Raw genomic sequence first — 266912 nt, forward strand, 5'->3', positions numbered from 1 at the left:
ATCTGTGAGACCCTACACACCCATTCCCTTGGCTGCATTCCTGGTCACTCTGAACTGGCTGGTCTGGCATGGGGAGTGGAGTGATGCATGTGGTGTTTGCCCAGTTTCCTCTGATCCCTGACTTGGGCCTTTCTGGACCTTTCTGATCTCCACTGGCTCCCATGTCAGTTCCACATGGGTTCTGGACAGCTTCATGCAGGGGTAACTGACAGCACCTCACCTCCTGGCCCAACTGTGCTCTCACCCCTGCTCTGGGCTCCCGTATTGACAATGCCCTGGGGTCTGTCCCCACAGCCCTGAAGTGCAGGAGACTCAATGCCCTGTGGAGTGAACCCCTGACCTATGAGGACTGGGAACCGTGGGTGCAGTTCATACACTTCTCAGGGTGCAGCCCCACAGCCCCAGCAGGCCCTCTAGGTCACAGGCAGCCCACTCAGGAACACTGCCCCCCACTGGCTCTGCCTCCTTTCCCACCTGACTCACCCACCCCTCGCTCCTCCCCTAGGAAGGGGCCCTTTACGCAGCCCTGCCACAAGCTTCACTTTCTGTGGTTGAAATGTGGGAGTTAGATTATTCACTAGTGTAACAGCAATAGAAACACTATTATTAACAATGAGGTCCTACTGTATAGCACAGGGGACTATATTCAACATGCTGAGATAAGCCATCATGGAAAAGATACTTTTAAAATGTGATTAGGTCATCTGAGAGCCCCCATGACTGGAATCAGTGCCCAGATAAAGGACAGACATCCCAGGGAATTCCCTGGTGGTCCATTGGCTAAGACTCCAAAAAGCAGGGGGCCTGGGTTCAATCACTGGTCAGGGAACTAGATCCCACATGCCGCAACCAAGAATTTGCATGCCGCAACTAAAGAACCAAGAGTTCTTATGCTGCAGCTAAAGACACTGTACACAGCAACAAATATCCCAAGTGCCACAAGACTTGATGCAGCCAAACAAATAAATTACTTAAATAATAAAATATTTTAAAAAATAAGTAAAGGAAACCCTAGAGAGCTCTCTTGTGCCTTCTGCCTTGTGAGGACACAGAGGAGAAAACAGCCACCTATGAACCAGGAATCTGGCCCTCAGCAGACACCAAATCTGCAAGGAAAAAATCAAAGTTCACTGGAGCAAACAAAAAGTTCAGAGGAAGACAGTTTCTCCTTGGCTGAGTGTGTTGCCTTCCTGCTGGGGTAGTTGGGTAGTTACACTTCCTGTTTGGGAGTACTTCTCTCCATCTCCCAGTAAAGAACTGATGTCTTCCTGTTGGGATAGTTAATTGTGAGGGGCAGGGTGGGAGAGCTCGCTCTGCAGGCCTTCCTAACTCCAATTTTAGTTGAGGTTTCCTTTTATTATTAATTTTCAGTTATCACACTAAAAATAATAATAAAAATTAAAAAGTAACAAGTAAAATTAATAATACCTGCATTTACTTAGCCCGATATATCTAAAATATTATCTTTTCAACATGGAATCAATATAAAACGTTAATGAGCTATTTTACATTATTTTTTCATTCCAAGTTTTGAGATATGATGTATAATTTACACTTACAGCACATCACATCTTAATTCAACTACTCACATTTCAAGTGCTGTAAAGCTGCACATAGCTAGTGGCTACCATGTTGGACAGTACAGGTCCAAAGAACCCTTCATTGTCTGGATGTTCTGCAGAACATCCCACTGGGGCACTGTTGATGACATCATGCTATCTACACCCAGTGAGCAAGAAATCGCAGGTATTCTAGATGCCATGGTAAGACACATACACACCAGAAGGCGAGATCTAAGCCCTACAAAGATTCAGGAGCCTGCCACGCTGGTGAAAATTTTAAACCTGTTAGACATTTGTATTGAAAATAATTTAACTTGCCCAAAGGAAAGTCTGACCTTAACCCTGGGCTGCTGGGAAGTCATCTCTTACCCTTGGAATATCGCATCTGATAGGAGTGTTTTGTTTTGTTTGGCCTTCGGCCAGCCATATAATAACAAATGATTTGAGGTAGGGACTTTGGGTCCTGTGATATCAGTGTGATCTCTTGAGGATCTGGAGACTGAGATCAACCACAAGGGCGATAACCATGCTTATGTGATGGAACCCCCCCAGAAAAGCTTTCAACACCAAGGCTTGGGTAAGCTCCCCTCATTGGCAGTCCTCCACGAATATCATTATAATTCAAAGCTGGGAAGTCATGCTGTCCGACTCCCTGGGGAGAGGATAAACCGGAGCTCTGTGTTTGGTACCTCCCTGGATTCTGCCCTTGGCATTTCTTCCCTTGGTTGATCCTAGTATGCATCCTTTAGCAGTAATAAGCTACACCCATGAGTATGTAACAGCTCTCAGTGAGTTTTGCAAGTCCTTCTAGCAAGTTATCAAACCAAAGGGTGCTTGATATAGACAGTTAAATGCGTTTGAATATTTGTTGTAGAACACAGTTCACTCAATTTGTAAAGAGTATTTGTTTCTTGATTTCGCTGGGTTTTCCCTGAGCAGGTTTAGTTGCACTGCAGCAAGTGGGATCTTAGTTCCCTGACCAGGGATTGGACCCACATCCCCTGCATTGGAAGGCGAGTTCTTAACCACTAGACCACCAGGGAAGTCCTCTGTAAACAGTATTTGTCATAGAAGATTGGTTTTATGCACTGGCTTTGTGAGAATTAACTTGCTGATTTTACCTCACTGGCTTGTATAATTAATACAACTGGTATAAAAAGCCTGTGAGGGTTCTCTTAAAATTAGGAACATAATGAAAGAAATTCCTTCTGGTAAAACTCAATTTTGTTTCACAAAAATTAAATTTGTTTTATGTGTAAATTAAAGTGGCTCTAACAAATTAACTTAGAAATGCAAAGTATCAATTTGTCACAACTGGGCATTTGGGCCACTGGAATTTTCTTGTTTATTTCTATATTCTTGTTTTAACTCTGTTCCTATGTGGATCATCACATTCCAGAAGATTAAATGATAATACCCTTAAAGCTTCCTTAAGCGTATAAACACTTTAAGGGGTGATGATTCAGAAGGCATCTGCTCTGCTAAATAGCATTCATCCCCTTATGCTTGCCCAATAAATAGACATCTTAACTAGAACATGGGATAAATGGGAATTAGCAGCAGATTAGGGGTGTGGGGGAGACAGGAGGAAGTGCTACAAGCAAATAGTTTTGGAGTCAGAGGGACAGTGACTGAAATCCTACCCCTACCCCTTACTAGCCTTATGATCCTGGGTGGGTTTCATTGAGCCTCTGAGTTATCCTCTGTAAATTGGGGGTAATGATGGTAGCCACCTCACAGGGTCTTTGTTAGGGGAGAAGGAGGATTGGTGAGACTGTGATTATACATCACTTAGACCCTTGAGAGCACATGATAAGCACTTTATAAATAACGACGGGTATTATTAACTGACTGGGATGCAATGGCACCCCACTCCAGTACTCTTGCCTGGAAAATCCCATGGACGTCCGAGGAGCCTGGTAGGCTGCAGTCCATGGGGCCGCACAGAGTCAGACACGACTGAAGTGACTTAGCAGCAGCAGGGATGCTTTCTGGTCCCGGGAATAAAAGTGGCAGAATTTCTGTTGGGGCGGGGTGGGATGGGGCCTCCAGAGCAGATATCACACTGGAAGGCGCGGTAGGACTCAGCTCTTTACTTTGATTCTATGCGTAGTTGGAGAAAAGAGGAAGGAGATTTAGAGGGACCGGAGCGCTACCCCCACATCCCTCGTGCTCCCCTCGCAGAGATATTGGGGGCATGCCTTGCACTCCTCAATTTGGACTCCCGAGAGAGGGCGCCGCACTTCCCTGCTTGGAGCGCAGCCGCCTCGCACTCGACTCCTGCTGGAAGTCCCTCACCGCTTACACCGACCAAGTAGGGAACCTAGAGACCCACCCCCGCCCCACTGGCCCTGGACGTCAGCCCAACTCCCCTTCCCGGAAAAGGGGGCAGGACCCCGGGTTTCACCCACCACAGACCTTAGAGAGTGGTTCCCCTGCGTCAGGCTAGGGTCAGCGCCCTTCTGACCAGCGGGGGAGCCGCTCGGACCCCTTGAAGACTCCGCGGTCAGACAGAGGTGCATAGCTAGCACCTGCTCAGGTCAGGGAGGACACACTCGGACGCCCGGAGCCGCGGCAGCCTCTTGCTCCCGCCCGGACACTGTCCTTACCCAGGAAGAGATTTGACCTTGGCTCTGGAGCCAACTCTCTAGGTCTGAGATCCCACACACTTCGCCTCTGGTTAGGCCGTGACCTTGGGCAGGTTATCTCTCTGCGCCTGGTTCTCCCACCGAGATTCTCCAACGGTCGTCGAGCGTCCGGAGGGTTTGGCACCTGCGCACAGTGATCTTTCCATACATATCCGCCGTCGCTACCGCACATGCCCCTGTGGTTTGGTCGCTCAGTCGTGTCCAACTTTGCGACCCTTCGGACTGTAGCCCGCCTGGTTCCTCTGTCCATGGGATTCTCCAGGCAAGAATACTGGAGCGGGTTGCCATGCCCTCCTCCAGGGGATTTTCCCCACCCAGGGACCAAACCCAGACAAATCTATTGACCTGCTCTGATTATATTGTGACTAGACCCCGGGTTCTGGTTATAGTCTCAACACCCACACCCTGAATAACCTTGGACCAGTTGCCTCTTCTCTCTGGACCTCCGTTGCTCTGTCCATCACTTGATGGACTTCACTGACTGAAAAACCCATTTATTGATGTGCTACTTCCTGCCAGGCTCCTCTACCGCACACGAGCAGAATTCCCAGTCCTGTGGGAGAGGACCCACGGGTGGGAGGTTCGCTCTGCTTCTAGGGTCGAGGGAGGTCAGAGGTTCCTAGGAAAAATGGCATTTGAAGGAGGCTGGAAGAATGACCCTTGGAGTCCGCCCGGTAAATACTGGCGAGGTTTTTATGTTGCTGTCCTTTCAGAGCTGAGCGTTCTCAGCGATCGCGTCTTGTAATAAGCCCAACGCACCTCCTCCACGGCCGAAGTCGCGGGGACAGGTGGTGCCTCGAGTCCGCATCCCAGGACCCAGTCCGCATCCCGAGATCCACGCCAGGGTCCGATCCCTGAGAGCGCGGGGTGCGGGTCACACTCGGCCGGGTCAAGGGCTCTCCAGGGGCCACTCTCGCACCGCCCAGGAACAGGAGAGACGCGGGGTCCAGGGCCGGGTGCAGGTAGCGCGCGAGTCCCTTGGGCGGCGCGGGCGCCGGCCCCGCCGCGGGAGGAGGCGAGGAGGCGAGGAGGCGTGGCGGGGGGCGGGGCCGGCGCGCGGCCTCCCGTGAAGCCCCGCGCGGCGAAGGACCGGAACTCCGGGCGGGCGGCTTGGTAACATGGCGGCAGGAGCTACCCGCGCGTCTCGAGGAGGCGGCGGGGCCCACACCCGGAAGACGAGTCTCCTTTTGGGCTAGCGCGGCGGCTGCTGCGGACCCGGAAGTCCGGGCAGGTTGCTGAATGAGGGGAGCCGGGCCCTCCCCGCGGCAGTCCCCCCGCGCCCTCCGCCCCGACCCGGGCCCCGCCATGTCCTTCTTCCGGCGGAAAGGTAGCGAGGGGCGCGGGGCCGGGCTTGGGGCGGCGGTCGGCGGGCCCTCGGGCAGCGATGCCTCGGTTCCGCGCGGTCGGACTGCCTGCGTGCCTGGCCAGCGGGCTTGTGGGAGGGAGCTGGGCCTCCGCGCGGCCGAACGCCGGCTGCTCCTGAAGTGTGTGCCGGGACCTGCTTGGGGCATGCCTTCTGCAGAAACACAGCTCTTTCGCGGGGAGTGGGGTGGGGGTGGTGCGTTTATACCAGAAAATGGAAATTTCTTCAGTATTACGGAAGTCTACGACTTTTCAGAATATCGAGGGGTTTGTGTCTAAAAGCAACACGTGAAAAAATTGTTTTCTTCAACGAGTGCTCTTTTCCAGTTTCCCCTTTATGGGGGGAGGGGGATTCTGCTGTTCCTAAAATGACATTACTTAACTTACGGCTAGAAGTTCCCTAATGAAGAAGAGTCCTTTTGATGACTTTGCAAGTTTACTTGCTACTGGAATCCTAACTTTATAGACAAACTGCTTATATTGATATTTCTAGTTTTCAATAGTAGTAGCTGCCCAGTTTTTTGAGTAGAGGCAACTTTCTTTTGAGTCTGGGTAAGGTTTTTGGCATTTCGTTACGGGTACGTATCCAGGGTGGACTAGTGTGGGTCTTTTGGGATGATAGTGATTCTTGTATCGATTCTTGTTGCTTCAGGGAAAATTTCCCAGACAAATGCAGGTTTGGGGAAAGCACTGAACTAAATCAGACTTGGGTTTATGTGACAGCTCTGCTACTAACTCTGTCATCTGGGACAGAAAAATGTTGACCCACTTTCCTCTCAGCTGAGAATTCGGTGATTCCTAAAGACCCCATTCAACTCTATAAAGAATTCCTTTTAAGTACACAAGGAGTTTTAGTAACTGATGCCAGGTGATCAGTGAATGAAACCATGATGAATGAATGAAAACCGCTCTGAATGAATGAAAGTGGTAACATGGTACAAGGAAACTGTGTTGGTAAGGTACTTTGGTATGGTTGATAACTCTCTAATTTGTTCGACAGTGTTGAAATGGTTGGTTTTTTTTTTTTTGGATAAGGAGTGTTCTGTGTATAATGGCATAATGAGGCAAATTGCTTTGCTCATAGCCTGTTGTCTATTCAGCCAATACTTTTGAATGTCTGCTCTTTGCCAGGCACTGTGCTAAGGCCCTCAGTATTGAGCACTGCACAAGACAAAATCCGTATTTCCAAGGAGCTTGTTGTCTGCTGGGGTAGACAATAAACCTCTCTCTCTCTCTCTTTACAAACTGAGTAAAGAGTTATGAAAGAGAAAGCTTGAAAGAAGAGACGTATTTCGATTTGATGTTAGTCAAAGGCTTCAGCAGACGACCTTGAAACTTAGAGCTGAAGAACAACAAGAGGTAATGTATAGAGGCCAGGGAAGAGCATTCCAGGCACAGGGAATAGTGTTCAAAGGCTGGGTCGTAAGAGTTTGGTGTCCTTCAAGAGAGAAAAGAAGCCCACTGTGACTGCGGTTCTGAGAGGTACACAAAGATCAGATGATTCAGAGCTTTGTAGGTCACGGCAAGGTGTTATTCCAAGTGCAGAGACAATATTTTAAAATTTCAAAGAGGAGTGATTTGATCTCATTTTGCTTTGAAAAGATCATTCTAGATGTTTTTTGGAGACTGGATGTAGCAAGAATAGAAACTGGAGATGGTCCTATTTAGAGCTCCCATCCAGTTTCTAAATACCATTTTTAAATACCACCTATCTGCCGATGACTCCCAGAATTATGTCTCCAGCTTGGATTCTCTTCCCTGAATCTAGACTCCATATCCAACTGTTGGTCCACTTTTTACCTCTATGCATAAATGTCTGGGCTTCCCAGGTGGCTCAGCAGTAAAGAATCCACCTGCAGTGCAGGAGATATGGCTTCAATCCCTGGGTCAGGAAGATCCCCTGGAGGAGGAAATGGCAACCAACGCCAGTATTCTTGCCTGGGGAATCTCATGGACAGGGGAGCCTGGTGGGCTACAGTCCTTGGGGTTGCAAAGAGTCAGACATGACCAAGCGACTAAACAACACCACCAAACAACAATAGATGTCTAGGAGGTCAACTAATAAACAACTTACTGTATCTAAAATTTCACTTTAGATTTAACCTTCCTTCATCTGTTTTTCAGTATCTTGATAGATTGCATTTCTGGTCTTTTAATTGCTCAGGCTAAAACTTTAGTACTTTTTTCAACCTCTTTCTCTCCTACTGTATGTCTGATCCATCAGCACATCTGTTAGGTTCACCCCAGAATATAGCTCAAATCCAGTCACTTCTCACCATCCCTGACTGTGAACACCCTGGCATCTCTATTTAGTTTGGGTGGTTAATGAAGTCCTCTGAGGGGATGTCATTCAGATCTCAGCTTAAGTGTCAAGATGAAGCCGATTTTATGACGATCAAGGAAACAGTGTTATTTTGCATTCGGCTTCAATTTGGTTTCCCTTCCTCCACTTTTGATTCCCCTGGTGTGTTTTCAAACTGCATTATGCCACACCTCTGTTCAGATGCCCTCAGTGGTTTCCTGTATATGGCCCTACATAATCTACGTCCTGTTTCTCCTCTGTTTTCATCTGTTCCCTTTCTCCAGCACTCTTCCTTGTGTGTTGGCCACCTTGTTGTCAAATAGATTCCCACCTCAGGGCCTTTGCACTTGTTCCCTCTGGCTGGAAACCTCTTCTTACAGATGCAAGCCTATTTTCTTCCCCCTTCTCCTCCAGGGTTTTGATTAATTGACATCTTAGTGAAGGGTTCTCTGACCAGCCTGCTGAAGATTGCAGCCCCCAGCCCCTGCACTCCCTTACTGTGGCCCTGCTTTTTTATTTTTTTTCTGCAGTGTTTATCACCATCTGCTGACTCATGTGTTTTGTTAGGAAGGAAGCTTATGTTTGTTCATGGCCGTATCTTCAAGTCCTGATCAGTGCTTGGGATATAGTTAGGAATTTAGTAAATATCTGTTGAGTAGGTGAATGAAAATAAGAAAAATTCCAGAAGGTAATCAGTGCTGTGCAGAGAATTTAAACAGTGATATAGGAGCAGCTTAGCAGATGGCAGTTTGTATTTGGATAGAGAGGGAAGGCTTGTCTAGGAAGATGGTATTTAAACTGAGGTCTCAATGAGGAAAGAGCCAGCCTTGAAAAGGTGAAAGGAACTGTATTCTTGCTGGAGGGAACTGGTAGTACAAATGTCCTGAGGTAGGAATGAGCTGGCTTTGTTCAAGGACGGAGAGAAGGCTGCAGTTTACTGGGAGTAGAGGGCAATGGGGTTGTCTTGGAGTTAGAGAAAACATGGCTTGAGTAAGTGACTGGAGTGAAGGAAAACTGGGAAAGCTGTGGAAAACTGAGAGTTTGGGGTAGGAAGAATCCACAGTTCTCCTTCGGTGGTTGTGAGTCCATGTGGATCTGCCAAGGAGGCAGTTGGATGTACTAGTCTGTAGTTCAGGAAAGAGCTCAGAACTTGAGTTCTCTATCTGAATTTAAAAGTATTTTGCATAAATAATAATTAAAGACATAGGACTGGGTGACATCATCTAGGGAAGACATACAATATATGAATTAGTTACGTTGAAAGGCTAAGCTTCCATGACAGAGAGACACAGAGTAACAATGGCTCAAACAAGATAGGCCTTTATTTCTCTCTTGTGTAACAGTCCAGGTCCCTGGTCATCAGGTGGCTTTCCTTCATGATCATTCAGGGATCATTTTCCTACTATTGTCTTATTCCTCTTTCTCTTAAGCTTTATTGCATGTTATAAAGCCAAGTCATAGTCCCTTCTGTCAGCTTTCTGACCCATGGTAAGGGAAGAGAGAAGCTTTGGCCAGAAATGGCACATACTGCTCCTGTTCACATTTAATTGCTGAGAACCTAGTCATGTGGTCCCAGCTAACTTAAGGGCTTTGGGAAATGGAGAGAAGCTAGCCAGCTGTGTGCCAGGCTACGACCCTCTTGCTAAGAAGGGGAGAATGAGTTCAGTGGTGAGGTAGCATAACCTGCCATACTGTAGACAAAGAGAGAGTGCTGGAGTTAATTGAGCTTTTAGAAGTTAAGTTGAGGAACATGAGCCATTGGCAAAGAAGACTCGAAAAGAAAATGCCAAGTGATACAGGAGTGGAGTGTCTTGAAAGCTAAGAGAAGATAGTACTTCAAAAAGTAGGGAGTATTGTATTTAATGTCACTTACAAGGTTGAGGTAAATAGACATAGCTGTTCACTTTGATAACATGGAAGTAATTGACCACTTTTATATGTAGTGTCAGTGGAACAGGTTGAAGGGAGAATGTGAAGTGGGGAAAGTAAAAAGAATAACAAAATTTGCAGTTAAGAGGGAAAAACAAGGCCAATAACTGCAAGGAGCCTTTAGGGTAAGGGGTGTTTTTTGTTGTTATTTTTAAAATAAAAGATGCTAAGCTTGTTTGTCTGCTGATAGAAAGAACTCAGTAGAGAGAGAGAAAATGATACAGAAAAGAAATGTTACTTGCAGGAGTGAAGTTCTTGAAAAGACTTAGGAGTTGACATTAAAGCTTGACTGTATCAAGATTTAATTAGGATATACTGCTGCTGGAAATGGCAATTGGTACAACCACTTGTTTAAAACCTTCAAACAATGCTATATATTGCTTATGAATGCATAAGTATGTTAAATAGTAAAAGTGTGGATGGAAACCTTAAGCATTCACTTTCTGAAATTGTTTCTCTATGGAGAAGGGGAATGAGGTTACAGAGGGACTTTAGTTGTACCTGCAATGTTTTATTTCCTTTAAAAATTTTTCCAAAGCAAATATGGTATAATGTTAAGTTTTGCTAAACCTAAGTGTCTTGCCTCTGTTTTAAATGTTTCATAATAATTTTTAAAAATACAGGAAGAGTCAGTAGTGTGAAATAAGGTGGTAGAAATAAACGACAGTAAATGTAAATAAAAATCTAGTAAAAGTCCATCGAAAGGTGGACAAAAAGTAATGACTTGGGTTGGATAATAATCGAAAATCCAGCTATTTACCAGAAACACAGCAAAAACATAAAGACAGAGAAATTGAAAATAAATGGATGCAAAGAGAAGAAAGCTTGTGAAGTAGCTGAAATACTTCAAAGCATAAAATACTAGTAGGGTTGGAAAAAAAAGTCCGTGAAGTATGGTAAAATGAGTAGAGTACTAGGAAGATAAAATTCTGAACTGGTTTGCACCTAAAATCAGTCTCAAAATATATAAAGTAAAATCAACAGAATTACTAGGAGAAGTCAACACGTGTGTAGTTGTAATTGAGTTTTAAGAACATTCTGCTTTGGAAATAAAGAACAGTAATCACAATAAACAGAAATGTGACAAAAACAGACCCAGACAATAAAGAAATGGTTGTCTTCAGATTGGTTTCCTAATCTATGCTGTTTAAACGTTAAAAAGAGCATAGGAAAGTTAAAAGGATGAGAATATAGATCAGGGTTATACAAACAAAAAGAAAACTAACATAGTCTTCACTATAGCACACATGAAAAAGAATAGAAAAGTTTTGTGAGGGAAAGGGAACCAGAGTCATTATTCACAGACAATATGATTGTGTACAGAGAAAGTTTAAGAAAATTTACACATATACCATTAGAATAAGTATTTGAAACTCAGTTGTATCCCTGTAGCCATTAAAAATAAAAAACTGAAATCTCTATGGAGTTTACAAAATATAAGTGGACCTAAAAGGAGACCCAAATAAATAGAGGTATACTATGTTCATGAATAGAAAGACTCAATACCAGAAAGATGTGAACTCTCTCCCAAATTGATCAAGTCAATGCTTAATGTTTAAAAAGAAATTACCATGAGGGTTTTAGGATCAGGACAAGTTGGTCCTACAGATAATATGAAAGATAGTTTTGAAAAAAGAATATGATAGAGGGCTTGGCTCTGCCAGAGCCTATTACATAGTTAGTAATTACAGTAGTAGGCCCAGAAACAGACCCACGTATGTATGGGAACGTAGTATATAAAGAGTTCCTATTCATTTGGGAAAGATTGGACTAATCAGTAAGTTGTGTTCATTATCCCGCTGGCCCAAAAAAAAGAAAAGAAAAATTAAGACTTCCTCATTATGTACATCAGGGGGTCAGCAAACTTTTTCTGTAAAAAAACAGTAAATATTTTAGGCTTTGAAGGCTATTTGGTCCACCTCACTCTCCTCTATCCTTGTAGCCATAGACTATACAGAAACACTATGAAAAACTGGTGGTGGGCTGGACTTGGCCCTTGGGCTGTAGTTTGCTATCCCTGATAATACAGAAATAAATGCCAGGTGAGTTGGAGCCCAGAATTTGAAAAAGCAAAGTTTGAAATCATATAGAAGAAAATATAGGGGTAAGAAATAAGACATAGGAAAATTTAATCAATGTAGTTTGACTACATTAAAATTTAAAGTTTGCATACAATAAAATATACCTCTAAGGTACTTGGTGGTGGAACCCGTTGTTCTTAGAAGTGGTTTGGAGGTGCTTGAGAGTATGGAAGATGACTCCCGGAGTTTTGGCCTGAGAAGCTAGTGGGCAGTGAAACATTTATGAGAGGAGAAAAAGATTGACTTAGGAGCAGGTTTGGGGGAAGATGGTACATCCCATTTAGGCAGTGGGATTATGAAAGATGGCAGAAAGTTAGTAAACTATGAATTTGAGATCAAAAAGTACTCAGACTAGAGCGAGTACTTTGGGAGTTACGGCATGTCTGTGGTATTGAAAGCCTGAAGAATAGCTGAGATCAGCAAGGAAGTACATATGTACATGCAGTGGAGAGAAAGGGAACCAATCTTGTCCCTGAGAAACTCCCAGCTGGCAGAGGAGAAGTCGGCCAGGGATAAGCTGAGAAGGAGCCCCTGGAAAACGAGGAGTGGGGTTTCACGGAAGCCATGCCAAATTCATGTTTCAAGAGGGAGATGAAGTCAGTTGGCCGATGCAGCTGAGGCGGCTGCAAACACCTGTCATCCCAGCACAGGGCTGGGTACTGAGACACGTTGCTGGAAAAGTACGTGTTGAGTTCTAGTGTATGGGGTGGGAGGTGCCTCTGAGACATTCATTTACACACGTTATCTTAATCACACAGTCATTCTGCAGGCTTTTAACCAAGGGTAGAAGAGTGATTTCTCTGGTTCCACAGACCAAGGTTGAAATCCTGCCTGTTGAAATGACTCTTTATTAGCTCATAAGAATGACCAAGTTTTGTAAATCAAGGAAATTGAGATCCTGAGAATTAAAGTAACTGGTTCAGGATCACATGGGAGAGCTCAAATTTGAACCTAGGTGTCCTGACCTCATCTCACCTTAAGCACTCAGCCTTCTTGACCAAGTGCCATTCAGAGGGCGCTTCTCTGAGAAACCCCCTGACAGCTGCCCTGCCCTGCTCCAGGGCGGCTTGCCCTTTTGTGTAAAACTTTGAACATGCTCACCTATTGGAATAGAGCTGACCTGAGTTTTACAGTGTATGGAGGAGGCATTTGGCTGAAGAAGTTGATCATGCTGCCCTCCTCTCTTGCAGTGAAGAGCAAAGAGCAGGAGAAGACCCCAGATGTCAAGTCAGTCAAAGGTGAGTCAGCGCTTCACAGTTATGAGCTCTTTAATCATGTTGCGTTCTCCCTTGTTTATCATCTCTGCCTTCTTTTACAATTACTCATGGTTGTGACTTATTGATGTATCTTTTAACACCCAACATATGCTAGGCTTTTACTGAGCATTCATTGGCTGTCTTGGTGATTCCAGGGAACCAATGTCCTCCTTGCTAATCACACATTTCAGTGATTCTCTAAAAGCAATTGATTGACTTTATTCTAAAAAACTAAAAGCAGAAAATACTCTTTACTGAGCAGTCTGACCACTGACTTATAAAGCCTGGTTTTCTGAGGTTTATCTGGGATCTGGATGCTCACTGTTTTCCCTTCTTTATTACTTTGAACGAATGGCCCTAACTTAAAATTTATTCAGAGTTCATTATTGGAATCAATATATCGTCCTTATTTGTAGGTAAGAGCCTGCTTTTTTTAGACTGTAATTTCTGCTGTAGTTGTGACTGATTTCATTATGTCAATGTACAAAAATTTTGGAATGGGAAAATTGTAATGAAAATTACTTCCATGTCCATGGCATATAATTTTCATAGATGTAATTTATTTACACAAATACTGTAGATTGCTACTTCTTTAGATTTTTCTTTTAAATATTTGCATGTTGTGTGGCTAGCATTGAGTATTAACTCCACTTGTTCAATTTTTGAGAGGGACACTGATTATAACTTAAGAGGTTTGTAAGATTAGGGAATAAGTAGGCTACCTCACAGCCTTATTCTCTGCTTGTTTCTGATCATTTAAAGTCAGGTGGATTCCGTGTTGGTTCAGTGCACTAAACCAAAACCTCTTAAAGACCTTTCATGAGAGTCTTTTGATATTTGTGTGGAACAAGTGGGATGAGTGGAATTTTAATTCAGCCGTAGCAATGAATTCATAGGGTTACTTTGACCATGTGAATTTGATGAATTCCTGTTTATCCTGAAGTCAACAGGATATTATTATTTCTTTAGGCTATGAAAGAAAATAAATTTTGTGAATTTTTAAGTGTGCTTTATCTTTAAGCAACTTTAACTTTGATCAGTTTTTATTAGATGGTGAAATTTTGTTAATCAGTTAAAAAAGTAAAATAAGCATACTTATTTTGTTACTCAGTTAAAAAGTAAAATAAACAGAATTGTGTTACTCAGTTAAAAAATAAAATAAGCAACACTGAAGAGTATTGTTCTAATTCTTTTGATAACCTAAAATTTTATTTTGGAATTTAATTTCTCACTTGCCAGCTAGCTCGGATTAGGAAATTGCAAAAGGTCCATATTTTGGGATGTTTGCTGCCTTTGGTACTTTCTTTACTAGAGGTTCTCAGAACTTTCTCAAAGATCTCTCTTGTAAGTTCTACTTTTGGCACAGTATTTTGAGAGTTATATATAAGTAATAGGGAATCTCTTTCCAGTTTTCTGCTGCTTGGTTAATTTACCTTTTCCATAAGAATTTTATGTTGCGTGTGTGTGCTTACTCAAGAGAGGTGTTACAAAATCTAATTTTTAAAGTTCCTTAAAGCCCTTTTAGGAGACAGTTTTAGGCTATCAAATTGTATTTAATTTTTAACAATTTTTTGAAAAATTATAGCTTCAATATCCGTACATTCCCCACAAAAAAGCACTAAAAATCATGCCTTGCTGGAGGCTGCGGGACCAAGTCACGTTGCAATCAATGCCATTTCTGCCAACATGGACTCCTTTTCAAGTAGCAGGACTGCAACACTTAAGAAACAGCCCAGCCACATGGAGGCCGCTCACTTTGGGGACCTGGGTGAGTGACTCTCAGTTTTTGTTAACTTCTAGGAGGAAGGATTTGAGTATAAAGTGCGAAGTTCCTGCCAGAGGATACTGACCCATGTTATTGGCTGGCCCTTTGAAAAAAAATGTTTAAATTGGACTAACAGCTAGTGTAATGAATGGCTCCATGTTGTTGTTCTGTAAATATAAAAAGTATGCCCAGTAGAATAATGGGCCATTTCCAGAAGAAGAAATACATTTGACCACTGAGTGTGTGAAAAGGAGGGCTTACTGCACTAATACTCAGTGCAATGTGAATTAAAATAATGAATTCATGTTCTCCCAACACATTAGCAAGTATTTAAAGCTTGATAATTGGAATGTTAATGTAGATGCAGAGAAATAGCCACTCCTGTTTACACATAGCAGCTTGGATGAATCTCAGAGGAATTATTTTGAGAGACAAGTGTTATTCCATTCTTGAAATGACAAAATGATAGACATGAAGAATAGATCGATGAGTGTTGGCCAATGGTTAGGGATGGCGGCTGATTATAAAAGGCCTGACGAGAGATCCTTGTGTCACTGGAGCTGTTCTCTGGCTTGATGTTTATATAAGTCTACTCACATGATAGAAACACAGAGAACTAAATGCACATACAGTGAGTACTGGTGAAACTGGGGAAGTCTGGATAAGATGGATGGATTGTGTCAGTGTCTTTGTGTGATCCTGATACCGTAGGGGAGACTGGGTATGTGCATGTTAGTCACTCAGTCATGTCCAACTCTTTGCGACCCCACGGACTGCAGCCCGCCAGGCTTCTCTGTCCATGGAATTCTCTAGGCAAGAATACTGGAGCGGGTTGCCATTTCCTTCTCCAAGACTGGGTAAAGGGTACTTAAAGTTAAGTCTTACAGAGGCTCGAGATTTCCTGAAGTTCATTAAAGAAGTGTTGACACAATGGACTAGTTAACACTGAAGTCAGGACTGCAGGGGTGGTACATGAAGTGCTTCAGAAGAAACAACCAAGGGTGAAGAAAAGCCCTTTTGAAGAGCCGATGAGGCCCTTGGTTAATTTTATAAAAATGAGTCTCCCTGTGTCATGCTGTGAAAGTATTTTCTTAGTTTTTTCTGTCTTCTAATAATTAGCTTGTGTTTATAGTCATAACCTAAATTTAGTTAAATGTGAAATAAACTTTTGGTTTTATTGTTTGGTTTTATTTTTCAAGATAAAATCCCAAATCTAACTATTCTGTTACAAATGAGACTAAGAGTTCATAACATCTTTCAAGTTATATCCACAATTTTTCCTCAGGATAAGGTCCTAGAAATAGAGTTACTGGATTGAAAATTGCCCTGATGAAAAAAAAAAAAAATTACCCTGATGGCTAAGGCTTTGCTGTCTGTTTCTCCAAAAAGGTTTTGTTATTTTACATTTTTCATCATCTGTTTTGCTGTGCCTTTGTTAGTTCTTGTTATTTTTTTTAAACCCATCTTTCAGTTTGATGGGCAAATATGGTATGTATTAATTTGCTTTTTTGAGACTTTTAATGAGGTTGAACTTTTAAAATATTTTTATTGGTCTTTTTTTCCTTTGGAACTGGTATTGAAAGATTTTTTTCCCTTAAGAATTTACATGATTTGAATTGCCATGAAAAGAGATTCGAGGATTAATTAACAAAGACCCTTCTAATAATTTAAATAAGCTTTAGCGGTTGTTCGGAGAAGGCAGTGGCACCCCTCTCCAGTACTCTCGCCTGGAGAATCCCAGGAATGGCAGAGCCTGGTGGGCTGCCATCTATGGGGTCACACAGAGTCAGACACAACTGAAGTGACTTAGCAGCAGCGGTTGTTATCTGTTATTGAACTGCTAACTCTTTTCTTCTTTTAGGCAGATCTTGTCTGGACTACCAGACTCAGGAGGCCAAATCAAGTCTTTCAAAAACCCTTGAGCAAGTCTTGCATGACACCGTGGTCCTCCCTTACTTCATTCAATTCATGGAACTTCGGAGAATGGAGCATTTGGTTAAGTTTTGGTTGGAGGCTGAAAGTTTCCACTCCACAACTTGGTCCCGAATAAGAGCACACAGTCTGAACACAGTGAAGCAGAGCTCATTGGCTGAACCTGTCTCTCCATCTAAAAAGCCCGAAACTACAGCAGCTTTTGTAACCGAGTCTCTTAACAGGAGGTTGGAGGATTCTGGCTCAGCCCATCTGGAAGGAATTGACTTGAATAATAGAACTAGCAACACCCAGAACCACTTGCTTTCCCAGGAGAGTGACAGTGCCCATTCTCTCCACCTAGAGACAGCCAGGACAGGAACTCATCGGGGCTCCCTGGAAACCCAGGAGTCCTCCAGGCTCATGGTAGCCAGTAGAAGTAGTCCATCTTCTCCACTGAAGGAATTATCAGGAAAATTAATGAAAAGTAAGTGTGTGGTGTTGTCCCTTGATCCTGTTTTTGTTTGTCTTTACTGTTTATTTATGGGCTTCCTTGGTGGTCCAGTGGCTAAGATTGCAGACTCCAAATGTAGGAGGCCTGGGTCTGATCCCTGGTTGAGGAGCTAAAGATCCCACATTCCACAATAAGATCTGTTGGAGCCAAATAAATAAATATATATATATATTTTTAAAAATCTACTTACAAAGTGGAACTTGAATGGGGATTAAAAGGATTAGAGTAATTTTCTCCCAAATTTGGGAGTTTTAGAATAGGATTGTGTATAAAAAAAGAACAGAAGAGCCAACCCGCTGAGAAATAGAAATAATTAACAAATGAAGAAGGGCCCAGGGTCCTCGCAGATTTTGAAATCAAATCCTTATCCAGAAAGGCTAATGGCAGCCTCAGTCTTAGTTTTCTTGCTCTTTTACTGAATTTTGCAGGCAAAGTTATTTGTTAATTGACAGCAGGCAGCATTAATCAGGTTCTGTGTCAGGGGCTGTATTTGAATTTCATGGAGTAGTCACAGCAGCCCTGTGAGGTAGGCAGTCACCCCATTTTACATCTGAGGAAGTCGTGTCTTGGGAAGGTCGGGGAGCCTGTCAGGTCATACACCAGGCAGGACCTGCGCTTGAAGTTCTGGCGTCTGGACTGCAGCTCCTCCTTTCTTTTTTCTTCTCTTGTTAGCTTGAAAGCTACACACTCTTCATTTTTCAATTATCACCTCTTGGAATTCTGATTAGACAGCTTCCAACCCATGCTCATCATCTTCTCTCTTATCTTCTCTTTGTTTTTCAAAGGTCCAAGTCAACATTCCTTTTTTTATTTTTCCTTGTGTGCTTTTTTATTTATTTTTTTCCGACTAAGACGTTACGAAGGCAGTTTTTTTTTTTTAAGGTTCATAGCAAAATTGAGGGGAAGGTACAGGTGTTTTCTATACACCCTTCGCCCCTGCACATGCATCGCCTTCCCCATTATCAACATCCCCTCCAGAGGGAAACACTTGTTAAAACCAGTGAAATTACCTGAGGGCGTCACAATTACCCAAAGTTTACTTTCAGGTTCACGCCTGGTGTTACATGTTCTGTGAGTTTGGGGAAGTGTATAACCACTTGTAACCATCATTGTGATACCAGGCGGAGCATTTTCACTGCCCTAAAAACCTCTGTGCTCTACCAGTTTATCTCTGTACACTCACTCATTTCACTCTGGCCACCACTAATCTTTTTCCTGTCTCCATAGTTTTGCGTTTTCTGGAATGTCACATACTTAGAATTGTGTAGTATATAGCTTTTTCAGTTTGGTGGTGACATCTTGAGATATTTTAATTCGTTGATTCTTAAAATGGATCTAAACTGCTATTAAATCAGTCTTTTAACATGTTATTTTAATCTAAAAGTTAGTAAATTCTTTCATTTCTAGAAATATTTTTCTTCAGGTTTGCCTGGTCATTTTTTAGTTTCGTGTTCCTTTATCCCTCTGTCTTACTTTTGACTCCATTTTTTATTTATTTAAATTTATTAAACACTGTATTCAGTATCTCATAACCCCAGTGCCTATAGCTTTTGTGTATCTGATTCAGGGTTTGTTTCTGCAGGTTCACACTTCTGGTAGGCTGTGGTTTTAGTGGGTTTTGGCTGTGAATACATATGTCTTTGAATTTTATCTTTGGTAATTCTTCAGGGACTCTGATTAAATTGGGTTCTTTGTGAGTATCTTTGCATTTGCTTTTGCCAGGCATCCAGGACCCACTTCATTGCTACTCTGGTACCACAGAAAACTAAGCTTCTGTCTTGGGGGTGTGCTTGTGTGTGTGTCCCGCCCTCTTAGGGCTGTGTGTGTATGTATGTGTGTGTGTGTGTGCGCGCGCGCGCGCCCCCTCTTGGGGCCGTGTGTGTGTGTCTGTCCTCTTAGGGCCTTCCGTGTGTGTGTGTGCGCGCGCATGCGTGTGTGTGCGCATGCCCCCTCGTGTGTGTGTGTGCGCGCGTGTGTGTGTGTGCGCATGCCCCCTCGTGTGTGTGTGTGCGCGCGTGCGTGTGTGTGCGCATGCCCCCTCGTGTGTGTGTGTGTGTGTGTGTGTGTGTGTTAGGGCCTTCCGTGTGTGTGTGTGTGTGCGTGCGCGTGTGTGCGCATGCCCCCTCGTGTGTGTGTGTGTGTGTGTGTGTGTGTGTGTGTGTGTGTGAGGGCCTTCCGTGTGTGTGTGTGTGCGCGTGTGTGCGCATGCCCCCTCGTGTGTGTGTGTGTGTGTGTGTGTGTGTGTGTGTGTGTGTGTGTGTGTGTGTTTCAGGCCCTGCCCTCTTAGGGCCTTCTCCCAGCAGCTGCCCTTGAAAGTGTAAGCCTCCTGTCTTATGGGGGTGGGGGGCTTTCTCAGGTAAATGACCTCTCTCTCTTGTGCTTTTGCCCATCTTGATTGGGACTAGCTCCTACAGTCCACAGTTACTTATCTTCAGTCGAGAAATCCAGAAAGCTTTGCTTATCACAGGTTATTTTTTGAATGAACAGAAGTTGACCTGAAAGGGTATAAGCTTATAGCTCATAGCTGATATGAATAGCGTCATGAACATGGCTGTCTCACATGCTGCTGGGGAATTAAAGTGGTGTAGCTTTGTAGTGAGTCTTAAAATTGGATAGTTTGAGTCCTCCAAGTTTGTTCTTTTTCAAAGTTGTTTTTTCTCTTCTAAGTTCTTGTTTTTTTTAATATAAATTTTAGAATAAGCTTGTCTATATCTACAAGAAACCCTGCTGAGATTTTTTTTAAGTAATAAATTAACTGGAGGATAATTACAATACTGTGGTTTTGGCCATACATCGACATGAATCAGCGGTGGGTGCACATATGTTCCCCTGTCCTGAACCCCCCCACACCCCGCTCCCCACTCCATCCCTCTGGGTTGTCCCAGAGCACTGGCTTTGAGTGCTCTGCTTCATGTGTCGAACTTGCACTGGTCATCAGTTTTACATATGGTGATATACATGTTTCAATGCTGTTCTCTCAAATCATCTCACCCTTGCCTTCTCCCACATAGTCCAAAAGTCTGTTCTTTATATCTGAGTCTCTTTTGCTGCCTTGCATATAGGACCATCATTACCGTATTTCTAAATTCCATATATATGCGTTAGTATACTGTATTGGTGTTTCTCTTTCACTCACAGTGTGGTAAGATTAGATGTCAACTACAGGGAAAAAACTATAAAAAACACAAACATATGGAGACTAAACAGCACGCTTCTGAATAACCAGCAGATCACAGAAGAAATAAAAAAGGAAATCAAAATATGCATAGAAACAAATGAAAGTGAAAACACGACAACCCAAAACCTATGGGATTCAATAAAAGCAGTGCTAAGAGGGAGGTTTATAGCAATACAAGCCTACCTCAAGAAAAACATGAACTACTTAACTTTACACCTGCTGAGATTTTTATTGGAATTGCATTCAACCTATGGGTCAGTTTGGAGAGAATTTATGTTCTTAACTGTATTGAGTCTTAAAACTCGCAGATGTAATCTGCTCCATTTACCTACCTCTGATTGCTCTCTTTCACATTGTATGGTTTTCAGCATACGGATCCTTAATGTTCTGTTATTCCCCCTTTTCTGGTACTATTGCAAATAGTGTGTTTAAAAAGCTTTTGTTTCTAGTTTTTTTATTGCTGGTATATAGAAATATGATTGACTTTTATATGTTGACCTTCTGTGGCCTCAATTTACTGGTTATTTCTAGGAGCTTTTGTGTAGATTGCCTGCGATTCTTGTCTTCTCCCTGGTTTTAGAAAGCATTCAGGCTTTCAACATAAAGTGTGAGGTTAGCTATGGGTTTTTGTAAATGCCCTGTATCAGGTTGATGAAGCTCCCTTCTCTTAAAAGTTTACTAAGAGTTGTTTAAAAGTTTACTGATAATTGTCTAAATCAAGAATGGTGTTGAATTTTCTCAAATGTTTTTTCTGTGTCATTTAATATGACCATGTGATTTTCCTTCTTTTGTCTGAGGGATTATATTGATTACAAAAAAAAAAAATAATGAGCTTGCATTCCCAGAGTAAGCCTAATTTGCTTGTGTGTATTAGTCTGTTTATGCTGCTGGACTTGATTTTCTAATAATTTGTCGAGCATTTTTGCACCTGGGTTTATGACAGAAAGTGGTCTGTAGTCTTCTTATACTGCTTTTGTTCAGTTTTGGTATCAGTAATTCTGGCCATGTAAAATGAGTTGTCATTTCATGGAAAACAGCTGGCAGTGTTGTTGCCCAGTGATAAAATGTAAGTTTTCAAGTGAAACTTAGAATTTGGAAAACTTCCATTCACTGCCACATGCTTTGACAGCTTTAAAGAGTGTTCTGAAAAGATCATTGTGATATTAATGATGTGATTTCTTTAAACATGGTACATAGACCAGTAGATTCTAATGTAACAGAATATAACCAGTTTATTAATATGATTTTTGATTCTACAGTCTGATTAACTTTTAAGAAACTACCACTTTTCAAGTTTTGGGTATAGTACCAAAGAAGAATGCTTCCCAGGTGGCGCAGTGGTAAAGAATCTGCCTGCCATTACAGGAGACGCGGGTTCAATCCCTGAGTCCAGAAGATCCCCTGAAGGAGGAAATGGCAACCCACCCAGTATTCTGCCTGGAAAATCCCATGGACAGAAGAGCCTGGTGGGCCACAGTCCATGGGGTCATGACTGAGTACGCACAAGGAGGAGGATCAAAGAAGAATATAACCACAGTTACTTCAGACAGCTAGTAAAATACTCCTGTTTACAGCTCTGAGGCCAGATAGTCTTGATATAAAGAAAACCATTTCTCTGTTCACAGCAAAGCAATGTCTGTCCAAAATCAAGCAGTTCTCCATTCTCATTGGATTGTAACCTAGTGTTCATTCTCACACTACCTGGAGTTAGTGCCGACCCTGCAGGTTAAAGGCTCAGTTCCACAGCATTGTCCCCCACTTCAGATGCCAGTCACGGGCCCCAGGTTGTCACCTGTACGTCAGATTCCTGCTACCTCTTCCTCTTTTGGTAATTTGCTGTCAAGGCTCAAAGAACTTAGGGAAATACGTTATATATGTTTAGTGATGTAAAAGGGTATTATAAAGGAGAGAAATGAGCTTCCAGATGAAGAGGTCCATGGGGCGAGGCCCAGAAGGATCTCAAGTGCAGGAGCTTCTGTCTCTGTGGGGTTGGGGCAATCTCCCCTCTGGCACATGGAAACATTCATGAACCCAGAAGCTCTCTGAGCTGCTTCATTTAGGGTTTTTATGGTCTCATCATGGCATGATTGATTAAATCATTGGCTGTTGGTGATTGGCTTGATGGTCCACAACCCACTCCACCCTCCCTGGAGGTTGGGGAGTGGGGCTGGAGTTCTGGTTCCTTCTCTGGCAACCAGCCCCCTCTCTGCACAAGTCACTTTGTTTCCATAAACTTTTTCTGTGGTTGAAAGAGCTTTATTATGATTAACAAATGATGCTCCTCTGGCCCCTACTGTAACTCAGGAAGCTGCAAGGGTTTTAGGAACTCTGTGCCAGGGACCAGGACAGAAACTGTACATACACACACACATACACATAGGCTTCCCTTGTGGCTCGGATGATAAAGCATCTACCTACAATGCTGGAGACCCTGGATTGGGATGATCCCCTGAAGAAAGAAGTAGCAACCCACTCCACTATTCTTGCCTGGAGAATCCCGTGGACAAAGGAGCCTGGCAGACTACAGTCCATAGGGTCATAGAGAGTCGGACGTGACTGTGTAACTAACACAACATACACACGCATGCTATATATGTATATATATTTATATACACACACACATATAATATACATACATTTCTTCTCATATCCTGATAGCACTATATAGATTTGACTCAAATAAAAAAGCACAACAGAGTGAATGCCAAAGCAGATTTGAGAATCTTAACAGTTTGTTGTCAAGAAAAATAGAGTTGCAAAAATGTAAAATGGCACCCTTTTATTAATTTTTTCAGTTTGGGAAATAGTTATTTTCTATTTTAAAAAAATGGTGTTTATGTTAACTTTTAGCAGATTTAATATTATTCATTTAAACTGGATAATTTTTTCTCATCTTAATTTTCAATACATTACTCTCTATAGTTAAAACTCAGATAAATGGAAGGTCAGTAATTTTTAAGATTGCAAAGTCCCAAGACAGAAAGTTTGAGATTCACTATTTTAACCTTCCGGGGTTGTTGAAGGTCAGATAAATGTATTCGTGAATGTGAAATTTGGTAAAATATTTTCAACATGGATTTGTAAATAACTTGAGCCCCCGCTGTGTAAATTCTTCAGGTTCCGACTTTGGAGAGGAGATATGGAAAGAGAGTGTGTGAGAATAAGTACTTGCGGTTTCTCGTGAACTTGTTAGCTGCGGGGAGGGCAGGGGGCTTCCTCGTAACTCCTCTGCTCCCCCAACCAAAGGGTGTAAAAGCAACTTTGTGATAGAGACTTGTTTTGTCCTAAGTTTATTTACAGATATATTTATTTGTAATAAACTGTTTGTGTATTTTTGTGTGTGCTTGGGTGCACAGCAAAGCCCTGCTGTTGATGAATATGCTCTGTTAATGGTACAAGTTGCTTTTTTGGTTTTGAAATTGTCTCTTGTCTTCCCTTGCAGGTATAGAGCAAGATGCAGTGAATACTTTTACCAAATACATATCTCCAGATGCTGCTAAACCGATACCAATTACAGAAGCAATGAGAAATGACATCATAGGTAAGCAGTGCTTGAAGCTATGGCCAAAAAAAGGGGGCTCTTTTTGGTTATTAAGAGAATTCTTCATGAATATGAAATTCAGCATCTCCCTTCCATGTCTGTTTTTAGTGTACTTTATTATATCTGACTGTTGCTCACTTAAAAAGTTTCCCTCTTATTCATTATTATTAGTTTTTGATTTGAAAAATAGTAGCACATGTTTACTGAGTACTTACTGTGTCCCAGACAATATTCTAAGCACTTCCCCTGGACAAGCTCATTTAATCTTCTAAAGAACCTTTTAGCATAAATACAGTTATTATTTTATAAGTGAAGAAGCACAGAGAAGGTAACAGCTCCCAGTGCACACCTGCTGTCTATAACATTTGCCCTCTGTAACGCTCAGACATGGCAGAGTTAGGCTTTGAAACCAGACCCTACCTGGTAGGCTATTGGGCAGTGCTTTTCAGGCTACAGGTTAGGACCAGTCTCCTCTTAGGTCCTCACCACCTTCCAAAAAAAGACTAGAAAAATCAAAGTGCTTCACAGTAGTAAGGGTGAACAGACAGTACTTCTGAAAATTGTTTCTTTTTTCCATCATGCATAGGTATATAAATTTTTCTGTTGGTCGTAATTTTTTAAATGTTTGAAAGCTTTTACTGTGTTGTATTAGAAAGACTTCAAGTATGCCTATAGTCACAGATAAAAGTGGTTCATTATACACTGAACAGATATTTATTATATTCCTGTCAAGTCCCAGTACTCAGTTTTGAGTTTTTGATTACAAAAATTAAGTGTTTTGATTTATGAAGTATAGCCTGTTATTCCTCTCCTAGCAGGTTCTTCCCAGCATGGGGCTCTTTGGGTCTTTACTCATTATTTGGGGACAGCAGATCCCCTCCCCAGGCTCAGCTAAGCTTTAGTCGGTCGCCACACTCCCGGTGCACACCTTCTGTCTGTGTCAGGCCGACAGCTGCTGCCCATGTGTTTCCATTTTCCTCTCCCACACAGACACCTGTAATGCATGGGCCTTGTGGCTGTTGGTGGCTTGTCCCCATCTGCTTGTATTTTGGAATTTTCAACCAGTTTCATTCCAAGTGTCATCGTGCAATTTTGGGTTTTCTATGTCGTTCCTCTCTTTCTACGTGAAAATTTGTTGCTACCATCTTCTAGACTTCCCAAGACCACCTGTGCCTAATGATAACAACTGTTAGGTGTCTGAACAGATTAGAATGTGCCTATGTGGGAAATCGTTCGCTAGCAGTTCCTTTAGGTGTTTGTACCAATTGATAACTAACCTGTCTGGGGTATTTCAGAAAAGGAGAGAGCTTTTGATAAAGAGATAGACTCTTTTTCATAAATCTATAGTTCCTTAGGTTACCATCCTAGAAACAGAATTGCTGATTGAAAGGGTATGTTCATATTTTGAGGGATGGGGCTATGTTCATTTTTAAAGCTTGTTGTAGAGACTGTCAGATTGCCCTCCAGAAACAAATACACCAGTTTATATGCCCACTAACACAAGGGTCAGTTTTCCCATGCCCATGCTCAAGTGTGTGTATCATTAAACAATTAAGCATATGGATTGTTAAAACAATTTTGTGTCAATTTACTAGACAAAAGGTGATGTGCTTCATTATTATAATTCATTATTATATTTCCTTGGTTACTAATGAGCATGCGTATGTTTTTAAATTGGCCATTTTATATTTGTCCTTCAGTGAATTTTCTTTTCCTGTCCTTTGTTCATTTTTCTTTTGAGACTTTCTTGTTACTTTGTAAGAGCTCTTGATACATGAATGAAAATAATCTATCATTCTTAAACAGTCATATATGCTGCAAATCTTTTCCCTCAGCCTGCCCTTTTGTTTTGAGAGTGTTTTAATTTATAGAAATTAATTATTGAATCTTTTGATTTCTGCTTTTGCATGTATGCTTAGAAAGACTTTCCCTACCTAATGATCAGCTATTTACCTGTATTTTCTTTTAATTGCATTAAAACCTGCTAATCTTTATGCCTTTACAGTTATTCCCTGCTTTGATTTGCAGATGTGTATAGTTTGGATTTAGAGAAAAAGTTATTTACCATTTCTTTTACAGCAAAGATTTGTGGAGAAGACGGGCAGGTGGATCCCAACTGTTTCGTTTCTGCACAGTCCATAGTCTTCAGTGCAATGGAGCACGAGTATGTCGGTTTCACACTCCCACATTCTGTGTTCTTGGGAATTTCGGTTCAGTCTCAGGAAAAAACCAAGTTATGTTTGAGGGTTTAAATACTTTGAATGTTTACAGGATCTTATAGGCATCCTCTCAGACTATCTTGGGCGATGGTTTCTTTTAAATACAAATTATGTGAATCCTAGTGAAAGTAAAACAGATTTGTATTTTTAATGTTGATATTTCTTAAGTTAAAAGAATTTGTTTTTAATTCTGAAGTCACTGGGGGTGATTGTGACTGTAGTGTGATATAGTTTATCTGCTTAAACAACACGTGTCTTCAGGTGGATATCCTGATTGTTAGTACATGCTCTAAGCTTAATGGATACCATAGCACTAAATCCACATGCCCGCAAAAAAAAAAAAATCTCTGTTTTCATTCTTTCATTTAGCATTTATGGAAAGGGTGCTGTGCACGGTTAGCTATAGTACCTGCTGAAGGAGATTACAGCCTGAGAGTAATAGGGCATGTTGCTTGGTTACTGCAGTAGGAGGTAGCATGTGTTAGATGCCAGAGGGGAGCTGCAAGCCAGTAAGAGAGGGGAGAGGGTGCTGCAGGGAGAAGAGTCAGGGAGACCCCGTGGGAAGGGAGGGCGTGCTGACCCAGGCTGTGAGGCACGGTGGGCACAGCGTGGAAAGAGTGTGTGCTTCCCAGCGGAGCTCTTTCCTTGGTCGGTCCCTCAAATTTTACCTTTTTGTCCACATGCAGGCACTTTAGTGAGTTTCTACGAAGTCACCATTTCTGTAAATACCAGATTGAAGTGCTGACCAGTGGAACTGTTTACCTGGCTGACATTCTCTTCTGTGAGTCAGCCCTCTTTTATTTCTCAGAGGTAAATTCTGCATTTCCTTTCACACTCTGTTAGAGTCCAGCCTCTAAGCTGTAAATGCTGGGGCCCTGCCTGTGGAAAATAACATAGAGGAGACAAGTCATTTCTGAACACATTGGGTTTAAATACCTCGATTACTGTGTTGTATCTAATGGCAAGAGTACTTGAATGGCATTAAAGAGAACTTGAAAATTCAGTGTAAAATAACTATAATTTTGAAAAACCTAATTAAACTGCTTATAAGAAAATGCAGATTTTTAACTATTTAGAGCTGTTTTAAAACCACGGAATTTGATACTTGATTTCAATGCATAAATGTTTGCAGACCAGACTTGAGAAAATAGTGAATTTTTTCCTGCTGTCATCATTTGACTTTAGCCATGTGATAGGATTACCCAGTGAAGTATTTGCAAGGAGCAGTGAGTAAACTCATCTCCTTGAGGCATGCAGTTTAGTGTGGTGGGGTGTGTTAGGCTTCAGCTAATGAAATTGTTGCAAAGCAAGTGACTTTGAAGTCGGGGTAGAGGGTTCCTAGTCTCACAGAGTGGTCACTTAGACCCACACATGCATCCTACCTCCTCACCAGAGTACAATTACTTAGCTGATTCGAGTTCTCAGCCCCTCTCTTTGCCTTTAGTTGAGCATTTGTTCAGGTTGCTGTGGCCGCATGGAATGGTGGAGACAATCAGGTGTTCAAGGTTGGGTCCAGTTGGTTTATTCTTTGTATGCTTGGCAGCAAGGAACCACTAATCCACCTTTAATTTTAACTCCAGTTCACTGAAGTTTGCATTCAGCTGTGTGGTGGTAGGGTTTCTGGTTGTTGTTTGAGTTGTTTATTTTGTTTGGGGGGTTTTTTGTTTGTTGGTTTGGTTTGTTTTTTTTCCCCCTCAAACAATATTTTAATATTTTTTCCATCTCATATGACTGTAACTTGCTGACTGGCATTAACTGAGCAAGTGTATCTCTTTGGGCAGTGGGTGGTTTTGTGGGGGTTTCTTCTCTTGATGTCCTGTATTTTAATAGTTGGTGCTTATATACAGATGAGAGATGGTGACAGTAATCTGTTTACAGATTTTCAGTCTGATTTTCCTCTTTTGTATGTTTATTTCCCAGTACATGGAGAAAGAGGACGCAGTGAATATCCTACAGTTCTGGTTGGCAGCAGACAACTTCCAGTCTCAGCTCGCTGCCAAAAAAGGGCAGTACGACGGACAGGAGGCACAGAACGACGCCATGATCTTATATGACAAGTGAGTCTAGTTAGTGGAGGACTTTGGCACTTAGCAGATAATGAGCATTTGATGTGCTCTTGGGTAGTAAAGGTGGGTCACCTGGGTCTTTGCCATCAGGGAGCTTGCAGGGAGCTGTGGAGGAGCTGCTGCTTACTGGTGTGTGCAAAGTAGGGGTTCTTAGAACACAAGTTGCTGGTGGGAAAGGGGTGTGTGTGGGGGAAATGCAGGTCAGTGATGGTGGAGGTCACTGAGGGCTTCACAGAAGGAAGATTTGAGTGCATCCCAAAGAGTGAATTGGATTCTGTTGCCAAAGAAGGTGGGAAAGAATGTTCTTGGAGGAGGCACCAGCATGAGCAGGCTCATTGGAGGCTTTGGGTGATTGAAAACTTGGGTTGGGACGTGAAAGAAGGTGAAACCAATGGGAATATATTGCAGAGGGCTCAGTGACTTCTGAGCCAGACTGACTGCTCAGTGGAGAGCAGTTTTTCATTAGCTTTCCCTGAATATGAGATGGCAGTGCAGTCTGACAGGGAATGGAACTGGAAACTGTGTCCGCTCCTTTTCATCCAACTTTTCTCCCTTCTGTGAAGAAAAGCAGTGTGGTGGTGTATCCATAAGCACTTGCTAAGAAGAAAGCTTGAGGATAAAAAAACAATCCATGGGATCTTAGAGTTGGCAGAGAGCTGAGAGCATCCGGGTCAGGGGTTTCCGAGCTTGCCGGGTATGCTCGTGCTCCTGTCAGTGCAAGTGTCACCTAGAAACTTGTCAAAAATAGCTTTCCTGCCCTTTTGTGAAAGAGATCTGACTCGGCGGGTTTGAGGTGTGGCCCAGGAATCTTTCTCTGTAAAGACATCTGGTGATCCTAGCCAGGTGAGGGTCTGGTCTGATTTTCCCAATGTGCTGATGAGAACACCAAGGGCCCACACGGGTGGTGAATTTCTCAAAGTCACGGGGCAGATTTGCGGCAGGACTTGGATGTGGTTCTAATGTTTGTCCAGTGTTTATTTTAGTGTAATATATTTGTGGGAAAATACTGTACAAGAAACAGTGTTATATGGAAATTAAGATGGCAGGCATGTACATTTAGAAATTCGGGGGAGTTCCCTGGTGATCCAGTGGTTAGAATTCTGCAATTTCAGGGATTGAATCTAGGGCCTGGGTTCAAGCCCAGGTCTAAGAACTAAGATCCCACAAACCACATAATGTGGCCAAAAAAAAATTTTTTTCGGTCTGTGTTGCCCCACAGTTCAAAGCATGGAGGAATATTTGCCAACTTATTTGTTGCAAGGTGGGAGGAAGCTCACTTTTTGTTAAGAAAATAGTAATAACAAGAAAAAGGGGTTTTCTGTGCTGGAACAGAGGTGTGGCAGCAGTGAGGACCTGGCAGGAGCTCAGTGCCACCCATAGCAGAGATTCCGTCTTCCCACTGGATCCCATTTTCAAACTGGGAGCCGTCTTTAAATGAAGACGCCCACCAGCACTATTGTTTTATCAAGCTCATTGTGCCAAATTTGACTTTACCCATTCCTACTCTTCCGCTTTTCTATCTTTTTTTCCCTAATATCATGTCTCATTAGCCTTTCTGAATTTGTATCATGAACAGGAGCTGAAAGGCTGCTGCAGGGCTGCCCTCCACCCAGCTCTGTAAGCCTAGGTCTGCATGAGCCTCAGGAGGGTCTCTGGTGTCAGTGCCAGAAGGCGCTGTGATTGCTGGGATACGGGTTGACTTTGGCCGTCTTTCTGCTGTAGGTACTTCTCCCTCCAGGCCACACACCCTCTTGGATTCGACGATGTTGTGCGACTGGAAATTGAATCCAACATCTGCCGGGAAGGTGGGCCACTCCCTAACTGTTTCACCACTCCGTTACGTCAGGCCTGGACGACCATGGAGAAGGTAACTAAAACCCCATTATCCCAGAAGTGTTAAACTATAGGAAGTTTTTCCTGGTGGAAGTCAGAAAATGAAATGTGGAGAAAAGCAAACACAGCAGTGGACAACTGAAACAATGGTGATTAAGAGCAAAGGCTTTGCGTCTGGCTTGGTGTGTATTAATCTCAACCCTGTAGGCCGAGGGACCCAGGCAGCTCCCGAAGTCCTTTAATGCCATTTTCCTCGTCTCTGAGGTGGGGCTCATACAGGTACTTAACCTCAGAATAGTTTTGAGGATGAAAGTGAGATAAGATGTGTAGAGTGCTTCCTAGTAACATAACCCCTGACACATCATGAGCCTTAAAGAATGTTAATTGCTGTTATTACAGCTTTTAGATAACTGATAGTACTAAGCAAAGTTAGCTTAGGGATGATCCAAATTTTTCACCAAACCCTCCAACAGGGTTGGAACGCTAGTTTTTTTGTATCATTATCACTTACAGGGTAAATGCTAATAGCTGCTTATTATTGATAAAGAGTTGGAATTGTGCCTCAGTTACTCTCTGATGAACTAGAGCAGTTTTTCCTGGGAATGGCACAGAACCTAGGATAAACCCGTGAGGTTGTTTCTCTCACGTATGGCTTGTGCATCAGGTGGAAAGGGATTAATTACACTGCTGCATGACCACCCCTCAAACCTGAGTGTCAGGAGTGTGGCAGGTTACATACAGAAATCAGATCATCAGGGAGCTGCTGGGAAGCTGGATAGACTGTTAGCTCTTGTCCAGGGCTGATCATTTTTTCATGATTAAAATAAACATTGTCTAATCTTAGAGGGGAAAGTTCAAAATCTGTATCATATAGAGGATGTAAACTTTTTGGGTAATAAAAGAGAAAAACAGAATATCAGAGTACAGTACTATCAAGTAGGTAAATGGGGAGAAGAATGTGTGCCTCCTTCACTAATACTTCGAGTATTTCTGTGCTGGAAGTTGTTGTTACGGGATAAACAAGAAAAAACATGGTTTCTGCCCTCCTGCAGCTCTGTCTAGGAGGAAGGCGTATGTTAAACACAGACATCAATATTTACAGTTGTGTTGAATACTGTAAAGGAAAAGTTGAAAATAGGAAATGCCAGTAATAATGATGGGAGCTTAGGATCATTAATAATTTTAAACGCAAATGAAAGCATCTGTGTACATTAGATGTTTATTTAACGGTGATTTGAAAAAACAGAAGCCAGTTTTGGAAAGCCTCTGTCAGAATAGATGCCTTGATAATACTGCTAGTGATTATCCTTAGGATTTATCAAAGCTGAAGTTTTCACATGTTGAACTCAGTAGTCACACTCCTGGTAATTTATCTTAAATAAATCAGCCCAGAAGTCAAAATCAACATACACAGGAAGACTTAAGTATTTATAACAAATCAGAAAAATCTAGTTTCAAACCACATTCACTCCCCAGTCACTAAGACGTCCATATTCAGTAGTTTCATGGCGAGTTTTCGGGGGTGGGGGGGAGCAGCTATAAATTGTACATGTAGTTTTTTTTTTTTTCCCATGTTGTGGTTTTAGATACAGTGTAAACTGTGTACAAAGGGATAACAGAGTACAACAAGATGTAAGATCAGGCGTGGTGACTGGTAGCTTTAATAAGGTGTCTTCTTTTTCAGGTCTTTTTGCCTGGCTTTTTGTCCAGCAATCTATATTATAAATACTTGAACGATCTCATCCACTCAGTTCGCGGAGACGAATTCCTGGGAGGGAGTGTCTCGCTGATGGCTCCAGGCTCTATGGGTCCCCCTGACGACTCCCACCCTGGAGCAGCCGACAGCTCCACCTCTCAGGTAGTGACCCGTGTGCCCAGCCATTAGGATCCTTTCACTCAGATCCTAGCATCAGACCCCGTTTATAAGCTTTAGGTTGTAGAAGAAACAAGGAGAGATAAAATCAGTCTACTTACTAGATATTCTAACCAAAATCTTTCTGATGATTGACAAACCTGAATTAACTTTTTGGCCAACCCAGTAGAATGCCGTTTTTGTTTAGACACAAAGGCCTAGGTGCTAACCGTAAAAAGTATTTTTACATTTTTGGTTGAAGTATAATAATACGTTACAGGAAAGTCTACATTTCATAATCATGTACAGCTCTAAGAATTTAGATAAGCAAACCTAACCCATGTGACCAGCATCTAGATCAAGAAAGAGAACACCTTACCAGGTTGTCAGACACTGTTGTCCCCTTCCTGTCACTATCCTCCTCTTTTCTTTCCTTTTTTTTGTACAACCTTATTGAGATATACTTCACATACCGTACAGTTTATCCATTTACACTGTATAATTCAGTGGTTTTGTAGTTTATTTATAGAGTTGCTTAACTCACCACAGTCAGTTATAGAACATTTTTTTCACCCAAGAAAGGCAGCCTTTACCCTTTAACTCTCACCCTCCAAGTCCTCATTCCTCCAGCCCTAGGTGGCTGCTAGTTGACTTTCTGTCTCTCTAGATTTGCCTGTTCCAGACATCTCATATAAGTGGAACCTTGTGATATGTTGTCCTTGTGACTGGCTTCTTTTTTCAAGGTTCATCCGTGTTTTTAGCATGTATTAGAACTTTGTTCTTCTATGGCCAAATGACACTCCATCGTATAGACACACCACATTTTGTTTACTCCTCAGCTCGTGGACGTCAGGATTATTGTTTTTGGCTGTTAGAAGTCATGCTGCTGTACAGTTTTTGTGTGGATGTATATTTTCATTTCTCTGGTGTACATACCTAGGAGTAGGATGGCTGGGTCAAATGATGACTAACTCAGTCTTGATTACTGTTCCTTTGTAATAAGTTTTAAAATCGGGAAATGAGAGTCCTCCAACTTAGTTCTTCTTTCTCAAGACTGTTTTGATGGTTTAAGGTCTCTTGCAATTCCATATGAATTTTAGGATCAGCTTGTCAATGTCTACGAAGAAGCTAGTCAGGATTCTGATAGGAAAGGAGGACTTAAACTCCACAGATCAATTTGGTGAGGATTGCCATCTTATATTTTGTTGTTTTCAAATATAGTTCTGTATTTCTTGTCTTAAATTTATTTCTAATGTTTTATCTTTCTTAATGCTTTTATATATGTAATTGTTTTCTCAATCTCATGTTCAGCTTATTCATTGTGTTTAGAAATGAAATTTTTTTATTGAAAAACTCATTTAACATGAATTTAACCATTATAAAGTATATGGTTCTGTGACATCAGTGTATTTGCAGTCTTGTGTTGCCATCACCCCAACTTGCTCATCATATCAGGTGGAAACCTCGTGTCCAGTAAATGGTCACTCCTCATGCCCACCTGTTTTCTTCTGAGAGTTTTGGGCCTTTGATCCGTTTTGAGTGAGTTTTATACATTATGTGAAGTAGGATTCAACTTCATTCTTTTGAATGTGAATATCTAGTTGTCCCAGCACTGTTTATTAAAAAAACTCCTCTTTCACCATTGAATGGTCCTGACACCCTTGTTGAAAATCATTCGACCTTAGGCACATGACTGAACAACAAACAACAAAAATATGGGTTTACTTCCGGACTCTGGGCTCAACTCCATCATCTGTGTCTGTACGTAGACTGTGCTGTGTTGTTGTGATACTATAGTTTATAGGTTTTGAAAGCTTTGAAATCAGGAACTGTGTGTGTGTGTCCTCTGACTTTGCATTTTTTTCATTTGCAAGATTGATTTGGATGTTCTGGTTCTTTGTAGTTTCATGTGAATTTCAGGAGCAGCTTTAACATTTTGGTTCAGAATTACTTGAATCTGAAGTTTCCTTTAGAAAGTGTTGCCATCTTCACAGTATTGAGTCTTACAAGTCCATGAACATGGAATACCATTCCATTTATTTATGCCATCTTTTATTTCTTTCAGCAGTGTTTCATAGTTTTAAGTGTACACTTTTTACACCTCCTTGAGTCAGGTTATTCCTAAGTAGTTTATTATCTTTGATGCTATTATAAACAGAAATTGTTTCCTTAATTTATTTTTCTGATTCTTCACTGAATGTGTAGAAATGTTACGGGTTTTGTGTGTTTATCTTGTACCTTCAACTTTACTGAATTCGTTTGTTAGCTCTAACTAGTTGTCTATGGATTCTTTAGGGTTTTCTATATCTTAAATCATGTCATCTGCAAATAGAAATAGTTTTCTTTCTTATCAACTTTGGATGTCTTTTGTTCCTTTTCTTGCCTAACTGCTGTGGCTAGAAATTGCAGTACAGTGTTGAACAGAAGTGGTGACAGTGAGCATCTTTGCTGTAGAGTGTTCTCTAAGTGTCTGGTCCGTTACTTTTATATATATATTTTTTTAATTTAACCTGTGCTTTAGTCATTGATGTTAAAGGTATTCCTGTCATTACTTTAAACAATGCTGCAACAAATAATCTTGTGTATAAGTCATTTTGTATGAATCTATTTATGATTGAATTTTAGAAGTGGAGTCACTGGGTCAACCCATGCCTCTATTTCATAGAGGTACCAGTTCTGACTTGCTTTCTTTGTGGGCATGAGGAGTGGGAGGTAAAATACTATTCGTTTTAGCAAGTTTCCTCCATCTTCTGTTTTGTTACATGGCCACACTAAGAATCAAAAGCATTCATGTTGATACTGTGAGAGTCGGGCTTTACATTTATCAGCCAAGATACATGTGCATGGAAGAAGGGAGTTTTACACAGTTGGGAACATAAGCTCAGTTGTTGGAACTCGATTTCTTAGGGAAAGCATGTGTGGCATACGGATGCACATGTCATATGTGTCGGTATTGTGCATCCCTCCTGCACTTACGTTTGAGTCTCAGGATCATTGCTCTTAAGCATCTCATTCATGACGGGGTTGAGTGGAACGTGTGTGTTTTAAACACTGAAGATTTTGTATGGATCTATCGTTCCAAACCCAGGACTGGCTTGACTCCTGAATAACATACACTAATTTCACAATTTCTGTTATAGTCCAGTCTGAAAAAAGCCAGTGTTAAGATTCTGAAAAATTTTGATGAAGCGATAATTGTGGACGCTGCAAGTCTGGATCCAGAATCTTTGTATCAACGGACATATGCAGGGTAAGCATCTTTTTAAAAGAAAATATTTTAATTTAAAATGTAAAAATTGTTTCCACTGTCTCATCTATGCCCTTCCCTTTTACATGTAGTGCGGTTGAGGGTGAAGGCTCAGGAGTGACTTACTGGGTTTAATCTTGGCTCAACTGCTGATGGCAAGCTGCCTAATGCTCTCCAGTTTTTCATCCGTGAAATGAGAATGAGTCCTGCTTCGTTGGGTTGGTGAAGGGGATTAAATGAGATAGTACATGAAAAGCATTGAAAACGTTGCCTGATAGCAGTGAGCACTCAGTGGATTCCATTGCCATCCTCATTTCCACCGCTGTGTATGACACTGATGCATGTCATGTGTACATAATGTGTGCTAGGCTGTCTTGTCCACGTTTCATTTGATTCATATGTTAGCTATTTTGAAGTCTCTGTTTTAAACTACAAAGACGCTGATAGCTTTTATCATGGACTATATAACTAGAACCGTTGGCTGTCAGTAACTGCAGGGGATTGCAGGACCCCTTCAGATACCAGATCTGAGGATGCTCGAGTGCCTTGTATGAAGTGACCTGGTATTTTAAACCCATATAAATCATCTCTTGATTACTTATAACACCTAACAGAATGTCAGTGCTTTGTAAGTAATTGTAAATACAATGTAAATGCTATGTAAATAGTTGCCAGTGCACAGCAAATTCAAGTTTTGCTGTTTGAAACTTTCTAGATTTTTTTTTCTCTGAATATTTTCAGTCGGTCGTTGATTGAGCCTGTAGATCTGGAGCCTTTAGATATGGGGAACCAGCTGTATTTGGGGAAACAGAATAGAATGATTCCTTTGTATTTTGGAGTTAACTTGGTTGTTTATTTTATTCTGAAACAGAAAGGCAGTGATACAGCACTTCTCGATCTTTACCACAGATCAAATCATAATATCGCTTCTTCTTCCCTGAAGATGGCTTGAAAACACAGAAACCTGTGTAAAGGCATGCATGATTACCCCACCCCAGTCCTGGCAGTAGCATGAAAGGGGATTTCAACATGCTTATTTGCTTTTACCAGAAAGTAAAGTGATAGTTGGGAGACCAAGGAGTCCAGAAAATACTTTGAAGTAAATAGAAGGTTATTTTGGCGACTCAGTCTTCAGCTGTGTCAGTGTTGTAATAATCTTTATTTCTTCTTTAAGGAAATGGTAGACAATAAGGCTAAATGAGTTAATTCCCAAAGATGCTGTTTATTCTTGTTTGTTTGTTTTTTGGGGTTTTTTGCTATTTATTCTTAAGTAATGAGTGGTTCATTTATTTCAGACCTTAAGAAAGACTGTCAATTGCAAGATGTTTTATTTCTATAGTTTTCTTGTATGTTAAGTAAATATATGTTAATTTATAAAATTTAAATTTGTAAAATAAATATATGTATAGTGTGAGTGAAATAATGATTTTTTTTTCCCTCTATCTTTAGAGATAGATTTTAGTGTTTGTTTTAGTTTAATGGTTCTAGCGTCTTCCTGAAATTTTTCTAAAGGCCAACAAATCTGTAGCAGTTGGTGTATTGGCACCCACATATTAACTGACTTATTAGGAAGGCTATTTCAAGAATAAGATCTGCTTTACCTGAGATGAAATAATATGTAGGCATCAAAAGATTTTCTTTTTTTAAGTAAGTTTAACTAATACAAATATATTGATCTCTTCTTCCAAAAATGAAATTTACAAATAAGGCTACTGTGCCCTTTGATTACAAATCAATGCCTGTTTTCTCCCCTTCCTTCTCAGGATAATCACTGTTACATTATGGTGTATATTTTTGTTGGCTTATGTTTATATGATTGAAATTACACTCTATTCTGTCTTGTGCTTTCATTCATAGTGAGTTTGGAGATTTTTCTATGTTAGTCTACACATATTTACCTCATCTTAACTGTGTTGTTACTATTCCATAAATAATGTTAATTATAGCTCATAACTATTGCTAAATACTTCACAGTGTCTTATGTTACTATTTGGTGTTGATGGTTATTGGTATTAACTGGGTTTTGGTATTAATAGGTTAGAGAAAGTTTACTTTCTGTGGGGGACAATTCTTTTTGAAATAAGTCCCACTCTGAGTAAAATGGATAGGTATAAAATCGTATTTCTCGTTTTCTAGATTAGATAAGATGCTTAAATTTAATTTTTTTTTCTTAATTTCAAGTGGATTGTTAGACATTGTGTTCTTTTCATACTCATTTAGGAAGATGACGTTTGGAAGAGTTAGTGACTTGGGTCAGTTCATCCGCGAATCTGAGCCTGAACCTGATGTAAAGAAATCAAAAGGTTTGTGGTGTTTTTATACATTGTATCACGCCTTTGGTGGCTTAGACAGTAAAGTGTCTGCCTACAATGCGGGAGACCCAGGTTCGATCCCTGGGTGGGAAAGATCCTCTGGAGAAGGAAATGGCAACCCAGTCCAGTATTCTTGCCTGGAAAATTCCATGAAAGGAGCCTGGTAGGTTACAGTCCATGCGGTCACAAAGAGTCGGACACGACTGAGTGACTTCACTTCTTTAATCATGCCTTTACTCACATTAGTCATTGCCTGTAAGTGAAGGGTTGTTGAAGATTTAAACTGTTTATTTTACAAAATAGCTGTCATATCTTTATCCTTGTGTTTATAGTCAGGAGTGAGTCCAAGGGCTTGGTGTAATCAGGTCTCCACACAGTCTCTATCTCTGAATCAGAAGTTACTGAACTTGATTTCCCATTACAGAAGACGCGTCTGCATGAAACAGTGGCTCAGAATACCATGCTGACAGCAGTTTGCTGTTCAGCTCTACTTCCTCTCCTTGCCGAGGCAGCTGCAGAGAGTGTTTGTCATTTGCCACCCTGTAGTTGTATTTTGGATTTTAAAGCTCTGATGATAGAGCAAATAAGGAAGGGCCACATTTTAAGGCGGATATATCTCAGAAACTTCTGAGAATGTGGAAACTTTACTTTCAGGTCAAGCAAGGTTAATTTTAATAGTCACCTTCACACCATCTAGGAGAAAGTGTAATAAGAACGAATTGTAAGGGATGTTGTGAGCGGGTGGTCCCTGCAGTGGCAGTGCACTGGCAGGAGATTGAGCTGTGTGTGCCCTGTGAACACCCTCGTGTGTTTCTAGGAAACCTGTGGTCATGTCTTCTGGGCAGCAGGGATTTCTAAGCAGAGTGCAGTGAGATGCTTCTTTCTGCCGTAGTCTGGGAATAAAGTGCAGTTGGGGTGAGTCTGGTGTCAGAGAGGCTACTCAGGGAGTAGGATTCACTAGTAATGTAGGTAGAAGAAAAGGAGGATTTTGGGGTAGGTAGTAGTAGCAGGAATTAGGTCAGATTTATAACACTTAGGAAATTCAGGAGAGTACATCCACCGTGGAATTTGGTTACAGATTCACGGGGAAAATAAATGAGGAAGGCAGATGAGGTTTTAACATGGGTTCTCTAAATAAAATGTTATGATGTTGATTTTCATTAGAGGATTAAATTATTGTCTGAGATGAAGGCTACAAAAAGGTATATGAGAGAAGAGCTCTACTTGGAGCAGGTTAAGTTTGAAATGACTTAGGACAACTTTTAAATTAAGTATTGGTATGACACCTAAGAACAAATTTTTGAGTTATTTGCATTTTGAAGGAAGTTGAAGCCAAGGAGGGGATGAGATGCCCCAGAGAAAGTGCTGAGGGAACAACGGGATCCTGAAGAAGCTCCTTTGGAGCGGGGGAGGTGCTGCTAGAAGAGAGGGACAAGTAGAAGCTGTCAATAGCCTGGAGAAAGAGCTGAGCACCAAGAAATTCAGTGGGTTCAACAGCTGTTTGAGACTTTAGGCAGAACATGTAATGTTGTGGCCATGTAATGTTGACTCTGCCTGGCCATAAAGTTTAACAAGATCAGTATTTCGACTTCTGGCTAGTAATACAAATTATTAAGGGGAAAGGATCCAGGTTTTGTATTTTTCATGAATACTACAGTTTACTGTAGACTACCCCAGTCATTGAACTAATCAGGATCTTGCCTGAGAAACAGGGTACCAGCCACTTGGTTTAAGGCTGAGTTAAATGTGAGCCTGTTTGTATTCATGAAAGGATAAGCTGTGTGTTTAATTCACGGAAATAGAGCCTAGCCTCCTTCCTCGGTAGTGCCTCAGTGTTTTAAGTACAGATGTGTGGAGAGGCTGTGTGTCTCCTGGGAAGTTGTTATAGCCTGGACAGAGCATGGCTGTTTAAAACACCGATCTTACCCAGCAAATTCGCAGACCAGAGATCCAGTGTGTAGCAACAACATCTGCACTGGGAACCCTTTTGTAGAGGAGCTGGTCTGAAAGATTTACGTCCATCCACCTGTCAGTGGATTATACCTCTTGATGTACTGTTAGATTCTGCCCTCAAGGCCAGATCCTGGTCCTGGTTTTATTTGATCTTTGAATGTTTACTGCAGATTTTAACACTGGTTGATAGTTTCTTTCATCAAGTGAGGAGAACAGAAGAAAAACCTCAAGCTCTAAAACAGCTTTTCAAAGTTTTTTCAAGCCATATTTGCAAGTTAAATATTCTCTTATGGAAACAATATAATCAGTTTTTGTTAATGGCCTTAATTTGGGAGTGAGGTTGTACAAAATATACATACATATATATATATATATATATATTTTTTTTTTATTTTTTTATTTTTTTTAAGTATCTTCTGGGACTTCTCTGGTAGCTCAGTGGTTAAGAATCTGCCTGCCAATCTAGGAGATGTGGGTTTGATCCCTAGTTCGGGAAGACCCCCATATGCCGCAGAGCAACTGAGCTCATGTGCCACAACTGCTAAGCCTGTGCTGCTCTAGACCCTGGGAGCCATAACTGCTGAGCCTGTGCTCTAGAGCCCAGGAGCCACAACTATTGAGCCCATGTGCCATAACTACTGAAGCATGCATACCCTAGAGCCCGCTCTCTGCAACAAGAGAAGCTGCCACAGTGAGAAGCCCAAGCACTGCAACTAGCGAGTAGCCCCCACTAGCTCCAACTAGAGGAAAGCCCATGCAGCAGTGAAGGCCCAGCACAGCCAAAAATAGATAAATGATTTTTTTTTTATTTTTTTAAAGTTTGTATTTTAAAAACTGGGAAATGGCTTTTAATAGTCTTTTTTAATGTAAAATTATGCATGAAGTCTACATTCAACTTTGGCTTTGTTTACTAGGATCCATGTTCTCTCAAGCTATGAAGAAATGGGTGCAAGGAAATACTGATGAGGTAAATTCTACTTGTAGTGTAAAAAGATTTCTGTCTTATCAGGGGCACTTATTCTAAGTAAGGTTTCAGGATTTCTCTCTCCTTAGTTTCTGATGCTTAAGCAGCATGGCACCTTATTGCTTCCTTGTCTCAGAGGTGACCGGAAGGGGTGGCCCTTCCAAGATCTCACAATTGCCTGGAGGCAGTGGTCCTCAGTCCAGAGTCTCTGACCACAGAAAACAGTCAAGCAGTCAGGTTCCCATCAGTCAGCAGGCATCAGTGATCAGTGCCACAACAAAATTCAAACAGTTCCTTCCTCATTGTCAGGTATACTTTCAGAAATAGAGGTTTGCTCTTTTGAATAGTTAGGTACATTGAAAGACGAGAGTGGAAGAAGAAAAATGTTTGATTTTAACCATCTAACATGAAACTAGTCATGCTGTTGGTTGACCTGTAGCTGACTCTGGGGACCAGTGAATCATATGTAAACATACCAAAACCAGAGGGCGGCCTGGGTCCTTTGATGCATAAGAATATGCTTCTTTCCAAATACGTAGAAATGATATGTATACACAGTTGTGTTTAGAGCACTAATAATGTTTGTTGGTTCTTCTAGCAAATAACTGTTATCAACAACTTAATTACTTTTTTAGGCCCAGGAGGAGCTAGCTTGGAAGATTGCTAAAATGATAGTCAGTGATGTGATGCAGCAGGCCCAGTGTGATCAGCCATTAGAGAAGTCCACAAAGGTAAGGACCCAGCCTGCATGAAACAAAAGAGAATTAGATCTCGATACAAATGTGCAGCACGAAAGGGAACTTCTGCTCCAGCCAACCATGAATCAAAAATAACATTTCTTTAAAAAAAATTTCTGAAAGCAGAACTTGATTTGCCGTGCCCGGCAACTATTTACATGGCATTTACATTGTATTAGGTAATTATAAGTAAGCGAGAGGTGACTTCAGGTACTCAGGATGAGGTGTGTGAGTTATATGGAAATACCACGCCCCACACTGTGTCAGGGGCTCGAGCATTCTCGACTTGTTGGTATCTGCAGGGGCCTTGGAAACAGTGCCTCACCATTCCTGGGGGATGGCCATGCCTGTGGGGTACTGCTGAAGGCATTCCTACAGGCAGATTTGTAGCATTAAATGTTGATATTACATGATAACCCAGCAAGTTGGAGAGAGCCACTTAGCCCCCTGGTGTTTTCTTCAAGAAAAGACTCCCAGTGTTCTTCTAGCTTTGCGTTCTGTAACCTGGGTTGACTCAGGAGGACTTCCTGTGACAGGAGAACTTCTGCTCAGACTCCTGATGATGGCGTTAAACTGCTCTGTGTCGTTCACGTTAGCAGGAGCTAGGAACCCGAGCTACCTGTGTTCATGTGACGTCCCCTGTGACCCTCCATAGTTTGGAGGCAGGAATTGAGATGTGGGTCCAGCATCACCCGTTCCTTGCCAGCTTTTTACGCTAAGAACTGTCGTTATCAGAGCTTGGTGTAATTCTGAACTTTTCACTGAGCTAATTCAGACCAAAGCTCTGCTCACTTTTGCAGACTCTGTCCTCTTTTCTGTGTAACAGTGATAATTTGTACCTATATTTATCCTTACTGGCTTAGTCAAACCCAAAATAGCAAAGAGCAAGATAAAGGTGTAGAAAGAAGTGCAGGATGGTTGTTTCTGTGATCCCAGTTACCATGTTGATGATCAGATGTTCCACAGTATAAAATTGTTCTTTAGAAACCATTTTGGAAAGCAGATTTTCAGCTTAAGGCTTTTCATTGTTGTGTGTTCAGATTTTATTATCATGTGTGCTTTTTCATGTGTAAGATATGCAGGAATACTTTGCTTCTAACCTTACTTGGCCTTCTCTTTGGTTGGCTGAGATGACGGTCCTGCAGGTGTGGTCAGAGCCCTTGGTGTGGTCAGCAGACCTAGCACTGTCCATTCCTGGTCAGTATGTGTGACCTTATGCGAGTTGCTTCTTTCTGGTCCCTTCTTTTCCTTATCAGCAGATCAGAGAAGTTGGACAAGAAAATCTCCTAAGATCCCCTGTAATTCTCAGTCCATGACTGTGTGAATGTGAAAGTCCTGCCCCCACAGATGAGGTCACAGCTTCTCCTTAACCCGAATGGATATCTCTTTGCTTTGAATTGACTGCCGGGCATTTGTCTGTAGAAAGCACTTGGGCATTTAAACTCAGGGCATTAATGACTTATTTTGTGTGTGTATGTCCCATCTCACAGATAGTAAGGACCGTGTCTTGTGTGATGTTTGTTTCCTTGTCAGTGCAGTAAGAAGGTGGAATCAGCTTCAGAAGCTTGGTCTCAGGTAGCCAGAAGATCACAAGTCTCTGTTTTCTTGCTAGAAGCTCTGGGGAATTCCATGTTATGGTTCTGTCTCCATCTCGTGAATCCCCAGCAGATGGTTATTTGGTTGTCTGGGATTGTTCCCTGTCACAAAACAATGCTTTAATGAATAGTGTATGAAAGTCTTTGTCCCTTCTTATGAGTGTGCTGTGGAGTTAGTTCCTAGAAACAGAATTATTTGTCAAAAAGTAGATATTTCATTCTAATATCTATCACCTAGATGGAAAGATAAAAAAGCAAGTCTGGTTGTCAGTCCTCGTCATGTTACCTTTGGGTGGGCCACTCGGCATCTTCAGCCTTTCATTGGCTCTGTGTAAATGGAGGTGATTGTAGTAGGGTCCTGAGGTGGTACACAGTACCTGGTATTCGGGAGGCACTCACTCAGCACTGCGTCCCCTTGTGATGGTAGTGTGTCCCTGGTTGTAGAAATGTACCTTATCTTTGTCTTTTCCTTCCTTTTTTCAGATATGACTCAGACCTGAGATCAAGGAAATCTGCTTTTGGAAAATAAGAAAACTTTTTTCCTTTGGTTGGATTCCTCACCACAGCCAATGAAAACAGCACTGTATTTCTTCTCACTGTCGTTTCCAGGAAAGAAGGGCGGACAATCCTGGACTTCCACCATGGAGAGTGGCTCGTAGATGCCCTGCCACCCAGATGATCGCAGAGTGACAGTCAGAGAGACCAAGGGGCACTGTTTACACTACTAGAGATTAATCGTTTTCCAATGGCAATAACCCATCCACAGAAGAATTTAGCCCATGGGGATCTGCAGGGCCAGGCGCCATGGGAGGCGGGTGGGCTTGGAGCTGGTGTTTGTTGCGCTGCCTTGACGGTCTCCTACTCCAGCCGCATCATGAGGTGGGTGCCCGGGGTGCTTTGCTCCATCTCCTACACAAACAGGTGAGTCGGCCTGGCCTCAGCCAGGCAGCGCAGTGCCGGCAGATGGCTTTCCTTCCTGGGAATAGGGCCTGCACAGAGGCGTTCATCTGGAAGGAAGCTGAGAGGTCACGGGTCAAGTCATGGTGACATTGTCCTTCCCTTTGGTGGCAACTTGCCATTTTCACATTTTAATTGCTCCTGGGATGCAGTACACGTAAACCAGGTCCCCTGCCAGAGGAGCCACCCTCTGCACTGTGAGCATCAGGCCCTGCTCCTCCAACTTCTATGCTCCAGAGATGTCCTTCCCCTCATAGCACACAAGGAAAGGAATTTGCAACAACTGTCACTCCAGTTTTCCCCTGTGTTTCCTTGAACAAATGTTTGTTCCCAGTTGTACACTTTTTTAAAGCAGGTGGTGGGCAGGGGTGTGGGCAGGCAAGGGTAGGGGAGAAAGGCCCTCGTCTCTGACCCCCGCCGCCCATCTTTGCTGTGCCGGCAGTGTGCAGCTCGTGGCCTTTCTCCTTCGTCCGTGGTCATGAGAGGCCCCTCGCTGCACTTCCGCTCTGTCGGCCTCAGGGTCTGGGCCACACTGCCCTCGGCAGAGCCACCCTGGCAGTAAGCACACTCCATGGTGGGTGCTGCCAGCATGGCCTCGCTGCCCGGACTGTTGGGGAAAGAACGTTCTCTTAGGTGTTACTGCTTTTGCTCAGACTTTGCAAAAAAAAAAAAAAATATATATATATATATACACATATAAATATATAATTATTAATCATCTCTGTCCTTGAGAAAGTCTTGAATGAATAAGAGTTCCTTCTACTGCAATACCTGACTGTGCAAGAGGCACGCCATTTCATCAACAGACGAAGCAGAAAGGCTGTGTGTGGGTTTTGGTACTGTGTACCACCTCTGTTATTCTTCTAAAGCCAAGTGTTCATGTACTTAAACCATATTCTATTTAATTGTGTTTGATTTTAAAATATATATATATGAATTATATTTAAAACTGTGTCAACTTTCTGCTTTCAGGGCATTTATGGCTCCTCTATTGAAATGTGTTGATTCTTCCCAGTATTTCCATTTGCTTTACAAGAACCCAGAACAGAGCCACTCCTGGACTCAGCCCTGTGTTTGGAGCGTGTGGCATAGACCCAAGTGTTATTAGTTGCCTGTGCTGTGATTGACTCACTTTGTTCTTTTAACAGAATACTTCCATCCATGTCACTTTGCTTCAGTCTTTAAATAACAGAAAAGCAATATGAAGTTCATAGAATAAACTGTGGTTTTGGGTGACTTGCCGCCTCTGCATGTTTTGGAATAACAATGTCTGTCAGGCTCTAGGCTGTTGACATGCGTGCTTTGCATTAAGATGCTGTCCAGTCCTATACCTGTGTGTGCTGTCTGCTTTCTCGGTAGGGATGTCAGTAGCTGTGAGGTCCTTATAAAGAGAAGGATAGCAGGCTGGAGACTGACTGGCTCTTCCTACCCTACCCGCTGTAGGACACAGAAAGTGCGGCCTGAAACTCCTGTCTCTCGTGGCTCCTGCAGTCTTCAGAATGGGAGGTATCGTCTGGCCTTGAGAGCCAGGCTGTGTGCAGTATGCCCACAAAACAGGCTTCCCTGAACATCCAGCTTTAATGTCATGCTGACACCCATGCACACTGTTAAAAAGAAAAAAGACGTTATGAAAGAGGGTACCTTTTGTGATCGGATTCGTCTTCATCACTCCTGTAAGATGTGATGAAATAAAAAGCATCAGCCAAGCCCAGTGAGAGCAGTAAAACAGGGAGCAGCTGTTTTAACCTCTTCTACTTGGGTTTCATTATTCAGTAGAACATTACAAAGTGTAAGTAATTACATTTCTGAAGCTGTGGCTAGTTCAGTAAGAATTTGGTTGGGGGGTGGGGTGGGGACACCACTTGAAACAGAAAAGTATAGACATCTTTGTTTTTGTTGTATTTAAGTACCAACAGCTAAAGCAACCTGCTGATACACTGGGCACCTCTTTCAGGACCCTGTTGTGGGGCCATGTTTATATACAATGACTGCTCCCCTCCCCTCCCCCACACACCAGTTGATTGGACCAGGGTTGATCTTCTGATCCAAAGAGGCCCAGGAATATGCTTTATCCTAAAAATTTTACAAGGGGAAGAAGTTCCAGTCTCTGGGGTGATAGTGCACACAGGGCACTTACAAGTCAGGAACCCTGAGCCGGTGCCATGTGGACAAGCAGAAAAGAGAGACATGAGAGCACGTGGGAGAGAGAGCAGCTGCCTTGTAGCCAGCAGGCCAGTGAAGTTTTCCTGCATCCTTGCCATGGACTGCATCAATCCCTCAGGTATCCTTAGAATGCATTTTGACCTTAAAAAAAATCAATCTGAAGTGAATTTTTCTTACACAGAACCAAAAGGACCTTGACTAAAATACTACCAGGTAGTTCTAATCACTAACAATTGTGTGTGCTCAGCATGTTTGCAAAATACCACTAAATTCTGGGGAATTTTTCTTCAGCAAACCTTTCTTGGTCATTTTGTGTATTCTCTTAAAGTGTAATCCTAAACTCACAGAACTGAAAGACACTCCCTTATTTTTCCAGGGAGAAGCTACTCATGCCTGGAAAAGGGCAGGGCTTGCTTTGCCTGTTGTGGGACCGTCACCTAGACCAGAGTCTTTGGACACTTCTCAAACATCCTTCTGAAAGATAAACTCCGTTTCCTCTTTAGCACCAATGGACAATAAAACCCAGAAATACAGGGCATAAAATAGTGCCCATTTAGTGAGTAGTTAATAAAAGCTTCAAATGAGGGAGGGCAGTGATTATCACAGAATTTGTGAGCGCTGACCACTTGGTACTGGGCACAGAGTCTGGCCTTTGGCTGGAGCCGGACGTGGGGGTAAATCCCAGCAGCATGTTCAGGGTTACAGCTTAGGAGCCTGACTGAATAGCTGCTCTATGGGGCCATCTGCTGAGGAGGCCTCTGCTTAGGCTCAGAGTAGGGAGCTGTGTCCTGCACGGATTGGGGGGGGGGGGGGGGGGGGGGGTGGCAAGGAAATGGCTGGCAGGGCATTGAGGGACCCTTGAGAGCAAGGGCCTAGAGGATGTCCCTATGCTTGGAGGGAAGCCTGCCTGATGCCTGTCACTCAGGGTTGGACCTCCTGTCTTCAGGTTCACGCCACCAGATGTCTCCTCATCTGCTCCCTCCACCCAGCCTGCTCTGGCTGGCGAATCACCCTGGGCACAACAGGGCAGTGTCGGGGCTCTCAGCTGCCCCCTGGGGATTGCTCGTGAGCCCAGGCAGAGCAACTGGGCCTCAGCGGTGGGCAGGCAGGTGCCAGGAAAGAGTGGCTTGTGTTCAGCCAGAGGGAACTTGTATTTGCCAAGGAGCTAGTGAAGGTTGTGGTGGTAGCATTTCCTGACACCTGGGTCCATGATAAGTGGCTTTCCAGCTCACTCCAAAGTGGGTCACTCCAAAATGACCTGAGCTGACCTCTCCCTCCATCCCAATGAGAACCCACACGCTGGCACCTTGTGGGCCAGCGGGAGCTGGGCCTCTAGATCAGGTGTAGCTCCGCCCTGGGCCCATGGACCCCTCATCTTACCAAAGAGCCCTTTGTTTTTTTAACAACAGAGCTGCCGGTCACCCACACAGAAGTACTTTAATGCCTACAAAGTGTTGACAGTGTAGGGACACAGAGTAGGGTGAAACCCTCTGGGCCAATGGAGCTTCCACTCCAACAAGGAGACAGGTGAGAAGTGCATCTGAAGCAGGTGCTGGGGTTTTAGAGCCAGGACGGCCCTTTGAGCCGATGATTTAACCCCGCTTCCTCCCAGACCCCTAGCAGAGGTCATCAGGGTTCATGACCTCACCCCTCCCACTCTTTGAACCCCATTCCCAGCCCCCAGAGGGCTGGCTATGTGCAACTCTGTTCCCTCATCGCCACTGTTTCTCAAGTGTTGAGCACCTGGCTTAACAGCAAGGGGTCAGGCACCTTAACCCCTGGGGCCCCCCAGGCTAGGCCCTGTTAGGGTGGACCTAGGAGCAGCCTCAGCCTCATGGGGCTCTCTGCAGAACTCTGGGAGACGTGAACCTCATAAACTAGAAATGAGGACCCTAGTGTAAAGTTACTACAAGCATGTAATATGAAAACCCCAATCTTGGCAAGTCTCTCACTGTTGGGCTGACCCCAAGGTGATCAGCCCCTTTCGAGGTCCCCTCCAGAGATGGTTTCGTACTAACCAGCACTGGGAACTCCCCGTGCCAGGTGCTGTGCCATGGGATCCGTGCAATACTCCTCTAAGCACGAGCCTTTTTCTTGTTATAAACAGGGAGACTGAGGCTTTGGAGGAAAGCGGCCCCTTCAGAGCTGCAACCCAAGTCCAGGCAGCCATTCAAGACATGCCGCCCATTACCTGAAAGCTGTGATCTTATACTTCACATGCATCAGGGCCCCCTGGAGAACGTGTTCAATCAGATTGCTTCCCCTCCCCCGACCCACCTCAGAATTTCTGGGTTAATGAAAGTGGCGGGGGGGGGAGGGGGGGGTGCTGAGATTTTGCATTTTAGCGAATTCCCAATTGCTGCTGCTGAGAATCTCAGAGTCTTTCCTGTATATTGGGAAATGAATGTTTTCATGCCCTCTGATCGGAAGTGCCCACATTACTCAGAAGTGTAACTTGATACCCGTTACTCACTCAAGCACATAAATCCCTTATCAGCATTAGACGGCTGTCCAAGCCGAGGGCACCTGGGATGCTGATCCCACCTGGGACTCTTTGGCCCTTTCTGTCCCCAAGAACTACTTTCCAGTCACCCCCACAATCAGACTGTCGTCTCCTACTACTGCTCTACCTCTGGTTTCCCCTCACATTTCAGTCCCAAACAACCTCAAATCAGGCCCTCCCATGGGAATGGGTTAAAGGAAGGGGGTGGGAAGGCTGTGAAGGATTGTGGCGGGTTTCCCTCGCTGTCAATAGTGGTGGGTTTTGTAAACCAGCTTCTAAGAGCAAGTTCAGAAGCAATAAGCAAGTGGTTTTGTTCTAAGGTTGATAAGCGTGCACAACATGACAAGAGAGGGCTGGGGAGGACTGTCCTGATGCTGGATTGGGTCAGGCTTCCCAAGACCAATGTCAGACACATGTCTTATGCTGCATCTCAGACAACCTAGGAGGAGTGCCTCCAGAAACCGCGGCTCTGTCGTGATGAAGACTTCAGTGTCCAAGGTGCGCGTGGAGAGTGGGAATAAAGTTATTACTTGAAATGTGAGATGGGAAAAAGCAATATTTTGTACTAATGTTTCTTGTATATACTGTTATTTTAAATATGCACATGTAACTAAATAAATTGGATGTTATAACTAGACATCTGACTGTTTCGCCAACATTCCAAAAGATTTAATCTCTGATACCTTAATTAAAAAAAATTTTTTTTCCTTTATAAAAATTGAGATTTGCCTTCAATGTAGGATCACTGATATGATTCATGAACTCCCTGTGGTCTGCTGAAGAAAATCCAGATTTCGTATTTAGCATTGAACGCCCTGGGTGACGTAGCCTCTGAGACCTTGCAACCCTCAACCTTCAACTTCATGTTCTTCCTCCATGAGTTCTGCAGATGACCTCCTCACCACTGTCCCCGAGGAAGTCCTTCCACTTTGAAGTCTCACTCCTCCAGCCACCTCCAAGACCCTCCCTGATATCCAGTCCACCTGAGTCCTCTCCCTTATCTCCACCGAGCACATCCTCATACAGCATCCAACTTGGGTGGGTCAGGGCCTTTCTGCCCGACCCAGTGTCAGTGAGCTCTTCCTAGGGAAGGCCTGGTTCTGACGTTGGGGATCGTGGCCCAAGAGATACTGGAGAAAAAAAAAAGAAAAAGTTTGCTTTAGATGAACCAGGTCCAGCTCATGGCCTTCCTGGGCCCCATCTGCCCAGGTTTAGAACCAAGGCTTCTCATGCCTTTGAGGCAGAAAGCTCCCTACCTGCTCCCACAAGTGAGCTTTCACTCACACAGGTCCAGCAGCTCCCAAGGGGCCCAGTGTCCTGAGACCCTTTCAGAAGGTCTGCACGCTCAGAACCATTTTCATAATAACACTGAGATGTTAACTGTCTTTTTCACTGTGTGAATATTTGTATTGATGATGCAAAAGTGATGGTGGCCCCTTAGCAGGAATCTGGACACACTGTGCCAAAGGTCCTTGTATTCTTTCCCGCCATGCACTTGCCATTTAAAAAAAAAAAAGAGCCAGTTTCCTGTAAGAGTGAAGCGGTAATGATTATTTTTTAATTTTTTGGCCACAACACTCAGCATGCAGGATCTTAGTTCCCAGGCTAGGGATCAAACCTGTGCCCCCTGCATTGGAAGCTCAAAGTCTTAACCATTAGACCCCCAGGAAAGTTCTGAAGAAGTAACAATTATTAATTTTATTAAATCTCGACCCTTAAGTGCATGTTTTTAATGTCATGTGGGACATCATGGGAGGACCCAGGAAGCCCTCTGTACATCGAGGGGCAACTTGGCTCAGGAGAGGCTCTGGCCCTGGCCATCATGTGGACGCCTACGAAGGCACACCTGACAAACTGGCTACTCAGGCTTGGGTCTTACAAAGATATTTTCTTTCATGAAAATGAAGGAAGTGAGCCTGTCTGTCCCTTTGAGAAGAAAACTCTGTCAGTATTTATTGCCCAGGATGAAATTTGACTTAAAGCAAAAACTGGAATTTTGGAAAACTAATATTCACCATGGTGGCCTTGATAGCTTGCCATCTCGAAAGACATTTCTGATGAGCTCTAATTTATAAATGTGATTCAAAAAATATTGTATGATGAAATTTGTCATATTTGGAAGATCTGCATTATCCAATGAACCATTCAATATTGTCCAAATGACCGACATGTGATTCACCAAACCACAAGTAGGTGAAAGACTGGTTCAAAGTGAGACCCACTGATAGGCTATCAAGGGTTGTTAGATGAGAAAGTCTGAGAGCTGCCCCATTGGTCCACCCGCAGGCCAGTACGGGAAGCCACGCACAGGAGGTCAGAGCTTACTTGCACTGTGCTGTTTGCATGAAAGGGAGAACTGGGTCAAGAAGATCCCCTGGAGAAGGGAATGGCAGCCCACTCTGGTATTCTTGCCTGGAGAATCCCATGGTCAGAGAAGCCTGGCGGGCTACAGTCCATGGGGTTGCAAAGAGTCAGACATAACTGAGCGACTGACACACAGAGGTTCCATTCCACTTGGTGCTGCACCCTTGCTGTGGGTCGTCAGCCTTTGCCTCACCTCCCTGGACCTCTGTGTCTTCTGTAGAAATGGAGATAATGGTTCTGCAGCACCAGGTGGTGGCAGAGAGCATTCACTGGCTTGGGAAATGTCTGGCAGTGCAATCGGAAGGTTTGGGTGATGAAGAGAAGGGTGGAGTGTTGGATTTCTTTGCTTTATTATGAGAACAGACCTGCTCTAATCCTCTCCTTCCCAAGGCCGCCCTCACAGTGCAGACCCAGCACTTTGTATGCAGGCCCAATTCCTCCTTCGAGGCGACTCTAATCACAAGGGTTTGTTTACAGTGGAGCCAGCCCTGGGAAACAAGCCTTCCTCCTCCTCTCCCCACCGTGGGGAGAAATGCTGAGCCAAGGTCTTCAACCAGCACGAGAGGAAGTGAACGTCCTGTCCTGACCACAGGGCCCCAAGCCACCTCCTCTGCCTCTGGGGGCCCAGCCTGCGGTCTGTCTGAGGTCAGCAGCATGGCTGGTGGATCAGCCTCTCAGAGAAGGAAGCCCGGGGAGGCTGGGGGCCTTCCTGAAAGGAAGCAAGAAGCAGAACCAAGGACTGCAAGAACCAAGACTACATGGGCTCTCAGAGCAGAAGTGTAGAGGTCAGCAAAACCTGATGGAAAGCCCAAGACACAGGCAAAGTCAGCCCAGCACAGTGGGTGGGGGGTGTTAGCAGGCAGGGGCTGGGGGAGCTGTTGACCTTGCTGTGCTCCTCCAGGGAGGACACTGAACTTGGTCTCATGATCCAGCCCCCTCCAGGGTCAAGGCATCAGATTCAGGGACAGTTCATGTTAATCAAGTTCCCACAGCCGTGACACACAAATCCACACCAGAGAGACCCACTTATTGATTTCTGAGGAAAAGTTCTACTGTCAAAAAGCAAAGCAGAAAGAGCATTTGACACAACCCAACTCTACTTCATGATAAACTGTTAGCAAAATAAGCTAAAAAGGGCCCACTGTACAGAACAGCGAATAGAGCCAATATTTTATAGTAACTATAAATGGAGGATATGCTTTAAAAATTGTGAATCATCACATGGTACAGTTATATAATATTGTACATCAACTATACTTCAATTAAAAAAAGAAAAAAACTCTCAGAAGATAAGAAGAGAGGGAAACTTCTCTCCACTTTGATGTTTTTCCAAATCCATAGAATGCACAACAGCAGGAGTGACTCTCATGTAAACAGTGACTCTGCATGGCGAGGATGTCTCCATGCAGATTCATCAGTTGTAACACACGTACCATCCAGTGGGGATGTTGCTGGGGGAGAGGATGCTGAGATTGTGTTGGGGCGGGGGCGTGTGGGAAAGCACTCTGCTTTCTGCCCACTTCTTTCATTGAGATAGAGTTGACACTGTCCTTGTGTGAGTTCAAGGGGCCAGCCATGTCGATGTGATCCATTTATATTGCAACATGATGGCCACCATAGCATTGACTAACATCTCCGTTGCATCACATAATCATTATCATTTCTTCCTTTTAAAAAATGTATTTATTTTTATTTATTTATGTGGCTTCACTGGGTCTTAGTTACAGCACTTGATATCTTTAGCTGTGGCATGTGGACTCTTAGTTGTGGCATACTAGGTCTAGTTCCCTGACCAGGGATGGAACTCAGGACCCCTGCACTGAGAGCACAGAGTCTTAGCCACTGGACCACCAGGGAAGTCCACATCATCATTTCTTCCAGTGATGAGAACTACTTCCTGTTCAGTTTTACTGCCATGATGTTGTTCTTACTTTAAGAACCTTACAAAGGCTTCTCATCTGACCCAAGGGAAAGTCAAAATCCTTCCAATGACCTCTGAGAGTCTACAACCTCTGGCCTGTTTTCTCTGTGACATCATCTCCAATCACCACCCCCTGATCCACTCAGTCCCAGTCAGGCAGGGCTACAGGCACTCTTCTGCCTCAGGGCTTCTGCACCTGAATTTCCCCCCTCTGCATGGATCACAGCCTCACTTCCTTCAAGTCTTGACTCCGATGTCACCTCAATGAAGTCATTCTGGGTCACATTTTCTTAAATTGGGCCCCTTCCCCCATGCTTCCTATCTCCCTCCCAGGTTTAGTTTTCTTATTGGTACCTGTTGGGCTTCTCTGATAGCTCAGTTGGTAAAGAGTCCGCCTGCAATTCAGGAGACCCTGGTTTGATTCCTCGGTTGGAAAGATCCCCTGGAGAAGGGAACGGCTACGCACTCCAGTATTCTGTCCTGGAGAATTCCAGGGACTGTATAATCCATGGGGTCACAAAAAGTTGGACATAACTAAGCAACTTTCACTTTCACTTCACTTTGGTACCTGTTGCTAGTGAAACTCCCAGCTATGTTATTTCTCCTATGCATGGTCTGCTTCCCTCACTGAGAATAAGCTCCTCAAGGGGAGGCACTACATTTAAAAATCCATACACTTAGACCAAGCAATCCCACTCCTGAGAATCTAGTCCAAGAAATAAAAGCACTAATACATAAAGAATTAATGTAATACAGCAGTGTTCATAGTGGCCAACACACACACACACATCAGGATACAATGAATGTCCAATCACAGAGAATGCCTGAATACATTCTGATGCATCCACACCATGGAATGTTATGCAGCCTTGAAAAAGGATTAATTAGTTTTGCACCAAGTAACTTAAAGGAATCCCATCAGGTAATACCTGAGAAGAGCAAAATTCAAAAAAGGGTATCATATGATGCCCTGTTTGTCAAACTGACATACGGGAAGGATGTTTTCCACATACTTGTTTATAAGCAGCAGTTTACATATATTTGTATATAACTGTCTTTGTGTGGGGAAAATCTGTAATAGATTGTTGAAATAAGTCTCATGGGCGGGGGGGGGGGGGGGGGGGGGGGTGGTCACAAATAAAAGAAAGCAAACAGGGACTTCCCTGGTGGTCCGGTGGGTGAGATTCCACGCTCCCTATGCAGGGGGTCTGGATTCAGTCCTTGGTTGGGGAACTAGGTACTGCATGCTGCAACTAAGACCCAGCACTGCCAACTAAATAAATGTTTTTTAAATTTTAAAAAGAATATGAAAGCTGGCCCTGGGCATGTATAGTACAATACCATTTATACTTTTTTTTTAATAAAAAAAGAAAAACTACATAAGTAAACACACAAACTTTAAAATGGCTTAAAATACATATTACCAATATCCCTCTCACTTTCTAAAACTCGTAAACAGATCAAGCAAGAAACTACAAGTATTTCTGCTAAGACTGAACGTCTCTTCTGCAATAATTCGCTCTCGTGTTTATTGTAAGTAAAGATAATATTAGAAACAAGAAAATCAGGGGGGCTTCCTAACACCCGCTGGCTTCATCTCCTGGTCTGTTTTGCTGCTCCAAGCCCACCCTCCTCTGTAGATCTCAGCCCCTTCCCCTGCTTCACCTCCTGCCCTGTCCGCTGACAGCCCCCATCCCCATCCCCCCACTCAGGTGTTAAACAAAGGTTTGTTGAATGAAGCCCTTCTTGGTGTCTCTTTCATCTCCTGGCTCCATCTCCTTCGTCCTCTGCCCACTCCCTGTACCGGCCTCTCCAGGTTAGTCACGGTTGCTGGACCTGGGAAGCCCTCCTTCCTCATGTGTACTGACTCACCTTTTTAATTCACTTGAGACCCCACCGCGGTCTCACCCGACTCCATCCAGACATGAGGAGCTGCTCTCCTCCCTGGCTCTGCTCTGCACAGGTCGCCTGGCTGTGTGGAGCCCAGCCAGCCCAGGATGGGTACATCGGGGGACGGGATGTAGTCAGTCAAACAGAGTCTTTGCTGTGTGTCAGGCCATCTTCCAGGCCTGGGGGCTTGAACACTACATCTTTACATTCCAGATGGAGGAGACAAACGGGTCGAACGGCTAGAAGGCGGTGAGGGACCACGATGAAGGAAGAGGGCTCCAGGGGGAGCGAACAACAGATGTAAAGGCCTGGATGGGAGACGTGGAGGAGACCCAGAAGGGCCTGGAGAATCCCGGGTGCATTGCTGGAGGGGGCATTTGAGCTGGGCCTTTTGGTGGAGAACAGTCATGCCGAAGAAGAGTTATGACAGTGGTGTGAAGGGGCAGTGGGTTGGGTAAATGACTGGTCCTCAGCACGTCTGGTTCATGGTGGGTGACGATGGTGAGCCAGGTCCCCTGACTCAGGGGCTGGGGCTACCACAGCCGATGAGGGAACGAAGAAGACACAGCCACCACTCACATCCCCCAGTTGACTTTTACCGATTTTCACATCACCAGCTGTCCAATCCACTGCCAGGAAGCCGTGATCGCTGAGGCCTGCTCCTTGAAGCTGCAGAGGTGAGGCAGCAGGTCCACCGCCAGTGATACTAGCCCCAGGGGTGTCCCTGGGCCAGAGAATGAACTGCTGGGAGGAGGGTAAGACCAGCCTGTCACACTTGCCAAATGGATAGAAAGGCTGACACCACTGAGTATGAGTGAGAATGCTGAGCAGCAAACTCATACTCTGCCAGGGGAAGGTGTGACCAGCCCGGAGTTCATTTGTTAGTATTGGTCGGTGTTGAGATGTGTCCTGCGGTCCAGCGACCCCACTGCTGGGTGTGAACCAAACAGAAACAAACACATACGGTCACCAAAGTTCACGGACACCAGACACCCCTGGGTGTCTGTCGAGAGCGGAATGGGTCGGTAACTCGAGGTTTCTTCACATGGCAGACCCTGAGAAGAGGCCAGAAGGAGCGATGACTGCAGAGGACAAACAGAATGGTGCCCACATACAGACATAACGCCAAGGAGAGAAGCTGGATGTAAACCAGACAGAACTCAATACCCAATACTGGGAAAGGGTCACTTTTTTGGGGGCAGTGATGGGATGGGGTACGAGGCGGGCTCTGAGTGAATCCAGCTTTCCCCTGCCGGTCAAGCTGGGACCCAAGAGACTTACCAGACCTTCTTTGCAGTCAGGCTGTTCCAGGTCCTCCAACCCGGGTGATACCGATACCACAAGTGGCAGGGTGAGATTTTCCTGATGGGCCGTGCTAATCCCTGACCCACAAAACCCTCAATAATCAAAAGAAAAAAAAAGGTTCTTGTTTGGAATCACTACACTCTGCAAGACAGCAACTGGCTTTTGGAACAATTTTCATCCTTTTTTCTTTTTTTAATTTTTTTTTTTTTGGCTTGATGAGGTTGAAGCTGGAGACAGAGTCACCACTTCAGATGTGGGCTGTACCCAGCCTGAACCCAAACTCAGAGCCACACTCCTGGACTGTTAAGGAAGAGGAGATGGTGGAGGATGGCCGGCCCATTGTCCAGAGAGACAAATGAGGTGGCTGGAAATGTTTTGGGCCTTTGGCTGGCTGTTTGAGACTCCTTTGAAGGAGTTTTTTTTGAGGATTGCAGGCCTTTGGCCCGGTCACCCCGCCCCCACCCTTTCCCCATCCCTGTCCGGCTCCGTCCATGGGAGGAAGGGCCTGGCCTTGAGGTAGGGCCTTAAGTTACTGAGTGAGGAGGCCCCTTGTGTGCCGTCTGTGCGGTGGGGGACAGATGGGTGAGCGCTGTCGAAGGAGGAGCTAACCATGATTGACAGCGGGCAGGTGCGTTCCTGAGGGGAGTGGTCCAGGAGAGGACCAGTAATCAGCGCTGGGGAACCAAACTCCAGCGAGATGAGCCTGCAGAGGGAAGAAAGACTCCTTGAAGATGTGAATGAACCAAAGTAGCAGTGGGCCCCCCAGAGCCCAGCCCTGCTCCCATAAATACACACACAGCACAGCTCTCACCCTGCCCAGAACAGGGAACCTTCCAGGAACACGCCCCTCTTGCGGTTTGGCCTCCAGCCCTGGGTTCCCTCAGGAGATCTTGGCCACGTGGTGGGCTCGGGGGACCTGGGTTTGTTTTCTGTCTCCTCCAACCCTCTCTGAACTCTTCATCCTGCCCAAGTTCAGGGATGAGGCTGAAGGACTTAGTAAATAGTATCTTATTGCTTAATCTGTGGCTGGACCTGGGAGTAGCTCTGCAATCAACCTCTGGAAGCTCAGTAGGGAAGCCTGCCCGAGGTCCACCCCAGCAGCTAGGGGTGTTTGGACAGACTGATGGAAGAATGGGAGCACAGCAGCGGGCTCTGAACATTTCCAAGAAAAACTGTGCTTTTCTTTAAAAACAGAACAAGCAAAACAAAAATGCTTGTCTGTGCAACAATAGACTTTGTTGTCGTTAATGGTGGAGGTCTTACAGCCTGACTCACAAGTGTTCTGAAGTTGTAACCTATGGTCACCTGAGACACGATGCCCAGACTCCTCTGGGAGGAAGGACCTGCCCTGCTGGGGAAGGACAGTTGGCCCCCATCTCTCCCCTGCTGGTCCAAGGCCTCAGCTGGAGCAGCCCAGCTGCCCAGGGCCATGCCCTCCAGGGCAGCCCCAGAAGGTGATGAGTGAGCTGGGCATTTGGGCTCAACTCCAGAGCGTTCAGCTGGGGTGGCCCAGGCATGGTCAAGCCAGCATCACTGTGATGCTGGTCGCTGGTTATTGGTGTCCTGTCTGTTCCTGCCCCTCCTGTCACTGATGTCCATCTCTAATGAGCATCTCCATCCCAACCCCAGATCAGAGTCTGTTTCTGGAGAACCCAGCGGGTTCAGCTGTTTTCTCATTTCAGTAGGCATGTAATTTACAACAGGGAGCAAAAAAATAGGCTGTAATGACACACTGATATTGATCTTCTTCTTGTCTAAAGTTTTAGTAAATCCATCATGGTTGAAGATGTACTATTCTTTTAAAACCACCCAATAGATTCTGTTTAAGTTTTTGAATAAAATTGTTTTAAAATTAAAATATTTTCATTTTCTATATCATCACATCAATCAGATACTTCCCTTAGGAGTTTTAATACTTCAGATGTTTTATTTGGCAATGGACTCGTGATATTCCCTGAAATTTATCCTTGTGATATATAAATATATTCTTAAATGTTTTTTTAATTAAAAAAAAACCTTTTTATTTTCTTATGGCCATGCCACAGAACTTGTAGAATCTTAGTTCCCTAACCAAGGATTGAACCTGCACCCTCAGCAGTGAAATCACTGAGTCCTAACCATTGGACTGCCAAGGCATTCCCTGAAAATATTCTTCATTTTTATTTCAGCCATAACCATTAACAGGACATTATGGCCATTCCTGTGACATATATGCTTAGCATTTTAACTTTTAATGGTTCAAGTTTTAAGCGCTCTTTGGGTCTAACAGTTATGGCAATAGTGAAAATAAGCTGCTCTATTTTGGGCTGAAATAATCAAATTGTTTTTCATTTTAGAAATGAAATTTTAAAATTATTTACTTTGTTTTATTGTTGGCTGTACTCAGTCTCCTGAGCGTGGTCTTTCTCTAGTTGTGGCAATAGGGACTACTCTTCATAGCAGTATGCTGGTTTCTCATTGCAGTGGCTTCTCTTGTTGCAGTGCATGGGCACGTGCAGGTTTCAGTAATTGTGGCACATCGGCTCAGTTGCCCCTTGGTATGTGGAATCTTCCCGGACCAGGGATTGAACATGTGTCCCCTGCATTGGCAGGCAGATTCTTATCCACTGTACCACCAGGGAAGTCCTAGAAATACTGATTCATGCATAACATAGAAAGATGCTCCTTGCTGTTGCCCTGCAATCACAGTATAAGAAAATTCCTGACTGGAGTCTATTTTTGATGTCATTTCAGAAGATTTGTAGTTATGATATTTCCTGAAAGCTTTAAGAAATACATCCAAAGTTTGTGGTCTCTTCACTTTATGTGCTTATCTCCATATTTTTCTATAAAACTGTACATGTATAAACATCATAGCTCAGTGCATTAGCAGTCCCAAGAATTTCTAAGCATCAGCTATAGGATCGAAGTAGAGACAATGGAACCAAAATAAAAGCAAACAGCCATGATGTGATTTGAAGATAATAATAAATGGGTGATTCTCCTAATCTCAGGATGCCTCCCTGCCAAGAGATGGGGTTGTGAATGCTTGTCAAACTTACTTGTCCCAGGAACACTTTCACCATCACAACATCATACAGTGTTTGGCTGAGAAGCTCAGTTTATGTGAGAATTTATATTAGCAAGTGATCTTACCTCTTGCTGCAGTTATTATTACACAGTATACAAAGTGAAACATTTCAATAGTGTCAACAGGCATGTTTACACACACACACACACACACACACACACACACACGGTTAGTAGGACAAAAAACAATGACAGTGAATCAGATTGGCAACTTTGAGTGATTTCAGAAGTAAAGTCAAAATCTTCCTTGCGGGCATTCCTGAATAAAGCCTAAATCTGATTCCTGGTCACCCTTCCTGGGTTGCCCACTCGCCCCTGCTTTTGGGGTAAGTCTTGGGATCTGCACTCTTCTGCTGGCTCCGGCAGGCTTGTACAACTCGACCTGCCTCCCTCAACCCTAGACCCTATCTTGAGATGATTGCTCAGTGCACCTCTCCTGAGTGGGGCCATCAGAATCCCTTCCTTAAGAACTTGGGTTTGAGACCGGTGGCTTCCAGTTCTCCGTCCTCCTGCCTTGATGTGGAAAGAACAAAGAAGCAGACACCTCTTCCAGTCCCTAATCCACTGGGAACCCGAGAGCCACACCTGTGTCTTTATCTCCATTCCTCTTTTGCGTGTGTGTGTGTGCTTGCTTTATCTCATTTGGCGTATGTGCTTACTGACGTAGTCCTAACTAGACATCCCCTTAGCAAAGGTCCCCCACCCCAGTGCTCCCCACCGCCACTTCCCCTCAGGAGTGAGCCTCAAAGTCAGAAATCCTTCTGTAAAAGCTGCATATTTTTTAAAGCAACGATGTGTTCCCAGGGCCTGTGCTTAGCCTATGGGTACAGGAGGGGATGCAGGTCTAAATTTAGGGCCCCTGGTGGCTTAGGACGGCTCTATAATGTCCTACTGCGGGGATGTAATTTTAATGACATTAAAAAGTAAACAGCTCGAAGTTGTGTATTAGTTATTAGCTTCAATTACCTTCGACTCCTAGGGGATGCAGCCTCGTGAACAGGGCCGTGTTATGACTTCTGTCTCGTGCACAGGCTCAGCGGGCAGAGGATACACCTGTCCTCGTCTGGATGGTGAGGCGACCAGCAGGAAGGTTGAAGCACTGCTCCTGGAGGGTACTGAGGGCCCCACAAGACACCTCGGTGGAAAAAAAAAAAAAAGATACCTCGGCGAAAAAAAAAAAAAAAAAAAAGATACCTCGGCGGACAGACCCCGAAACTAGCAGCTTCGGTGCCTCAGGACAACCTGGACAGCTCCTGCTCTGCTCCCTGGGATGTTGGCCATGGCCAGGTACTTCATGGGAAAGGCTGCCAGCCTTAGTCCTGGGGTGTTAGTTCTGCTCGTGACTTCCCTGATGTCCAAAAATTTTACACCCACTGCTTCTGCACAGAAAGTTTATAGGAAGTGAATTCTCCAGGGGGCTGTTAGAGAACCAGCTCTTACACAGGTGTAATGATCCACTGATAAAAGAATAAAAGCTAGAACTGCCAAGCTTGGATTCTGTTCACCTGAGCACCACCTGGGGCATGGCCAGAGGAGGGAAGGGGGTGACTCCAGCACAGGGCTTGGGGGGAGGAATTGTCACCTATGACCAGGTTTGATCTCACTTCTTTTACTTACCCCACACATACTTCTTGTTGTTCAGTTGCTAGTTGTGTCCTACTCTTTATGATCCTATGGACTGTAGCACACCAGGTTTCCCTGTCCTTCACATTCCCTGTCCACACACATCAAGTGGTGCTTTGCAGAGCCACGTACTGTTCCAGGCTCTTTCAGCATCAGTCCTTTAATCCTCTTAACCACCCAGTGAAGGTACATGTTTGATGTTATAGCTTCCTTTTACAAACGAGGAAACCTAGGCAGGCGAGTTGAAGTAGCTGGTTCGGGGGCCTACAACCCATAATATACACATCCTGGAGAACTACTTCTCAATGGGTTTTGGGTCATTGACTCATTTAAATACTCATGTTTAAAGAGAAAAGAAGACAGGGACTCTTTCAAAGAGGTAAGGAATCATCCCCAAATGAATTTTTGTGTTTATGTGCAAATTTGCTTCATTTGATCCTCATTTAAAAATTTTTTTATGTATGGCTTCACTGGGTCTTGGCTGCTGTGCGAGGGATTTCTCTAGTTGCGGTGTAGGGGCTTTTCTTGTTGCGGAGCACGGGCTTTAGGTGCACGGGTTTCAGTGGTTGCAGCACATGGGCCCAGCTTTCCGTGTGGCATATGGAATCTTCCTGGACCAGGGATCAAATCTGACTCTCCCCACACATGGGTAGGTGGATTCCCAACCACTGGACCACTAGGGAAATCCCTGCTCTTAATTTTTGAAGGTTGCAGACTTATACAGGCTCCAACACTCACCTGGGCCAGACTCTAACGAAGGGAGGGAATTAGACAGGTGTGCACAGTTGGGAGCATAAACCCAAGACCTCACATTTTAAGGATTAGAGGAAGGGACCGGTTCCTCTCTGGAGATTTCCCAGGCTGCCACAAGGTTGGATGCCCTGAGGGTCCTTGATCAGCCTTCAGAGATCAGTGTTCAGGAAAGGGCTTTCGGTGGGAAATGTAACTCCGGAAGTGAGAGATGACTTGAGAACAGATATGCTAAACAAGTGAACATGCAGCCCATTATGGGACCTGGGATTTCTGACGTTTTCAAGCACGTGGTTTAAAACATGATTTCAGTAGACACCTCTCTGAGGGAAAGGTGACAGTAAGTTCCTTGTCACTTGAACTGTTAATGAGCTGGTAGGAAAGAAAACTCTTTTAGGCCATTCAAAGGAAGCCGGAGGCCACGCTGCAGGACACCTGAGGCTGGGAAGCAAAGTTTCTCACTAGAGCCTTGAAAACAAGCAAAACCGAGTCTGCGAGCATCAGCATTTATTTTTCGAGGAAGACGGCCCTGAGCTGTCATCAGTTCCTCACAGAAGCAAAGCGACCGCAGAAGATGCAGGATCCCTGACCTACACACTCATGAGGGGCCCTGAGCAGTAAATGCAAAAGGGTGGGGGCTTGGCGGCGAGGCCTCTGGTTTCGCACGGCGCGGAAATGCCTAGATACAAGAGATGCTCCTTTGCCCTCATCGCATCCGCGGAGTCCACACTGCACAGGGATGCCCCTATCTCTCCTGCTGCCCCTTCCTGGAAGCCCGCCTCCCCGCGAGTCCAGCCCTGGGCGCCGCCGGCTCGCGCGCTCCATCCCGCCTCCAACGGCAGCTGGGCACTCATTTTCCCGGCGGAGGTAGCGCGTCCGCCGCGCCGCGCGCTGCGGCCTACAAGAAGCGCTGACGTCGCGGAGGGTCGGCAGTCGGCGCGGAGCGGCCGGCGCGCGCGTGCGGCTTCTTAGGGGGGGAGGGCGGTGAGGGCACAAGGCCAGGCCCGCGAAGGGCGGCGGCCGGGCGGAGCCGCACCCTCGGAGAGAACGAGGCGCAGACGGGCGGGGATGGGGGGCGCCGGGGCCCGCACCTCTCCCCGGCCTTCGCGCGGCCCCGGGAGCGCCCAGTGACGACGACGGCGCCGCCCCTGCTTGGCAGCGCCGAGTCCGCTTCCTCAGGGAGCCCGCTTCGTCAGGGAGTCAGCGGCCGGCGGCGGCCGGCATGAGGAGCGGCAGGGGCCGGGCCAGGCCTCGCTGACCCCGGCCCCGTGCGGCGCTTCCCCGTTTCTGCCCGGCCTCTCGGCATGAACGCCCGCCCAGGCCCGGGGCCGCGGCTGCCCCAGCTCGGCGGCCAGCGGGCGCGCTCGGGGCCGGCGGGCCCGCGGTGCTGATCACCGCCCGCCCGCGCCTACCCCGGGGCGCGGCCATGGAGGTGGTGGGCGACTTCGAGTACAGCAAGCGGGACCTCGTGGGACACGGGGCCTTCGCCGTGGTCTTCCGGGGGCGGCACCGCCAGGTGAGCCCCGCCTGAGGCGGGGCCGCGGCGGCTGTGAGGCTGTGGCCGGGGCGGCACGAAGGCTCGGTCGGTCGAGCTCGGACCCTCCACAGTGGCGGAGAATTGCAGACCTAGTGGAAAATGGGCAGGTGGCCCGCGAGCCCCGGGCTTCCCCAACTCGGTGTCGCGTTTCCCCGCGCGGAGCCCCGACCGCCCACCCACCTCCGTTCCTGGGCTGGGCTGGGCGGACGGCCGGGAGTGAGGCGGGGAGACCCAAATCGACCCGAGAGCGGGTTCAGCTTTTTTTTTTCTTTTAAAGTTTATGCTGTTTGGAAAACAGGCTCCCAGCAGGTTTTAGAATCTAAAGAATTCGGAAAGGCACCTCAAGAGTGGAAATAATCCTAAGAGAGTTTGGGCCAAGGGGCAGGTCTGAAGGGGGCTGGCCTGGTTGCTCAGCCTGTAAAGTAGTAAATACAATACTACCGAGTTTTCCTTTATCGTTTGAATAGCTTAAAACTCAAGGAAAAAAAAAAAAAAAGCGAAAACGTGTAATTCTGCCTAGCTGTCAAATCCTATTTTCGGTTAACTCAACTATCTCCCAGTTTATCCTCCATAACTTTTAAGTAGTTGTAAATAAAGTGTGTCTTTTTTTTTTTTTCCACTTATTGCTAGTTACTACGGAGGCTTCATATTTATTTTTACTGGCTGTCTTGTGGGACATTAGCTTGCTACACCTTTGTAAAATCATTTTCCTGTTAGAAATTTGGGTTCTGTTTTTCCTAGTGCTGTTACATGAATTTGCTAAAAACATCTTTATGCTTATAGATTCTTTTTTCTTTGTTTCTCTTCAGTTGTTTCTGTGGAATAATTTTCAGAAGTAATTGTTTTTCCTTTCCAGAAAACTGATTGGGAGGTAGCTATTAAAAGTATTAATAAAAAGAACCTGTCAAAATCACAAATACTGCTTGGGAAGGAAATTAAAATCTTAAAGGTATGTTTCTTTATGGGGTATTTCATGTTAGATATACTAGATTAAAACTTAAATGAACACAAGATGACATCCTTTCCAGTTTGGGTAGTTGACCCCAAGTTTGAGAATGTTCACCTGTTGCTCTCATTTTTTCATGCTCAGTTTTTTGAAACATTGAGTACTTGCAAACTGTTTTTAAGAATAGATGTTTGTGGCTCTTGGCCAGTGCTTAGAGGGATTAGATGAAAACTGAGTTTAGCTTCTCATCATTCTTTTCCCTTAGTTATTGAGTTGTCCTTTGAGAAGAGGCAGGCATCTCTTGGAGGCTTCTTTTGTGGCTCAGATGGTAAAGAATCTGCCTCCTGTGCAGGAGACCCAGGTTCACTTCCTGGGTGGGGAAGAACCCCTGGAGGAGATCATGGCAATCCACTCCTGTATTCTTGCCTGGAGAATCCCATGGACAGAGAAGCCTGGCTGGCTACAGTCCATGGGGTTGCATGGAGTTGGATACGAATGAATGACTACCACCACACACAGGCCTCTCTTACACATTATTTCTCTCTTCTGTTGATTCCTTTCTTGTTACAGTTAAATATTTTTTAGAGAACTAGGGGCATTTGTAATCTATTTTGCTTATAAATTGAGCAAAGTTATTTTCCTTGGAAGTTGTCTTTTTAGGTCACTTATAAGCAGAATTATCCAGGTGGGATGCTTTGAGGGGGAGAAAGGAGTCCATGGTCAAACAAATGTGGAAAGTCATGTTTACTAAATACTTCTTGGAGAGTCACAAAGCACTTGATTCATTATAAAGAAATTTGAAAAAATTATGCCGTGAAGAAATAGGTTTAGGTGTGTTTAATCCCAAAGTAATATAAACATGTAACCTTCATCTAACATTCATCAGAACTGCTATTCTGTGGACAGCTCTTGGGTAAGAATTACAGCTTGTTGAATTTTACTTTGTTTTCTTTTAGGCAAATCATGCTTTCTAAAAGCAGTTTGGAATTTTAGGCCTTTCTTGTTAGAAATTTTGTATTAAATCTAAAAGACTAGCAGTAAAGTATGTGGTCATACTGACTCTGACCTTTATTTTGTAAATGAGAATGAATTAGGACAGTGAAAAAATATTTAAGTCCCAAGTAAAGTTTGATCAGGCACTTTTCTTGTTATTCTTCGTTAGATTGAATTGTTATAACTAGTAACAAAAGTGTGGTATACTAGAAGTAGTATAGATAGATATAAATGTGTGTATATACTTAATTTTATTTGCATATTGAAATATTACAATTCTTAGAATAAATACAAATATTTTGAATTCTCAATTTTCTTAACAGGAACTTCAGCATGAAAACATTGTAGCACTCTATGATGTTCAGGTACCTTATTTTTAATTTTCAAAGAAATATATGTATGTTGTTAATAACTTAATAGAAATTTTTTCTATTTCATACAAATTCAAATGTCATCATAGAAATAGAAAATTTGCCTTATTGTTGAAAAGATATATAGCTTGAGTTGTGTGTTTATTAAGAATTTGTGTAAAACAGCATAGGGCAAAAAGATAAATAATGTGTTGCATAAGTAAACTTACTGACAAATGATAATATGCTACATGCTACAATAGTGTTGTTTTAGGTCAAGTAGAGAAATACTGATGCCAGATCTGGCATTTCTGTGATGAATGTAGAAAGGACTATTTTGGGCTATTGAAAAATCAACTAGAGCTTTTTTTCTTATTGCAAAAGCAATATTTGCTAATAGTGGTGATATTAGACAATACATAGCATGATAACAGGGAAACTCTGCAGATTAATCACCTGGATTTGTTTATGTTGATTGCCATGGCATACAGTAGAGTCGCATTATATTTGGAGGTTGGGAAGGCTGGATTCTGAAGTTACGTTCTAAGCAATATTTCTGTATAGTCAAAATCACCCTTGGAAATCCTTTTCAAAAGCCCAAGTTTAGAGAAAATTCCTGCTTATTGGGTGGAGCACCAGAGCAAGTAGTCGGCTTGTATTTAGGGGCCATATTGTGTTTTAAAATCCTTGGATCCTAGAATCACACTTGCTAGTGGTATTCACCTGGCAGGAACTCCAGGGGTCTGATCCTGAGGGGCAGTGCATTCAGCTTTTCCCTCCACTCCTTCCACAGCCGACCCAGGGTGCTTGATGGACATTACTCTGTTCTCTTGTTTCCTTAGTCTGGACAGTGGAATTCCAGGAAGTAAATGAGCGTGTTATGTGATTCTGCTATATATATTTCTAGCTAAAACCATTTCTCTATACACTTGCATTACTCAAATTCAGTCATTTTGTGAGGTTCGATGAGGTGAGGTGCTGTTTGCCAGGCGTTTCTGAGTGCTAGGAACAAAGCTGTGAGTAAAACAGTCCTTGCTGTCAGTGTGCTTAATTTTGGTGGGCTATATGTCCTTTAAAAAACAGAGTCATTTTTCATGTAGTCATATCATACAACAAAGTATTTATTTAACTGGACCCAAGTTATAAGATGTTTAGGTTTTTCCCATTACAAAAAAATGCTCCAAGGATAATACATACCTTCCGAAGATATCTGATTATGTCTTGTGAGTTCAGTTTCTAGAATTGGAATTACTGGAACAAGTAGCATGAACAGGTTTGAAGTTTTTGATGTCAGTGTGTGATCTCCAAAAATACAACAAATTCCATATACAGAACATGTATACTCTGTGGGTATATTTTATTACCTATTTAAATAGATATAATTGATTCCTTCATTTGAGAAATTCAAAGCAGCCTAGAAAGAAAGGGGGAAAACGGTTAAAGTCAAGACTAATCTGATGTCACAATCCCTATTGAAATGCTGGTTCTCCTCAGAGCTGTTTGTGTAGTTGTCTGAGTCTCTGTAGATAGAGGGCACCACGAGGTACAAGTCAGTGCCTTGTGTAAAAATTAAGTAATATTAACTCTTCATTCCCTCTCTTGAGAGGTACAGAAAACGCTGTCAATTTCAGAGTCGATTTTGCTTTCAGGGTGGAGAGTGTAGTTAAGATTTTTGTCTGTCGGAATGAAGAATATTTTAAAGTACTGACTTTGGCTGCAGAATGAGATATCATTAGGGAGAACATGTTCCAGAAACCATAACTGTGGAACAATTGGAAATATCAAGGTGACTGCTGAGAAATGAAATGTTTACTGTTTTGTGCATTGTGTACTCCTGGAATTAATTTATAAAAATAGACTTCAGAAGTTCTTAGTCAGATGAATATAGTCTTGAGTGCTTGGCTGTTGAGTAGACAGAGTTTAGATTTGCTCGCTGGATTCTGATCAGGGGTACAGGGTATGGGGTGCAGAGGCGGGTGCAGTCATTTTATCCACTGGAGACGAGCACTGTTCACACTGGCCGCCACTTGTGGAGGTCTACCTCAGACTTACGTGCACTGTGATGAACTGAAAACTTTTGATATTGTAGTGCTCAGGTTTCATTTTAGATGACACTTAAACACATTTTCCCTAATTACAAAAGTAATATATGCCCACAGTTTGAATGGGGCTTCCCTGGTGGCTCAGCTGGTAAAGAATCTAAATACCTGAGTTCTATCCCTGGGTTGGGAAGATCCAGCATTCTGGCCTGGAGAATTCCATGGACTGTGTAGTCTATGGGGTCGCCAAGAGTCAGACACAACTGAGCGACTTTCACTCACTCACAGTTTAAATATTCCAACATTATCAAAATGAATAAATTAGAAAAGATATGGCACTTCGCAGAGATAACCACTGTTATATTTGTTTTAGAGTTTTCTAAATGCATATATGAATCTATAATCATGTAATACAGTGGGAGGAGGCTGGGCTGGAAGTCGCATGTCAGCTTCCAACGCAGATGCAGCCTCTGAGGAGCCGACAGGAAAGACAAGAGTGAGGACCTGGAAGAAGGGATGTGGCAGGAGTGCTGGGGGTGGAGGGAGTGCTGGGTGATGCAGGGAGGGTGGAGGGCCCACATGGGATGGATCTCTAGTCCAAGGACGGTGCAAAGCCGTTTGGAGGGTGATATTACGACTGCTTTTGAAAGATACATATCTTTGAGTATTTTGGGCATGAGGTAAGTATTGTCATCTGGGAATACTTCTCTGCATGAATGTCAATGGTCTGGAAATGTCTACCTCTTGTTAATTTTTAGTATGGTGAAAAAGAGATTCATTCAGTACATGGTGCTGGCAAACTGAGACATCTGTCCTCATCATTTTTCCAAAATAATTTTCAATGACTTAAAGGCTTAAATATATAAAATAAGCTGTAATGATCTTAGAATAATATTTATATGACTATATGTAATCTAAGAGCTAGAAAGGTATTTTATTTATTTTTGCTTTTGGCTGTGCTGAACCTTCATTGCAGCGCACAGGCCTCCCTGTGGTGGCTTCTCTTGTTGCTGAGCACAGGCTCAGTAGTTGTGTGCAAGGGTTCAGTCGCTCCGCAGCACATGGGCTCCTCCCAGACCAGAGATCAAACCTGTGTCCATCTCATTGGCAGGAGGACTGCCAACCACTGGACTACCAGGAAAGTCCCTAGAGAGGTGTTTTAAATCAAGATAAACTCAGAAGCCATAAAAGTAGGGACATAAAAATTTTTTAAAACTTATATGTCAGATAATACTGACAGCCATAAATGGATGAAATTTTCATAAACAAGTAGAAAAAGGTAAATCAAGGTGACAGATGTCACTTCTCACCCTTCCTATTTGCAAAAGTAGGAAGTGCAGTAATTCTTACTAGTGTGATTGGGGAGGAGATGTGTCACTGGTACAAATGTCAGTCTTTAGATTGATTTTTGGAGTGCTGTGTAATGATACTTTGCCTCCATACCCTGAGGAAGAGTCTGAGCATTGCAGCCCAAGTACTCCCGGTAATGCAGGTCAGGGTGTGTTCTTTCTCTGTATGGGTCCTGCAGGGGCTCCTGTTTTTGTGAGTGAAAGACAAACCCCGCTATCCCCAGTTTCCCCTTCTCTGCGTGTTGCTGCTTCTGTTATGGCTACTTGGGCCTCCTGTGGTTCCTGGCCACTTCCGCCTTTCCCTTGTGCTGAGGACCTCCTTCCTGCAGGGAGATTATATGTGCAGATGGATCGCTGTGTCTGTGTTCTGCACAGGTACACCTCAACCTTCCTTATGTCTTCACTCAAATGTTATGTTTTCAGGGAGCTTTCTTTAGCCACCCTAAATGGAATTGCAGTCCCCTCCCCAACCCTGTTTCTCCTCCTTCCCCAAAGCACCTGTTATCTTCACCATGCTCTGTCTTCTTATTTCTTTTGTTTGTTGACTTGCTCCTGACCCTCCCTTCTTAGAATTAAAGATTGGGGAGAACAGGATATTCAGAACTCTGCTGTTTTACTGCTGTACCCTCGGGGCCTGGACCAGTGTCTTGTTTATAGTAGGGAGTTAAAAAGTCTGTCAGTGAGAAGTATCTGCCACTGTTAGAGCTGCACATCCTTGACTAAACAACCCATAATCCTGGACATCTATCTGAGGGCCATAAAAGCCTGAGAACTAGGATGTATGTCCAAGAAACAATACAGCTTTGCTTATAATGGCCCAGACTGGAAACAAATGATGTTCCTTGGTAGGAAACAGCTTAAATGGCGATACAGTCATACGGTGACTTGTGCATATGCATTTGACTTAGATGGATTTCTTTGGTATATTATTGAGTGAGAAAAGCAAGATTCAGACATTTATATATGATATCCCATTTTTTCAAAGTAAAGTGTGTTTGTGTGTGTATGTTTAGCTTCTCATTGTATGAGTAGGAGAAGGGTATGGGATTACATACCAGATGTAAACATTGGCCAGCTGGAGAGGTGAAGATAATTAAGCAAAAAGGTGGAAATGTATTATATTACAGTTAAGAATCCCAGCAAGTACATGCTTCCTTTAGGTGTTTGTGGGCCAATAGGACGAAGCATCCCAGACCATGTGTTCCAGAATTGAGACTGCACGTTTAGTGTTGGTCTTCCTTTAGTTCTTTCTGTGAATAGACTTGAACTTCTTGATGACTACATTAGCCATTAGTGTCATTGAAGCTGAGATGCTTATGTCAGTGTTTAGGGGATTTTAAATTTCAGTTTCTAATGGATTTTGTGATTTCATTTTACTTCTTTAAAATGAATACATATACTATTAACAATCATTATTTTAAAATTTTTGCTTAATTTTTTCTCTAATCTAGACAATGTATAATATGTTTACTTTTCAGGAATTACCCAACTCTGTGTTTCTGGTGATGGAGGTAGGTAGTATCCAGGTTTCTTTTTAATTTTTTTCTATTGATAATGCATACCTTAAAATTGACAGTAGGTTATTTGAAATTTGAATTAATAAAGTTTCAGTGATTTAGGTTCTATTTTATAAGGAATATAAAATTTTAAAATGTTGATTCTATGAGTATAATTTTTGGGGGACTGGATTTATATTATTACAAATGTATTTTTAATTAAAATTAACTGATAGGACTTGCATGGTGATCCAGTGGTTAAGACTCCAAGCTTCCAATGCAGGGGATGTGGGTTCGATCCCTGGTGAGGGAACTAAGATACTATATGCCGTGTAGCCAAGTTAAAAAAAAAAAAAGTTAGCTGATAATGAATTGAATTAATCTTGAATCAGTGTCTTATTTTAATTACTTTTTGTTTTGTATATCAGTATTGCAATGGTGGAGACCTGGCAGATTATTTGCAAGGTAATTTTTTGACTTTGTCAGGGGTCAGTATAGTACTATAGTGTGTTTAATCTTCATTTACTTCTGAAATATGCTACCCTTGTTTTCTGTACATGTATAGAAACATTCAGTAATTATTTGTGTATGTTTAATTATGGTTGCTTTGCTGACTGACTGTTGTGTGTTGTGGTTTTACTCCTTTACTTGTATATAAGTACTTGTTTATGTGTGGCTTTCTCTGACAGTTTGAGAGGTCAGGCCTCTCACCATCAGAGAAAAACCAACAAAATTTCTCTTCAAAGGATTCTAGTTGGGGGCTGGCAGTGAACCTTTAGTCTCTTTCATTTCCTTCAAAAAAAAAAAATAATAGTGGGAGAATGTATCCTAGGATGTGTTTATTAACATGAATGTTACTTGTAAATTTAAAAAGATGTCGTAAGGGATTCAGGGTAACCGTGACATTATTTTGTGGCATAGAGGTAAGGTTTTAGTACTAGATGTTGCTTGAAATTCCATATATAAAGTGTGTTCGTGTTCAGATCAAATTGTGTCCTCCAAAGTGCTTTTTAAAGGACATTAGATGAAGTCAGCACCTACTTGTTCACCCTTGAAGATATAGGGAAATAGGCAAAACAGACAAACAAAAAAGTAGTAAAAAGTTCATCTCTCAGCCTAGAACTAGGTCATGGCAATTGATGGTAAAAGCACTAAGACATCAGTAGATACACTCACAAACGGTGTGGGCAGTTTACAGAAGAGAAGCAATGTATTCTAAATGTTAAGATAAACAAGGAACAATTAAAAATGAGATTTAAAAATCTTTAAAATATAAAATATTGCTGAGATTTCGAAAGCCATGCAGAAATAACATATAGAACACAAGTATTTCTCCTGCTCCCCATAGTTAAAGAAATTCTAAATACAATTGAAGCTCCTGTGGGCCCTTCTGTAGTCCTACTCCAGTCCCTCCCACTGAGAGACCGCCATTATTCTGAACTTGGGAGGTTAGTCCATGTGTGATTTTTGTATTTTTCCTGAGATTCTCTCAAATTATGTCAGTTTGGTAAAGATTTTTCAAAAAGTCATTTGCTAGTTGATAAAATTCAGAGATGGGCACTTTTTTCTCTATTGGAGGAGAGGAGTTGAAGCTAGAAGACACCTTGCTTTTACCTTCTGTTAACCTCTGAATCTTGAGATCTTTGACTTCTTATCCATCCAGGTAAAAGCCCCTTTCTCCGGGGTCAGGCTGAGGGACACTTAGCTATTTCACTTCCTTGTCGGAATATCAGTGTCCTTTTCTAACAGAAAGCCTCTGGGCTGACATACGTGCTGATGCTGCCGTAGCAGATTTGTTAGCTTCCTCAGCAGTCTGTATGTGATGTTGAACTCTGCTTTGGATATTCCAGATCAATGAAGAGCTTACCTGAATGTTGGAGTCAGACAGGCAGGCTGGTTTGCGGTAGTTCCTTTGTTATGTCACTTAATTGCTGTGTGATTCTGGTCATACTTAACCTCTCCCCTCTCTACCACTTGAAGAGACGTGTCGAATAACTTAGGTCCTCAAGGCATTGTCTAGAGATGTACTGTCCACTACAGTAGCCACTGACCACATAGGGCTGTTGAGCTATTGAAAGGTGTGCTGTGATGTGCAACACACGTTGCGTTTTGAAAGAAAGAGTGATTATATCAAGATTTTTAATGTTGATTATAGGTTGAAATGATATTTTGGAAATACTAGGTTAAATATTATTTCACCAGTTTCTTTTCATGTTTGAAAATGTGGCTACTAGGAGATGTTAAGGTATGTATAAGGCTCACATTATAGTTCTGTTGGGATGCACTGATTAAGAAGATCTGTCAGTCAGAGGTCTGGAGCACATAATGCCATTAAATCACAAGACACCCATTTAGTTCTTGTATTTGCTTTGATAAATAAAGTGCCTTTCACATCTTCAAAAGATAAAAAACAAATTCTATTGACTGCAAGTTAAAATAAGGGAAATTTTGAAGTAATTGGTAAGTTGTACTTTTAACATTATTTCTAGCAGATACGTTCAGTTTGGCAGCCATGGCTGAGTCTGCCGTGTCAGGGCCAACTGCTCAGGAGTTCATCCATCTGAGAGTTTTCATGTTGGCTGTGCTTTTAAAATGTTAAGCTTTTACCAAGAGAATTTCAGTTTATGGGATTGTGTTGAGAGTGGGCATTCCGTGTTCATAGAAATACGTGAATTTCTACTGTAGTTTGTGCCCAGAAACAGCCTAAATGAGATCATTAATTTTTCTGCACAGAAACAGTGTTAGAATTTGGTCTCTGAATCAGATAAAGTTTTGTGTGTCATGGGGCAAAGATACACGTTCTAAGCAGCTGCAGTCATTTACAGTGGCAAAAGTTTTCTAAGCCCTAAAATTAAAATGTAAATGAATGAGATGGAAAAAATGGTACCGTCCATTTTCATTGCTTCAGTGTAATTTAAAATGTTACAGCAGTAAAGCTCCAATTGTTGATTTGACCCTCCCGCTAATGTGCAGTCATCGTCACGTCCATCTGCAGGAAAGTATCAGTAGAGCTGGGAGAACCGGGAGAACGTACTCCAGAGTTTAACAGTGTTCATTCATCTCCAGGGAGGGGAGCAGGGAACCTTTCACTTTTTGTGTGTTATAGTGCATTTGGATTTTTCTTTTTAATAGCACGAGGAAAAGAACTCCAAAGAATTTTTAAAAGCAGATGAAAATAGCTCTCAGAAGAAAGTATTTGATAATTTTTAAACCATGGGGATTTAGTTGATTTGAAGATACTCAGTTCAGTTCAGTCGCTCAGTTGTGTCCAACTCTTTGCGACCCCATGGACTGCAGCACACCAGGCCTCCCTGTCCATCACCAACTCCTGGAGTTTACTCAAACTCATGTCCATTGAGTTGGTGATGCCATCCAACCATCTCATCCTCTGTCGTCCCCTTCTCCTGCCTTCAGTCTTTCCCAGCATCAGGGTCTTTTCAAATGAGTCAGTTCTTCGCATCAGGTGGCCAAAGTATTGGAGTTTCAGCTTCAGCATCAGTCCTTCCAAGGAATATTCAGGACTGATTTCCTTTAGAATGAACTAGTTGGATCTCCTTGCAGTCCAAGGGACTCTCAAGAGTCCTCTCCAACACCATAGTTCAAAAGCATCAATTCTTTGGCGCTCAGCTTTCTTTATAGTCCAACTCTCACATCCATACATGACTACTGGAAAAACCATAGCTTTGACTAGGTGGACCTTTGTTGACAAAGTAATGTCTCTGCTTTTTAATATGCTGTCTAGGTTGGTTATAACTTTTCTTCCAAGGAGCAAGCATCTTTTAGTTCCATGGCTGCAGTCACCATCTGCAGTGATTTTGGAGCCCCCAAAAATAAAGTCTGTCACTGTTTCCACTGTTGAAGATATTAAGGACATAAAATGTCACTTATTAAAATGATTTTAAAAGTAATATTTCACTTGTTCAGTGTATTAGTGTTTTTTCTGTCTTTCTTAGTCGTAGGCGCATAAGAGAAGGTTATAAAGAACATGTTCTAGAGTTCTATGGTCAGAAGTATGTTCACAGAGACTCTAAAATGGGGTCAACCTAGGGATTGAACCCGGGTCTCCTGCATTGCAGGCAGATTCTTTACCATCTGAGCCAAAGAAGTCAAAATGGGGTCACGGATATTAAATACCTAATGTAGATTCAAGGAATTGGACTTTTGACTTTTAGATCCATTGTAATAAAATACATATTTGTGTACTGACTACCTTGTTTCCCTGGTGGCTCAGATGGTAAATAATCTGCCTGCAGTGCAGGAGACCCAGATTTGATCCCTGGTCGGGAAGATTCTCTGGGGAAGAAAATGGGAACCCACTCCAGTATTCTTGCCTGGAGAATTCCGTGGACAGAGGAGCCTGGTGGGCTGTGATCCAGGGGGGTCACAAAAGAGTTGGACCAACTGAGTGACTAACACTTTTTCCACTTTACCTTTGAGTACTTATTACATGCCAGGCGTTTTCCTTAAGTCTTTATGATTAAATGTGCTGTCTTGTTTGAGTGTTGCAACAGCCCCATGTGGTTAGTCTGTTTTCAGTTTTCTGTAGATGAGGAGTTGGCACAGAGGGGTCAACTTCCAGGGCTGTGCAGTGGGGATTAATAAGTGCAGGAACTGGGATTTGGACAAAGGCAGCCTGACCCCACACCAGGCTCTGTGAACTGTTGCATGATCTGGTGTGCACATGAAAGCATGGCTGTTTGCTGGATAGTGACTACTCTCCAGTCATGTTCCCACCACCTCTTGGTAGCAGTGAAGATGTGGCTTTCTTACAGGTGTCTTTAGTTAGGAGAGATGCCCCTGGGAGATGAAAAGGAGACAGGTGTGGGCCACAGCTCCATGACAGGTCCAGTTGGGGGCAATGTCTTAGTCTCACCAGCCAAGCATATCACCTGTTTTTAATTTGTATTCAGGTAGTGTTTGGGGTTAAATATGGACATTTATCCCAAGAACTTGATGTGAAGAGGATTTATTTTTGGCTTGTGGAGGAGACTCGCATTTGCTAAGCATCTGTTGTCATGCTCATTCTTCCTAGTAAAAGTGGGAAAAGAAAACCATAAAGGGACACTGATGAGAATGGAAGTTGTGAACATAAATCAGTTCTCTTTACAACAGGTTGATTAAATTTTTTGAGATATTTGATATCTCTTCATAGACTTAAATTGTTACGGTAAAAACAATGAAAAAAAGTAAATTCCCATTCCTTACTCCCACAGATGAGACTTGATATTGTAGGCTTAAGTGTTTATGGAACACCTTTTCTCCCAGCTAAGGGCACACTCAGCGAGGACACCATCAGAGTGTTTCTGCATCAGATCGCAGCTGCCATGCGCATTCTGCACAGCAAGGGCATCATCCACAGGGACCTCAAGCCCCAGAACATCCTGCTGTCCTACGCCAGTCGCAGGAAGTCCAGTGTCAGTGGTATTCGCATCAAAATAGGTATATGGCTATGTTGTTTCACTCAAAGAACACTTTTGAGACTCAGTATTCTTAGGTAATTTTAGTTCAGTGAGAAGGATGAATTTTGTTGAGACACTTAAGATTTTTGTTCTGTTCACTGAAGTCCATTTGGATGTGGGGATCCTTTACGTTGTTGACAGCAGGTGCTAAATTTCAGATAAGGCTGACGGGCCTGCACCAGGGCTCCGAGTAGGAATCTCAGCAGGAGATGCTTCTCTTCGTCAGAGGGAAGCTAACACACTGCATTGCTGGCAGCAAATTAATACCCTGATTCTTCATAGCTCATGGGATTTTAACCTAAGGGATCTGAGAGACCATTTAGTTCAGGCTTCTTGTTTGCAAGGTGTTTTGGGTTTTTTTTAGCCCACTCAAAGAAGACATGGCTCAGATGGTAAAGAATCTACCTGTAATGTGGGAGACCTGGGTTCAATCCCTGGGTGGGGAAGATCCCCTGGTGAAGGAAATGGCTACCCACTCCTGTATTCTTGCCTGGAGAATCCCATGGATAGAGGAGCCTGGCGGGCTATACAGTCTATGGGGTCGCCAAGAGTCGGACATGACTGAGCGACTAACACTTCAGCACTCTCAGGATTATTTGAAGCACTTCATAATGCTAGATTTTTTTTTTAAAGCTGTTCTCATGGTTTTTGGAAAAGCAACTTTTTACCAGTATTTTAAGAAATCTTACATCTGGTATCTGGAGGAGGATGAAAACAGCTCAAACTCTATACCTGGTGGTGGTATTTAATGAGAGCTTTATTAATGAATCATTTACTGTTATTGGCATTTTCTCTTGCAAATTGTGGAACTCCCTTCTTGGTTACAAAACTGGCAGAGCAGTGACTTGTGCCATTGGTGGCTACTACCATTATTTAACTAGTTGAAAGTGAGGTGGCTACTTCTTTCTTTGGTGGACAGTCTAGGTCAATAAGCTTTAGTTTCTCATAGTTCTTTTGTGACCGCTTGTATCTTAAAGAATCATATGATCTCTGTTATGTGTGAGCAAAGGTATCATTTGACTTTCTCCCTTTTATTTTGTGAAACAGCTGATTTTGGTTTTGCTCGTTACTTGCATAGTAACATGATGGCTGCCACGCTGTGCGGGTCCCCAATGTACATGGTGAGTGTTTGCATCCTTTGTGTTTACAGCAGGAAGCATTGGAATTTAAGTATAAAGCTTGTTTCCAATTAAAATGTGATTTTTATCATAGTCTGAGTTTTTATTATTTATAAATGTTAATTATATTACTGAAATGCTGTAATACAGATGTCTTTCGCTTTAGCCTGCTGCTGCTGCTGCTAAGTCGCTTCAGTCGTGGCCGACTCTGTGTGACCCCATAGATGGCAGCCCACCAGGCTCCCCCATCCTGGGATTCTCCAGGCAAGAATACTGGAGTGGGCTGCCATTTCCTTCTCCAATTCATGAAAGTAAAAAGCGAAAGTGAAGTCGCTTAGTCGTGTCTAACTCTTAGCGACCCCATGGTCTGCAGCTTACGAGGCTCTTCCATCCATGGGATTCTCCAGGCAAGAGTACTGGAGTAGGGTGCCATTGCCTTCTCTGCACTTTAGCCTAGTGGACTATAAACGTCATCTTTGCCCATTGGTATTTATTTTTTAACATGATTAGTTATTATGGTAGAGATCTTCTATTAGATTAAATTAGAAATAAAAATTGAAAAAAAAATTGATGAAGTATGGTCATGCTATACATGATGTATAATTTCAGGAATACTTAAAAAAATCTTTTGGTACTACAATATTGTAAAGTAATTAGCCTCCAACTAATAAAAATAAATGAAAATCTTTTGGGGCATATCTTCAGCTATAGGATGTAGTCATCCTTTGCATGTTGTCTTTTGACAGGATCCCTATACTATAGAAATGTTTCCCATTTGTGTCACATGTAACAGCTGTAAAATCTTAACTTTTCTTCTTTATCCTCTCCTGTGGTTACTGTCAGGTCTAATAGGGTGAGGCTGTGACACTTCTGAACTAATGTGAGGTGGTAAACCTGGAAATACTTTGATTCTGGAGCTTCAGAATCCTGTGAAGTAAATGAACCTACTTCAGTTTGAATTTAAAATGGGTTTATGTTCAGTTAGGGTTACTTCTAATATAAAATCAGCTTTGAGATCAAGGGAACTAGTACTCAAAGTTCAAAAAAATTTTGTGTTAGATTTACTTTTACTTGATCATAACCGTACTGCTTATATAATAAATCTTATAATCTATTTAAATACTACTTTGCACTTCTTGAGTGTGAAATCAGTTCAGTCTTGAACTTACAGCCTTGAGGATAGAGAGAGTACTTGGGCTGTTTATTAAAGGAAGTTGACCCAGTAAGAAATTTACTAGGAACAATAAATAAAAATGTTACACCTAGAAAATAAAATGTCACTGTCATTCAGTGTATTTAGCATTTTCAGTCAATGCTTGCCTTGATTGATGGTAGTTTTTGAAAGCAACATCTAATGAGAGGGGAGAAAACAGCTGTAACAAAGTATCAGAGACTTTTTGTTTGCTTTTAAGACTGTTTTTATTATGTTTTGCATAATTTTCTGCTATTTTAGAGTTTTTAAATGGCAGAAATAGGACTAATGTAGCAAACACTTGTGTGCCTACAATCCACGTTTGACAGTTAACATTTTACCGTGTTCACCTTGGTCTTCTTTTAGAAGAAATGAAATATTTCGAAAGCAGTTTGTGTGCCTTCTGTAACCCTCCCTTCTCACTCTCCTACTGTCCCACCCCAGAAGTAACCCTGGTCTTGGGATTGGGGTGTACTCTTTTTTATTATTTTAATGCTCTTTCTGTATTTTATGTGTCCATACTATTATATAGAAATATTTTCTTTATGCAACCTGCTGCTTTTCCTCCACTGATTGTTTTTGAGACTTGCCAGTAAACCTCCATGGACGGAGGAGCCATGGTAGTCTGCAATCCATGGGGTCGCTAAGAGTTGGACACGAGCGACTTCACCTTGACTTTTCACTTTCATGCATTGGAGAAGGAAATGGCAACCCACTCCAGTGTTCTTGCCTGGAGAATCCCAGGGACGGGGGAGCCTGGTGGGCTGCCATCTATGGGGTCACACAGAGTCGGATGAGTGAAGTGACTTAGCAGCAGCAGCAGCAGCAAACCTCAGTGTAAGAATGTGGGTCTGTATTGGTTGCGGTATCATTTGATTAGGGCAGTATCACAGTGTGTTGTTTTTATTGTTGTAGTTTTGTTAGGAGTGTGACCTTCTCCAGTTAACACATGGAGATCAATTATGTAACTGACATTATGCGCATCTCTTAAATTGCTTTCTCCCCAGGCTCCTGAGGTTATCATGTCTCAACATTATGATGCCAAGGCTGACTTGTGGAGCATCGGGACAGTGATATATCAGTGCCTCGTTGGAAAGCCACCTTTTCAGGTACCGTGACTCTTTTCAGGTATACTTAGTTTGGGGCTCTTTTCATTTTGAAGTTGCCTTTTGACTTATGAAATGGGGAATGCGATTGACCCTTGAACAGTGTAGGGGTTAATCCTAGGTAATACTAGGTTCTCCAGCTCAGGCTAACAACCCCATGGGAAATAGGTGTGAATGGTGACATTAGCGCTTCCTGCTTAGCCTGGATTTGGGGTCTGGGAATCCATGTGAGGGCGGGGGCAGGTCTGGGAAGATGGGTAACAACTCTCCTCCTGCCTCTCCTGGAGGAGAGGTCATTGTTTAGGTTTTACACAATTTATTTTAGGTAGGTCTGCCTCTCCCTTAACATTCTGTCAGAAGTCAGAAGGAGCTCTTCTAGCATATGATCACAGTGATTCCTCTTGAGTTCATATTGGCCAGTTACAGAGACCGTTTTTTAAATCTGAAAACTAAAACAGAAATAATTTGCCCAAGATGGTATTAAAAGTCAGTGACACAGCAGGTTGAATGCTTGATTTCTTAGCCTGGTTTGAAGGTAGAGGCAGCTTCAGTAATTCAGCAGCTCTTACTGCAAGGCTGCTGTGTTGTGTTCTGGAGAGGCTGGAAAGGAGCACTTTCTTAGTTCTCTGGCTTGACTCCCTTGAAGGTACATTGCACCTGACTTCACACAGCACACCTGTTGGGTGGGCCATGTAACCTCCCGAGTAGTGACTCTTCTGAGCCTCAGGCCTCTCTGAGAATCTGACCTCAGAAAGATACATTATGCCCAGATATGCAGAATCTGCATACAGTGTCAGAGGTGTTAGAAGTTCCTTGTGCCCATCGATGGCTCCCTCAGCAGTCCATGGCTTTCAAGTTCAGTCTCTGTTCTATAGCAAGAATATGAGCATCCATCATGTGATTTGGAGTTTTTGCCTTTGATTTTTTAGGAAATTAAGCCATTTTCTTCTTCTTCTTCTTTTTTTAACAGGCTAATAGTCCTCAAGACCTAAGGATGTTTTATGAAAAAAACAGGAACTTAATGCCTAGGTATGTGTCTTGATTACACTGGGTTTTACTATGTCAATACTCTGTTATTTATCTGAATTCTCTGTGTTTTATGGATGTTTTTCCATTATTGCATCTTTTTTTCAGTTAGCTGTAAGGAGAGCGTTCATTTTAACAGGAAATTAGAAAGCTACTAGAGCATCATACGTGCCCATGTGCTTGTGCCATTTTCTTTCTTTTTAATAATGTTAAGTTTATTCACCAGAAAAACCTACAGAAGTTATGTGTGTTCTTTGAGGGAAGGGAGGGAAATACAAACAGAACAGATGGGTGTAAAGCAGAAAGTGGCTGGGCTTCCCCTGCCCTTAGGGAGAACAAGAGTTTGCTGTGTACCTTTTGAAATTCTTTTTCTTTAGAAATATTTTTAGTGTGAATTCTCTTTACATGTTTGACTGCTTATTCATGTATATATATTTATTCTGTTGTTCAGTTGCTAAGTTGTGTCTGACTGTTTGGGACTCCATGGACTGCAGTATACCAGGCTTCCCTGTCCTCCCCTATCACTCGGAGTTTGCTCAAATTCATGTCTGTTGACTTGGTGATGCTATCTAACCATCTTATCCTCTGCCACCTTCTTCTGCTTTTGCCTTCAGTCTTTCCCAGCATCAGGGTCTTTTCCAATGAGTTGGGTCTTCACATCAGGTGGCCAAATTTTTGGAGCTTTAGCTTAACAACAGTCCTTCCAATGAATATTCAGAGTTGATTTCCTTCAAGATTGACTGGTTTGGTCTTGCTGTTGTCCAAGGGAGTCTCAAGAGTCTTCTCCAGCACCACAATTTGAAAGCATCAATTCTTCAGTGCTCAGACTTACTCTGTGGTACAACTCTCACATGTGTACCATGACTACTGGAAAAACCATAGCTTTGATCATACAGAATTTTGTTGGCAAAATGATGCCTTTACTTTTTAATAGGCTGTCCAGGTTTGTCATATCTTTTTTCCCAAGGAACAAGTATCTTTTAATTTCATGGCTGCAGTGAAATTTAATTTAATGCACTGTCCACAGTGATTTTGGAGCCCAGGAAAATAAAGTCTGTTACTGTTTCCACTTTTTCCCCTTCTATTTGCCATGAAGTGGTGCCATGAACTTAATTTTTTGAATATTGAGTTTCAAGTCAGCTTTTTCACTCTCCTCTTTTACCTTCATCAAGAGGCTGTTTAGTTCCTCTTCGCTTTATGCCATTAGAGTGATGTCATCAGCATATTGATACTTTCCCAGCAATCTTAATTCCAACTATTCATCCAGCCCAGCATTTCATGTGATGTTCTCTGCATATTAGTTAAATAAGCAAGGTGACAATATACAACCTTGTCGTATTCCTTTCCCAATTTTGAACCAGTCTGTTGTTCCATGTCTGCTTCTTTCTGGGGCTTCTGCACACATATAGTTCAATACAAATTACTTTGCAAATTGTTCTGTGCCTTTTTTTAACTTATGTATAGCATTTGTTTGGAGACATTTGTATTTATTTAAGCTCTGCCCTTTTCCAGGCAGAATTGGAGGTTTCTCTTGTTTAACAGAGAACTCTGTAGCAACTCTCAGTGCTAGGTTAAAGTTGTGTTAAAACTCAAGGTAGGCTGTGCTTGTGAGTGGCTTTGTCCTGCAGATGTTCTGACAAAGGCAGTGAGAATCTCAAGACGAGTCTTCCCAGACTGATGCTGCTTATGAGAGGCAACTGCTTAATGGGTTGTTTTTCTTTTAAGGAATGAGGCTTTATCATGGTTGTCTTGGTATAAAATGTGGTATTTGTGAAACTGCATATATATTTTCATTTACCATAATGAAAGCAAAAGTTGTGTAGTTAATATATATAAACTCACCACTTTAGTGTTTTTTTTTTCCCCTTCCCCCGCAGCATTCCCAGAGAAACATCACCTTATTTGGCTAATCTTCTTTTGGGTTTGCTTCAGAGAAACCAAAAAGATAGAATGGACTTTGGTAAGTAATATTTTCAAATTTTGTATCTGGTTTATAATTTTGTGTATTTTGAAGAGTTTTTTTTTTTCTTAATTTATGTTTTATTGAAGTATTGTTGATATACAGTGTTGTGTTAGTATCTGGTGTACAGCCAAGTGATTGAGTTATACACACACACATATATATATTCTTTTTCATTATGGTTTATCACAGGTTGTTGAATATAGTTCACTGTTATACAGTAAGACCTTATAGTTTATCCATTCTATGTATAATAGTTTACATCTGCTAATCCTCAACTCCCAGTCCCTCCTTACCCTCCTTTCCCCTCTTGGCAACCATATGAAAAACAATTTTTTTAAAGATACTATAGAGGTTTCAGAAGAAAATGAAATTCATTTTTACTTTTCTATCTCTGTGTTTTCCCTTTTTACATATTTTGTAAATATATAGAAAGAATATAAATACTTAATAATTTAGAAACTATTATCCTGTATGTCATTTCATTATTGGCCCATTTTTCTCATGGTTACTGGGCAATGTCCATTTCTTTCTCTGAAAGATAGAAATATTTACCAATTGCATGAACTAAAGTTTGATATCAGTTTTTACAGAAGTTTCAGAAAAGATATATCCAGATTATTTCATCCCACCCCCTACACAGAAATTGTTAGAACTACTTTCTACTGAGAACATTTACTGAGGCCATGAACTGAGTGCTTCAGAGAGTGAGGTCATTTAGACTAAATCTGAGTTAATCTCATTCCTGATCTTGTATTATCCGGCAAACTTCCATGCTATGCTATTCTCCTTGTCCACTCTGTGCTATTTAGTAGCTCATAATTTGGAGACCTAATGATAATTGAGATGGTCTTTGTGGGCTTTTAAAGAAATAATGAAATAAATTATACATACAGGAAAAGAGAGTAAAATAATAAACTTTCATGTACTCACCTACCTATTTATCTTTAATTAGCAGTCTTACTGTGTAGGTTTTATCCTTGGTGAATAGCTGAAGGAACTAAATCAAATTAATAACTTTTTTAAAAATGTGAAACAAGCTGTAGAAATACTTCTGGGATAGAAGGATGGAATTTACTGTACAAATCAGCTGCCTAAGACTTCCTGTCAGGACAGTTGACAGCTGTAGTTCACATAAGTGCTTAGCGAGGGCCTGGCCGCGGTTCTCTGTGTTGTTATCTGCTTGAAGACAGCCACACAAGAGGACAGATCCACTTTAGTCGTCTTGGTGGTACTGTGTTAGTAATGGGCATTTGGAGAATTCACAGCCATTATTTTTAAATTTTCATTGATTCAGAATTACTTACAATTTGATGATTTTTATAGATGATTTATAAAAATAGCATGCTGTTACATTGAAAGGAAATTGTGTCTATATAAAGAAGGTAATAATAATTATGATCTTCCTTGGTGGCTCAGTGCTAAAGAATCTGCCTGCTGATACAGGAGACCTGGGTTCAATCCCTGGGTTGGGAAGATCCCCTGGAGAAGGAAATGGCAACCCACCCTAGTGTTCTTGCCTGAGAAATCTCATGGACAGAGGAGCCTGGTGGGGTCTATGGGGTTGCACAAGAGAGTTGGACATGACTTAGCAACTAAACAACAACATTAATAATTATATATGATTTCAAGGGTACTATGTTGACTACATCGACAAGATCAACCCGTCTGCCAAAATCAACGTCAGTTTAAAGGTTGCATTCTCATTTTCATTACAGAAGCATTTTTCAGCCATCCTTTCCTTGAGCAAGTTCCAGTAAAAAAATGTGAGTACCCACTTTTTACATTTTTACTAAACAAGTAAATGCAACCATAAGGTAAAATTAGTATTTGGTTTCACAAAATTAATCTTTTATGTGCTTCTCAAGATTTCATTGGGCTTTTCTTAAAAACTTATAGTTGTGTTTATTTAGTTCCAGTTCTATTTTTCCTTCTACATCCAAGCTGAAATAGTTCAGTAACTGCTGTGTTGTTAGTTTCATCCACGGGAGTATGTGGATGTGAATTTCTGGTCAGCACGAAGCTGTGGCGGTTGTGGCGGGTTTTCTAGTGGACGACTCAGGTAGCTGCACTCAGCGGCCTCTCTCCCCTGGTGTTTCTCCGCAGCCTGCCCAGTCCCGGTGCCCGTGTACGCCGGCTCTGCCTCTGGAGGCTCCTATGGCAGCTCTCCGTCCTGTCGTTTCGCCTCTCCACCGGTAAGTCCTGGGGTTCTTAGAAGTGACGGTAGAGTGTGCTAGTGCGTCTGCTCACAGACAGAGCTGCAGATATATTATGGCTGTTCTCTTTATGTATGGAGTATTCTAGCACGGCTGAGGCCTGAGTAGGGAGCCCTGTTGCTGAGGATCTCGGTTTGGAATCTTCCTCTACCTAGATGTGCACACTTCAGCAGAACACAGTACCTCTCAGGGCTGCCTTCCTCTGAACCAGGAACACAGTGCTCTCACCTTCTCATGCTCAGTAAGGTTGGGAAGGGTTTCACTGTGACAGGTAGATAGGTAGCTTTGTATTTATTTTATCAACGTCATAAACATCAATCTGGAGAGTTAGTACACACAGAACTCCGGTGGTAGAGGAGTGCCCTTTGGGCCTGAGACCCTGTCGTCATGGTGACAGGCCCTGTGAGCTGCTCCCCTGCAGCCCCCTCCCTCCAATATCAGTGCTTCTTCCTGGTCCTGAGAACTCCTTCCTCCTGCTTTGCTCCTCTGGGTCTTGTCTTTCCCTCTTCTGTGCTTTCCTGGACTTCCCCCCACATCTCTCTTGCTGCCTGAGAGTTGTGACCTTGAAACTTTTCACAAGTCAAAGTCCAGAGGCCATTGTGTCAGCCTCTTCGGGCATTTTTCAGATTGGCCTGCAGACACGCATTTCTTGACTTCTGCTGGCAGTGGGGTTGGGGAGCTGCACAGGAAGCTGGCTGGGGGTTAGCAGCCTGATGCTCAAGAGTCTGGGCTTGGACATGTCCACGTTCGTGACTCGCCGTGTTGCCTGTGACAGGTGACTCAGTCTCTCTGAGCCTAAGTAAAGTGAGCATAAGTCACGTGCCTCATGGCATTTTTAAGGATAAAGAGGAAAAGCACTGACTGCACTGCTCGGCACACAGTAATACTCAGGCAGTGGCAGGTGCTGTTATTCCTGTTTTCCAGGGAGACCCTATGGCCCCTGGTAAAGGCAGAGGCTGGAGCAGCCTGTGGCACATGACTGAGCCCTAACACTGGCAAAGCCCTTCTGCACAGCCTGCCGACTCAGACCAAATAGAAAGGCAGAGGGCTAAGAAGACTTAGGTTATATTCCCATGGATTTAAAGAGGGAAAAAAAGTGTCGTATATTTCCTGTTTCAGTCTGGAATAAAGAAAAACACTGAATCTAGAGGGAGTGGGAAGAGTTTGAGGAACTACACTGTCAGGGAGAGACTGCAGACTGTATCTGGCCCTGCTGCTTGCTCCTGTAACCTGCTGGGCAGGTCAGCTCCTCATTTGTAACGTAGGCCTGGCTATCCTCTGGTTGCAGGGTGGGTGGTGGTACGTGGTGGGAACATGATGACTGTAGCTGCCGTGATGGAGTGTGTACATGATGCAAGGTGACACGGGGTGTGGAGAGCACAGCGTGTGCTGGGGGGGAGGGGCAGGGGAGGACCTGGGTGTAAGGGAGGCCTGCAGGGTGGTTGGACAACCGTGGGAGGAGACAGAGAGGGGTCACCAGGGGAACACAATGGGAGAGTGCTTTGACAGGGCACAGCGTATTGGGTTTTTGTTGGATGAGACGTGTTGAAAGGGAGAGCAAATGAGGAGTGCTTGGGCTGCTGGAAGAGCGGACCAGGGAGAAGACGTGGTGGGGAGGGGAGGCGTAGTTATTATAAATGCTTAGAACTTTGCGTGTGTGTGCCAAGTCGCTTCAGTCATGTCTGACTCTTTGCAGCCCTGTGGACTGTAGCAGGCTCTTCTGTCCATGGGATTCTCCAGGCAAGGATGCTGGAGTGGGTTACCATGCCTTCCTCCAGGGATCTTCCCGACCCAGGGGTTGAGTCTCTTATGTCTCCTACACTGAACCCACGGATTGAGTTTCTTATGTCTCCTGCATTAGCAGGTGGGTTCTTTACCACTAACACCACCTGGGAAGCCCCAGAACTTTGGTGGAAAAACCTTTTTTTAGAAGGCTTTTATGAAGAGCTCATGCTTGAAGTGAAAGTAACAAATCTGGAAATAAAAGGAGAGTAGGAATGTTTCTGTATAATTTCCAATTAGAGATTAGAAAGTGGAGTGATCTGATAGGCCTTGTGTCAACATAATCCGCAACAGTGAGGTGACATCCTGCATGCACTCCTTCCCTCCTGGGGCTGGGCTGGACTCCTGTACTGAGGGGGATGCAGGCATCCCCGCCCCATGTGACAGTCTGTTCTTTACATTCTCCCAAAATACCCAGCTGCTACTTTACTCCAGACAACTCTTTGAAAGGTGAAAAACAAAAACTGGAACAAAAAATTTCAAATAATTCTGTTAGATCTGATACTGGCTATAGGCTAAATGCTAGGTAGATAATACCTCTTAAATATCTACTCTTTTAATTAAACGTCTTTAATGCCCACTTTGTGTGAAGTTTTGGTTGATACCAGTGACAGGGCAGATCCCTTTGTTGAGCAGCTCTGGGTTTGGTTGTGTGGAGGAGAGACCGGTGGTGCAGCCTGTGGGAGGCAGATGGCCTCATGCCTCTTCTTGCTTGTGGGACTGGAGATGAGGCCATGACATCAGACTGAGAGCTTGCAGAGAGAACCTCGGCAGAGACATTGAGCTAAGTTTTGAATTTGTAAGAGTGGTAACGTAAGCAGAGGAATCCCCATGGAACCATGACCTGTTGCGACAGTCTGTAGCCCACCGTGGCCACGTATGTTTGTTAGAATTAAGTGATTTGCAGATTCAACTCTGTAGTCTCCCTGGCTACATGTCACATGTTCCTAGCCAGCTATAACTGATGGCCACCGCGCTGTACAGAGCTGAACCCTCTGGCGTTGCAGGAAGCACTGTGGTACAGGCTTCTCTCATGGCCCAGCCTGAGGGTGCAGAGAACAAGGTGATGTGCTGGGGGGCGAGTGGAGCCGGGGTGGGGCCAGTCTGCATCCTGGCAGAATCTGGGCTATAAGCAGAGCAGGCTGTGTGTGCTGAGACATTTGAGTGGCTTTAAGTGGAGGTGTGACTTGATCCACTGTGTGTTTTAGCAAATAAATTCCTCTGTAAGCAGGTGGGGGATTGGATGGAAGATCAGAAGAGAGGCCTCTCTCCTAGAGCAAAGAGAACAGCCTGTGACCATTGCACTGTTTTGGGGTTTGCTTTGTTTGTTTTTGAGAATGAGGGCCTGAACTAAGTCAGCAGTAGGAAAGGGAAGGACAAGGGGCCAGGAAGAGCAGGATAAGGAGTCTGCAGTGTTTAGAGATTGCTTGAATTTGGGACCTAAGGAAGAGGAAGGTCTTGATGGGGCCTGAGTGGTGTGAGTTGATGGAGCCACTTAGAGGGGGAACACAAGGATGATACACTGTGATGTGCAGGCCCAGGGGCAGGTCTGAGCTCAGGAGTCAGCACTCTGCAGGGGTAGTTGATGTAGGAAGGTGACAGTGGGCCCCGGGTGGGTATAAACTGTGAGGGTTGGAGGCCAGGGTGGCACTGGGGAAACTCATACTCCACCGGTCTCCTTAGAGGGGCAAAGAGACTGAGAAGTAGAAAGGGAAATGGAGAGCAGGGTCCCTGAATGGAGGGCTGGGGGCCCAGTGTCTGGGAAGCAGAGTCCAGTACCTGAAGGAGTAGTGGAGGGTCCACAGACCTGGCAGTGGAATCATTGGGAAGCTTAGTAAAGGCAGTTTTATTGGAGGGTTGAAGGCAGAAAGAGGCTTGTGGTGAATAAAGCGGTACTTTAGGAGAAGGAAGTGGCAACCCACTCCAATATTCTTGCCTGGAAAATCCCATGGACAGAGGAGCCTTGTAGGCTACAGTCCATGGGGTTGCGAGGAGTCGGACATGACTGAGTGACTTCACTTTCACTTTTCACTTTCATGCATTGGAGAAGGAAATGGCAACCCACTCCAGTGATCTTGCCTGGAGAATCCTGGGGACGGAGGAGCCTGGTGGGCTGCCGTCTGTGGGGTTGTACAGAGTCGGACACAACTGAAGTGACTTAGCAGCAGCAGCAGCAAGTGATACTTTGGAGGTGAGGAATTTGAGTCAGTGAAAACTGAAATTTCAAGAAACATTGTTAAGTGAAGAAGGGAGATAAGATGGTAATTGAGAGAGTTATATTGATTTGAGATGTGAAGAAATTAAACATGTTTGTGTGCAGAGGGGAAAGCAGAGGGCAGTTGATCAGGGTCCTTGAAGAGGGAAGAGAATTAGTAGAAGATGACCTTTGAACCTGAGAAGCATCTCTTCCACACAGGTGGCTGTGGATGAAGGTAATTTTATAAATAGCAAAGGGAGACATTGAGAGAGTCCCTGCCTGGGGAGCAAGGGCACAGGGAAGAATTGGTGGAGTTAGGTGCTTGGAACCTGGCCCACTCACCTGTTCTCTCTTCTGAGTTTTGTTTGTTTATGTATGAAATGGATATCAGAATAGGCTGGAGTTAGATAATACATGGAAAGCTCTTAACAGGGCCCAGTGGCAAGCTCAGTGCCAAGCCCGAGTGCTCTGTAATGTTACTTCCTCCAACTTCCACTCTGTTTATAACCTTGAAGCATAAGTGCTCTTCAAAAAGTGATAAGGAGAATTTATATCATGTATATGTCTCACACACACACACACACACACACACACACACACACACACACACAGAAGTGATAAGGAGATTTGAGACTGGTTTCACTGTGCAGTGACATTTGAAGAAATAGTAGGGGTTTAAAACTGTGCTTTACAGAGCATTTTGTAGTATTTTTCTTAAATAGAAGCAAAGGTTAAACAGGATAATGGGGACCTAACACAGTAAGTTATGAAGTTCATTGTTTTAGGAGACTGTTGTATGATGAAGATATTCAGTTAAAGTTGTGACTGCTGTCCTTGAACTAGGCAAGTGCCAAGAGGAATATAGCTACTTGTGCCCAAGGATCTATTCAATATATTCATATGCTTTTCTCCCCTTATGGTCCCATCTTCCACAAATACCTTACAGGTCTATCTTCCACAAATCAACTCCTTCCCCTGACAAAAAAGAAAACAAAAGGAACACACCCACACCTGTAAGGCTTTCTAAATCTTTTTTTCTGGAAGTGTCAGTAATTCCCTGTGCTTATACACAGTTATTCTTACTGATTTAGTTACTTTTCTGTGTAGCATAGTTTCTGGCTTTTCCCTTTTATAATTTTTCTTCATTGGAGATTGAAAACTGTGTGCAGAATGTCATTCAAGTCCCTGGACATTTTGTTTTAGTCATTATTTAAGCAGGTATTGAGTATCTGCTTTGCTAGGCCATGAGCTGAAGCGGGGATGGGACATGATACAGATTCACAGCGGACCTTTCAGGGGAGGCAGACCTGTGCACGTGATAAGAGGTGTGATGTGATTTAAGTATCACTTTTGGGAAACATTTTAGATGGTGTTATGCAAACACACCTTAAACTGTGCATCTCTAAGGGAAAGGTTTTCCAGAGATTTTTTAAATCTTCAATGAAATTGAACTCTGTGCCACTTTCATGAAAAAAATATTCCTTAGTCTAATGGCTGTTCTGACTTGCATTTTATTGAGGCCACTTTTAATTTTATGTTATTAATTTTAGTCCCTTCCAGATATGCAGCATATTCAGGAAGAAAACTTATCCTCCCCACCATTGGGTCCTCCCAACTATCTCCAGGTGTCCAAAGATTCTGCCAGTACTAGTAGCAAGAACTCTTCTTGTGACACGGATGACTTTGTTTTGGTTCCACACAACATCTCGTCAGACCACTCATGTGAGAATCTTTTCTGCTTGTACACATTGTATTTCTGAATTTACTAGACTAGCATTTTTTAACCTTTATGTCACGCTCTTGTGTGTAGGACACCTTTCCAAATGGACATTTTATTTAGTTGATGAAATTCCCAGAACTATATGCCTACATTCCTGTGACAGTAACCTTGGATTCTGAAGGTAGATGAAAACTTTACAGGAAATGACCTCAAATTCTGTTTGTGTCCAAACAGAAAGGAGTGGAGAAGCCAGCAGAATGAAAGAGATTAAATTTAAGGAAAGGATCTAAAGGAAGACCTCTTTTGGAAGAAATCTGGGAGTCAAAGGGTCTTACAAACAGTCTGGCTGTGCTTCAGGAGATGCTGGCCAGAGTTCAGGAATGAGCTTCATAAACACACAGGAAGGATGTTTTATAAAGGAAGCAGAATCCAGGCTGCCTGAATCCAAGCCAGGATTCTGTGGAGTAGTGCAGGGCACTGGGAGACCTACGAGAAGAGAAGTTAGAACCATAAAAAAGAAGGAACTAGGGTTTGGCTGCAGAGGAGTAGGATCAGAAGAGCTGGAAACTTAAAAGACTTTAATGATTTAATAGTATCAGGTTGACTGTGTGCAGATGTAGGAAGCTGGAGAAGTCTGTGTCAAGAGGTCTCAGGATGTTTGTCAAATTCATATTTAATAGCTGCTTACATTAGCCCCTTGCTAGCTGTCATGAAGGCTGCGACCTCAGACCAGACACACTTATGGGCTGCTTGGCTGGGGCAGGGGAATCATGCATAGCATGTAATAGCAGGTGGCAGGTTCTGACCAGAGCACCGAGAGCTGGGAGTTGCCTTTAAAAATCATCCTGTGTGGTTGTTTTACCTTACTGAAAAAGTAATTAAAAGTTTTAAATTGTGAAATATTTCAAACCAAATAATACAGCAGATACTCAAATGGTCCACCATGCTAATTTTATTTATGTCACCATTTTGCCATGGATGTTTTAGATGTCTTTTTAAAGGTATACAATGCTGTAGGTACAGACAGAGCACCTGGCCTCATTCTAATCTTGCCAGAGATATATTCTTCTTGATTTATATTAAAATTCTAATATGCCTGTATCTAAAAAAAAAATTACAGTTTTAAGTAAATGTTACATAGAATATTTGTTTCTGTAGTTTGCTTTTTTATTCCTATTTTTGCTGTGTATCTAGATATATAGCTAGGTGTGTATCTAGTTCATTTTAACTTATGAATTTTATATTAAAAATAGTACAACTGAACCATAGTTTATCCATCTCCCTACTGATTGTGACTTGGATCATTTCCATCTTTTTACTGTTCAGAATGTGTGGTAACAGATGTCCTTGTGCCAGAATTTCCTCCAGGTGGCTGTAGATATGTACAGCTTCAGCTCTGCAAAATGTTGGTACAAGCAAGTTGTAGCCTTTAGCCACTAGCAGCAGTGTCCTGTCATGCTGCCCCAGTAGTACCATGGTGCCTTCTAGAGATTTTCATTATTTTTTCCATATTTAACTTTACCTGGAACTCATTTGTATAGATGATAAGAGTTCTATCAGTTACCCCAGGATTATTTATTGACTGTTCTGTCCTTTCCTCATTTATATGCAATCCCAGACATGCCCCATCAGGCTTATATAAAGGATTTGTTTCATTGTGTGTAATATGGGGTCATATGTGTGATATATGTGTGTAATATGTGATATATGTGTGTAATATGGGGTCAGAGGTGAAGGAGAGGGGGCACCCAAGAATTCTGTGGAATCACCCAGGCTATTGTTGGCCCCTTTCCCCGCCATGTAGTTTAATTTTGACTTGAAATGCTACAAAAAAGCCATTTGGGGATTTTGATTGGAATTGTGTTGATTCTCTAAGATGTGTTCAGTGACAGAATCTTTACAGTGTAGAGTGTAGGAGGGTTCCTTTCTCCCACACCCTCTCCAGCATTTATGATGTGTAGTCTTGGTGATAGGAGCCTTCAGACTGGCGTGAGGTAATTACCTCACTGTGGTTTTGATTTGCGTTTCTCTGATAATTAGCCACGTTGAGCACCTTTTCATGTACCTGTTGGCCACCTGTATGTCTTCTTTGAAACCTCTTTTACCTGTGCAACCATTGATGTTAAAAGTGATTGTTGATGATACACCTGGATTAGTGCCTACCACATTCATGTTTTCTGTTGTTGTCCTTGACCTGCCTTCCTGTTTGTCTTCTACTCTTTTTCTACCTTTTGTGGTCTTAATTGACCATTTATTAAGGTTCTATTTTCTTTCCTTTCTTAGCATATCAGTTATACTTCTTTTTTATTTTTTTGAGTGGTTGATTTGTCTTAGATTTGCAGTATACATGTGCAACTAATCCATGTCCATTTTAGAAATACACCATACCATTTATGAATATTGTGGGTATCTTATAATAACAAAATAACCCTAATTCCTTCCTCCCTGTATCTTTGTTGTCTTTAATTTCACTTATATATAAGCATACACAAGCATATATATATATATGTATACACACAGGGCATGGAGGGAAGCACACATAACTGAGTACATCATTGCTGTTGAACAAACTGTTACCTATTAGATCAGTTAAGAATAATCAAAATAAAAGTTTTCGTTTTGCTTTCACCTATTCCTTCTGCAGTGCTTTTCCTTACTTTGTGTAGGTTCAGTTTTCTGATCTATGTTATTTTTCTTCTAAAGAACTTCTTGCAAGGCAGATCTACTGGCAACAAATCCCCTCAATTTTTGCTTGTCTGAGAGTCTTTATTTCTCCTTCATTTTGGAGAATAATTTTGCAGGGTATGAAGTCCTAAGTTGGTGGTTTATTTCTCTCAACACCATAAGTATTTGATTCCACTCTCTTTCGGTTTTTGAGGTTTCGGAAAAGTCTGTGTAATTCTGTTTTTATTCCTCTGTAGGTGTTTCTCTCCTCTGGCTTCTTTCAGAATTTTTTCTTTATTTTTAATTTTCTAGAATTTTAAAATGACACACCAATGTGTAGTTGTTTGGGGCATTTACCCTGCTGAGTGTTCTCTGAGCTTCCTGGATCTGGGGCTTGATGACTGACATTAATCTGGGGAAATTCTCATTGTTTCAGATAATTCCTTCTGTTCCCCTCTCTCTTCTCCTTCTGGAATCACGATTTTGCACATGTTACACCTTTTGCAGTTGTCCCACAGACCTTGGATATCCTGTTCTTTTTTTTTAAGTCTTTTTATTTTTTGGTTTTCAAGGATTTTGTTGAAATAATCCTCTGGCTCAGAGATCCTTTCCTCAAACATGCCCAGTCTACTAATAAGCCTCCCAGAGACGTTCTTCATTCCTGTTACAGTGTTTTTTATCTCTAGCATTTCTTCTTGGTTCTTTCTTAGGATTTCCATCTCTGCTTTTATTCCCTATGTGTTCTTGTGTGCTGTCTGCTTTTTCCATTAGAGCCCTTAGTATATTAATCCATTCAGAGAAGGAAATGGCAGCCCACTCCAGTATTCTTGCGAGGGAAATGCCATGGACAGAGGAATCTGGTGGGCCACAGTTCCTGTGGTCACAAAGAGTCGGACACGACTGAGAGCACACACACATGATAATCATCATTTTAAATTCCGGATCTGGGGATCCCAGCATCCCCACTGTGTCTGGTTCTGATGCTCTGCCTCTTCAGGGTGTTTTTTTGCCTTTGATGTGGCTTGTACTTGTGTCTAGATAGCTGCATCCGACGTATTGAGGGCTGGGGTGGGGTAGGTAAGTGCTGTCCACAGGCCGTTAGAGCTGTGGTCGTTAATGATGTGGTGGGGAGGAGGCAGCCCTGTGGTTAAGGCTCTGCCTTTCATGGAGCATAGAGTCGGACATGACGGAGCGACTTTCACACTCTTTCATGGAGCCTGAGCCTTTGGTTTGTGAACCTCAGAGCTATTTCACATTTCTTCTCTTGTCTGAAGTGGGACAGGGTGGCTGGAGGGGCCTGGAGTTGGGGGTTCCCCATCTCCAGGTCATTGAGGCTCTGAGTTCAGCCCCAGTTGGTGAACTCGGGTTAGTACATGTCCCTTGAGGACTGGCCTTGTTCCACAGAAGCCCCCTCCCCCGCTCCAGGCAGGAAAGTATCTTTCTCCACATTTACTGTGGCAGTCTGCCTGGGCTCCCAGAGGTCAGTCTGACAGCCCTGTGCTCCTCCTATGACTGCGACTCCCTGGAGTTTTCAGCTTTCAGAGCTGTCTGCCCCGAGACTCTAGCAAGTTGTCAGTTCTCACTCAGGTGTTCCTGCCCTGGCTCTGGTTTCCATAGTCGTTTTGGTTGATGAGTCCCTTCCCAGGGAAGCCAGTCCTCTCTGTGTGTGCCTGTTTCTGCAGTCTTGGGGACATCTCTTCGCCCAGGGTCCTCCTGTCTCCTCTGGAGCCAAAAAGAGTTTTCACTTGTCAAGATGGAAGGGTGACTTCCAAACTCCTTACATGTGAAATCAGGAGCTGGAGGTCTCTGAAGGAAACATTTAAAACATCTGTACAACTTAACACTACTAATGTAACACATACCTGAGCATACTCCTGATTTTCTTAACCTTCTTTGTCTGATTTTTCATCTTTTTGTTGTATTGCTCTACTTTTAGGAAAGTTTCCTTAATGTTCTCTTGATGAAAAGTTAATAAGGACAGTTCTACTTGTTACTGGTCAAAGCACAATTATATAGGGGCTGTACATCAAATGACATGTTGCTAGCTACACAATCCAGGTCTGCATGTAAAAAGCCAGTGGTGGGTTGTTGTGATGACCCCTTACAAGATTAAGAGGGAAGGTTATTTCCTAAGGAGGTCTGGTTAATGAAGGTGCAAAATATCCACTAAAAGAAGAGAGGAGACCCAAATGAGCACAGAGAACTTTTGTCTAAATTTCTCTTGCCTTGCCATAAAATGTGAATTTTATTTCATTAATCTTCTATTGGGTTTTTCACTTATTATGCTCTCATCTTTTCAATTTTTAGAAGTTCTTTTTATCTCCCTCTCAGTATTGTTATTTTTATTAACTTTTCCCTGTAAAATGTTTAGTTCTTTTTTCCCTCCAGTTTGTTTCAGAGTCTAGTTTTTCATTTAGATTCTTTCTTTGAATGTTTGGTGATGGTCATGTGCTCATAATTTAGAATTAACAATTAAGATGTTATTTGAAAGCTTCATGTGTGGCGGATCTTATGGACAGGGAGTCTACACTGGGTCATCAGTCTGAGTCATTGTCTCAGACAGCTTCCTTTTTGAGGGGCTGCTCAAATCCCCCAACAAAGGCTCAGCCATTAGTTAGTTCAGTCGCTCAGTCGTGTCTGACTCTGCGACCCCATGAACCGCAGCACACCAGGCCTCCCTGTCCATCACCAACTCCTGGAGTCCACCCAAACCCATGTCCATTGAGTCAATGAAGTCATCCAACCATCTCATCCTCTGTCGTCCCCTTCTCCTCCTGCCCTCAGTCTTTCCCAGCATCAGGGTCTTTTCCAATGAGTCAGCTCTTCGCATCAGGTGGCCAAAGTATTGGAGTTTCAGCTTCAACATCAGTCCTTCCAATGAACACCCAGTACTGATCTCCTTTAGGATGGGCTGGTTGGATCTCCTTGCAGTCCAGGGGACTTTCAAGAGTCTTCCCCAACACCACAGTTCAAAAGCATCAGTTCTTCAGCACTCAGCTTTCTTTATAGTCCAACTCTCACGTCCATACATGACCACTGGAAAAACCATAGCCTTGACTAGATGGACCTTTGTTGGCAAAGTAATGTCTCTGCTTTTTAATATTCTGTCTAGGTTGGTCATAACTTTCCTTCCAAGGAGTAAGCGTCTTTTAATTTCGTTGCTGCAATCACCATTTGCAGTGATTTTGGAGCCCAGAAAAATAAAGTCAGCCACTATTTCCACTGTTTCCCCATCTATCTGCCATGAAGTGGTGGGACTGGATGCCATGATCTTAGTTTTCTGAATGTTGAGCTTTAAGCCAACTTTTTCACTCTCCTCTTTCACTTTCATCAAGAGGCTCTTTAGCCATTAGGAATGTTCAGTTAAATTTCCGAGTTTAAAGTCACTTGAAAGCATTCCCCTCTGGTAGTTATGTTACCGAGCTGATACATGATTAGGCTCCATCACTTCATTTTATTTTTGATTTCTAGGGATTGTTATTTTCTTCTTAGTTTTGTTTCACAGTGATATATGATTCCAAACTCAAAGCTGCAAAATGGAGAGGTGAACTCCAGCTTCCAACCCTGTCCCCTCTGCCCTGTTATCTCCATTACCCTTGGGCAACTGTTGTCTTTAAAACTGACTTCTTTGTGGCCCTCTCTATCCCCTTACCCTGACTGATTTTCCTTTTATACATCTCATCACTTCCTGCTACTGTTAACCTTTTTTCACTACTAGAGTGTAAGCTTGATGACAGCAGGGACAAATATAAATGTATTGATATTCCTCAGTTGCATGTAGGGCCATTCAAAGGGAGGTTTGTGAGTATTTTTTTCCTTTTTGAGTATTTTGAAGTTACCATAGTTTATTTTATTTTTAAAAATTTATATTATTAGTCAACACTACTATTTCACATCAGCCCATATGAATTATACCTTTGCAGCCATGTAAAGGTCACACAGGGCAGTGTGATCTGATGGGTGTAGAGGTGGTAAGGGATGAGAGACCCTGTGTTCTGAGCTGCACTCTGTTCCCGTAGATGGGTGATGTCTGAGCATGAAGACTCCCTGTGGCATCTGTGTCCAAGAGGCCTAGCTTCATGACATCTTGTTCAGCCACCCATGCAAGACCCAGGAGAGTGTCATGCAGGAGTGGGGATGCTCCAGTGTTAGAGTGAACTGGACTCGGGGTGCAGGCAGCTGTACTAGAAGGTGACAGACCTGTTCTTAAGTCACCACACTCTGCAAAGTAGTTCAATAAAGCCCACAGTGTTTATGGCAAATTGGGGTTAGGAGAACAACACCCAAAACCTTTGTCAGTGACATGTGAAACGGAACATGGTAAAAACAGTAGCACAGATTTTGCACATATTAAATGGTGGAGAAATACATACTTGTTACAATAAGCATGACAGTTTACCTTGAAAAAACCTGATGTTGGCAGCCTGTGAGTTCAACTGGGTGCAGTGTTCCCTACTAGCTTATTGTTGCAAAATCACAACATAAGCAAATGGTAAATTTGTATTGTGATCAAATTATTTCCTAATAGTCAAGTTGGAACAATAAACACTTTTAAACAAGTGGTTTAGCAAAACTGGTTGTATTTTTCTCTTTTTTTTTCTTCAGATGATATGCCAATGGGAACTGCTGGCAGACGTGCTTCTAATGAGTTCTTGGTGTGTGGAGGGTATGTCTGCATGTATTTCACTAAACATTTTTTCATATTTTTTTTGTGTTTGAGTGAAGTTACAGAACTCTGTTCTTGATTCTAAAATTTATTTTGTTTCACAATGGTTTCTTTCTTTAAACATTTTTTAAAATTGTAAAAAAAAAAAATGAAAAATTGCTGTCTTAACCATTTTTCAGTTTGAGTTCAAAAACAGCATTAAGTATATTCACAGTGTTGTACAATAGGTCTCCATATATGGTCTCCACATGGATGTATGGTTATACATTATGTTGTTGTATTTAGATCTTTAATCTGTTTTTAGGTGGTTTTTGTATGTGGCATAAGAGAAGGGTCCAGTTTCAATTTTGGCTGGTGGATATCTAGTTTTCCCAGCACTATTTGCTGAAGAGACTCTCCTTTCTCCATTGAGTGATGTTGGCACCCTTGTCCAAGATCACTTATTCATAAATGCAGGAGTTTGTTTCTGAGTTCTCTGCTGGTCTATAGGTCTGTCTTTATGCCAGTGCCACACTGTTTTGACTACTGTAGCTTTGTAGTATGTTTTGAAATCAATAAGTATGTGATCTCTCAGAATTCCCTGGTGGTTTAGTGGTTAGGACTTGGCACTTTCAGTGCCATGGACTTGGATTCAATCCCTGATTTGGGAGCTAAGGTCCCTCAAGCCCATATTACTGCTGCTAAGTTGCTTCAGTCATGTCTGACTCTGTGCAGCCCCATAGACAGCAGCTCACCAGGCTCCCCCATCCCTGGGATTCTCCAGGCAAGAGTACTGGAGTGGGCTGCCATTTCCTTCTCCAAGGCATGAAAGTGAAAAGTGAAAGTGAAGTCGCTCAGTCATGTCTGACTCTTAGCGACCCCATGGACTGCAGCCTACCAGGCTCCTCCGTCCATGGGATTTTCCACGCAAGAGTACCAGAGTGGGTTGCCATTGCGTTCTCTGTCAATCCCATGTGGCGCAGCCTAAAATATAAATAAATAAAAAGACTGAGACCTCCAATTTTATTATTTTCCATGATTATTCTGACTATTCAGGGTCCATGCACAGTCCATATGAATTTTAGGATAGATTTTGTTTTTCTATTTATATAAAAATAGCCACTGTGATTTTGATAGGGACAGCACTAATCTGTATAAAACACTTTGGGTATTACTGTTGACATCTTAATATTAAGTTTTCCAATCCATGAATATGAAGTGTCTTCTTTAATTACATTTAACAATGTTTTGTAGTTTTTATCATGCAAGTCTTTCATCTCCTTGGTTAGACTTATTTCTCAAATTCTATTCTTTTTGATACTAGTATCAGTGAGATTGTTGTCTTAATTTCCTTTTTGGATTATTTGTTGTTAATATATGGAAAATACAACTGATTTTTCTGTGTGTTGATTTTATATCCTGCAACTTTGCTGAGTTTACTAGTTCAAATGTCTTTTTTTTTTTCCTTGTATGTGAAATCTTTAGTTTTCTACATTTACAATCATGCTGTCTATGAAGAGATAATTTTATTTCTTCCTTTCCAGTTTGAATGTCTTTTATTTCTTTTTCTTGCCCAATTGCTCTGGCTAGGAATTCTACAATGAATAGAATTGTTGAGAGAGGCCATTCTTAACTCATCCCTGATCATACAGGAAAGGCTTTCTGTCTTTCTCCATTAAATATGTTGTTAGCTGTGGGCTTTTCATATATACCTTTATTATTGTTGAGGTAATTTCCTTCTATTCCTGTTTTATTTAGTAGTTTTTATCATGAAAGGGTGTTGGATGTTGACAAATGCTGCATCATTTGTGGTGATTGTGTGGTTTTTGTCCTTTGTTCTGTTAATTATGGTATACTGTAAATCCTGTTTGGTCATAGTGTTTGATCCTTTTGACATAATCTTGAATTTGGTTTGCTAGTATTTTGTTGAGGATTTTCACTTCAAATTTCATCAGGGATATTCTGTAGTTTTCTTTTCCTATAGTGTCTGTGTCTGGCTTTTGTACTAGGGTAATGCCGAACTCATGGGATGAGTTTGGAAGTGTTCCCCCCTCTTCAATTTTTGGAGGAGTTTGAGTGTTGTTTGGTAAGTCTTTAACTGCTAGAATCCACCAATGAAGCCATATGGTCCTAGATTTTTCTCTTTTGGGAGGTTTTCAGTTAATGGTTCAGTCTCGTTACTAGTAATAGATCTATTCAGGTTTTCTTTCTTCATGATCCAGTCTTGGTAGGTTGTGTATTTGTAGGATTTATCTGTATATTGTAGGTGGCATTAGTTATGACCTTTCTTTCATTTATGATTTTGAGTCTTTTCTCTTTTATCCTTAGTTAATATCGCCAAGGGTTTATCAGTTTCATTGATTTTTTAAACTAAATATATTATCTCTTTATCCCTCTAATATTGTAACTAGGCAAAAGTGGGAGATTTTGTGGCTTTTTCAGAATTAAGGAAAGGCAAAAGAATGAAATCATTCATTCTTTCTTAAGGCCTAGTGTCACCCCCGATGTTTTAAGACATGTTGTAGATTGCATTGAAAGTCATCTAAGGACATGCCGTTTCTGAATTTGTGAAAAGCAAGGAAAGAAACCAGCTGTGCTGCACAGTGTGGATCTCACATGAGTTGTGTGCTGGGAGTCACACAGTATGTTTTTAGTCTTCATCAAAGTCCCAGTTCCTGAGAATGCTTACTGCACTCATAACTTTTGTAAACATTCCAGGCATCTCTGCTCTTGAATTTCCTGTTCTTTTACCCAGCATAGTTTCCTAGAAGCATTTTTCCTCTTGATCACATGAGAATGAGCCGCAGAAGGTAAGCAGCTGAAGCGGCGCTGTGCCGGCCGTGGGCCCTTCCTGTTGCTGTAGAGGGGTGTGTGTCCCCTTCTGGCTGCACGTCTTCCTCCTCAGTGTGTGTGTGCAAGCCAGGAGACTTCTTGAAGTGACAGGTGTGATGTTTTCGGCTATATATATATATATGTATATTTAAGATCATTTCTTAATCGCATTCAGATGTGATCACTTGGCTTCTTCTAGAGTTTTCTCAATGTCACCAGTGGGTCAAGTGAAAGGAGAGTGGTTTCACTGGATTTCTTTCCTTTTTCATGACTCGTGTCTGCAGGCAGTGCCAGCCCTCCGTATCCCCACACAGCGCAGCTGCCCCCATTCCCGTCCCCACCCAGGTGAGGAATTACCAGCGCATAGAGCAGAACCTCACCTCCACTGCTGGCTCCAGCACAAATCTACATGGCTCTCCACGGTAGGTGGGCACTCTCCCCTTTCTCAGTTCCTCCACCTGTCTTTTAAAGTCCTTTGTTATTGAAGGTTCGTCACTTTCCATAGCTGACTACTCTCTCACATGGGTGTGTGCTGGAGGTGTACGAAATTGAATAATGATGAATGTTTTTTGTAGTGGATCCATTTAAATGATGTTTAAGCTTGGCTGGGTAATTCATATAGTGTGATATGGTGCTGGTGGTAAAGAACCCACCTGCCAATGCAGGGGGAGAAGGAAATGGCAACCCACTCCAGTACTCTTGCCTAGAGAATTCTGTGGACAGAGGAGCCTGGTGGGCTGCTGTCCGTGGGGTTGCACAGAGTCGGACATGACTGAAGCGACTTAGCATGCATACATGCATTGGAGAAGGAAATGGCAACCCACTCCAGTATTCTTGCCTGGAGGGAGAGACAGCAGAACCTGATGGGCTGATGTCTGTGGGGTTGCACAGAGTTGGACACGACTGAAGTGACTTAGCAGCAGCAGCAGCCAATGCAGGAGACTCAGGAGATGCGAGTTTGATCCCTGGGTCAGAAAGATCCCCTGGAGAAGGGCATGGCAACCCACTCCAGTATTCTTGCCTGGAAAATCATATGGACAGAGGAGTCTGACGGGCTACAGTCCATGGGGTTGCAAAAGCGACTGAAATGACTTAGCATGCATGCCCACATGCATGATACATTCATATTTAAATTAAGGAACTCTGGAAGGATACATTAGAAATGAACATAGCAGTAACCTTTTGAGTAGGACTGAGGAAGTGTTGGAACAAATTAAGTGGAGGGATCCAAGGTGGGAGGGAGACCTCACTCTGTAGTTTCACACACTTGATGTCTGTTCCATACAACTTGCTCCATACTTTAAAAAATCTACTGCATGGCATACTGTTTGGAAGCTTTAGGAAAAAAGACGGAAATAAAATCCTGGAAGCTGCCAGCAAGGGAGTAATTGTATTTCTACCCAGATCTGCAGCGGTACGAAGGTCTAACACCAGCCCTCTGGGCTTCCTCCGTCCGGGATCTTGCTCCCCAGCGCCAGCAGATGCAGTTCCGGCCATAGGACGAAGACTCTCCACTGGCTCTTCCAGGCCTTACTCACCTTCCCCTCTGGGTAAGAAGAATACGTGCTAGTTGTTTCCCTCCTTTTTCATGATGACACCTGTGACACGACAATCCCTTAGGAGCCCAGCTCTTGGTGGCCTTGAGTCCCAGCTGATAGGGAGCCATGTCCCTCCCTCCAACCCTCCACTGCTCCAGCTCCTTCTTGAGGGTCTGTAAATCCATTCGGAGCACTGTTGGAAATATGATAGTATCCATGGGTCTTATGGATAAAAAGCATCTCTAAACACAAAATCAGATACCCTAGGTTAAAGCATATATATGCCTGCCCTGCTTTGGCGCTCGGATTTAAGAGAGTTACAAGGCAGTGGTATATGTAACTGTGCCAGGCTATGTCCACCAGACGCCCTCCTGCTGCAGAGGGGCAGGGGCGGTAGTTCCTCCTGCCTCTCCTGGTCACCATGTACAGCACCAGGCCGAGCTCGGAAACCACTCCCAGGGCACCCTGGGAGGCCACAGAACAGCAATCCCAACCCAACAGAAAGACCCCAAACCACATTTTCAGGAAAACTGAGAGACAGAGAAAAGGCTCCAACTTGAGAACACACATTGGAGAGGCCAGAGCAACTGAGATTGCAGAGTCTGAGACAGCCAGCCACCCAGCAGAAATGTGGGGGGAGCAGGACAGGGAGGGCCAGTATACACAGACACAGGTACTTCCAGGACGAGGGCTGGCATCCCCTGTCACAGCTGCTGGAGGAAACCGAGAGGGCATGGGGAGACGCCTCAGCAGGAGGGAGAGTGAGAGACTGTGGCAGTGACCAGGGGCCCCAGTCACAGAACAGAGCCCTAGTGACATTTTGTCAAAATGTTACATCACCACTTGCCCTGTTGCAATGGTTTTGAAAGTATTTTTAGTTGAAAAATATTCTTCAAACAAAACCATGGCCCTTCCTCATCCCCTCTGTAACCCTTAGGCTCTCCCGGTTCCAGGGGCAAGGCCCAGCCACACTTAGTCAGTGCCTCTTGTTTTTGGTGAACACGTGTCTCTCATCTGCCGAAGCGCCCTGAAGTCTTCCCCGGCTGTCCCTCTCGTTGGTTTGGCTTCCCAGAGGTAGATGCAGAGAATGTTCCAGAGAGCACCTGGGAAGACCCTGCTGGAGATCAGGGAGGAAGCAGGAGCGGCGGGTGCCCTTCAGACCACCTATCAGCCTGACCCCCAAGGGTGGGGGAGGGAGGAGGAGTGGGCAGGAGTTCTGATGGCAGTGAATCCTGAGAAGATGTCACCCAGGCTGAAGTAGCATCCCCAGGCACCATGCCATCCAGATCTGTGACTCATGCAGTCACAGCTGGCGCAGCATGGGAGCGACCTTGGCAGGAACATCATGGGTAGAGGGCCAGCCGCTGGGCCCAGCAGCTCCATGGGCTGGACCCTTGGGACCAGCTCTTCACATTCTTTGTCATGAAAGCATGCCCTGTGGCATCGAGGGTGTGCCCGGCTCTCTCCCGGGACTCTGCTCTCCAGGCAGGCCCAGTGGGGCTCTACTCTCAGTGAGCCCAGCACCCAGCATGCAGGCCACTTAGCATGCACAAGCTGAACTACATCTTTGCTAATTAAATTCTGTCAGCTGTAATATACAGCCTGTGCACCTGTTGCCTGTTCCATCCTTTACTAGTTCTGAGCTATTTCTCCATCCTTTCCCCTTCTCTCAGTGGGCACCATTCCTGAGCAGTTCCGTCAGTGCTGCTGCGGGCATCTTCAGGGTCACGAATCCAGGAGTAGGAACTCATCAGGTAGGCGCTGTCTGCACAGTGTTCATGGTTTAAGTCCTGAAGTGAGTGAATTCAAGCTAGATTTTTCCAGTCTTAGCAAACCAATAGAATTTATATGAGATATTTTCTTTGCTCTCCTGTCTTGGTCTAATGTCCTCTAGTGCATCATTGCTGATTGGTTGTCTCCTGGGTATATGATTCTTTCATGAAACCAAGTCTTAGGAATTAATGACTTGACTAAATTCTGGTTGTCATACAGACAATGAAAATCACTCTAGAAAATGAAATTTCATTACTTTGATTAAAATTGGTTTTAATAAGAGCTACCAGTTAGCATCATATAAAAAAGAAACGTGGATCTTTATTTGCTTTATTATGTAAAATATGTATGTCTGAAAAGATATGTGCAAATCACACTCTGATAAGTCAAATCTTACATGTGCATTTGAGGAACTAGGCAGTTAAAGAAATGCTCCATTAGTTAGAAAAGAACTCTTTTCTTGGTTTAGTGTTGGAGATTTTGTGTTCCCTTAAAAATAGAGCTCAAATAACTTTCTCCAGATCATAACATTTTGTCACTATTTATTGTGGCAAATGTATATACACATGTGTATACACACATGTATGGCAGAATGTGGGTCTAAAAACTAAAATACCAGATTTAGGATGAGAGTAAGCTAAGAGTGGTCAGCAGCAGGATCTTATATTTACTGGTGTCTGTTTTGGGGAAGATAATGGTTATCAGCCACCAAGAAGGTTTATGTGTCTTTAATGTTGTTGGTGGTGGTTTGGCTTGCAAGAAGCTCCAAGGAATTTGTAACTGGAGCTCTTGGCTTATGGAAGTTAGGTCAGTAGCAGCAGGGTTTGGAGGAGAGTTCCCAGATCATAGCCAACCATTCTTCGAGACCTTGTCCCCTAGTGTCCCCCTGAGAGTCAGGAAGTCTGTTGATGAGTATCTCTTTGTAGAGAAGATGGATATTTTAGGTTTCAAATGAATTTCATGAAACTGACAAATATCCATATGCTTGTTATTTTTAGACAAAAAAATCCAGGAAAAGTATATTATCTTTCTAATTTTCTTGCCAACATTCTTTTCTTGAATAAGGAGTTTTTTTCTAGGTTAGCTTGAGTTTCTTTTAGTTGCCACATGAGAAGAGAGAATAATTTCATTGATAATATACATGTGTGTCTTCACATGAAGAGTAGAAACCATCTTGTTCAGTATAGATTTGTGTTGCCTTCATTAGCTTTAGCCATTTACTCTTTAATTTTCTTTGTTGGTAATTATACATTGCATTAATTGAGTTATGTGCTTGCTGTTGATAAAAACAGCTGATAGACCCACAGTCATTAACTTCTGTCTCCTGGGACACCAACAGCAATGCCCTTGTCACTGTTTTGTAAAGGAGCCAAAAAATTGTGTCTTGCCAGGTAAGCAATTTTTAGAATATCTCATGGAAAACAAGACATTCGTTAGAATTCTCACTTGAGAGGTGTCTTCTTGACTCCCCATTTCTGCTCTGTGCTTGCTCTCTTTGGGTTAACGTTGCTTCTGTCTCTTTGGCAGGTTCTCCCGTGCCGCAGGCCCAGTCACCACAGCCTCTCCTGTTGGGCGCTAGACTGCAGAGCGCTCCCACCCTCACCGACATCTACCAGAACAAGCAGAAGCTCAGAAAACAGCACTCTGACCCCGTGTGCCCATCCCAGGCCGGGGCAGGCTACAGCTGCTCTCCCCAGCCCAGCCGGCCTGGCAGCCTCGGGACCTCCCCCACCAAGCACAGCGGGTCCTCCCCGCGGAGCTCGGACTGGCTCTTCAGAACTCCGTTACCAACCATCATTGGCTCTCCTACTAAGGTGTGTGTACTCAGCCCTCATGTGGGTGTTATGACTTGTCTAAATGAACATTTTTCAACTGGGCACTGGGTCCAGTAGCAGACCACAAGAGAAATTGAAATAGAGAAGTTGATTACTCCCAGGTCCTGAGAGAAGCACCCAGGAGCCACACAGGGAAGTTGAGTCAGAGTGCAGACAAAGACAGGACCTGGGCACATGCCTCTATTAGGTCTGTGAGTAGAGTGCTGTGGGGTTCTGGCGTAAGACTTGATGGGTCATTCCAAACCAAAGAGCAGGGTTCTGGTAAGTTCTATGAGAATCTTGTCTTGAGTGGTGCATAGTGGGAGGGCCCCAGGAAATGGGAAGGTCACCAGGCCTGTCAGGGAAGTCTGATCTGGAACTTACTCACTCTTGACTCTCTGGGCTGCTGTCTAGGGCGTGCGCTTGTACAGGGAGCTAGTGTCAATATAAGGTCCCTGTAGTCGGCTTAGCAGTAGCTTAACTGAGTTCTTAGGAGTAGAAAGCCAGGTCATGAGCTAGTCTAACAGATACTTGTGGAAAGCATTCGGGGGAGAACAACTCCAGTTAATCAGCACCTGCTGTGTGCCAGGCCGAGTGTGAGTCCTGTACTTGCTGCATGCTTTACATTCATTATCCTGTTTACCATGGAGAAAGGAAGCAGGCTTAGCATAAATGAACTGTCAGGGTCTCAGAGACTGGATGTAGAGGAGCCAGATTTGAATCCGAGTTCGCCACAGTCTGGAGTCTCTGCTCCAGCCTCTGCACCGTGAGCCTGGTGACTCTGAATGGAATTAACTCTGTATGTTGGAGTAATTCACTTATGTGTTTTTCTTTAGACCACGGCTCCTTTCAAAATTCCCAAAACGCAAGCATCTTCCAACCTTCTCGCCTTGGCCACTCGCCATGGGCCTTCCGAGGGGCAGCCGAAAGACGGGAACAACCCAAGGAAATGCACTCACTGTGTCTTGGTTCAAGGAGGGGAGAGGCAGAAGTCCGAGCATCAGGTCAAGGCAGCGTTTGGCAGGTAAACAAGGCCATTTCCTTCCAGCCTCAAACTTCAAGACTGTAGCAGTGCCTCTGTTTCTACCATAAAACAACCAGACCAAACTAGCAGCTGCTCTATGCCAGTGGTTAGTGATATTGTGTACAGTTAGTGACTCTATAAACATAGCATCTCAGAAAACCAAGATGCTTCCTGCACCTGTGTGAATCAGAGCTCATCCTAAGTTTCCTGAGGGGTCTGTTTCTACTTTCTGTTTTTCTGGTTATGAAGTTAATCTGCCTTGAATTGTTTGGTCTCTATTTTTGTCTCCTTGTTCTTTGACTTCCCATAATCCTTTTATGGTGTGGCTTAAGTCACCCTAGTTATTGATATGTCCGGATTTTTTAAAAGTATACATTTACACTATTATTTTTCTTTTTAGGTCCATCAGTACTGGGAAATTATCAGATCAACAAGTAAAAACACCTTTTGGTGGACATCAAGGCAGCACGGACAGTTTAAATACAGAACGACCAATGGATACAGGTAAGAAAAATCTGGTTTCCTTTAGGCATGTAATTTGTTAGTTTCCTCTTGCTGCTGTGACAGATTACCACAAGTATATTAGTTTACGGTTCTCAAGGTCTCACTGGGCTGAAGTTAGGGTGTGGGCAGGGCTGTGTTCACTCTGGGAGCTCTGGGGAGACTGGATTCCTTGCCTTTCCAGCTTCTAGGGATCACCTGCTCCCCTTGGCTTATGGCCCCTTCCATCTGGAAAGCCAGCCATGGCCAGTCTAGACTCAGACCTTCTGCCTGCTTGTTATCCATTTGAAGGCCCCTTGTGATTGCATTGGACCCACTGGATAATCTCTTTAAGGCCAGCTGATTAGCAACCCTAGTTCCATCTGCAACTTTAATTCCTCTTTGCCATGTAATGTAGGTATTTACAGGTTCCGAGGGTCAGGACATGAGCGTCTCTGGCTTGGATGTGGGGATAACATTCTGCCTGTCTACTCCTCTTGACTGTTCATGAACCTGCTGACCCACATCTCTTCATCCAGCCTCTGTCATCTCATCTGATTTCTTAGGAGCCTGCCAAGACAGCGACTTGTGTAGTGTCTGGATGATAAGCAGCCCATGAGTTAGAAGGAGTTCTGACCAAGATTGTTTTTTATCAGTAGGATAACCCTAGCCAAAGTTACCTTAAACACATATGTGTTCTTCAGCATTTCTTATGTAGCAGGCCTGTCCTATAGAGAGCCATGGGTCACTGAGATCCCTGGCTCTTTCAGTTGTCCCAGAGACCTTTATGTCCATGGACCCACACCAAGATTACTTTGGACTGCTTGTCAAAAAAATGAAATCAAAGGTCTGGTTCCATGCCCTAAACCAGACTTGTTCAATTGAGCTTTCTGGAAATGGATTTTAGGAATCTGTGTCTCTAGCAAACTCCCCATGTGATTATTATGCACACTTAAATTTGAGAATCACTGTTGTAACCTTTGTTCTTGTTTTCTCTATAATTCTTTTATTGGCTCTCCCATGAAACTCCAAAGCAGGGAATGTCTAGACCAGTAAATATCTTGAGTGTGGTTTGTGGTTTCTGTACAACAGGACTTCACTTTTCACTCCACTTTCATCTGGCATGGTTTCTAAAGAGAAGTCTGATGTAAGTCTTAACCTTGTTCCTCTGATGTAATTGATGAGATGTTCTCTCCCCGCCACCCCCACCCCACCCCCCAACACACACACAGTTTGGCTTCTTTCAGGAATTTTTCTTTGATTCTCTGCTGTTTGAATATGAAGTGCCTAGGTATAGATTTTTTTTTTTTTTAACCTCTAACCACTTGGTGTTCTTGAGGTTTCCTAGACCTGTGGTTTGATTCTGCATTTGTTTGGGAAACTACTTGGGTCTTTACTATTGATACGTCAGGTATTTGTTTCGTTTCTTTCTTTCTCCATCTGATACTCCTATTGCATGTATGTTATACCTTTGTGGTTGTCCCACGGTTCTTGGACATTCTGGGGGTTTTGTTTTGGTTCTTCTTTCTCTTTGCTTTCCAGTTTTGGAAGTTCCTACTGATGTACCTTCAGGCTAGCTGATTCTCTTCTCCACCATGTCCTGTCCGTTTATGAGCTCATCAGATACATTACTCATTTCTCTTCTCTGCCACATCCTATCTGTTGATGAGGTTGCCTTTTAATTTTTTGTTGAAAGCCAGGCATGATATACTAGATATAAAGAATCAAGTCAAATAGTGTGAGGTCTTTTTTTTCCTTTTTTTTTTTTTTTTTTTGCCATGAGTGAGGGTGTGTGTAGGGTTTGCTGTAGCTGTAGGTAGCAGGGTAAACTTTTCTCTTGTGTCTTTGCTTTTGTCTTCCTTTTCTTGGAGTCTCCCTAGATACTTCTATCTCATGCTTAACTCTGCATTTTCTTCTAAGAAACTATAAGCTATAAGACAGCTTAGCTCTTACGTTTCTCCACATCCTCAACATTTGTTATTTGTGGTTTTTTGAGGATGGCCGTCCTGACAGGTATGAGGTGGTGTCTCACTGTGGTTTTTACTTGCATTTCGCTGATGATTAGTGGTGTTGAACATCTTTTCATGTACCTATTGACCATATTTTTTTGAAAAGTAACTTCTCAGATCCTCTGCCCATTATTTAATCAGGTTTTTTCCCTCACATTTTTATTTCCAGTTCTTAGTTTCCACATTTTCAAATTATTCTCAGCTGTGACTGCAGTTCACACATTTTAGAAGTGCACAGAAAACTGACTTCTAGGCTTTGGTGAAAGGAAGATTCACAGCTGTGAAGAGATTACTGTAAAATATTTTTCATGGAGCTCTAAATTGAATTCTCTGTTTTTAAGAGTAATAAGTGCTTATTGTAAAAAAACAAAAATCTCATGTAACAGTGAAGTCTCTCTGTGACCCCGCCCTCTGGAATGTAACACGCGTGGTGGACTTCTCTCAGCCCCTGCAGGAGCCTGTGGTGTGGCCCTGGCCCCTCCTGTAGGAGCAGCAGCCAGCCCCAGGGCCGTGGTGTTCACGGTGGGGTCTCCCCCACACAGGGCCGCAGCCACCACGCGTGCCCCCGTGGGCCTTCGGATAAGAACCGCCTCAGGTGAGGGTTGACTTAGTTCTGCCTTGGGCTCTTGTTTGGGGTTCAAGTTCTGAAAATGCCTTCATGGTGTGATATAATTTCCAGTGACGTGGAGACAATAATCTTCTTTACCTTAAAGGGTTATAAAAAGTAAATGAGGGGACTTCCCTGGTGGCCCAGTGGTTCAAACTCCACCTTCCACTCCAGAGAGCACCGGTTCCATCCCTGTTCAGGGACCTAAGGTCCCTCAAACCACGCAGGGCGGCTGAAGAAAAGAGAGAAAGAAAATAACAGTTTATACCTAATAACTAAGCCAACATTTAAATAGTATAACCCAGTGCTGTGGAGGCTTAATGGGAACTGTGTGCTCACTTTTGGCTGCTTTAGAAAACAGCATGATGAGTCTTAGAGCTGTGTGGTAACTGCATTCTGTTTATAAGACCACTCACAGCAAAACGGCCTTATAAAGTATTTATCACACATAAATAACTCACAAGAAGGCAAGATCTCATCACAATGTTGTTCGTGGTATTAGAAAACAGAACTGGTCTAAGTGCCTCCAGACCGGCACTTGGGTAGAGTTTTAGTGATGTACCACCTATGGCTGAGTTTTCTCACCTGAGGACTGTGGCATAGCAGGGGAGAAAGGCGTATGCTAGAGTTTGTCTAAAACAATTTAAAAGCAGCTGTGATGAGTCTGTGAAGGATGCCTACAGCTGAGGAATGAAGGTGAGCATGGGAAGATAGAGCCTGTTCTTGGGCTGGGGTGGGAGGAGGGTTTCTTTTACAGGTTGCCATCCTGCCTGGTGATCACTGGGCGCTAATCACTGAGTGCTGTCCATGTCCTCTCTCCACAGGGGGCTCTAGCGGCTCCGGGGGCTCTCTGTGCTCCATCGGTGGCCATGTGTGTGGGGGTTCCCCACCTGGGCTGTGCTCAGGGTCTCCCCCTCCGGGAGCAGAAGCGGCCCCCAGCCTGAGACATGTGCCTTGTGGTGCTTCACCCCCCAGCCTGGAGGGTCTCGTAACCTTTGAAGCCCCCGAACTGCCAGAGGAAACGCTGATGGAGGTGGGAAGAGACCCTACAATGTGTCCTTTCAGGCTACAGTGAGGAGAGAATTGATGATGAGAGGGCAAAGTCCGAGAGCAAGTCCCAGTGGTTCTCCCCGTGACCTTTTCTGTCTGAAACCTTGGTGGTGTGTTTTTAGAATTATGTTGACAGTGACACTCATTCACAATGAGCTTTGGTTCACAGGAAGTGACACATACAGATTTTGTATTCTTAATTCTTTTATCTAAAGTTAATTTACTACTTATGATGATGGTGCTTTAGTCGCTAAGTTGTGTCTGACTCTTGCAAACCCATGGACTGTAGCCCGCTGGGTGCCTCTGTCCATGGGATTCTCCAGGCCAGAATACTGGAGTGGGTTGCCACTCCCTTCTCCAGGAGATCTTCCCAACTCAGGGATTGAACCTGGGTCTCCTGCCTTGCAGGCAGATTCTTTACTGACTGAGCTATGAGGGAAGCCCTTTTACTTATAGGACTTTTAAAACATAATCTTTTCCCTAAAGCCATAACTTTTTATTCTCAAAGCTTACCTTACCTTACAAGATAAAAATGATACGCTTAAACTTAAGTTTTGAAAAAGTAAATTATAATGCCAACTGAGTCAGTAACGCTGAGAAATACAGCTTCCCAGCAGATTGGATAGTCACGTCCCTCCACGGAGTGGGTTCTCCAGGGAAAAACATGTCATAATGTGCAGTGTACTGAGCACACATCCAGAACAGAGGTTAATGTTACGATTCCAAAGCCTGTGCCAGCTAACTCCTCAGCATCGACTCTAGGGCATCTTCCCGTGGACTGCATCTGACCTCAGTCAGTGCAGATCACCCTGCACTTCAGATTAAACTGACCCATTCTCCAGACCATCGAAGGCACTAAGTGTCTGTGCTGGACCCTTAGGATTTCTGTTGTGTGTGGAGGAAAATTAAGTATCTCACATAAAAGTTATAAAATATTGCATGCAAAATTTTAGTAGTGATTCTGTGGTAAGTTTAAGCTGTAATTTTGAAAATATGTATAATGTAAATTATGTTCTAGTAAGTCCAATCTGCTGTTGCAGAGCAGGGAGATTCTCAAAAGTTGGTTCGTTTATTCTCCTGTCTCAAGGACGCTGGTTTTCATCCCTTTTAACCATGGAAGTAGAGTGAGAAACTTAGTTTTATTTGGGATTTCAAAATACATTGCTAGCTAAAAACAAATCTCAAAACAGCATTAATTTTAGAATACCAATTTTTAATGCATTGCTATTATGTCTGTCTGTACTTCACTTTAACTAACTGAAAAGATCATGAAATTTAAAAGCTTTATTATTAGGAACCACTGTTAACTGAGGAACCACCAGAAATTTAAATAAAGTATCTCTGAAATTTTAAGCCAGTAGAATTCATGAAACTATCGAGAAGTGTAGTCTCATGTCCAGAATATGCTGAAGTTCTTATATCTCAGTATCTATTTGGTCATGTTTCTGTCTCATGTACATTGATTTAGTTCTGTGTTTCATTTTTTCCTGTGAAAGCACAATGGCCTCATATCTTTGAGGCTGAATGTTGTGGTTGCTCTCATGCATGCCACAAAAACACATGACACACCTTTGATTTCATTTGTGTTTATCTTCTCACTAGTTTTCTGGAATTTAGAAATTTCAGCCTCCTTTGATCATTCTGATATTGATACATATAGAAAAATATTAGCAGTGGCCATGGTTGGTATACAGAAATGAGTATGCACCTCCTTAACCTTCAAGTTTCTAAGACAAGTTGGCTTTGCCTTAGCAAGAACATGCAGACACCTTACGCCACCTGAACTCAATGCTGCTGTTCACGGAGTGTGTGCTGGACCTGACAGCTGTGCGCGGGGGGAGCCCGGAGCTCTGCGCATCGGCCGTCTCCGTGTACCAGATCCAGGAGAGTGCGGTGGTGGACCAGATCAGCCAGCTGAGCAAGGACTGGGGGTAGGTGCCCCCTGCTGTCCACCTCCTCCCTTCCTGCCCTCCATGCACTGGTGTCCACGCTGTAGGCCCCGCCACCCACTGCAGGTCATGTCCAGTTAGCAAAAATGTCAAGGAGTCTCTGAGTTATTTCAGTGCTCAATTTTGCTCTGTGAGCCAAGACTGGAGGTTCTGCAGCCTTGATTTTAAAGATACTTGATTATAAAGAGATCGTACTCTTATCTGAGTGTGCCCCTAATGTTAAAAGTACACTTTTTTCCACGCCGACCCTTCTTTCAGGAGTCCTTTGTGCACTAAGAGTGTCAAGGTGGGTTGAGATGGGGTCTGGCCTGTTGGTTCATAGGCTAACACTGTGCTTGCTGTTTCTGGGCCAGGCGAGTAGAGCAGCTCGTGTTGCACATGAAAGCTGCACAACTCCTAGCAGCCTCTCTGCATCTCGCCAAAGAGCAGATCAAATCCGGGAAGCTGAGCCCGTCCTCGGGTGTGAAGCAAGGTAGGCTGGGGCATGATGAGCTCCTGGGGGCCCAGCAGTCCTCTCCCCTTGCACTGAGAAAGGGGTTTTTGATGAGGGATCACTGTGTTATTAAGTATTCTTCAATGGGAAAAGATGCTGGCTCCTCTGTTTTTAATATAGAGCAGTCAGGTGCTTTGTTGTCAATCCTCTCTTAACTGAGAGGACATAGGAAAGAATGATTTCCAGGAACTTTTCTTAGTGATCATTTTTTGTCGCTTTCCTTAAGTTAGCAGGAATGTTGCATGTCACCATGACTCTGTTTCTGAAAAAAAAAACTGAATTGTTATTTCAACTTTTTTCCAGTTGTCAAAAATCTGAATGAACGATATAAATTCTGCATTAGCATGTGCAAGAAATTGACAGAAAAGCTGAATCGCTTCTTCTCTGACAAACAGAGATTTATTGATGAAATCAACAGCGTAACTGCAGAGAAACTCATCTATAACTGTGCTGTAGAAATGGTAACCCTTTTTAAAGTGTAATATTGTACAGTAATAGTTGTGGTGTTTAAGAGCATCTTTTTTTTTTCCATTTATTTTTATTAGTTGGAGGCTAATTACTTTACAGTATTGTAGTGGTTTTTGCCATACATTGACATGAATCAGCCATGGATTTACATGTATTCCCCATCCCGATCCCCCCTCCCACCTCCCTTTCCATCCCATCCCTCTGGGTCTTCCCAGTGCACCAGCCCTGAGCACTTGTCTCATGCATCCAACCTGGGCTGGTGACCTGTTTCACCCTTGATAGTATACTTGTTTCAATGCTGTTCTCTCTGAACATCCCACCCTCGCCTTCTCCAACAGAGTCTAAAAGTCTGTTCTGTACATCTGTGTCTCTTTTTCTGTTTTGCATATAGGGTTATCATTACCATCTTTTTAAATTCCATATATATGTGTTAGTATACCATATTGGTATTTATCTTTCTGGCTTACTTCACTCTGTATAATGGGCTCCAGTTTCATGCATCTCATTAGAACTGATTCAAATGAATTCTTTTTAATGGCTGAATGATATTCCATAGTGTATATGTACCACAGCTTCCTTGTCCATTCTAAGAGCATCTTTTGAATTGCATACCTGCTTGACATCATCCTTTTAAACAGAGTTAAAGCCCCACCACTCCCATGTCCCAGGTGTCATGGTACCTCTTCCTGAAGGAGTATTTGGACTGAATTAACATGCAGCAAAGAGAAGGCAATGGCACCCCACTCCAGTACTCTTGCCTGGAAAATCCCATGGATGGAGGAGCCTGGTAGGCTACAGTCCATGGGGTCGCGAAGAGTCAGACACGACTGAGCAACTTCACTTTCACTTTTCACTTTCATGCACTGGAGAAGGAAATGGCAGCCCACTCCAGTACTCTTGCCTGGAGAATCCCAGGGATGGGAGCCTGGTGGGCTGCCGTCTATGGGGTCACACAGAGTTGGACATGACTGACGTGACTTAGCAGTAGCAGCAACATGCAGCAACCAAGCTGTGTTGGTTACCACATTTGGTATTAATAAAAGTTTACCATACCACTTAAAAATTGCTAACATTAGGCATGACCTAATCTTTTGATAGTTTGTATCTAAAAGCTTTTGCTGGATCTGTTTCTTCATTTCCCATTGTTTAAGAAATTTGGCTTAAAATGTTAGAAAAAAATTCTGCTCTTTTACCCTATCTGCAGAAATTCATGTGCTCAGATTCCACGACTGACCTCAGTATAGACAAGAAGTTTAACCTACTTTGCCAAATATCTGGTTATATTTATAGAAATAATTTTTTTTCTGTATCTTAAGCATGAAATTAGGAGCTGTTAAAGAAGTAATTCAGTGGGGAAGAATTTAATTATTGACCAACCTTATGATTTTTACCATACTAACACAATTGACCTTCCTTCTTGGCCCCAGATTTACCTGAACTCTGAAATTGTACTGTTATATTACCCCCTTGGCATTTTTTTGAAAGCCATCATAATAAAAAGTCATATGAAAATAATTTTGGAATATAAGCTATTGATGAGAATAATATATATTGTATTACTATAAACTGGACATGAATAATATTATGCACTGTATTGTTTTGTACCAGATTAAGACTTCGTAGGACAGATTTTCTCTTAAAATTTGTGCCAGGACTGATGTCCTGTCGTGAGGAGTGACAGTGCTGCTGTCTCTGCTGATGACAGGGCCACATGCCTCCAACAAATCTCTCCTGGGCCCTGGCTGCCGAGCAGCATGGGGGCACTCACCTTACACGTAGTTCTTTCTTTCTCCTTCTGTTTCAGGACTTTGATTTTCCATATCCATTTTATTTATCTTATTGTAAGTGGCTTTACTTTTTGAAAGAGCATACTGACAGGTAAATTAGCACACTGGATCCCTCACAGACTCAGAGATGAATGATTAAAGAGAAAATTAGGATGCTGTTGGGAAAACAAAATGCTCATAACCCTGTGAATGACACTGGGAAGGCCCTGGCCTCCTCTCCCACTGCCCAGCTCACACCTGCTTCTCTTGACTCGGCCTCAGTGTCACTTCCTGGAGGCTCTCCTCACCTTCCCCTCCCCGATAGCCTGGTTAGGTGCCCCTTGAGCGTAGTCCACTGGGTACCATCCAGGGCTTCCTCCTGTGATATTGTGTGGCCCTTGGAGCACAGCCCATACCTTACCTGGACTATGAGCTCGCCTTCATCGTATGCCCACTGCCCCGTAAATTCAAGAGGTGCCCAATAAATGTCTCTGAGTGAATAAATCCCACACACCAGGAGGTCCTTTAACTGAAGGAAGCAGCTGATAAATGGCTTTTAACATCATTTAATTATTTCATTGTAACAAAATCTGCTTTAATGAAATGCCAGGTTACTAGTATGGAAGTATATATTTAAAGTAAACTTTTTATTGAAGTCAGAGATGAGTCAGTTTAGAAGTATTAAACCTTAGGAGTTTTGAGTCTCTGAGTTCAAGAAGGTTATGTTTGAATGCAGTTAGTAACTCTTTTGTCAAGAAGCTTTTCCTTTATATCACTCACCCAGTAAGTTACATCATTTTGTCAGAAGGTATTAATTTTAGAGAGATTCCATTTAAAGCTGCATTGTGCACATGGATTCATATTTTCTTGGAAAAGCTGAGAACCTTCTTGTCTTTGTTCACTGGTTCCAGGTTCAAGCCGCAGCCTTGGATGAAATGTTTCAGCAGACTGAAGATATTGTTTATCGCTATCATAAGGCAGCCCTTCTTCTGGAGGGCTTAACTAAGATTCTTCAGGACCCGGCAGACATTGAAAACATCCACAGATGTGAGTTGACTTGGAAAGCAGTGTGTTTGCTGATTGCATCTCCTTGTCTTCTCCTGGAGCAGCAGGAAGACCTTGGGGTGTGCAGTGCCCTGCCCAAGGGTGTTGCATCTTGGTTTCCCAACCTTGGGCTAGTCACATCCCCCTTCCGTGGCCTCAGTTTTTTCTTCTGTGAGATGAGGGACAAGGCCTGCCTTGCAGAGCTGTTGTAAGGAGTAGATACAAGGCTTGTGAAGAGCAGATGAGGTGGTGGGCCTCTTGGAGGAGGTGTGGTCATCCACATTCTGAAGAGCAGCCAGGGGCTGGCAGTTCTATACTTATTGCAGTTGTGAGCAAACTAGCTGTTAAAATCTACATGTTCTTCGTTTGACTTGCTAATCTAGCTTTTACACCGCGCAGCACTAAGCTAGACAGTTAACATGCAGAAAGAAGAAAAAGCACTAGAACTGTTAACTTTGGGGCAAAGATAGAACAGAAGTGAGGGTGGAAGTGGAGAGAGAGATTTTTCTCAGTGGTGATTCTTTGCTCGGTTTTGAAATATTAATGGTATTTATCATGGATTTATTTTATTTCTAGATAAATCTAGTATTGAAAGAAGATTGTCAGCACTCTGCTATAGCACCTCAGCCTTGTGAGCAGCAGCAGGCCTGCCCCCGGGACCAGCGGTGGGTGTCAGGTGATGCCATTGGGAGCACAGCTTGGGTCCTGTCGGTCCACTCTTACATGGTGACTACCAAAGAGCACGCAGTGGTTTCACAAAGGAAAACCAATCCCAGAACTACATATTGTAGGAGGTCTTCCTTATCAGAGAAGTCACCCCTTCCCTTTCTCTTTATAGAAGCAGATGCAAAAGTGTTCCACTGGGCTTTCGGTTTGATTTTGGTAAATAAATGTACCTTAGAACTAGAATCACCAGTATGGTTACTGTTAAGGAGAGTTAGCATTAAGTGATGAGTGGCTCTTTGTACTAGCCACCAGAGCACAGTGTGGGACTCCTTGTATTCACCAAGGAGTGGAAATAAAAAGCCCCATCTCCTCCGGCAGTTCAGTTCTCGGGGTGAGTTTGTCTGAGTCTGAGCACGCACCCATAAACAGCTCAGGAAGAAATAACTTAAGAAGGAGTGAAAGATGACTCTTGGAAGATATTGTGAAATCTTCAATTTGAGCTAACGTGGACATATATTAATAATCTTCCAAAATCTTTCATATTGCACTAATTTATTAAAACAACTGTATTGGATTTTGCAATTTAAAGCTAACTGAGGCACAATGGACTTGTTTAAAGTATTTTACTTGATTATATATGCGTACCCTTTCCAGAATTCACATGTAATCTCTTGTGGACTTTTCAGTGGTAAAGACTTGTGTTTTATGAGCCTCTGCATTTTCTTAACCTATTCATCTACGCCTATAGGTTTTCTCTCGCTGATTTTTTTAAGTTGCTGGTTGTCTGCTTTAGTTTGCATTTTTTACTCTGCATGCATAATGTGTATTCATGCCTGTGACCGCTAGGTTTATTCGGGCAGCATTAGAACAAGTGGCAGGCCAGAGATACACTCAAGAATTGTGGTAGGGCCAAAACAGAGCTGGTGACCTCTAGGCTTTTTAGTGATGTGGAGTTTTACATGAAGTCAGTGAAAAATGAGGTTTGTTTTCTCTTAGGATAAGGGGCGGCTCTCTCCAGCCTGCGTGCATTTTCCTGTTAATCCTGGCAGTCCACCAGGGAGCTAGTCACGGAGAATGTGGGCCCTTAACGTCCCTCCAGAAACGGTGCCCACGTGGTCGATGATTTGGTTTCTTTGACTTACGTGCTTGGATACTTGAACAAACCATTCTCCAGTTTTAATCCTTTAGATGATGTCATCTGAACTTGGACAAATTGCACAGAAGCTCTTTGGCATTAATCTAATTTAGTGTACTGATAAAAACAAAAAGGTTTTCCTTTACTTTGACAAAGTAATGTAATTTTTACCTTATTTATCTGTATAAAATCCCAGCAGTTAATTTGAACATTTATTTATATGATGTTTGTATTTTTAGGTCTTTAATACAGTGTTTCTACCTCTCATTTGTAACTGCATGCATTACCCATGAAACTAGATAAAACTCACTGAATTGTGTAATAGCCTTTTTATTATTGCCTGTACAGATGTATACTAAGATAAATAAAACTGACCAGGTGTTTCTAGGACAAGGCTGGGTCCCTGTGACGTGGCTTGTCAGACCAACTCCTTCCTCAGTGAGTTTGGAGGCTGGGTGGTTAACGCACATTGCCCCAGGACTTCAGGTTGTGGTGACAGTCCTGCAGGCTATGGGAGGAGGGCTGTGCTGGGGTTCCCCCCTCCCCCAGCAGGGTGACAAGCACCATTACCGGTGATGGTCTAGTTTGTACCACTGTTTTGAGTGTAAAGGGCAGTTTCTTGTATGTTCTCTCAGTTACCACATGGGTCATCTCAGTTGATCCTCCAAAGGGGGTGGGTGCATTCTGGCCCCTCCTCCCCTTTCCCATTTGTTTTAAACACAGGATGGAATGAGTTCACAGTGAGGAAATGGCTTGGTCTGCCGTCAGTACCTAGGGAGTGGTCTCCAAGTGCATTCTTCTTCTTGTGCGAGAAAGGTCAGGTGGTATGTGGTGTATGTGTGAAACCCTGCGGTCTGAACAGCAGAAAACAAACTGTAAATGCAGGAATAATGATTCTGATTATATTTCCATTATCAAGGCCAGTTGATTTAAGAGATTTTGCCTTGATTATAGCAATAATAAACAAATGCTTTATGTTTCCATGTGTATCTTTTGATTTTTCTATCATCTCTTTCATGAAATGGAAATGGACCAGTCCATACATTCATGGATTGACATCTGGAAAGTTATGGACCGTACAAATGCAGGTAGAGGGGTAATCTGCGAATGTGCTAGCTGGCTGTTCCTGTTGTAAGGATTTGCCTTAACTGGGCCTGCGCTGGGCCTGAGGGATGATGCCCACACCTCCTTCTCCTGAAGAGGAAGAGCCAGAGTGCCCTTCTGTCTTTCCGCCCTCCTGGGGTGGAGGAGAGGAGGCTGGAGACAAGGTTACTGTTTGGGCTGGGTGGGCTCAGTCCCCACAGGTAACAGGAGGGGAGTCAAGCTGGACACCATGAACGTGAAGTTGTTACTTGGCTTTAGAAAGCCCGTGAGGTGATGGAAGGACTTGTGCATGGGCCTTGGAGGAAGTCTTGCTGCTCCCGCCATAGCCTCTGCAAGCAGTCACCTGTTCTCACTGGGGCTGAGCAAACTTGTGTTGTTCCAGAAGGATGCCTGCTGCTGGAGAGCTTGGCATCTTCTCTCCCTGACAGGCACCACCTGGAAGTATCGTGTCTGCTTTGCACTCCAGGAGTTGACTATAGCTGTGCCCTGAGCCCCGAGTCTGCAGCCGTGGAGGCTCCTGAGTGCTGCCTGAGTCTCCTTGTTTGTCCCAGCCCTGGCTGGAACACCGTCTGTGGGCAAGGGGTCAGGATGGCTGGGTCCTCACCCAAACAGGAGACACATCACAGTGGCCCACCTGGAAGAGCACCCACCACGGGAAATGACCGGTAGCCCCTAAAGTCTCAGCCTCTGTGGACAAGGCAGAGCCAAACAGGTAAAGGGTCATGGTAGGCCAGTACCCAGACCGTTCTGGAGGAAGGGGCCAAGACTTCAGGTCCCCTTCACCAGGGCCTGGTCGGCCGGTTAGTGATGTGCCATGTAAACCTTTGTCGTGGCTGTTCAGTGTGTCCTTTTTGAAGAGCCTCTGGAGTCGATCTGGGTGGAGGTCTCCGAGCCCCGGGCTTCCTTTCATCCTCCCACTCCCAGGCTGTTGTGTCTTGGCTGTTCTCTGCCTCCTTGGGTGCAACTCTCTTGGTCTCGGACTCCCTCGTGCAGCGGTGGCCCCTTGACACATTCTTTCCTTGCCTCTCCCTTCCAGCAATCTCCAGTCTGGAGGCTTCTGTGAGTGGCGGGATAAAAAGTCCCTGGTACAGACTGGCTGAGGGTCCCAGTCTCTGGGCTCAGATAGGGGGCTGGATCTGAGCCAGGGAGGGGGACTCTGAGGGAGGCTGAGGCTGGGGATGCTTCTCCAGTCACAGGCTGTCTCCTCATCACGTCTGGTGTTCAGAGATGTGAGTCATCTGTGGACTCCGGACACTGAAGATATGGAATAAAATCTCATTTCTCAGACCAGCTAACCTTGAGCACATGTCAACATTTAAGAGGTTGCTCACAGAGGAGCCAGCTTGTGTCCAGAGCATGTCAGTCCAGAGAGGATATGAAAACTGGGGGATTCTTGGGAACAGATGCTTGTTACGTAAGGGGCTTGTTTACTTCCACATGGGTCCCAGCTTCCTTCCACATGGTCATGAACACATCTTCTGCTCTGCAATGTCCTGTCCAGGAGGCTGGACAGGACACCCCGTTTTGCCCACTTGCTCCGTTCAGGACTGAATGGCCACTTCGGCAACTCCTCAGCCCTGCTGCTGAGCTGTGGAAAGCAACCAGACGACACACCTGAAATTTGAGTATCGCATAACTTCCACATGTCACAAAATGTCTCTTTTTTAAAAAATATCCACTTTAAATGTAAGAACCAGTCTTAATCTGCAGGCTGTTGTGTGTGTTCCCCGTGGCCAGGTGAACCGCAGAAGAGCCAGGCGTTGAGGTGCACATGGTGGCAGAGACAGGCCCCCGGTGACGTGTGCTCCCCACCATCCATGTGTCAGTTAACGGATGTGGACGGTCTACCTCTGGGTCAGCAGGACAGCCCTGGTAACGATTCTGACCTTAAACATTTCATTGGACGGTTAGTGAATACATAGGATGCCAAGTTTGCGCGATTATTAGTTTTGGAGCATCTGGAGACACTTGCCTTTTTGGTCCTTTGACAAGTGAGGCTCCTTTCAGTTGTGCTGTGTGGCCTTGGGCATATCCCTTGCCTTCTTGCAGCTCTGCTTTTCCATCCAGTGAAGAAGATCACAGGGGCACATACTCATATGGTCCTGGTGGGGAAAATACCTGTGAACAGGGAGGGGCAGAGAGCCTGAGGAAAACCTAGGAGCAGGGGCTTACAGGGCTATGTAAGAACCTGTTCAGCCCTGCTACCTTCTGAGAGGAGCAGGGAGTCAAGTCCTGGGCCCCCTTCCTCCAGAGAAACCACCCCAAAGACCCCTGGGCCCCTCCAGGGGCTGGTGAGACCAGCCTTTCTCTTGAGAGTAGTGGGGCATGGGGTCCCAAAGGAGAGATAAAAGAGTCTCCAGGGGAAAGGCTGCTCCAGGTCTCCCCCTGACTTCTGCCTCCAGGAGCCTTCATGTTCCTGTGTTGAGGATGGCCCTGAAGGGGCTTCCGTGGGTGAGAATGGCCAGGCCTCCAGCACACAGGGTGCAGAAGGAACAACCTTGAGTTGCTGTACGCTTGGATTTAGGGGTGACACCCTGGAGTTGAGGGAGGCAGGGTCTTTGTGAGGCAGGGTCTAGGGGAGGCATCACCTCTTCTGTGAGGTCTGTCCTAGGCCAGAGGCTGATGGATAAATTTCAAGAAACTGCAATGTTCAACTTCAAAGTTGGTCTCTTCCTACCTAACGCACCTGCCATGCTGGGACTGCAGCAATGAGAGGCCTGACTGCTCTCACGGGGTGTACCTTTCGGACAAGACTGACAGCCACATGGCGAGTGCAATGAATGCCATGAAAGAGAGATGGACAGTGTCATTGCTGTGAGTGGGCTCATGGTGGGGGTGATGAGGCCAAAGTCAGGAAAAGATGAGTGGCTGTTGCCCAGGTTAAGGAAGGAGGGGGGTTGTTCTGAGAGCAGGACTGGCCTGTGCAAAGGCCCTGTGGCAGGGAAACCTGCCTCAATGGAGGCAGTGACAAGACAGCAGTCCTCTGTCCCGGCACCATGTGCTTTTTGTAGCACAGTAACCAGTTTCTGAAATTACCCTGTTTATGCTTTTACTTGCTGTTCTGCTCACCTCGCTGAAGTGTCATCTCTCTCAAGCCAAGAATCTGTCTTGTTAATAATGCGCCTAGTTCCTAGGACATTTCTTGGCAAAGAGCAGGTGCTCAAAACATATTTGTGGAAAATGATGGTGGCATTTATGATTTTGGTGGTGGTGGTGATGGCGGTGGTGGTGAGGATGATGCTGGTGGGGATGTGGGGATGGTGGTGGTGGTGTTTCTGTTGGTGGTGGTTACGGTAGTGACAGTGGCGACATCCATGTTCCAGGCAGATAGACACTGTGTGTGATCCTGTGTCGTCACACGTCCAGGAACTTCTACGTGAGCATGTATAGATCTCACAGGGTCTGGGAGGGGACTGAAGATGCTTGCTGACTCTCATGGTGGTCAGTGCCCACATCAGGATCTGCCTCAGGCAGGCTCCCTGGAGTCCATGCCCTGACACGCCCCCACAAGATGCAGATACAGCAACGACTCTGCTTGTGCACAGGGACTCTTTTTATGCACGTCTGTGCACACGTGAGCACGTCCATCCTGTGACAGACACAGGCTCTCGTCACCAGCCCTGCCTGACCAGAGGTCAGCGCTTTGGGTCAAAGTGTGCAGCTTGGAAGGCTAGGGAGCCTCCCTCAGAGCCATGGGAAGGTTTGACACAGGCGGGTGGCCTGATTGCATTGGCAGCTGGGAGAAAAGATGGGAAGCGGCATAAGTGGACGCAGGGACACCCCCTGAAATGTCTTCAGAGGAGAAAGTGCCTGGTTTCTAGAGACAGGGAGGAGCTAAAACCCATGTGACTTGGAGATGAACAGGATGGGGGTGTATCCAGGAGGGTTCTCTGTTGCTAGGAATTGTGTATGAGTTTGTTTTTGCTGGGTAACAAAACCACTTCAAGAACAGTAGCTTCACGCAGTGAACACAACCTGATTCTCACCATTCTGTGGTCCAGCTAAATGGCTCTGGTTGGCTCAGCATGGCTGGTGTTCAGTGGCCTGGGAGCCCTCACCTGTGCTCATGGGTTTGCTTGACGTTCTGCTGTCGACTGCTGGCCCAACCCCATCCAGGAGTGCCCGGTGTCAGAGGACGAGCCCTGGACACTCACTCCTCAGTCCTGCAGACTAGGATCTGTCAGTATCCCGTTGGCCGGGTCCAGGGTCAGCGTGGGAAGTAGAGTCCACCTCAGGGGGAGCACAGCCCTGTGCTCCCGGGGGGTGGGGGCAGAGTCCTTGCAGCCGCCGTGCATGGAGAGGAATCCAGCTGGTTTAAGCAGGATGGAGTTGGTAAAACACGAATTATTTGTAAGAAGAATCTTGGGGAGGCCTGGGAACAGGATCAGGGCTTAGGACATGCAGGATGGATGTCATCACACCGCTGTGACCCTCGTTCACTGCTGGTCTGGGGGCTTGATCCTGTGGTGACTCCACCTGGTGTGCAGAGAAGACCCGGGGCCACTTTGTGCCTCCGGGGTCACATGAAAGACCCTGTTTGCAAGGCAGGCAGAGCTCGGGCCCAGTCATCGCCTTTGCATGGATTGGAGAGGTCTAGGGTAAGGATCTACACAGGAATATGGGTGGTGTCCTGAGGGGCCAGGGCCTAGAAGAAGGGAGACCTGGAAATCCAATGTGAGGAGGTCTGGGGGTGGACCATGCCCATGACCTAGGGAGCAGGCACACAGTGTTGCGTTTCATGTCAGTGGCCACCAGGGGGAGCGCCAGGCAAACCAGGTCGCAGATGACTCATCCAGAGGTGGACCAGCCTCATTTCCAGACCCTGGTGCTGGCCTTGCGCCAGAAGCCACAACCAGCGGCCCAAGTGCCCGGCGTGCAGCAGCCCCGCCGCTGACCTCCAGGCTGGCTCTCAAGGGGCCTACAGCAGCAAGCTTCCAGGGTGGAGTGGTCACCAGGTCAGCACGCCACCTCCTGTGGGCTCCCCTTTTCTGTGTCCTGCCCCCTGGACACACTTCCCAGCCAAGTCCTGCATGGGAGCTCGGCTCCTCACCGAGAGGGACCCTCCTCTCTCAGTGTCTTGAGAACTGACTGGTCCTGTTTTCCCGTGGATGATGATGATTCTTTTCATAAGTACTTTGCATTCGTTGCAGAAATCCTTACAAAGAACAAACTTTCCATCATCTCAGAGGTTATGTGAACATTTTGGTTCACCTACTCAGATGACCTCCCTGTGTAAATGACATCTTTTATAAAAATGCAGTTAATAGAAATTATACTGTTTAGAAACTTGTGTATGAAGGTAGTTTGAACAGCTGCCCCTTTTAAGGATCTGAAGCCTTTTCTCCAGTGGCTGCACCTTCATTTATCTCACTGGTCCCGACCTAAAGGGCCTGAGGGCTGTTCTGATCTGTGCTTTTCCTCAGCAACGCTGCAGTGAGGCTGCTGGCCCCTGGCGGTTCACTCCTTCAAGTTTCCTCGATAAATTTCTCTGCTGAAGCCGCACCCGAACCCATTGCCTCTCGCCCCCACTGTTCCAGCCCATGGTTTCCGGGGTATTCCACCCTGTTATCCCTTCTGTGGCTCTCAGGGTGCCCCTCGTCAGCTGTACCCCACAGGAAACACTCCCATGACCAGCGGACACTTAGCGTGGATGCCCCATGTTTCTTCTTTAGGTAAGAGGAAATCTTCTGTGTGAGGTGATAGCAATAGACACAGGTCATGATCCATGTGTCAATACCCACAGGAGGTCAACTCTGGGCTCTGGATGGTGATGACATGTCCATGTAGCTTCATCAATTGTAACAAATGTACAGACTGGTGGGGATGTTGCTGGTGCCTGTGGGGGGGCAGGGGATGCACGGGAAGCCCCTTACCTTCCCCCCACATTTGCTGTGCCCAAAACTGCTCTAAAAGTAGCCTTAATTGTAAACAAGTGTTTGGGGCATTTAGAAATATATAAAAATACTTAACACTATTCCCTCCACCCAGCTTTAAAAATTATGTACACAGAAAGCCCTCGGTGCATTACCACCCCTCTCCTGATCTATTCCTCTCTGTGCCCCCAAAGGTCACTGCTGTCCAGATTCGGCTTGTCATCATTCACCCGTGTCTCAGCAAGTCCAGCCTCGCTCACTTAAAGCCAGAGCTGGTTCACACCTGGACCCGCTTCCTGTGACCCGCTGCACCTGGAGCCTCCACCCTCCCCATAGGCATGGCAGGGGCTGGCTCTGCCCTTTGTCCACCCCAGCACCGGCAACTGGGAAGGGGGATCAGTAGATGGTGCTCATGTGTTTGCTGCATTCCTGGGTCCATGCGGATGAGCTTTTTTAAAAAAAATTTTATTGTTTTAAAACACGCATGACATGAAGTTTACCATCTTCACCGTTTTCAAGTGCACAGTTCAGAGGCAGTAAGCACATGCACACTGTTGTACAGCCGCCACCACCACCATCTCCAGAACTTTCTCTTCTTCCCAAACTGAATCTCTGTCCCCATTACACCCTCACTGCACACACCCCCACCCCCATCCTCCTTTCTGCCCCTGGAATCACATAGTCTGTCGTCCTGTGACTGGCGTCATTCAGCACAGTGCTTTCCAGGGTCATCCACATTGGAGCAGGTGTCAGGATTGCCTCCCTGTTTAAGGCTGAGTTAGTGTAGTGAGTGGTGCAGTGGTTTTCACCAGGCCATGCTTTCTGTAGCGGCTCTGTGGTCCCGAGGGCAGCTGTCAGCCCCTCCCCAGCACCCCCAGCATGGACTCAGGGAAGTCTGCATGCATGCCAGTCTGGGAATTACCAACTCCCCAGCCCCCACAGGGGGTCCCAGAGTCTGAAATGCCCCCTCCCCTTGGGCTCCATCTGTCCTTTGTGCGCTCTGGCTTTTTGCCCGTGGAGACGTCACCCAGAGTGAGGGAGAGAACTGACTCCCTCGTTTCCTCCAGCATCTTGCTGCCATAGAAACAGAAAACTAGAAAGTATAGCACTTGTAAGAGTTGAGGAAGTCGTGAGCCTAAGGGGGGCACTGTGGCCCTTCCCTCCTCCTGAACACCCCCGAAGGATGGCGTCCCCACCCCTCCAAGCCCCCTGAGGGGGAGCCCCAAGAGAGATGCGGGTGCCTGCAAAAGGGACATCTCCTCACGCAGGGGACTTGTTGAGCTATCCTCACCTGAGCTGATGAAACTGGAGAGTTGGCTGGTCAGAGGGCCCGTTTGGGTCATGAGGATGTGTTTCCTTCAGCTGACTGCGCTCTGAGGAAGCACAGCCTCAGACCATCTTGCGGATACCTGGGGAGCCTCAGCCAGGTGAGGCAACCCACAGAAGATGCTGTGGAGGGTGGGGGCAGGGGCAGAGGGGGCTGGAAACCCCTTTCCTGGGAACTGGGTGGAGGCAGGAGCTGCGGGGCCCCTGGACACCCACACAGGCTGCCAGGAGCACTAGGTAAAGGTAAATAGCAAAGACTCTGCCCTGGTTCATTCTACCAGCAACACTCCGCCCGCCCCGCCCCCACGGGGGACAGGGCCTCAGGGAATGTTGGAGGAGAGTGAGCTAGATCTGTCCCGTTCCTGGGGACAGGGCCAGAGCTGAGCTGGCACAGGCCGTGCACTGAGATCAAAGTGCTTAGTTAGCCTGGACAGAGCTTCAGGCACCGGAAATTGACCAGAAAGTGATGGGAGCCTCTTGGAATGTTTGAAGGGGTGAAAAATAAAGATCTGAGGAGGCCCAGCTGGAGCTGAACTGAAAACAAATTGAAAAGCCATTATATATTCATACTTTACTTGGTCCAAATCTTTATGTAGAACTAAAAGCTCGAGACTCTCCAAGGGGTGAGGAAAGAGCAAAGGAAACATGCTGGGGGAGGGGGGAAAGTGATTCACCTGAATGTCAGGACGGAAGAGGGGGGATTCCTCGAGTGCCTCCTGGGGCAGCAGAGGGGCAGTGTACCTGAGGGACAGATACTTGGGATTTTGCTCTTCTCACTTGTAGGGAAGTGTGTATCTGATTACAGAGCTGGGAGGAAGGGGACCATCGAGGCCATGCAGGGGAGAAGCGCTAACAGACCAACAGGGAAAGTAGGGAGCAGGGACCATCAGTGAAGAGAGAACAACACGAAGAGTGGGTGCTAAGGAAATGGGAAGAATATGATGGAAGGTTCCAGGAAGACTGTCAGGCAGGCATCTAAGACTAACCTACTGTTCATCATTTACAAGAAATGCATAAAACAGCAGGATAAATCGCCGGAGATAATGAGGTATGCAGACATGTGCAAGCAAAAATAAGGCAGGAACAGCTGTATTCACATCAGATAAGGTGGCCTTTATGACTGAAACGTGAAGAGGAAAGGCAAAAATCATAAAGAGGGTCAGTCATAAAGTTGTATGAGCAAACCAAAATGTGGTTAAATACACACAGCAGAAGTATTGGGATTGTAAGGACAGTTGGATAAAAATACAGTCAACCAGGAGAGGTTTACACACATTGCCTAGAGTTAGATCAAGTAAATAAAAGGAATGGTGTTAAGAAATAATCAGTACATTTGATAGGTAAAGATTCTTAATGGCTATGAACAGAAAACATACCTCTCATTCATATGTCCTTGGAATGGCTACAAAGATTATGTGACCACAAACAAAGCCTGAACCAATATAGGAAAGCAGAGAAGAAGGCCATATTTTTAATCATAATCTGATAAAGTTTATCATAATCTGAGAAAGTTGTCAGTAAATAATAAAGGTGTGACAAACATAATGTTAACTGCTTTGATAATAGGAAAGTGTGTTAGTTGCTCAGTCGTGTCCAAGGAAAGTGTGTTAGTTGCTCAGTCGTGTCCAACTCTTGAGACCTGTAGCCTGCCAGACTCCTCTGTGCATGGGATTCTCCAGGCAAGAATGCTGGAGTGGGTCCCTGATTAATAGGAAACACACTTCTAAAAAACAGGCCATCAAGGAGGAAATTAAAAACTATTAGAGAGCAGTGAAAATAGGAATGTTACATTCTCCAGGACATAGCAAAACCACATTCAGTGGAAAATAAAATGACTTGAAAGCCATCTGTATTAAAATAGAAAAACAAAAGACCAAGGACCTGCTTTTTCAGTTTAAGTACAAAAGAAAACTGCGTGCTTAGTTGCATCTGACTCTTTGCAACCCCTTGGACTGTAGCCCACCAGGCTCCTCTGTGGAGTGTGTTGCCATTCCCTTCTCCAGGGGATCTTCCTGACTCAGGGATTGTACCTGGGTCTCCTGCATTGGCTGGCGAGTTCTTTACCGTCTGAGCCACCTGGGAAGCCCACAAAAGGAAAGTGGGAAGATGGAGTTGATGAAGAACAGAAATGAATCAGAAACCTACCTGCACACTTCTCTTAGAAGATAAGTGGAGCCTGGCCTTTGTGAACACTGATGAGCAGAACAACTGTGGCTCACCCTGACTTCCTTTCCTTGTGAATGAAAAATGAGTTACAGAAACACACAAGGCTAAGATTCAGAAAGGAGACATGTTGACAGAATCAGGAGAGGAAAGCATTTTGAGGAAATGGATGAGGTCAAAGGGTGTGAACCTCCAAAGGAGGTCAAGAATCAATGCCGGGTGAGGCCTGGCTCCATCACTCACGCGCTGTGTGACCTTAGGCCAATTACTTAGCCTCTCGGTGCTTCTGTTTCCTCGTCTATAAAATGGATATAATAATTGTTCCTACCCCTTGTGCAGTTATGAGGATTAAATGAATTCATAAAGGGAATGTGTACACTAAGATAGCCTCTTGAAGGGCTCAGAGTAAATGATAAAATACTGCAAATCTAGATGAACCATGCAGGGTTGGAGAAAGCCCTCCTCATTCAAACTAAATCAGATTTCTTGGCTGTGCAGACACTCATCATAACCAGAGATGCCATAAATCCAGTCCCCATACAAAAGACAGATCGAGGAAAATACTAGTAACTCACCGACTGTCACAGCAGGAGCTCCTAAACATGAACAAGGAAAACACAGGACAGAAGTGGCCTGGGAGGCAGCTTGAGGCACATGTGTGAGGACCCCCAGCATGGGGTCGGGGAACAGCCGAGAAATGGTGAGAACACAGGGCACCAGCAGCCCGATTGGACCATGGCCCAGACAGCCCGCTGGCCTCCAGGGACTGCCATCAGTTAACAGGCAGGAGATCAAAAATGCCAACATTCCTGGGAGTCTGTTACAAAGAAACAAAGACACCAGTAAGTTCAAGGAGGCTTCTGGAGCATTGGTCAAAGCTGGTGGCTTCCCCCAGCAGGGAGCATTCTAGTTCTGTCACATCAGACTTTGTTTAGGGGACAGAGTGGACCCCGTTGTCCCCTGCCTGGGTGGTGGGGAATTGTGCCCACCACCCAGAGGCAACACAACAACACAGGGGATCAGAACCCGTGTTCCGTGAGAACCTGTCTTAAAAACGGGAAAGCCGCCAGTGTGTCTTGCACGTTTAACTTTATCAGATGTTATCTAAGGATTGGGACAAATACAGGCATGACATGCTGGAATTTGCAGGGCGCTGATGGAGGGAGAGGCAAGCCGGGTTCAGTGAGAAAGGAACCGGCGTCTCTAAAAACCAGTCATCACATTTGTGCAGGTTCACAAGATTATATCTGTGTGATCATCATGCAGAAATAAACAGATACTTGCCCCTTTTAGAGTAATTATTAGGCTTGGTGTGCAATGGGGTGCACTCTATGTGTTCATTAGGAGTCAGGGTGCGGCTTCCCACACTCAGAGGAGCAGGGGTGCCAGGCAGGCCGCAGCCTGCCCTCCAGCGGATGTGTAGGGGCTCCGGGTGGGGTTCAGGCCAGGCGCCCAGTTCACTGTGACTTGCACTTTGCTGCTGCAGGCTGGCCCCAGCCCTGGGCTGCCCTTCGTTCAGGCTCAGCCTGGGCTTCCTGGGTGCTTCCTTGGAGTCTGCAGGGTGTGAAGGTCAGGGCCAGGTGACAGTGGGGGACCTTTGCAGCACCCTTTAGGGAGCTGCCCTTCTGCTCCCACTGCCTCCCAGGGTTGCAAACCTGTACCTTCTCCGACCCAAGTCTCAGCCCTCGGGGTGGATAGAAGGTCCTTCCTGCATTTTCCTGGACATGCGGCCAGCCTTGCTCACCTTGCTGCTCCCGGGAGAGGCTCTGTAAACAGTCGTTGAAGTCCCAGTGTCCTCTAGTGGCTCAGCGGCCAGCTGCTGACTGGAGGAACCCAGGACAGGGAACCCTCAGGTCAGAAATGGAGTGCTGTTGGGCAAAGCTGAGTCCAGCCTGCCCCATGCACCCTGGCACCCTCACTCCCTTCAGGCCCTGGCAGTCAGCCCTCTAGGTCAGTGAGCCCCACACTGCACTGCATCTGGAAGTTTATGACAGGTGCATCGCTGGATCTCAGTGGACTCTGCTGCACTGGAAGCCCAGGGTCTTAACCACTGGACCACCAGGGAAGTCTCACGCTTCAGCTTTTGATATGTTCCACTTACCTTTTTTTTTTTCTTTTGTCGCTTGTGCTTTTGGTCGTGTATCTCAGAAACCGTTGCCTGACATAAGGACATAAAGATTTACTCCTCTGTTTTTCTGTAGTATGAAAGGCAAATATGGCTTAGACGGTGAAGAATCTGCCTGCAATGTGGGAGATCCAGGTTGGATCCCTGGGTTGGGAAGATCCCCTGGAGAAGGGAATGGCAATCCACTCCAGTATTCTTTCCTGGAGAATTCCATGGACAGAGGAATCTGGTATGCTACAGCCCATGGGGTCCCAAAGAGCTGGATATGACTGAACAACTAACACTTTCTTGTAGCTTTAGCTCTTACATTTAGGTGGATGATACATTTTGAGTTAATTTTTGTATATGGTGTGGGGCAAGGGTCCAAGTTCATCCTTTTTCATGTAGATATTCCATTGTGCAGTGCTATTTGTTGGAAAGACCATTCTCTCCTCTCCTCACTGAATTGTCTTGGCAGCCTTGTCAAAAGTCAGTTGGCTATATGTGTAACAGTTTATTTCTGGACTCAGCTCTATTCCATTGATCTATGCATGCATGCTAAGTTGCTTCAGTTGTTTTTGAATCTTTGTGGTCCCGTGGACTGTAGCCCACCAGGCTCCTCTGTCCATGGGATTCTCCAGACAAGAATACTGGAGTGTGTTGCCATTTCCTTCTCTAGGGGATCTTCCTGACCCAGGGATAGAACCCATGTCTCTTATGTCTCCTGCATTAGCAGGTGGATTCTTAACTACAAGTGCCACCTGTGAAGCCCCTCCACTGATCTGAATGTTTATTTTATGTCAGCACCACAATCTTCTTTTTTTGGCTGCACCATGCAGCATGTTGGATCTAGTTCTCTGATCAGGGATCAAACCTGTGCCCCCTGCAATGGAAGCTCAGTCTTTTTTTTTTTTTTTTTTTAGATTGTATTATTTTCTTTTATTTTTTCTTTTATTTATTTTTTTTCCCATTTATTTTTATTAGTTGGAGGCTAATTACTTTACATCATTGCAGTGGTTTTTGTCATACATTGAAATGAATTAGCCATGGATTTACATGTATTCCCCATCCCGGTCCCCCCTCCCACCTCCCTCTCCACCCGATCCCTCTGGGTCTTCCCAGTGCACCAGGCCCGAGCACTTGTCTCATGCACCCAACCTGGGCTGGTGATCTGTTTCACCCTAGATAACATACATGTTTCGATGCTGTTCTCTTGAAACATCCCACCCTCACCTTCTCCCAGAGTCCACAAGTCTGTTCTATACATCTGAGTCTCTTTTTCTGTTTTGCATATAGGGTTATCGTTACCATCTTTCTAAATTCCATATATATGTGTTAGTATACTGTAATGGTCTTTATCTTTCTGGCTTACTTCGCTCTGTATAATGGGCTCCAGTTTCATCCATCTCATTAGAACTGATTCAAATGAATTCTTTTTAATGGCTGAGTAATATTCCATGGTGTATATGTACCACAGGGAAGCTCAGAGTCTTAACCACTGAACTCCACAGGGAAGTCCCAGCAGCATCACCATCTTGACCACTGCAGCTTTGTCATAGTTTTGAAATTGAGTCTCTACCTTTATTCTTCTTTTTCAAGACTGTTCTGTCTATTCTGGGTCCCTTGCATTTACATACAAACTTTAAGGTCAGTTTTTTTATTCCTGCAAAAAAAAAGGGGGGGCGGATTTTGACAGGAATTGTATTGACTCTGTAAATCAGTTTGGAGAGTATTGTCACCTTAATGTTACATCTTCTGATCCATGACCCTGTGATTTCATTTATTTAGATCTTTAATTTTTTTTAACAAAGTGTTGCAATTTTCAGTGTATAACTCTTAGACTTCTTTTGTTGAATTTAAATTTACTTCTCCTCTTTGATGCTGTTGTACAGGGAATTAATTGATCCTGCTGGTTGGCATCTTTCTCGCTATTCTTCCCAGCTGTTCCTCCTTGGCATCCTTCCTCTTTCTATCTAGTCACTTAGAACCAGATCCCCAGGTTGGTTGGAACCAGCTATGTACTGAGAATCAGAATGTTCAGAAGGAGGGCAGGAGGGCCCCGCCACGAGGAATGGGCACGGATATGATACTTCCCGTTGGGGTTGCTTTGGCTGCACCTCGCTTCTAAGGAGACGGCTTGGACTGGGTGAGTCAGCCTGGGCTTTGGTGGGTCCAAAGGCTGGTTCCACCACCTGTGAGTGATGAGAACTTGGACCAGTGTTCTTTGAGCCTCCGTTCCCCCTTTATGAAATGGGGGGGGGGGTGACACCTTCCTGTAGAATTGTCGTCAGAGGCCCCATGTGTCCAGTCACAGCACAAAATGACCGCTGCCTGAGTGGTGGCCATGATGACCACAGGCAGCTCGACTTTGCAATGCGTCCCTGGAATAATGCCTCATGTCACACCTGCTGTCACCTAACAACTTCATGTTCCCTTCTAAAGACCTTGTAGTCATCCCTTAGGGCAGTTTCTCAGGTTTTATGCCCTCAGCCTAGCTTCTTGACCACTTGAAACATGTAAACTGAATTCTGTGCCACAGACCAATGTAAAATCTCTCATATTCACAACATTACCATCAATCTTCCCAGGAGTTCCAAAATATAGTTACATACATACATACATAGTTTACAAAATATAGTTTTGTAAATGCATATATGTATGTATCTATATATGTAACATGTAGCAGGTATTAAACAATAAATAATAAGATTTCCTTATAGCAACTTCTTAAAGGAATAAACACAGAGATTAAAGGGAACTCTGCCCAGTCACTGGTGAGTCAGTGGTTCTGCACCTTCACCTGGAGGCCTTTTTTAGTTCAGTCGCTCAGTCGTGTCCAACTCTTTGCGACCCCATGGACCGCAACACATCAGGCTTTCCTATCCATCACCAATTCCCAGAGCTTGCTCAAACTCATGTCCATCGAGTCAGTGATGCCATCCAACCATCTCATCCTCTGTCGTCCCCTTCTCCTCCTGCCTTCAATCTTTCCCAGCATCAGGGTCTTTTCCAATGAGTCAGTTCTTCACATTAGGTGGCCAAAGGATTGGAATTTCAGCCTCAGCATCAGTCATTCCAATAAATATTCAGGACTGATTCCCTTTAGGATTGATTGATTTGATCTCCTTTCAGTCCAAGGGACTCTCCAACGTCTTCTCCAACACCGTAGTTGAAAAGCATCAATTCTTCAGCACTCGACTTTCTTTATAGTCCAACTCTCACATGCATACGTGACTACTGAAAAAACCATAGCTTCGACTATACATATGGACCTTTGTCGGCAAAATAATGTCTCTGCTTTTTAATATGCTGTCTAGGTTGTTCATAATTTTTCTTCCAAGCAGCAAGGGTCTTTTAATTTCATGGCTGCAGTCATCATCTGCAGTGATTTTGGAGCCCAAGAGAATAAAGTCTGTCACTGTTTCCATTGTTTCCCCATTTATTTCCATGAAGTGATGGGACCAGATGCCATGATCTTCATTTTTTGAATGTTGAGTTTTAAGCCAGCTTTTTCACTCTCCTCTTTCACTTTCATCAAGAGGCTTTTCAGTTCCTCTTTTCTTTCTGCCATAAGGGTGGTGTCATCTGCATATCTGAGGTTATTGATATTTCTCCCAGCAATCTTAATTCCAGCTTGTGCTTCATCCAGTCCAGCATTTCTCATGATGTACTCTGCATATAAGTAAAATAAGCTGGGTGAAAATATACAGCCTTGATGTACTCCTTTCCCGATTTGGAACCAGTCTGTTGTCCTATGTCCAGTTCTAACTGTTGTTTCTTGACCTGCATACAGAATTCTCAGGAGGCAGGTTAGGTGCTCTGGTATTCCCATCTCTTGAAGAATTTTCTGTAGTTTCTTGTGATCCACACAGTCAAAGGCTTTGGTATAGTCAATAAAGCAGAGTCAGTCAGTTCAGTTACTCAGTTGTGTCCAACTCTTTGCGACCCCATGAACTGCAGCACACCAGGCTTCCTTGTCTTTCACCAGCTCCTGGAGCTTGCTCAAACTCATGTCCATAGAGTCAGTGATGCCATCCAACCATCTCAACCTCTGTCGTCCCCTTCAATAGAGAAGAAGTAGATGTTTTTCTGGAATTCTCCTGCTTTTTCTATGATCCAATGGATGTTGGAAATTTGGGAGGCCTTGTAGGATCACCAATGGCTGGGCCTCAGCCAGAGCTTCTGATCTCGTTGAGCACGGGGCCTGAAAATCTGCACCCTTGACAGTTTCAATTCCCTTGTTAATAGCACCTTATTAATAACTGCAATGACACATGACTTTGTTCCTGCTTCTGTGCGTCTGCTTTTGCTGATCCAAGCCTCCCTGCTGTTCCATCCCTAAATACCCCCTATTCAGCTCAGACGCCATTTCCCCACTCACCCACCGTGGGACCTTCATCAGAGGCCCTGCAGCTTCTTGTGCATCTTGCAGCCACTACAGGTTTCATATTACTTTGAAACACTCTCTCTCTTCACTTCATCACATCACTCACTTATTGAGTATCTATTGGTGGCAGACAGTGCTTGAGGTGCTTCGGACTCAGCAGTGAACAAAGCAAATTCTAGGTGGTGGCTGACAGATGGCCTGTCAGAGGCTGATATACCTTCTGGAGAAGAACAGCATGGAGGAAGAGAGGAAGCACGGTGACGAGGGTTGGTGGGCGGCGATACAGGGAGGGGCATTCCAGGTGGAGGGAGGGGGCCAGGCAATCAATCCAGGAGGGAGGCAGGGACCCCTGGACGTGACATGGCTGGCAGGTGAGGGTGGCAGGCAGTGCCAGTGGGAGGCCCAGAGCCCGAAGTGTGAGCAGGGGAGGTGTGGGCAGTGTTCAGATGCGTTTTCCACACCTGCCTCCACCTCCCCACCCTGCCCCTGAGCAGACATCCAGCAAACACCTGTAATTTAGGGAAAGGGGCTTCCCAAGCGCTCCCTGCCTAAGCGTCTCTGGCCCCCAGGTGACCACACCTGGGAGATTCCTGGCCATTGGTACTGGTTCATGGTCCTCTTCCTCTGCTGTTCAACAGGAGGGCAGACCCACATACAGTGGGGCCTCCTATAGACAGTCCCGACCTGTGGCTCCCCAGGCTTGGCAATCTTGCCTCCATGGGGCATCTTCAGGGAGCTGCGTGCACACTCACCACAACTGTACCCTGCCCCCCACCCCCCGCTCTTATGTAACCAGGGCGGTCAGGAGAACGGCAGCTGGCATCTGCACTTGGGAAATCTGGAAGCTGTCAGGTCAGTCTAAATCATCCGCAGCCCCTGGGCAAACACAGGGGCTCCTTTGGAAGGTTGGACCAGGCCCCACCCAAGCCTTGCGGACACATTCTTGCATTTCTGAACCAGACAAAAGCAGACAGCCCAGTCCTAATCCCCCAAACTGGGAGCAGATTACAATGCCCCAAGTTTGAAAGCTGTTTTGCTCTTGTTACGCAAACTTCCTGGGGAGGGACTCCCAGGACCGGCAGAAGGGTCCTTAAATTCATCACCTCTAAGCTGACACCCATTCCTGGAGCTCCATCCCTGGGAGAGCCTGTGTCGAAGGTAACCCTCTTTCCCTTCTCTTCTCTCCTAGAGACCTAGCTGCAGCCTGGCGGGGAGTGGTCCACCCCTGCAGCTGATCCTCCCATACCCAGGAGCATCTTCTGAGCATCTAAGCTGTGTGCCAAAGGTCCGAAGCTCACGTCCAGCAGCTCCAGGGAGGTGGGGCCCCTGGGGGCCCTCGGAGCAGGGGGACCTGGGGACACTGGGTGAGGAGGCTTGATTCAGTCACCCAGAGGCAGAAGAGTCCCATAGTTAAAGGGACTACGCAGATAGAGATAGAAGCAGGTTCAAGTCTTGACTTGGCAGCTTGTGAACTGTGAGACCAGAGAGAGAGCATTTAATGTCTCTCATTGAAAGCGTCACTTTCCTCATTGGTAATGTGGACTATAGCGGCTCCTTCTTCACGGGCACTCCTTCAGAGTGAGAATGTCTATGAGGCTCAAAGAGGATGCTGACCCCTGCAGACACGGTGGCTCAGGTGAAGGCATGGTATATATATATATATCATGTATAATAATACATGCACATATACCATACATATTGTGTATATGTCGTGCAGTGCTAAGTCGCTTTAGTCATGTCTGACTCTTTGTGACCCTATGGACTGTAGCCCACCAGGCTCCTCTGTCCATGGGATTCTCCAGGCAAGAATACTGGAGTGGGTTGCCATGCCCTTCTCCAGGGGATCGTTCCTACTTAGGGATCAAACCTGCATCTCTTATGTCTCCTACATTGGCAGGTGGGTTCTTTACCACGAGGGCCACCTGGGAAGCCCCATATAATGTCTTTTTTTTTTTTAAGTGGAAATAGCCTTACTGGGTTTTTTTTCTGCTGTCAGAGATCACACTGTGTCTGAAAGTGGGTGGACACCTCTGGGAGGACAACAAGAATTGCTGGGGAAGAGGAGGGAGGGACACTTAACTTTTCTCTGTGTCCTTTCTGTATCTTTTACATTTTCTACCATGAGCATGTATTGCCTATTCATAAAGTGAACAAACGTGCAGGATCTTAGGTCCCCAACCAGAGATCAAAACTGCACCCCCTGCAGTCCTGCAGTGGAAGCTCTGCGCCCTAACCATTGGACAGCCAGGGAAGTCCCCCCAAATTAACAAACGTTTTTTAAAAATGCAAATTCGCTGCAGAAAAGTGAAGCCCTTCAGAAAAATGAAAGCAAAGATTACCTCTTATCCACCATCCCCCTACCCCCTACCCCACCACCAAAAGATCGCCATGCCAGGGCCTACCCCTACAGGCTCTTTCAAGTGCACACATGCCTGGTGTATCTGTTGTCTGTAGCCTGTTTTGTTTCTTACTCCTCGTGCCTGGGACATGTCTGACAGTTTAAAGACCCAGCCAGCCTGGATCTGTCTGGGAAAAAGTCACCAGAGCTTTTGAGAATAAGGCTCAGTCAGAAAGGTGACGCGTGTGTCCTGGTGCTGGGTTTCCTTTACTCAATGTGGGTGTGGAGTCACCACCTGGGCCCTTTAATCTGATCTGGAGACCGGCCTGGTCAGGTGTGCCTGGAGAGCACTTGGAGGATTTGCCCTGGGAGTGTCAACAGCTCCACACACAAGTAGAGGTGGGCATGGGACTTGAGAGATGCCAAGAAGGGCCTGCCCCTAGCACACTGCCAAGACCCCACGGTGAGCAAGTGTAGACAACCTTAGGACTCCAGGTCACCGCTGCCGGGTCCCCAGTGTGAGGGTCCATCATCTGCTGGTGGGCAGGGGTAGCCTGCCAACCAGGACAGTCCATACCGCGGGGTTAGGGAGCTGAGAAGGCAAAAAGGATGCCACTTCCCGGTGATCCCAGGGAGATCTTCATTCTATAAAATCAGCAGCAAGGGTGGGTGTTGCCCTGGGGACCCCAGATCTCCGTGCCCGTGCCCGGTGGGAAGGCGCCCTCCTCCCCGCTGCAAGAAGCTTTCTGTTCCCAGGGACCATGAGCGCAATCAGCGAGGTGGTGCAGCGGGCCAGAGCCGCCTTCAACTCAGGTCGGACGCGCCCACTCCAGTTCCGCGTCCAGCAGCTGGAGGGGCTGCGGCGCCTGATTCGCGAGCGGGAGAAGGAGCTCGTGGGTGCACTGGCTGCGGACCTCCACAAGGTGCTTGGGCCCGACCACCGGAGGCGCGGACTGCGTGCGCCGAGGACGTCCGCTGCGCGCGGGGGTGGGGGTGGCGTGTTCTACCCCTTAACAGAGAAGCCACCTAGTTCTCTGCGCGCCTCTGGGATGGGGTGCGCCCTCCTCCCCCTGCTCACGAGGCGAGCCCGAGGTCCACGTGCCCTGCACAGGGCCAGAGGCTCTTTTCCACCATCTGTCATCCCCGCTCCTGGCTTCACTCCCTTCTCCACCCAGCCCAGCGCACGAGGCCACCACTTTAACCTGCTGACAGGACACCCCTTCCAGCCTCTCTTTCCTCCATCTCTCAGCCCCATGTGGGGCCCGGGTTCTCCACACCAGGAAACAGCTCAGTCTGGCCGCTCTGCTGGGGTCTGCCCTCCCTCCCCATCCTTTCCTCTCTCTGAGCAAAATCAGACCCCTCCAAATTCTCAGCCCCTTCCCCTCACTGCCCCCAAGTCACCTGGACCTGCTTCCACCCTCCAGTCTTACAAGCCTTCTGCTTCCCGGCCCTTTGCTACTGAATTTTTTTTTTTTTTTTAATCTCTCAAGATTTCTAACCTTAAGACAAAAACCAAAGGCAAGAAAATCCAAGTGGTTGACCTCACAACTTCCATCTTGGTCTGCACAGTCACAGTTCGAGACAGAGCTGTTTATTACACCTTCTGCACTCCCTCTCTCCCCACCCTGCACACTGGCTTCCTTCCCACCCCACGCCCTGCCATGGTGTGCCCAGTCCCTCCTCCCCTGGCTTGAGGGTCTCCTGGATTTTCTCCTGACTCTCTTTGGTCGCATCTTTCTTGTAGCCACTTTCTCAAGGTGGTCTTCTTAGGGCTCTGTTCTGGGTTCAAGCCTTGTTTTCATCTATAAGCCTTCCTGGACACTGTTCAGCTCTGTTCCCCTGGACTCGCTTGTTGTTAGACTCTTTGGGACCCCCATGGACTGTAGTCCACCAAGCTCCCCTTCCATGGGATTTCCCAGGCAAGCATAGTGGAGTGGGTTGCCATTTCCTTCTCCAGGGCATCTTCCCGAGCCAGGGATTGAGCCTGTGTCTCCTGCATTGGCAGGCGGAATCTTTACCATTGAACCACTAGGGAAGCACTCCCTGACTCACTAGGGACCCTCAAATCAGGTCTGAAGTCCCCTTGGGCCCCTCACACTCAACATGTCTAACCTGCTTGAGCTCCCAGCACTTGCAGAAAGGGGTTCTCGAAGCTCACCACCCAAAGGTTAATCCTCAGTCCCACCCCCTGTCCCTTCTTGGCAGGTGCTCTGGGCTGGGGATTTTGCAGTGAATATCTCCCTTGCAGCTGAACAAGTCAAGTTCTAAATGGGCCCACCTGGAGCATAAGGTCCTGTCTTGCTCCCATTTTGCAGATCTGGAGGCTGAGGGTAGGAAGCTCACTCAGGGTCACAGAGCTGGGAAGCAGGACCACCACAGGCCCTGGGGCCTCTGCTCAGAGCCCCCACTTCATGGCCCTCACCCTGGGGTGAGCCTCACTGAGCCCTCTCTCTAGAACGAATGGACCGCCTACTACGAGGAGATTGTGTATGTCCTGGAGGAGATTGACTACATGATCAGGAAACTCCCTGAGTGGGCTGCTGACGAGCCTGTGGAGAAGACCCCTCATACCCAGCAGGATGAGGCCTACATCCACTCGGAGCCCCTGGGCGTGGTCCTCATCATCGGAACCTGGAACTACCCCTTCAACCTGACCATCCAGCCCATGGTGGGCGCCATTGCTGCAGGTACCGTGGGCCCCGCTCCAGGTTGGGGAGCCAGGAGGGGTCCCCATCCTCCACTGCAGAGGAAGGGGTCTGGGGTGCTGAGGCCTGGGCAAAGATGGGACCTGCAGTCGGGGAGAGGTTTGATGGAGCTAGTTCTCACAGGAGGCTGCAAGGACCAGAGTATTCAGCCAGGCCTCTGAGTGCCCAAGGCCCAGCCAGGTTCGGATGTCCATGCAGCCCTGCCTCCTGCCATGTGTCCTGGGTCCTTTGGAGGACCTGGTGCAGTCCCGACTCTCTGTGCTCTGCAGGGAATGCGGTGGTCCTGAAGCCGTCGGAGCTGAGTGAGAACATGGCGAGCCTTCTGGCCGCCATCCTCCCCCAGTACCTGGACCAGGTGACGGGCTCCCCCGGCACGCTGAGAACTGAGGCCGGGCTGGGTCTTTGGGGCGGGGAAATAGTGAATTCTTGCAGCCACGGGCCGAGCCACGGGTGGGGCGAGGACAGCTTGTTGAGGAGAATGGACCCCCCAAGCCAGGAGAGGGAGTTTGCTCGGTGGTGGCTGCCCGGGAGGGTGGGGAGGGGGCTGTGGCCGTGTCTGAGCCTCGCCTCCATCCTTGCTCGGAAGGATCTGTATCCTGTGATCAATGGGGGTGTTGCTGAGACCACGGAGGTGCTCAAAGAGAGATTCGATCACATCCTGTACACCGGGAGCACCGGGGTGGGCAGGGTCGTCATGATGGCTGCGGCCAAGCACCTGACCCCTGTCACACTGGAGCTAGGGGGCAAGAATCCCTGCTATGTGGACAAGGACTGTGATCTGGACGTTGCCTGCAGGTGAGAGGCTGCCCCCAACCTAGGCAGACAGCAGGGTACCCCAAGCAACACTGACATGGCCCTGTGCTTGGGCACCTGCAGTCCTGGCAGGAGCTGGGGTGGGGTACCATGTTCACAGAGAGAGTTCAGGAAAGACTTCCTGCAGGGGTGGGGACGTCGGGCCAGAGCCCTACCCCCCTTCACACCCTGCATGTGTGGCCTTCTGGGGCGTGGGGACCCTGAGCAGGTGACACCTGGCCATGCAGGGCTCAAGACTGTTGAAAGAGGGGTACAAAGGCCACCTACCCCAGCTCCCCTGCCCCAGACATCCTCCTCCCAGTTGGTAGTGAGGTCACTGCAGGCCCAGGGATCACATCCAGGATCATGAGTGTGCTTTGGCAGGAATCTGGAAGGCAGTGGGGCACCGAGGCGCACCCCCTCCCCCATCCCCATGGACAGCTCATAGCTCAGCCCCTTACAGCCTGACCCTGGGCTAACCAGACCAGAGGCTTGTTCCCAGGGAGCCCCCTCCCACCTCCCCAGGGCTGGCAGAATGCCCTGTAACCTGGGGTTCTCACAGACGCATCGCCTGGGGAAAGTTCATGAACAGTGGCCAGACCTGCGTGGCCCCCGACTACATCCTGTGTGACCCCTCTATCCAGAGCCAAATCGTGGAGAAGCTCAAAAAGTCCCTGAAAGTGAGTGCTGGCGCAGGGGGTGGGTGATGGGCTGCCAGGCAGTGAGATGGGCGTGGACTAAAGAAAAGACTGAATTTTTTTTCTGATCATGAAAGTAATCCACACTCACTGTAATTTGGAAAAGATTAAAAAGCACAGAGCAGGAAAAGAGCTCTACCTGGAATCCCACCCGCTAGAGGCAGCCGCTGCTCATGTGGTGTGTCCCCTCCGTCCTCCGTGCTGTGGATGCATGTTTGGGCCCAATGTGATGTCCAGACGTCGTGCATGTATTTCTTTCAAACAGCAGCACTTCATGCCCTGGGGAAGGTGGTGGGCAGCAGGGGTGTGGCAGCCCCGTAGTTTTTACTGGCACTGCTCCACCAGGCGGTTCCCATTGGAGTCGCTGTGGCTTTGTAGCCTGTGGCCATGATGAGGGTCCAGTCCTCACCTGGAGCCTGCCGTCTCCTCACAGGAGTTCTATGGGGAGGACGCCAAGAAGTCCAGGGACTACGGGAGGATCATCAACTCCCAGCACTTCCAGAGGGTGATGGGCCTGCTGGAGGGCCAGAAGGTCGCCTATGGAGGCACTGGGGATGCAGCCAGCCGCTACATCGGTATGTGTGCCAGCGCTCCGGAAGGGCTGGCAGAAATGGGCACAGACCCTTGAGGGGCAGGCAAACTCCTGCGGTGCATATAAGCCGCTTTCACCCATGGCCCTGGTTGACTCCAGGCCTCTTCATGGGCAGGAGCTGGATGCCACCTGGGAGGCCCCTCTGCAGACCATAGCCCCCCACCCCCAATGCGTAAAGCAGAGGGTGCTGGCGGCAGAGGCCACGGGAGCCCCAGGTGTGCCAAGTGGGAGGAGCCTCCTGCCTGGGCTCGGGGGTCAGCAGATAGGGGCCCACTTGGCCCCCAGTTTGCTGGGAGGCTGAGGAGCTCCAGCCGGGCTCATGTGGCCTGAAGTGGGGCCCCCATGGACCCCCATACTGGTTATGCCACTGTCCTCCCCATGACCCTCCAGGGTGGAGCCCAGCTGGAGGGCCTCCTCCTGCCCCTCGAAGAGCCCGGGGACCTCGTCTGTAAAGGGTTGGGAGAGAAGGCCACGTGCCTGGGTGGGTCTGGGCACTGGCTGATGCTGGCCCTCCCTGCCCAGCCCCCACCATCCTTATGGACGTGGACCCCCAGTCCCCGGTGATGCAGGAGGAGGTCTTTGGGCCCGTCCTGCCCATAGTGTGCGTGCGCAGCCTGGAGGAGGCCATCCAATTCATCTCCCAGCGCGAGAAGCCCCTGGCGCTCTACGTCTTCTCGCCGAACGACAAGGTGGGCCAGGCACCCTCCCCAGGGTCCTGGGACCCCAGCTCAGCACCCCTGCAAATGAAGACCCGGGGAACAGATCCCAGCCCCATACTCCCTGCTGTGTGGTGTTGGGCAAGTCCCCTAACCTTCCTGAGCCCCTTTCCCCTCATTTCTGAAGTCTGGACAGAGCACTGACTGAGATGTTGACCCGCTTGGTGCTATCCTCAGTGTGGGAACTTCTGCCCTTCCCATCTAAGCACAAATCCCCTTGGGGAGAGTGGGGGACCCAGGCTGGGACTCTGGGGGTGGGGGGAGCGGCCCCAGGCTGGGGCTCGGCCTCCACCAGCTCGCATCCTTGCGGCTCCTGGACTCACACCGGGGGGAGAGCTGGGGGGGTCCTGGTTGGACACTGAGGCCGGGGGTGGGGGGGAGGCCGTTGCAGGTGATTAAGAAGATGATCGCGGAGACCTCCAGCGGCGGGGTGACGGCCAACGACGTCATCGTCCACATCACTGTGCACTCGCTGCCCTACGGGGGTGTGGGTGAGTCTGGGGGCTGAACTTGCCACCTGCTGCCCCGCCCCCGGGTGTCCCCCATTCCTGGATTGAGCCTCAGACTCCCCCCAACACCCCCCTCTGCCGGCACACCCAAAAGCCACAATGAACCTCGAGACTCTCACCTGGGCCCTGAGAGAGGCCACAGAGCCACTTAGTGGCCGGTCGGGGTGAGACTCTTCAGGCCCAGGGCTGCAGGCAGTGAGGCAGACACCCCAGGTTGGGGATTGGCTGGACAGGATCGGGGATCCGCCCGGGTAGGCGGATGGCAGAAGGGGCACAGGAGGGGCATCGGGGTCTCGGACCACACTGAGCCAGTGCCCCCACAGGGGACAGCGGCATGGGGTCCTACCACGGCAGGAAGAGCTTCGAGACCTTCTCGCACCGCCGCTCCTGCCTGGTGAGGCCTCTGCTGAACGAGGAGACCCTCAGAGCCAGATACCCACCGAGCCCGGCCAAGGTGAGAGGTGGGAGGCAGGGGTGGGGGAGCCGCTGGGCTGGACAAGGGCCTCACTGCCCTCCGTGTCCCCCACAGATGCCCCGTCACTGAAGCACTGTCCTGGCCTCACTGTGCTGCGCCCTCGGAGGGCTCCCCTGGCGCCCCCCCCCCCACCACTGCTCGCCCCCCGCCCGGCTCTCAGTGCTCCGAGTGCTCCCCTGGTGCCCCCCTGCGCATAGTTCCCGCCCGGCCCAGCCCCCGCACTACACTAAACCTAGAGCAATAAAGCTTTGGACCAGCGCTGGACTGCGTGTCTCTGCACCCCGCCCCCACCCTCTCCAGGCCCACCCCACCTCCACCCACCATCCCCCACCTCCCCAACCCCCACCTTCTCCAGTCCCACCCCACTGTCAGCTGAGGAGCTTCCCTTTAGCCCCAGGGCCCTGGAACTTGGCGACGTCAGCTCCATTTCAGGGAGTCTAGCAGAGGGGGGACCAAGGAGGTGGGGGCAGGGGTCCCTGGGTGAGACACATGGTGGATGGTCCACAGGGCCCCCTGGGTGACTCCAGCATGCTGCCTCTGGGGTGGGAGGACAGGGAGCTGGGGCAACACGGGAACCCCAGTGCGCAGCTTCTGGGCCAGGGTCTGGCCTGAGGGGCCTGAGGACCCGGGTCAGGGTCCAGTGAAGACTGTGGGAAGCAGGGCGTTGGTCAGGCCTGCAGGTGAGGGGACGGCGGGGGAGAGCAGCCGACGCTGGCCACTGGCTGTTACCTCCTCCGCTCCAGGAGGGCAGGGGAGGGGACTGGGTCACTGGTGAAGGAGTCTTTGGGCCTAGAAAAGAGAACAGCAGTCTCAAAGGCCCCTTGCTGAATCATCTAACTTCAGAGAAAACAAAGCATAACTTAAGTTCCACCCTGATGCTCCAGGCCGGTTGCATCTATCTGGGACTTATCAGCCCCTGTCCGGAAACCTACCACCCCCTCCACCCACCCAGAAGACTTATCACCCCCTGCCCAACTACAAGTGTCATCTCAACAAAAGAATACTCAAAATATCCCGCCTGATTGGCGTTTCCCTTATCGCTTCCTCCCTATAAGTATGAAGCCTCCCTGATCCCTCAGCCTGGTCGTTAGGCCGACTGTCGCCCCTCCTTGCCTGAATAAAGATAACCTACTTCTGTTGAGGTCATCTTTCCTTTTTTGCCTCGCCAGAACTGTACCTTACAACTGGATGTTCTTTGTGTGCCTGTTACTTATTTTGCAAATATCCAAATAATTGAAAACGAAAGCAAAATTTTCCCCAGACCGCTGCCCTGAGTCACTGCCCTGTCCCCACCCTCCTCCCCTCCATCCCCCACCCGGCTGAGCCATCACCTGCTCTCTGCCCAAAACACTTCTTTCCCATGGCAGCCCCCTGCCCGGACACCCCTCCTTCCAGCACTCTCCCCCTCACTCTGGGTTCCCAGGACCCCACACTTCAGTGCCCCCACCTCCCCAGTTCCTCCTCCCAAATTAAAGTCTCCAGCCCCCCGGCCCTGAGCTCCAGACTCCTGCATCTAGTAAGATTTAAGCCAAATTAACAGACAGACAGCATCCTGCTCAAAAGCGATGTGTCTCTTGACCTCCCTGAGCAGAACCATCCTAAAGCCAGAGGCGGAGTAAGGAGGAAGGCTCAGCTGGACCCACCCCTCCTCCCCCAACCCCCACCACCAGTAGCTCTATGCACCCTCCACAGAGGAGGAAGCCCAGGCTCGGAAGCGGCATAGCCTGGTCTCGCGGCACCATTCACAGGGGCTGCGTCTCCACGTCTCCTCCTCAACACCATGGAAGTGTCATCCGCAGGGATGTGTCCTCAAAACCTTGCCTGAGATGGTGTCGAGAGAGCTGGAAACACGCAACTTGGAGAGGAGATGGTTCAGGGTCTCCAAACACCTGATCTGCATCTTTCTCTGTGCTCTGGGAAAAGTCACTGTCACCCCCCTTTTCCGTCCTCCTCCTCTTCCCACTTACCACCTCTGTTACAAGACTAACAGTCTAAGCTGTTGTATTGTGATGTCCTAAACCTGACCTGTTCTGGACTAACCCTATTTCCTAACTAGATTTAAACTCAAAAGAAAACAATGAAAAAAACCTTGATCTCACCCGTATTGTGATCCCATCTACTGTTTTTTTCCTGGATGAAGGAATGCTCTGAAAAAAAATTTGCATGATTGATTCAGCCTTTCCAAACTATTGCCATTGTCCAAAATGTAAATGACCAAGAACCATCCCAACTCACAGGTTACCAGTGAGAGGGGGTGACATTCTGGGTGGCTCCTCACAACCCCCATCACACTGGACAGAGGGCACAGAGGGCACCTTGACATCCCGGTTCTTGGCCGGGCAGCTGAAACCTTGGCAAAGCAGCCTTTGGTTCCACTGTTTGTTGTTTCTAGTATTTAGACTCTCAGACAGAAAACAAGCAAGCAGTCTGCTGTGGTCACAGTCTCTTCTTTTGCTGTTGTTATAAAACAGAGGGGAAGATTTCCTCCACTCATTTGTTGCTTCAGCAAAATTTTTTAAAATTATTTTTTACTTTTTTGGCCATGCCTCACTGCCTGTGGGATCTTAATTCTTGGACCAGGGATCAAACCCATGGCCCCTGCATTGGAAGTACAGAGTCTTAACCACAAGAGACAAAAAAACAAAACAGCAATTTTTTGAGTGGACAGTCCTGGGTGCTGGGGACATTGTGAAAAAAACACAGGGTCTGTGCTTCTCAGGAGACTTGTTTGATTGGGGTGTCTTAGGAAGGGGTTGATAGGGGTAACTTAGGTGATGCTGCAGGAACAGGCTGACCTCAGAGTGGTCTTGGTGAATGCCACGGGAGGCTGGTGGGGCTCTGCTCCCGGAAATTCCCCCCGCCCCCCGCTAATGGTGGTCTGTACAGAGCAGGCCTTGGGGGTTCACTGAGGCGGGGGGGCAGATGCAGAGGCTCACACACGGGTCACCTCCACTCGTAGCACCCCTCTTCCAGCAGAAGGAGGAGCATCACTGTTGTTGTTCAGTCATGTCTGACCCTTTGTGACCCCAAGCACTGTAACTCGCCAGGCTCCTCTGTCCATGGGGTTTCCCAGGCCAGAATACTGGAATCAGTTGCCATTACCATCTCCAGGGAATCTTCTCCACCCAAGGATTGAACCAAAGTCTCCCGCATTGGCAGGTGGATTCTTTACCACTGAGCCACAAAGGAAGCCCAGGAGCATCGATATTGGGCAGCAAGTATCTGCCACTTGTACAGACCAGACAATAAGCACAGGAATAAACAGACACCTGGAAAAGCACCTGGAAGGTGGGTGGTGCCTCACAGATGATGGAGAATCTGCCCGCAGGCAGGGAGAACCATTCAGGAGCTGAGGGAAGGTAGGCCACCATCCCTCGTCAGGGCCCCGAGAGCTCCCCGGCCCCCACTGCCTCCTTGCCCACCCCCCAGCCACCCCTCTCCCTGCACACATCATTATCAAGGATCCAGAGCCTTTGATTCTATGTTCTGGAGTGGAAACTGAGCGTGAATACATTACATGTATGTATGTATTAATATATATATGTATATAGAAAACTTACAAAGTTATATTTATATATATACACACAAAATTTTAAAGTATATATATATTTTAAAGCTCTCTAGAAGATTCTAACATTCTCCCAGGGTTGAGAACCCCTGGCAGAAGCCAGTACTAAAGTGTATTTTTCCAGCCAGTGACTGGGCAAGGATGGGCATTGCCACCCAGTGTGGGCAGTGGGATGTGAAAGGAAGCCAACTGGAGTTAGATTCTAGGACAGGTTCCTCCCTGATGAAAACAGAAGCACTAGAAGGGATGAGGGTCTGAGAAGGTGATGTATCTGGATGGGGCACCTGGGACAGTGCAGCCATCTTGTGACCATGAGGACAGCCCCCTGAGCTGAGTAGACTTGCTAAGAATGGGGCAGTTGGAAGATGGAAGCATCTTGACTTGTAGAAGATGTTACTGAGCTGCTGGCCCTGTTCTATCTTTGGAGTCTTTGTTATCCATAATGATAAAATGTCTTAAAAAATTTTTTTGAAGTGTGTTTTCAGCTATTTATATTTGAAAGCATCTTATCGGATGGACAGACTTGCCCTGCCCCCCTGCCTGGATCCAGACTCGGCAGGATCCAGGGGATACCCTCAGGATGAATGGCGTCAGCGAGAGAAAGAGAGAAGACACGTGAGACCAGCCTTGATAGGGCCAAGTCTGCGAGGGAGAGAGAGAGAAAGAGAGAGAGAGAGAGAGAGAGAGAGAGAGAGAGAGAGAGAGAGAGAGAGAGAGAGAGAGAATGACCAGACGGGGGTGTTTGCAGGGTCTGGCAGAGTCTGGCAATGCTTTATTTTTTACCGTGGCTTTTATACCCTAAATTAGTACATTTCTAAGGGGAAGATAGTTTAACATTACATCAGTTTGTTCTTCACGAAATCAGGGTGTTTTCTGCATACTTCTTTGTTTACGAGGGTCTTGTACATTATCTTCTGGCCTTGGGGCCTATTAACATTTTATGCAAGTCAGGTGAATGTAAACCTATTTTCTGTTTCTATGGCGACCTTAACTGAAAGGTAGCAGTCTCATAGGGCAACAGTACAGAGTAGAAGTATAACCTTGTTAATACAAAAATTAATTCTTCTACAGAAGTTGTCAGTTGCATTTATCTAAGAAGTTTACCCCACACTGACTCTGCAACTTTGGTGAGGCAGCTTCTGCCTAGCACTCCTGGCTGACAATTAACAACCATTTCGTCGTTACCACACTAGGGCTAAGTTCTTATTTCTCTAGATCTTTAACTATATTAACAATGGTTTCTATAACACAACCTTAGCACATTAAAAGCAAAAACACAGCAAGCAAACGTCAACCCAATAACCACCTTTAGAATAATTTTTCTTATGTTTTCTAATAGGACTCCTTCACCCCTCAGAAATGGTCTATGTCTATTAGGGCTTTTATATAATCAGGTTCTTTATGCTATTTTATGATTAAGATATTATAAGCAACCATGCATATAAGTACCAAGGGCATAAATGCATTTGGCTAACAAACTACCAGCAAAGGAGTTTAAATTAAAACACTCCTTTCACCCTGGATAATCTCATAAAATACCACCATCTGGGAAACTTATTGATTAAAGTTCTAAATTGATTCTTATTTGGGAAGAGATCAGGGAAGGCCTTCTGCCTGTGTCACAGAAATTAGGGAGTAGTCTATTGAAGCAAGCATCAGAAAGACAGATATCATCTTTAAGGTGAGCACCGGGGGCAGCTTTTCCGAATCCCTGAAAACCTGATCGCCTTGCCTGTCAGGTTTTCTCCTCATGACCTTGTCATGGGTGAGATCTCGTGTGCCGGCTCCCGGCACCCCCCATCCCGTCCCCACCCCATCCTCTGACTGGTGTCCTTCTCTCCTCCTCTTCGCCTTAGTCTCTCGGTATCCCAGCATCTGCCCAGCAGGACTGCTTGTTCTCTCTGGCAAGTCCTTCCTCCCTGGCTCCCTCTCTAATCCTGAAGCAGCTGCCTGCTGGCTTCCGGCAGAACCTGGCCTCCAGGTTCTAAAGCCCCGTGCACACCAGCTCCTCCTTCTGGCCACTGGTGCCCACACGCCCTGGCTCCGAACCAACGCGAGAGCCCAGGGGGGCATCTGGAGGAGGACTGCTTGGTGTCTACTCCAGGACCATATCAGGCATGTCAGAACAGAAAACGGAATCCTCTGTAGGTATTTTCAATAGTTGTTGTTCAGATGGTAAGTCGTGTCTGACTTTTTGCAACCCCATGGACTGCAGCACGCCAGGCTCCTCTGTCCTTCTCCCAGAGTTTGCTCAAACTCAAGTTCATTTAGTCGATGATGCCATTGAACCATTTCATCCTCTGTCATCCCCTTCTCCTTTTGTCTTAAATCTTAACCAGCATAAGAGTATTTTCCAATGAATCAGCTCTTTGAATCAGGTGGCCAAAGTATTAGACCTTCAGTTTCAGTCTTTCCAACGAATATTCAGGGAGGATTTCCTTTAATTTTGACTGGTTTGATCTCACAAGCCTTGAGACACAGACAAAAAGTAAATAAAAATATATAAATACATACTTACCTAAAGGGAATTAGGTCACTACAAAAACAGGAAAGTCTGGAGGAGCAGACACTGGGCAAGGCCTCTAGGAACGGCTCCCAGGACACATGGGAAGGGCTCACCGGGAGACTTACCCTCTGCCTGGGGAATCAGAGCCACCTCTGAATTCACTGCTGTGGGCGCCATGGCCTTGCTCATCAAACCCAGGAACCAATCTGTGTGTAAGGACAGAACTCAGTGCTCACCCAGAGCCCAGGCTGCAAGGGAGTCTGGGAAAGGTGGGTTTTAGCAACACTAAAAGCTGCCAGCAGAAAGGGTAGTTGATGCTGAGGGCCAGTTGAGCTACTGCAAATCCCCAGACCTGCTTCCTGATCTCCGTGAATACATGCTAAGTCACTTCCATCGTGTCCGACTCTGCAACCCCATGGACTGTACACTGCCAGGCGCCTCTGTCCATGGGATTCTCCAGACAAGAATACTGGAGTGGGTTGCCATGCCCTCCTTCAGGGGATCTTCCCAACTGAGGAATTGAACCTGTGTCTCTTATTATCTCCTGAATTGGCAGGCAGATTCTTTACCAGTAGCGCCACCTAGGAAGCCCTTCTTGATCTCCAGTGGGTATTAACTTCAGTGTTTACATCTGGCGTTAGTGTGAGGATGAAATGGGAGAACTCGGGGGAAGCTCTTGGCTTGAAGCTGCGCCAGGGCCTGGTTGGTGCTTGTTACCACCACTGAGACCTCTGCTCATAGCAAATCTCACTCTGAAATGGGCTTGGAGTTCACTCCTCTGTGGAGAGTTCGCTTCAGAAAGTTTAGAACAAAGGGTTTTGATAGGGTGGCCCAACAATGGGCTCCTTCATCACCAGCCACCCCGGACACACTGCCCTTGGGGCTCTGGTCGGCTGCTCAGCTATGCCAGCCGTTTTTGACTTTCCAGCCAGGAGTGTTATATAAGCTGCATATTTATTTTGTTTATCAGAAATTCTGAAAATACCAACTGGGTGTGGGCTAAGCTGCTTAATTCCTAAAGGCAACAGAGATGGTTCCTGCAGGTGAGGCAGCCACAGTCAAAGCCGGCGCCCGGGCTCAGAGCCAGGCCCGGTGGACAGGGCGCTGGCAGGGCTGCTCCTTCCAGGAAGATCCAGGAGGGGGCACCAGGGGAAGCCACGTGCTCTCAGGTGCAGGTCTGACCACTCTCACAGCAGGGCCAAGCCCATGGCCTCAGAGTCCCTGCCTGGCACTCAAGTTCTCTACCAAGAGGACAGCCTCCACCGGCCAGATCCTTACTCCAGGCTGTTTTCAACTCCACTGCAGGCTTTTAGCAAAGAGGATGGGGGTTGGTGGGAAGATGTTCTCAGCTCTCTGGTTTGAGAGTCGAGAGTGGGGGAGAGAGACACAGACAGACAGACAGATGGGGAGAAACCACACACCCTTTGTTCCCTCGAGGCCCTGAAGGGTGTCGCGCTTCCCTAATGACTGCAGTGACACCCCGGGAACGCTGCCTAGGCCTAGTTCCAGAGCACCAGACTCACAGAACATCTTTCCTTTGAACCAGGGCCAGACATGAGCTCACGAGTCCTTGTGTGACCTTCTGGGAAATCAGTGTTCAGACTGGAGGCTGTTTTGCTGAAGAAAGATGACAGCGCTCTGTTCCCCGAAGCCCATGTGCCTGGTAGGAATTTGAGTGACCCGTCCTCTCTCCCGGGAAGACAGAGGGCAGGAGCAGAGGGGCCCAAGCCCAGCCAGACACCCTGGCAGGAGGAGCATCTCCACCCTGAGGTCTTTTTCAGAGAACAGGCCAGCAGTTGCTAGGCAGACAGATAAACGTCTTCTTCCTCTTTTTCCCCCATAACTGTGTGCACCATGACATAGGCGGGAGAGGCAGCTGCAGAGCACAGGTGCGGTGTCTCCTTTACCCATGCCATGTTGATCTTGGCACAGGTCTGCTGGGCACTCTGCAAGATGACATCCACGTAGAGCTGGAGGGCTGGAGAAGAGCGCATTGCTGCCCAGATGGATACAGACCAGCCCCACATTCTGGCCCCACTGCTTCATTTGGGCAGTCTCTCTATTTCCCTGAGCTTTGGTTCTCTCATTTGTAAAGGGAGAGAAGCATACACCTGAATAGGTTGGGACCAGATGAAATATGACATCGTGGCTAAAGCTGCCGGTCCAGTCAACACCTCTACACACGCGCCTATGCTCAATACACATCCCGCAGGAAATCTGCACAAAGGAAAATGCCGTGAGGCAAGCTCAATTTTCTCTTGAATCCTTTTCTCCTCCTTTTCATTCTCCTCCATCTTCAAACAGATGTACCAGACTCACAGAATATCTTTCCTTTGAACCAGGGCCAGACATGAGCTCACGAGTCCTTGTGTTATGCAACAAAACTGTTATGTAGACTATCTAACCTACTTAAGGAAAGAAACCCAAGGACTTCTGCAGTCTTCATTAGCCTCTTATAAGTTAGTCTCATCTGGTCCATTCCTTTAGACCATCAGGAATCAAGGACCAGAGTGAAGGAAGAAAAAGAAAACAGACTCTAACACCTATTAAATGCCTATGTTGTTCCAGGCACTTCCATATATGTTAGCTCATTTACTTGCATGAATACTTTCTGTGAGGCTTTAAAAAATTTTTTTTTCACTTTTAACTGTGGTAAAATACACATAACCTAAAATTAAACATCTTAAAACATTTTAAAGTGCATATATAGGAATTCCCGGGTGGTCCACTGGTTAGGACTCCATGCTTGCACTGCAGGGGGCACAGGTTCAATCCCTGATTACAGACCTAAGGTCCTGCAAGATGTACAGCATGGCCAAGAAAACCCCCCCATGAGAAAAATTGTGAAGTGTGTCAGCTCAGTGCTGTTAAGCACAGTCACACTGTCCTGCAACCAGTCCCCAGAAGTCTTTTCGTCTTGCAAGACTAAAGCTCTACACTCACCAAACAGCTCCCCCTCTCCTTTCCCTGAGCCCTTGGCAACCAACATTCTGCTGTCTATGAATTTGATGACTCCAGGGATCTTGTATAAGCACCTCCTAGGGTACCACATCAGTGTTTGTCTTTTGGTGACTGGCTTATTTCATCTAAAATGATGCCCTCATTGTTGGTATTGTTGATGTGTGGCATCTGTCAGGACTTCCTTACTTTTTAAGGATGAATAATAATAGTCCATTGACTGAATTGATAAGTCTGTTTTTCTATTTCCTCAATGGACACGTGGGTTGCCTCCACCTTTTGGTTACTTGTTTTTGACTGGCTGTCCTTAGGTTTTTGTTTTTGTAAGTTATTTCTTATTTAGCTTTTGACCACACTGGTTCTTCATTCCTATGCGAGGGCTTTCTCTAGCTGGGGGCTCGGGCTTCTCATTGCAGTGGCATCTCCTGTTGCAGAGCACAGGCTCTAGGGCGCACAGGCTTCAGTAGTTGTGGCTCATGAGTTTAGTCGCTCCACAGCATGGGGGATCTTCTCAGACCAGGGATCGAACCACTGCCCCTTGCACTGGCAGGTGGATTCTTATGCCACTGGACCACCAGGGCATTCCCTGTGCTTAGGTTTTGACCTCCTCACCTAGAAGCATTTACAGGCTTAGGTGTTGGTTTGCTTGTAGACCTCCTTGGTTAATTGATTTGACGCTCCCCTTGAGCAAACAGTTGGGTTCAGCAAACCGCCTCGTGTGCAGGTATGACAGAAAGTGTGGGGAGGGGGTGTCCTCTTTGCTCCCCAGCTGGCTATGATCTGATGGGTCTGGGAGCATCCTTGGCCCTTCACACTAGCACATCTGCCTCCCTAGCAAGACCCACGTGAAGGGCATGAAGGCCAGGGTTTGCTCAGTGTGGTCACTACAAAGACATGATGCTGGGGTTGGGGAGAGAGCTGCAGGTTCAGGGGTTATGGGGTTGCAAGGGACTTACCTCCATTCATTATCTCAAGTAGATCGTGAGGATGGAAGGCGGGGGCACCGTCTGGTAGCGGGAAGGAACCACCAGGCCGTAAAATGACCAGACGTGGAAAAAGACACTGAAAAAGCCAAACGAGTGAAGAGAAATGAATGATACTCGGGCCCTCTCCCTCAGGGCGCACAGGGTCTCCCATCTCTGCCCCTCTGCCCACTGCTGCCCGTCTCCTCCCCTCCCACATAGCTGCCTCCGCTGCCAGGCCCCCAGCCCTGGGTTTAGCTGGACTCTGTCCAGTCTTGCCCGGGCCTGGCCGAGTTTGCCCAAAGCTGAGTCTCCAGCCCCGCCTTCTTTTGGACCGGCTCCACCCCCGAAGTCCCGGGAGAGAATCTGATTGGCCCAGCCTGGCCAAGGCGGCCAATAAACCTCGGCGGAGAGGCAGTCACGTGTCACAAGGTCAGGCACGGTGGGCGGGGTCCCCGGGCCGGATGCGTGGTGTACGGTGTGCTGGCCCCACGTGCTGCCCGTGCTCGCTTCCCGAGGGGCCGGGGGCAGGCAGGCCTCAGTAATCCCCGCCCGCTGCGCACCGCGCTGATCTGACTTGAGTCTCTTAATCGAGGCCGTTATTCCCCACTGGGCCGTCTACAGCCAGGGCTCAGTTTCCTGCTTGCCCTCCCACGTGGGTTCCTGGCGGACCCTGGAGACGGTGACGGTCTTGGCTGCCTTGACCTCACTAAAGCCTGGTGTTTGGGGCCAGCCGCTCCAGACCTGCTGACCACAGTGGCCCAAACTCGAGGTTCGTACTAGGAGGGCTGCCTGCGGCTGGGCGCCCAGTCCCTCAGCCCAGCCCCTGGATGGTACAGACCCCGACTGTCGGGGCGGAGGAGTTCCCGCGGCCCGCTACGGGTAAGCAGCTGCCTCCTGACCATGCTTGGTGGCCCCAGGATAAGGCCCCCTGAGCTGGGCTGTCCCAGCCCAGCAGGTGCATCCTAAAGCCTCCAGTTCAGGAGGGGAAATGGCATCCAGGGTGGGGAGGCAGTAGCAGGTCCCTTAGCCCTGACAAGCCGTGGCAGTTTCTTCAAGGACCATCTCAGAGACAGCCGGGGTTAGTGGTGAGAACCAGCAGTAGGCCTGGCTCAGGAGGCCCCTGCCACAGGGGACAGGCCTGGGAGAGGGGGCGCCGTGGGGACTTGTATCTATTAATTTAAGAAGTAACCATTGAGCTTGGTGCCTCTGAAGCTCTTCATCTTTGTCAAGGGAAATAGTTGGGGGTGGGCTCGGGCCGCAGTGTGCTGGGCGAGGTGGTGGAGGTGTCCAGGCCAGTGTTCTGGACCCCAGTTGCTCTGGAGAAATCACCTGGGTGGGTCTCAAAGAACGCCTGGCCAAGGAATCCCCTGGTGCTAAATCCAAGAGCGTGGTTCTCCTCACTGGTGCAGTGACTGAACACCATCGCTGGGCTCAGAGGAGGCGAGTAAAACTGTTTCCTCGGCGAACTGCTGGTTACTCAGGTGCATTTAATTTAAGAAGATTCACAGAGCCTTAGGCTTATGTGTGCCCTTCTGTATAAATGTTATACCTCAGTAAGAAGTTAAAGAAAAAGGGAAAAGAAGTTGCTGCCTGGGCCTTAATTAGATCCGAACATCTGTGGTGGGACCTGGGTAGTGGTGTTTTTTGGAAAAAGCTTCCTGGGTGATTCTAAAATGCAGTCACGGGTTAGAACTGCTGGTTTAACCCTGAATTTGGTGTCTCCATTCAGTACATTCTGGTATGCTTCTCCCCAGGCAGAAATTTAACTTGGAAGGTCCCCTAGGAGGGCCTCCAGTCACTGTTAAGATTTGGCCACCCGGCTGTGTCCCCCCCACCCTTGCCAACCTTGGCGTCCATCAGGACCCGAGCCCAGACATTCCAGTGAAGTCTGGCTGGAGCAGGGAAGGGTAGGGGTGTGGAGGGAAGAGGTGTCAGGAGGGGCAGAGAGGGAAGAGGCCACCTGAATCTAGGAGGTAGAGTTGGGGGGCAGTCGGGGTGGCCTCAGGCATTCAGGAGATGTCAGTCTTGCTCAGCCATCCGTCCTTTGCCCTGAAGATGTGTGTGAAGCTGAGGGACCAGGCCAGAGTCTCTCACTCCCCAGAGGAGAGCTGGGGGTTTGGCAGTCACATGGCAGGGAGGAGGGGATCAGAGAGAGGGACTCTGGCCCCTGACTTGGGGGTGCAGGGCGCAGGGCAGCCCCAGGGCAAATAAAATGGCTTCAGGCCTGGTGAGGTGTAACCAAGCGAAGAGAGGCTTGCAGGGGCTGGCCCTAGCTGTGCCCGGCAGGTCACTGGGTCATCAGTTCCTGGAGGGCGGGACTCATAGGCCAGGCCCACCCCCAGGGGGACTGTCTTCCTGCCGCTGCAGGAGTTGCAGCCAGAGTCGAGGTCCCCTTGCGATGGCTCTCTGCTGGTGCTGGCTACAGCTGGTCTGTGGTGAGAGGGACTCTTGAGCCCGCCCCTAACCCCCACCTAGATGACTATATCAATTTGTCCAGGTCACTGGCTTCTGGCTTGCTTCCATATGTGCTTCCTCACTGAGCCCTTCTGGGCACACTCCAGTGCCTCGTGGCACAATGAGGCTGCAGGGCATGGAACTGGCTCCACGGGAGGCATCCTCTCCTTGGTTGGATGCCTTCCCAACCCCAGGGTGTGTTGGGGGCTTGCAGTGACTCTCCACCCTTTCCCTTCGCCACCCCCACCTGTCCTGGGACCTGAGAGCTTTGGGTCCTTCTTCTCTGTGAGGGTCCCGGGCAGGTCTGAGCCCCTCCCTGCTCTGCTCTTGCTCAGTGTGGGGCGTGGGTGTTGTGCCAGAGGGGAGAGGATGGAGATGGGACCGTGGAGGAGGCAGGTCCCCAGGGTGCAGGGTCTCCAGCTCCTCCCACTAGGAGGTGGATGCTGCTTCCTCTCTCAAGCTTGAGCCAGGTGACCTTGGAAATTCCCGCTGCCATCCTGGAATGTTCCCTTGTCAGGCCAGCTCCGAGACATGAGATGCCAGGCTGCCCAGAGAGGCCCCGTGACAGAAGACGGAGCCCCAGGGAAGCACCTGCTGACCGCAGGCACCCAAGGCAGACAATCCCATCCAGGTGAGCCTTGGGGCGAATACAGATGGTTATTCAGTCGCTCGGTTGTGTCTGACTCTTTGAGGCCCCATGAACTGTAGCATCCCCCAGCTCCTCTGTCCTTGGGGTTCTCCAGGCAAGAATATTGGAGTGGGTTGCCCCTTCCTTCTCCAGGGGACACAGAAACACAGGTGCAATAAAAACACCAGCCCGATGCTCCCAGCAGCCCATGTGATATAAATGGTGGCTGATTAAAGACACTTGAGTTTGGGGTACACAGGTGACACCATTGTTATCTGTTCAGCATCTCATCCTTTGGAGGAACCAACCTGCCCCTCCAGGTGGTCCCCAGCACCCCCATCCCACCCTCCCCCTCCTGTTGCCATCCCAGGTTGACTCTGCCCCAGTCTTCCAGAAATCTGCCTGTGAGGGTGAAGGTTTTCAGAGCTTGATCATCTCATGGACTTGCTCTTAAAAACCCAGATTTCCTCATTCTAGTCACTCAGCTTCTTTACAGATCACCTGCCAAACACTGATCCCCTCCATACTCTCTCTCCCCCTCCTGTTAATTAGTTTCTCCTGTTTCTACCAAGGAACCATGATTGACAAACGTTGCCAGGAGGGAGGAAGTGGTGGGGCGTGCTCCCAGAGCCAGGGGATGCAGGGCAGGTTCTCACCTGAGAAGGGAGAGTCCCAAAGTCCTGGGGTCTGTGGCCCCGTCCCTGAGAATTGAATCGCTGCTCCTCTCTGCTGTGGGGGGTCTGAGACCAAGGACGCGGGGCAGAGGCTGCACGGCCGCCCCTGATAGCGGGGGCCGCAGAGAGGGGCGTCCTCACCTGGCCAGGGGACCCCGCGTGGGACTGGGTGGCCACTCTGCTCTGAGACTCTGTGCCAGTTCACATGGGCTGAAATCCTGGAAAACCAAACCCAGGCCCAAGCCTGCAGGCACTGAACGTGGTGCTGGCTGCATTTGCAGTCACTCCAACAGCAGTGGGGTCTTTGTAGAAAAAGGCCAGAAGTGGAGGTTTGAAAGTCAGCATCTGGGCGGCCCCCACACGGGTGGAAGGGCAGGGATTCCCACACCCCACCCCACCCACCTCACCTCTCTTCCTTGCACCTGTGAGCAGCAGGGGGCAGAGAGCATGGAGGGGGACGTGGAGAAGTTGTGAGTTTTCATCATACAAATTCTGGGGGATGTTTGCAGATCCTCAGCCAAGAACCTGCTCTCTGGACAGTGGGCTGACCCTGACCTGCTTAGCACCCTGGGGAACACCAGGGAAACCCAGAACCCTGTAGGCTAGACCACTGAATGCTCTTCACCTGTGGGGCAGAGAGCCCCTTGTCAGAACTGACCCCAGACCCCTGCCCCCCAAACTCCCTATGGACCCTGGCTTTACCACCTGAGTATGAGTCTTTTTCACCTGGACAGAGAGTCCTTGGCCCCCTCAGCCCTGCCCCACACCTGCACTTCCTGGGCCTTTGCTGCCGACCTCCTGGAAGGGGGTCAGCCTGGTGACTCGGGGTGCCCAGACCTCTGTCCTGTCCAGGGCTAGTGGGTTGGGCCACAGGGCTGGTGTGCACAGGGGGCAGGGCCGGTCCCATGGGTGGCAGTGGCCCCTCCTCCGCCCCTTACTCATTAGCCAGGCTGTACGGTTACCCTGGCCGGCTGGGTGAGGCTGGCTGAGAAGGTGCTCAGGCGTGCAGGGTGGCTGGGTGGCCTAGGCTTGGAATGGACAGCCCCCAGGACACGGTCCCCCCAGGCCAAAGGAGCCGCTGTCCTGCCCTCCGCAGGCTGGTCCCTGTTGGCTTTGGAGCTGAGGCACGGACACTCTTCATTCTTTCTGGACCCCTGGTAAGGAGGCGGGGGTAAGGGGCTGATGAGGCGGGGGGCAGGGGCTGCTCAAGGCCTTCCCCAGAAATCACCCGCAGTGACGGTGTCTAGGTGGCACCAGGGCCACCACCCAGAGCCTGGCGGGGTCTGACCTCTCTCAGCGGCAGGCAGCCCCCTCCCCCCCGCCATCAGAGGGACCAGGTTTGTCCTCCTTCAGGAACCCACGGGGAGGCTGTGGCCCGAGAGGCCAAGGGGAGCCCAGGGGTGCCTGCACGGGCGTTTGCATCGGAAGAGGGGCCTTTGCCCATTTATTTTCAAAGGGAAAATGGCTTCAGGTACATTTTTTTTCTGACTGTAAAGACTACTAAATATGTGCTCCTTGTAAGAGTTTGGACAACAGTAAAAGAAGACACTCCGTTCCAATCCCACCACGTGGACAGAGGCTTCCTAGGGTTTTGGTGTCTTTACTCCTCTGTGTTTGCATGCGGCCGGACGAGGTGGTTACAGTGACATCACCAGCTGTACCCACTCCAGCGCCCCTGCAGGGGAACCAGAGCTCGGGTTGATGCTGTTGCCCCGTGGGGAGGGGGCAGGACCCGGGCCTTCTGCCACCCAGACTCGGCCACACACTCGCTCCTCCGCTGTGGGCGACTCGCCCTGCGGCCCAGAGGGGCTTCTCGGGGGTCAGGGCCTGGAGAGCCTCTTGCCAGGAGCTGGGCTGTGAGCAGGGCCCTTGACCCCGGCCCCGGCGTTCAGTTCCTCTTCCAGATGCTGAACTTCATGGTCTATGTCGTGAGCACGGTGTTCTGCGGACACCTGGGCACAGTGGAGCTGGCAGCAGTCACCCTCTCAGTGGCCGTGAGTACAGCCAGGACCTTCTCCCCTGGGCTTCTGGGAGAAGACATGGCCTGAGGGCACAGCTGGACCTCCAGCCTCGCCCGAGCACACCCCACACACAGGCCAGGCCAGGAGGGGTCTCCCACTGCCGGGCAGCCCCCCAGGTGCAGGGTTCCCCTCGGTCTCCTGAAAGCCTGTGTTCTCTCCTGTGTGTGGCTCCAGTTTGTCAATGTCTGTGGAGTTTCCATCGGGTTTGGCTTGTCTTCGGCCTGTGACACCTTGATGTCCCAGGTAGGTGGGCCCCTGGGAACCAGCAGGGCTGGAGCCAGTCCCACAGCTGCTGCAGAAAGGGCAGGGCTGGGCACCCACCTGAGGCCCTGCAGTGGCCCCTGAATCTGGGAACTTGTCAGGCCTTTGGGGGGCAGCTGTCCCTGTACACCCACCCTCAGGGACCACGTGCTCTAGGGACCAGACCCTCCCCTTGCCAGGGTGGCCAGGCGAGAGAGCTCTGGAATGAAAGACAGTCCTCTGACCTTGAGTCCTCTGACTTTGACCTTGAATCCTCTGGCCCTGTGTGCTGAGGGCACACAGGGGGCCTGCTGCCCTTGGGAGGCCCACCACCAGGAGGGGCTCAGCTCCGGGGGCCTGGGGCTCACGGTGGGCCTGGCTGCTGCTCACTCCCCAGGGAGACTCGCACGCGCTGGTGCTTCAGGGATGGTGGGGGGTGGGCAGTGCCTCGCCCATCAGGAGTCATCGGAGTACTGGGTACCGTGGGTGGACAGGGGCTGGAGCTCTGCAAACGGTTGCTGTGGTCACTCTGAGCTGCTGAGCCCCTCAGAGGAAGCCCCGATTTGGGGGAGGAAGCAGGGATTTGGGGGAGTGGTGGAGGGCTGCCCAGCGCACCCACCTCCCCCCCCAGCCGGCGAGAGGAGGGCAGGCGCGGGGCGGGCGTAACCCCTGTGTTCTAGAGCTTCGGCAGCCCCAACAAGAAGCACGTGGGCGTCATCCTGCAGCGGGGCGTGCTGGTGCTGCTGCTTTGCTGTCTGCCCTGCTGGGCGCTCTTCCTCAACACCCAGCTCATCCTGCTGTTATGCAGGCAGGACCCGGCCGTGTCCAGGTGTGCTGGGGCGGGCAGGGGCGGGGCATCCCGGGAGGCCTACCCCGCCCATGCTGCTCTCTCTGGGTCTCCAGCCATCCCGCGGCCACCTGGTCTGGGGACTCTCCCCCACAGCGTGCTGCTCCAGCTGTGGCCAGCAGGGGGCAGACGACAGCCCATTTTAATTGAGAAAAGGCATTTGTATGGGGTTTGTTTGCATCTGGTCCCAGTGTGGGCCCGAGCCCTGCAAAGGCCTCGGAAGCAGTGACATGCACACCCCACATCGCAAACAGTGGGAACAGGACCGAGCCCTATTTCTGAAGAATTACACACTGTGTTGTTAATGTAGGATATATTTCCTCATAGGAATACCTCGCTCGTTTCCTGTTATGTGCACTTCATGTAGTTAATTCTTAACATGATGGAACCTTGTTTTCCCCTCTTACAAACCACACATCACTCCAAATTGAAGTTCCCCAGCCCTGAGACCCCGTGTTTGGGTCCTTTGGTTCTTGGGCCCTGCCTTCTGGCACCCTACCCCCACCGAGGTTCCAGGTGTCTCTGGGGGTCTTGTTTCCAAGGTAAAGTCTGCCAAACCTTTCCCCACCCCCAGGGTATAGGCTGCTTGGCTCAGAGCCTGGTTCTTTCTCCTGCAGGCTGGCCCAGGAGTATGTGCAGGTCTACATCCCAGGCCTGCTGGTGAGTTGTCTGTGGAGCTTGGATCCTGACCCCCTACTAGTCTGGAGCCCCTCAGCCCTCATGCTGGTAGCCAGAGGGGCTGGAGAAAACTTCTCATTGTGGTTGGTGGTTGGTGCATATTGAACTTTTAAAAAGTAGTGCAACACCTTTTTCTGGTTAGAAAACCATTTACAAGAGAGATTCTGGAAAGCCTTAGGAAGAAAAATTTCAAATCTTCCATTATCCTACTACCCAGAGAAAAGACAGGTTAATCTCTCTCTCCAGGGCTATTTCTCTTCATGGGTGTGTGTGTTATCAAACATAGAGACACACCTGTAGTGTGAAATGGGGCCAGTGTGTGTATGTTGTTTTGTAATCCACTTTTTCCCTTTAAAATATATCATTAGTCAGTCTCTAGATATGCTCAAATCACTGTCCACAGTACCCATTTCAAAGGCCTCACAGTATCCCCCCTTTGCCATAACTTATTAACCAGTCCCCATGTGTTGTGTATTTAGGTTGTTTGCAGTGGTCACTCTTATAAATTAGGTTGTGATTAACATTTTTATAGAAAAAGCTTTGTGAATGTCTGTAATGATGCCTTATTGGAATTGGAGTTGCTCTGTCAATGGCTTTTGATACTGGTTTTTATCAATTCTACCCTCAAGAACAATAGTCTCATCAGCACAGAGTATTATTAAAATGTTTTCTCCAATTAGAAATAGATTATTTTATTTTATTTTTTAGAAATAGGTTATTTTAACATGCACTTTATTGCAAATGAATTTGAGTGTTTTTTCATATCTTTGATCATTTTGTTTTCCTTCTATGAATTGCCCACGTCCTTTGCTTATTTTAGTGGATTGACCTCTTCCTAATTATTTTAACTCTTGTTAAATAATACCTCACTCCTTTGACATATGTGTCACAAACGTTTTTCAGTTGCCTTCTAATTTTTTGATACTTTTTTCTTAAAGAATTTTTAATGTGTTCATAACAGATCCATAAATCCCATCCTTTATGATGTCTGTCTTTGATGAGCTTAAGAACAGTCACCCCGTTGCAGGATTGTAGAAGCATTTGCCTTTATTTTATTTGAACTTTTTAATGGTTTCTACTTTTGTGTTTAGAACTGTAATCTTTCTAACAAATGTTTTCTAAGAGTCGTTATTGAATGTTCTTTCTCTGTTAATTTATTGAATATTAAGTAAGCAGTCCATCCACACAGATAAGTTTCTGAGATTTGAGCCCCGCCTAGTGGTCCATTTGTCCACTCGGGACTCATGGCTGCACAGTGTGATTTGCTGTGGTTCAGTGGAAGTGTCACTACGGGGCAGGCTGTCTCAGGGGAGTCTACCTTTCTGTCTCTGCCCCCCTCTGTCCCCCCTCACACTGCCCCCTCTGTCTTTCCTCTCTGCCCCCCTCTATCCTCCAAGCACCAGTGACAGAGCTCTTGAGGATGGACCTGGGAAGGGAGAGGGTTGGGGTGAGTTCAGGGTGCCCATAGGGGACACCAGCCCTGTCAAGGAGCCCCAGCCACACCCTCCCATCTGGAAGGCTAGAGCCATGACTTCTTTGGGGTCTGGCCAGCTCCAGATTTCTTCTGTAACATGGAAACCACCTGAAAAGTCTGGTCTTTCTCCTCCAAACCTTTGGCTCTTCAGACCAAGTGAAGGTGTCTTGTCCAACAGGGCCCCTGGGGCCGGGTCAGGGGAAACTTCCAGGTGATCACTGTGGCAGCCACTTTATCAAAACAAAGCCGCTCCCTCGGGTCAGGGGAAACTTCCAGGTGATCACTGTGGCAGCCACTTTATCAAATCAACAAAGCCGCTCCCTCCCATTCAAAGATGCTGCCAAACGTAACTCCTTGTGGGATGAGAAGCATCACGTCTTAGTCATGATGCTAACCCAACTCTTGGCACTCTTAAATGTGCCAAATGCTGTTTTGTAAGCACTTTTGGAATATCAGCGTTGCATATAAATGTATGTATGAATAGCAAGGATTCACACGCACAGTATTATCCCCTTTATAGGTGAGGAAACTGAGGCACACACAGGTTAAGTAAGTGGCCTAAGACCACACCACTCACAGGAAGCACAGAACTAGTACCTGAATCCAGTGGCACATTTTTGCTGACTGTGCAGCCCTGAAGAGAGAGGGAGGGTGGGCAGGGGGCACAGACCTGGGCCAGGGTTTGACAGGGCAGGAATTGCAGGGAAGTGCCCCCAAGATACATACACACATACGCACACAGGCCCCCTCTGTCCTCCATGGACTCCTCTGATGTCGCCACCCTGCTTTGCAGAGGCTGCTGGTGGCCTCCCGCTCCCTCCACCCAAGGCCCCTCCATCCAGAGTCTTGTCTCTGGCAGCCAGAGACAGGCCCTCAGGTGGCCTGGACCTGTGGGCTCTGGTGGCCCTTCTGTGAACAGGCCCGGTTGGCAGCCAGGGGCCCAGTCCCTTTCGTTCTTGCCAGAGCACTGGAGCCCCTCTTGGGTCCCCTCTCCCTGCCTGCTGGTCCCATCCCAGCACCAGCCCTCAGGCAGGGCAGGTACCCAGGCCAGGGCGGTGCGTGTCTGCTGGTCGGGATGCACTCTGCTAAAGCAGCTGCCCCAGATTGATCTCAGCAGTGTCTGTTCTTGTCCATGTGGAAGTGGTGTTTACTTGTGTCTCTCTGTGTGTGTTTATTTACACAGGCAAATTTTCTCTACAGCCTGCAGGCCAAGTACTTGCAGAATCAGGTACAGGGCCCTAGCTGGAGCTGCCCCGTATCCCGCACTGCACTGTCCAGCGGGGGAGGAATGCCTGGGGTCCCTGTTCTGACCTCCACACAGGGGTCTGTGGGGAGCTGCGTGTCCCCAGCCTGTGTCACCCCTGGGGCCCCCTGACTCAGTGAGGCCAATTTTCATCTATTTCAGGGCATCGTTTGGCCACAAGTCTTCAGTGGCATCGTGGGCAACTGCGTCAACGGCCTGGCCAACTATGTCCTGGTTTCTGTGCTGGGCCAGGGGGTCAGGTGAGCAGGGGGCTGCAGGGCCTGCTTGGGGGGGTCAAGTGTCGGGGGGGGGGTCAGTTGAATAAGGTGTTGCATGGGCTGTGGCAGCCTGGTCTGGAGCCCTGCCTACCCCTGAGGGGGCAGCAAGTCCCATCACAACAAGGACTGTGGAGGCTGTCCACACCATTCAGCCACAGGTGGGTCATGGGGAACTGGGGATGAGCCAGGCCTGTCCCCCACTTGCCTCCAGGGCTGGAGTCGGCCTTTGCTCCAGCCTGGCCTTCCACCCTCTGTCAGGGGCTCCGCATTCGCCAACACCGTCTCCCAGTTCACGCAGGCTGTCTTCCTCCTGTTCTACATCGTACTGAAGAAGCTGCATCTGGAGACATGGGCAGGTGTGGAGGGGGATCCTGCCCAGGGAGGGGGTTGCTGAAGGGCGGGTAGGCCGCCAGCACCAGCCCAGGGCCTTCACTTCGTGGGCAGGGTCCCAGCTGGAGCCTTTGGAGGAACCCTGCCCCAGGCCTGCCCCCACATCCCTCAGGGCCCACCTCTTCCCCACCCCCTGTATCTGCACCCTCTCTCCGCCTCTGCACCCCACCCCTAGAGGCTTGGTTTCCCAATCCAGTGTGTCCCGGGGCACAGCCCTGCCGGGGACGGGCCAGAAGCTTCCGCGGATAGAATGCTGGGTGCCAGCAGCAGGCTGCATCCACATTGCTTGGATAAGCTTCAGAACTCCTCGTTAACTCCATTTTTATCTATATGGAGGAAGCTGGTGCCGAGAGAGTTTGTCATTCACCCCAAATCACAGAAGTGGGCTCGAACCTGCTCCCAGGCCTAGGTGCTGAGCTTTTAGCCCCTGAAAGCTGACTGTGTGGACTGTGTGTCCCTCTCTGGCCTGGGGCCTCCTCCCCCATGGCTGTGCAACCCTGTCTGCCTTGTGAAATCTCCTGGAGCCTTGGTGTCGGGCCACCCTCCCAGCAGCCCTCCGGGGAGATAGGGAAGAGATAAGGACTAAAATTTCATCCGAGGAGACAGGGCCCAGGAAGGGCCAGGCTGTCTGCCAGCCTGTGGTGCCCGGGCTCCCACCCAGGGGTGCTGCCTGAGGTGTTAGCCCATACCCTCCTCCTGTCCCCACCCTGCCTGGTGCCAAGTGCCTGGGCTTGCTGTGTGGAGTCAAAAGCTGTGGGCCCTGGCGGTGGGTGGGCTGGCTGGGCCGCAAGGCGGATGGGGGCTCAGTCAGCTGGCTTCTGCTCCTAGGCTGGTCCTGGGAGTGCCTGCAGGACTGGGGCCCCTTCTTCCGCTTGGCCGTCCCCAGCATGCTGATGCTGTGCATCGAGTGGTGGGCCTACGAGATCGGGAGCTTCCTCGTGGGTACGTGGGACAGCGGCGTGTGGGGAGACCCCTCCCCCAGACAGGTGGTTCATCCACCCAGCTGGGCTCCCTGCCAGACTGTGAGCTTCCAGCAGGCAGGCCTGGGCCCAGTGCAGCCCAGTCTAGGCCTGGCACGGAGTGGACACCTGGGCATGATTTTCAGTCAGAGATGGAATGAGATGAAACTGGTGCAGCCAGAACATCTTGTGCTCATCAACGGACTCAGAACAGAGTCCAAACAGCCAGGGCTGGAATGGCCCCAAGAGACCTTCCAGTCCACCCCGGACCTCATTTATAGATGAGAAAATTGAGTCCCAAGAGTAAAAGAGGCTGTCCAGAGTCACCCCAACCGGGCTGAGAGCTGAACTCAGTCAGGCTTCTTGACCTTGGTCCAGTTTTCTTCCCTCCCTCATCACATGGTGTACACAGGAGAGAGACCCTGACCCTGGCACACCCAGGCAGGGGTCTCCTGGAAGGCTGAAGGCCAAGTGGAAAGGTGGTTTTTGCTGTGTCTGCCCTTGGAAGCCACTGGCCCCTTGGCCCCAAGAGCAGGGGGCACTCTTGTCAGCCCAGGGCTGTTGGCCAGCTGGCTGGACACTCACAGTGCTCCTGCCCCACCTCCGCAGGCCTGCTCAGCGTGCGCGACCTATCTGCCCAAGCGGTCATCTACGAGGTGGCCACCGTCGTCTACATGGTGAGGCTTGTGGGGGGTACCTTTTTGTCCTGCCCCCAGCCCAATCCCCTGACAGCCTGGGAGTGTCAGAGGGGGAAGGGGCGGCTGCCCCCCCAGAGGCCATTTCTGTCTCCTGAGGGACCCTCCAGACCCCCTGTATTCCACCAGGCCCAGGCCCTAAGAGCCACACGTGGCCCACAGCTGCTCCGCCGTGGGTAATACAGAACTCTCCATGTTGGAATTGTTTTGAGTTGATTGGCATCATTTAAAATTGGGAGGTTTCACGTCACAATCTGGATTTCTGCATTTTTATTGAAAAATGGGACGTTCCCTTTAGCACCTCTAGTGGTGAGCCCTGGGGAACAGAGCCCTTTTGGGGGCACTTCCTTGCCTCCACCAGGGAAAGAATTCCCCGCAGTTCCTTCCTCTTCGAGGACACATGGGGTATCCCTTGTCACTTGTGCAGCCTCTGCCAGCCTCCTGGGGTGCATGCTCTGTGATCCCAGCTTTAATCGAGGGAGTTGCAAAAACCTACATGTACAAAACTGATTTATAAAGTGATTCTTATGTTGAAAGTGGTGTCAATCTTTTTCTCGCAGGGACCTTTTTATGACAGACTTAGGACTACACTTGCCTTTTTATGTGATGTTTACTCATGAGGTTTTGGCTGTGTGTTGATTTTGGCTGCCTGTGGTGTCTGATGGCTCAGCGAGGGTGGGGCTTTGGCTGGCTTGATTGGGGTACCCCCACCCCACCTGCCAGCCGCTGATCTCATGGCTGGTTACCAGCAGCCAGGAAATACCCTGCTTCTCTCCCTCTTGGCCCGGGGGCTGACCGTAACTTCTTGTCTCTGAGTCCAGATCCCCATGGGGCTCAGCATCGCGGTCTGTGTCCGAGTGGGGACAGCCCTGGGAGCCGCAGACACCGTGCAAGCCAAGCGATCAGCCATCTCAGGCACCCTCTGCACAGGTGGGTGGGGTCAGGCCTCGGCCAGGGGAGGCCCTGGGAGCCACGGCTACCTTCCAAGCCTGTGGTACCTGTTATGTGGCCCAGAGCAGCAAGCCTGCTGTGCCCCTTCCGGCCACTTCCCCACTGCTGGGGGTCTGAGCCGGCAGTTTCCATCACGTAGTGTAATGCTAGGAAGGCCCTTCCTCCCCAGGCTCCCAGGCCTCTAGGTCTTCCTGTGAGCTCAGCCTCCCGGAGTCCCCGGAAGCATGGGCCTGCTCGTGGCGACCCTCAGAAAGGACCCCTGTGCATCCATCCTGTCTCTGCTTTCTGCAGCTGCCAGGCTCAGATCAGCTCCTCATGGAGAGTGGTGGTTCTCAGGCTTTAGACCTAGGTTGGGGGTAGGGTGGGGGAGCTGGGTGTCAAAACCCGAACCTCCCCCCACCGCTGGCAGTTTCTGACTCAGTCAGTTGGAGATGGGGGTCTGAGAATCTGCTTCACTAGGCAACTGCCGGTCCAGGGACCCCATTTTGAGAACCATGGGAGGAAGGGCATTTTGCATGTTGTCATCACGAGACCGCAGATGAGGGTCTTCGTCCAGGCGGACGTGCGGCTGGGCTGGCTCGGGCTGAGGGGGGCCAGGCTCCTCCCTGGGCTGGGTCGGCCTCACTGCCTTCATCTCTTGCAGTGGGAACCTCGCTGGTTGTGGGCGTCCTATTAAGCCTCCTGAGAAACAAGCTGGGCCACATCTTCACCAACGACGAGTAGGTAGTCGGCTTTCCCACCTCGTGTCGGGGGCCTCGGCTGCTGCCCATGCACAGACCAGGCGCCAACCGAAGGGCAGGGCAGAGCTAACGGGGCTCCTCGGGGGGTTCGGACGTGTCCACACACACAGGGAGACTCAGGGACAGGAGCGGCCTGGCCTGGGGCGACCACCTAGGCTTGGAGAAGGTGGGGGCAGGGCGGAATAGATGGGACAGGAGTGGGACTCCAAGGCCAAGGTTGTGTCTCATGGCCCCCTGTCCCTGCAGGGAAGTCGTTGACCTGGTCAACAAGGTCCTGCCGCTGTACATCTTCTTCCAGCTGTTTGATGCCCTCTGTGTGAGTCCGGATCTGACCCCCGTGTTCCCAACCCCTGGCCCCCAAGCAGCTCAGGGCTGTGAGCTTGAGCTGCCTGATTAGTGCTGACTGCAGAGTAAGCGGCAGCTCTTGGATCTCTTATTATTCAAAATAACGCCTCCCCGCTTTCTCTCCTGCAGTTCCAGCTCACTGAGAAGTGTGCACATTAGCAAAATACTGACCACTTTTCCAGTGCAGAATCATAAACCCTCTTCTTCCTTGTTCCCCAGGATTGGGTGGGGGGGCAGCGGGGCACAGCTCTGACTCAGGCCCCACCCGGCCAGGAGCGGCCACACTGGCTTCCAGAATAGAGGCGCCCAGAGTACAGAGGGGCCCAACTTTCCACTTGGATCACTAAAGAGCAAGTCTCATTGAGTGCAAGTCTGAATTCTGTGAATGTTTAACAGCCTGGCATAGAGACAGCGAGCGCCAGAGTCTCATTTGTTGAGCAGAATTTGAAGCCCTGGGTCGTCGTCTTCACACCTTGGGCAATCTTGCAGGAAGCTCCAAGTCTCTGCCTGGAGCATGTGCTTTGAGAGCAGCAAGGGGCAGGAGGCAAACACCCTTATAGGAGTCATCAGCTCTTATAGAAAAAGTGGTTCCTATAGGAAGGAAAGAAAGAGCCGTTGGGAGAAAGTATATTCGTGGAGAGTTTTCCTCAAAGCCCTGGCACTGTGGCCGGTTCCCCATACATTTCCAGGGCTGGTCTTCAAATCTAGTTGGGCACAGGCTTGGAGCACATTACTGACCTCATCAGGACCGCTTGCTTTGGGCCGGGTTTTGTCATCAGATTCACAGCTTTTATTGCAAAATATTAAAAGAAATCCTCTTCTGGGCTCTGTTACGGCTTCTGCAAGGACACTATAATTACTTTTTCTCTAGCTCCAAGGTGAAGCCACAGCTGAGAAACTCCTCCTGCAGGGTCAGGCCTCAGAGGGCTCTGCATTCCTAAATGCTCCTAAGGCAGCACCTCTCTGTTCACTGCCCACCAGGGAACCCGCAGCAGATTCACAGCTCACGACTGCCAGGGGTCTTACAGCGTGCATTGCTGCATCTACTATGTTTACTCCTGGTTATATCTATTTTTTTTTCATTAAAAAATTTATTTTTTGGGTGCACCATGCGGTATGTGGGATCTTCTTTCTCTGACCAGAGATTGAACTGGTGCTACCTGCAGTAGAAGCTCCATTGCATTGCCAGAGAACTGAATCTCCAAACCACTGGATTATCAGAGAACTCCCTAGATGTATGTTATTCTTTTTTTTTTTTTTGTAAATAATTTTATTTGTTTATTTTTGGCTGTGCTGGGTCTTCATAACTTGCTCAGGTTTTTCTCTAGTTGTGGGAATGGGGGCTACTCTCTAGTGGCCGTGCTCAGGCTTCTCTTGTCGTTGTGGCTCCCAGACTCTAGGGTGCGAGGGCTCAATAGTGTGGCCCATGGGCTTAGTTGCTGTGAAGCATGTGGGACCATCCCAGACAGCAGATCAAACCTGTGATTCCATTGACAGGTGGATTCTTTACCACTGAGTCACCAGGGAAGCCCTATATTATTCTTAATTTAAGTTTTCCATGGACCTAGTTTTTATTTTATATTTTTTATGCCTTTCTTGAATTATAGTTTACATACCATAAATTCATGCGTTTTACATGCGTAAGTCAAACCTTTGAGTAAGTGTCTACTTGTGGAACCAGTGCTGCAATCCAGTGTTTTCATCACCCCCACAGAATTCCTGGGGCCTGCTTTGAAGTCACTGCCTACTCCCACGGGCAGCCCCAGTCAATGCACTGACCCACTTTCTGTCTGTGCGTACTTGCCTCTTCTGATTATTTTATAGACGTGGAATTACAGAGTATGTGGTCTTTTGTGCCTGGTTTCGTTCACTTCTTGAAATGTTTCCGAGGTTCTTCCATGGCATAGCATTTTTCAGGACTTCATTCCTTTTTGTGGCTGAATGATAGTCCACTCTGTGGCTGTAACATGTTTGTCTACCCATTCATCAGGTGATGGACATTTGGGTTGTTTTGAGTGTGGCCTGCTGTGACAAGGGCTGCTGGGAACATTCAAGTATGAGTCATTGTGTGGACGTATGTTTTCCTGCCTCTTAGTAGAGTCTTAAGGAGTTGAATTGTTAGGTTAAAGCGTAAGTTTATGTTTAACTTTGTAAGAAACCATTAAGCTGTTTTCCAAAACAACTGTATCATTTTACATTCCCACCAGCAATGTACCAGGATTCCAGTTCCTCCCCTGTGTTGCTAATTCTTGGTATTGTTTGTCTTGAAATTGGAAAAAGTAGATTTTACTTTTAAGAGCAGTTTTAGGTTTACAGAAAAATTGAGCAAATACAGAGTTCCCATAAGCACTCCCCCCCCCCCCCCCGCTGGTTCCCCCTTTTATTTATATCATGTATTAGTACAGAACATTTGTTTACTTGATGAAGAATATTGATACATTAAGTCCACAGTTCATGGTTGGTATGCATTCTGTTGGTTTTGACAAACGTTTAAGGACATGTACACAACATTGTAGAATCATACAGGATACACACTACTATATATGAAACAGGTGAACAACAAGGTCCTACTGTATAGCACAGGGAATTATATTCAGTATCCTGTAATAAACCATAATAGAAAAGAATATGAAAAAGAATATATCTATAACTGATTACAGCAGAAACTAACTTTTTTATATTATTTCTCATTTTTATTAGAGTCATCCTCATGGGTCTGTACAGGTATCTCGGTGTAGTTTTAATGTACATTTCTTCTTTTTTTTTTTTTTCTGGGCCATGCCACACGGCATGTGGAATCTTAGTTCCCCAACCAGGGATCAAACCGAGGCCCCCTGCAGTGCGGGCACAGAGCCCTAACCACTGGACCACCCGGGAGTCCCTGATGTGTGTTTCCTGAATGACTAACGCCGAGCCCCTTCCATCTGCATGTCTCCTCGGGTGAAGTGTCTGCTTGTGTCTTTGTTCAATGCAGACATCAGGCTCTTGTCTGAGCCTGCCAGGGCTGCCCTGACAAAGCATGCAAAGCCGAGTGACCTAACATACCAGAAATGGATTGTCTCACGGTTCTGGAGACCAGAGGTCCTAGATCCAAGGCACCAGGGGAGGATCTACTCCAGGCTCTGCTGAGCTTCTGGAACCCTCAGGAGCCCCTGAGCATGTAGAAGGCATCGTTTGCCCATGTCTGTTCACGTTGTCTTCCCTCTGCATGTCTGTGTTCTAGTTTCTCCTTTTTACAAGGACACCTGTCTTCTTGGGGTAGGGTACACCCTGATGACCTCATCTCAGCTTGGTCTTCTGCAGAGATGCCATTTCCAGTTAAGGTCATATTCAGAGGTCCTGGGGTCAGGACTTCAGCATCTTCAATGGGGGGCACAAGTAAACCCATTGTAATTACCTTTTCATTACTGAGTTGTAAAAGTTCTTTTTTTCATTGTAGAATAGTTGATTTATAATGTGTTAATTTTTACTGTATAGCAAAGTGATTCAGTTATACATGTATGTATTGTTGTTGTTCAATTGCTAATTCATGTCTGACTCTTTTCTACCGCATGGATGGCAGCCAGGCCTCCCTGCCCCTCACTATCTCCTGGAATTTGCCCAAGTTCATGTCCATTGAGTTGGTGTACATTTTTAAAAATATTCTTTTCCATAGTGGTTTATCATAGCATATTGAGTGCAGTTCCCTGTGCTCTATGCTTGGACCTTGTTTGTCCGTCCTATATGTAATAGTTTGCATCTGCTCACCCCACACTCCCAGTCCACCTCTCCCCCTGTATCTGAAACACAACAGCCTTGTGTGACCCAGGGCAGGTCCCTCCAGGAAGGAAGGGGGACGAGGGCCCCTCCTAGCCCGTGTTGTGGACTTAAATGAGGCCATGGCCCATAGATTCCTGGGGAAGCCCTGCTGCTAAGACTCACCATCGCCTCAGCATCACCAACCCCCAGCCCTTCTGCCTCCTGCAGTGTCTCTACGCTGGGGTCCTGCGTGGGACTGGCAGGCAGGCCTTCGGGGCTGTGGTGAATGCCGTCATGTACTACGCCATCGGCCTCCCGCTGGGTGTCGTGCTGACCTTCCTGGTCGGGATGGGGATCATGGGTACGTGGTGTCGGGGGAGGGGGGCAGGCCTAGTGCTCGTCGATGCCCTCACTCACCCCCGTGTCCTGCAGGCCTCTGGCTGGGCATGCTGGTCTGTGTCATGCTGGCCACCGCTGCCTTCGTCACTTACACGGCCCGGATGGACTGGAAGCGGGCTGCGGAGGAGGTGAGTGCCCTTCCTATTACCAAAGAAACCATGCCAGACACCATCCTCAGCCCCCCCTCCCCCCCGCCCCTGCTCAAACTCAAGCAGAGGGCTCCCGATGACCCTGAGGGTGAGCTGTGACCTTGGAAAAGGTACCGACAGCACCCTGTCCGCCATCCTCTTGGGAGCACTTCTGAAACAGGCGGCCTGGCGTTTCCTACTATGGCTCAGACTCTGAAACCCAGAGGGTGTGGGTTCACCCTCTGTGAACCCACAGAGCTTCACACCCTCTGTGGGGATCCAGTCCTCCTGGCATCTGAGACAATGGATCAACCTAGATCTAAAAGAGCGCCTCTTAAAATTCCCCAGACTGTGGACATGGCAGGCCTGGCCTTACCGCACTTCACAGGTGTTGCGGTTTTTGCAGGGTGAGGGTCTGGTGCCACCCCACGTTGAGCAAGGCGATCGGCAGGCACCATCTTCCCAACAGCATTTGTTCGCTTTGTGTCTCTAGGTCACACTTTGCTCATAATTCTCATCATATTTCAAATCTTCTCATTATTATCATCTCATTTATGGTGAGGGATGATCACTGAACTCTGACATCACCATCGCGAAAATATGACCTGCTTAAGGCTCAGGTGATGGTATTTTCCAGCCAGGAAGTACTTTTTAACTGCGGTATGGACAAGGTGTCTGGCACACTTAGCAGACTCATGTTGTGCAAACATTACTTTTATGTGCACCAGTAACCCAGAAAAGTCCTCTGCCTGCGTTACTCGCCTTATTGCAGTGGTGTGGAGCCCCCAAGATGTGCCTGTGTGTGACCATGTGTATCCTGCTCAGCCTGCAGGGCTCAGCTGAGGCTGGGTGGATGGGCAACTGGCAGGCTGACCTGGCGACTCTCTGTCCTTCAGGCGCAGAAACACGCGGGACTGCCGCCACTGGGGAGCAGTGGGAGCATGGCTCTCGGACCCAGGCCCGGGCCTGAGAAAGCAGTTGTGTCTTCAGGTAACACTGCCCTGTGTGCTTGGGTGGCCAGGAACCGCAAGCGCCCAGGCTGCCTCTCTTCCTCAGTGTGACAGTGATATCTGTTCTGACACCAGGAGGGGCACTGATGTCCTGGGAAGCAGGCCCTGTCTGTCCTGGCCTGGGAGGCTGTGACCCTTGGTCCTGTCATCAGATGAGGGTGTGAGTTGGGCGCTTAGATCTCCTCCCTGTCATCCTGCAGCTAGCTGCTAAACTAGAGGACGAGGTCTGAGCACCAGCCATCTGACCTCAGGGCGCATTGTCAGCACCTAGCTCCAGTGTGGGCAGGAGGACTGCAGCCGAGGGTTAGGCAGGTCAGCCTGGCTTGATAACCAGTGTGGGTGGCCCTTTCCGCCCACCCCTCTGCACCCCATTAGACTGGAGCTCTGCTGCCCTGGCGCTGGCCTGAGCCCAGGGCTGTGTGTCCACAACCCACAGCCTGGTTATCTCTGCAGCCTTAGCTCACTCATCCTGAGCTGTGCCTTGATTGGGGTGGGCATGGGGAGCCGGCACAGGCTTTGGGGGCTTCAGTGTTGCCAGGGAGCGGGGGAGCCAGCGTGACTGAGCATGTCACATGCTGAGGTTGCTGGTGGAGGTTACACACCTCCAGGCCGTCTGACCCCGTCTGATCTCAGCCTTGTCTGCGCATCAGGTCCACAGGATGCTGTCCCACGTGTTTCCTGCTGTGAGGCAGGGGTGTCAATCCTTTGGCTCCACAGCCCCCCACCTAGGGCTGAGCTGGCTTCTGCTTGTCTTGCAGTGGCCACAGGCAGCTCCCCTGGCGTGATCCTGACGACCTACTCAAGACTCGGGGGCCACCTGGACCTCCTCAGGACTCCGGAAGCAATCCAAACCCTACCCGCCCCCGCCAACCGACTGTCAGCCAAGCAGCTGGCTGTCCGCCGGGGGGCTGCTCTGGGGGTAGCAGTGGGCTCGTTGATAGTGGGGCTCGTCCTGAGGGTCCTCACTGCCAGGCCCTAGCGAGACAGCTTGAGACAAAAAGGAAGCTGAGAGCGGCTGCCGACCCCAAATTCAGTGCAGGGGGATGCCCCGAACCACTCCTCAAGAACATTCACGGGACTTCCCTGGTGATCCAGTGGTTGAGAATCTGCCCATCCACTGAGCGGGTTTCCCCCTCCTCCCCCCCAACCCCACCCCCCACCAACCCCCACCAGTTGGGGAGCTGGGATCCCACATGCTACGCAGTGTGGCCAGAAAATAAAACAGATTTTGAGCCGGTGCTGTGTGTCACATGGCGGGTCTGAGCGGCAGTTAAATTGCCTCCTCTCACCTGACTGCTCTTGATAACAGCTCAGCCGACTGGAAGATGAGACTCCTGGGGTTGGTCCCCTTATTCAATAAACGGCTTCAGGTTAGAGATTTCAAATCAAAACGAAATAGAAAACGCCACTGTCACATGAAAAAGTAGGCAGAGTCTGCCGCCGAGGTCTGTTTACAAAGCCTTTGTGAAGTTCTGGAAGCAGGGGTCAGTGGGCCCTGCCCACGCAGTCCACCTTGCTGAGACCCCCGTCTGCTCCTGCTCTGGCACCTCCTGCAGGTCCAGGAGCTGTGAGGCCCCAGCCGGGCTGGTCACCTTTCCCCCAGTGCTCTCAGGGCATGAGCATTTTCGCTTGAGAAATGCCTCTCACAGTAGCGACAGGCTATAACTAAGAGCAGTCGGTAGAGTCTGCCTACAATGCAGGAGGCCTGGGTTCGATCCCTGAGTTGGAAAGATCTCCTGGAGAAGGAAATGGCAACCCACTCCAGTATTCGTCTAGAGCATTCCATGGACAGAGGAGACTGGTGGGTTACAGTCCCTGGGGTAGCAGAGAGTCAGATGTGACTAACACTTCGACAGGCAGTGAAACCCAGATCACTGGGCCAGGGAGGCTCAGGACAGAATGGAGGGCTAACCCAGTCCTAGGGTGCTTTGAGGCCTGGGACTGGGGACATGTTCGGGCTCCAGGCTGCACTTGGGGCCCTGGGGGCTCAGCCTGGCCTTCAACATCAGTCCCTTTAACGTGGGTAGTTACATCCAGACAATGGATTCACTAATCAAGGTCACTAGGGGAAAAGGATGCAGAGTGCAAACACTTGACTCCATAGAAAGGTAGGAGCCAGTGGCATCTGTGACCTGAAGACTCCGCGAGCTTCCGCACCCAGATAGAACGAACAGGTATGGAACAGAAAGGCCATGTTGTATCCTAGGGTTGCGTAAGTGAAAGTAAGGTGTTAAGTTGCTAAGTGTCTGACTCTTTGTGACCCCATGGACCAAAGCCTGCCAGGCTCCTCTGTCCATGGGATTTTCCAGGCAAGAATACTGGAGTGGGTTGCCATACCCTCCTCCAGGGGATCTTCCCGACCTAGGGATCAAACTGGGGTCTCCTGCATTGCAGGCAGATTTCTTTACCACCTGAGCCATCAGATTGCAAGGCACTGAGGAAAAAGGACTGCAAGCGCAAGTCTGGGCAACAGCGCATCTGCACAAACCCCTGCTAGACAGAACTGACGGCAGAGCCAGTTTCTGTGTAAAGGCTCATGGGATTGGTGTCTGGTGAATGTGCTTACAGAAATATACTTGTTTTAGGTCAGCAATGGGGTAAAGATATAGTTAGAAAGAAACCTATTTACTATATATAGATGGTTTTTAAAAACAACCCACAAGTGGCAAAGTAAAACTTGAGAAAATCTAGGCTGAGAAATTAAAATGAGAAAGAGTTAAAGTGGATCCACACTACCTTTGATAAAGGCAAAAAATGGATTTCTAGTTGGAGAAAACTTATGTTTAAAGGATTGTCTTCATCAGGGCATATCTGAAAACTAATGACATTATTAAAATTCATGCCAATTTCATCAAATGTATCTATTTTGAAGCAGAATATACCAGTAGACAAGCAAATAATTTTAATTAGAAAATAAAATGCACAATATACCAAATGAAAATTCCATATTGAAATTTTCTCTCAGATATTTTACGGCTGATTATTCTGATAAAACTCCAGCGTTAAGCAGGTGTCCCCTAAGCCAGCCTAGTGATTGGTTGTTGATCCCCGTGTTCTGTGATGAAGCCAGTAACACTGCAATCAGCCACAAGGAGCAGGTTCATTCAGTGGTGGATCACATGTGCTGTGAAGTGAGGTACCTTCTCTCATTGAGTGTGGGGACGGGGAGGACCCTCCAGGGCTCTTCTTGAGACCTGTTTGGCTGAAGTGCTGGGTCTGGTCCCAGCACTGTGCACGGAAGGTCCCCCTCAGTGGGCCAGCTGCTGTCCTGGTCATGGAGAGCCCTCTTCCAGATGCCCCTCACCAGCCCCTGGGGCTCACAGGCTGTAAGTTGTGAACACTGAAGGCCTCTTGTCCAGGACAGAAACTGGTCCCCATGTTAAGTTCTGGACAGAATCTGTTCAGCAATGCCCCGCTCAGGTTTCCAAAAGTGAAAGTCGCTCAGTTATGTCTGACTCTTTGCGACCCCATGGACTATAGTCCATGGAATTCTCCAGGCCAGAATACTGGAGTGAGTAGCCATTCCCTTCTCCAGGGGATCTTCCCAACCCAGGTCTCCCACATTGCAGGCAGATTCTTTACCAGCTGAGCTACAGGGAGGCCAAGGGGATGCTTACTCGCCTCGTGGTACAGAAACAGGAAACTTGAAGATTCGTCCCTGAAGAGCCACTGACTTGCCATGTGCAGCCTCTGCTCAAGGGTGGATATTGTCTGAGTACCATGACGATAGCAGTGAAACAGGCCAGTGGCTTTGTAGACGCACACAGTCTACGAATGACATGATTCTTGCACCAAACTGGCAGCTGCCTTCCAGTAGCCTAAGGATTTACCATGTGTGGACGTCACAACAGACTGTCACAAGCCGAGCACAAGACAGAGAGCGGTGAGAAAGGAGGGCTGCTTCCTGGAGCTCAGTCTTCAAATCCCAAGATCAGGGACAGGGACCCCCCCCAACCCCAGTTCTAGTGCCCTGAACCCCGAGGAGTCTGGGAGATCATGCCTCACCTCTCTGGACTGAGACCTGGAAACATGCACAGGGCAGTCTCCAGGAGGCTTCAGGGGGTGCTGCCTGAAGGGGGGGGTGGCAAGCCCCATGTGCCTGATAAACAGGAGTCACTGAGCAGGTCTGGGAATGTGGGCTCACCCAGTGCGCTCCCTCCCCCAGCCAGAGCTCTAGGGACGTAGCTTCTCCGAGTGAGCATGCTCAGTCCTGGGGGGCCAGGGGAAAGGTAAGTGGGGGACTTTGGCTGAAGCGGTGAGTTTTATTAATGGTGAATGGTGAGGACAGTGTGTTTGCCTATCTTCCTAAAAGTTCCAGTACGATTTAAAAATGATTGGTTGGTTAGCCACTGAGCAGAAGAATAATTCAGCAGAGACGATGAGGAGGTAGCCGGGGTCCATCAGTAGTATCCGGCCTGCGGTGGGGAGAAAGGATTCAGGTTACTGCCAGTTTACAACCCCTTAGCCCTGCAACATGGGCCCAGGGTCAGAACCCCAACCAGCACCTCCCATCCTGGAAGCCTCTCCTGCAGTGACAGCAGGGCCCACAGGTGTCTAAGGATGAGAGGTCATGCTCTCCTCCCCAAAACAACGACAGGATGGTGGTGTTGGAGGTGGTACTCTGTCCAACATGGAGGAGACACGACAACGAGCAAAGACCTAAGTTTTAAGAAGGAAGTGCACTGTCCACGTGAACTCTGAAAACTGGTGAGCGATTCTGCTTCTTAATCCCATCAACCCCCATTGAGGCTTAAAGAAGCACAGCCACAAAGTTCAAAGATGGATTTAATCCTCAAGGTCCTGATGACATCGATCGATTTTAACCTTTTATTTTCCTCAGCTTTTAAAAACCCCTGCAATGCTTTCTGTAGCTTAGGCTAACCTTTACTGGAAACCTGTGTAAAAAGGATGTGGAAAATGCCCCCACCCTGAGATACTAACATAATCCCCTTAGACTGATAACTGCAAATTTCAGTTTCCCATTTTAAAATGCTCCAAATGCATTCTAATGCTAGTAAACTGAAATATTAAAATCAGAGCTACGAAGTACAAAAAAGCAATTTCAGAAAAATGTTTGCAGTGACCACCAACAAAGATTCCTCAAGAAAATGGCCAATTTAGGCACAGAATCCTCTGTTGAAAGTAAAAGGTGATTTTGTAAAGAGGGTATAAGCGTAGAGAAGCAGCAAAGAGAGAAGAGCCCCCAAACCTTTACCCAGTCTCACACTGGATCCAAAACAATTGGAACACCTCAGTTCCCAGCGAGGACAGCGAGAGACGGGGCTGCCTGCACCCTGCTGGCTCAGAAGAGGCCTCGCCCGAAGCCGTAATTAAATCAAGCTCAAGGCCCAGCTAAATATACATTTTTACAACACTGATGCATCTCTAGAGCCTACCAGACAAAGGCTTGCCTGCCAAACCCTTTTGCAAACTTTGCGGGGCTGCCAGCCCATCTAGGAGGGGGCAGGCCTGTGGGGATCAGTCTGCCTGCACCTCTGGATTCTCCGCCAGGCTGAGTGACTTCACCACAGCCAAGGAGGTACTGGTCAGGCTGGGGACCCACGACTTGGGAGAGGACAGGCAGACAGGGACCAGAGACCAAACAGCGCCGCTGGCCTCAGCAACATGCAGAAGAACAGCACTGCAGCCCATAGCAAGCTCTGATTCACCAGGTCTGCTATGTGAGTGCTGAAGTTTAAGGAAAGAAAAACAATTCAAAAACGAAACAAAAAGTGACTTTGAGCTTTTTATGAGATGCTGCTCAGACTCTGAAGTTAGGTCTGAGTGGCTCCACGGGCACATCCTTGGGGCAGCTGAGTGCATGTGGCTGTGGTTTTCTGGGAGTGATGGCTGCTTCATCTTGACCCTCTAATCTAGAGTCCAGCCCTGGACTACACCATGGCTCAGTCAGGTTTAACACTCTGCTGCTCCAGGCTGAAGTCCAAAGCGCCTGGAGACAAATAAATTACACATTCTTTTTCTGGTAACACCTGAGCCTGAGTGTAGAAAAACACATGACCGGAAGAGCGCACACCCCACGCTGGCCTGAGTTACAGAAAGGAAGAAACGCCCTACCTCCTCTCAACAGAGTGGGTTCTGAGACCGGCTCACAGGATGGCACATTTGTGAACTGCCTCAAAAAGCAACAGGGCCTTTGTCCTCAGCACAGCCTGGTATCTCTGAGGAAACCCAAATGGATTCAGATGCAGCTGGTGTCTCCAGCTCCACCAACACCTTCTGAACACTTAAACCAAACACAGACACGAATGCAGCTGTTTCCGTTAAATCTGGTTTTGCCCCGGGAAGCTGCCTGGCACTGGCTCTCCTAGCACATCCATCTGTGATGACCAATCACCAGAGACACACGCTGCAGTCAGCCTCACGGCCAAGCCACTTCCACCAGCAGCCCGTCACCAGAGGACTGTCCTCCACCTCCATGCGCTGGGTCCATGCACGTCCAGGAACCAGCTGGCCCCGAGGCACCAACAGCGAGAGGATCAAGGGTTAGGAAAGTCGACTTCTGCAAGTGAGCTCTCCAGGGCTTTAACCTCAGACCAGAGGCAGCACATGGCTCCTGTGAGGAGAGGCCTGTGGACTGGACAGTCTCTGTTGCTGGAGCCCAGTAGCAGCTAGAGATGCTCAGATGCTAGAGAATCAGGGGCTGCCCGCAGGCCATAGCTCCCTGGCCCTTCGTTTTAGACTGAATGTTAACAGGATGAGACAGCACTGATTTAATAAGGTTGGAGGTGCTCCCAAGACAGAGCCACCCCAGGCAGCCACTGGGGACCCACCTTGATGAGCACAGCGGCCAGGACGCCCAGGAAAGTGAGCAGCAGGAGGCCGAGTCTCCCTTTGTTGAAGCGCTTCAGCAAGAAAAATTTCGCCCAGTCCACCTTCGACTGGCTGTTGGGAGGGTACCGGAGTTGGTTCACGCCTTCCCGCTTGAGACTTTTTAATAAACAGGGACGGTGATGGGAAAAAGTATCGAAACTGTGTTTTCCGTGATACGCTCCCATCCCGCTGGACCCTGAAAGTCAAGGGCAGATGAGACAGGCCACTGTAGGTAATGGTGCTCCTCCTGTGCAGGGGCAGGCCCCCTGCCCACCAGTCTGGCGGGCAGGGGGCCTTGTTCCAGGAGGTCCTGGGCTCCCTGCCCATCGGCATGGGGGGAGTGCCTTGTTCCAGGTCCTCCCACTGGCCCCCGCACAGTGGACCTGGCCCAGGACATGCTCCGGGTGCTCCTGGGACAGGCTCACTCTACCATAGCCCCACTTCTAAGAGGGAACGGGGCAGGTAGGGCCTTAGTGTGGCCCTGAGGGTCTGACTCTGGGAGTCCCGGGCTGAGCTGCACTTCCTCCAGGCTCTCGGGAGGTCATGTGGTGGTGCTAACAAGCTGGTGGACACCTCTGCTCTCTCAGAGCTGTGCTCCGGGCCTGTGCTCATTCGTCTGCTTGGTCACATAAGCCGGGCAGACACGCGTGTGGCTAGGTTAACCAGGACACAGGGCATGATTTGTGTGAAGCTGAAGCTGTAGGGGGATTCTGTGAAATGTATCAAAAGGTGTGCCTTTTAAAGAAAAAGTCTAAATTACAAAATATTAAGTGTGTATGTCTGGGAGGTCACTGCATTTCCCCTCACAACTTTCCATAGTATTCTGTTTTTGTGCCTTTTCCCTAAAAATGCAAATGGACATCCTGGTCCTTGGCTGCTGTCTGCCCTGCCCATGGCCCCATCCCTCACCTGCCCAGGGCCTGTCCCTCACCACCTCTTTCATAAAGGACAGAGAGCAAGCCTCAGTTCATCTGAGACCTGATTCTCAGCCCAAGACATGCCCTGCATCTGGTGAAGAACTGCAAACCAGGGAAGCAGCAAACTGTAAATCATTGCAGACTGGGAAGTGCCCCCGAGGGTGGACGATGGGGACGGGCCAGAAGGGGACTCTGGGCAGCGACTGGGAGGGGCCTCACCGACGCCTCCGAAGGGCAGAGAGCTGAGCATGAAGTGCATGATGACATCATTGCCCATGACACCACCGCTGGATGTCCAGTCGATCATCCGCTTGATGAGCTGAGGGGAAGAGCAGAGGCCCCAGGTCAGTGGTGGCTGGCCCAGGACACATGTCCTCCTCGAGGTCAGACCTCACGAGCGAGCACAGTACAGGTCAGCTCTCAGTTGCACATCAAGTCCTCCGGGAAAGCAACACAGAGGGGGTTGAACACCCGTCAAACTAGTGCTGGACCCCTGAGCCCACAGCCAGGGCCTCTCATCAGGGACCATTCAGGCTCTATTCTGGGTCTTAAGAATTGTTAATGTTTCTCCTTCTCTCTGGTCTACTTTACAGCCTGTGATTTACAGATATTTCATTTCTATGAGATGCAAAAGACATTCAAATGTCCTACTTTTGAAGGAGATCGCTGGTTGGCTCACCCGGGATCCAAATGGGCAGTGACACTTGACTGGTAAATGCTACCTCCCTGGTGCCAACCAGCCGAGTCCTCCGTACTGAAGGTCATCACTGACCATGGGACAAAGCCTGACCTGCCACCCTCCGCCCAGGCCACAGACCTCAGCTTCCGCTCTGTCCTCCACTGCCTGTGATCATTTCAGCTGTAGACCGTTATGTGCTGCTAACCCGACCCTCGCTGAGCCCTGCACGCTCAGTCTCCCTGGATCGTGGACAGAGATCAGCCCCTCAACAGCTTGGCCAGCTCTGGAAGTGGCCCCATGACCACCTGCATGGCTAGGCAGAGGCTCCACAGGGGACACCTGCTCTGGGGACTCCTCAGCCTGGCCTGGATGCACACTCTCCTCCGAGTTTTCCCTTTTCCTCAGAGGCTCCTGGCCTACTGGCCCACCTTGAGGCTACTATCCCTCAGCAGCCAGTCACCTTTGAGGTGTGGATGGATAGGCTCGAGAGTGGTGGCGGGGCTGCCAGGCCTGGGGTGACAAGGCATGGGCGGCCAGCCTGACTAGGACTGTGAAACTGCTCCAACCACAAGGTTGTGTCACTGGAGAAACCCAAGTCCATGGTTTCCCAACGGCTCCCTCAGCAGTACCAGAGACCTGCCCCCGTCTGCTCCACGCCCCCCACTGCCCCCGCCTGCATGGCCTTGAGGCCCTCGGGCACCCAGGGATTAACAGCGGGAGAGGTGCCAACAGTGGCACCTGGAAGTCTAGTTAGACGGGAGGTGTTTGTGAGTCAACAGACTTGTGACAGTCACTCTGAAGTTGGAGCTCTGACCCCAGGGAGTGAAGGGAAGGTCACAGTGACAACCCCAGGGCCTCATTACCCGAGAAGGAGACAGCTAGCTGTGAGAACAGCCTCACTGGGGACTCAGCCGTAATAATCCTCGTCTGCTTTAGAGCAGAGAAGATTCAGGAGCGCGGCTCATGACAGCATGCCATATGCTATGAAGATTACCTTACTGTTGTGAGAAAACACGTAGAAAGCCAGGGGCTTTTCGCGTTCATTTATGAACTGTATGGCTTCATCTGCATTCTTCACAGGCACTATTGGAAGAATTGGTCCAAAAATTTCTTCCTGCATCACCTTGGTGTCAGGATCCACGTCAGTGAGTATTGTTGGGGCTGGAAAAGAAAATCAAAGATGAAAAGGCTGCAGCTGAGCCAGAAACCCCAACTCTCACCGCATGCTGCACTCAGAGCTCCCCCACCCTGCCAAGTGTCACCTCATGAAATGAGTCCCGATTGCATGCGTGAACCGTGCAAATATTCAATGTCTCCAGGCGTGTGCATCAGGGATCCCTGTGCCAGCAAGGGGGTAGACAGGCTGGAGTAAATCCTGTGTTCACCTAACTGTGTTCAGCACTGCACACCTGTGTCCTTCCCTGGACAGGCCTTCCTGGGAGCACAGCCAGACCAGCACCACTTCTTAACTCAAGTGCATTCCTGCCCTGATCTCTCTGACCTTGACTACAACTGAGTGAGGTTAGAGAATGTCATAAGGTGGTAGCATCCCCTGGGCCTTGGCTCAGGCTCTGCCCTCCCTGGATACATGGGAGGACACAAGAAGAGATAACGTGGACTCCGAGGACACAGACCAGGTGGGTCCCCTTACCTATGTAGCGTGTGGCCTCATCCATCTCCCCACCGAAAGCTATCTTCTGTCCTTCCAGCAGACTCTGTATTCTCTTAAAATGACGAAGATTGACGATCCTCTCATAGTCGGGAGATTCTTTTATATTTTCTCCATAAAATTCCTGTGTCAAACAACAGTATCTAGTCATCACCAAAAACCCACGTTTTAATTTAGTAGTTATAAAATTCACTTGTGTCCCCAGATCTGGCTTTACACCCTCACAGAATCCCATGCCATCCCCCCACCCCCCAGCCCCCGAGGACTTTAACAGTAGTGAGGTTAAGTTCTCTGTGAGGCAAATGGCAGTAGTTTACAGACACACAAGTCTCCCATTTCCCACAGTTTCTGAGGTTAGTGTGGGTTCTTCCTAGGGTGGACGCGGAGTGGGTACTGCAAGTCGTGGCCCATATCAGGGCCCCATGTGCATCCCTGTCAACTCTGGCTGCTTTGCTCCTACGAGGAGCTGAGTGGTGGCCTGCAGAACCTGGAGCACAGCCTGTGCAGCCCTTTGCAGAAAGAGTCTGCCGGGCTTCATGCTGCTTCCTCCTGGCCTAGAACCTCCACCAGCCACAGACAGTTGGGAAACAACTCAGAAGATCAAAGCACAGTCTGGGTAAACCAATCTCCATGGCTCACAGTCAGCCCCGTAGGCGCGCTCCATCTCCCCTGACCACTGTTCATTCCCCCCATCAGCCTTGAGCTGGCTGGTAAGAACATCCCAGGCAGCCTGTGGAAACACAGGGTCTTGGGTCCCTACACTGGAGACACAGGAGTTGGTGCCAGCTGTACCTGAGTGTCACCTGGAGACCCCAGACCTCCTGTGGAGGGGAGGACAGGAAACTTCTCCTAAATCGCGCCTAGTGACTCTCAGGCGACAAGCAGGGTGGTGAGAGGAGAAATGCCTCCAGGAAGACAGGGACCGTCACTCCCAGGAAACCTGGCTTATCACCATGCACCCCCAGCACAACTTCTCCAGCCACAGTGTCTCCCTGGAGTCTAGCCAAGACCCCTCTCATGCTGTCCTTGTCCGACCCACCACAGTCCCACCACTACATCCATGTCAAGACCCGCGGCCCCTCGCTGCTCACGTTGTCTCTCCTGGTTGTCCGTGAGCCACCTCTCAGGGCTCGGTCAGCGCCCGGGGAGTGAACCATGGTTGTCCCAGGAGCTTCTTCACCCAGGAGGCCCATGACCCGGCGCCATCACTGAGCTATCAAAACTCCATCCCATCCTTCCTCCAGTCCAAGTCCCTCATTTCTCCTGGCTCACCTGGGGCCTTCCTTGATCCCCGCCCGAGACTGCCACTTGAAACACCCTCAAAGATTGAGGGCTGCGTTAAGAGTAGGTAATTCACTTGCTCCTCGAAACAGCTGGCTTTGCTAAACTGCCTACACACCGAAGATCAGATGAGCTTGATGGGCAGTGGCCACACATCAGGGATCCTTGACTGCGCTGCAGAAGCCTGACAGCCTTCTCCCCAGACCATAGAATCGCTGCTGAACTGTTTTTTTCTAAAGCCTGTGCTGCACCTAAGGAGTTATCCTCAACAAATGAGCTGGATGGTTTTTGGCGTGCATACCACCAGCCTCACCTCGCTCTCAGCAAACGTTCTCCAAAAACATTTTCTCATCAACCAGGAAGTTCAGTCACAGCTGCTACTGGAATGTTCAAGGGGGGAGGGGATGGGGAGCTGCTGCCCGCAAACAGCCAACCTCACCCTGCACCCCGAGGCAGCCAGTGCAACCAGAGGCGGTAAACACGCACCTTCACGGCCTCCTGCACCTTCTGCACGATCAGGTCCTGGAGGGATGGCTCACAGAGCACGTAGTCAGGGGCGATGCAGGTCTGACCACAGTTCATGAACTTGCCCCAAGCGATGCGTCTGGGAAAAGCACCAGCAGCTGCATTCAGTCCCTGCACCTGCCACCCACGCTGTGCTGTTTACCAACAATGCTCACACACGTACTTGTGAGTCTTGACTGAACAATGTTTTAATGACTCGTCTCTGTAGCACTTTCAGCTGATGCAGAATATTCTAGGGAACAGGGAAAGCTTTGTGTCTGCTCATCAACAGTACTTTAAATGCAGGGATGCCCCTGCCCACAGCAGGAAAGGACAGAGTGCTGTTTACTGACACCCCCTCCCTCCCCCAACTCCAGCTAGGGGGATGTCTGGGAGGACGGGGTCCCCTGGCTCTGAGAAGCTTTGCCGGAGCTCTGACAGAAATCCATGCACTGGGGTCTCCTGTTCGGGCAGACAGACACCTACCTACAGAGCCCACCAGATCCCGTCCAATGCCCCCACCCCCTCTCCACTGCCTCTCTGAGGGGAAGGGAGCCATGCCGCTCTAGCACTGTCAACTGTGGGTCTGAGCACTTGCTGTGAGCCAAACTGATTCAGCACAGACACCTCCAAACCTTTCACTTTCTAGTTCTCAGACACAAGATGCTCTTCTCAGTTAAAAGATAAGCAGTATCAGTTATCAATAAAGGAACTTAGGAGATCAGCAGAGGGAGTCTAAAGACTTTGCATTATCTACTGTACTTTCTGGATCAGCTACCAGCGGGACAGAAAGATTTCCTGCCTGGTCTATTATCTTGAGAACAGAAAGAACTTGTTTTTCATTCCTAAGGACAGCCGTGTGATGTCAAGGCCTAGTGCTCACCACTTCTGGCCGTGGCACTAAGAGGGAGTGTGTGAAAGTTCTACGCCATCCCCCGGCCCCAAACTAGGAGGACATCAACCCCCAAGGCTCAGCAAGGTCTCTTGGAGCCAGGAGGCACAGAGGACATGCCAGCAGGTTCTTGGCTGAGCTGGGAAAATCCAGGAAACCAGAAAGTCAGTCTCACCGGCAGGCGACGTCCAAGTCACAGTCTCGGTCTACATAGCACGGGCTCTTCCCTCCCAGTTCAAGGGTCACAGGGGTCAGATGCTTGGCAGCAGCCTGCATAACAATTTTTCCAACAGTGGTGTTTCCCGTGTAGAGAATGTGGTCAAATCGCTGCTTCAGAAGCTCTGTGGTTTCCTCGACACCACCATTAATGACGGCATACAGGTCCTGAAGGAAGGAGACAGATGCAAGCATCACCGACTTCATCCTGTCGTCCGATGTAAACACCTAACATTCCACTAAACCAGGAAAAGGTAGAGACTGGCCCTGGTGAGGATGGGCGGGGGAGTCTGATGGCACCCGAGAAATCTCGACCTGTGGCAGAACTGGCCAGAGAGACCAGCATTTCCATCTCAGCCTCGCAAGGACACAAAGGAGAAGAGGGATCCCACCTGGGACATGCAGAGCTGGGGGCAGGGCGAGGGGAGGATGACAGGGACGTGGCTGCTGTGGGTGAGCATAGGACAGGCCCTGGGCACGTCCACCTGGACATCCTTCCTGAACTCAGCTCAGTGCAGGGGCTTAGACCACCGGAAGACCAAGGGACGTCTGAGCCTGAACACGTGTGAAACCCGGTGAGGGCTCCCAAGCTCGGGCCCACTGCTCCTATGCCCGCTGGCTGGGGGCCTCACAGCTGCCTCCCTGACAGTCCCCAAGGACCCCCTCCCCTCAGAGGTAAGCAGCATCACAACCTTGTCCGCCTTGCACCAGACCCCTGATGGTTTTCTCTACACAGCTTCTGACACTCTTCACTGCCAAGACTTTAACCCAGAGTTAGGGGCCAGCTCCAGGTCAGCATGCCATTTCTTTCTGTGGTTTTCAGGCCACAAACTTGTCCATTTAAACCCGGACATGCTCTCATGCAACTGAACCTCGCTAGGAGCACCTGGCTCAGCCCCAGTCCCTCATCAAACAACTCACTACGTGGATACACCTAAGATCACGGCAGATCCAACAACGGTTAACTCAGAACACCACACAGCAGGGGACGCTCTCTGAGCAGCAGAGGTGCTGATAAGCCCAAGGGCCTGAAAAGACTGTAACCACAGCAGCTGAACGATTCCAGTTTGTCTTGGACGTCACTTCTCTTGTCAGGACAATTGTGGGAGGCTTAGGGAAATGGGGCATGAAGGCCCAACCACCAAACAACGGCGACGGGAAGAGCGGGTGCCTGTTCCCCCCGACCAACAGACAGACATGCATGCCAGGGAGGGGTACTCTCACCTGGTCCAAGTACTGAGGGAGGAGCTTAGCCAAGAGCTTGGCTGTATTCTCACTTACTTCAGAAGGCTTGATAATCACAGCATTTCCTAAACAGAACAGAAAGCAGGACAGCATTATCAAGTACCTGAGTGACTAACAGCCGCCCAGATGGTGCTGATGTGTGGAGCGCAGGCTAAGGGTCACTCCTCTGTCTGTGCTCGGCCTTGCTCACCGCGGGCCTGAGCGTCACCCCACTGCCTCCTTCCCAGGGGCTGACGCCTCCATTCTCACCCTCCAGGTCCCAGCAGCCTCCTTATATGGCTTCCAACGTTCCCACATTACTTTCACTCCCACTCTTGGGTTTTCCTGTTTGCCCTGGGATTACTGCACAAATATGAGCCTTTTCAACATGAAGCTGTTAATATGGATCCTGGAGAACTGAGAAATTAATCCCGTGGCACTTGCTGTGAGCCATGGAGCATGACTTCCACAGCCCTTAATTGAATGCAGAAACTGGTCAGACAGAATCCAACTGATTCATCCAAAGCCAGAGGTGGTGGCTGAAACCACCTGGGAATACGGATGTCTGACTCTTGACCTGGTCTGCGGACTCACGCGTGCCTCTCCACCCGCAGGGGTTCCCTCTCCAGGGCTCCGGAAAGCAGTGGCCACACAAACCTCTGGAGCCCACTAAACAAGTAAGAATAACGCTTATGACTTCTCAATACACTGCTGGCTTACACTAAGGCAAGCCAGCACAGCAAATGCATTTAACTAGACACGCTCCTTAAGGTGCAACAATGGCATGGGGACACAAGCTGACCCCAGACCTGCAGCAATGGCTCCTATCAGGGGCTGGATGGTGAGTGCAAAGGGGTAGTTCCAAGCTCCGATAATCAGTACAACCCCCAGGGGCTCTGGCTGGATGTAGGCCTCGTCCAGCATGGTGAGCAGGTTCCTCTGAGCTGGTTTAGCAGCAGCCCATTCCGGAAGCTTCTCCAGCATGAGATCAATTTCTCCAAGCACAGAAATGACTTCTTGACTGTATGCGTTGAATTCGCTCTGTCACAAGAGGATATAGTTAACCTTCATGGGTATGACATACTCAAGCAAGGGAATCCCCTGGTGGTCCAGTGGTTAGGACTCTGCTCTTCCACTGCAGGGGGGCATGGGTTCAATCCCTGGCCCAGGAACTAAGATCCCATAAGCCACACAGAGGTGTATAAAGAAACAAAAGTGCTGGGCCAGGCACACCTGTCAGACAGGCTCGTTTGCTATGGAGATTTCTCCACACCCTTCAAGTCCACAGTGCATGTCTGCTAAGTCACTTCAGTTGTCTCCAACTCTGCAGTCGTCCAGGTTCCTCTGTCCATGGGATTCTCCAGGCAAGAATACTGGAGTGGGTTGCCATGCCCTGCTCCAGGGGAATCTTCCTGACCCAGGGATCGAACTTGCCTCTCTTATGTCTCCTGCACTGGCAGGCAGGTTCTTTACCACTGAGTGAAAGTCACTCAGTCGTGTCCAACTCTTTGTGACCCCATGGACTATACAGTCCATGGAATTCTCCAGGCCAGAATACTGGAGTGGGTAGCCTTTCCCTTTTCCAGGGGATCTTCCCAACCCAGGGATCGAACCCAGGTCTCTCACATTGCAGGCAGATTCTTTACCAGATGAGCCACAAGGGAAGCCCTTTATCACTAGCACCACCTAAAGCCCATAATATGCACTCATTAACTCCCTAATATATTCAGTTTCTCTAAATCCTTCTTTACTGATCCAAGACATTTAAACTCAGGCTTAAATGGTCCCTAATTAATAATCGTGTGCCCTAATCTCACTTTATAAGCCACAGTAATTATGCTTTCACCCATATCTTAATATTTCACCCTTAATACAGTGCCTTACAACTGTAGTTTCACTTTGGGCATGTTTTGTTTCTGTACCAAATTTAACACTCTTAAGGGCAAGGAATTTACTGTACTTTTTTTATTTTAAAGTCATGTCTGACTCTTTGCGACCCCATGGACTGTATAGTCCATGGAATTCTCTAGGCCAGGATACTGGAGTGGGTAGCCTTTCCCTTCTCCAGGGGATCTTCCCAACCCAGGAATCAAAACCAGGTCTCCCACACTGCAGGAGGATTCTTTACCAGTTGAGCCACAAAGAAAGCCCCGTACTTCTTTCACAATCCTTAAGAAACACACTCAGAAATGCTGGTAGAGCGAACGATTCAGACTTCTTGCTTCAGACTACTTAATCCACCTTCTGTGACACAGTGCTTCTCCACCACAAGTAAATTTTATAGCTCTGTTGTTACTACTGGTGGTGGTGGTGGTGTTCAGTCACTAAGTTGTTTCTGACTCTTGTGACCCCACGGTCCATGGGATTTCCCAGGTAAGAATCCTGAAGTGGCTTGCCACTTCCTTCTCCAGGGGACCTTCCCAACTCAGGGATCTGATCTTCATCTTCTGCACTGCAGGTGGATTCCTTACTACTGAGCCACCAGGGAAGCCCACACTTCTTATGTTTCTACTCCTTAAAATAATCTTTAGGGGGAAGTGAGGGATGGAGCCTCGCAAAGCCAGAGCAAGGCCTTGCTACCCCCAGAATAAAGAGGAAAAAACTGAAAAACAGAATAGTAACAATAGTATTATATAACACAGGTGATAGTATTTAAACCCTAAACACTCGCCCAAAACCTTGCTACTGAAAGCAGGGTTCCAGAACAAGGCAGCCGTGGTATCATCCGGGGACCTGTTACAAACTCGGGCTCTCTCAGAGTCCCCCCAAACCCCACCCGACCCTCGGAAGCATCGTCCGCCTTTAACAGGTCCCGGGTAACTGGTGGGTGCACAGATCTGAATCCTAAAGTCGTGGTGGAAAATCTGAGCGCGACCAGCAGCCACAAAGTTGAAAGACAGCTATCCGGCCCAGAAGTTGCTTGAATGACCCAATCCTGGGAGAGGGGGTAGGGGTGGGGTCAGGTCCGGGCGCACCTTGCTCAGGTCCGCACCGATGGCCGCCAGGATGTCCTTCTCGCGCTCCTGGATCATCGCGCGCAGGGCCTCAAGCTGCCGCCGCCGGAACGTCAGGGGGCGAGAGTGGCCGGAGCTGAAAGCCGCGCGAACCCGCTGAACCTCGCGCTCCATGGCCGGTCCTACGGGAACAGGGGATATCGAGCGCCGTAGGCGGCGGGCGGGCACGACGCGGGGCCGCGGGGCCATGCCGCCCCATCCTCGCCCTCCACCCGGTCCCAGGCCCACAGCTCCCGGCCCACGCCGCACCTCAGTCCGCGACGCGCCGACTCAGCCGACGCCAACTGCCCGGCCGACGCCCAGACATCAGGGCTCTGCCCCGAGTCGCGCCGATTGGCCGGCGCGGCCCACGTAACCCCCGCGGGCCGGACACTGTGCGGGCCCCGCCCCCAGCCGTCGGCTGGCGCGCGGGGGAGGAAAACGCGTGGGAGCTGGTATTGGAGGGGACCTCGGGCGGGCGGGACTGCAACTGCGCCGGCGCCTGCGCCTGCGGCGCGCGGTTCAGACCTCGCAGACCTGGCCCCGCGCCAAGCGGCCCTGGAGGCGGCTCTTGGCCGCCCGCACCGCTCTTTCCGGGCACCGAGTCTCTCGGACTCGTCACGCAAGTCAGTGCCCTGCGGCATCTCTTCTTCCTTTACCTGCCGCTCTCCGCCGCTCCCACCCTCCGGTCGGTCGCTGTCCCCCCTTCCCCTCCCCGAGTCCCCGTCCCCCTTCCCCTCCCCCACCCCGAGTTCCTGTCTCCCTCCCCCTTCCCTCCCCCTCCCCGAGTTCCTGTCTCCCTCCCCCTTCCCTCCCCCACCCCGAGTCCCTGTCCCCTTCCGCACCCCCATCCTGAGTCTCTGTCCCTCTTCCCCTCCCCAAGTCCCTGACCCCTTCCCCCCAGAGGGCCCGGACTCCGGCTCCCCCTGCGCCCACGGTGACAGAGCCTGCTGCCGATGGGTGCTCACCTCACTCTCCTCACCTGTGCAGGTTGGAGGAACTTTCTGGCTCGTTCCTGCCTTCACTGGGACTTTATCGGCCTGTCACGTGGTTGCTTATCGTTTCCGTGAGCTTGGACTCCTCAGGGAGAGAACCCTTTATCCGGAGGTGGACTCTGTCTCAGGATGGGGAAGTCTGCCCCCTTCCGGGGATGCTGATGCGTTGCTGATGCTTCTCCAGAGGCGAGCTTCCCTCCCAGCCGCGGGGTCTCCGGTGAAACCTTCAAGGGCCCTATCGCGTCGCCTGTTTGATGTGTGCTCTTTTCCTGACAATATACAAAACTGTGCTTCTGCACAGCGCTTTCCTTCATGTGGGGATTGCCCATCTGGGCTACAGCCCTAGGTGTGACCAGGGAAAAAAACAACTCTCTTCTAGTTTTATGAGCAAACTCGTTGGAAAAGACCCCGATGCTGGGAAAGATTGAGGGCAGGAGGAGAAAGGGACAACAGACAATGAGATGGTTGGATGGCATCGCCAACTCAATGGACATGAGTCTGAGCAAACTCCTGGAGATAGTGAAGGACAGGGAAGCCTGGTGTGCTGCAGTCCATGGGGTCGCAAAGAGTCAGACGTGACTTAGTGACTGAGCGACAACACAGACTTGTGAGAGAGGTTGTTTACTGATCTCTTGCCTCCACACTCAGCTGCAGCTGATTGTTGCCATCTCCTGGAGGCCGGCTTTACTTGTTTGCCTGTTTGTGGTGATCTGTGTGTGTGTTTGACTTTGCTTGTTTGTGTTCTTCTGGTTTTCCTTTGTTTCCCTCAGAGTCCTTTGGGTCTTTCTTTGCCGGATCTCTTCTTCCAGGCCTCCTGAAGTTCTGGTGCCTGAGGACTCAGTCCTTGGGCCTCTTCTCTTTCCTCAGTCACAACGTCATCTAATCTCGTGGACGGTGTTAGAGAAGGTTTTCAATTCCATCTGGTCCCACCCTTTTCTTTGAACTCCAGTAGGCATGTTCTCGGAGAAGGCAATGGCACCCCACTCCAGTACTCTTGCCTGGAAAATCCCATGGACGGAGGAGCCTGGTGGGCTGCAGTCCATGGGGTCGCGAAGAGTTGGACACGACTGAGTGACTTCACTTCCACTTTTCACTTTCATGCACTGGAGAAGGAAATGGCAACCCACTCCAGTGATCTTGCCTGGAGAATCCCAGGGACAGCGGAGCTTGGTGGGCTGCCGTCTGTGGGGTTGCACAGAGTTGGACATGACTGAAGCAACTTAGCAGCAGCAGGCATGTTCAACTCTATCCCTTTCATACTGGCATTCATAATAGGCGGGTTGAAGGTGACCATGGATACAATTGCTGGTTTATTTTAATTCATGAAATACACTGCAGAACTCCTTCAGTGTCGCCAGTCTCAGTAAAGGGTACCATCGTTTATCCTTTTTATTTAGGCCAAACTCCTTAGGTTATCCTGATTCTTTGGCCAAGCTTGTTGATCTGAGCACATCTGCCCTAGTTTAAGCCATGATAAATCTTACCTGCACCTTATGGAACCTTCCACTGGGTTCCCTGCTTCTGCTGCTGACTCTGGGAAATTGCCATTTCTTGTCCTCCACTTGCCCTTTTGTAACCTGCACCACAGACTCCCAGCATGTGTGAACTGTACTTTCCCAGGTTCCCACACCTGCTGGCTTTCAGTGGTTTCTGCCTCTGGAGGCATGAGCAAGAGTGAGCAGGGTGAGGAGGAAGGCAACTTTTTGCTTCTGGGTTCTGCAGTGTGGTGGTTGCCGGCCGTTCTTGTAGTGGAAATGGAGCAAGGATGGTTACTCCCTTGGCCAAGGGGGCTGTGTCTAGTAGACACAGAGTGACAGTGACAGACTCTCCAGGTGGCACAGGTCCTGGTGCAGCCCCCTGGGTTCCTTCCAGCCAGGGGTATTCTTAGCAATACCCATCTGTCCTGTAGTCTCTTACTGTTTAGATTCCCTCTGCCTGCAGTAGGTTGAGTGGTTTCTCTTTTCACGTCTGGATTCTGACTTTGTTGCAGCCTTTCTCCACCCAGCTGTCAGTCATCAAGACCCTTGACCCTGTTAGTTCCCTGCTCAAAGCTTTCCATCGGCTTCCTGGACATTTAGAGTAAAATCCAAAACTGACACCGTATTCAACAGCCCTGTGTGTCCTGCCTGCAGCCTCCTCTCCAGCCTGGTTCCAAGTGATTCTCCCACTGAGTGGAGTGATTGCTTCATTGTTCACAGAACGGGAAGCACGTCCCCACTCAGGGGCTTTGCTCCCAGCTCTTTCCTCGGCCTGGAGTGCTTAGCTCACCTAACTCCATCTCTGGTTAAATGTAACCTTAAAGAAAACTTTTCTTAAAAAAGAAAAGAAAAGTTGTAGTCTCCAGCACATACCAGTGTTTAAGCCAACTCCATCCCTGAGGGTTGCCTGTACCCAGCAGGCTTACAATCTCAGGTCAGTGAAGGATCCTCCTGCTGTCCCAGGGCAGGGCATTCCCGGGAGACTGTCCCAAAAGAGATGGAGGAAAGCCAAGAAGCATTTAAAATGCTGAATCTGTTTTCTTAATTTTATTTTTGGAGTATAATTGCTTTAGAATGTTGTGTTAGTTTCTGTTGTACAACAAAGTGAGTCAGCCATGTGTATACACAGTGAAAATCCTCTTTGGATTTTTTTCCATCAGCAGACAGTTCAGTCGCTCAGTCGTGTCCAACTCTTTGCGACCCCATGGACTGCAGCACGCCAGGCTTCCCTGTCCTTCAGCATTTCATGGAGCTTACTCAGATTCATGTCCTTCGAGTCAGTAATGCCATCCAACCATCTCATCCTCTGTCGTCCTCTTCTCCTCCTGCCTTCAATCTTTCCCAGCATCAGGGTCTTTTCCAATGAGTCAGTTCTTTGCATCAGGTGGCCAAAGGATAGGAGCTTCAGCTTCAGCATCAGTCCTTCCAATGAATATTCAGGACTGATTTCCTTTAGGGTTGACTGGTTGGATCTCCTTGCAGTCTAAGGGACTCTCAAGAGTCCTTTTCGACACCACAGTTCACAGGCATCAATCCTTTGGTGCTCAGCTTTCTTTATAGTCCAGCTCTTACATCCATACATGACTACTGTAAAAAAAAACCATAGCTTTGACTAGACAGACCTTTGTTGGCAAAGTAATGTCTCTGCGTTTTAATATGCTGGCTAGGTTGGTCAAAGCTTTTCTGCCAAGCAGCAAGGGTCTTTTAATTTCATGGCTGCAGTCACCATCTGCAGTGATTTTGGAGCCCAAGAAAATAACGTCTGTCCCTGTTTCCATTGTTTTCCCATCTATTTGCCATGAAGTAATGGGACCAGGTGCCATGATCTTTGTTATTTTTTGAATGTTGAGTTTTAAGCCAGGTTTTTCACTCTTCTCTTTCAGTTTCATTAAGAGGCTCTTTAGTTCCTCTTCACTTTTTGCCATAAGGGTGGTGGTGTCATCTGCATATCTAAGGTTATTGATATTTCTCCCGGCAGTCTTGATTCCGGCTTGTGCTTCATCCAGCCTGGCATTTCACATGATGTACTCTGCATACAAGTTAAATTAACTTGACAATATACAGCCTTGATATACTATTTTTTTTGCAGTTGGGAACCAGTCTCTTTTTCCATGTCCAGTTCTAACTGTTGCTTCTTGACCTGCATACAGATTTCTTAGGAGGCAGGTAAGGTGGTCTAGTGTTCCCATCTCTTGAAGAATTTTCCACAGTTTGTTGTGATCCACGCAGTCAAAGGCTTTGGCGTAGTCAATAAGGCAGAAGTAGATGTTTTCCTGGAACTCTCTTGCCTTTTCTATTATCCAACAGGTGTTGGGAATTTGATCTCTGGTCTTTCTGCCTTTTCTAAATCCAGCTTGAACATCCGCAAATTCTTGGTTCACATTCTGTTGAAGCCTCACTTGGAAAATTTTGAGCATTACTTTGTTAGCCTTTGAGATGAGTGGAATTGTGCAGTAGTTTGATCGTTCTTTGGTGTTGCCAGCAAAGACAAGTGCTAACATAGGCCTTTAGTGACAGCACAGCGATGTCAGACAAACTTTCAAAGTGTGGGCAAAACCTAATTCTGGAACTGTTGCAATGTTTACATTGGCTCAGAGTTCACCGCAAATCACCCTTTTTGATCTGATATTAAACTTTGAGCAATATAAATGTTTCGTAGGGGCCTGGGTAAACTGGTCTATGAGTCTCACCACAGTTTTTTTAAACATAAACAATGAACAGAATACCAACGTGAAAATAGAACAGGAACCAGTGTCAGCTAAGGTAGGTTATGCCCTGAGTAGCCAAGGGCTGCTTCTCCTGCTGAGGGTTAGACCTTAGGATCTTAAGAAGAATCTGTTGTGATTCTAATATTAGGCAACATCACTGAGGTTTGACTCCTCACCCACTCTTGAACATTTTTTTTTTTAAATCAGAGAAATCAGTTGATGGCATTTTGTTGGGCATATTTTAAAACTGTTCAAATTCTTCTTTGTGTGGTTTTCTAAAATTGAAGTATAGTTGATTTGCAATATGTTGTTAATTTCTGTTGCACAGCAAGGTGATTCGGTTTTGTGTATATATACATTATATATATATATATATTTTTTTTTTTTTTGCTGTGTGTCTTGTGGGATTTTAGTTCTCTGACCAGGGATTAAACCCAGGCCCTTGGCAGTGAAAGCACAGACTCTTAACCACTGGACCACCAGGGAATTCCCTATATATATTCTTTTTTTTTAATATTCTTTTCCATTATGGTTTGTTACGGGATATTGAGTATAATTCCTTGTGCTATACAGTAGGACATTGTCTATCCATTCTTTGAGTAATACTTTGTAGCTGTTAATTCCTTCCTCCCAGTCCATCCCTCCGATCTTCAACTCCCATGTCACAGTTCTATAAGCTAATCAATTTTTAAATGTCAGGGACCCAGCATTAGAATTGAATTTTTTTGCCACTGACTACTAAGAGACCTGAATGTGATGGAGAGACTTGCCACATTTCAGTTAATTCTGTTATCCAGGTCCTTAGGTCAAATCCACTGTGGGGTGAAAGGAGTTAAAAGATGTTAACAGTTTTAAAAACACGTCTGTGGTCAGTACACTCCTTGCAGTGGGGTGTAAGTTGTTCGCTTTCCACCAGGCCAGCCTTGGGCTCAGAGAAGTAAAGCTGAGTACAGACAGAGGCTCTGGGGGTTGGTGAGACAGTATTTCCTGGGGTGTCAAGGACGGTGCTTGCTGGAGATGAGACCAAAATAAGTATCTTGCAGTTCTGCGTCCCAAACAGAGAATGACAAAGTCTGCTACGAATCGGACACGACTGAGCGACTTCACTTTCACTTTTCACTTTCAGACATTGGAGGAGGAAATGGCAGCCCACTCCAGTGTTCTTGCCTAGAGAATCCCAGGGATGGGGGAGCCTGGTGGGCTGCCGTCTTTGGGGTCGCACAGGGTCGGACACAACTGAAGTGACTTAGCAGCAGCAGCAGTGTTCTTTTCCATGATGGTTTCTCCCAGGATATTGAATACAGATCCCCATGCTATACAGTAGGACCTTGTTGTTCATTCATCCTATATGTAATAGTTTACCTCTGCTAATCCCAAACTCCCAGTCTGTCCCTCCCTCACCCGCCTTATCAACCACTGATGTGTTCTCTACATCTGTGTTTCTTATTCACAGATAAGTTCATGTCATAGTTCAGATTCCACATATAAGTGATAACATTTGCTATTTGCCTTTCTCTTTCTGGCTTCACTTAGTGTGTTAATCTTTAGCTGCATCCATGTTGCTGCAAATGGCATTATTTCGTTCTTTTTAAAGGCTGAGTAATAGTCCATTGTATATATGTACCACACCTTCTTTATCCATTCCTCTATTGATGGACATTTAGGTTGTTTCAGTAGCTTGACTGTTGTGAATAGTGCTGCTGTGGACATAGGGGTGCATGTGTCTTTTTGATTTAGAATTTTGCCCAGGAATTGGATTGCTGGATCATATGGCAACTCTAGTTTTTTTGAAGAATCTCCTTAGATTCTTCTGCAGTGACTACACTGATTTACATGCCCACCAACAGTGTTGGAGGGTTCCCTTCTCTCCACACCCTCTCCAGCATTTGTTATTTGTAGACGTTTTATTGATGGTCATCCTGATCAGTGTGAGGTGGTACCTCACTGTCATTTCGATTTGCTTTTCTCTAATAATTAGTGATGTTGTAAGTTGTCCCTCTCTTAAATAGCATTGTGATGAGCATCCAAGGTATATGAATTACTAATGACATTCCTGAATCTCTCCTTAGGATGTACTCCTAGGAATAGACTTAGTTCATCAAAGGATATAAACTGTTTGTCCATCTGCTTCTGAACTCGAGAGGTTATTCCAGTGAAACGGCCAGAGGTTCAGGAATGCCCAGCCTCAGGGGACCCCTGGCCAGTGTGGGGCCTGGACATGTAGTGAATGAGCTAGCAGGCGAATTCCCAGTTTATACCATGTTCCAACTCAAATCTCCGCAGCTGGCTTTGTAGTGCGGTTACTGGTACAAATTTTATTAATATATCCTCTTTGATATATAGCAATATTTAAGTGGCTTAATTTCTCCTCACAAGGAGATAGGCACTCTGTGGAAGAAGGTGAGGGTAGGATGTTTCAAGAGAACACCATCGAAACATGTATATTATCTAGGGTGAAACAGATCACCAGCCCAGGTTGAATGCATGAGACAAGTGCTCCAGCCTGGTGCACTGGGAAGACCCAGAGGGATCGGGTGGAGAGGGAGGTGGGAGGGGGGACCGGGATGGGGAATACATGTAAATCCATGGCTAATTCATTTCAATGTATGACGAAAACCACTGCAATGTTGTAAAGTAATTAGCCTCCAGCTAATAAAAATAAATGGAAAAAAAAATAAACAAACAAAAAAAGGAGATAGGCATTGTTTGTATTGTTTCTCAGCAACTTCTTGCACACACAAAAGTTAGACAGTTTTCACCGTGGGCTTTAGAAGCATCAGGTATCTTACATGTACATGCACACACCTGTCTAAAACCTTCCATTGGGTTCCGCTGAACTTGGAATCAAACCTGGACCTTTGGGGCCTAGAACACTTGGCTTCCCTGACGTTCTTGTCTCCTCCCCGCCCTTGCCACCCTGGCCTCTCTGCCCCTGGGATGTGCAGGCTGGGTCCCTCTGGGCCTGGACCTGCTCTCCCCTCTGCCTGGAGCCAGTACAGCTGGCCCCCCTGGTCTCTCCTCAGAGCCCCCCAACCATCTTCTTGACTCTGGGCTGCAGGTCACTGCTCCGTGCTCTGCCCAGGTCCTTGCAGGCTCTTCTCACTCATAATATTGTCTTGTTTCCTTGTTTACTGCTTGTCTGCCCTCCACATGGGTGCCGATCTTCAAATGCCACCTGACATAAACAAAGCCGGGAAATACTTGTTAAATCCACATGTAAAGCAGCCAACAGTTTTGGGGGTGTTTATTGATGAATTGGTTGCCAGTGATAGTGGTAAGCTTGAGTCAGATCCTGGTCCATAATTATCTAAAACTTTAGGGAAATTTCCATCGTGGATACAGTGGTTACAGAAAGATGTCGATGATAAGAGCAGAAGTGCAGAACACCTAAATGGGCTGCTCATTTCCCACTCGCAGGTCTCTGATCCGGGCTGATAGTCTTCTTCCAAACCTCCTTCTATCTGGTGTACATCTGGAGGATTGACTGGAACCATGCGGCAGAACAGGTACCAGCGTGGGGGCCCCTGGAGGTAGGGGTGGGGTGGGGTGGCATTGTGATCCCTGGGCAGGCGAGGACTCTTCCAGGGTGAGGATGGTAAGAAGCCCACGGGCAGCAGGATGCACTGTGATTCGTGAAGAGACATCGGATGTGAGAGTGAGGGCCAAGGGAAACCTGTGTCCTCTTAATACGGAGCTAATTTCTCCTCTGCTAAGCAGGCGCAGCCAGAGAGAGTTAGCTTAGAAACTAATGTGTGAGGTTGTCTTGGTAGAACAGTAGTGCTTCCCGTTTTTCCTAATCTGTTGTCTAGTTCTAGTGTCTTAAGGATCTTTGGTCCATGGTTTCCTGAGAAGCAGGTGCTAAGTGTCTGTGGTCAGGGAGGTCCTTGGGGGCAGAGTCTGTCCTGTGGGTGGAGGACCGGGATCTCTGGGTTGAAGGGTGAGCCCTGCCGACTGTGTCAAGTTCAGGGTGAGATGGTGGGAGGTCAGCCGAGGGGAGGTGTCATGGATACAGGGACGTGAGGAGGAGCTGAGGGGCGCAGACCACCACTGTCCACGTCCTGACTGCCTCAAGGCTCCAGGGCCCTCATGACTGCTCATGGGGACAGGTCACATGCTCCCTCCCTTCATTGTGGTCCATAGAGACAGGATGTTAAGTCGGACCATAACCACCCCTTAGGTGACTGTACCATTTATCTTCAGACTTTAATCCTTTTATCTGGACTTAGGAGCAGTAAAGGGCACAGTGCAAAAAATATGTTAAGTTTGCAAATACGACAAGTAATTTTCCACTATGGAATTTGTTTAAGCTGTTGATGTACCTTTAACATAAATTTTAATAAGAGTTTTCAAAGACTAACTAAAATAGAAGACTCATGACCAGGCTACAAACTGGAAATGATAATCTTATACCATTTTATGAAGCATGTTAACTAACCTTGTCATGGTTTTCTGTCAACTGCAGGTGGATAAATATTAGTAATGTTTTCTAAGTTATTTGGAAGGTCTGTAGTATCCTATTGGTGATCAAGAGAGGAGCTACAGTTTTAAGTAAAAACTTCTCCAGGATGATACTCCATCATGGGTTTTAAGTGTATAAATCTGATCATCCCTTTCATGGGTGCTCTTACCTTCTTATATTGAATATTTCTTCTTCCATGGCAGTAGGTCATTTTCCTATGAAATATTAATTGCTGATCTAGTTTTGTTTATATTGACTATTTCTCTGTCAGTGGATTTAATCTTGCCATTGACTGTATTTGAAGGGCCTTTTCAAGCTCTATAACTGATAATGCCATACCAGCTTTTCTGTTTCTCAATTTCTATGGTGGTAAAATACACACAACATGAAAATAACCCTCATCACTATTTTTCACGTACAGTTCAATGGATTAAATATGTTCGTAATATGCCACACCCCACCGTCTACCCCCACCACACTGTCAACATGTACATCTGGAGCTCTGTCCCCATCAAACAGTAGCTCTTATCCCCCCTCCTCCCAGCCCCTGGAAGTCTGCTTTCCCTGCTTGTGGTTTTTACTGCTCTGAGTCCCTCATACAAGTGCAATCATGCAGTATTTGTGTGTGTTTTTGTGACCAGATTATTTTACTTACTGTAATATCCTCAAGGTTCATCCAGGTAACATGTGTCAGGATGCCCTTTCTTTTTTAAGGCTGAATAACATTCCACTATAAACATGTGCCGCATCTTGCTTATCTGTTCATCTGTTGGCGGAAACTTGGGTGGCTTTCACATTTTAGCTGTTTTGAATGATGCTGCTGTGAACATGAGTTCTGCAGGCAGAATCCATGCTTTTAATTCTTTTCAGTACATGCCCAGAACTGGAACTGGTAGGTCATCTGGTAATCTGTTTTTAATTTTTTGAGGAACCACTGTACTGTTTCCCATAGTGGGTGTACCATTTTACATTCTAACCAGCATTGCACAGGAGACCAATTTTTCTACATCCTCGTCAGCACTTGTTATTGTCTGGGTTTTGTTTTGTCTAATTGTAGCCTACCTAATTAATGGGTGTGAGGTAATTTCTCAGTATAGTTTTGATTTGCATTTTCTTAATGGTGAGTTGTGTTTAGTATCTTTTCATGTACTTTTTGACCATTTGTGTGTATTCCTTGGAAATGTATCTGTTCAAGTCCTTTTTTCATCTTTTTTAAACACTGGTCTTTGGTTTTGTTTTTAGTATTTATTTATTTGTCTGCACTGGGTCTTGGTTGCAGCATATGGGCTCTAGTTCCCTGACCAGGGATTGAACCCTGGCCCCCTGCACTGGGAGCTTTAATCTTAGCCACTGGACCACCAGGGAAGTTTCCCTTGTACATTTTTTAATCAGGTGGTGGTGGTGGTTAAGTTTTTGGAGTTCTTTATATAGTCTGGGCATTAGTCCCTTATTAGAAAAATGATTTAGAAATATTTTCTCCCATTCTGTGGGTTGCCTTTTTACTCTTGGATATTGTCTTTTAATAAAAGTTTTTAATTTTCTTGAAATCTAATTTATCTGTTTTTTTCTTTTATTGCTTGTGCCTTTGGTGTCACATCCAAAAAGTCATTCCCAAATCCAGTGTCATGGAGATTTTGCCTCATGTTTTCTTCTAAGAGGTTTATAGTTTTATGTCTTACATTTAGGCTTGATCCACTTTGAGTTAATTTTTGTATGTGGTGTTAGGTAAGGATTCAGCTTCATTCTTTGTCATGCAAATATCCAGTTTTTTCCCGAAACATTTGTTAAAAAGATGGTCCTTTCCCCACTGAATAATCTTGGATCCTTATAAAAAAATCATTTGACCACATATGCAAGGGTTTATTTATTCAGGGGCCTTCTGTTATATTCCATTTGTCTATATATCTGTCTTTACACCAGTACCAAACTGTTATCATTAGCTTTGCAGTAAGTTTTAAAATCATAAACTCTGATTCTCTAGCTTTGTTTTTCTTTTCCACGGTTGTTTTGGCTGTACCAGGCCTGTTGAGATTCCATGTGGATTGTAAGATGGATTTTTCTATTTCTGCAAATAATGTCATTGAGATTTTTATAAGGGTTGGCATTGAGTCTATGGGTTGTTTCAGGTAGTGTTGCTGTCTTAACAGTAAAAAGGCATCCAGCCCTTGAACGTGAGATGTAATTCCATTTATTTATATCTTTAATTTTTCTCTGCAGTATTTTGAAGTTTCCATTTTTACCTCCTTGGCTAAAGAAGTTAATTTCTAAATATTTATTCCTTTTGATGCTATTGTAAATGGGATTGTTTCATAATTTCCTTTTCAGATTGTTTGTTGTTACTGTATAGAATAGAAATACATCTTTTTGGTGTGTAGACATTCTATCCTGCCACAGTACTGAATTCCTTTATTAGCTCTAACAGTTTCTATGTGGAGTTGTTAGGGTCTACTCTACATAAGATATATTGTCTTTGAACAGAGATAATTCTTCATGTCCAATTTTATACCTTTTATTTTTCTTTTTCTTCCCTAACTGCTCTGGCTAGAACTCCCAGTACTGTGTTAAATAGAAGTGGTTAAACTGAGCATCCTTGTCTTGCTCCTGAACTTAGAGGAAAAGCTTTCAGTCCTTCACCATTGAGTATTATGTTAGCTGTAGGTTTCTCATATATGGGCTCTTATCACATGATGTACTTTCCTTCTGTTTTTATTTTGTTAAGTGTTCTTGTCATGAAAGGGTGTTGTGTTTTGTCAGATGCTTTTTTTGCATCAGTTGAGATGATCATGAGGTTTTTTCCCACTTCATTTGTAATGTTGTCAGTGTCAATTACATTGACCCATTTTCCTATGTTGAACCATCCTTGCACTTCAATAAATCCCACTTGGTCATAGTGTATAAACTTTTTGTATGCTGCTGAGTACTTTTTTAGGATTTATTTATTTTACTTTTGGCTGCACCAAGTCTTTGTTGCTGTGCGTGGCCTTTTTCTAGTTGCAGTGAGCAGGGCCTGCTCCTGATTGCAGGGCGCAGGCTCTGGGGTGCATGGTCTTCAGCCATTGCCACGCACAGGCTCAGTAGTGGTGGTGGATGAGCTCAGTTGTCCCACTGCATGTGGAATCTTCGCAGATGGGGGATCGAACCTGTGGTGCCTGCGTGGATGTCTGAGCACTGGACCACCAGGGATGTCCTGTGCTGGTGAGTTTGATTTGCTAGCATTTTGGTGGAGGTTTTATCATCAGTATTCACAGGGGATATCAGTCTGTAGTTTTGTTTTCTCCCAGTGTCTTTGTCTAGCTTTGGTGTCAGGTTCATGCTGGTTCCATAGAATGAATTAGGAAGTCCTCCTTCCTCAATTTTGGGGAGAAGTTTGTAAAGATTTGTTCCTCTTTAAGTATGTGCTATATTGAGTTGCTGCACAAAAAGTTTTTGATTTTGATGAAATCCACCGTATCTATTTTTGTTACTGTTGTGCTTTTGATGTTATCTGAGAACCCATTCCCAAACTGTGAAAAAAAAAAAAAAAGTGGTGTTTGAATATAAAAATGCTATGGAAGGACTAATAATAAAAAACTAAATAGAAGACTTGAGTTTTCAACCCAAAAACTGTAAAAGTAGCCCAGGAGTTATCATACCTATAGGGGGAGGCAGAATTTTACCTTTCCCCTCTTGGGGTTTTTCAGCTGGACCTGAGAATAAAACTGATATTAATATAGGTTCACAGGAGAAGACATAGAAACTTAATGTAAGGTCTATGTGACATCAGAGCCCTCATAAGGAAATGAAGATGCAAAAATGTGGCAAAATCTACATGCTTTTCTATTGGTTTGAACAAAGAGGCAGTTGTAGAAAAGTAACTAAGCTCTTTGGAGAGGCTGAAGGAAGATGAGAGTTATTTTAACCAGGTCTGTGTAGATTCACTTAGCTTTGACTCCTTTCCTGGAACAGGGATGGCATCATTCACATGTGAATTTTTTTGTCCTCTTTTAAAAAAGAGGACCAGAGATTAAATTGTTCTTCAGTGTCTTTCTGACAAAAACATCTGCTGTTTTTTCAAGTACCTTTAGTTCAGAATGATTCTTATGCCAAAGTTGCATATCCGGAGGTTCCACCTACCTTCATTCCCCTTCAACCCACTTGGAAACTCCCCCAGCAGGTTTCACAGTCCTGAACTGAGTTGGTGGATTGTTTCACAGCTCACTGAACTAGTCTCCTAGTCTTGAGAACTAAATCAGTGCAGTTAAACTCTCTTGTCTGTTTCAGGAGGCAGTGGTGCAGGTGGGAGTCCCTGTCCTAAGTTAGGTCTGTGTGTGGTGTGAGCAATCAGGCATTTATGAAAGGAATGTCTGTGGAAACAAAAAGATTCAGAGTTGGAAACCTAGTTTCTGAGTCCAGAGGGGATCCAGTCAAGATTTCTGGATTTGAGCTTGAAGCATCTTCAGATGGTGGAGCGAGGATGGCAGTTGTCATTTGGCTAATTTCCTGATTTGCAGTTTGAATGGCTCTGTTTGTGAAGTTGAGTATCCCATGAGTTTCCTTAGCAGCCTGTAGAAGAGCAGGTGAGGGGGTTATCCACACGCAATCTGTTGTGGCAGTTCCTCTGAAGTTGACACCATGCCAGGCAGCTTTAGCTTATAGTACTTCAGGGAGAGGATAGTTCTCATTCTCGGTGATTCCAGGTTAGAATGGTGGGACAGAAATTGCTGTTGTTAGTTTGAGCAGTTGTAGCTAGATATTGGAGGAGACTAAAATAATCAGGATCCAGTCCAGTTTACGGGTAGGTAGCCTTGTTCATTTTCTTTGAAGTTTTGTTTTCTTATAATAACCAAGGGGGTGTGTGGTTGTTTTCCACTGAAACCTAATTTCCTCTCCGTATTTACCCTGTTTTTCTCAAATGTCATTATAGTAAGACTAATTTGTTTATAAAATAAGTTTAGTCTTATCCTGACCTGATTGTTTATATAAATGCAGCAAGAATTGTAATTTTTCATTGGAATTATGACTGATTTATATAGAGTGAAAGTCGCTCAGTTGTATCCGACTCTTTGCGACCCCATGAACTATACAGTCCACAGAATTCTCCAGGCCAGAATACTGAAGTGGGTAGCCTTTCCCCTTTCCAGGGGATCTTCGCAGCCCAGGGATTGAACCCAGGTCTCCCGCATTGCAGGCGGATTCTTTATCAACTGAGCCACAAGGGAAGCCCAAGGACATTGCCAAATTGATAGCTGAACTTCATTCAAAATTAAAAACTTCTGCTCTGCAATAAAAACACTGTTAATAGAATGACAAGATAAAATAGGGACTAGGGGGACTGCCCTGGCCATCCAGTGGTTAAGACTTGGAACTTGCAATGCAGGGAGTGTGGATTTGATCCCTAGTCAGGGAACTAAGATCCCACATGCTTCACAGTGTGGCCAAAAAAAAAAAAGGGACTAGGAAAAAAATCTTTGTAAAAACATATCGGAAATAGGACTGGTCTCCAAAGTGTACAATAGAAAGAACAGTTTAAATTCAATAATAGGAAAATAACTCAGTTTAAAAACTGGGCAAAAGATCTGAGTAGACCTTATCAAAATATATACAGATGGCAAAGAAGCATGTGAAGAGATGCTCAACACTATGAGTCATCAGGAAATTGCGGATTAAAACAATGCGCTCCCATTACACCTATTAGAATGGCCAAAATCTGGAATGCTAACACCCAGTGTTAGCAAAGATGTGAAACAATAGGAATGTTCATACATTGTTGTTAGGAACCCAAAGTAGTAGAGCCACTTGGGGGAGTTTGACAGTTTCTTACAAAGCTAAGCATAGGCTTGCTTTCCTGGTGGCTCAGGCGGTAAAGATTCCACCTGCAGTGAAGGAGACCTGGGTTCGATCCCTGGGTCAGGAAGATCCCCTGGAGGAGGGCATGGGAACCCGCTCCAATATTCTTGCCTGGAGAATTCCATGGACAGAGGAGCCTGGCGGGCCACAGTCCATGGGGTCACAAAGAGTTGGACATGACTGAGTGACCAAGCACAGACAGCCAAGGATAGGCTTACCATATTGTCCAGTGTTCATGGTACAGTTATTTGCCCAAATGAGTTGAAAACTTAACACCTACACAAAAAACTGGAACACACATGTTAATGGCAGCTTTATTTTTATTTTAGTTATTAATTTTGGCTGCATTGGGTCTTCGTTGCTGTGCAGGCTTTTCTGTAGTTGCAGAATACAGGCTGTACAGTGTGGGTTTAGTGCTTGTGGCACACGGGCTTCCCACAGCATGTGGGATCTTCCCAGACCAGGGATTGAACTGGTGACCCCTGCATTGGAAGACAGATTCTTAACCACTGGACCAGCAGGGAAGTCCAGCAGCTTTAACTGCCCAAACTTGGACGTAGCCAAGAAAGATGTCCTTCAGTCAGTGACTAGATAAACAATCCCTTCTACATCCATACAGTGGAATTTTACTAGAAAGAAGACCTGAAGGAGCCTTAGTGCATATGGCTAAGAGAGAGCAGCCCGTCTGAAAAGACTGCATAGTGTATGATTACACCTTTATAACATGCTGGAGTTGGCAAAACTGTGGAAGGTTTATACAGATCAGTGGCTGCCAGGACCTTGGGTGTGGGGAGAGGTTAGTTCCTGAAGCAGAAGGTGTTTTTCGGCAGTGAAGCCAACTCTGTGTGATACTGCCATGATAGGTTAATGAAATACATTTGTCAGAGGAACCCATGGACTGACTGGGTGATAGCAAGAGTCAACGCCAGTGTGAACTATGCACTTTGGTTAATAATAATGTAGCAGTGTTCATTCATCAGTTGCAATAAATTTATTAGTGCACAATGTTAATAACAGGAGAAATTGTGTGGGTGTGTAAGGAGCAGCATTTATGAGAACTCTCTACTTTCTGTGAAATTTTTCTCTAAACCCAAAACTGCTCTAAAAATTAAGTCAATTGTTTTCAATGGACAAAGGGCCTATTATACAATGGCGTGCCTCTAACAATAACATAAAAATGGACAATAAGCACCTAAAGATGCTCATATATTACCCCGTAGACTCATACAAATGAAAACACAGGCAATACTACATGCACTTGGTGGCAGTAATAAAAAGCAGATGACAAGTGTTGGCACAGGTTTTGGGAGATGTGCAGCCATCATGGAAAACAGTGTCACAGTTTCTCAGAGTGACACCCAGTTACCACATGACCCAGCAGTTGTACTTTGAGAATGTACCCGAGCTGAATTGAAAACACATGTCCACACAGAAACGTCTACATGAATACTCCTAGAAGCAGTATTCAGAGTAGCCAAAAACTGCTTATTTCTGTCAGATCACTAGGTGACCACTCAGTGTCCATACACGATAAAGAATACTGTTTAACAACAATAAAAAAAAAAGTTTTAAAAAGTAAACAACAGCAAAAACCCAGTAATCTTTATCAAGAAGTGGGAGTAGAACGTATCTGACTCCAGAATTGCTGGATTGTATTAGTCAAAATTCCCAATTTTCAATACAAAGTTACTAGGCATGCAAGAATCAAAAATGTATGGACCCCTCACAGGAAGAAAAGACAGTGAGCTTCCCTGAGAAACACCTTATTACATTTTGGAATGTCTGTGTATGTATCTATTTGATTGCACCAGGTCTTAGTGTGGCAGGATCTTCCAACTTCAGTGAACATGTGGGTTCTAGTTCCCTGATGAAGCCTTGAAGCCAGGGCCCCAGTGTTGGGAGTGCAGAGTCTTAGCCACTGGACCACCAAGGAAGTCCCCTTTGAGAAGTACTTTACATTAATAGACTTAAATATGCACAGAGGGCTAAAGGAAACCAAGAGCCTAATGTTTCAAAAGTAGAGAATTCTAGCAAAGAAATGGGAAGTATAGGAACCAAGTAGAACTCCTAGGGGATCTGACACCAGCTCGGTGTCCACAACTCAGTTCTGCAGCTCTAATACCAGCTAGCTGGAGTCAGCGTCAGATGCCACCAGCTGGAGGGCAGTGTCCTCCACAGACTGTACTTCCTTCAGATGCCAGCCCACATGGGGGTCCCCAGGACACCCACACTCCCCTGCCCAGGAGACTATAAATTCATTTCCTGCAGCTTCCTCTCTTCGGTACTCAGCTGGAACGCATCACAGAACACACTGAAAATGGTACATTTATGACTGTGAATTTATAAAAGACACAACCCAGGAACTGCCAGATAGAGAACATACTTAAGGCAGGGTCTGGGGGCCAGAGAGGATGCAGAGCTTCCTGGCCATCTCCTCTCGGAATCTGGGCCCTTCACCCTCCCCGCATATCAAGGGCTCACCAACCAGGAAGCTCCCTTGGGTTTGATAGTCCAGAGTTTTACATGGAGTTTTATTACATAGATATTATGATTGATTATACCGTGAGCCGCACAATTGACATTACACCATGAGCCGCACAATCGACCGTGGTCTCTAACCTCTCTCAGGGTGATCAGAGAGGTGAGGCTGAAATTTCCAGCCCTGTCCGTATGTGGTTGGTTTTTATAGTGACGGGCTCTTGTGCTGTAGCTGTCTATGGGCCCCTCCATGTGTCACCTCATGGTACAAACACGCTTATCACTCAGGAAAGTCCAAGAGTTTTTAAAGTTCTGTGCCAGAAACGGGGCCAAAGTCCAGGTCTAGTCTCTTTATTCTATCAGAACAGGTCAGTTGAGATTATCCAGCATGAGGAGCAGAAAGAAAAAGAGGATTGAGGATAAATAAGCAGAGACTAGAAGACCTGAAAGACAGCATCAAGCAGAGCAACATATTCATAGTGGGAGATATGGAGAGAGTAACATGGAAACATACTACCATATGTAAAATAGATAGCCAGTGGGCATTTGCTGTATGACTCAGGGAACTCAAATCGGGGGCTTGGTTACAACCTAGAGGGTAGGGGGGGGAACGAGGTGGAAGGGATGTTCAAGTGGGAGGGGACATAGGTAGACCTATCGCCAATTCATGTTGGTATTTGGGAGAAACCAACACAATACTCTAAAGCAATTATCCATTAATTAAAAAAATTTTAAAAATCAATTAAAAAGAACTTGGAAAGCTTAGGAAATGCCTGGAAACCCATCCTTGAAATGAACTTTCCAAGGTTGTCGTTTTGAGATTAAGAACCACTAAATAAAGGGAGAGGGTCTCTGAAAATACATACATACATACATATATATATATATATATATATATATAAAAATTATATAACAAATATACACATACACCCCCCACAGTAATAGAATGAAGGGGTAAAAACCCACACGAGCATCCCCGCTGATGCAGAAAAGGAATTTGACAAAATTCAATATCTTTTAATGATAAAAACATTCAGCAAGGGCTTCCTAGATGGCTCAGTGGTAAAGAATCCGCTGGGTTTGATCACTGGTATGGAAGATCCCACATACTGTGGGACAACTAAGTCCGTGCGCCACAACCACTAAGCCTGTGCTCTAGAGCCCATGGGCTGCAACAGCTGAAGCCCACATGTCCTAGAGCCTGTGATCCTCAAAGAGAGAAGCCACCCCAATGAGAAGCCCACACACGGCAACTAGAGAGTAGCCCCCAGTTGCCACTATTGGAGAAGACCCGTGCACAACCATAACTAAGAAAGTAAATCTTAATAACAAACAAGGAGCAGAAGGAAACGTCTTGCTATGTTTCCCACCCTTGGGAATTCTCCCTGCTTTGTTGTTGTTCAGGCTTTGCGACCCCATGGGACTGCAGCCCGCCAGGCTCCTCTGTCCTTGGGATTTCCCAAGCAAGAATCCTGGAGTGGGTTGCCATTTCCTTCTCCATGGGAGCTTCCCGACCCAGGGATTGAACCCGTGTCTCCTGCATTGGCAGGTGGGTTCTTTACTGCTGAGCCACCAGGGAATGCACTTTGTATATTCAGTCTTTGAAATCTTATAGCACATGTCTTGAGTTAACCAAATTTGCTGACATATTGAAGGCAGCACTGTAACAGCATCATCTTTTAGGATTTTAAATAGCTCAGCGGGAATTCCATCACCTCCACTAGCTTTGTTTGTAGTAATGCTTCCTAAGGCCCACTTGATTTCCCACTCCCGGGTGTCTGGCTCATTTCTCTCCTGCAGAACTAGTGATCACAGACAGGTGCCCAAGCTCTGGGGGTGTGGGTGTGCGTTTTGCTCTTTCTGCCCCAGGGACACCAGACTTCAAACATTGGTCCATTAAAAAAATTTTTTTAATAAAGAATTACCAAAATAATCATTGTTAACATGGATTTCTGCTTTGTGGTAAGCCTGTTGCTAAAGAGCTTTCTATGACCATCTCATGTAATAGAGGCAGGGGATATGTTGTCCATATATCATAGTTGGGCAAACAGGGCAGTGATGACCTTGTTCAAAGATGCAGAGTTAGATGGAGTCAGTATTCTGAATCTTACTGTGAGTGCAAGTTCCTAGTTCTGGATAAATCTTACTGTTTACTAAGAGACTGTACTATCTGAGATAAAATGGAAAGGTGGGTGGGAGGAAGCTAACACTTCAGGTAATTCTGCGCAGGCTATGAAATTAGAATATCAATACTTCTAATTCTGGAACAGCCGCTAAGACTAATCAGGACAAAAATTTTCAGTACTTTTAAAAAAATCTATTTCTGGCTCTATCAGGATCAGCTGTTTTCCTAAGAGCTTGCTTCAGCCCAGGGGTGGGCTTCGGTATCTTCTGTGACGCCTGACCTCAGGGACACCCTGCATCAGTCGGGGTTCAGGCAGAGCAAAAGCAGCAGCAGATCATTTACCCCAGGGGGGCTGGCTGGCACAGCTTGGCCACACAGCCCACGAGGTGTGACTGCACCTGCCGGGGAGCCCCAAGTGTGCGGGGCAGCTGTCAGAGAGGGGGACAGAAGGCGGGCTGGGGAGGGACGGGAACGCGTTTGACCCTGGGACAGAGAGCTGTGGAGTCAGGGCCCCGGAGGAGGAGCCGAGGAAAGGTGAGCAGCCGCCGCCTCCTGGGAGAGGAGGGCACAGCGTCCACAAATGTGTCTTCTCGGGGACTGTACCTGCTTCTTGCCAGGCCTTACTCGTGGGAGTTTAGGTTTTCTGTGGGTGTGTTTGTCTTTGCTGTTTTGAATGTGATCTTTAACCAGTTTCTACTTGGTGTTTGATGACATACAGGAAAGCTGATGGTTTTTGAAAGCTGACCTTGTCTCTTAGGAGTTTTCTGAAACCTCTGATCTGCTCTAGTAATTTCTCAGCTTTTCTGTATTTTCTGGGTAGGTTATCTTGCCACCTGTAAACCATGGGGCTCTTGTCTCTCTCCTTCAACACGCGCACCTCACATTTCTTGCTTGTCTGACTGCACTGGGGAGGCTGGCAACTTCGGCTCCTTCTCCGTTCATGCTATTATTACTCGCTTAAATGCTTTTTTCTTCCATTTGTTTCTTTTCCGAAGAACAACAGTATATACATATTAGCATTAATTTTTCTGCCTTTCATATTTTCTATGTACTACAACATATATAGCATAAAATGTCATTTTAGTAATTTTTAGTAGATTTCATTGGCATTAAGTATGTTCAAAATGTTGTCCAGTTATCACCACTACCCATCTCCACATCTTTTTCATCCCAAACAGAAACCCTCACCCATTAAATAATAACTCATATTTCCCCCCTCCCACAGCCCTGGTAGCTTTTATTCTCATCCTGTCTATGAATTTTCCTATTCCAGGAACCTCTTGAAAGTATAATCCTACAAATTTTGTCCTCTTGTATCTGGGTTGTTTCACTTAGCATAATGTTATGACAATCCATCCATGTTGTAGCAGGTGTCAGAATTTCATTCCTTTTATAGCTAAATAATATTCCTTTGTATGAATATAAATCCATTTTTCTCTGATGGACACGGGTTATTTCAGTCACTAGTGGTGAGTAATGCTATGATGAACATGGATGTACAAGCATTTGTTTTCTAAGTTTCTGCTTTTAATTCTTTGGGGTATAATCTAGTGGGATTGCTGGATAACATGGTATTTCTATATTTCAGTTTTTGAGGAACTGCCAAACTTTTCCACTGGAGCTGCACCACTTTACCTTCTTAGCAGCAGTGCGCAGGAGTTCCAGGTATCTCCATGTCCTCACCAATACTTACTTTGAAAACATTTATTTCTGATTATAGCCATGGTGACAGGTGTGAGGTGGTATCTCATTGCAGTGTTCATGTGCATTTCCTAAATGGCTGCTCATGTTGGGCATCTGAAGGGTCTTGGAGACGTGATTCTCACCTGTGGGGTAAGATGTTGACTCCTGTCAGCATCAAACAGCTGAACTGAGCTGTGAATGCCCCAGTGGTGTCAGATCAGTCCTTGCTTCAGGTTCCTTGGCTTCCTCCTGCTGCTCCAGTCTGCTGCAGTGACACTTGCATTTCAGGCATCGCACTGTTCAGCACCAGGCTTTCTGCTTGCTTCCTGTACTTTGTTTTTGTGCTGACATTTTCTCTCTTTGTTGAGGCATCATGCCCCTCAGTCCCTTTCCTTCTCTGGCCCTTGTCCAGGCACATTCGGGGGTGATTTCTGTTATCTTTTCTTCCTGGTATACGGGCATACATTCTCAAGTCTTTGCATGGATAGAAATTTTGTATTGAAAACTGGGGCATTTTGAATATTATAGTTTTCTCCTCCAGTTTTTGGCTATTCTGAACATTCACGTAGAAGCTTCTGTGTGGACATGTGTGTTGAGTTGTCTGGGCACACACCCAGGAGTCCAGTTGCTGAGTCATGTGGTAACTGTCTCGCCTTCAGAGGTGGCTGCCCTGTTTAGGTTCCTCCCGCTAATGTCAGAGGGTCCAGTTTCTCCCTGTCTGCAGCAGCGCTTGTATCTGTGTTTATTACAGTCGCCATCCTCGGGGTTTTCTTCTCCATTTGTCTAATGGCTGGAACAAGTGGAAAAGTAGACTGTACTTTGCAGAGCAGTTTGGGTTTAGGGTTTATGCTAATAAAGTGACCCTTGGGGGCCCCTCGGTAGCTTTAGGAGGGTGGTTGGTCATCAGAAAGACCACCAGAGCACCTTCACCTCCGTACCTTCCCCATGTACTGCTTCCACGGGGCATATACTCCTAAGCCGTATAAGCTGTTCCAGCCAGCTGAAGGTGGGGGCCGGGGGGGTGGGGTGGTCATAGAAACTCCCTATTTATAGATGGTCTGTCAAAAGTACAGGTGGCCTGGACCTGCAGTGGCTTCTAAGTGGGGGCAGTCTTGTGGGTCTGAGCCCTTAACCTGTGGGCCCTGACACAAACCCCACATAGTGTCGGAGTCAAGTGGAGTGATTGGACACCCCACTGGTGCGGGAAGGTCTGGAGCATCAGTTGCGGTGTGTGTGAGCCCCTCACGTTTGGCACCAGAAGAGACATGAAATCCTGCTGCTCTTGTCTGAGGACAAGGTGATGACTGCCAAGCTCCTTAAATGTCAGACTAGAAACACCGAGTCTCTTACTTACTTTTAAATTTCTTCTATAATAATCTGTATTCCAACAGCACTTAAATCTTTTTCTGACAACATGGCAATGGATTTTTGGATTTGACAGCAAAAGTGGAAGAAAAAAATGGGCTTAATCAAAATTAAAAACTTTTGTGCATAGAGTAGACACTGTCAAGAAAGTGCATAGACAGCTGGCAGAATTGGGAGGTGGGGAGAATACTGCAAAGCATACGTCTGATAGGGACCCAGCACTCAGAGGGTATGTCCCACAGCAGAAGGACAAGCCCATAGATGAATGGGCACATGTCTCCAAACCATTACAGAGCCGGGCAGTAAGCCTACGAGAAGATGAGGGATGTCGTTAGTAATGTGCACTAAAACTAATCAAGTGACAGTGAAACACTACACACTATACAGGGTGGTATAATAATAAAGATCACTGATGTACTTACTAATGTCACTGAGTTATACACTTGAAGGTTACTTTTCGATTATGTGAATTTTACCTCAGAACTTGGTCTATCCTGCTGCATTGTAGTCTGCAGCCTGGTGACAGTATCGGGGTTCTCCTGCCTGCTCTCCTTCGGTGGGGTGAGGGGGGCAGGTGCGCGGCTCTGGGGAGGGCTGCTCTCCAGGTCATGGGTGGGCTTCATGCTGGGGAAGTGCCAGTGTCAGTCATTTTTAGGATTTTCTGTTTGGTTGGTCAGATTCCTTAATTAAAGGCTCTAAAAACGTCCAGCAGGTGCTGGAGCCATACCTACCAGCACCTGGGAGCTAAGGAGCAGGGCAGAACACAGGAGTCATCTTTTAATTAATACAATAGGTTAACAAATTTATTAAAAGGCAGTAAGCTATAAGTTACCACTTAGAAATAGCCTGAGCACGTATTTTAAAATGTTTATTTTATGAAAGCTTGCATGGCACTGCCCGAGACAGGACTCCACGCTCACTGATACATGAGACTGGACACATGATTGCCACAAGTGCGCCGTGGCCAGCAGTCACTGCTGGAGGACCAGCTTTCCCGGAAGACAGAGGTATTAAATGTAGGGTGGGATAGAGAACACAGCCAGCCAGGGACACCAAACGTGCAGACTTAAAAACCACGATAAGGGTTAACGTTTGGGAGAAAAGTTCACTTAAAATTATAACGCTTTTCTTGATGTCCGGGACGATAGTGTGAATCCTCAGAATGAGAACATGAGCCTGGCATCCTTCCCCTGCTCGGCTGGGACTGAAGCCACTGTCCAGGTGAAAGAGCTCATCTCCCATGCTGCACGTGTTGCCTATCATTCTCACTGGTAGTTTGGGGCTGGGATGATTCCATTTCAGCCCTGGGCAGTGAAGAGTCTTATTAAAATTCCCGCTGCGAGGACAGCAGCAGCCAAAACTGCGGCCGCCCCGCCCTACACAATCAGCTGGGTCCCCGTCAGGACGTCATGGCAGGGGCCGCCCTGATCAGCTGCGTGGTCTGGCTCTCAGGTCAGATGAGGTCTGGTAGGAGGGCCCCAGCTGGTGCTTCTTTCTCTAGGATGGACAGATCTGTCTGTGGAGAACAGGGAGATATTTACTTACGTGGGAGTCTTGAGTGAAGGCGTTCCTGGGTGTGACATGAGCCCACGTGGTCATCGGTCACTGGCTATTAACACACGGGCCACAGTAGCCGCACCCCAGCGGGGGCCTGGAGCCCATCTCCTGGTCAGAGGGCAGGACTAGCCACATGGGTAGGCAGCAGGGGCTCGCACTAGCGACTGAGCTCCAGGCAGGAAAGACAGAAGTGAGAATACTAGAGGACAACCCCTCACCCACGGCGCTGGATACGGCCTCTTTGTCGCCTCACATTCCAGCTCAAACCTGTGCCTGAGCACAAGTGTCAGAGGTAAACGAAGTACAGCCATGCTGGCCGGTTCCGTGGTCAGACTGTGATTATGCTTCTGCGGGAGCTACGCTAGAAGTTTCGGCTCCAAGCACAGTCTTGCTTAGTCCTGACAGTGACAGTGAACAGGACACTAGAGACCACTGTCGTCCTCCCCAACATCAGCTCATGAAAATAACAACGCCCTGTACACTCACTGCCTCCATGGACCACTGAAGGGAGGGAGGACATGACCTGTCCCCATGAGCAGTCATGAGGGCCCTGGAGCCTTGAGGTGGTCAGGACGTGAACAGTGGTGGTCTGCACCCCTCAGCTCCTCCTCACGGCCCTGTATCCATGACACCTCTCCTCGGCCGACCTCCCTAGTGGGAGGTCTCACCCTGAACCTGACACAGTCGGCAGGGCTCACCCTTCAACCCAGAGACACCCCGAGTGTCAGGATCCCGGTCCTCCACCCGCAGGACAGGCTCTGCCCCCATGGACCTCCCTGACCACAGACACTTAGCACCTGCTTCTCAGGAAACCATGGACCAAAGATCCTTAAGACGCTAGAACTAGACAACAGATTAGGAAAAATGGGAAGCACTACTGTTCTCCCAAGACAACCTCATGCGTTAATTTCTAAGCTAACTCACTCTCTGGCTGCACCTGCTTGGCAGAGGAGAAATTAGCTCCATATTAAGAGGACACAGGTTTCCTTTGGCCCTCACTCTCACGTCTGATGCCTCTTCACGAGTCACAGTGCATCCTGCTGCCCATGGGCTTCTTACCATCCTCACCCTGGAAGAGTCCTCGCCTGCCCTGGAATCACAGCATGCACACACACACACTCCCCTCCTCCAGGGGCCCCCGCACTGGTACCTGCTCTGCTGTGCGGTTCCAGTCGATCCTCCAGATGTACACCAGGTAAGAAAGGGTTTGGAAGAAGACCATCAGCCCGGACCAGAAACCTGCAGGTGGGAAATGAGCAGCCCATTTAGGTGTTCTGCACTTCTGCTCCTACCACCATTGACATCATTCTGTATCCACGGTGGAAACCGCAGTTAATATAACTTCTCAAAAGTGAAAGTCACTCAGTTGTGTCTGACTCTGTGACTCCATGGACTATACAGTCCATGGAATTCTCCAAGCCAGAAGACTGGAGTGGGTAGCCTATCCCTTCTCCAGCAGATTTTCCCAACCCAGGAATCAAACCGGGGTCTCCTGCATTGCTGGTGGAATTCTTTACCAACTGAGCCACCAGGGAAGCCCTTATAACTTCCCTAAAGTTTTAGATAATTACGGACCACGATCAGACTCAGGCTTCCCACTGACCTGTCTATGGCATTCAGTCCATTAATAAACACCCCCAAAACTGTTGGCTGCTTTATGTGGGGATTTAGCCAGCATTTCCTGGCTTTGTGTCAGGTAGTGTATGAAGTGCTAGAAACAAAGAACTGAACACTGTTTGATATAAAGCGTAGCAATTTTTTTGGTCCATCTCCTAAAACAAAATAAACAAATGGGGCCGGATGAAACTTAAGAGCTTTCACACAGCCAAAGAAATTATCAACAAAATGTAAAGAAAACCTACTGAATGGGAGACAATATTTACAAATGATGTGACTGATACAGGGTTAACATCCAACATATATAAATAGCTCATATAATTCAACATCAAAAAATGGGCAGAACTGAATAGAAATTTTTCCAGAGACGACCTGCAGATGGTCAACAGGCACAGAAAATAGGCTCAACATCATTAACCATCAGGGAAATGCAAATCAAAGCCACAATGAGATATTACCCATACCTATCAGAATGGCCATCATCAAAAAGAACTTAAGTGTTGGCAAGGATATGGAGAAAGGGAGCTCTCATGCACTGTTGGGAATGTGAGTGAGTGCAGCTACTGTGGAAAGCAGTACAGAGGTTCCTCAGAAAAACTAAAAATAAGATTGCCAAGTGATCCAGCCATTTCACTGCTGGATATGTATTTGAACAAAACAAAAACATTAATTCAGTAGGATCCGTGCACGCCAGTGTTCATAGCAGCATTTACAACTGCCAAGATAAGGAAGCACCTAAGTATTTATCAAAAGATGTATAAAGGTGTGTGTGTATATATACATAATAGAATATTCCTCAGTGACAAAAAATGAAGAAATGAAATTCTGTCATTTGCAGCAAAATGGATGGACTTAGAGGGCATTACGCTAAGTGAAGTAAAGCATTCAGAGAAAGACATACTATGTGATATTACTTATATGTTGAATCTAAAAAATATAAGCAGTGAATATAACAAAAAAGAAACTGACTTACAGATAGAACAAACTAGTAGTTAGCCTGTAGGGGGGAGAGAAGCAGGGAGGGACAAGATAGGAGTAGGGGATTAAGAGGTACAAGCTATTATATATAAAATAAACTGCAAGGATACATTGTACAACACAGAGAATATAATAAATACTTAGTGTTCCATTTATAGCTATTATAATCTTTAAAAGTTGTGAACTACTATATTATACACCTGTAACATAATATTATACATCATCTATATACATTATGCATCATCTAACTTAAGTAAAAAGTTTTAAGAAATAAGTACTACTAGAGGGAATATAGGAAAAAAAAGTTAAAATCCTATTGTAGACATTCTTGCCAGAGAAGGCATAAAAATTAGGAAGGAGTAAAACTATTTCTATTTACATGACATGTTATACATTTGACAAAATGCTCAACCATTTTTGTTGGAAACTTTCAATAAAGCAGACTCCATGGATATTTCCTGAGCATCATTAAGAAGGCATGCATACATGGATTTATTAATATGTGTTTACATTGTATGTGTGTTGTTGTTTAGTTGCTAAGTCATGTCCAACTCTTTGCAACCCATGGACTGTAGCCCGCCCGGCTCCTCTGTCCATGGGATTTCCCAGGCAAGAATACTGGAGTGGGTTGCCATTTCTCCACCAGGAGATCTTCCCGTGTATACATGTGTGTCAGGCCAAAATCCAGCACGCTACTTAGAACTATGGCTTCTGATATTTCTCTACTAAAGTCCAGAACAAGACAGGCATTTCCACTAACAGGACAACAATTTATTCTACTACAGGCATTAGGCAAGAAAAGAAATGCGTAGTATAACCTTTGATAAGGGGAATATAGAAGTATTATATGATTGTTTGCCTCAGTGGGGTGTCCATGGTAGCTCAGTGGTAAGAATCCGTCAATGCAGGAGACGCAGGTTCAATCCCTGGGTCTTTGACCCCTGAAAAAGGAAATGGCAACCCACTCCAGTGGGAAATCCCATGGACAGAGGAGCCTGGCAGTCATGGAGTCAGAGAGTCAGACACAATTTAGCAACTAAACAACAATGCCTATAATACCCAGGAGTCAGCTGAAAACTACTTGAGACATTCAGAATTTTAACAAGCTGCATTCACATACAGTATACCCAGGAGTCAGCTGAAAACTACTTGAGAAATTCGGAATTTTAACAAACTACATTCACATACAGTAGTTAACAGGCCTCATACATACAAACAACCACCACTTGGATTATATAATGGAAAGGAAGGCCTCCATCTGCAATGGCAACAAAACGATGACATGTCTGGGCATAAACTTAACAAGAAAAAGGAAAATGATGAAAAGTACACTGAGCAGAGCCGAACATTTCCAAAATGTTTGTCAAATATTTGTAAGAGCTGAGGGTGTCAGAGGGCTGCCCACTTTGTAAGAATATAGGTGTCCTCCAGGTTGAGGATCACTGGGCAGCTGGACTTAGAGATCTTCTGGTGCTATCCTGAGATGAAACCCAGGAGGGGAGAATTTCCCTAAGGAAGAAATGAAGTGTCTGGAAAACAGAATCTGCCTCAAGCACCTCCCCTCTGCAGTACCCCCAACAGGAAACTGGGTACTGAGCGAGACCCCCTTAATGAGCATAATGAATAGCACCTGAGTGGGTGCAGTGGTTACTGCAGATGACAAACGCTAAGATAAATGCCACGGCCCTTACAAACTCTCACCTCCTCGCCTCTGAAAGTGCGGTAAGTCTGAGATCTCACAGTCAGAGCTGGTTAACACTTGGCAGCCTGACCTGGGCAGAGTTCTCGCCTGGGGGCCTGAACCAAGATGTCAGTGAGATAGCCTGCGAACATCTGGGCAGCCAGGAACTTAGGTACCAAGTCGGGTCCAGAGCTGAGAGCCCCGAGCATCAGGCTGAAGCTCAGACCTTCCAAGGAGGAGAGTAGGGACAGGACAAGAAGAGGATCATTTCTCAGCGCTCAGGGAATGCTTGCATCCTAAGAGCAAAAGGTGGGGAAAATGCCAAAAATTAGGAGTAAACACTAAGAGCCTGGGGTGAGCTCAGAGCAGACGGGGATCCTGCCTGCTTACCTTTATGTTCCCTGGGTTCCAGCACTGCCCAGGCCGCCATGCACAGGTGTCAGTGAGTCTGTGGGCTGAATGAGGGACTTAAACCTCAGGGGAAGACCACGTGCACCACGGTAAGTAGAGTGACTCTAGGGGCAACTGTCTGGGCTCAGGTCTTTTCTCCTCACCTGCTGTCTGTGAGAAACTGCTTCAACCTGTTCAGGCGCCAGCTTTTCCAGGTGTCTGATGGAGCAAACGGGAGATGGTATCTAATGTCTTCATAAATTTCATAAACAACCTAATGTACATAAACAGTGTATTTCTGCAAAGGCCCTTCAGGAAAAATTATCTCGCATCCTGTAAATTATAGCTGTATTCTTTTTTTTCTTCTGACTGCACCACATGGCATATGGGAATCTTAGTTTCCTGACCAGGGATCAAACTGGCACCCTCTGCATTGGAAAAGCGGGGTCTTACACTGGACCACCAGGGAAGTCCTATGTTATTTTTTAATTAAAAATAAAACTACTGCTCTGTAATGACCTATTGTAAAAAAAGAATATTTATATGTATATGTGTAACTGATTCACTTTGCTGTACAGGAGAAGTCAACACAACATTGTAAATCAACTGTACTCCAATAAAAACTTTAAAAAAATAAGTGAAACTGAAAATTAAAATGTTAAAATCCTATTTTAGAACAATAAGGCTAGAAAAAATAAAGGGCATTGAAATTGGTAAAGGAGTAAAACTATTTGTCTGCATATGGCATGACCCTATATATAGAAAATCCTGAAGAATTCATACACATAAAAATACTAGTACTAATTAATGAATTCAGCAAACTTGCAAGATTCTTAGAGATGCTGGGTATGAGGGCAAAGCACCTCCCTTATTAGCTAAACACACACTCTGAAAAGTCCATTCAACCTTGCTACATTCTACAAGATTTAGTGAACTGTAAATATAGAAATATGTAAAAATTAAATGAACCAGGAGTTCCCTGGGGTCCAGTGGTTAAGAATCTGCCTGCCAATGCAGGGAACACAGTTTCGATCCCTGGTCTGGCAAGATTCCACATGCTGTGGGGCAACTGAGTGCCACAAATGCTAAGCCCACATCTCTAGAGCCTGTGCTCCACAGGAAGAAAAGCCTCCACAAGGAGAAGCCCGAGGACCACAGCTAGAGAACAGGCCCTGCTCACTGCAAGTAGAGAAAGTCTCTGTGCAGCAACAAAGACCCAGCACAGCCAAAAATATTTTTTTTAAAAAAGAGGTTCAGTTCAGTTGCTCAGTCATGTCCAACTCTTTGCAACCCCATGGACTGTAGCATGCCAGGCTTCCTGTTCCATCCGCAACTCCCAGAGCTTACTCAAACTCAAGTCCATCAAGTCAGTGATGCCGTCCAACCATCTCATCCTTTGTTGTCCCCTTCTCCTGCCTTCAGTCTTTCCCAGCATCAGGGTCTTTGCCAGTGAGTCAGTTCTTCATATCAGGTGGCCTCAGTATTGGAGCTTCAAAAAAAGAAGTAAAGCCTTTAAAAAAATTAAATGACCCATGTGAAACAAGCACTCAGAACAAACCTGGCACTCTAGGAACATCGCAAAAGCTGATGAAATCTGACCTCATAACACATTATATGTCCAGCATTCCTTGTGTCTAATTACCCACTAAACTGAAGTATGGCCCTTCAGATGCAAAAACTTTAATAACTGGTTATGGAAATCTGAAGCTCTAAACTTGCCTGCTTTTTAAACAGACTATTACTCAACCTGCAGGATTATCTGTTGTCATCCTGTGATATGGTTGCTGCCCTCAGGGGCTATTAGTGAAACATGGATGGTAGAATAAACTGTCTTTAATCTCACATCAGAGTATTGCCAAGAGAATGCACTGGTCATAACAAACACCCTCTTCCAACAACACAAGAGAAGACTACACATGGATATCACCAGATGGTCAATACTGAAATCAGATTGATTATATTCTTTGCAGCCAAAGATGGAGAAGCTCTAAACAGTCAGCAAAAACAAGGCCAGGAAATGACTATGGCTCAGATCATGAACTCCTTATTGCCTAATTCAGACTGAAATTGAAGAAAGTAGGGGAAACCAATGGCCCATTCAGGTATGACCTAAATCAAATCCCTTATGACTATACAGTGGAAGTCACAAATACATTCAAGGGATTAGATCTAATAGAATGCCAGAAGAACTATGGATGGAGGTTTGTGACATTGTACAGGAGGCAGTGATCAAGACATTCCCCAAGAAAAACAAATGCAAAATGGTCGTCTGAGGAGGCCTTACAAACAGCTATGAAAAGAAGAGAAGCAAAAGGCAAAAGAGAAAAGGAAAGATATACCCATTTGAATGCAGAGTTCCAAAGAATAACAAGAAGAAAGAATAAAGCCTTCCTCAGTGATCAATGCAAAGAAATAAAAGGGAAACAACAGAATGGGAAAGACTAGAGATCTCTTCAAGAAAATTAGAGATACTAAGGGAACTTTTCATGCAAAGATGGGCACAATAAAGGACAAAAATGGTATGGACCTAACAGAAGCAGAAAATGTTGAGATGGCAAGAATACACAGAAAAACTAAGGTCTTCATGACCCAGATAATCACCAGGGTGTGATCACTCACTTAGAGCCAGACATCCTGGAATGCCAAGTCAAGTGGGCCTTAGGAAGCATCACTATGAACAAAGCTAGTTGAGGTGATGGAATTCCAGTGGAGCTATTTCAAATCCTAAAAGATGATGCTGTGTAAGTGCTGCACTCAATATGCCAGCAAATTTGGAAAACTCAGCAGCGGCCACAGGACTGGAAAAGGTCAGTTTTCATTCCAATCCCAAAGAAAGGCAATGCCAAAGAATGTTCAAACTACCTCACAATTGCACTCATCTCACGTGCTATCAAATAATGCTCAAAATTCTCCAAGACAGGCTTCAACAGTATGTGAACCATGAACTTCCAGATGTTCAAGGTGGATTTAGAAAAGGCAGAGGAGCCAGAGATCAAATTGCCAACATCTGTTGGATTGTTGAAAAAGCAAGAGAGTTCCAGAAAAAATCTGCTTTATTGACTATGCCAAAGCCTTTGGATCACAACTAACTGGAAAATTCTTCAAGAGATGGGAATACCAGACCACTTGACCTGCCTCCTGAGAAATCTGTATGCAGGTGAAGAAGCAACAATTAGACCTAGACTTGGAACAATGGACTGGTTCCAGATCAGGAAAGGGTAGTACAGCACCCTGCTTATTTAACTTATATGCAGAGTACATCATGAGAAACACTGGACTGGATGAAGCACAATCTGGAATCAAGATTGCCCAGAGAAATATCAATAACCTCAGATATGCAGATGACACCACCCTTATGACAGAAAGTGAAGAAGAACTAGAGAGCCTCTTGATGAAAGTGAAAGAGGAGAGTGAAAAGTAGGCTTAAAACTCAACATTCAGAAAACTAAGATCATGGCATCTGGTCCCATCACTTCATGGCAAGTAGATGGGGAAACAGTGGCAGACTTTATTTTTGGGGGCTCCAAAACCCCTACAGATGGTGACTGCAGCCATGAAATTAAAAGACACTTACTCCTTGGAAGAAAAGCTATGACCAACCTAGACAACTTATTAAAAAACAGAGACACTACTTTTTCAACAAAGGTCTATTTAGTCAAAGCTATGATTTTTCCAGTAGCCATGTATGGATTTGAGAGTTGGACTATAAAAGAAAGCTGAGCGCCAAAGAATTGATGCTTTTGAACTGTGATGTTGGAGGAGATTCTTGAGAGTCCCCTGGACAGCAAGGAGATCCAACCAGTCAATGCTGAAGGAAATCGGTCCTGATTATTCATTGGAAGGACTGGTGCTGAAGCTCCAATACTTTGGCCATCTGATGCAAAGAACTGACTCATTGGAAAAGACCCTGATGCTGGGAGAGATTGAAGGTGGAGGAGAAGGGGACGACAGAGCATGAGATGCTTGGATGGCATCACTGACTCAATGGACATGAGTTTGAATAAACTCCGGGAGTTGGTGATGGACAGGAAGGCCTGGCATGTTGCAGTCCATGGGGTTGCAAAGAGTTGGACACAACTGAGAGACTGAACTGAACTGAATCTCATGTCTGCTTGTAATATTTACACATCAGCTTTAACTTCTTGTTCCTATTAGAAGCAGCATCCTCCAAAGAGCTGTCCAATTTGTTGCTGTTGGAGAGCCAACTTAAGTGAAGTTGATAAAAAACATACGTATTAAAAATCGTTAAGAATCTGAGAAACAATGGACCTGACTATATAAAAATTTACAAGACTTGTGGGTCCAAAGTATATGTATTGGCTTCAGCTCATGATGAATGGCCAGCTCACATGCTTATCCCCCTTCCTTCCCAAAATGCTGCAGAAATGTCAGTAAAGGTGCTTAACAGAAACGAAATCCATTAACAACACTGAACATAAGTGAGCAGCTGAGCTTCAGCAAGAGGGAAGGACCACAGAAAAGAAGGCCAGGTCCCACCAGTTCTTCCCAGGGGAGCCCCAGGAGGCAGTGGTAAGCAGTGCTGTGGACTCACTTCTGGGTCACAGGCAGCTCAGCCAGACCCCACTACTGACCATCCCTCCCTTGAGGTCACTGCACAGAGACTGGGTGAGCAGAAAAGCAAAGTGCCAGAACTCCCTGGTGGTGTGAGCACCTCAGAGCTAAGTCCTTCTCATCCTGGGGGATGGGAGGTGGGGTGAGCTGGTGGGGGAGGGCAGGGCTGCTGCTCTCTGCCCTCCACACATAAACCCTAAAGTAAAGACATCATGGGACCAAGCCCACCTCTGTACTGAGCTGCCCACTGAACCTTCTTATGTAGTGGAGAGGTCTGCTGGAGAAAAATCCACAAACAACAGGACAGGAAAGCCATGCCAGCCATTCAGTTTATAAATCAATGCATTTTCCTTTTCTTGCCTAATTGCACAGGTTAGAATCTCCAATACAATGTTATTATTGCTGAATATAATATCATTATTATCACTTCAGTCCTCTTCTGGTCTCTCTCATCAATGTCTGAATTCTGCATCCCCACCAGTAGAGCCTCTCCCTGTGGAATTCCTAGTATATCTGAAACAGGTCTCCATCTTTCACATATTCCAGCTCTACTATTTCTCATTTGTATTTATTGGGGGCAAAGTACATGTAATGTGAAACTCAAAATGTTAGCCATTTCTCCACTTCTTACTCCAGTCATGACTATATGGTGTATTGTTTTAACATCATAACCATTTTAAAGTTCACACTTCAAGACTTCCCTGGTGGTCCAGTGGCTAAGACTCCACACTCCCAACGCAGGGGAGTGGGGAGCCCAGGTTCACAGCGTTGGGGCAAAAGCTCTGAGACACCTCTGCCTTCCAGGAAGAGAGAAAGATGAAGCATGTCAATCTCTCAAAGAGTCTTATATTGAATAAAAAGTCACATGTGAGCCTTTTGGGGGTAAACAGATGCACCTTTGTGTTACTCTTCCTCTACACCTTCAAGCCTGGTTACTAGATCCAAGTCAAGTTACTGGTCAGAGACAGATGGCTTTGCTTCAAGTCAACCCAGTCCTGACATCAGAGATTCCCTCCCAGCAGCCTGTGTGATAGAAGATGCACAGGACTGCTGCTGTATCTCTTGGAGCCTGTTGTGCTTGTCTGGGGCACGGGCTTCCATCACAGGGTGTGCGCGGTCTGAGTCTACAAGAGAAACTTCCTAAGATCAGCATCAAGAAAGGCTGTAAAAGAATGGAATTAGAACACTTCCTAACACCATACACGCAGATAAACTTAGAATGGATTAAAGACCTAAAGTAAAGCCAGGAACTATAAAACTCTTAGAGGAAAACATAGGCAGAACACTCTGACATAAATTACAGCAAGATCCTCTTTGACCCACCTCCTAGAGAAATGGAAATAAAAACAAGTGGGACCTAATTAAAAGCTTCTGCACAGCAAAGGAGACTATTATAAACAAAATTAAAAAACAACCCTCAGAGGAGGGAAGTTCAAAAGGGAGGGGAGATGTGTATACCTATGGCTGATTCATGTTGAGGTTTGACAGAAAACAGCAAAATTCGGTAAAGCAATTATCCTTCAATAAAAAAAAAAACCACCCTCAGAGTGGGAGAAAATAATTGCTAATGAAACAACTGACAAAGAATTAATCTCCAAAATATACAAGGAGCTCATGCAGCTCAATACCAGAAAAACAACCCAATCAAAAAATGGGCAGAAGACCTAAACAAACATTTCTCCAAAGAAGACAGACAGGTGACCAACAAACACATGAAAAGATGCTCAACACTGTTCATTATTAGAGAAATGCACATCAAATCTACAATGAGGTATCACTTCACACTGGTCAGAATGGCCATCATCAAGAATCTATAAACAATGAATGCTGGAGAGGGTGTGGAGAAAGGGGAACCCTCTTGCACTGTTGGTGGGAATGTAAATTCATATAGCCACTATGAAGAACAATATGTAGATTCCTTTAAAAACTAGGAATAAAACTACCATATGACCCAGGAATCCCACTATTGGGCATATACTCTGAGAAAACCATAACTGAAAAAGACACATGTACTCCAATGTTCACTCTCGCACTATTTATAGCTAGGACAGGGAAACAACCTAGATGTCTCTTGACAGATGATCAGATAAATTGTGGTACATACGTCTGATGAAATATTTCTCAGCCATAAAAAAGAATGAATTTGAGTCAGTGTTAATGAGGTGGATGAACCTAGAGCCTGTTATACAGAGTGAAGTAATCAGAGAAAAACAAGTATCAATGCATTTATATGGAATCTAGAAAAAATAGTGCTGATGAACCTATTTTCAGGGCAGGAATAGAGACACCCACATAGAGAACAGGCTTGTGGACACCGTGGGGCAAGGAGAGGGTGGAAGGAACTGGCAGAGTAGCACTGAAACATACATTACCATATGTAAACAGATAGCCAGTGGGGAGTTGCTATAATGGAGCTCAACTGGTGCTCTGTGACAACCTAGAGGGATGGGATGGTGGGGGGTGTTCAAGAGGGAGGGAACTTGTGAGTACTTATGGATGACTTGCATTGTTGTATCACAGAAATCAACATAATATTGTAAAACAATTATCCAATTAATCATTAAACAATTAAAAATTTTAAAGTACAAAAAAAAAACCAAAAATAAATATTTGAAAAAAAAGGCTCTCGTCCCTGATAGGTGGCTCAGGGACACTTGGGGGACCCACAGGGGTGGGAGTTCAGGGTAGATTTTCAGCTTCTCAAGATGCCAGTTACCCCACTTGCATCTTTTTCCATCCGTGTGCCTTGGACCCAATTCTACCAGCCAGTAACTATCCTTCTGCCTTGAAAGTATTTTTATAAACCAGCTCAAATGGTTTGTGGAACAAGGTGGGTATATAGAAATGTTCTCTTAAAACCAAACACTCTTGTAAACTCTGTCATAATATATTCAGAGTTTTCTCACAGGTAAAAAAAGAAAAAATGTTAACTGTGTCTGGCTTTCATAAATAGTTTTCTCGAAATGAGCCTACTCTCTCCTGAGCAATTCGCTATCTCGCCACTCACTGCCCAAGGAAGGACGGGCACAGAAACCCCCTATCTAAGACCTGTCCACAGAAACGCCTGCCTTTGCAATATACCCACTTCCCACACGCTCTTTTCAGGCCTGTCTCTATAATTTTAGGTTTGTATTTGCTGCATTACTGAGATGTAGTATAGATTCTCTGGCAAGGGATGTAAGTGGACAGGAGACAAGTTTTTACAGAAAATGAGACCTGGAGATCTTTATCATAATTCAGCAGGACTAGTTAAAGGGAAGGGGCTAGAGGAGAGAGGACAGTTCTGTACCCAGGTGGCAGGCTGGTCTCAAAGAGGAGAGTGATCATCCAGGTGGCAGTTCTGAAGGAAGAGGAAGGAGGGGCGGTCAGGCACGGACTGGCCCTGGGTTCTGGGAGGGGGCCAAGCGGGGGCTGCAGAGGGAGGAAGGATGAAGGGATCAGGGCACTGAAGACACAGGTGTGAGGACTAGACAGGGCTCCAGGGATAAAAGGAGGTGAGTGGAGGTGTAAAGTTCAAAGCATCTAAGTGGAGGGCTGGGAATGTGCAGGGTGGGGGACCCAAACTGGGTTCGGGGGTTCTGGAAGCCAGTGAGATGGAGAGAGGTGGACCAACACAGCCAAGGAGACAGGCACTTGGGTCCTGAGGGTGCCAGTGATCATAGAAGAGGCCACCCAGAGATCATCAACGAGGAAAGGTATAGGATGGTGTACTGGACAGACTGTCCAAAAATGGACCCTGGGAAAGGGGAGTCCACATTCAAAAGAATGAAACTGGACCCCTATGTCACACCACACACACAATCAACTTACAATGGGTGAAAGAGCTGAAACGATAAAACTGGAAGAAAACTTGAGCGGTAAGTTTTGTGGGATCTGACACCAAAATCAAAGGCAACAAATAAAAACAACCGAGGCTACATAAAACTAAAAACTTCTGCACATCAAAGGAAACTGTCAACAATATGAAAAGGCAACCTACCAAAAGGGTTCACAATAACAGACCTGAAAATAAAACGTCTGATTCCATGTACCAAGGTCATGATTTAGGGCTGTACACCCATATAGGTAGGGACAGAAGGGACATTTTCTGAGACTGGAAAAGACGACCTGCCATCACCAGCAGGAGTGTCTCACCTTCTTTGAAGGCCTTGATGAAATGCAGGAGACAGGCAACTGTCCACGACTTCACCAACAAAAAAGCAGGGATGTCATGGTGGTTTCTTGGTTTTGGCCATGCCACTTACCTTGTGAGATTTTAGTTCTCCAACCAGGGATTGAACCCATGCCCTCTATAGTGAAAGGGCAGAGTCCTAATCACTGGACTACCAGGGAACTCCCCAAAATGCAGGTCTTCAAAGAAGGTATAATTTCAATCCATGGCAGATGGGAGACACTTTACTATGAGGCTGAAATAGTGTGGCCTTAGTGAACTGGCAGGAGGAGAAGGGGACGACAAGAGGATGAGATGGTTGGATGGCATCACCAACTCAATGGACATGAGTTTGGGTAAACTCTGGGAGTTGGTGATGGACAGGGAGGCCTGGCGTGCTGTGGTTCATAGGGTTGCCAAGAGTCCCAAACAACTGAGCGACTGAACTGAGCTGAGCTAACTAATGGCAGCCAGCCTAGATGTAGATAAGTTACCTAGTTTAACTTCATAATAAAGGGGAAAATGCGGTTCTTCCTGTTTTATCTGCAGAGTTGTCTCCTGGCTACGTTTCTTGCATAATTAGAGGTGGGTCTCCTGGGGCTGGTTTGAGAGTAAGGAAAACGCCTTTCCTAAGTAGTCCATAGATCTCTTTCCAAATCTGATGATAATCCTCGGGGAAAGCTCTGACCCCATAAAGGTGCAAGTGCCAGACAAGACAATTTAAATAACAGGTTTTTCTTTCTCCTCAGTCCTAATGAAAAGAATGTGAAAACCTACCGAGACAGCTCGTCCTTGACCAGGTGTCCGCAGAACACTGCGCTCACTGTGCTGATGAGAAACAGGAGCAGCCGCGTGGGGAACTGGTGGGCGAGGGGCGGAGGCAGCCCGTTACACCGGCCCCCGCGCCCAGACGGAGCTGGACTCTGTCCGGGCCGGACAACGGGGCCCGGGAGGACATGGGGGGGGCGGGGGCGTGGGGGAGGGACCATGGGATGAAGGACCACGTGTGACCGCGTAATGAGGGACAGCGGGGGACGCGGGGTGACGGCGGAGAGGGGAACCGCGGCGGTGGGGGTGGGCCGCGCACTCACCACGGGGCCAGCGAGCGCAGCCAGCCCCGCCATCTCCGCCCCACGTCAGGCGGAGGCGGTCCTCTCTGGGCCTGCAAGCGTTCGCGCCAGCGGGGGGCCGCGGGGATCTGGGTGGCAGAGGGGGCAGGGGTGAGCATGCTGGCGCCAGAGGGGCCTGAGTGCAGGCGCCTTCGTTGGCCCAGGGAGCGGTGGGAGGCGGGGCGGGGCAGGGGGTCGGGTGAGGAGGGGGCTCCACCTCCGCCCCCGCCCCCCCTCCCCCGCCGCGGCCGACCGGGGCAGGTGGGGGTGGGGGGAACCCTCGCAGTTCTATGACCCCCGGGGCTCGGTGGAGGGGCGGCCTTCGAGGGGGCGCGTGGGAAAAGTACGAGAAGAGAGGAGGCCTGGAGTCGGCATTTCCTCGCCCCATGCCGAGTCAAAGCATTTTCTCCTGGGCTTGCTCTCCCCAGGTGCCAGCAGTTTGCAGCTCCTTGGACTTAGCGGCCCGCGAGAAACCCCCGGCGGCTAGGGCGCGGGGTGGGGAGGGCACGACAAACCGGGACGGGAACATCGCGGGGGCCCCATCGCGAGGGCCCCTTTGGGTGCAGCCTTCGTCTGGAAGATGGCCTTCCACTTACTGACCCAAGAGGAATGAGGGCCTTAAGAGAACTGCCCCCCACCCCCAGCACACACCGAAAACCTGCCCCTGGGTGTCTTCACTCAAGAAGCACTCACTTTTCTCCTTTCCCGGTTACCTGGTCTTTCCCAGCAAAGGCCAGGCCTGGCTGTTGGTCCCCACCCCGGCAGGCAGTGAACTTAGTAGGTCTGGACCCTCGCTTGGCTGACAGCACACCTCCCCCCCCCCCCCACCCCACCCTCCACCTGCATCCAAGCTTCACCCCTTAATCCAAGGCCTCTGTGGACCGTCTTCCTGCCTGCTAAGAGTTAGCAGTGATGGGGGTTTCATGACTCCAAGACTTTCCCAATGATCCCCAAAGTCAAGGAGAAGGGCACGTTCATTAGAATCTCATCTTTTTGAGATGGATCCACCAGGAACCTTCTGGATATACACAAGTAAGTGTTGGTCACCCAGTCATGCCCGACTCTTTGCTACTCCATGGACTGCAGCCCACCAGGCTCTTCTGTCCATGAGATTTTCCAGGCAAGAGTACCGGAGTGGGTTACCATTTCCTTCTCCAGACGATCTTCCCGACCCGGGGATCAAACCCAGGTTTCCTGCACTACAGGCAGATTCTTTACCGACTGAGCTACAAGGGAAGCCAGCCAATAAAAGCCTGTGCCTTTTCTAAGATGAGAACCACCCAAACAAGATGAATAGAGCCTGCCCAGGATGTAGTGTAGTCACTTAGTCCTGTCCAACTCTTTGAGACCCCATGGGTTGTAGCCGGCCACGCTCCTCTGTCCATGGAATTCTTTAGGCAAGAATACTGGAGTGGATTGCCATTTCCTTCTCCAAGGGATCCCACCCAGGGATCGAACCCAGGTCTCCTGCATTTCGGGCAGAGTCCTTACTATCTGAGCCATAAAGGAAGCCCTCCAGGGATGTAACCTTCCCCTCTCCTAGAACACTCTTCATTTTTGCTACTTTTCAGTTTTTTCGGCCCTTCTTTCTGTCAACATAGGAAAGGGTCTGATTTCTCCCTCCAGTTTGCCTGAATTAGCTCTTTGAACCCTGTATTTCTGTCGGTTGCCCACCAATTTAGGAAAACCAAGTTCTGAGACTACCCTGGTGGTCCAATGGTTAAGAGCCTACCTGCCAATGCAGGGGACTCAGGTTCTATCCCTGGACTGAGAGGATCCCACATGCCTTGGGCAACTAACCTCAAGCATCTCAACTACTGAAGTCCGTGTGCCCTAGAGTCCATGCCCACAACAAGAGAAACTGCCGCAATGAGAGTAGCCCCTCAACTAGAGTAGCTCCCACTCACCACAGCTAAGCCCGAGCAGCAACGAAGACCCAGCACAGCTAATAAATAAATAAAGAAAAAGAAACAAAGTGCAGGTCCTTCATTTCCCTCCCCGCCGCCTCCCCCCACCCCTGCCGCAACATATCTGTCCATACCAATGATCAGACAGGCCCTGAATACGGGCAAGCTAACTGATGCCTCCTGACTCCTTTCTTCTTGGTAATCTGTCTTCTCCCCTTTTAGTTTCTTAAGCACATCCACCGCCCTCGGTACCTGAGATCTGGAGTCCAAGGGAATATTAACAATATTGTTTCCCACTGAATAATAATCTAAGGCATGAGGAAGATATATTGTAAAATATATTTTAAATAATTCAAATAGTAAGAATCTTTAGGTGCTCAGTATATGGGTTTGTGGCTAAAAAAATAGTAAGCAGAAGAAACATCAAAGCCCTACATGATGCAGCCGGTAAACAGTGATCCTTGCTGGAAATGATGGTGGATGTAATCTCCCAAATGTTGTCTTGGACTCACACATACTTTTTACCTTTGTTCATTTTCTTCATCAGAAATATATCTTGGAACTCTCAGTTCTTGACATCCACGAGCACAGCTTAGTAACATTTGGGCCAATGAATTTCTGTTCGTTTAAGCTCAGAAGCATCCCTTGGCCTGGCTTTCTCTCTCTCTCGCCACATCATGGAACTCTGACATAGACTCTCACTAAAATCCCCACCAGTAAGATGACAAGGACTGCCAGGAGCAGGAGCCCCCGCCGCAGCACCAGCTGTCTCCCGGACAACCTCCACGCGGCCCTGGGATGGACTTCGAGACACTCTTCTTGGTGCATCTGCTGATCCGACTGAGTCTCCTCTTTCTGTCCAACATCGTTTATCAACATTCCTCCATGGTTTTCAGGGCCCACTGGAGGGGAAAAGGAACTCAGCACCTTAAAAGGATATTTTTCATCTGTATAAAAGGAAAAGCACGTATGCAGTACCAGCTGGGAGAATGATAATTCAGGAGGCAGTTGCTACCATGGAGAATAAAGAAAATCCTGACTCAGGTGTTGTCCTCAAACCCACAGACACTGACTAGATCCTGCTGGGGTCAGCAGGGGCTCTGCTTCATCGCGTAAAAAGCCAAGTAAGGTAGCTCTTTAGGTTAAGAGTTTTTGTTGTTGTTTAGCTGCTAAGTCATGTCTGACTCTTTGCGACCCCATGGACTATAGCCTGCCAGGCTCCTCTGTCCGTGGGATTTTCTAGGCAAGAACACTGGAGTGGGTTGCCATTTCCTCCTCCAGGGTATTTTCCGGACCCAGGGATCAAACCTGCATCTCTCCACTGGCAGGTGGATTCTTTACAACTGAGCCACCAGGGAAAACCTAGTTTAAGAGGCTTAGGGGAAATGTTCAAGGGGTCAGCACCCATCAAATTAGCATCGCAGAAAGAAAATAAGGTCAGTGGAGGAAAGGATGACCTAACAGGTGATTCAAGAGTGTTCGCAGCACATTGCGGGGCTGGGGTCGGGGGGCGGGAGATGCAAGCCTTCCCATTTAAGGACCCTCTAAGAACCAGACAGGATAGTGACCCAGACCTAGATTTAGTCTCATGATACTTCAGAAGAGGAACAGTAAGGAAAATACCCTAAATGCTTGCACCAGTACTGAACTGATCACCTGCAACTCTTAATCATCTATGGCAGCATGTCTGAGTCGGCAATTAAAGCAAACTTCAACTGTTGACCTGAAACTGGATGTTCCCTATCGTTTGTTTCTGAGACATTATTTCCCTATTTAAATGGGAGCTCAGCAGAGCAAATCTAGTTGTGGACACCTAGAGAGGGGCCTTGCCAAGAGCAGGAGCAGGTGTATCATACCTGGGCAAAGTGGGTCCTGAGGGAGAGTGGCCGTCCTGTTCCTGGTCATACTTCGTTTCAGATTGGCGTGTACCTGAGCCTAGGAGAGGAGACACGTCAGTCCACAGGCTCCATCACAGTGCGGTCACACACCTGGCCTGACCCTCGTTGAGGAAAAACCCAGCCATTTTCTCTCACTGACAGGTAACACAGGAGCCTCTCCAGTTAACAAGCGTGGAATCCTTTTTTCTAATGATTGACGCGGGGCCAGTGCATGGGGAAGGTTGGCTGGAAAAAAGACGAGGAAAGTCGGGGACCAACTGTAGGATTCTCCCTTCCTCTTCCTTCATTCATTTTCTCTATCACCTACTTAACATGCTGCCTTGACCCTAGAAAGTTCATAGAGAAAGATGCCCACGGGTATCTTATCTTGTTGTTCAGTGGGTGAGTCGTGTCTGACTTTGCAACCCCATGAACTGCAGCTAGGCAAACAGGATATAGTTGCCGGCACCCCCACCTTTCTCTCCATTTCTAAATCTTGTCCTGAAATGGGCTGTTCAGGAGCAAGGCAGAAGTCTAGCACAGGACCCAGGGAAGAAAAGAGCCTCTGTTCTTCTACTGAATGAATAAACAAAGGGGAACAGATGTCCTTCACACCTGAGTTAATAAGCCCAGTTAAAACAGCAATGATATATACTCAATATTTTGTATTAGGGAAAAGAATCTGAAAAAGAAAAGGGGCTTCCTTGGCAGTCATGGTTAGGATGTTGCACTTCCACTGCACAGGGTATGGGTTCAATCCCTGATCAGGGAACTAAGATCCCACATGCCACATGGTGTGGCCAAAAAATAAAAAACACTTTTAAAATTGAAAGAGTATATATATATATAAATATATATGTATGTATGCATGTATCTGTGTGTGTGTGTATAAATGAGTCACTGTGCTGTACACCTCAAACTCACATGACATTGTAAATCAACTACACTTCAATAAAACAATGATTGAAAAGGTAGCATTTATAATAATAATAATAATAATAAAAACCCTTCTAAAATAAGGGAAAGAAAGGCAAAGCTGGTTCTGTGTGTTTTCCAGGACAGGACAGCAGCACCCATAGTTACCTGCTGGCAGGCTTTTTTCCAGTTTAGCCGGGCAATGAAGCCGAGGAAACACGCAGCCTGAGAGATGGTACAGATGGTGATTCCTGACCACAGACCTGGAGGTGGGGATAATTAACAGAAGTTAACTTGGTGGAAAGCCAGCTGCCCTGGGGAGCGTGTTTCTCCAAAATCACTTCTGAGAATCTGTTCTTACGGCAGAGGAGGGGCCCAGAGTGAGCCAGAAACCTCCACCCTGCTCACTCTTGGTTTCTAGGAGTTTCTGGGGAGCCTAGAACCCTGAGGCCACTCCTGGGTTTGTGGATCTCAGAACAAATATCTGGAGGCTGTTTTTGGCCTGTGTGACCATAGTGCTTGGCTGTTAGGAAAAGTGAATATTCCAGGACAAACTGCTTTCTAACAGTACCTCCAGACTCCCAGTACCTTGTCCCGTCTTCCTCAACCAAGTGGAACTCTACTAACTCTGCCACTCTACAAACGTAGATGTCGGGAATTCCCTGGCAGCTCAGGTGCTAAGACACTGTGCTTTCACCCAAAAACCCTGCCCCAGACACTCACACAGGACCCAGAGGGGGACCCGAGCGACAAGGGTTCTTCTGGCCAAGAGTCAGAATCTCCAAGCTGTGAGAGACTGAATATCCAAGCTGACAGTGGTCACTGTCATCAGATCTTATACAAGAGTAGACCTCTGACTCACAATCTAAAGCAACCTGTCTAGGAAGCCAAGCCCTTATCTGTAACTGACAGCCGAGAAGCCAGCCTGCTTCACGTCAGACTCCTGAGAGGCCAGATCATTCTTTTTTTTTTTCCATTTATTTTTATTAGTTGGAGGCTAATTACTTTACAACATTGCAGTGGTTTTTGTCATACATTGAAATGAATTAGCCATGGATTTACATGTATTCCCCGTCAGATCATTCTTTAGGGATATGCTAAATACTTTCTGCAATAACTGATGCAGAATGTCCAAGCCTTGGCCTGTAACTGACAGCCTCCCTAGTTTCTGCTCCGGTTTCCCACTTAGGACAACCCAGAGAAAAGCAAATGTGCCCACTGACCAGGCATACAGGACACCCCACTTCTGGGCCTCCCCTTTGTCCTACTGTGGCTCCCTCCCCCTCCCCTGCCACCTGCCATGGAGTCTCTGTCAAATTGTGCTACCGCCAAGAAGAATCTTTGCTGGTCCCTGGTGGGTGGTCTACGTTTATGTCTGTAGCTGGCTAGATCTGGGTAAGGTGAAGGGAGCTAGATAGGGCTCATGCTATAAGGCTTGGGTGGCCAGATCTGGTGCATGTTTTTCAACTCTGCTCCTTTGTATCCATCACCCCATACTGCATTTTACAGGTGTGATCAGCCTGATATTTAGAACAGTCAACCTGTCACTCCTACAGTGGACCCAGTGAAAGCAAAGCCTTCCTCTTCTGAAAGTTCCCATTCCACAGAAACCACAAGCTCCTCTGACCGTCTTAAACATTAGATAACCAGCTACATTCGTGTGTTCATGCTAAGTCGCTTCTGACTCTGTGCGACCCCGTGGACTCTAGCCCACCAGGCTCCTCTATCCATGGGATTCTCCAGGCAAGAATACTGGAGTGGGTTGCCATGCCCTCCTTGAGGGGATCTTCCTGACCCAAGGATTGAACACGTGTCTCTTGCATCTCCTGCACTGGCAGGCGGGTTCTTTACCACTAACACTACCTGGGAAGCCCATACCAGCTACCTCCAGCTGTATTTTGAAAGCTAGGAGTTAAATTTCCAAGGATTTCACTATACTATTGAAAAGATTCCTGTTTGACTCAAGGAGGAATGCTGAAATGGGATGGCTATCAGGATTCCCTGGGCAGGACCTGGGAAATTGGTGTTGGAAAAGCCTCAGGGACTTAGGATGGCCATTGTGATTTTCTGGCCTTGCCCGTGAGAGCCTGTAGCTCCTGATGCTTCTCAGGGTTCCTAGTGTAGGTGGACAGCATGTCCTGCCAGAGGGGACACAAGTTTCAACACCAGTTGGTATAGGGAGTGTCCACTGTCTTCTCACAAAGCCCTCACTTCCTCAGAGTCCCCAGCTTTTTAAAAAAAATACTAATTTTTATTTATTTGGCTACACTGGGTCTTAATTGTAGCATGTGGGATCTAGTTCCCCAACCAGAGATCAAACCCAGACCCCCTGCATTGGGAGCAAGGAGTCTTATCCACTGGACCCCCAGGGAAGTCCCCCCCAACGTTTTTTATATATGAATCAATATATAACATTACATTATTTCCAGTGTAGAACATCATGATTCAATATTTGTATGTATTGTGAAATGACCACCTCCATAAATTCAGTTAACACCATCACTTCACATAGCTACACAATTTTTTTTGCTTATGATGAGAACTTTTAAGATCTACTCTCAGCAATTTTCAAATATACAACAAGGCATTATTAACTACAGGCTTCCCAGGTGGCACAGTGGTAAAGAATCCACCAGCAAAGCAGGAGATGCAAGTTCAATCACTGGGTTGGGAAGATCCCCTGGAGGAAGAAATAGCGACCCACTCCAGTATTCTTGCCTGGAAAATCCTATGGACAGAGGAGCCTGGTGGGCTGCAGTCCATGGGGTTGCAGAGAATTGGACAAGAAAGAGCGACGGAGCAACTGTCACCATGCTGTACATCACACCCCCAGGACTTATATTCTAACTGCAAGTTTGTACCCTAACATTTTTTTAAGGTGATTCTTACCTCTCTCTATGCTGTACACTCTGTAGGTGAGCTTTTGTTAAACAGCAGAGTAGGCCTAGTACAGCTCTTGGGACATAGATCTATACTTTCAAGTGAATTCCTATAATATTAATATTTTCTTTAGCTATGTCACTGGCAAACCCAAAAATACGAATAATGCCAGGAATTCTCTGGAGGTCCAGTGATTAGCACTTGGCACTTTCACTGCCAAGAGCCCAGGTTCAATCCCTGGTCGGGGAACTAAGACCTCACAAACTGCCAGAAAATAAGATTTAAAATGATTTTCAAAAATACGAATAAGGCCAGAAACTCAGAATAAATAATTTTCTACACCAATGAAGTTTGCCTTGGCAACTCCATTCTTTGGACCATCTCCCATATTTTTCATTAAAATATTATTGAACTGGAAAAATGTGCAACATACGAGACACATTGATCTGAAAGCTGAGTCTCCGTATCAGATGACATCTCCGCCTCTGAGCTGGCCAGGAGCTGAGGGATACAGGCGAGCATTGTCTCGACTGCACCCGGTGCTAATGTGCTCAGGTTTTAATGTAATCACGTATTAACGCTGATGTACGCCCAAGTATAATTTTACAAATCAAAGCTGGGCAGTCACCCGTTTCTCTGTTCTTTTAAAGCTGCATCTCAAAAACTGTCTCCGAGCTCTGACAGCCACCTCCCGGGCCCATGATCTCGGCTCTTCTTGCCCTTGGGGGAGGCTTACCCAGCAGTCCAAGTCCAGCAGCAAACATGAGGGAGATCCCGATGGGAAGACCAAGCACGTAGTACCCAACGGCGTTGATGATGGCGCCCGCCTTCTGGTTCCCAGTGCCTCGCAGGATGCCTCCACAGGTGCACTGCGGGCAGACGCCGGTCATTGTGTAAACACAGCTCAGGCTGCCCCACGAGGCCCACCCCGGCACCCCCCAGCTCGGGGGACTCTGCCTCAAGTCCAGGACCTCGTGAAGTAGATGTGAGAGGAATATCCCACCTCCCCGGCCGCTCTCCTCCATTAAAATCTACCATCGTCAGCAGAAACTCGAGGATCGTAAAGGCGGCTGAAGAGGTACCGCACAGTACTCACAGCCAGCCCTTCGAAGAGATGCGAAACCGCGTAAATCGGAACCACCTGGGCCACCAGCGAGATGATCTCTCTGTTAGGAGAACAAAGCAGAGCATGACTGGGAGGCAGACGTGGGCAGAGAGGAGGGCAGTGTGGTTCCTGGTGACCGTAATTGTGACTGCCTGGCAGGGCTCTGTTTCCGTGTGTAGCTAACAGACTCAGGTTAGCCAACATCCTTTTCAGGGACAGTCCTACCTTGTCTTGGTCTGCAGTGGAAACCACTGTATACAGTATCTCAAGACTTTTAGAAAACATACAGTCCCCATGGTCAACATAAACAGTTCAACCAGATGATTTCACTAAAAAAGAATGCATATATGTATATGTGTAGCTGATTCATTTAGCTGTACACCTGAAACTTAACACAATACTATAAATCAACTAGATGCCAGTAAAATTAAAATGAAAGTCAATCAAATGATTCTGTACTCCTCTGCTGCACCCCACAAAATAAAATGGGGGTTATAGAGCCATCCTTCTTTTCACACAATTCCACGCATGTCCCCTCCAAGTGTCTGAGTGAAGCACAACAGGCTCCCTCCAGGGAACCAGGCTGGCAAGTTCTAAAGGCCACAGACAGAGTTTACAGAGCTGGCCCTGACCCTCACCTCTACAACTAGAGACAGAAAAACACTGCCAGGAGCCGGAATGGCCTAGTATTCCCAACTCCCTCAAGTGGTTAACAAAGAAATATACAATGTTGTCTGGCAGTAAATGTTGGTTGAATGAATAAATAATTAACAAATCTAACACAAAACAGGATGGTCACCCCTCCCTGCCAAACAAGAACAGAAGTACAGTTCTTTCATTCAAATGTTATTTTGCTTTTTGAATAGGTAACATATGCCAATGGTTAAAATAAATTAAACAATGCGAAAAGCATATGGAGGAAAATTTTATTTCCATTCCTGCCCAGTCCTCCCGTGACCTGCCCCCAAACCAAGAAACAGTTCTGGGCACTGTATTTGTCCAGTGCTCATGAAAATAAAAGCAAGCACAAATACATATTCTTCTTTCCCCTTCTGGACTTGATGTATCATTTCATGTTCTGACATTCTCTCCATGGTGTTCTGTACCTTGATTTTTCTGCCTCATATACTACATTCACTTTTTAAAAATCTTATATATTTATTTTTGGCTGTGCTGGGTCTTCGTTGCTGTGTGGGCTTTTCTCTAGTTGTGGTGGGTAGGGGCTACCCTTCCTTATGGTGGTGGGGTGCTTCTCATTGCAGTGGCTTCTCCTATTGCAGAGCACAGGCTCTAGGTCTCGTGGGCTCGGTAGTCGTGGCTCCCGGGCTCCAGGGCACAGGCTCAGTAGTTGTGGCGCACAGGCTTACTTGCTGTGCAAGTGGGTTCTTCCTGGACCAGGGATCAAACTTGTGTCTCCTGAAGTGGCAGACGGACTTTCCACCATTGAGCCAACAGGGAAACCTCTATATTCATATTCCATCAGGATATATTATTTTTAACATGCTGCTGAATCCTATCTACTCATATTTTATTTTGGATTTTAAAATCGATATTAATTAGGAAGATTGGCCCATGGATTGCTTTCTTTTTAATGTGAAAACTTCGTCAGCTTTCAGTACCAACATACACACTTCCTACACAGAATGAGGAAGTTTTTCTTTTTCTGGAACAGTTAAGGCAGCACTGGGATTATCTACATCTTAAAGATTTCATAGAACTCTCCTTTGAAACCCTCCGGAGCTGATGCTTTTATTTTCATTTTTTCAATTTTTGGCCATACTGCGAGGCATGTGGGATCTAGTTCCCCAACCAGGGACTGAACCCAGGACCCCTTCACTGTAAGCACAGTCTTAACCACTGGACCACCAGGGAAGTCCCTGGAGTTGGTGCTTTTTTAATATATACGTATATATTTATTTATTTATTTGTCTGTACAGGGTCTTAGCTGTGGCATTCAGGATCTCTTAGTCACAGCATGTGGGATCTAGTTCCCTGACCAGGGATAGAACCCAGGCCCCCTGCACTGGGAGCTTGGAGTCTTAGCCACTGGACCACCAGGGAAGTTCCCTGGTATTTTAAAAATAACTATTTCTTATTTCATCTAAACAAATTGATCTATTTAGACCTCCTATGCTTTCTAAAATGATTTTTAATTAAATTTTTTTGGTAATTTATATTGAAGCACAGTTGATTTACAATGTTGTGTGAGTTTCAGGTGTTAGCACAGGGATTCAGTTATACAGATACATATGTATATACTTTTTCAGATTATTTTCCCTTATAGGTTATTACAAAACATTGAGTATAATTCTGTGCTATACAGTAGGTTCTTGTTGGTAGCACAAGTTTTGAGAAATTGTTTCCCCAGATTTTAAATGTACTTGCACAAGTTGTACAAACTAGTCTCTTCTGCTTTAAGAAAACTATGTTTTTTCAGTAATTTCCCCGTTTCTGACTGCATAGAGGGGCACACTGCCTTTTTGACCTTTGTTTGGGTCAGGCATCTGTGTCATCATCAGAATGTGTCATTAGTTCTGCCAGTTTCAGCTGAGCTTGGCCATATCACAAATAGTTTGATTTTGTGAGTTTTCTATGTCTCCTAATTCCATCAAAAATCCCATTGGTGGGCCTCTTGTTTTTCACTCTATTCCCTGCTCTGTTTGATTTTCCAAAAGTGCACAGATTCAGAATCAAACTTCCTACCAGGTCCTGCTGAAGCCATCCTGCAGGACAGACTTCTGATCAAGTGAAGAAGCTGAGCATGATCTCTGGCTACATCTGACTCACTCTGATGTGAGGGATATTCAGACATTTCACAGCAAAACGGCAGAGGCTGAAAGGTAACAACCCACCACTAGAAGTCAAAAGACAGATTCCTGAGGCATAGAGTCTGAGGGTCAGTTTCGTCCACACCACCTGCTTTGTGAATCTAGGAGGGACAAGTCAACTCTGCATTTTGTAACTGCTGACAAAAGAATCCCAGGTTATGGACTTCCCTGGTGGTCCAGTGGTTAAGACTCTGCACTCCCAATGCAGGGGGTGTGGGTTCGATCCCAGGTTGGGGAACTAAGATCCCACATGTCACATCGTTCAGCAAAAATAAATAAATAAATAAAAAGAAGCCCAAGGAAGGGGTAACAGCACAATATAGCTACCAAGTCAGCATGCACTGTGGCCTTGTGGACGAAAGCTATCAAACCAACCTAATGGGATCTGCAGAGCACCATCTTTGCTGGTGCAAGAATTCTTCAGTGATTGATTGATAATGTGATGCGTGGAGACAGCTCATGGGTGAGAGTTCCACTTCAGTTCAGATGGACAAACACATTACAAGACTACTGCCAGCCAGGCACTCGGGCAGCTTCTGGGCCACCAAGATGACTTGTGTTGTTGGGAAGGAAGTACTTCAGTGAAGATGGAGGCAATGGTACCCAAAAGGAGTTACCATCTTTAATAGATGTGAGTACTCCACTAGCAGAAACGTACACCGCCACCCATGCCCACTGAGTCGGCTTCTAGATTATGAATTAGTTCCTACGTCCTATCCGTTCTTTCCAGGTAACAACTGCGTGTCTGATCTTGGAGGTGACTCAGGCTCCCCACCAAGATGCAACCACCCAGGAGGCCCAGCTCCCACCAACCATCTCTGCTGCAGACTCATATCCCAGGAAAATCTCCACACTCACCGGTCCTTGGTGAAAACATAACCCACGATATCCTTGCAGCCTAACAGCAGGACACAAAAGATGACAGCAAAGAGCCCTGGAGGTCGGATGGCAGGAGAAGCACATGGTGAGAAAGGGGGTCTGCAGGGAAGGGCATGGGGGCTGTGGGCGTGTCCCTGAGTCTAGGCACCTGTGATCAGCAGGGCGACGGCGGAGGATGTCTTGGCCTGCTCAATGTCCCCGGCCCCCAGTGCATTCCCCACCCGGACGCTGGCAGCCACGCTGAAGCCTGTGGGGACCTGAAATGAGGAGGGGAGCCAACAGTGATGCTGAGAATCAGTCCTCCAGTTAGTCCTACGTGCACATGCACACCTGTGTGTACCTTGGTCCTTTCCGCACACGGGCCCTTCTGTTCCCACCTCCCAGGTGCATTTCTAAGGTGACACTTGGGGAGGACAAAGCCCTTCAGAACATCCAGCTGATGCTTTCAGTAAAAGAGTCAAAGGAAAGCCTTTGATGACCAGGGTTCTCCTCCAGAGCATCAGCACCCTCTTCCTTCTTCTGGCTGAACAACATCCTGTCCACACATGGGGTCCATTCAGCCATCCCCAGGCACATGCCTGGGCACGTGGGACACTGCCATCTCTTGGCAATCATGAACAGTGCTGCTAGGAACTTCAGTACAAACATCTGTTTTCATTCCTTGGGGGTCTAACCTACAAGTGTCACCGAGTTTCCAGAGGCAACAGAGGAAGGCAGGAGTGGAGCTCAGCCCTTCCTGCCTGCAGCACCATCACCTTTATCCCCCACCTGTCCCCACTGCATCTGTGTCATGAAACAGGAAAGGAGTCGGCATGTTTGACAAGCGCGCCATTAAACCGAGTCCTTTGGATTGGGACTGCATTAGGAGTCAGAGGACCGGCAGTGACCCAGTCCTCCGGACCGTCTCCCCAAGGCCCTCCAGCTCACAGGGAACACCCCCTGCCATACCAGAAGGACCCTCCCAGGCTCCAGGGTGAAATGTGCCCTTCAGGAATTATTTCACAACCTGTATGTGCTGAATGCCTATGCTCAGCACTCTTTGGAGGGAAGCACACAGCCCCACCCCAGGACGGGCTTGTACACTCACCATGTACACGATGACGGCCAGCTCATACGCGATGGACTGGGCTCCCAGCTCCACCATGCCGAGGACACCTGTGGGAGAGGGACGGGTGACTGCGTGCTTCCCACAGGCCCTGGCCGTCCCCCAGCCGCCACCAGCCGGCCCCACGCTGACCACTCAGGAAGCTCCCGATCTCGTAGGCCCACCACTCGATGCACAGCATCAGCATGCTGGGGACGGCCAGGCGGAAGAAGGGGCCCCAGTCCTGCAGGCACTCCCAGGACCAGCCTGTGGGCGGGACACAGATGTGGTCGGTTGTGACACAAACGGCCACCGGGCAGAGGCTCGAGCCGAGACAGGCGTCGTGTCCGGGCAGGAGAAAGGCGGCTTTTACCTCCCCAGGTGTCCTGGTGCAGCCTCTTGGCGAGGATGTACAGGAAGAGAAGGAGAGCCAGGGTGAACTGGGAGACCGTGTTTGCCAGCGCCGAGCCCCTGGGCAGGAAAGAACACGCTGAGGGGTGCCCCCCACCCCGTCCTGCTGCTGACACAGCAGCCCCGGGTCACTCCTCCCAGAGCAGCATCCCCCTGCAGGGTCCAGGGCGGCCCAAGGAGGAGGGTCGGCGTGGACACCCCACCCTGCCCTGGAAATCTACAGGAGGCCGCCCCGCTCCCTGACCCAGGACTCCCCGGGACTCACATAACCCCAAGATGCATCTGATAGAGAAACAGGTAGTTGGCTAGGGCGTTGACCAGGTTGGCAGCCACGCCGGTCACCATCTGGGGCAGGATGATTCCCTGAAACGAGAGGCCGTGCTGGAGACCCATGGGGACTGCTGACTGCCACCCAAACAGGCGTCCTCGTGGCCAGCAGGGCGGCTGTCACAGGTGTTCCTGCACTGCTGCTCCTGTCCGCCGGGCACTCCCTCCTCTGGATTGGCAGAAAGGGCATCTTTCTGGCCACGGACACACGGCAGGAGAAAAGGAAGCGGCAGAGAGGGCGGACGAGAGATGCCTCGTGCACAGGAGCAGCGTGAACACGTCACCTTCCGCGGACACCTGGACCAACGCTGAAGGTCGGGAACTGACCTAAGGGAACGCTATGACCCTGGGGTGGGGGATGGACCCGAGCAGGTCCAGGCCTCCCACATCTCTGACCCACTGAAGGCATGAGAGTGAAGTGATGTGGGACCAGGGCTGACATCTCTCCTTGCAGCATCAGGACAGAAAATGGACACAGAGAAAGTTGGCTGTGACGAAGTCAGGAAGCACTGCTTCCCCCGACTGGAAGGGGCCGCCCACCACAAGGGGTCACCTCGTTGTACAATGTCACCTTTCAGATGAGCAGAGAGAGAAGATGTGGTGTGGATATACAATGGACGATGACTCCGCCATGGAAAAGAATGACATTTTGCCATTTGCAGCAACATGGGTGGATGTGGAAGGCATTATGCTCAGTGAATTAAGTCAGAGAAAGACAAATACTGTATGCTATCACTTATGTATGAAATTTAAAAAATAAAACAGACTAGTGAATGTAACAAAACAGAAACAGACTCACAACCAAACCAGTGGTTACCAGCGGGAAGAGAGAGGGGGGAGGGGCAATATAGGAGGAGGGAATTAGAAGGTAGAAACCACTATTAATATGTGTGAGTTAAATAATCTACAAGGACCTACTGCACAACACAGGGAATGTAGCCAATATTTTATAAAAACGATACTTGGGAATTAAAAATTGTGAATCACTATATTGTACGTCTGTAACGTATAGAATATTGTATATCAGCTATATCCCCATTTTTAAAAAGCACTACCTCCTTGTAAAGCATCATGCCCAAAATCACAGGCTGTTTGAAATTCTGCTCTTTGAAAACACAGTATAAATCAAACATCTCGGGACTCCCCTGGTGGTCCAGTGGTTAAGTATCCACCTGCCAATGCAGGGTACACAGGTTCAATCCCTGGTCTTGGAAGATCCCACATGCTATGGGCTAACTGAGCCCAGGCACCACAGCTGCTGAGCCTGGGCGCTAGGGCCCCCTTCCCGCAACTAGAGGAAGCCCTCGAGCAGCAATGAAGACCCAGTGCAGCCATCATTCATAAATTAATTTTAAAAAGCAGTCTGGATTTCCCATGGAAGGCACAACATCTCTGGACACAGCAATTGGGGAGGGAGGGCTCGGTCACTCTGCAGGGCAGGCGGGTGCTGGCCACTTGCTTGCGGCTCCTCTGCTCCGCCCTCCCTCCACACCATCCTTCAGATCTTTTCCCCCGTTCTGTGCACTGAGACCTGCGCTCCCCTGGCTGCTCTGCGTCTTGCGGGCTCATGGCTGCGGGCTCATGGCCGCGGGCTCAGAAGCCAGACCAGGACCTTGCCAAGCACTCTGTTCACCGGGAGCCCTGGTCTGTTTCAGCAGGAGAGGCAGGTGACCTGATGTGCATTTCAAGTAGAGGTTGTGGGACCACCTGGCAGAGGGGGTCTGGGTGGGATCCCGCCAAGGGAAAAGAGAGGAGAAACAGCAGAGGCACCGAGGAGGGCCTGAGGCTAAGGCCCGCAGGCCCCGGCCCCTTGCACAGCCCCCACTGTGTCCTCACAAGCCTGCCCCTCACCTTTCTGCATCCTCTGTCCTTTAGTGACCCCAGTAACCTATCCTTCACGTGTCCCATAGGCAGCGGTGCCATCTTTTCCTTCTCTCCTGCATCTAGTCAGCCTGGGCAACCCCCTTCCATGTCCAGGCTCCCACTGCATGCCTCCCCCCAGTCTGGGTTGCACCCCCCTCTCCTTCCCACCTCGTGAAACCCAGGGGTCCTCCACCACTTGAGTCACCTTCCTGACCCCTCGGCTCAGGACTCCTTCCAGGTCGTATCTCCTGCCTCAGGGCCTTCAGGGAGGGGTCCTCACACCCACTCCTCACTCGATCACTCTGGAGCCCCACGTTTGTTGGGGGGCTGACAGTCAGGGCAAAGGCCCTGAAACGGGGTAACCAACTATGAGGAGACAGCTCAGAGTCCAGGGCACATGCTGGTTTCTGCCTGTTTACAGGCATTTCAAGTATACAATTCTGATACTATAAAAATGTGAAACGTTGTTGTTCCATTACCAGGATAACAGCTTAACTTTAAGGATGTTAAATAGTTAGAAAGCTTCCTTCTCCACCATCCTGTCCCCTTCACACAAGCCCGGGAGAGCCTGCCCCCATGGGCTGGTACCCTACCACCACCTGGCACCCTATTTATCTGGTCCTTCTGGAAGGAAGTCAACGGTCCCACACATGAATCCACACCTACAGAGCCGGGCTCTGGCCACTGCTGTTAGTCACCCACCAAGAGTCCTGATGACATGAGGCACCTTCCATGGTGGGGAAGGGGGTGCTTTCACATCCCCAGATGGCCGGACCTGAAAGGTCCGACCCCCCAGGCGACAGTACAGGGCCAAGAATCCTCCCTGCCGACCCGCCAATAACAATATTTCCAAATGGGAACCAGATCCGACTCTTCCAGTGCCAATAACAACCTGTCCTCTCCTTGACTCCTCAGCCCTGCGTGCACCCCTCGGGGAAACGCCCCACAGGGGCTCCAGATAGGCGAGCCTCTCCACCCGGTCTCCCTGACCCCTGAAAGGAGAGATGCCCTCACCCCACAGGACAGGAGAGTCAAGTTACCTGGTTGAGCAGGTACTTCACTTGTAACGTGTAGAGGAAGGTCGCCTACAAGACAACAGGGGACAGAGGTCAGCACCCTGGCTGGCCTCACAGTGGACAGCTGGGACCTCGGCCTGCCTGCCCTCCACTCCCAGAGGAGGTCCAGGCAGGGGCCCTCTCGGGAGGCTCAGGGGCAAGGCGGGAACCCCAAGTCCAGACATCTCTCTTATGGGAGAACACGATCCAGGCACCCCTGGCGGGGCTGGAGGAGTGGTTTCCTTGGGTGCTTGGTTGGGACTCTCCTGGGGGCACTGGGCTGTGCAGGAGGCCCCTGCAAACTCTGGGTGGGCGCCCCCCTCTATAGATTAGGCTGCAGTCCTATTTTGTGGAAAAAATTCAAGAATATTCAGTTCAGGGGCTTCCCTGGCAGTCCAGTGGTTAAGATTTCACCTTCTAGCACACAGGGTGCCAGCTTGGTCCCTAGTTGGAGTGCTACAATCCCACATGTCTCAGGGCCAAAAAAAACAAAAACCCAAAACATAAAACAGAAGCAATACTGTAACAAATTCAATAAAGATGTTAAATAAATGGTCCATATCCAAAAAAAATCTTAGAAAAAAATATTCAGTTTAAAAGGAAAAATAAAGACCACAATGCCAATTATGAGAGCAAATGACTGCTTCTGAGGTCTGAATTACACCCCCTCCCAGTTCATATGCTGAAACCCTCATACCCAATGTGACCATATTCGATAAAGTCTTTAAAAGTGAAAATGTTTGTCGTTTCTGACTCTTTGAGACCCTGTGGACTGCAGCCTGCCAGGCTCCTCCGTCCATGGAATTCTCCAGGCAAGAATACTGGAGTGGGTTGCCATCTCCTTCTCCAGGGGATCGTCCCAATCCAGGGATCAAACCTGGGTTTGACCCTCCAATCTGCATTGGAGGCAGATTGTTTACTATCTGAGCCACCAGGAAAGCCCAAAGTCAATTAAGTTTAAATGGGGCCACTGCGGCAGGGGGCCTGACCCAGCAGGACTGGTGTCCTTCTGGGCAGACAAGCGACACTGGGGGTGAGTCTCCATGCCAAGGAGAGAGGCCTCAGAGGAAACCAGCCCCGACACCTTGACCTTGGACCCGCCAGCCCCTGAGACTGTGAGAAATGGGTTTCTGTTTCTGTGATATTTTGTTACAGCCTCTCAGCAGACTAGTCTGGCCGCGTGTTTAAACTGAATGAAATAGCTGTGCTTGTTCATCAACCAGGCAGGGCCCCCCTGAACACTAACACACACATGGGTTCTGTGCCTCAGGCTCAGCAAGCAAGAGCCTCAAAGTTTCAGGTCCCCGGGGGTCCATGGTGGCAAGGATTCACCGTCTATAGAAGTCTGAGCTCCTCCCCGTGGGTGAGCAGAGGCCCCTTCTGCTGCAGGAGCGGGGATCCCGGCCTCCGCAGCCCTCTTGACCCTGGTGTTTCTCGAGGGACAAAGGTTTGTGTCTTTCCCAAGTGTGATGAAAACCACGCTTCCTTGAAGGAGCCAACTCCTCATGTGGGCATCATCGCAGGGCTGAACCAGATCCCTGAGCTCAAGGCATCTCCACTGCCTTTTTACCCATGAACCTCAAGGAGGGACCCCCTTACCCCGTGGACACTTACAGGAAGAGCTGGAATGAAGATCATGACGTAGGTCTGGGTAAGCCTGTGCAAGGAAGAGGAAAAAAGTGACAGAGTGCTCTGTTTTCAGAGGAAGGTAGGCAGGACACAGCAACACTGCCTTTCACATGCCTGGCTCTTCCTAAACATACAGGCTGAAGCTGCTATAGCACTGTCAGAATCTACACAGACTGTGTCATCCTACGACCCGAGTGACCGTTTTTGGTTCTCCCCAGTCTCTCCAGATCCAGGACAGGGGGTTCAAACTGGGCACCCTGGCTGGGTAATTCTTGCCGTGGGGGCAGTCCTGTGCATCTCAAGATGTTCTGGAGCATCTCTGGTTTCTACCAGCAGCGACATCCCCATACCAGTTCTGATGTCCAGAAATGTCTTCTAACATTCCAAACATCCCCTGGGTTCAGAGCCACTGGTTGAGCAGAAAGTCATAAAAGGTCTTTATCAACTAAACCAGTGGTTCTCAAACCTGGCGTCACATTTTATAATCATCTAAGGGAGCTTTAAAAGATGTGGACACTCAGGCTGCACCCCAGGCCAATTAAACCAGAATGCTAGGGACTTCCCTGGTGATCCAGTGGCTAAGACTCTGTGTTCCCAATGCAGGGGGCCTGGGTTCGATCCCTGGTCAGGGAACTAGATCCTGCAACTAAAGATCCCACAGGTGGCAACCAAGATCAAAGATCTCGTATGCAGCCAAATAAATAAATACTTTAACAAACAAATGAAAAGAACAAAATGCTGGAGGAGGGGACCAGGTTGGGGGGGTGTGTTTTCTTTTTTCTGTCACACCATGCAGCTTTCAGGATCTTAGTTCCCCAACCAGGAATTGAACCTGGGCCCTTGGCAGTGAAAGCAGAGTCCTAACTGTTGCACCACCAGGGAGTTCCCCAGCAGTGGGCTTTAAAAGCATTCAGGTGATTTTAATATCAACCAGGGCCAAGAATCACAAAACCGAGAACCAACACCATGAACCACCATTTCACGTAGAGGGTGTTCGCAGATCATATTTCACCCAAAACTATTTATCTGAAAGTTACCCAAATGAGGACTGGGTATGTTATCCCATGGGCCAGGTATGGAGAATCAGCTGAGGACAGCTTAACCTGCTCCTGGCGCATGGCCTGGTCCCTGGCCTTGGGAACCCCCAGAGGCTGAACCTGGCTGGTACCATCTTTCTGCCGGGATGGATGCATCCTGCCGGGGGGTGGCCCATCTCACCTGGACACGGCCGGGTCCTGCCTGCAGAGCAGCAGGATGAGCTGGGTGTTGAGGAAGAGTGCCCAGCAGGGCAGACAGCATAGCAGCAGCACCAGCACGCTCCGCTGCAGGATGACGCCCACGTGCTTCTTGTTCTGGCTCCCAAACGTCTGCGTGCAACACAGAAATGGCACCCTCACTGTCCCCCAGAGGCCTCCAATCACGCCTCATAAAGAGACAGATGGCCCCAGAGACTGCTACATTTTAGCTATCAGTGGTTCTCAAACTCGGCTGCTCATCAGAATCACCTAAGGAACATTTCTCTGATATTTCATTGTTAGGGTATAGAAATGCAACAGGTTTCTGCATATTAATTTTGTGTCCTAGAACTTTACCAAATTCATTGATGAACTCCAGGTATTTTCTGGTGGTGTCTTTAGGATTTTCTATGTATAGCATCACGTCATCTGTAAACAGTGACAGTTTTACTTCTTCCTTTCCAGTTGGGATTTCTTCTATTTCTTTTTCTTCTCTGATTGCTATGGCTGGGACTTCCAATACTATGTTGAATAAAAGTGGAGCAAGAGGGCATCCTTGTCTGGTTCCTGATCTTAGAGGAAAAGCTTTCAGCTTTTCATCATTGAGTATGTTAGCTGTGACCTTATCATTGTTGTTTGGTCACTCGGTCATGTCTGACTGTTTGCAACCCCATGGACTGCAGCACACCAGGCCTTCCTGTCCTTCACCATCTCCCGGAGTTTGTGCAAGCTCATGCCACTGAGTCAGTGATGTTATCTAACCATCTCATCCTCTGTTGCTCCCTTCTCTTGACTTCAATCTTTCCCAGAACCAGGGTCTTTTTCTGTATGGTCTTTATTATGTTGAGGTATGTTCCTTCTGTGCCTATTTTCTGAAGAGTTTTTATCATAAATGGATGTTGAATTTGGGGAACATTTTTAAATCATTGATGACAGGGGCTTGATAAAGATAAGTCTGGATTTAACTGGTCCAGAGTATGTCCCAGACACCAATAATTTGTAAAATCTCCCCATGTCCATGTAATCCTAATGTGCAGTCAGGGTGGCCTCACCTGGAAACCTATTAGAAATATGATGTCCTGTGCCTCCCCATCCCCAGACCTACTGATGCAGAAACTTGGGGATGGGGGAGGCACTGGAGCCAGCTCCCATTGCTTACAAAATCCACCATGCACATCCCTCCCCAGACAGCTCAATGACATCTTGGGCAGCTTGAAATTAGCCACTGGGACCGGCATACACAACCAGTCAGGACACTCCCCACCCTACCCCCGAGACCTGGTTCTTCAGGCTTATGGCTGATGGGGGGCCCCCAAGTGACTCTGACACACATGCACATTTGAGGACGCTTGGACATACCAAGCTCCACAATGTTGGAAGTGATAAAAGGGACTTTTTCAAAACATCCCCTATCTGTCAAGACGTAGCAGCAGCGTAGGGCAGTCATGCAGAAAAACACCACTTCCCAGACCAGAGAGACCTGCGGCCACACTTTGGAGGCAGCAGGAGAGCTGAAAAATGTGCAAGGGTTTGCCCTGGGGGACTCCACCCTCCAAACTGGGGGGGAGTGACATGACCTGGGGCTGCTACTCACCTGGGAGATGAGCGTGTCACAAGCAGAAGACAAGCCAAAACCCACCGAGACACCAGTAACGTTGACCACCTGGGAACAAACCAGGGAGGAGGCTGGGGGCAGATTCCCCGTCTGCCTGTTAGAGCCCTGGAGCCCTCAGCACGCCCCCCCGGAGCCTGTGCACAGACCTCCCCATGCCCTGAATTAAAGGACAGACACAGTACTGGGAGGAAAGGGCATTCAAGGCTGTGGTGACCACACTGCATTATTCTTTCTTAGGCATTTGCTCCCCAGGTCTTGGGCACCTTTTTCCCAGGTTCTGAGGACCATGAGCCCTTCTTAAGGGGCCTGCAGCATGGCACAGAGCAGTCCTGGGTGAGCCCACTTGCTAGTGATGACCCACACAATGCCCTGAAGGACTCTGCGAGAGCACAAGCAAGTCTCAGAGCCAAGACTCGTGCCAGAGGCCTTCCAGCGTCCACAGCACCCCCAAACCAGGGAAATCTGAGGTCCTGCCTGCCTCCACCTGCTACCCCCCGAATCTGCAGGAGGCACCGGGTACAGTAGTCCCCGCCAGGCCCAGCCTGGAAGCACCAGCTTTCCTGTACTTCTGTGGCCAAGAAGGATCTGTGGGAAGCTTGCTGAGTTCCCCAAATATCCAAACATCAGAAGACCAAAAAGGATAATTAAACCAGGGTTGTCCATGCTCCTCCCTGAAAGCAAAGCAATCCACGAGGCCCTGGGGATGGTTCACAGCACCTTGCAAGCTCAGAGATGGCAGGTTCAAATGCCCGAGGGACCAGGTGCGGGAGGCTGATGTGTGCCTTTCAGAGGACACACCTGCGGCAAGAACTTCAGCGAAACATCTGCTGGCCCAAGTGAACAGGCCAGCAAGGCCCCCAGGCCAGCAACCACGGCTGAGGGCAACATCTCTCTGTGGTTGTGGGGCTCATGTCTGGGGTACAGAGAGGACTGGTTCCCCCTGATTTTTAAAATTTTTATTATTTAAATTTTTTAAAGTTTTATTATTATTTGGGGGGTGGGCTGAGCTGGGTCTTTGTTGTGGAGCAACAAGGGATCCCCACCAGGGATCCAGCCCATGTCCCCTGCACTGAAAGGCAGATTCTTAACTACTGGACTACCAGGGAAGTCCCTCCTCCCAATTTCAGGTTAGGACCCAGGCACCCAGGTTTTCATATTCTGGCATCTCGGGACAAGAGACAAATCAAGGGCTGGGGGAGGCGTGAGGGTTTCTACTGGTGAACAATTCCCTTCTCCCAGATGTGGGGTCAGGGTGGGAGACAGAGCTCCAGGGATGGGAAACTAGCTGAAGTGGCAGACAGAATTTGGGCCCTCCAAAGACATCCCACCCGGAGCCTGGGGCCTGTGGAAACACATAACTGGGGCGGTTCCCTGGGGAAGGAGAGGTAGGCTAAGGATGGAAACATGGTCACAGCCCTGCCCACACCTGGGGATTAGTCCAGTGAAACCCCTTTCAGATCAGTGGCCTCCAACAGTGAGAGATTCAGACACGTATGTGTCTTCCCTGAAACCCCTACACTCTGATCATCTGTAAGAGCCGGAGGAAGAAATGAGCACACAGATGGCTTCCTAGCTCTGAGCTGGCGAGCCCCGTACGTACAGCAATTGCCAGTGTGACGGCGTCCAGTTCTAGCTTCCCCAGGTGCCCGCAGAACACAGAGCTCACAAAACCAATGAGGAACACCATCAACTGGGCCAGGAACTGGGAAGAGACAGAAAACATGAAGCTGCAGGCCAGGGCCCACGGCAGTGGAAGGGAGGGGTGGGCCTCCCAGGTGACCCCACCCTCCCGGGGTGGGCTCGGACCAGAGGTAAGGAGGTCTGGCTTGCACGGAGCCTCCACCAGCTCTCACAGGCAAATGAGCAGCCTCGGGTGGACTTCTTGAAAAATACACAAGTTCATTTCCTACCACTAGTATCCTGTTTTTGAGAACTTCCAACTTTTAAAATTTATTTTTCACTGAGATTTTCATACCGTAGACTGCATGCCTATTTTCCCTGAAATTTCTAGAGGCTGCCTCCTGGGATGACCCCGTTGTTATTTCAGATTCCTCCTGAGGGCTGAAGAGAAGAGCTTTCAACAGCCAGCAGAACAGTCCACAGAGAGGAACTCCTGAGGCGGACCTGAGGCTACCTCAGTGGAAGGCCAGTGGGGTCTGGAATGTTGGGGCGAATCATTACCAGTCTGCCAAGCATCTCAGATTCCACAAAGCCTCCGATATGAGGGCAAATGCAGCTTGGGGAGCACGGACTCCTTCACCATTCTCCTTCACCATTCCAGAACTTCCTGCCTCACCTCTGGACACTGACTTAACTCCTCAGGTTAATTAAAAACCACCTTCTGTGACCTGCCAGACCCGGGAGATGCAGGACTTCCCAGGAAGCCCGTCTCTCCCGGGATCCCCTGTGATTCAAGAGGGGAGATGGAATCAGAGCCTGAAGACGCGTGTCAGCCCCACACGCCCTTCTCAAAGTGCACGCTTGGGGCTCAGGGAGCTTGTGCAGGACCAGCCAGCACTGCTACCGTTCAGTCCTTCGAGGGCAAAGGCTCCTCCGGTGAGCTCGGGTGAGGCTCCCAGTGACCCTAGTCCTCACCTCTGTCAACCCACACTGCCATCGGCCAGCGCCACAACCACCCAAGATCGCCACGTGGGCACTGGACCTGGCCCTGCTGGTGACGGTACAGGTGACCACCTGCTTTCCCTCCCTGCACCTGGGGACAGACAGGTGCATCTCCGCAGGTGGACCCAGATCGACAGACCATGAGAGGCCTGCTCTTAGCCATGTGTGCACCAGTGTGTGTGTGTGTGCATGCATGTGCAGGGGCGACGGTGCATACACCTCCACATCGAATTCCAAACCTTGACCCAGTTCCTGCTTCCCCCACCGCAGAGACCAAAGTTGTGCACCGCAACTAGAGAGAAGCCCCCGCTCAGCACTGCAACTAGAGAAAAGCCCACACAGCAATGAAGACCCAGCACAGCCAAAAATAAATAAATAGAAATTTTGAAAAATGTTGGTATGAAAAGCCCAATTCTGTAGACCCTAAAGTCAGAACGAGGGGCCCCCGTAGGCCTGTTCCCAGGAACTGGCCACGACTAAGTGCTGTCCCCACCCTACAGATATTCTGTGGTTTCATTCACAGAGTTGGTGTCTCTTTGATTGCGAATTTATATTAACTTTAAAGGTCACAGGGCCCTTATTTGGGTAAATTCAGCATCACTATCAATCTTTTCAGTGTTTTGTTTAAGTCTTTTTGTGCATAAACTACATCTGCTTTATTGACTATGCCAAAGCCTTTGACTGTGTGGATCACCAAACACTGTGGAAAATTCTTCAAGAGATGGGAACACTAGACCACCTTACCTACCTCCTGAGAAATCTGTATGCAGGTCAAGAAACAACAGTTAGAACCGGACATGGAACAACGGACTGGTTCCAAATCGGGAAAGGAGTACGTCAAGGCTGCATATAGTCACCCTGCTTATTTAACTTACATGCAGAGTACATCATGAGAAATGCTGGACTGGATGAAGCACAAGCTGGAATCAAGATTGCCAGGAGAAATATCAATAACCTCAGATACGCAGATGACACCACCCTTATGGCAGAAAGCAAAGAGGAATTGAAGAGCCTCTTGATGAAAGTGAAGGAGGAGAGTGAAAAAGTAGGCTTAAAACTCAACATTCAGAAAACGAAGATCATGGCATCTGGTCCCATCACTTATGGCAAATAGATGGGGAAACAATGGAAACAGTGAGAAACTTTATTTTGGAGGGCTCCAAAATCCCTACAGATGGTGACTGCAGCCATGAAATTAAAAGACGCTCCTTGGAAGAAAAGCTATGACCAACCTAGACAGCATATTAAAAAGCAGAGACATTACTTTGCAAACAAAGGTCTACCTAGTCAAAGCTATGGTTTTTCCAGTAGTCATGTATGGATGTGAGAGTTGGACCATAAAGAAAGCTGAGTGCCGAAGAACTGATGCTTTTGAACTATGGTGTTGGAGAAGACTCTTCAGAGTCCCTTGGACAGCAAGGAGATCCAACCAGTCCATCCTAAAGGAAATCAGTCCTGAATATTCATTGGAAGGACTAATGCTGAAGCTGACACTCCAATCTTTTGGCCACCTGATGCAAAGAACTGACTCATTTGAAAAGACCCTGATGCTGGGAAAGATTGAAGGCAGGAGGAAAAGGGGATGACAGAGGATGAGATGGTTGGATGGCATCACCGACTCAATGGACATGAGTTTGAGCAAGCTCTGGGAGATGGTGACGGGCAGGGAAGCCTGGTGTGCTGCAGACCATGGGGTCGCAAAGAGTTGGACACGACTGAGCAACTGAACTGAACTGTCATAAACTGTTGCAAACTATAGTCATAGATCTGTTTTTCCCTTTTTCCATGGGACTTCAATATTTCCAGAACACAGTGTCCAGTCACTCTGCAGGCCACATGTAAGCTGTTTCGTGGCTTCACAGGAAAATGCACTCGTCTCCATGGTCAGGTCTCTGGGCTGCTTCCCATGTTTTGCTGATACAAATCGCACTGCACGGAATGTCTTTCTTACTTGGGTGGGGCCAGACATTTTCTTAGGGTGAATGCCCAGTGCACGGGTGGGATCAGTTGACCCTCTCAGAGCAGAGGCTGGGAAATCTAGCTGAGCTAATCCACGAGTGCATGTGTGTGGTGTGTGCTCAGTCGTGTCTGACTCTTTGTGACCCTATAGGCTGTAGCCCGCCAGGCTCCTCTGGCCATGGGATTTCCCGGGCAAGAATACTGGAATGCGTTGCCATTTCCTCCTCTAGGGGATCTTCCTGACCCAGGAATCAAACCCACGTCTCCTGCAGAGCTAATCCACTCAACTGTTGGGTTGAAGGTGAGTCAGCCCAGTGGTGCAGTCCTTGAATGGCGAGACTTCCCATGCCCCGGCCTCTGGGACGGCGGGGGTCCTGGCTCCAGAGTTCATGTTTGCTGACCACACACCTGAGACCACCTGAGGGTGTTGGTCAGAAGACCCATGCCCAGTCCAACTTAAAGCAACAGAGTCCAGATGTCCATGGGGCTGAGGGATCTGTCTTTCAGCATACTTCCCCGCCCCCCCCACTCAGCTATACTCATTCAATCAAGAGGGGACCATCAAGGTCCAGACCTAGAGAACCTACAGGGGCTTGCTGCTGGGCCCACAGGCTGTTCCCCCAGCACTTCAAGGACTCCTGCCTGCGGTCCAGACAGGGCTACGTGGACAAGAGAGATTGCTGGGCTGTCTATGCATGTCTCTGCCTCCTTTCATGGAGACCCTCATCTTCTGGCCAAGAGGCTTTGGGAGAGTGCCCTCTGGGGCCGGATGCCAGCAGGACAGCAGGTGTGAGCCTGCCCAGTCCTTGAGGGTCCATCCTCACCCCGTCCAGGGATGCCAGGAAGGTCAGCATCAGCAGCAAAGGTCAGCCTGGCAGGATGCCAGGTCACTGGGTGCACATACCCGAGGTAAGTGCCGGCAGGAGGGCGGGCTGGACACCCAGCCCCCAGTCATGCAGCCAGGCCAGAAGTGCAGTCAGGACCCAATCACCTGACTCTCAGAAGGTCGATTCTCGTCCACTCCTTTGGAGCACCGAGTACAGGCCAAGCAGGGAGCATGGATCTGAGTAAGGTGAACACCATGGCTCCAGCCCCACCTCAGGGAATCCAGGGCATCACAGGGAAAGATGTTCAACATGGAGCAATAGAGCGGATCACACAAGACAGGCACTGCAGATAACACAGGAGCCCAGGAGTCACAGAAGTTTCTGCCGAAACCTGGATGGTGAGTAGGTAAGTGAAGGGGGCCTGTCTGTCTAGGAGAATGTTCCAGGCAGGAGGGGGCTGGGTGTGAGGGATGGCTAGGGCTGGGAAAAGGTGAGGGCAGGGGGCAGTTGGATTTGTGGGATCTTAGTTCCCTGGCCAGGGACTGAAACTGGGCCCTTGGCAGTGAAAGCTCAGAGTCCTAACCACTGGACTGCCAAGGAGCTCCCACCTTCAGGCAAGGTTATCTTCTGCCTCCAGCAAATCTGCTCCTGCGACATCTTATATAACGTCACTGAACACGCCCGGCTCCTCGTTCCCTACCTACAGGGTAACAGTCAGAGATCAGCCTGCAGGTTTGTGGGCAGGAAGCCAGTCTCTCAGATGCCCTTCTGCTTGGGGGGCATTGTCACTAGTCTTCGCCCTGCAGCCCTAGACCCTCTTAACTCTCTCCCAGGTGAGCCTGTTTCCATGGAGATGGAAACTACTGCCCTCTGTCTGAGCCTGGCTACCCCAACTCTTTTCTATCCTCACCAAAGCACTGCACAGCCTGTGTCCCTGAGGAGCACGCAATCCCTCTTTGAGATTATTCTTCAGGACTGACAGTTCAGTCTGGTGAAGAGAAGCTTAAAGACGAGGAGAAAGCTCAGCTGAAATGCCTGAGGCCAGGTAACTTCAACAACTGCCTTCCCGCCCCAACAAATGTAGTTTACCTAAATCTTTAAAGGAAAATGTGGCCCAGCCTCTGTTCAGATGTGCACGGCTCATCTCACACACTTGCCTTTCTATTCTGCATTATTCTCTCTTTACAGCCCTCATTTAAAGCTCACTGCGGGCGTGGTAAGTCCTAATCCCTCAACCTGATTCCTACATTGGATCCTCGTGGGTCAGTGTTGATATGAGAGCCCTGGAAGGGACAAGGTGAACGGGAGACAGAAAATCAGAGAGAGGAGCCCCAGACCAGGGTCCTACCTAATGGATGGTGGAGCCTCAGAAGGCGAAGAGGGGGACCCTGAGCAGGCAATGAGGGGCACCTCTCCCCTCCCTCGTGCCCCCAGGAAACAGAAAACCCAGAGCAGAGGGGAATAGACAGAGAGGGACCAAGAGGGGCCCATATACAACCCATTACAATTAAACAGGTGCCAGAACTCTACGACCTGACTGCATAAAGCAGTCAGACAGAAACAGCCCCATAAATGGCTGCAAGGAACATTTCCCAACTCTCTGATGATCTCAGATCATTTCAGAGATTTTTTTCCTTTCATTCGTCTCAGTTTTCTGTTTTTTCTACAAGGAACACAGATTATATTTATAATTAACATCGTCACAGGCACACACACAGGTGTACGGAGAGAAAGGGTGGGGGGATGGCATGTCAGCCCTGTGCTCACCATCCCTGCAGGCCAACAGGTCCATCAAGGGGACTGGGTGACTCTGGGGGCCAGCAGAGACAGGGGCCTGCCCTGGGAGTGCTGCATCTCAGAGGCTACCTTGTGTAGTTATTCATTTTCGGGGGGCTTCCCAGGTGGTGTTAGAACTCAGGTAAAGAACTCACCTGCCAATGTAGGAGACATAAGAGATAAGGTTTTTATCCCTGGTCAGGAAGATCCCCTGGGGAAGGAAATGGCAACCCACTCCAGTGTTCTTGCCTGGGAAATCCCGTGGACAGAGGAGCTTGGCGGGGTCCATGGGGTCGCAAGTCGGACACAACTGAAGGGGCTTAACAGAACAATAGCAGTTTTGCGTGTTTAGTTGCTCAAGTCTTGTCCGACTCTGTGACCTCATGGACCCAGGCTCCCCTGTCCATGGGATTTCCCAGGCAAGAAAACGAGTGGGTTGCCATTTCCTCCTCCAGGGAAACTTCCCAACCCAGGGATCGAACCCGCGTCTCCTGCATTGGCAGGCAGATTCTTTTTTTTTTTTTTTGGCAGGCAGATTCTTTACTGCTGAGCCACCTGGGAAGCCTTACAGAGATCCTTCTCACAGTGACCTGTGAGATAATGTTGGGCCAAGCATGGTATTATTATCCGCATTTTATGGATGGATAAGCAGAAGCCGGAAGAGGTTACCAGCCGACTCAGGTTCACGTAGCCGTTTCCAAACCTCCCTTCTGAGATCAAAGCAGAGAACTGGACCCACAACTGAGATTCCTAACGAGGTGTTCTTTTCCCTCTGGCTGCCAACAGCTCCCCGCTACATGGATTTTCAAGCCATGGCTTTCTCCCAGCCTCATCCATGCCACCAGGTACAACACAACAGGCATCCCAGGATCCCACAAACAGTGGGGTCACCATCGGGTCACTCCTGTCTGCCTCAGCCTCTGCAGGTGCAGAATGTCTCATCACCCCCGCACCCAAAAGCTTGTGTGTTAGTCGCTCAGTCGTGTCTGACACTTTGTGACCCAATGGAGCCCACCAGGCTCCTCTGTCCATGGGATTCTCCAGGCAAGAATACTGGAGTGGGGAGCCAGTCCCTTCTCCAGTCCAAAAGCTTATTCTCCCCTTAGACCCATCCCAGGTTCTTCTTGTCTGAAGAAAGGGCTCCCCTACCCTGTTGATTTGAAAATCACCCAAACTGACAGGAGAACAACGATGAGATTCTGTTTTGTGGGTGTTGTGGTTTCAAAATTCTAATTACCTTTAAATAGACAACACAGAGAGTCCTAAACTGACAATGATAAGGAGAAAGAAAAAAAAAACAAAACCCTCAGCCCCAAAGAGAACCACATCAAAAACGTTTTGAACACAAGAATTGGGGGAGGGCGTGTGGGGCAGGATGCCGCTAGTTTCCCTGGGCAGAGGTGGTTTATACAATTCCGAAGAAATCGTCCTGAAGATGTGGGTCTAAGGGACACCGCTCCCCGCCTGGAGTTACTCCAGAGAAGCGCGTTCACGGCCGGAATCGACGGCTAGTTTTCGGTGTTCTCCGCAGTGTTTTGCGGTTTTGGTGGCTTCTGCCTGCTCCTCGGGAGCCCTCATCCAGAGAGGGCTCCGGAGCGGGAGACTGGACGGGGCCGGTCCCGCGCCCTAGCGGGCCAGCCGCGCAGGGCGGCCAGCGCGGCCCGGGCGCACGCGGAGGCGCCGGGACCTGCCTGCCTCCAGGCTCCTAGGACCGTGGCACCGCGCGCGCCCGCCCGCCGCCTCCCGCTAGCTCTGCGCCCCGGGGCCCCCGCCCCCGGTACCAGCCCCCGGTGAGGCCCCCTACTCACCGCGGGGCCCGCCAGGAACAGGAGCGCCCGCAGCTCCCGCCGGAGGTCGGCCAGCCGCAGACAGCGCGGGGCGCGGCGCTCCGGGTTGAGCGCCCGGCCTCCCGGCCCGGGTGTAAGCTCCTCGGCCGCCTCCATGTGCCGGGCGCCAGCCGCGGGGCGCGCGCAGGAGGCTGAGGGGAGGACCGGCCCGGCCAGCCGCGCTCCAGTCCCCGCCCCGGGCCGCCTGCCGCCCACCGCCCACCTTGGGCGCGCCCCCGCCGCCCGGCCCAGGTCGCCGCTTCGCTGGCAAAGGCCTGCCAACTCCGGGACTTCGAATACAAAGTTGAAGGAAGCTCCGGAAAGAAACAGAAAGTGGAAAGCGCGGCGGGGACTGGGTCCTCCGACCCTCGGGAGCCAGGCTCGCCGGCTCCGCGCCTCCCAGGGCTTGGGGTCTGAGAGCCGCGTGGAAGCGCTGGCGGGCTGGCCACTGAGGGCCCACAGCCAGACACCTCCGGCTCCCCGAGCGCCTGCTCTGCACACAGGCTGGGAGACTGGACTTGACTGTACGGAGGCTCTTCTTCCCGCCCCACCCCGCCCGCGTGCGCCCGTTCTTTAACTTAGACTCTGCCAGGATAGCGCACAAGGCCGCATTTTCAAGCGCCAGGACTCAGGTTCCCTGGTCTTGGATGTTTATCCATCAGCTGGATAAGGGCGTTGATTTTTAAAATGCTCCGTGAGAGAGTTGTGAGTTGTTTTATTGTGGGCAATATGAGGACTATAGCCTGCAAGGTGACATTTCAGAGAGCTCCGAGGAACTGCTCCGAAAATGGGAGGTGGGTGGTCAGTATTACGCACGATTTTAGTGAAGGGGGCAGTGTGCAGTCAAGCACACTCTTTGGCAAAGGTTTGCTGCTGGTCAGGAGCAGATGTCCCCCTTCATGATTTTAGTGCTTTTCTAGACATGAGGCTCATAAAATCTTCTCCTGAGAATATCTTCTGAAGACTTGTTCTGCCAGGATTTTCCCAGAGCAGACAGCCTCATTCCTGATCTCCGCTCTGAAATCCTTTCAGGGTGTGATGAAGGTTGGGGCTGCAGTGGCCAGGGACTGCATCCTGATAGAGGCAAACAGCCAGTGCCAAGTGTTTGTTGGCAAGGGGACTAAGAGGCTGTGTGTCAGCAAACCTGGGCTCAGGAGACATCACCAGGGTCTATGGGGAGATCACCAGCAACTTGCTGGTCCCTCAGAACCTCAGTTTTCCCATCTGTGAACTTGAAATGGTATCTACAACTGCCCTCTGTGGTGAGGATTGAATGAGATGGTATGGTCCAGTGGTTGGAACTCTGCACTTTTCACTGCCAGCAACCAGGGTTCAGTCCTTGGTTGGGGAACTAAGATCCCACAAGTCAGGTGGCCAAAAGAAAGAATGTATCTTTTTTAAAAAATGAGATGGTATAGATGGACTATGTGCTCTCAGCCTGGTTGGTACACGGTAATTGCGTAAGAAAAGTTAGCCACCAAGACAAGAGTGATTCAGTAACAGTCAAAGTTCCCTCTGTCGTAAGAGGCCCAACTTTAGAAAAAGGAAAACATAAATCCTGGGAGGGTCACACAGCTGGAAGTCTGGCTTCAGGAATTTACAACAAGGTCATGAGTGTTCTGCCTCCCCATCTGTCTTCCCCGCCCTCTTCTCTCCACCATTTAAAAAATTAATTAATTTTTATTTTATTTTATTGGGTTCATGGCGTCTTGCCTTCATTGAGGCACATGGGATCTTAGTTCCACGAGTCTTTCATCATGGCATGCAAGCTTCTCTCTAGTTGCAGCACTCAGCTTAGTTGCCCGGCAGTGGCATGCGGTATCTTAGTTCCCCCACCAGGGATCGAACCTGAGTCCCTTGCACTGGAAGGCAGAGTCTTAATCTGGACCACTACAGTAGTCCCCTCCCCACTATTTGCTCTTCACTCCTCAGCCTCATCTTTCTCTGTAGGCAGCCTCTCATTGCCTGTTCAGGAGGGTGGCCTCCCCCAATCCTCATTCCCATCTTTCCTACCTTGTGATCCAGATAATAAGACCCTCCCCACTTCTCTTTGGGACCAAACAAACCAAAAACAGAGAAAATTGGTTGGCCCTGTTTAGGTTTCCTGCCTGCCTTTGGAACAATCACCCTGGCCAGGGAAATAGGGTCTTGTTTGGCTGGACCCGAAACCTTTGGCTCAACTCTATACCAGAAAAGTTGGGTGCTGTCTGTCACTGGCAAGAGTCCCACCAGAGTTACATGGCGGGTCCCACCAGACAAAAATGCTACGATGTATGCTAGATCTCCAAGCCCAGCTCTTTAATAGTCTTCTGGTATCCTGGCCAATGTTAGAAGTCATGAAACAGAAATGTGATGTATAACTTTTGAGAAGAGACCAAAGCATCATTCATGGTCATAATTCCAGACGGTCCAAAGAAATCACATGGGGATAAAGCTAATATGATTAATTAAAGGAATTTTAAAAGTTGTTACACTTAAGTCCTTCAACAGATATGATCAGTCTTTTATGTTGGTAATAACATATATGAGAATACTGGAAGGAGAAAAGTCTCTTTCACGATTGTTGTTTAGTTGCTTAGTTGTGTTCCACTCTTTGTGACCCCATGGACTACAGCACGCCAGGCTTCCCTGTCCTTCACCATCTCCTGGAGTTTGCTCAAACTTGTGTCCATTGAGTCAGTGATGCCATCCAACCATTTCATCCTCTGTCATCCCCTTCTCCTCCTGCCTTCAATCTTTCCCAGCATCGGAGTCTTCTCCAATGACTCAGTTCTTCACATCAGGTAGCCAAAGTATTGGAGCTTCAACTTCAGCATCAGTCCTTCCAATGAATATTCAGAGTTGGTTTCCTTTAGGATTAACTGGTTTGATCTCCTTGCTGTTCAAGGGACTCTCAAGAGCCTTCAAATAAACCCTCCTGTGAAATGGAGCATTCACAACTCTTTAAAGGACTGTGGGGACTTCCCTGGTGGTCCAATGGTTAAGAATCCTCCTGCCAACGCAGGAGACACAGGTTCAATCCCTGGTCTGGGACGTTTCCACATGCAGCAGAGCAACCGAGCCCACTCACCACAACTACGGAGCCCACACTCTAGAGCCCGGGAGCCGTGACTAGAGAGTAGTCTGCACACAGCAACAAAGACCCAGGGCAGCCAAAAATTAATTAATTTATTAATTTATTAATTTTTAAAGTACAATGGGACTGTGCACAGGGACTTCCTTCCAAAGAGCACATCATGGAAGGGTGTGTGTGTGTGGAGGAGGAGACAGTGACTTTATAGCAGAGAAACCTGGCAAAAACTACCTCAGCCCAGTGACCAAGGTTAACACCAACAGAGATAAATCAGGCCCATAGTATGTACTTAAGTATGTCCCTAGGGGTGCTGTAACTGGTGGCGTAAACCAACAGCAGTGTATTCTCTCGTAGTGCTGAAGGCCAGAAGTCTAAAATGCAGGAGCTGACAGGGCTGGTTGCTTCTCTGGGGCTTAGGAAGCATCTGCTCCAGGGCGCTCTCCTGGCTTCTGGGAGTTGTTGGCATCTCTTGGCCTCTGGCAGCATAATTCCAATCTCTGCCTCTGTGTCTCTGTTTTCTCTCCTTAAAGGACACCGATCACTGGATCAGAGCCCACTCTAACCCATGTGACCTCATCTTAACCTCATCACATCTGCAAAGACCATATTTCCAAATCAGGTCACATCCTGAGGTTCCAGAGGGACAGGGATTTTGGGGAACAAGGGCATCTTGATAGGATGTAATGAAAATGGCACTTTAGCTCTGTGGTCTTCCTCCCCAAAACCCATAACCCTGCAGTCTAATCATCTGAAAAACATCAGGCAAATCCCAATGGAGAAATATTCTATGAAAATACCTGATAAGCACTCTTCAAATCTGTCAACTTCAACCCAAACAAGAACATTCTGAGAAATTGTCACAGCCAAGAGGAGCCTAAGATAAATGAGGACAGAATGTGCCATGGTGCTTGAGTGGGACCCTGGGACAGAAAAGGGACCTTAAGCAAGAACTAAGGAATCTGAGTAAAGTATGGACTTCGGTTAGTAATAATATATCCATAGCAATTCAGCTCCCGGAAGTTATTGTTTACACAGACCCATAGCATCTCCCCACTGCTAGAGCCAATAGCTAGAAAACACCCTCCAAAGATTCACCTCCGACAGCAGGTAAAACCACTGTGTAGTTGTCAGGGATTTGGGGAACACTTTGAAGTTGTCCACTTGCAAAGCCACCCTTGTAGCTTTCACCTGTCTTCTGTGGGTTACATTTCATAGGGAATAACATGCCTACAAAACTGTTTACCTATCTCTTTCTTGGTGTCTTCCATTTTTCATCCACTGGGATTAAAAGAATCAAAGTGAAAGGCTCTGTCCAGAGCACAGGCATTTCCATGCTGTGTGTGCATGCGTCCCAAGTCGCTTCAGTTGTGCTGTGGCAGAGCTTCAGAAACAATGCCTGAAGGCTTCCCTGCTGGTCCAGAGATTAAGAATCTGCCAGCCAATGCATGGGACACGGGTTCAGTCCCTGGTCCGGGAAGGTTCCATGTGCCCGAGAAGCAACGGAACCCCTGTGCCACAGATCCCTCGAGCCATACCCACTGAAACCTGTGCTCCACAAGAGAAGCCACTGCGGTGAGAAGCCCATGCACTGCAACTAGAGAGTAGCCCCCATTCACTGAAACTAGAGAAAGCCCGCAGCAGCAACATAGATCCAGTGCAGCTAAAAATAAATAAATACACATTTTAAAAAAATTCATAACAAGAATCTTAACATGAAATATGCCATGCCAAGTCAGTTCAGTCGTACCTGACTTTTTGTGACCCCGTGGACTGTAGCCTGCCATGCTCCTCTGTCCATGGGATTCTCAAGGTAAGAATATTGGAGTGGGTTGCCATTTCCTTCTCCAGGGGATCTTCCCAAGGCAGGAATTGAACCCGAGTCTCCCACATTGCAGGCAGATTCTTTACCATCTGAACCACAAGAGAAGCTCCAGGAGAGGAGGTAATTTGGAGGTAATTAACATGTCATGCGGAGAAGGCAATGGCAACCCACTCCAGTACTCTTGCCTGGAAAATCCCATGGACAGAGGAGCCTCGTGGGCTGCAGTCCATGGGGTCGCTAAGAGTCAGACACGACTGAGAGACTTCACTTTCACTTTTCACTTTCATACACTGGAGAAGGAAATGGCAACCCACTCCAGTATTTTTGCCTGGAGAATCCCAGGGACAGGGGAGCCTGGTGGGCTGCTGTCTATGGGGTCACACAGAGTCGAACACGACTGAAGTGACTTAGCAGCAGCAGCAATGTGTCATGAGGTCACGAGGGTGGAACCTGACGAGAGTGGTGGCTCTAACAGGGGAAGAGAGATCTCCGGGCCCACGCGTGACTGCGAAAGGCCCTGCAAGCACACAGCAAAACGACGGCTGTCCACACACCAGGAAGAGAGTCCTCGCCGGGAACTGGGTCAGCTGGCACCTTCCCTGAGAATTCCAGCCTCCAGAACCGTGACAAAGTTAATTTCTGTTGTTTAAGACACTCCGTCTTTGACATATTTTGTAATAGCAGCCCAAGCTGACTAATACAACAGCCATAAAAATGTCACATCACTGCCTTTGATTTAATGTAACAATATTCTCTTTCCATCACATCACCAACCTCCACCTTATTCCAGGACTCTACCAAGGGCTTTCCTCTGGGAGTTCATAATCCTTGAAACAACCCTGGATGATTCCTAATCTGTTTCTTCCGTGTAGTTTACTGAGTCTGTTAGCTGAGTAAATTGCACAGGGCTAAGTGGCTAACGAGTGGCAGAGAGGAGTCTGCAAATTACTTCTGCCTGGTTCCAGAGGAGGTGGAATAAAAGCTCATAATTTTACATCAGGTGATGAGGACATAGGATTATCCAACTCTGCTCATCTGCTCACCTGTCAACCAGAAAATGGATTGTGAGTATCTGTTGTTTCTAGGAACGAAACACTGAACTTGCAGAAATTCCATGGAGTCAGATGTAAGAAATGGCTCAGAAATGAAGACATTGTTTCTCCACGATGCCAGGGGGCACCTAGCCCCTCAAGTCTATAAAACGTATGTATTTATATTCATGTGGGTTGTTTCATTCTTCCCTCTGAGGAGCCTCAAATTTATGTAGGAGAGCATCTGCAGATTACCCGAATATGTTTTTAAAAAGCATCTCATGTGTACAGATGTGACAGTTGGACCATAAAGAAGGCTGAGTGCTGAAGAATCAATGCTTTCGAACTGTGGTGTTGAAGAAGGCTCCTGAGAGTCCCTTGGACAGCAAGGAGATCAAACCAATCCATCCTAAAGGAAATCAGTCCTGAATATTCATTGGAAGGACTGATGCCTAAGCTGAAGCTCTACTACTCTGGCCACCTGATGCGAAGAGCTGACGCAT

At 47.1% G+C, this 266912-nt stretch overlaps 7 protein-coding genes and 1 long non-coding RNA gene across 36 annotated transcripts; 5 read left to right on the plus strand and 3 right to left on the minus strand.

Moving 5' to 3' along the window:
* Window positions 1-1740: 1740 nt before the first annotated feature.
* AKAP10 (A-kinase anchoring protein 10) lies at window positions 1741-45020 on the plus strand. 3 transcript variants are annotated; one of them, XM_070479199.1, is made up of 15 exons: window positions 1741-1763; window positions 13075-13122; window positions 14757-14908; window positions 16767-17303; window positions 23951-24049; window positions 26129-26213; window positions 26955-27078; window positions 28189-28325; window positions 30057-30201; window positions 31852-32025; window positions 35160-35269; window positions 37487-37569; window positions 40446-40498; window positions 41131-41226; window positions 43311-45020. In XM_070479199.1, exons 1-15 carry the CDS (start codon window positions 1756-1758, stop codon window positions 43314-43316), a joined length of 1857 nt encoding a protein of 618 aa, XP_070335300.1. In that variant the 5' UTR covers window positions 1741-1755; the 3' UTR covers window positions 43317-45020. The 3 variants fall into 3 exon arrangements, with proteins under 3 accessions (XP_070335300.1, XP_070335299.1, XP_070335301.1); XM_070479198.1 differs by lacking the exon at window positions 1741-1763 and adding an exon at window positions 5293-5537 and having other exon boundaries at window positions 14726-14908; XM_070479200.1 differs by lacking the exons at window positions 1741-1763; window positions 14757-14908 and adding an exon at window positions 5293-5537 and having other exon boundaries at window positions 17181-17303.
* Window positions 45021-62310: 17290 nt separating this feature from the next.
* ULK2 (unc-51 like autophagy activating kinase 2) lies at window positions 62311-125286 on the plus strand. Of its 9 annotated transcripts, none has more exons than XM_020895642.2 (28): window positions 62313-62888; window positions 63766-63858; window positions 65172-65213; window positions 70065-70097; window positions 70511-70547; window positions 75348-75521; window positions 76589-76662; window positions 78859-78960; window positions 79928-79986; window positions 81861-81943; window positions 83662-83709; window positions 84050-84138; window positions 89689-89860; window positions 97128-97188; window positions 100284-100421; window positions 101404-101549; window positions 103211-103291; window positions 104838-105124; window positions 105961-106148; window positions 106549-106652; window positions 109083-109232; window positions 110069-110277; window positions 112047-112225; window positions 112597-112715; window positions 113040-113197; window positions 115882-116017; window positions 116591-116679; window positions 124987-125286. In XM_020895642.2, the coding sequence occupies exons 1-27, from the start codon at window positions 62799-62801 to the stop codon at window positions 116647-116649; spliced, it is 3111 nt and encodes a 1036-aa protein (XP_020751301.2). In that variant the 5' UTR covers window positions 62313-62798; the 3' UTR covers window positions 116650-116679; window positions 124987-125286. The 9 variants fall into 9 exon arrangements, with proteins under 9 accessions (XP_070335304.1, XP_020751301.2, XP_020751300.2 ...); XM_020895641.2 differs by lacking the exon at window positions 124987-125286 and adding an exon at window positions 117677-118796; XM_020895640.2 differs by lacking the exon at window positions 124987-125286 and having other exon boundaries at window positions 62314-62888; window positions 116591-118796.
* A 6043-nt stretch (window positions 125287-131329) lies between these two features.
* Window positions 131330-143857, plus strand: ALDH3A1 (aldehyde dehydrogenase 3 family member A1). Of its 3 annotated transcripts, XM_070479204.1 has the most exons (12): window positions 131330-135624; window positions 135962-136089; window positions 137867-138033; window positions 139566-139797; window positions 140085-140170; window positions 140402-140610; window positions 141170-141287; window positions 141739-141880; window positions 142420-142586; window positions 143005-143104; window positions 143446-143576; window positions 143652-143857. In XM_070479204.1, the coding sequence occupies exons 3-12, from the start codon at window positions 137872-137874 to the stop codon at window positions 143664-143666; spliced, it is 1362 nt and encodes a 453-aa protein (XP_070335305.1). In that variant the 5' UTR covers window positions 131330-135624; window positions 135962-136089; window positions 137867-137871; the 3' UTR covers window positions 143667-143857. The 3 variants fall into 3 exon arrangements, with proteins under 3 accessions (XP_070335305.1, XP_020751267.2, XP_020751266.2); XM_020895608.2 differs by having other exon boundaries at window positions 131330-136057; XM_020895607.2 differs by lacking the exon at window positions 135962-136089 and having other exon boundaries at window positions 131330-135930.
* A 10234-nt stretch (window positions 143858-154091) lies between these two features.
* On the plus strand, window positions 154092-174724 carry SLC47A2 (solute carrier family 47 member 2). 5 transcript variants are annotated; one of them, XM_020895629.2, is made up of 19 exons: window positions 154097-154363; window positions 156566-156679; window positions 158447-158507; window positions 159243-159344; window positions 159546-159614; window positions 160292-160440; window positions 161076-161118; window positions 163794-163838; window positions 164016-164113; window positions 164390-164487; window positions 165350-165463; window positions 166090-166157; window positions 166997-167105; window positions 167770-167845; window positions 168113-168182; window positions 172178-172310; window positions 172382-172476; window positions 173373-173466; window positions 174245-174724. In XM_020895629.2, exons 2-19 carry the CDS (start codon window positions 156585-156587, stop codon window positions 174463-174465), a joined length of 1740 nt encoding a protein of 579 aa, XP_020751288.2. In that variant the 5' UTR covers window positions 154097-154363; window positions 156566-156584; the 3' UTR covers window positions 174466-174724. The 5 variants fall into 5 exon arrangements, with proteins under 5 accessions (XP_070335309.1, XP_070335308.1, XP_020751288.2 ...); XM_070479208.1 differs by lacking the exon at window positions 172178-172310 and having other exon boundaries at window positions 154092-154363; window positions 174245-174358; XM_070479205.1 differs by lacking the exon at window positions 165350-165463.
* Window positions 174725-176365: 1641 nt separating this feature from the next.
* ALDH3A2 (aldehyde dehydrogenase 3 family member A2) lies at window positions 176366-191763 on the minus strand. 4 transcript variants are annotated; one of them, XM_020895624.2, is made up of 11 exons: window positions 191675-191763; window positions 190675-190835; window positions 188509-188740; window positions 187700-187785; window positions 186435-186643; window positions 185350-185467; window positions 183565-183706; window positions 182908-183074; window positions 181454-181553; window positions 180278-180513; window positions 176366-177901 (listed from the first exon to the last, which is right to left on the minus strand). In XM_020895624.2, the coding sequence occupies exons 2-11, from the start codon at window positions 190825-190827 to the stop codon at window positions 177887-177889; spliced, it is 1458 nt and encodes a 485-aa protein (XP_020751283.1). In that variant the 5' UTR covers window positions 190828-190835; window positions 191675-191763; the 3' UTR covers window positions 176366-177886. The 4 variants fall into 4 exon arrangements, with proteins under 4 accessions (XP_020751283.1, XP_020751284.1, XP_020751282.1 ...); XM_020895625.2 differs by having other exon boundaries at window positions 191661-191762; XM_020895623.2 differs by lacking the exon at window positions 191675-191763 and adding an exon at window positions 190963-191142.
* On the plus strand, window positions 191212-214239 carry LOC139039085 (uncharacterized). Of its 2 annotated transcripts, XR_011492258.1 has the most exons (3): window positions 191212-191318; window positions 199291-199379; window positions 212350-214239. It is a non-coding gene; the product is annotated as an uncharacterized lncRNA (long non-coding RNA). The 2 variants fall into 2 exon arrangements; XR_011492257.1 differs by lacking the exons at window positions 199291-199379; window positions 212350-214239 and adding an exon at window positions 191683-198567.
* Window positions 214240-214573: 334 nt separating this feature from the next.
* Window positions 214574-230663, minus strand: LOC139039084 (uncharacterized). 9 transcript variants are annotated; one of them, XR_011492253.1, is made up of 7 exons: window positions 229532-229839; window positions 221380-221521; window positions 220197-220251; window positions 220033-220097; window positions 219663-219938; window positions 216517-216605; window positions 214574-215325 (listed from the first exon to the last, which is right to left on the minus strand). XR_011492253.1 is itself a non-coding variant. In XM_070479210.1 (4 exons), exons 1-4 carry the CDS (start codon window positions 229876-229878, stop codon window positions 215412-215414), a joined length of 324 nt encoding a protein of 107 aa, XP_070335311.1. In that variant the 5' UTR covers window positions 229879-230663; the 3' UTR covers window positions 215357-215411. The 9 variants fall into 9 exon arrangements, 1 of the variants encoding a protein (XP_070335311.1); XR_011492252.1 differs by having other exon boundaries at window positions 220197-220306; XR_011492251.1 differs by having other exon boundaries at window positions 220033-220251.
* A 1427-nt stretch (window positions 230664-232090) lies between these two features.
* SLC47A1 (solute carrier family 47 member 1) lies at window positions 232091-261019 on the minus strand. The gene is made up of 17 exons (XM_070479209.1): window positions 260466-261019; window positions 253074-253175; window positions 251453-251521; window positions 249842-249990; window positions 248609-248651; window positions 246980-247024; window positions 244015-244112; window positions 243712-243809; window positions 243492-243605; window positions 243342-243409; window positions 242403-242511; window positions 242234-242309; window positions 238539-238608; window positions 238179-238311; window positions 234731-234825; window positions 233627-233705; window positions 232091-232672 (listed from the first exon to the last, which is right to left on the minus strand). Exons 1-17 carry the CDS (start codon window positions 260598-260600, stop codon window positions 232446-232448), a joined length of 1710 nt encoding a protein of 569 aa, XP_070335310.1. The 5' UTR covers window positions 260601-261019; the 3' UTR covers window positions 232091-232445.
* Between the last annotated feature and the right edge of the window lie 5893 nt (window positions 261020-266912).

The sequence above is a fragment of the Odocoileus virginianus genome, chromosome 17 (genome assembly GCF_023699985.2).
Source record: "Odocoileus virginianus isolate 20LAN1187 ecotype Illinois chromosome 17, Ovbor_1.2, whole genome shotgun sequence".
NCBI lineage: Eukaryota > Metazoa > Chordata > Mammalia > Artiodactyla > Cervidae > Odocoileus > Odocoileus virginianus.

Bases quoted from the DNA above. Each gene is read 5' to 3' on its own strand.
- AKAP10 (XM_070479198.1), top strand. From the start codon at position 5,450: ATGAGGGGAGCCGGGCCCTCCCCGCGGCAGTCCCCCCGCGCCCTCCGC. The intron at 35,270-37,486 runs GTAAGCATCTTT...ATACTCATTTAG, and splicing joins TATCAACGGACATATGCAGG to GAAGATGACGTTTGGAAGAG. The intron at 40,499-41,130 runs GTAAATTCTACT...TTACTTTTTTAG, and splicing joins TGCAAGGAAATACTGATGAG to GCCCAGGAGGAGCTAGCTTG.
- ULK2 (XM_020895642.2), top strand. From the start codon at position 62,799: ATGGAGGTGGTGGGCGACTTCGAGTACAGCAAGCGGGACCTCGTGGGA. The intron at 100,422-101,403 runs GTAGGTGGGCAC...ATTTCTACCCAG, and splicing joins AATCTACATGGCTCTCCACG to ATCTGCAGCGGTACGAAGGT. The intron at 105,125-105,960 runs GTGTGTGTACTC...GTTTTTCTTTAG, and splicing joins TCATTGGCTCTCCTACTAAG to ACCACGGCTCCTTTCAAAAT.
- ALDH3A1 (XM_020895608.2), top strand. From the start codon at position 137,872: ATGAGCGCAATCAGCGAGGTGGTGCAGCGGGCCAGAGCCGCCTTCAAC. The intron at 140,171-140,401 runs GTGACGGGCTCC...CTTGCTCGGAAG, and splicing joins TCCCCCAGTACCTGGACCAG to GATCTGTATCCTGTGATCAA. The intron at 141,288-141,738 runs GTGAGTGCTGGC...GTCTCCTCACAG, and splicing joins AGCTCAAAAAGTCCCTGAAA to GAGTTCTATGGGGAGGACGC.
- SLC47A2 (XM_020895629.2), top strand. From the start codon at position 156,585: ATGCCAGGCTGCCCAGAGAGGCCCCGTGACAGAAGACGGAGCCCCAGG. The intron at 158,508-159,242 runs GTAAGGAGGCGG...CCCGGCGTTCAG, and splicing joins TCATTCTTTCTGGACCCCTG to TTCCTCTTCCAGATGCTGAA. The intron at 173,467-174,244 runs GTAACACTGCCC...CTTGTCTTGCAG, and splicing joins GAAAGCAGTTGTGTCTTCAG to TGGCCACAGGCAGCTCCCCT.
- ALDH3A2 (XM_020895624.2), bottom strand. From the start codon at position 190,827: ATGGAGCGCGAGGTTCAGCGGGTTCGCGCGGCTTTCAGCTCCGGCCAC. The intron at 188,741-190,674 runs GTGCGCCCGGAC...CTCTTGTGACAG, and splicing joins TCGGTGCGGACCTGAGCAAG to AGCGAATTCAACGCATACAG. The intron at 180,514-181,453 runs GTGAGGCCCCTC...CTTGACTTTCAG, and splicing joins TCTGCCCTTCGGAGGCGTCG to GGTCCAGCGGGATGGGAGCG.
- LOC139039084 (XM_070479210.1), bottom strand. From the start codon at position 229,878: ATGGCGGGGCTGGCTGCGCTCGCTGGCCCCGTG. The intron at 229,615-229,845 runs GTGAGTGCGCGG...CTCGCCCACCAG, and splicing joins CTGCGCTCGCTGGCCCCGTG to TTCCCCACGCGGCTGCTCCT. The intron at 216,606-229,531 runs GTAGGTTTTCAC...TCCCACCTGCAG, and splicing joins GTCAAGGACGAGCTGTCTCG to GTTTCTGGTCCGGGCTGATG.
- SLC47A1 (XM_070479209.1), bottom strand. From the start codon at position 260,600: ATGGAGGCGGCCGAGGAGCTTACACCCGGGCCGGGAGGCCGGGCGCTC. The intron at 244,113-246,979 runs GTAACTTGACTC...CTCTCGTTTCAG, and splicing joins TGAAGTACCTGCTCAACCAG to GGAATCATCCTGCCCCAGAT. The intron at 242,310-242,402 runs GTGCCTAGACTC...TCCGACCTCCAG, and splicing joins CGTCGCCCTGCTGATCACAG to GGCTCTTTGCTGTCATCTTT.